Source organism: Adiantum capillus-veneris, chromosome 13 (assembly GCF_014529385.1).
Source record: "Adiantum capillus-veneris isolate H3 chromosome 13, ASM1452938v2, whole genome shotgun sequence".
NCBI classification, from domain to species: Eukaryota; Viridiplantae; Streptophyta; class Polypodiopsida; order Polypodiales; family Pteridaceae; genus Adiantum; species Adiantum capillus-veneris.
In genome coordinates this window covers 119,271,833-119,560,190 of record NC_140943.1, presented here as the reverse complement: position 1 = coordinate 119,560,190, position 288,358 = coordinate 119,271,833, and the positions used below count along the sequence as shown (strand labels likewise).

Below are 288,358 nucleotides of genomic sequence, written 5' to 3'. Positions count from 1 at the left end.
TCGCCTTGACCTCTGCTTCTTGCCTCCTTCCTCCTTCTTTGACTTTTTCTTCCTCTCCTTCCTTGCAGGTTCTGACTCTTCATTCCTTGTGTCTTCATCCTTGTTGTGTGCTCTTGTGTGCTTTTCTACTGGCATAACATCAAAATGTATAGGGCTCACCTCTATCTCCTCTTCCAGCTTTATGACATTTACTCCCCTCTCTTCCTCCACTGGTGGGACAGGAGGGATGTTTGCCACTGGAGGTGGTGGTGGTCGATGAAGAATTTGCAGGGCTTGAGCATGCTCTTGCTGCACCATGAGCGGAGGGGGTCTAGGAGGGTATATGTCCCCTGGAAGCCTTCGAGGGTGAGGGCAATTATACATGCCATGACCAACTTCGTTGCAATTCCAGCATCTCAACTCTTGTGCTTGACGTCGTTGATTGCGATTCCCTTCTCTTGGTTGTCGTTGTTGGGGTAGGCCCTGCACTAGATTCAAGGTGAGACTCTCTAGTTGTTGAGTTAATCTTTGCAAGATCTCTTGTTGTGATCCTTCCCCTATTTGTGAAGTTTGGGCAAGAGAGCCCCTAACTTGTGCTCCCATGCTTGGTGAAGAATCCCTCTCAATGACTTCATTTAGGTCCCTTGTTCTATGTGCTTGAAAATTTAACTTCTTGAATTTGACCATGGCCACCTCACGTGCTTCCTCAAATGTTGATGGGAATTTTAACTCTACCTTGGTCTTCAAAATTGGATACAAGCCAGCCATGAACCTATCTTTCTTTAGAAATTTTGGTGCACCACCTTGGTTTTGTAAGGTAGCCTCCCATCTATCCCATAGGTTAAGGAAAACGGCCCCATAAGATGGGTAGTCTTCAAGGAATACCTGTTTATGTTGAAGTAGACAATTCCAAAGACCCTCTGGAGTATCTCCTTGCCCAAATTTGGCAAGAAAAATTGCACGTAGCCTCTCCCAATTGGTTTTGTTTTGAGGTTGCAAGGCCTAGTACCATGCCTTAGCCTCCCCTTTGAGAACGAGTGGAAAAGCACGTAGCTTTAGCTCTTCTTGATCTCTCCCAGAGATGAGGTGTGCCATCTCCAAATTATCCAGAAATTCTTGTGCATCCTCACCATTTTTAGAATGAAAGGTAGGAAAAGTGCTTGACATTTTTACAATACAAGGAGGTTTGTGTACCACAAAGTTTTGACTACGATGATTGATCACATCAAAATGAAAATATATACATCAAGTGTTAGTTCATAATTTATCATAGGCAAAATAAAAGGGTTGATTGAGGCATTAATTTCATTAAGGCGAGTGGGTCCAAAAATTCTCCTAATGGTTGCTTGAAATCTAAATTTTGTAGCAATTATGATGTGCACAGATTGACGAGCTATGGGTGTAAAAGGAGAAGGAGCTCCAGGTTGGTTCATGTGACAATGTGTTCTCCTTTTTCTTTCTCTTGAAGAAAGTTTCCTTTGAGTGGATCGCTATCTAAGCGCCTCTTGTCCCTGCCTCAAATCAAAATAAAAACATGGACATCGAATGAATCATCATAATTAATGAATGGAAGAATGATGGGATTTGGAGATGCCAAGATTTCACCAAGTCTTTCTGCTCCAAACATAAAAACAATGCGTTGTTGGTAAAAAATTTGCGATCTACACAAATGTTAATTCTGATGCATTGTGAAAAATGAAAAGCATATGGTGCAACTCTACTATTCATGAGGAGAATAGAAGGCAATTAGGAAAGTTCCTCAGTGGGGGCACCACTTTTATGAGAGCGGATTTTTTGAGATGGGGCTCAACTCAAGGCTCCCACCAGACAACCACTCCGTGAGACCCTACACACGCATATTTCTTAGGGGCACCACCCTCTTTTATGGAGAAAGAAGGAAACCAAAAAACAAACCATATACAACACACACACACACACGCACATCTTCCTTATGTGCTTCAACACAAAATGCCCTTCAACCATTCAACACACACTCCTTAAGCAATCCCTTTGAACACTGCACAAACTCACATGCAAAGATTGACCTTCACCATATTAGTGCTCATATACTTCTAAGAAAAGCAAGCACAAAACCTCAAAACTCAAAACACCATAATGCACAAATACTTGACAACTCCTTTCCTTTCCCAAAAGAAGAGACTACTTACACACATAAGGCGGCATGCATAGAGAGCTCTTCTCCATCTATGCAGCCCCAAGACTTACTTACACACAACATAAGGAGAGAAGCCAAGCAAATAGACACCATGGTGCACAAAAACTTTCTCAACAAACAAGCAACCCAATGAGCACAAAATATGAGAAGCTGCCAAGATATGCTTACCAATTTTACATGCGTTTAGAGCAAAAGTGTGACGACGACACCCCAATTGCAACAATTTGTTGATCAAACCATGAGATTGATCATTGAACTTGATATCTTTGCTCTCATATAGAATCTATAATCCTTATTTAGGGATGAGTATGGTAAGAGAAATGTTTGCAAGAGAATGGTAGCAATAGCATATTGATGCTCTCTCTATGGTGCCGCTTATGATAGCGAGCTTAGGAAATGGATAGGGAGACAAGAGGAGAGAGAGATTAGGGCTTCCCTAACCTTAGAGGAGCTTATTTGCAGCAATGGAGTAGGTGTGTGTATTTTTGTGCTTGCCAAAGGGCCTTTTTATAGCTGTACAAGACCTTGGGTTAGGTTAAACTTAACTAGGGTAGGTAATTAACCATAGTTAGGTTAGGTTCCCTTTTGACCATTCCTTCAATTATGCAAATAAGGGACTTATTTTTTCATTAAAAATAGCCTTTTAAGTCGTGGAAGCTCCATAAAGGTTGATAATGTATGTGGGCCCCACCATGATGTCCCTCCAGTGGCTCCTGCAGAGTGTCCCCATCCTGTTTGTTGTGTCTCTGGAAGCATCTTGAGCCGACCCCTCCACATACAAGTGGTTTTTAACTTCCCATTGGTATTTTAGAATGTTGAAGAAGTCAAGAAAACTTTTCACCTTTGTGGTTTGCCTGATTGTAACTTTGACCTGCAGTAACAGTGTCCGCAGCACCTTGTTTTCACCATAACTTTCAGCCTGTAACTCAGAATTGGGTGCTGTAAAAGGCAAAGTTGACCTTCTCAAAGTGTTTAAGCTGATTTTGGAGTGTTCCTCAAGTATACCCACGATCTAAGGCGTTCAAGATGCATCCAAAACACCTTTTGAACCAAGTCTCCTTGTAGGGGCCCTTTAGCATGCATCCAAGGTGTAGCATGCTTTTTCAAAAGAGAATCCACCTTAAACAAATGAGGTAGGCTCCAATAAAGTTGATTTATTGGGGATATACATTATATTTAAGATTTGTTGACCAACACAAGTAAATGATCCAAGAGTTGGGTCACATAGTGGTGGGGAAGGGAAGGCCTACAAGGTCAACCCTACCCTTGAGAGAAGATGGGTAAGATAAGTGCCCATAAATTATTTATTTACAAATTATGGGATGTAGATAGCTATTTAAATTAGTAAAGGTAATTAGTTAAAAGAATATGCAGTAAAAAACTAGGAGAGTAGAATTAAGTTTACTATTTACATTTAGCATGAAGAGAGAAATATGGTGTAAATGCATAAAGATCTAAGAAGGGTAAGGACGTGTTTGTATGGAAAAAAGCTATTACGGAAAGAGAGAATGAACGCTAGGTTAAAACTTTGATAAAAATATATACATTTGAGTAGAAATGTAGTGCAAATTCAAGGTTACCATTTAACGCTAGTCAACAGTATTGCATGTCGCAATGTTTCTGTTTCTCCTTGTTTAAATTCCTGAATCTTAGGAAGGGTGTTATGTTTTATGCCCCTCTTGGTGAATTCTTGAACAAATTCATCCAACATTTTCTCAATGGTTGTGAACTCTCTTCGGTTCAATAGTTCAAACCATGCTTGTGCATTGTCCTCCAATGTAAGTCCAAAACCCTCATACTGCGTGTGGAAGTCCTCTACTCGTTCTGCTCGTAGGACTTGCTTGAAAGCCGAGACATGGACGTATGGGTCTCCTATGCCATTGTACTTTCTATTTACCCATTTTCTTAGCTGAGATGGTCTTATACTTTGGGGTGCAAAGTATGCAACCATACTCCTCTCTGGTATCGTTTCATCTCTCGTTATCGCTCTAGAGGGAAATCCAGGTTCCCTCTTTGGAATTCTCTTAGAGGTTCCTGTGTTTGGTGGATGTATCTGAGGTCCTTCAATGACCAAATATCCACTCATCTCTAATTTGGTTCGCGGATTTGTTCTTTCTACAGCTCTATATTCTCGTCCATACTTGTCAACAAATAAAGATGTCCATTGTCGGTCGACCTCGTATGTACAGACATATAAGAGCTTGTACTCTGTCAGCTCATCTGGATAAGGCTCTAAGCAACTATAAAGATTGAATTGATTTCCATTAATATACCTATATAGTCCTTCACTTTCATGGTTATGCGTCCAAACTCTCTCCACAAAATTGGTCTTTATGTACTGTAGGTTTGGAAGATCTATTCTGGGCGGGTGCTCATCTATCCCTGCAATCCATGTGCTTGTATAAGCTGAGTCTGAGTCTGATGTAGACATGACTTCTAGGCTTAACAGATCTAGCTTGTTATAGTAATACCTCTCTCAGTGTGTTCAAGTGTTTTGGTCAGGGAAAATCCAAAACTATGTCCAAAAGCATGAGCGTTTTCTCACAATTCTCTCAAATTGTCGGTTTTAGACACCCCTGTCTTCCGGATGCATTTTGAGGCCTTAAACAGCGTTTTTTTTCAAAACTAACCAAAATGTATGCCGTTGGCAACCATTTTGGTCATTTTACTTTAAGATCTATAGTGCTGCTCCCAAGCTACGTTTTGATTAAAAAAAGTTTTGGAATCAGAGTCCGTATGTGAAAGTTATGACCAAAACAGTGAGATGTAATTTGGAAAGTTGCTCTATCTGATGTTTTTGCAAGTGGTCAGTTTGAACCCAAAATTGGTGTGTGCACTCCTTAGGCAATGATAAACCCAGTGGTTTACTTGATTTTAAAAAATTTCTCAAAATTTTTTCCTCAGTTGTCTATCGCGATAGACTCACCAAGTACCCCTTGCAGATGTCCAAATGCACTCAAACTTTGTGTACAGGGTATAATGGGCCTTCTGAACCCAAATATGAAGTCAGATTTAAATTTTGATTTTTCTATAGTGAATTTCTGAGTCTATTGCGATAGACTCACCAGAGTGTTACTGGGATAGAGTTTTTCAACTGTTTTTACAGATTTGAGTTCCCCCTTCTCTTGAGATACTACTCACCAAGTTTCAACCAATTTGGAATACTCTTCCTTTGTAACTTGCATCAAACAACAGTCTCTTTTCTGATCTTGTGAAGTAATCCACTTAGATGCACTTCCAATGCTCCAAATTTACTCAAATTTTAACCATAGGCTCACAACAACATGTAGAACAAGGCCCTCAGGTCAATTTTCAAAAATTTCTATTTTTGTGAAAAAACCATAGTCTATCGCGATAGACTCAGCAGATTCTTCAATTTTGAAAATTTTCCAGATTTCTCTTTACCACTGTGTTCCCTATGCTCTGTACACCTTGCTCACCAATTTTCACTTGTTTTGGACTTTTTCTTAGGTCTCTAACTCCAACTCTAGGATTCTGAGTCTATCTGATCACTAGAAAATAGAGTGGGGATGACTTCCCAATGTCCAAAATCCACAAAATTTTGTGTGTAACCTCCTGAGAGGCTAAACAAGCTATGCTCCAAAGGGTTTTGAAAAATTCAGTTTCTTTGGCCCTGCTTTGAGTCTATCGCGATAGACTCAGCAAGTACCCCTTTTATAGGTCAAACTTGAACTTTGACTATACCACTGTGTTCCAACACCTCTCCTTAGTCCTCCTACCAATTTTCAAGTGGTTTGGACTTTTACTTTGTCAGTTAGACCAGATCTGGTGTTTTCTACAAGTTGAATCCTCTCAAATGGTCTTAGACCCACTTTCTGATGTCCAAATGACTTCAAAATTTTTATGTGTCCTTGATAGCACCTTTCCCAGCTATGCCACAGAGGTTTTTGAAAAATTCAATTTCTATCACCGGGTTCTTAGTCTATCGCGATAGACTCACCAAGCATGCTAAAATGACACTTTTTTCAAATTTTCTCTTCACAGATGTGTTCCCTACCCTCTGTAGATCATGTATACCAAGTTTCACAAGGTTTGGAAACTTGGTCAAGTCCCTTTACCCAATTTGTCTCTGAAGTCTGACTCTAAACACCAAACTTGAGGTTTGGTGGTCTTCTTGATGTCCAATTTCAAATTTGAAATGATGGTTAAGGTCTAGGTGAGGAGTGGATTCAAGCTATCTAGTCACAATTTCCAAAAACTGTCCCACTCAAAATGTCATGAGTCTATCGCGATAGACACAGCAGATTGTGCAGGAAAATTCAACTCAAAATTGTGACTTCACTTTTAGATTCCCCTTACTCTCTTGTGTCTATCCCTCAAATTTCATGCAATTTGGACACTTGGTTTGTGTTTTGGGCCATTTTTAGTGTTTTTGTCAGAACGTGAATCTCTATCTGGGCTTTAGATTCACTTCTAGTGATCCAAACACCTTGAAATTTTGTGTGTATGCTATGTAGGCTCTGCTTAAGCTATCCCTAGGAGGGATTTGCAAAATAAGGTCCACAACTAAATATCCCCTACCTATCGTGATAGGCTCATAAAGTTTCCCAGTTTTGGTCTTTTTACAAAGTTCTCTTCACAACTAGTTTCCTTATCCTCTGTATAGTGAATACACAAAGTTGTGCAATGTTTGGGCTATTGGTCAAGGTCTTTTTACCACTGTGTCTCTGAACTTAGACTATAAACACCAGACTTGAGGTTTAGTGGTCAAGCAGGTGTCCAAGTACACTCAATTTTTGGGAGCAGCCTTGTATTGATGTGTTTTACCTGTGGCATGAGGGGTTTTGCCTGATTGTGAGTCTATCTCCAATTCATCAGTCTATCGCGATAGACTGAGCAGAGAGCCACTGGGAAGTGATTTTTTTTCTGTTTTTGGACAGTTTAGTTCCCAATGCCCTTAGAAGCCTATCCCCAAAGTTTCATTCAATTTGGACTTCTCTTCCTTTGGCTTCAAGTATTTCATAGTTCACATCCTTACACTCGGAAAAAGCAAATTCCCACTTAGATGCACAAGCACTGATGCAAATGCTTTGAAATTTCACATACAAGCTCTAGAGCATATGCAAAACAAGGTCTTGAGGTCAAACTTTTTGTTTTTTGAAAATTGCAGATTTGGTTTCAGATTTTTGTTTTTTGGGTTTTTTAGGATTTATTTATTTTAGATTGGACCAAATCTGTGTTTTCCCCCTACCTTAAGGTCTCCAATGCAAAAACAAGCACTCAAATCGGCTTTCAAACAACCATTTTAGAGCATTGTTGCCATAATCAGCACAATTCCGCCTTTTGTGTTTTCAAGCACATTTTCATGTCAAAATTGCTCTAGATCAACATCAGATGTCCTACACTACCTAAAGTCCTACTTTGGATGGTTGAATGATTGTTTTTGCTTTCTGGCAAGCAAACAGCCTCCTACTTACCTTTTGCGTTTTTCTTTGCGTTTTTTTCTCTTTCAAGTTCTTCACAACCATAAGTCACAACCAAACACACAAACCATAAAACCTAATCTAAACACACAACAAAATAATATAACCATACCTCAACCTCATGGTGGACCACCTCGGCGAGACGCAGGCTCCCTGGCTATCCCTCAGTCAAGAGATCCGCTCTCTGACTTCCCACTAAGAAGGCAAATGGTGACAACACTCTAGAAAACTCTAGAGAAACGCTATACTATCAAACACGAGTGATGCGGTCTACGCTAGTTTAGGCGCTTCGTCCCCGACAGCGGCGCCAATGTTAGCGGGTACGCCGCGACGGACGATGTAGCACAGCGAGAACACAGACCAACAAACTGTCAATCCGAGGACGTAGCTGACCCGACTAGGGCATGGAGGAAATCTCTGGGTTTTCAACCCTGAGCTAGACACGTACAACACTCTACAGTCACTAATCCTACCACAACACTACCATAAAGCAAAGAAATAAACAACGCATCCTACGAAACACTACAAGCTCGAAACAGTCTCAAATCATATCAGAATGACTCGAAATCGGAGGGTAAGACTCACAAGGACATGTCGTATATGGCCAAACACCTAAACCCTGAAAACCATAACTGTAAGATCTCTAATCGCTGTCGCGATAGACTCAAAACAGCAATTTCCAAAGTGTCCGGAACTGATCTACAAAGACATCAACACGAAGAGCTTCTCCCCCTGATTCTAACGACTACTTGATCATTCAGATCGGATATCGTTTGAGGTACTTACGACCAAATATAGCTCGTAGCAGGCGGGCTCGCGATGTGGTCCTCGGCTTGCATTGCTTGCGTCGACGCAGAGAGTTTCTGTATGCTAACACGCTCCTACTCTCATATCTGCAATGTGATTAGTATGCACGACGGTGTGTGTGCGTGAAGCTCACTACTGTGTGCTGCAGAACCCACGACTGTATATTATTTGAGATAACGTAATGTATTCTTTACAAAGCCTTAGGTTTCAGCTTATATACAAAGCCTTCAAACCTAATGTCCGGCCAAATGACCTGAATTGTCCCTAGGCTTCTACAGAGCTTAATTACAAGAAACTGAGTTGGCTTTACTCATTATACAAGCATTTGTGGCCAAAATACAAGTGCCGACTTAAAATATGAGGTTCCCGTAAACATTACAAAAGTGGCCGTAATGGCTCAAAATAATAATAACGCGATATTCGATGACGTCCATGAACTCGTATCTTCATGTTGTAGCATCCATCTTCATCTTCATTACTTCATCACCATCTTCATGTGGAATCTTTACAGAATCTTTGAGGAATCTTAATGGAATCTTTGTGGAAACGTTGTTGAAAGGGCGTCCTTTCAACACTCACATAGGTAGTCTTGAAAGTACCATAGAGTTCTTTTCAAAGGTAGTCATGGAAGTACCATGATAGTAAAGAGGTTCTCTAGGTACTTTGGAGGTAGTAAAAAGTCATTGAATACCTCATAGAGCTTTTACTTTGATGGGTTTTACTTTGGAAAAATGTATGAGCCTCTGATGGATTTTATTTTTTCTTGCACAGGGAGAGCTTTACAGGAGGTTCCAAAGGAAATATGCACACATCAAGATCTCACTCAAATGTTTTGAGCGATTGAAACCTTGGTTTGTTTGTAAGTTGAAGGACCGTTACACGTGCCGGTGTATTGCTCATATTCAGATGATATATCTCAAGGAAGCATTCAACCACATGAGACACAATAAGACATGCATGCATGGTGATGGGTGTGGCTACATGTGTGCTATATGCTTGCCAAAAGAGGCTCCAAGTAAGTGTGAAGTTGCCATGTACACATACACTAGTGTAAGCACATTGATTGAAAGTGTGTTATGTGCGAAACCAATGGACTTTGCATTTCATAACTTGCCTTGCTTGAAGGGAAAATGTCCTCAATGTGGATCGAAGAGATTAATGTTTTGTCCAAATGAAACACTTGAAAGTGCAGTCCAAATTTTTGTTAAGGTGTTTGAAGACGTTGCCTCAACCCATTCTCAAGAAAAAAGCGCAAGGATCTTCTGGTGAAGGAAATGGGATGCAAGGATTTCACATCTTTTCTTCAAAAGCATCTGACCACTTACATCCGACACAATTTATTGTCCGGTGGCAATCTCAGCAGTTCAAAGATTGCAGTCATAGGTTTCCTAGAGATGTAGTGGTCTCTGTTATTGACTTTGCAAAAAATTACTCATTTAAGGAGAAAAATGAAATCCAGTCAATGCATTGGTACTCTTCACAAGTCACCATCTTGGTGCACATTACATACATTCAAGACGAGAAAGATCAGGTGTTAAAATATACATAGTTTTACATTTTTGATGACAAATATCATCTCTCGCTCTTTGTGCAACATTGCTTGCAACTGCATAGTGTTTGGATTCAAAATCAGGGATTCAACTTCTTGAAGCGGCATTGGGTGTGATCAGATGGATGTGCTGCTCAATTCAAGTGATCTAGACCATTCTTCTTCATGTCAAGGTACGCGAGGTTTTATTCCACCTCTGATGAAAAGTTTCCAAAAATTTGTTTATGCCCAGCATTGAAGGTGGGTCATTGTTTTAGGTACTACGGTTTGACTGGCATTGAAATATTGTGGAGTTTCTTTGCCTCGGGCCACGGCAAAGGGGAGCATGATGGGGTAGGAGCAGTTGTTAAGAGGGCTTTAACACATGAGCAGTTAAAGCCTGATGCATGGCACATGAAGTATGCCAAGGATGTTGTTAGCTTCTTGAAGCATAAATTTAATGATGAAAGTGGTCACACACGGGTGAATCGGATTTTTTGGGAGGTCCAAGCAACTGAGGTGCCAAGGGAGAAGAAGTGGAATTTCAAGCGAGTTGAAGGCTCACGATCAATACATTGTGGCAATGGATACTCCAAGAGTGACAAGAGTGCACTCTGTTGCAGACTTCTCTCTTGTTTTTGTGAATTTTGTATGTCCCAGCGTTGGAGGTGATGCTTGAACAACACGCATGTTGAGAACTAGAAGTATCTAACGCTTAAGGCATTGAATGGTGACAATGCAGGTCAAGATTTTAGCAAAGATGAAGGATCATATCTGCCGATGTATGGTGGGCACCATGACACAATTAGTGAAGCTCTATGCATCGGTGATACCTTTGCGACCAATGCCAATGACGATGGAGCTAACTTCTACCTTTTGAGGTGCTCAAAGGAGAAATACAAAACAGCAAGAGCCTTGAGTGATTCCTAGCAAGACATAATTTTGGCAGGGAGCTATTTGGTTGAGGGGTACTATTACAAGCTAGTGGAAGGTGCCGAGCATATCTATTACATGCCTGCTAGTCAACCAAAAGTTCTTCTGGCATCACACTTGGTTAGATCAATTCAGATACCCTTGGAACCCTTAGAAGGAGAGCCACATAATTTCAAACTCGTTGCTGCAGAGGTATACGAAAATGTGTACAACAGTATGCCAATAGTGATATAGGTTGTTGCCCAAGTAACTTGTAGAAGTATCAGTAATTAGCTTCAAAGTACCATGCAACTATTCCACATGTGGTTTTTGTAGGAGCCTTTCATAGGCTTCAAAACCTCTTGCAGGCCAATCTAACCAAGCACTTGTAAACATTTTTGTCTACTTGAGTAACAAAAATAGCATTTCAATTCTGGAACACAAAGTACCAGTCTACCAGCCTAAAGTACCTTACAGGTAGTTCACAAGCACTTCTGCTAAAATATGCAGGAAACAAGCACTTCTAAAAATTTGTCTACCAGCCCAAAGTACCTTTAAGGTAGTCCTCAGGTGGTTTCTGTATGTTAAGATATGTAGGTAACAAGCACTTGTAAAACTTTTTGTATGCCATCCCAAAGTACCTTACAGGTACTTTATAGGTCTGTCAGCACAAAGTACTTAAAGAAAGTCTACATGTGGTTTTTGTAGGAAACTCTAGAGGCACATCTAAAAGTTTCTGTATGCTAGCCCAAAGTAACTTATAGGTAGTCCTCAAGTGGTTTCTGTAGGAAACTATCTGTTAAAATATGTAGGAAACAAGCACTGCAAAAGTTTTGGTCTGCCAGCCCAAAGTACCTTATAGGTACTTTACAGGTCTGCTAGCCCAAAATGCCTTACAGGTGGAAACTATCTTAAACTATGTAGGAAACGAGGACTTGTAAAAGTTTTTGTATGCCAGCGCAAAGTACCTTATAGGTAGTCCTCAGGTGGTTTCTGTACATAACCATCTATTGAGTTTTTGTATACCAACCCAAAGTACCTCACAGGTAGTCCACATGTGGTTTCTGTAGGAAACTGTCTTAAACTGGGAAACAATAACAGAATTAGAAAAATAACACTTCAATGCTAGGATACTTCAACAGTCTTAAACTACTTGAATAAGAAAAATAACACTTCAATGCTGGGACACAAAGACAACGCGTCCAACCAAAAGGAATATATTACATCTTCATCAATTTGACATCAAGTCATTACATGAGTTACAATGGCAATCAAATGAATCCAAAAAATTGGTTTCCACATGAAAAGTAGCATATAAATATACAAGGTTCTGCCCCGGTTCTAGTTTAGTTACAAAAAGGTACATAAAGGGTCTTTCATTAAAAAAAAGACATCTCTTGCACTCTGTGGGCATGAGTTGCGGCCCACATAAGTACGCATCAGACGATGTCTTTTTAAACCCTTTTGCAATTGCTATGAATACATACTTGTCGTCATCCAATAGGTTTTGATTTGTTGAATGTATCCGCCAAGGCACGAGGATCTGTAGCATGCTTCCACCCTTCCAGCTAGGCCTTTAGATCGTTTGACTAGTATTGGCTGGAGCGGTGCTCAATATCCGGCACTATGATGTAAGTACCATGGGGATTATAATGAAATTTATAGGAACTATTGTCGATTAAAATAACATTGCAAGTATCATACCGCTACAACTTTGCCCAAAAAATTCTGCAATACCTTGAAAAATGCTCATCTTCCACCACCAAAATAGTAACTGTCCACATCACATAACTGTTGTCCAACCCATTCACTAATATAGCTGTGAACTTGGAGAAAACATCTTTGAATTTTTGAGCCCACTCTGCTGAGCATTGCACTGCTCCATATGTAGACATTTTCCCATGTCATAGTCCATGCAATAAAATCATGTGCATATTTTGGAACAAACAGGTACCTGCCATCCGCCTCCTCATGCTTGAAAAATGATGTAGCCTCAATATCGGGGACAGAAGAAGGGTCATACTGATCAGGTGTACATGTAAGACAAAGTACACCATTAAGATCTAATATGAGGGCTGGTCGGGTTGGATCATCATATGGCAAGGAGGAGATAGCTGGGGGAATGTACTTTGGGGGATCTCTAATGATGATGATTTCCTCTATGGGCATCTTGAGGATCCCCTTTTCCTTTGGACGCTCTGTAAAAGACAGCATTCAACATAGAAAAATAAGCACGAGGCAATATTTGACATAAAAGCGACAAAAACATAGACACTGTGCTTATGAAACATAAAAGCAACAAAAACATAGAGGCTGACAAAAAAGTTTCTTTTGCATTCAAAATCAAGAATCACAGATTCTTGTATTACAATTGAAGAGTCACAATTTCTTGCAAACTTGAGGCTTGGGGGGGTGGGGAACATTAGAAGGATTGCGGAGGGGATTACTCTTTCTAGGAGTCTTCTTACCGCAGGAGGTGATCTGGGTGCTTCCCTCTATCTCATATCTCCATCTGCATGCTAAGCATGCTGCTTTGAACGTGTGGACTCCGAAGGTCTATTCTTTTTGGAAGGTCCACCTATGTCATAAAAAAACACATCAGCCCAATGCAGACATTGCCTAGAAGTTGACAAGTCCCATACCATTACCACTTACCATCACCATTTTTCTTGCGCTTCTTTGACACCTTCACCATGTCACTCAGAAAGATGGGAGAGTCTAGATTCTCATCACCAGCTACCATGCATTGTATTGCATCCACTCCCTCTTGCGCTATTGCCTCCGCATCGTTAATCGTTGCATCTTCCTTTGAACTGCTTTCGCTTGGTTGTGGCTCAACTGCTATTGTCCTTACAGGGGATTCTACCTTCAAGTCTGGAGTGCCCTCACTGGAGTCCACACTATGGGCTTTAGGAGTAGCTTGTAGCACAACCTTTGGCATGTCATCCTGTATCAATGCCACACAAGGAATATGGCCAAAACCTGCAAGCACATAAGTAAAGTTCAGGCTTGTGCAATCAGCAGATACTTAAAAGGCAACCTGAACAGTTCTTGGATTTATATGAGATTTGGAGCAATGGCAACCAAGCTGTATGCAGGAGCATTGATTTAAGTGGATCTAGAATACTCCTCTTGCAAGAGGCATCCGCACATACCGTCTCTGATCCAAGCCAAGTAGCAAAACACAGAGCATGGTATGCATGACCGCATGCTAGCGTGTGTACACAAACCACATGGGAAGCCATAAATGTAAGAGCACATGCGGCACATAGTCTTGGAACAAAGACTGTAGCCTGCAAGTGGCTCAAGTGTTGGCCTGCTGTTGTCAGAAGCAGTAACATTGTGTCACCAGCCTTCACCTGCTCCAACATGCTCTCACAAAATTTGATATGTTGCACACACGTACTCGTTGATGCTTCCAAGTTAGTCACTTCTTTCTGCATGACAAATGAACAACAAAACGCCCACAGGGATTAGATCTAAGAAGCACCATTATAGCCCAAAGTACCATGATAAGTACCTTTAACATAAAAAACTACCATAAAAAAGTACTTTAGACACTGTACGTAACAAAATAACTGGCACTCCAAAAAAACCACCAAGACAATGAAAAATACCATGGCAGGTAGAAAATTACCTTGGACACTACCACCATAGCAGAAAACTACCATTCCATTAAAAACATCAAGGCAAAGGCTATTACCATAACATGAAAGACTGTCATGATAAAAAACCCACCATGATAATTTAAAAAAAGTACAATGACAGGTACCTTGGGCACTACACAATAATCAACAATGACCCTACAACCACCTTGGTAGAAAAAACTACCTTTACAAGTACCTTGGGCAGTGCCACCATAACAGACATGGCTTTCCAAAAAACCTCTAAGGTAATGACATATACCATGGAAAGTAGAAAAATACCTTGGGCACTACAACCATAGCAAAAGAAAAGTACCATAACAAGAAATATTGCCATGATAAAAACACCACCATGATCAAAAGAAGTACCATGATAGGCATTTTGGCCATTACATGATACCTCAAAAAATAGCCATGACCCCTGCACCTGTCATGGTAGAAAAAACTACCATGATAAGTACCACAATAACAAACAAACTTTCATGGAAAAAACAAACAGCCATAGCAAAAAAGACCACCATGGAAAAGTACTTGGTCAATGTCACCATAACAAAAAGAGAGCCATGTTAAAAGAAACTACCATGCCAAGTACCTTGGGCACTATTACCATGATAGAACTAAACAGGAGTGCAAAACCAAAGTATAAAAAAATAAAAAACTACCATATAAAGTACCTTGGATTCTACCACCTAACAGAAAAATAGCCATGTCACAAAAGAACCCCACAATAGAAAAAACTACCTTATCAGGTAGGTTGGGCACTTAGCACCATAACAAAAATAATTGGCATGACAGAAACAACCACCTAAATAGAAGATAGTACCATGTCAAGTATCTAGGGCATTACCACATAAACATAAATAATTGGCTTGACAAAAACAACCACCTAAATAGAAGAGAGTACCATGTCAAGTACCTAGGGAATTACCACATAAACAAAAATCCTGCCTTGACTTGGTTGACACATACCTTGAGACGATCCACCTCATCTCTTATGTTCGAGATGCTTGCATCGACCCCAAGAGTTGTGAGTGCACTAGTTAGAGCAGACATCTTGCCTTCAATCACCAAAAAATCAGGGTCAGTATCGACAGCTCCCTTCATGCTGGACCTCAATATATGGACCTCCTGCAATTGCCCCTGAAGCATTGTCGCGGCTGAAGATGTCCCTTGTATCTTCCAGATATTTTGGTTCCTGTCTTGTAGCTCTACTCTCACATTATCCAATGTTGTGTTCAAAACCATTAATGCATCCCTTTTTGCATCCAAAATCTGCTCCACCTGTGCTTTTACTTGCTGGCTTATAAAGGATGTCATAATAATCAATATCTAACTCTCCTAAATGATTTTCTCATGTTAAACTGATCATTTAATATGGGGAAGTGCCAGGGGAGAAAAAGCTAGAATATTGGTTAAGCTAGCAGACCGGCCACAGTAGGGATCCAAAGGAGGAAAAATAGGGATCCAAAGAGGGGGCCATCTGCAAAAGAGCCATGTGCAACAATGAACTAAAAAGACACTAAGGTTCAGCCCATTAAGACTTCCAAAATGCTAAGGTTCCAAAATTCAAAGGTTGTGTCCAAAGGTCAACCTTAAGGGAATTGGATGCTTTGTGTGTGTACAAAAAAGTCTTTGCAATCCCTACTTGGGGGGGGGCGAGCCTTGCATGTAGGGGATGAGATAGAAAGCCACACACACACACACACACAAGCTCCCTTTACACAAAGGGAATGAGAGAGAAAGCCACACACACACACACAAACTCCCTTTACACAAAGGGAATGAGGGACACATGTCAGCTCCCTAGGCTAGATGCCTACAAGGTGTACCCAATTCCTATTGGATGGCCTTGGAGGTGGACCAATGAGAATTAGGCTAGAGTAAATCTAGTTTAATTAATTTAAAAAACACTTAATAAAAGAAACAATGAGAATTAAGTCCTCTAGAAGACTATTGGACAATCTCCCAAGGGGTCCAATGAGCATTCAGCAGCCCAATGGCTTGCCTGATTCCTATTGGCCAGGAGGCAAAGGGGTCCAATGAGAGTTTAGTTGAATTATTAAATTACCTAAAGCTCTCACAAAAGGGGAAAGGGGGACACATGTCATAAGGCTATCACTTATGTTGCTTAATAGTCATTGGCTAGCCCTGGGGAGGTCCAATGGGAGGATAGCAAGAGCAATTAGCAAGAGAGCTCGCCCAAGAGAGAGAGGGGGCTGATTTTTGCAAGGCATTATCACACACACACTCTCACACAGTCTAAGTGAGAAGCAAGAAAAATACTATCTCTTCCCAAGCTTTAATGGAGAGCTCATCACCTACTCCAAGCTTGTGAGATAGAAGCCTACATCGACACACTCTTGGCATGTGGATGCAAATCCAACCAAGATCCAAGCTTCGATGCATTCTCATCTCCTCTACCATGCTAATTACTAAGCTAAGCTATGCTAATATGAGTGATTATGTGAGGAGATGTACATCTTTCTCGTAAGATACTCCTTCTTCCTCTCAATCTACTCTCATACCCTACTAGCTCTCACCATCTTCGAAGGTGTGTGAGGTCTTGGGTCTGAGACCGGGGATAATTGATGTTGTGTTTGCTAAGTGTTTTGCTTAGTGCATGAAGCTTTCATCTTCATTGCACTAGCTAGTCTTGAAGGAACACAAAGAATTGTATTGTACAATGTCTCTCTTGATGGGAGAAACCATAATACAAAGCCTTTTGGAGGGGGGACCGGCTCCATGCAAATCCGGTCCTCAATTGTTGTCAATAGCTTAATTTCTCTCTCTTTTGAAAGTATTGTTCATGCTATCTAAGTAGGTGTTATGCTTTTTGTTGCTCTCTCCACCCAAGCACTCTTGTAATTCTCATTAGGAATCTATTCTAATGAAATGCCCACTATGTTCATGCTAATTTTCGCTACACACAAGTTTTTAGGCCATTAAATGTTACATTGGTATCAGAGCACAAGGTTTCTCTTTTCTTGCTCAAGAAGGGAGGTCCTCAAGCTAGCTATAAATGGTTGGTATTATTAATTGCCTGTGAGTAAGTAGAATAGGGATTTTTCAGCCTTGCAGTGCACCTGCCTTCGTGCAGTTAACGGGGCATCACCGTCAAGAGATATGGTCTTAATAGTGGAGTCCTACGGGGCTTGCCTTAACCACTATTGAGCTATTAGAAGCTTGACAGGAGCCGGTGCTGTTTTGGTGTTGAAAGACCCTCTCTTCTATTCCTTGCAATTAATGGTATTCGAGCCACGGGTACAGTAGCTTGAGTGCTTTTTCTACAGGGGTAAAGAGGAGTAGCAACTAGGGCTTGAAGTGCCAAAGTACACCTAAAAGTTGTTAGAATGGCTGACAATAGTAAAGAGAGTGAAATTAATGTTGATAACTTTGATTTTGCTAATGAGCAAGCTACTAATGATGCTCCAATGCTTGTTAACTATCTTGTTTCTAGGCTTCAACAAGCCATGGGCAATCCATCTCTCCAAAGTGAAGTGCAACGGCAGCTCCATGCTCACGGGATTCTCCAACCTCATCACCATGACGAGAGAACACCTAGGAAGCCTCCTTCTGAGACTCCCAAAAGAGGTCTCTCTCCGATTCGGGAAGAAGAAGAGAATCCATACGAAGGGCTCAAGAATTTACTTCTTGATGATGTATCTCCTTCCCAAAGGAGAACTCAAGAGCCTCCACCGAAGGAACAAGAAAGAAGTGAGTCTCCCGCCACCTCAGCGGAGATGGCTCCACGAAGACGGCGGGCTAAACGCTCTCCATCACCACCAAAGCGGAGAAGACCATCACACTCTTCTCCACACCATAATTCAAAGAGGGATGATAAAAAACAAGAGAAGAAAAAGGCGAGAAAGAGGACACCCTCTTGTCCATCTTCTTCATCCTCTTTCTCTTATGAAAGTGATGGTAAAGACGACGAAGATCAAGACAAGAAAAAGGCGAGAAAGAGGTCACCCTCTTCTCCACCTTCTTCAAATTCTTCACCTTCTGAAGAAAGTGATGGTGCAACCTTTGAACCATCAAAAAAGAAGAGGCCATAGGAAATCCTATGCCGCATGGAAGAGGTCATCCAAGCTGAAGAAGTTCAAAGAGGGAGGGAAGAGCATCTCTTTCCTTACCTATGATGGCACCTTTGGTGCTAAGGACAAAGTCTAGGCCTTTATCCAAGAGTTCGATGTGGCGTTTGGAGATGAGGGCTTCACGGAGTCCTCTAAGCTATGCCATGTAGCTATGCACTTTTAAAAGTCCGCAAGGCAATGGTGGTCTAGCCTACGAGCCAACGGTGAAGCTCCACGAACACGGAAAGCTTTAAGAGCTTCCATTATGAAGCAGTTTTTGGCCACCGATGCCAAAGACAAAGTACTCACCGAATGGCGAAGCTTAAAGCTCTCTCCCTATGAATCCATCCACAAATATGTAGACAAGTTTTGGGACTTACAACTCAAAGCCACTGTCTTCAAAAAGTTGGATTTTGGAGAGCAAAAGCAACAATTTTGTGCGGGCTTAACCGAAGAAATGGAGGAGTATGTCAACTCCCAAAGGCCACGTACCATATCGACGGTAATACACCATACTATGGTGGCCTCTCGAATCAATTTCCAAACGGGGGCTACAAGAAATAATAAGCCCACGGAAAACAAGGGTTCCAACGAGCCTAAGGGGAAGGACAATGTTCAAAAGTCTCCTAAGGGAAACTCCAACAAAGCTAAAGAGAAGGGAGTTTACAAAGGTAAAAAAAAAACTCTCTCCTGAAGAGCTTGAGTGTTATCGCAAGGATAACCGGTGTTTCAAGTGTGGCGAACAAGGGCATGCATACCGCGCTTGTCCCCAAAAGAACAACCGCCAAGATCCTCCTAGAGCGTCCTTGGTTGAAATCCAAGAGGAGGAGACTCACCAAACTCATCACAGAGGATCTCCTCTATCCATGCTTGGGGAAAGGTAAGAGAACATGATGCTTTTATTCTCTTTGACCCTGGTTCTACTCACAATTTTATATAGAGTTGGCCACCAAGCTAGGCATACAAGCCTACAAGATGGGATATGTCCTACCCGCAGACAGTGCTTTCAAGGAGCAAGAAGCTTCAGTCACTCCCTTAATCGGGAAATTGAGGATTCATGTTCAAAGCTATGTGGACAAAGAGGACTTCTTTATCTCTCCTCTCAAGCATGAGGATGTAATCCTAGGGGCACCATGGTTTGACCGCCTGGCTGCCAATGTTAAATTACCTGAAAGGAGAATCTCCTTTAAGTTCAGGGAAAAAGACATGTATATAGATGCTAAGGAAATGGGTAACACTATTCCCATTGTACATACACCAGCTTTCAACAAGTCAATAAAGAGCTCTATTTCCATGTACATGATTTTTGTTAAAGATTCTCAAAATGAACCTAATGCTTTAGCAAAAGAAAATAAAAGCAACCAAAAGGAATTAGAGTTATCCAATTTTCTCAAGGGGTTTCAAGATGTTTTTATTGACGACATCCCTTGTGAGTTACCTCCTAAACGAGGTAATGATGACCATGCAATTGAACTTCTTCCAGGAAGTTCACCGCCTAACAAACCTCCTTATAGAGTTTCTCAAGCTCAACAAGAGGAGATTATGCGGCAAGTGCATGAGTTAGTTGAGAAGGGCATGGTTAGGCCTAGCTCATCTCCATTTTGCTCACCTGTGCTATTAGTGCAAAAGAAAGACGGCACATATCGTATGTGTGTCGACTATAGAGCACTAAATAGGATCACTATCAAGAATAGGTTTCCCGTTCCACGGGTAGAAGACCTATTTGATAAGCCACAAGGATCGACCTACTTCAGTAGGATTGACCTAAAAAGTGGCTATCATCAAATAAGGATAGTTGATCAAGACATTGTAAAGACCTCATTTCGCACCACATTTGGTCTTTATGAATACATTGTCATGCCTTTTGGCTTGACCAATGCACCAGCTACCTTCAATCGCTTGATGGAGAATCTGTTCAAGCCTCATCGAACCTTCACTGGAGTGTTCTTTGATGATATTATCATCTACTCTAATTCATTAGACGAACACAAGCAACACCTCCAGGTAATATTTCAAGTTTTGAGAGAGAATAAACTTTATGTTAATCGAAAGAAAGTGAATTTTTCTTGCAAGAGATTCAGTATTTAGGTCACATTATCTCTCAAGATGGCATCCAAATGGATCCATCAAAGTTAGAGGTAATAAAAGGATGGACTAAACCAAGGAATCTTCATGAACTAAGAAGCTTTATAGGTATGTGTGCATACTATAGACGCTTCATAGAAAAGTTCTCACAAATTGCGGGACCATTACATGACCTAACAAAGAAAAGCGTTAGGTATACATGGTATGCTAAGGAGAACAATGCTTTCGAAAAGCTTAAAGAAAAGTTTATCTCTCAACCTGTGCTTACACTACCGGATCTTTCAAAACCATTTGAGGTCCAATGTGATGCTTGTGGTGATTGCCTTGGAGCTGTTTTGCTCCAAGAAGGGCGTGCCATAGGCTATGAGAGTCGAAGGCTCGACCCTGTTGAGCAAGCTCTAGGCATATATGAAAAGGAACTCCTTGCAGTTCTACATGCCTTAGACTCATGGAAGCACTATTTATTGGGGACTCCTTTCATTCTGCGAACGGATCACCAAAGTCTTAAGTACTTCATGACGCAGACCAAGCTCTCCGACAAACAAATGAGGTGGGAAAATTTCCTTTCACAATTTCATTTTCATATTGCTCACATTGCTGGCAAGCATAATCAAGTAGCTGATGCACTCTCAAGATGGCCAAGAGTCAATGTGGTTTCCATAGCAACTCACAATGATCTATCTTCAATGATAGATGAGTATGCTATTGATCCCGATTTTAGAGATGTGATTTTAGCCCTTGCATTAGGGAAGAAAGAAGAACCATTCACTTTACAAGACGTTTATCTTCTCTACGGCAATAGACTATGTGTTACTAATTCACTTCGTGAGAAAGTAATGTATGAAACACATGCTCCACCTTATGCGGGGCATAGAGGGATTCAGTCTACCTTAAAGGGAATTGAAACATATTTCTATTGGCCTACCATGAAAGTGAACATACAAGAGTATGTTTCTAAATGTGTGGTATGCCAAAAGACAAAATTTGATAGAGGGAAGCAACTTGGATTGCTTCAACCTTTGCCAATCCCTAATTCACCATGGGAGAGCATATCCATGGATTTTATCTTTGGATTGCCTAAGTCTATCCATGGGAATACGGGAATATGGATGATAGTAGAGAGGTTCAGTAAACAAGCTCATTTTATACCTGTAGAAAAGACTATCAAAGCCCATCAAATGGCAACCCTCTTCATTTCACAAATTTTCAAGTACCATGGCTTGCCAATGTCCATAGTGTCGGATAGAGATCCTTGAATGACCAGTAATTTCTCGAAGGGTCTCTTTGAGAATTTAGGGACAAGGCTAAACTTCTCTTCGGCCTATCATCCACAAATGGATGGCCAAAGCGAAATAGCTAACCTAACAATTCTCGATCTACTAAAAGCCTATGTAACGGAAGTAGATCAAAGAACCCAATGGGAGAAGTACTTACCTTTACTGGAGTATGCTTACAATAACACTGTACATACTTCCACGGTAAAAGCACCTTTCGAGGTAATTGAGGGAAGATCAAAAAGTCCCTTGCTAATTAAGGTACATGGGAAGATCTTCGCTGCAGATGAGTATAGCCGAGACCTACAAGAATCTTTTCAAAAGATTAAGGATGCTATCTCTATCTCACAGCAAAGGCAAAAGGCTGCTGCTGACAAGCACAGAAGAGCACAAGCATTTAAAGAAAATGATTGGGTCTTATTAAAGTTTCCCAAGGCTCGATTAAGGCACACGACGGGCAAGAATCCTACGGGACACCAAAAGTACTATGCTAAACTAGCAAAAAGGTAGTATGGTCCCTTCCAGATTCTTAGGCCAATCAATGAGATGGCCTATCAACTCAAGTTGCCCAATCATTGGCTCATACACAATGCTTTCCATGTGAGCCTATTAAAGACTTACAAAGGAGAGCCGCCTCAAGAACCAACTATTGAAGACCCACCGGAGATTGAGGACCAAGAGGAGGTGCTGCAGCCCGAGTCCATTCTCCGACATGAAGAAAAGGTATTAAGAGGCGGTAAGACTATCCGACGATATCTTATTAAGTTTAAGAATTATCCTTTTGAAGATGCTAGATGGATGCAAGGCATACAATTAAAGGATAACCTAAACCTTGTCAATGCTTACAATGCTTCCCAAGAGTAAGAAAATGTACAAAATGTTAAAAATGAACAAAGTTTTTGTCTTATAAGACTCTCTTTTTCTTTATTGTGCACAAAAATGAAGTAGTATGCATGCTTAGATCAAGTTTACAGAGACGACGTCTCCCAAACACCAAGTAGAGCTTGTCACTCTACTATGTAAGATTGATAGGACTAATGTGCAGACATGCTTGTGGCAGCCTCAGGCTCTCAAGCGCCAAATGGACTAGTCATCCATTGAGGAATGATGTCGCAGGGTAACATAGGGATCCTCTACCCGCTAAGAAAAGGACTCATGAATATGCTTTATCTTCTCTACACCATAGTCAAGGACGACTATAATTTCAAGAGAGAGGTAATGTCATAATAATCAATATCTAATTCTCCTAAATGATTTTCTCATGTTAAATTGATCATTTAATATGGGGAAGTGCCAGGGGAGAAAAAGCTAGAATATTGGTTAAGCTAGCAGACCAGCCACATTAGGGATCCAAAGGAGGGAAAATAGGGATCCAAAGGGGGGGCCATCTGCAAAAGAGCCATGTGCAACAATGGGCTAAAAAGACCCTAAGGTTCAGCCCATTAAGACTTCCAAAATGCTAAGGTTCCAAAATTCAAAGGTTGTGTCCAAAGGTCAACCTTAAGGGAATTGGATGCTTTGTGTGTGTACAAAAAAGTCTTTGCAATCCCTACTTGGGAGGGGGCGAGCCTTGCATGTAGGGGATGAGATAGAAAGCCACACACACACACACACACACACACACACACACACAAGCTCCCTTTACACAAAGGGAATGAGGGACACATGTCAACTCCCTAGGCCAGATGCCCACAAGGTGTACCCAATTCCTATTGGATGGCCTTGGAGGTGGACCAATGAGAATTAGGCTAGAGTAAATCTAGTTTAATTAATTTAAAAAACACTTAATAAAAGAACCAATGAGAATTAAGTCCTCTAGAAGACTATTGGACAGTCTCCCAAGGGGTCCAATGAGCATTCAGCAGCCCAATGGCTTGCCTGATTCCTATTGGCCAGGAGGCAAAGGGGTCCAATGAGAGTTTAGTTGAATTATTAAATTACCTAAAGCTCTCACAAAAGGGGAAAGGGGGACACATGTCAGAAGGCTATCACTTATGTTGCTTAATAGTCATTGGCTAGCCCTGGGGAGGTCCAATGGGAGGATAGCAAGAGCAATTAGCAAGAGGGCTCGCCCAAGAGAGAGAGGGGGCTGATTTTTGCAAGGCATTATCACACACACAGTCTAAGTGAGAAGCAAGAAAAATACTATCTCTTCCCAAGCTTTAATGGAGAGCTCATCACCTACTCCAAGCTTGTGAGATAGAAGCCTACATCGACACACTCTTGGCATGTGGATGCAAATCCAACCAACAGCCAAGCTTCAATGCATGCTCATCTCCTCTACCATGCTAATTACTAAGCTAAGCTATGCTAATATGAGTGATTATGTGAGGAGATGTACATCTTTCTCGTAAGATACTCCTTCTTCCTCTCAATCTACTCTCATACCCTACTAGCTCTCACCATCTTCGAAGGTGTGTGAGGTCTTGGGTCTGAAACCGGGGATAATTGATGTTGTGTTTGCTAAGTGTTTTGCTTAGTGCATGAATCTTTCATCTTCATTGTACTAGCTAGTCTTGAAGGAACACAAAGAATTGTATTGTACAATGTCTCTCTTGATGGGAGAAACCATAATACAAAGCCTTTTGGAGGGGGAACCGGCTCCATGCAAATCCGGTCCTCAAGTGTTGTCAATAGCTTAATTTCTCTCTCTTTTGAAAGTATTGTTCATGCTATCTAAGTAGGTGTTATGCTTTTTGTTGCTCTCTCCACCCAAGCACTCTTGTAATTCTCATTAGGAATCTATTCTAATGAAATGCCCACTATGTTCATGCTAATTTCCGCTACACACAAGTTTTTAGGCCATTAAATGTTACAAAGGAGGCACTAACTAGAGAAGTTTTGCCAGAAAAGAGATCATTTTGCCCACTTTTCTGACTTGCCCCAACCATTGTCAAGATGAAGGGGCTAGAGTGATGTCCCCTCATTGTTCTCTAGCCAATTCTTTACTTTCTTGTCAATGCCACCCAGAAGATTCTTGCAATGGTCCAAAACCTGCTCACCAAAAGTAGCCCATGCAACCTTTCGACCTGCAGGATCTTGCTGAGCAACTGACGCTTGTACACTAACAACATTGCAAACTTGTGTTTGATCTCTTTGTTGGTTGGCATGCTTTGGTAGACTTTGTGAAATAGTAAACTGCATTCTTCTACAAACTCAGGTTGCATCATATGCAGAAATATTTTAGAGCCCTTCTCCCTTTTCTTCATGAAGACTGACAACCAATCCTTATCAGTGACATCAACCTCAGCGAGGTGTGTAGGAGAATCGATTTTTCTTGGGGTATTGAATCTTCCAGGAAGATCTTGCTACAAACCACATTTGATAGAGTAAACAAACATAAATAAACATTGAAAAGAACATTTCTACAATTGAAGAGACAAAGTTGATATGTACCAATGCTTTTGGCACCGATAGTTTCAGATTTTATACCCAATGTTTTGGAGCTCCTAAGCTTGCTACTGGATGAAAGCACGCTAGCTGAAGCACCGTTAGCTACTGCCATGGTGCACTTTCATGGTGGAGTCTTCATATCACTGTACAAACAAAAAACCACAATCCATGATTCACAATGTCCTCAAACAAACACATTGTTAAACTGCAAAAAAAGGGAGAGAGAAAGAGAAGGGGGGGGGTGGGGGGGGGGGGAGATTACAGTACCCAATGAAGATTGAGGCCGCACTGAGAGGCAGGCATCCACAGTTCTTGATGTGTAGACTGGCATGCAGCAGAGGTCACAGTCACTCTCTACCCATAAACGATGTTCAAAAAATGATGGCATTCTTGAAGTGGCGGCACTTTCCATTTCTTGAAATTTTCCACGTCCCCAATAAATTATTTGAAGGGAAGAAATAAAACCTAAGAGCTACTTCAAAAACCACCTAGAAAAACCCTTAAAACTGACCACACTTTCATGCTTTCAGCTGACAACACAAAATACAAGTGGAACAAGAGAGATTGGAAGAGGAACTAGAGAAGGACCAACAACAAAATGCAAAGCTAAGCGGCTCTTACGACATCATGAATTACACTCTCTCCAAGCTCCTAATAGTTCCAAGATACCACGGCTCCAACTTCTACCTCGCAGGGAATGACTGCAATCCTCGAGAAGCTGAATGCAGTGAAAGTTGAGCTAGCCCAAGCCAAGTATGATAGACAGATTATGATGGTTGGGCATATGGATATTCAAGCTGAAAAGGATTAGGAGATCTAGCAGTTGAAAGAACATTTAGCTAAAGCACCAACGGATCTAGCTGCCCAAGCTGAGAAGAATGCTCAAGAGCTCCAAAATAACGATTTGGCAATTAGTGCCCTACAGGCAAAGACAATTGTTCCAATCCAACAGACACCAACAACAAAGATAGTGACCACACGAGTATACCTACCCCCAAACGATCTACCAAGTACACCTATTGAGAGTGGGCTACATGATTTTGAGAGCACAAAGGAGCTTCCCGATGCAAGAGATGAGATCAAAATGGATAGTAGAGATTCCGATTCCCTCTCACAAAGAATATATGCAATATGAGTTGAAGGTATTGGAATTTTTAGCCTTGCTAATGATTAAACCTGATGAAGTGGTGCAGAATTTTGTCCACAAAATGATTCCTCTACCTCTCATTAAGCAAGAAGCACTTGTTTGGAAAAGAAATCTTGTGCTAGCCTTGGTGGAACCAAACAAGAAAGGGGATTATATAGAGGTGCCAATGTCAGTAGATCAACTGTTGACCATCCTGAAACCAATTCATATGGCGTAAGAAGTGGTTTGAGGAGCGGCCATAGAATGAAACAATATACAAAAATGCACCACAACATCTCAGGTTCAACCCACCAACTGTCCAATTCCACGGCAGAGATCATGAGAAAGCTACTACAATTGGTAGAGCAAAAGGCCATCAATGCTCAACTACTAAATCTTATCAAAGCCCATCAACAATTTCCCTCCAACAAAATCATATATTGTACATACTTTACAAGAGGTGACCACACAGATGTGCAATATCATTGGCCTTACATGCCAGATATTGATGAAGATTGCAAAGATGATCATAACTTGCATCACTGTATTTGAGGACATCAAAGCATTAGAGCACCCTTGACAAGTATTCCTAGAAGAAATAGAGGGCATTGCCTAGAATATGGAGATAGAGGTCCCCAAATGCAATATCATCATGGAGATGTACTCAAGAGTCATGTTCTGCCCTCACATTATCTACAAACATTTGAGGAGGCGTTCATGATAGGCTTTTTTAAGATGGACTCGGCCATCTTCAACCCCATGATGAAGGATCTGTCAGTCCGCCACATTGCTTATCAAAGTGAAGTCATGAACAACCCTTTCAAAGATTTAGCAGTCCAAGAAGGCATAGTGGCAAGGGCCAAAAAAATTAGTAACATTGCCAAGACCCTGGAGAAAAGGACATTCAACTACTGAAGATGAAGTGCAGCTCAACCTAAATACCAAGTGATGATCAAGCTGAAGACAAAGCTTGCATGAGGACGTGCAACGGCTAGGAAGGGAGTGATGTTAGCAAATAGACCAGATGAGTACCCTCCTAGTCGGTCACCTCTTCATAAAGTCACCAATTTTTGTAGTCCCATTATTATTATTCTGTGAAAGCTTTGTAAATATGAGGAAATTTGATTTTTAGCCGAGAGATTTTTGAGCCAGCTTCTATAAAATCTAAGTTGTAAAGTCTAATTTTGAGTTTGAGCCTTTTAAGGCGACCAGTGGCCAAAAGGAGCCCTAGGTATAAAGCCTTATTTTGTAAGTTTGAACACACCACTTATCATTATCAAAGGTTTTTGGAGAGTCTGAAGAGCGACTACTCTCATGTGATTTGTAATCTATTTTTCTTGAGCTCTGGTAATCCAAATTTGTTTCCAACAATTGCATTGTGTTTCTTGTCTAGTGCTCTTTAATTTAAGTGTAACCATTCTCAATTTTGTTGTGGTTTGTGAAATACTTTCTGCGAGCTAAATCTTCTATTTTGAGTGCATTAGTGGTTGTTTTTTGAGGTTTCGACCATAGGATAGTGTTCGTAGACCATCATTAGGAGAAATCTGGACTCACTTTTGGGCCTTTCAGTTCTAGAGAGAGAGTGGCGCTCGACCAATGAGGAAGAGGCTAACGTTATGTTGAAAATCGACATTTTAGAGTCAAGCTCTTTTTTTTAAAAGGGAGTAAATATTATTTTGGTTCATCAAATTGCACAATTTCACGCTTTCAAGGCATAAATGCCGTAAGTCGTACTAACTATGTACCGAGGAATTTCAGAACTTTCATTGAAGACTCTATCTAGTATCTTTGTTCCCTCCCAAATATGACTTTGAGTAGCTCTACTTCCCTCTCAAAACTTCTTCCCTTTCTCATATTTGCGCTAACCTTTCTCTTTATTCATTCTACTGCACACCATGTCTACTTCTCAAAGGCCTATCACTACCATTGACTCTGTTAGCATTTTTAAGAGTTATACTACAAACAATCAAGCATGGATTCCATCTCGAATAACTATCGGAAGTTGGGTTCTACTACAAACTAGGAGGAGGAAGAGGAGGCAACGCAATGATTTCGTGGAGGCTTTCAAGGGTCAAGTTAAAGAGTTTAAAGTGTGTGCACAAAGCAAGCGGGTGAAAGAGGTCCTCATACAACATGCTTTCCAGCATGTAGACTTAAGGTTGCAAACATCTCCTCCAAGTTTTCCAAGGCATCGACCCAACTGTAAGTTATTTCGGCATCTCGCTTAGTGCATGATTATATTCGAATATTAAGTGGTGGATATCATCTTTGGTATGTTTCAAATATTTATCCATCGAATAGGACAGATTGGCAACCAATTGAGAGCATAGTTGGGATTTTTTATGCTTTCCATGCGTTTATTGGTGAGCAAATGTACCGAGGAAGACAACACAAGGAACTTGCAGATAATGAAATTTTCTTTTATGATATGTCATATGTGGAACCGAGAACTTCCATTGGTTGGGGTCGTGTACCTCCTTTGTCACTTCCATCCTTTGACAGCAAGGATTGGTCCCTGCCTGCTTCGCAAACTAGTGAAAGCTTCAGGAATAAGTTGTTTCAGGATATACAAAAGTCCCTCAAGTATTCAATTGCCACAAAAATAGTTCGGCTCGCACTATTTATGCCTCTTGAAGTGTTTGTAGATTTTTTCTTCGATGAGCAAATAAGAACTACCGCAACAATGTTCATTTGCAAGTCTGAGAGCTGTTTGGACTTTTTAGATGATAACTGGGATAGTAAACAATCACATAACAAAATCTGTATTTTGCAAAAGAAGTCCATAATTTGCAAGTTCATTATAAGCTCTCAAAATTTCTTAGTATCGTTTTACTATATTAGATATCATATCTGCTTATTGGGCAGCTTATTCCACTAGACCAAGATACAGAGAACAGCCTCAAGAACAAACCTTTATCAATGGAGCTCTACTTTCGAGACAACCTACTTACTGTGATGGAGACAATGTCAAGCACAACTCTGGCACAGCTCAAGATAGATCTTACATGTGAAGAACTTCCACTTTTGCCAAAATTGTATGCATTCAGTCTCAACAATAGAAAGGTGCTTACTAAATCGATAAATTTTGATTGTCTTTAATATACTATGACTGAATCTAACTTTTTCTTCTTTTCAGATTCCAAGGCGCAAGGAGAAAACAAAATTGTGCAAGGAGTCACTAACAAATACACTTCACTTAATTGCTCCCACCGGAAGCTAGGTCACATACCTTGTGCACGTAAAGAGCTTTGATGCCATGCAAACCATGATGTACTCTTCAAAATGACTAATGCAGAGACATTTTTTGGCGTTCAAACAATGTTTCAAAAATGTACAGTTTCAATGTTTCAAAACTTTACATATTGTGTTATTTCTGTCAAGATTTATACAAGTAATTTGCTCCCTTTCCCTGCTATTGTCCTCTCCCCCGGTTTGTCCCACTCGTCCCCTGTCCTCTCCCCCGATTTGTGCCACTCGTCCCCTGTCCTCTCCCGCGGTTTGTGCCACTCGTCCCTTGCCCTCTGCTCCGGTTGCTCCCCTTGCCCTCTGCTCCGGTTGCTCCCCTGCCCTCTGCTCCGGTTGCTGCTACCTCTGCCTCTAGGGACGCTGGTCTCGGGCATCCTTTCGCGTCGCTCAAAATCATGGGCCTCTTCCATGGCTTCCCATGCTTCTTGCACCTGTGAAGCTTCCCACTGTTCTTGCTCTTGCCGTCGACGTGTAGCCCATTCCTCTACTTCTGCGACGTCCACATAATATTGGTTTATTGCTTCTTGCATATTTCAAACTTCTTCTTGAGTCTGATTGTGGCATTGCGTCATTTCGTTAATGAGAGCCTCTTCGAACTCGTCAGCTCTCACCGGTTCCTCTCTTGTGCGTTTGTTTACCGAGATTATAATATGTTGGATGGCCATTACAGAAAAATGTTGCACACCGTTGTTGGTGTAGTTATGTAATCGAAGTTCCTGTAGAAGCGTGATACAGACATCTGTTGCTTCATACATACGTTGCAGCAAACAATAAAACAGCAGATTACTTACGTTCGGTATATCCATAATTTGACTGATGAGCAACACGGCATTCAAACAGGTTCACCAACCACAGCTATAGTCATCAGTCTGTGTGGGCACGGTTACCCGTTTGTGCCGGACTACATTTCCTAGATCATCTTCTAACAAAAGATGCTCTACACAGCATACAAGTTTTTTTGTGGCACTACATACATAACCACTTGAGTCAGCAACACATTACAAAGAGACACTGCTTTCCAAATGTATCCAAATGGACCTTACGTTTTTACACAATCATGGAACGCCCTGCTTTTCCCGGAGTTTGCGTAGTAAAAAATATTAGCTTCCATGTCAAATAACATCAGACTCCAATGATCACTACAGAGACACCATCAAAGATGAGGAGAGATTCTCAATGCAAGATGTTTTTTACAAGGCAAGAAAATACTCACGATTGATTGTACGCACTGACCAGAAAGCGCGCTAGATCAAAGTTGACTCTGCTAAACCAGGTTCATCAGACTCAAAAAGGAAACTGAGTTGTTCTGCAGATAAGGCGATATCAGCGGATCTATTACGCATACTTTCTCTTGAACCTCAGGGGGCAGAAGCGAGACACTGTGGCTAACATGAACAAATGGCAGAGATTAGACTTGAACACCAAGTGAGTCAATATCGAGCGAGTGGGGCAGCTATCGAATTCCATCCGCCACTGACTTGCTTGGTATTGACCCATGTCTTAGCAGAAATGAGCCATTATAAAGAACTTGACGACTGCCGCAAAGACATGGGTCAATATCGAGCGAGTCAGTGTCGGATTCCAATTCTATAAGCCATTGACTCGCTTGGTATTGACCCATGTCTTTAAGGTAGTGAACCATTATAAAGAAAAACTTGGCAACTGTCGCAAAGACATGGGTCAATATCAAGCGAGTAGTACCAATATCCAATTTCATTAGCCACTGTCTCCCTTGGTATTGACCCATGTCTCAGTAGAGACCCATTTAATGAGCATGAGAATTAAAGAGCATGAGAATTACCACAAAGCAACATTGACGACCTCATTCGTTGCGAGCGAGTCGGTGAAACTGCACATGCACATAGAGTCTACATTATTGAGGTTGAAAATGCAGGCCTCCTCTGACCTTGCAGGCAGCTATATGTGCGCATGCAGAGGCGCTGAGCTCAACAAAATTCTCAACTCCTCTTCATTCTCTTCGTTGATTTGCTCAAATAATTGACTCATCCGATACCTTGGATGGCCCTTGTGATGCAGAGCCTTGCCCTTACCTTTCTTGAGCTGGCTCCCTGGCTGCCTCAGGCTCCTCCCTAATAGCCTCCCTAACAGGCTCAGGCTCCTCAGGCTCCGGATCATTTTCCTTCAATATTGGTTGCTCCATAGATGCCTCAGGCTCCACCTTGACCTGCTCTTGTCCCTCATCATCCACGATGGGCTGCAGATCATCCATGACTTGCTCATTTTGGTGTCTAGCTGGCTCCTCGATAACTGTCTCTATTTCTTCCATGACTGCCTCGGGGTCCACTCTGGTTTGCTCTTGGCCCTCTGCGGCTATCTTAGCCTGCCCATCTGTGTCATTTCTCTCGACCCGTGATCGGGTCCTTCTGCTGTTTGTTTCAGCCCTAGACGGCTCTGTCTGTCATGTACAAGGATGGAGAGGGGGGATGTTGAGAATATCCATGGTTCTTGGGTTATAAGTCTCCAATTACTAGCAAAAGTATGGTAATAATCTGGTAAGGCATCAAGAACAGTCTGCACAAGGGAACTGTCTGAAATGACTTCACCTGCAGAAATAAGTTGCTCATTGATATCCTTGACACCAGCAAGGAAAGTGTCCATATCATCTTCCTCATGCATAATCTTTGACTCCAGCTCTTTACGCAGCAAAGCAATTTTAGCCTCATTGCGGCTTGCATAAAGACCAACCAAAATATCCCAAGCCTGTTTTGTAGATTTTGCTGAATGAACGTAAGGAACAATGCGGACATTCACAGACAACGCAATCAATGCATGAGCCTGCACATCCTTTACATCCCAACAAGATTGTTCTACCGTAGGTAAAACAACTCTAATAGCGGCAAGACCTGCAACATCCTCAACATCGCCTGCATCCTCAGAACCAGGACGTACATCAATGCCCTGCACAATATTCTAGATGCCCTTTGACACAAGAACATGTTGCATCATGTAAGCCCACATAGGGTAATTGTCCCCAATCTGTCCTCAGCAGCAAACATCTTGAACACATCTGTGTTGTTGTCAACCATGATAAATGCTGCATCTAATGTGAAAATTGCCCAAAAAGAGGAGAAACAAAGCAGGAATAGCACGTGCTATATAGCACAAATCGTAGAAGATTGTAAGGCACCTGTGTTATGCAAAAAATGACACTGACAAAATTTTTGCACAGAATGATGAATATAGCCTGTGCAGTACTGCTTGTAGTGGAAACGGAGGCCGAAATGAGCCCGAATAATAAATCTGAGCAGACTTAGCTCTATGAGTTCACGTAAAATATTTGTCCACCGGCGAACGCTCACCAAAGCTCACTGAAATTGGAGAAAATAAGCAGGCGTCTGCTGGAGCTGCTAGCGACTAAGCCCGGGAGGATGCAACCTGCTCTGATACCAATTGTTGGAATTAGGGTTGCAAGGAAACACACACAGCTTGGAGAAGACAAAGGAAGCTCAAGGCACACAATAGAGAGTGTGTTACTTAGTGTGCAATGGAAAGATAGATAGCCCTAGAGTGATGGGCGTATATATACTGCATGGGGGAAAAAACCTCCTAAAGAGGGGAAAAATTCCCCGGCGGTCCTAGTGTGTTCTCACACATCACTACCACATGTATATGGTAACAAAACAAAGTCTAAATGCAACAAAACTTTAGGAGATCTAAGACACCTCACTATCCTACCAAGTATAGTCACTATCTGGCAAGGTACCAAAATCACGATCCATCATGATCAAGGTCCTGAAAATTACAACAAATTAGTCGAGAATGGTTGCCTCATTAGGAGAAAGTTGGACTCACTTTTGGACCCTGTAGGAAGTGGCACGTCGGCTTAGAGAGAGAAAATGAAAATGTTAAATTGTGCATTTTATGTGATACTTTTCTGCGCAACAAAAAGCCAAAATGACATTCTTTGGTAGGTAGCCACCGTCTTTATCATTCTTATCCTTCATTATCTTGTCAGAAATCCAACTAACCGTATGACTAATGATTTGAAATGCCAACTTACAAGCGTTCCCTCTAGAAACATAAGCCACACGAACTCTATCAACTCTAAACTTGAGAATATGGCTTTCCCTCCCAAAACCTGAGACATTTCTCCGTCTTCTTCTCTATCAACTCTAGGAATGGAGAACGCATCTTTTCCAGACGAAAACACTAATTTGAACTTACAATCCTCAACCCCTTCATCTTTAACACTTACCCAAAGAAATAACACACATCATCTTCATGTTGATGTATTGCAAGAGTACGCACCGTTGCAGAAACGTAGGAGGGAGTCTTTCTTATCTCAACGGGAGAAAGAACTTAGAAGGACAAACAAAGAACATCATTTGGATTTGTGGACCGATGGGTCTATTTATCCAAAGGATCCTACGACAAATGCGCCACCTCCCTTTGCTAATATCACTAACCTCTTACATTTCACAGGCGATGGCAAGGATGGGCTATTGGGATACACCGAACATTTGGATGAGAGGATTGAATGTGGAAAGGAAAAGAAACTTCCTGGCGATGGAGAACATGCAACTGAAGAAACTTAATGAAGCATGCTCTCAAAAGATTTCATCAAGCATAGAGACAATCCAAGGCCTTGAGAAGAAGATCACAAGTTTGAGAGAGAAAGACACCGTGCTTGGTAGTCGGAAAAGAAAACGAGATCTGTGCAACATTGAAAACATGAAGGTTGGTAGTGGTGGCCTGAAAAAACGAATACGAGCTTTAAGGTAACTCGAAGTTTGTTTCTTCATTGTGCTTCATTAAGAAATGGATACACTTACTTTCCTATACATGATCATAACGCATTGTGCTTTTTTGGCAGGTCTTTACTGCATCCAAACTCGAACGGTGCAGGCTTCAATGCCGGAGTGCATTCCAGCCGTCTAGTTCCAAAATAAGTAGTTGAAGAGATGATAACTCAGAAAAAATTTCTCAAGTCGAAAGGGAGGCTACTTACCTCCTTCATGAACGAGAATCAGCTGGAACCAGGAAGGCTTTCCTTTGCCTCAGTAATTATAGCCTCGGTTTCTGCAAGAGTTTCCTCCATCTTCTCTGATCGTTTCCTTCTACCCATACACTGTGAGGTCGACGATGATGAAACAGGCGAAGGCGAAGAGGACTTACTTGTGTTAAAGCCGTTGCCTGGTGTCGCTGGTAAGGTTGTCTGACAGTCAACTGTCTCGTCGGAGGTCGAAGTTTGCAGTTGTAGTGAAGAGACCTCGGAGCTCGGCGATGGCGAATGGTTGACAGGAGGAAAGCGTCGCGCAGGAAGTGCAAGCAATACTTGATGAGAGTGGCATCTCGCAGATAGGATACAGGGCACTCTTCAAAGCATTAGCTAAAAAGTCTCAAAATAAACTACAGAGAGGATCATTGCTGCCAAAGCCATCACATGTAAAGGCTGCTCACCGGCACGTAAACGATGAGGTGTTTGAGAAACTTGGGTCACCATTCCATATTGAAGCAATGTTCTTAGGCAAGGGCGGCAGAGAGGTACAGTTTAACGAGCACAACAACCTCTTCGTTGATCTTGAAGCATTGCAAAGGTATGCAGTTCACTTCTTTGACATCAGTCGAGACGAGTGCAGTGGGGTTCTCAAGTTTGTTTTGAAGCTCGATGAGTGCGAGGTCCTGAAGAACAAGAAGTTGGAGAGAGTCACCATTACCCTCATGAACAGAGCTCTGGATCCATCAATAACGAAAGAGGATCCACGATACTTCAGCGTGCAATCAGAAAACAACATTCTAACTCTAGGATCATTTCAGGTATATTTCGTTCACTTTATGATAACAAATATATTGATTATTTGGTTGTTGATTTTGTGTTTTCAGTTTTCACTGCAGGTTGATAAGGAAAAATTTGAAATCCTCGATTGGGTTTTTAGTCAAACCCAAATTCCTTCTATCATCAGTGAACAAAGAAACGGAGCCGTTCTTTCAGTGGAAGGATTTGGTGACTACACAGTGGAATGGCACATGGCATGTGACTTAAAGACTCTTAAGTGTATGTACAACATAACACACGGAGCAGCTGTGGCAAATCCATGCTTATATTGCATGGTTGATGCACAATCACTTGAGAGTGTGCAATGGATTAGAGCTCCTAACAGACATCTTCAAGATTAGAGCTCCCAACAGACATCTTCAAGATAAAAAATTTAAACCATTATTCAATGGATTAGAGCTCCCAACAGACATCTTCAAGATAAAACTTTTAAACCAGTGCTTGATATTCCTCTGAGTAGAGTTCACGTCTGTACACTTCATGCACTCTGTCGAATAATTGAAATGGTGGTTCATTTGTACATATGTTTTGCATGGACATTAAAGCCAGAGAGTGAGTCAAAAAGAGTGATCAAAGCATTAGAGGGAGTGCTCTCAGACGTTGAGCATCATTCTTGGGACCAAAGTAAGCTCACATCATTTCAAGCAGCCTCGCTGGATTTGGAAAAGGCTTACCTTACAGGGTGGGGTGGGCAACATATCACACGTTACATGGTGGGTTGGCATTCTATGTATACAAAACAAAATTTTAAATTGTACTCTACTGACCATTTTGTTTTATTTCAATGCAGCACATACTGTTCAACCATGGTCCATATTTTGCCAAGACATACGGCTCACTATCAATATGGTCCACACAAGGCATGGAAAAAACCCACTACATGGCAAGAACAGGTTATTTTAAGCACACTTGACATGGGGGAGGAAAAGAAAAGGCCAATAGCCTATTAGAGTTACACGAATGGACTTATAGACAACTAATTCATAGAGCAAGGCAGAAGGAACTTCTTAAGAGTTGAGAAATTACACGGTCTTTAGAACACATCCGCAAAGAGAAGAAACAGATGGCTTGGGGAGCTTCAAATGCGGCAGAGCGCCATGCGAGGTGGCGACGGTCACGAGTCAGGAGCGGGAGAAGATGGACCTGAGCCCGTCGTTTTAATCCTCTTCGATGCACCTCCTTCTTCCTCACTTTGTACCTCTTCGATGTGAAAGCTCTGTAGACAAGCTTGTTCCTCTGTTGATGGCAGCATCCCCACGGGCATCAGGCGTCTTCTTTCCCTCAGAAACCGCCGCTTGTTGTATGGATCTAAGCTTTTCGGGTCTTCAACCCCTGCAGCCAGAGCCTGAGCTATGTAGGACATGAAATAGGGGGCTCTGAGTGCTTGGCACCCATACCCAATGCCAAATACGCATAGAGCAAGTTGTTTCTCAATCAGAATTAGTCTTTCTGTGTTTAGTGGGAGGGGGTACCCACCACACAATCTTGTAATAACTTTCATTGCAAACAGTGGGAACTTTGCATTGTCATCGGAGTATTCCTTGTGGTATATTATGATCTACAGAAAAATTGCAATGAATTTATGGGCCGTAAGTGAGATGAGTGCAATTGCCAAGTACTTGAATTGTTTCTACAAACCTTTTTGTGGTTGAAACGCCCGATGTAGTGAGACAACGCCGCATCCTTGCCTTGGACTCCAATGACAAGCCCTTGCCATGAGCCTTCCACTCTTCTAAGGAAACTATTGTCATACACTAGCACCTGGTAGCAAAATAAAATGATCATGATATTTTATCACTGGGCCATCTCTAATACCATCTGAATGCACGACAAAAGTTACCATCTGATTCTCGTCCATTTCCAGCATCGACCTCCCCCACAAGTGAATAGACTGACTATTCATTACCTGATCTTTGGGTGCCACGTGCCTACCCATGTTTTCCAAGCCGAGTTGTTTTGTTGTCGATTCAAACTGCTCATCTGTTGGCAAATTGGCCTCTCCGGACTTCGCTTCATTGAACGTATCTTTGATCAGTTGCCACCCTGAAGTGAGCTGTGAGTCGCGGACAGTTGTGTCAGCAATAAGATGTTGGTCCACTCCATCATCGTCCACAAACCCCATGTCTGCCTCAAAAAAATTCGCAATTTCCGCTAGGCAGTAGTCCTCCCGTATATTGAGCTCATGCATGATATCTGTGAGCAGAACATAGTGAGTGTCGCCTGCCATAGCAAAGCTGGGAGCACAATTCAGAGGCAAAGTCACTTCCTTACTTGGACTTTCTTGCTTGCACCCTATTGCTGCATCCGCAAGAGAAACAAGAGTTAAGCCTGCATCAAATGTTTCCTTTAGTGCCTCTACCCGCTCTTCTTCTTGGTCGAACTGCACCTCCACATCCTCTACCTCTTCCTCCGGCGCCAATGGACAACTACCGAAAGTTGTTGACTGCGAAGTCTCTGACTCACCATCCGTCTGCAAGTATAAGTAAAAGACAAACCCATGGTAGAATTCCAATAAGCGACACTTTTTGAAGTGCTTCATACACCTGTCTTGTACAAGCAGTGCATTGGAGGGACACTTTTCTAGACAGCGAGTCAGTCTCCTTGAAGCACTCTTGTCAAGGTCAAGGTCGGCTGGGTGCACATATCTCATGCCATCAACTGTCATGGAATTGTCACAAGTGACCTTTTCATACTGTTGCAAATGGGTTTGTAGGTACTCAAAGGAGCAATCTATAATCCTCTATATAGAAAAGTCTGCATTGAACATTCCTGATAGTTCTGGTGCACGGTGATGAGCACGGGCATTATATAAGAATGTGAATAGTTTTTCTTCACATGTATCCTCGATCACGTTTGTCTCCAAGACTATGATCCCCATGACTGAAAGAAAAAGCAAGCCAAAACTATTTGGTGTCATAACCAAGCGAATTTTGAGCCTCGAGTATCCCTCAATGTCTCTTTTCCCTTGGTTCTGCTCTGTGCGCTAATGTCATAAGAGGTGACGTTAGTTGAGTCAGAACCAAGCGAGTAGGGCCCCCAAGAATTTCCGAAGGGCCCTATTCGCTTGGTTCTGTCCTGTGCGCTAACGTCATAAGAGTTGACGTTAGTTGAGAGTCAGAACCAAGCGAGTAGGGGCCCCAAGAATCACCGAAGGTCCCTATTCGCTTGGTTATGTCCCGTGCGCTAATGTCATAAGAGGTGACGTTAGTTGAGTCAGAACCAAGCGAGTAGGGGCTCCACGATTCACAGAAGTGCCTTATTTGCTTGAATCTGTCCCGTGCGCTAATGTCATAAGAGGTGACGTTAGTTGAGTCAGAACCAAGCGAGTAGGGGCCCCAAGAATCTCCAAAGGGCCCTATTCGCTTGGTTCTGTCCTGTGACCTGAGCATTCGGAACAGGTGGATAAGAACAGATCATTTAATGTTATCAGTGATAGATTTATAGGCCTACTCACTCACTATACCCAAACTCAGGCACGGTCACATAAGGAGTAATTATTCCAACCATGAATGTGGTACGATCACATAAGGAGTAATTATTCCAACCATGCATGCGTTTTTACCCAAACGCAGTGGCTTCGGTGCGCACACAGTTAACATCACACAGGAAGGGGAGAGGCAGGGAGAAAGAACCTGTCTCTGCAATATCCAATGGCGCCGAGTTGGATGGTGATGTCGTAGGCCACTGACAGCAAGAACCAGAGGGGGGCGATGGCGATGGCGACGCGGCAGCAAAGGACTCGACCTAGTGGAGGTCGCTCAACGCAAGATCACGAGAGGTGGCCAAGCGGAAGAGCGCAGAAAATGCAAAGGCAACGGCAATCTATTTGTTCTACTTGGACATGGAGATGGCGACTGCAAGGGCGATTGGCGTTTGACTCTCAACGCAGGATCACGAGAAGTGGCCAAGGGGAAAAGTGCAGAAATGCAAAGGCGATGGAGATCTGTTTGTTCTACTTGGAGATGGAGATGGTGAATGCAAGGGCGATCGGCGTCTGACTCTAAACGCAAGATCACGAGAGTTGGCCAAGGGGAAGGACGCAAAAAAGGCAAAGGCAGCGGCGATCTGTTTGTTCCACTCAGAGATGGAGATGGCGACTGCAAGGGCGATTGGTGTCTGTCTGACCCTAAACGATCACTCAAAAAGGCACGTGGGCTACGCTCTCAAGGACAACCAGTAATAAATGGTCTCAGATTCCCATGCAATACGATTTACCAACCGCAATCTCGCGCATAAGTGAAGTTGTCACCCTCCTCGAGGTAAGCATTCTAAGTTGAGGCATTACCCCCGCCAAACATCTCAAGTTTCAACTATTCTGCCTCTTTTCGCATCCTCTACTGCGCATCATTCTAATTAACTCTACCCCCATCGACGCTACGCGGTAAGAAAACTCCATCACCTCTTACTCTCGTGCATCCTCCTTCTCTTACTCTTGTTCTACAGTGCTTCAGTGACGCAGAACTCTACATACAGTGAAGAGGTATGCTACTTACTACCCTTCTGTGCACTTGTATTTTGTGTAGTCAGTACCAGGCGAATAAGGGAAGGTAAACCATGTTTGTTGCACCTGTTCACTTGGTACAAGTCATCGTCCTTGGTCAGTACCAAGCGAATAAGGTAAGGTCACTTAGTCCAAAGGGCCCTATTCGCTTGGTACTGACCAAAAGAAAAGTTAAGTGATGTCTGCTAGTACAGACGTCAATACTAAGAAAATAAGGGGAAGGTAACCCCTGTTTGTTGCTGATTTAGGGTTTTTTTTTTGCCAAATACACGTTTTGATTTTATAAGAAAGAAACAAAATTACAACTGAACACCGGGTTTTGAGTTAGAAAACACTTCAGACTTTACAAAGAGTGGCCTACTAATTTCTGGGGCTTTAGGGTTTGCAATAACCATGTAGTCCTTTTCCTTCACAGCCAGGCTATCTCTTCGCAAAGCCTATTGGCAAAGTTAATGGCTTCCTCATATTTACTAGCTAGCTCAAGCACTTCATCCTTCATTTCCTAAAGCCAATTAATGATAGCCTCCATAGAGCCATTCTCGACGAGCAATCGCTGCATGTCTTCAGGCCTTCTTACTTCCAGAGTGTCTTTAAGGATTGAAACCCTCTGCCTGATGATCAGCATTTGCTGCAGCTTCAGGCTAGCATCCTGCACAGAGCATTTAGCAAATAAGCTCTTCAAACTAGGAGCTTGGAAATTGGGAGCAGAAAGCAAAGAATTACCAGCGGCTTACCTCGAGAATTGACTCCCGTGTTGACATCAGCCACTCCCGAGCTGTGTCAATCGAGAACATTAAAGGTAACATCGGGGGAGGGCCAAGGGGGGACCTCATGAGGAGGGCCCGGATGCGGTGTTGCTCGCGCTGCGGGAGTATACCTTGGAAAGGCATCACCACTATCCTAAGCTTCTTTTAGTTGTCTGCGAAACCCTGAGGGAGGTTCTGAAACAACTGCTGCTTAAATAGACTTTCAGACATGCCTAAAAAGCAGAGCCTGGGTTCTGGCTTATGAGTGAGTGGTCTGTGAGGGGTGGTACCGCCATGCGGTTTCATGAGAGGTGGACGTGAGAGAGAGAATCAGTAGTACCATCCCCCCAATATTAGGGAAGGTGATGGGAGGGAACGACATGACAGTTAGGACCACATTGATTTAACATCTCCTTCACATTGGTATTTTGTTGCAGTAGATGCAAACCTCTTCGCTTGCTTGTACACTTTCCTGAGGTCACTACCTAGCGAATAAGGTATTTTGTTGCAGGGGATGCAAACCTGTTCGCTTGGTAGTGACCTCAGAAAATGTAAGTGATGTCTGCTATTACTATTTTCTGAAGTCACTACCGAGCGAATAAGGCAAGGCAAACTCTTTCCTATGCACCTATTCGCTCGGTAGTGACCAGAGAAAATATAAGTCATGTCTACCATTACTATTTTCTAAGGTCACTACCGAGCGAATAAGGCAAGGTAAATCTTTCCTATGCACCTATTCGCTCAATAGTGACCTCAGAAAATATGAGTCATGTCTGCTATTACTATTTTCTGAGGTCACTACCGAGCGAATAAGGCAAGGCAACTCTTTCCTATGCACCTATTCGCTCGGTAGTGACCTTTTCTAAAATCTGAAGTCCCTTGTGTTGACAAATGAATTGTCTTTTGGTGTTATTGTATTTGTAGAGATGCCTCGTGTAAAGGCCTGCGAGAGGAGGGCAACAGGTGAATCTTTGAATGCTCAAGCTGTTGGAATTAGGGTTGCAGAGAAACACACACAGCTTGGAGAAGACAAAGGAAGCTCAAGGCACACAATAGCGAGTGTGTTACTTAGTGTGCAATGGAAAGATAGATAGCCCTAGAGTGATGGGCGTATATACAAGGAACGGGGGGAAAAACCTCCTAAAGAGGGAAAAAATGCCCCGGCGGTCCTAGTGTGTTCACACACATCACTACCACATGTATATGGTAACAAATCCCCCCTGGAGTGATGCGGTGAACGAGAGCTGGCACTTGAGTAAAGGGAAGTGCCATGCCCTGAGGACAGGATCAGTCCACAAAGGGGAGTAAGCCCAAAGCTTTGCGGAAAGCTTCAAGCTTCTCACGAGACAATGCCTTTGTGAAAAGATCTGCAAGGTTGTCCTGTGCTGGCACATAAGCCAAGCTGATCTCTCCTGCTGAGAGCCTCTCCCTGACATAGTGGTAATGCACCTCAATGTGCTTTGTGCGAACATGAAAAATTGGGTTCCTCGCAACTGCCAATGCGCTCTGACTGTCAGTGTAGATAGTGTTGGTAGTGTCCTGTCCAACACCCAAATCAGCCATAAGGCGTCTGAGCCATACACACTCAACCGTAGCTGTGAAGACTGCTCTGTACTCAGCCTCACAACTCGAAGTGGCCACAGTAGGTTGCTTCTTGCTCAACCATGATATACATGAACTGCCAAGCATGAAACAAAAACCACTTGTGGACACTCGCGTGTCAAAACAACCAGCCCAATCTGAGTCCTAAAAAGCATGTAAGTCTGGCGGCAATGATCCCCCCTTGGGATAAAACAAGCCAAGATGTAAAGTGCCACTAAGGTAGCGGAAAATCCTCTTGACAGCCTGCCAATGCTTAGACCCTGGGCTATGCATAAATCTGCTGACCTATGAGACTGCAAACTGAATATCCGGCCTCGTGTTGCATACATAAATGAGGCAGCCAACAGCAGTTTGGTAAAGAGTGACATCAGCAGGATCACCAGCATCATGTAGACTCAACTTCAAACCTGTTTCCATGGGAGTGGCAATAGGTTTGCAATCCTCAAGTCCAAACTTACATAGCAATGTCTCTATGTAACTTTTCTGACACAAGGCAATACCACCATCACACTGCTTAAACTGTATACCCAAGTAATGATGCAACAGCCCCAAATCTTTCATCTTAAAAATAGCATTCAAATCAGCCTTAAATTCAGCAATATGTCTCTCATTTGGTCCGCTGATCAACAAATCATTGACATAAACAACCACGATGAGAAGTAAATCACCCTCACGCTTTACATACAATGTGCTTTCTGTTGGACTGTTAAGAAAGCCTTGTTTGACCAAATGAGTGTCAGCTTTCTCATACCAAGCACGAGGAGATTGATTCAACCCATACAAAGCCTTAGTACATTTGCACACTTTGTCCTCTTGTCCTTTTATGACAAAACCGCGAGGCTGCGTTACATAAACTTCCTCAAATATGTCACCATTCAAGAAAGCAGTAACAATGTCTGATTGATGTACATCCCAACCAAAATGAGCTGCCAATGCACATAGAAAACGCTCAGTAGTCATACGACAAGTGGGAGCAAAAGTCTCTTCATAATCTATGCCTTTTGCTGTGCATAACCCTTTGCAACAAGTCGAGCCTTATGGAGATCAATCTCACCATCCGGCTTGCATTTCAACTTGTAAACCCACTTCGTACCAATGGCCTTTTTGCCAGGAGGCAAATTACATAAAGTCCATGTCTCATTTTCTATAAGTGCATCATATTCTGATGGCAGCCATCCAATTTTCTGAATTCTGTGCTTCATCAAAAGACAGAGGCTCCTCAACATCATGTAAACTAGACACAGCCAAAGCATAACAATCTGATGCATAAGATGCATGGCGAGAGCCTGAACGAGTACGACTAGACAAAGGTGCATCCAATTTACTGTCACGCAAAGTGTGCACCAGCCATTTTGGCATACCTCTAGCCTGCTCATTTTCAGTCCTTTCCTCATCAAGTACATCATGTACATCTGCATCAGTAATAGGCTGATCTAAAACATTTTCAGAAACCCCCATAGGCTGTACATTTGCCTCATTGGAACTTACATTCGTATTTCCACCACTGAAAAGAGGCAACAAAGTGTCATAAATGTCGTGTGAGCTTACATTACTGTCTCTAGTACATGACAGCAAGGGCTGAACAGAATCTTCCACAAACACTACATCCCAAGAAACCAGAATACGTTTTTTTTGCGGATGATACAACCTGTAACCTTTGCTTTCAGCACTATAACCAACAAAAATACATTTGACAGCCTTATCATCCAGTTTTCTGCGCTGCACTTGTGGTACCAAAGCATATGCCAAACAGCCAAAAACACGCATGTGCTCAATAGAAGGTTTTCTATCATGCCATGCTTCTTATGGAGTAATAGACTGCAAAGCTTTCGTAGGACACCTGTTAAGTACATAAGTGGCACACATGATGGCCTCAAGCCAAAAAGAATGCGGTAAAGCTTGACTTTTGACCATACATCGTGCCATTTCTGTCAGTGACCTGTTTTTCCTCTCAGCAACACCATTTTGCTGAGGTGTATAAGGCACTGTACATTGGTGTTTTATCCCACGACTACCCAGAAATGCATTAAATTCATGAGACATGTACTCCCCCCCTCGATCGGAACGGAGGGTGCCCATAGTACATTTCGAGACATTTTTAGCCATAGCCGAAAATTGTTTGAAGCACATAAAAACTTCGGACTTCGCTTTAAGCGGAAATACCCATGCATGCCTGGAGTAATCATCAATGAAAGTCACGAAGTACAGGTAATTGCCCAAGGACGGAGTTTGCATGGGCCCACAAACATCACTATGCACAAGCTGCAACCTGCATGTGGCCCGAACTGAACCATCCTTTTGAAACTTAGAACGCTGCATCTTACCCAAAATACAGCCTTCACAAACATGTTTGACAGGTACTTCAAGAGGTGGCAAAGAAGCAACCATGTCAGATTTCTGCAAACGCAGCAAACTGGAAAAATTCAGATGACCAAAACGTGCAAGCCCAAGTTTTGCATCTGAAATAGCCCTTGAATCTGCAACAGCATTTGCAAAATTTTGTCCACACTTGTCATACAAAGTGAGCTTATACAGCCCACGGCACAAAAGCCCAGATGCAACAATTTCATCACCAAACTGAGATCATGAACTGTGCATCTGTCATCCACAAATTTGACTACAAGTCCAAGTCTAGCAAGTGCGGATACAGACAAGAGATTCTTCTTGATCCCAGGTACATAAAGTGCATCAACAAGTGTGAAGGAACTGCCATTAGCTGCAGTGAGCACAATCTTTCCAACTCCTTGAACTGGATAAGAGGCGTTGTTGGCACAAGTGACTGAATTCCCATGAGGGACAGACTCGAGAGAGGTAAACAATTCACGATTTGAGGTAATGTGCTTTGTAGCACCACTGTCGAAATACCACACATGTGAATCTGCGGCAACTGACAAACATGCATCATGGACAGCAAGATTAAAAGTGCACTTTGCACTAAAAGCCCATTCTGCATCAACATCAGCAACACAGTCTCCTTTCACAGAAGACTCAACAATGGCTGCATTTGTAGTGGAACCAGCATTTGCAGTGGAACCACCCTCTTTCTTCTTAGCCTCTTTGGCCTTCAACTTAGGACACGACTTGATCAAGTGATCATTGGCTTTACAATAATGGCAACGCATCTTCTTTTTGCCCTTATCATTAGAATTGCCAGACGAAGTACTGCCAGCAGAAGCATTAGGAACATAATTTTTGCCACTCGCAGCAGAACCATATGAAGTGGCTACATTGCTGTTACCACCCTTTCTTTGAGAAGCAATAAAATCCTGTTCAACTGCACACTGTCTAGTCCTTTTTTTTCTGGACAGTGACTCTTGCAACAGCAATGTGCATAATGCATCAAACTTGACAACTTCTGGATTTCCTTGGGTCATCAGTCTCCAAGTACTAGCAAAAGTCTGGTAGGAATCTGGTAAGGCATCAAGAACAGTCTGCACAAGGGAACTGTCTGAAATGACTTCACCTGCAGAAATAAGCTGCTCATTGATATCCTTGACACTAGCAAGGAAAGTGTCCATATCATCTTCCTCATGCATAATCTTCGACTCCAGCTCTTTACGCAGCAAAGCAATTTTAGCCTCATTGCGGCTTGCATAAAGACTTGCTAAAATATCCCAAGCCTGTTTTGCAGATTTTGTTGAACGGATGTGAGGAACAATGGTGCGCTTCACAGACAACGCAATCAATGCATGAGCCTGCGCATCCTTAGCATCCCAACGAGCTTGTTTTGCCATAGGCAAAACAACTCTAACAGCTGCAATCCTTGCAGCAAGACCTGCAACATCCTCAACATCGCCTACATCCTCAGAACCAGGACGTACATCAATGCCCTGCACAATGTTCCAGACACCCTTTGACACAAGAACATGTTGCATCATATAAGCCCACATAGGGTTGTTGTCCCCATCCAACCTATCCTCAGCAGCAAACATCTTGAACACATTTGTGTTGTTGTTGTCATCCATGGTAAATGCTGCACCTGATGTGAAAACTGCCCGAAAATAGGAGAAACGGAGCGGGAACAACCTGTGCTATATAGCACAAACCGTAGAAGACTATAAGGCACCTGTTATGCAGAAAACGGCACTGACAGAAATTCTGCACAAAATGACGAAATAGCCTGTGCAGTACTGCCTGTAGTGGAAACGGAGGCCGAAATGAGCCCAAATCAAAATTCTGAGCAGACCAAGCTCTTCAAGCTTTCCCAAAATTTTTGTCGACCTGCGAACGCTCGCCAAAGCTCACTGAAATCAGAGAAAGTGAGCAGGCGTGTGTTGGAGCAGCTAGCGACTAAGCCCGGGAGGACGTGACCTGCTCTGATACCAATTGTTGGAATTAGGGTTGCAGAGAAACACACACAGCTTGGAGAAGACAAAGGAAGCTCAAGGCACACAATAGAGAGTGTGTTACTTAGTGTGCAATGGAAAGATAGATAGCCCTAGAGTGATGGGTGTATATACAATGCACGGGGGAAGAAACCTCCTAAAGAGGGAAAAAATGCCCTGGCGGTCCTAGTGTGTTCACACACATCACTACCACATGTATATGGTAACACAAGCAAGAAGATGCCTACATGAGGCGCACAGAGGTGTACTGCAAGAGCTGCGCAGGATAGAACGACACGTTCAACCTGCTATTCCACGTCTCCCTTTCCAGCGAGTAGTGCGAGAGATTTGCGAGCACTGGAGAGTCGGCATGTGATGGGCCAGCAGTGCACTCCTTTGCCTTCAAGAAATTTCTGAAGACTACCTCGTGGAATTCTTCAGCGATGGATATATACTGGCTGCCCATGCACACCGCGTCACTATCATGCCGCGGGATTTTGATACTCTTCGTAGGCTTTGTTTCCGCTACGATGGGCTGCTTCAGCCAGTGCCTATCCGGGATAGTACACTTTTTGCAAATTCCAAGGAGTATGTTCGAAGGTGCGATGCATGTCAACGAGCAAAAATGCCAACCCGTGTAGATAGCATGCCCTTAAGACCAATGATGGGAGACTAGAGCTTTGCAAAATAGGGTATAGACTTTGTTGGGCCAATACAGACACTTGCTTATAGAACCCAAGCTCAATATAGCTACGGACTATTTGACCAAGTGGGCCGAGGCTAAAGCAACTCAAAAGAATGATGCCAGAACCACCACCGCATTCTTATATGAGTACGTATTCACAAAATATGGATTGCCAATAGAAATTGTCAGTGATAGGGGAACTCATTTCCTCAATGAGGTAATTGAGTACCTGCTTAATGAATTTATGGTCATCCATAACAAATTGGCTCCCTATCACCCACAAGCAAATGGACAAGCTGAGCATACAAATAAAATTCTTAGCTTGGTATTGACTAAAGTGGTTAGTTCAGGAAGGACAAATTGGGAAATGAATCTCCATGTTGCTCTATGGGCTTATAGAGTTTCATTCAAAACAGCTTTAAATGCTACACCCTCTAACCTTGTTTATGGTCTTGATGCCATATTGCCAATAGAATTTCTATTGCCGACACTAAGGGTAGCTAAGGATCTTGAGTGGACTGGACAATTGTCAGAGAGACTTGAAGATTTAGAAAAGCTAGATGAGCAAAGGCTAACTGTTGTAGCTCATATCTATGCACAAAAGCGAAAACAAAAATATTTTTTTGATCCCATCTAATAACAAAAATCTTCAAAAAAGGGGACTTAGTTTTAGTCTATTCCCTTAAGCAACACATTCCCAAGTTTAAGAAAAAGGAAAACGGACCGTTTATCATTGAAGATGTATCTCCAAGTGGAGCAATTAAGTTTTCCACCCTAGGTGGTGAACCAATGGCTAATTGGATTAGTGGATGTCATCTAAAGAAGTACAATTTGTCACTAACCAATGAATTTCTAGAAAGAATGTATGCATCTAAGCAAAGAAAGATAAAACGATAGCAGTTTATTGATGAAGCCCAAGAAGAATCTTGGCTTTGAGTACTCAAAAGAAAAGCTGCTCTCAAAAATCAACAAATAACTATTCCCATCAACACTCTGAAACCAGATAACCAACAATGGAAATTGCAGAAAGATGCAGTGCCAACATATGAGGAATGGTTAGATGGAATGGACCTTTGCATCAAAGTACAACTGAACAATCATAGCACAAATGCATTGGTCGACACAGGAGCTCGAGTAAATGCAGTCAATTATTCTAGATACAAGAAAGCAACAAGTCAGTCTTTGACAACAGGAACAACGACTATTAAAGGATGCAACAAGAACCCAACACCAACATTGGGAGTAGTCAACTTAAATGTGATAGTACATGGATGTTCATGCCCTCATTAGTTTGTATGATTACTAGATGAACACATGAATGAAAGAATGATTCTTGGAATCTCATGGATGCAGATGTACAAGGCAGTACCAGATTGGGATACCAATCAGCTCAAGCTATCACTTAAAGGCGGACAACTCATTGTTCCAATTGCACCAAGCAAAGAGGAATGGAAAGAAGCTTACCAACAGAGCAAACCACAAAGCAATCAATCTTCTCCATCCTATAGAAAAGCAAATCCTACAAGTAGCATGTAAGGAGTCAGGAAAATTTGGGTACCAAAAGCACAGCTTAAGGACAAGCCGATTCAAATCAGGGTGCCCAAAACATCATCTACTGTACCAAAGATGGTTCCAAGGTTCAAAACACAAAGAAGAGCATCTCCAAGCAAGGAGCCTAACACGAAATGGATTTGGAAGAAAATAGAGCACTTATCTTCTCCACAAACTATAAAACCGATCAAGCAATGGAGAGTTAAGTCTCAGAAGACTCAACCACACCATTCTGCACAAAGCAAACCAAGATATCAATGGTGGGTAAAAGCTCGACAACATTCACTACTATTGATACCAACAGCTCAGGAAATCAATGTGCCAAAGCATCCTGACGGTACAATCAAGCAAAGAGCACACAAGCTACAAGATTTGCTCTTTGGAAGATAGCCAAGGAAAACCTCGACATCATAAACCCTTGAGTTAATTACTCAAGACCCAACTCTTACACAACGTAATGGTTTGAACTGCATTGATCTTCAAAGCATGGTAGAGCCAACCAAGGCTATGCATAGACACGATTGTTCAACCCATGCACACAGTCATTCCGGAGTACGCCATCTAGGAGGGGTGGAAGGGAACTAAGTAATTAAGGGTAATGTTTGAAGAGGGAGGAAAAAGTTTGATGTTAACGTGTAATTTTTTGTAAAAATTACCTAATAGTGCCCTTACAAATTATCAACAAGGGAAATTTAACTGATAATATCTCTTCGATGAATGTAAATAGTGTATATACTATCATAAAATCATCAAAAAATAGTATTTTTTGTTGATTTTTCATCATTTTTCTTGCTATTGGGACTTAAAAATGGAGAAATCCAACAAAAAATAATAAATCTGTGTTTTCAATGGATTTTCATAATCATTGGATTTTCACTTTGCTTTTTTTAGCGCATTTTGTTATTTTCTTTGATTTTTTCAATAAACAGGTGAACAAATTAATAATAAATAGCAAATGAGCTTAGATGGAAAAACTGAAGATACGCTGATGATTAGAAGGACAAGGCGGACATGCACAAAATTGTTTAATCAAATCGGCAGATGGAAGCGGGAAGCCTAAATTAAGCGACCAAGCCTACTTTTGTAGAATTCTTGCAAAATGAGCTGTAGGAATCCGATTGGGAACATTTTTGAATCTAACATAGATTTCACGGCCTAGTAGGAATAACAAGGGAATTTGGGGAAAAGTGGTTCGGGAAGTCCGAGTATAGATATCCAGGGTAGTCTAAAATCACCTCATTTCCACTTGTCGCCCTTGGAGAGAGAGCTTTCTACCTTCTTCGCGCGCGATTTCTGGAGTCCACAGTCGCCCGTTTACAGCGCCGTCTCACACGAGACATGAGGGGTAAGTTCTATACTTATCAATAATCCATTCTATATGGCCGATAGCTAGTCTAAACCCCAGGAAAAAACCCTAAAATCCAAGCAGTGCACGAAGTCCTACGACCAAAAATTGACCATAGCAGCCTGTTAGCTCAACCAAATCAGACGAAACTTGAACTCTAGCATGCCCCTATATAATAGAACACTTTTGTATCACCAGTTGACCATTCGGCAGGGGTCGAGGGGGGTCCCAAGTAGAAAAGCTAGGTTTTTGGCAAATGTCGAAATTGGATTCTGACTCCACAGACAGCGTATAGACTGCGTCTATATACAATGTATATGGTTGGTTTCATAAAATCAATCAAGGAAAGCCCTCGAAAAAAGGAAAATAGCTCGAAGGCTACAAAGCGTCAAATTTGACATACGAAGTCAAACTGGCTCCAAATGGGCCAAAACTAGAAGGGTTGCTTCATGACTATGTAGCGAACAAGTCCATAGCCTCAAAAGTGACTAACCAACTCCATAGGCCATGTAGTCACAAAAGTCGGTGATTTCAGAGTTGACAAAGCACGAAGTGATGCTGACACGACAAAACTCTACCAAATTCAATTTAGAACTTGTTTTAGGTGTATTGAATATGTTTAGGTCAAAATTTGTCAAGTTTTGCAGAAAAAGTTGACTGTTGTAAATAATTGTGATTATTTACTTTTGTAAATTTTTGGCTTGAAAATGGTACCATCACCTCACCTATCACTTGTGCACACCTATTACACGCCACATTTCAAGTATGAGCCAAATATCAATGATAACTTGGAAAATTGTCAAAAAACGCAAGAAAGTCCTTCCTATGCAAATTTTGAGTTATCAGTCACATTTTTTGATCCAAATCACACCATATCTCATACACAGGGCCTACATCAAGCCTAGAACAAAAAAATGTTCATTTTGATGAAAAAGTTAATAATTGCGATTATTTACTTTTTTGCCAAGATGGGGGGAAATTGCAACTTTGACTTCATGGGACCCAAGCACATGATATGCCAAGCCCACTAATCAAGTTTGAACAAATTTGGAGCTCAAAATCTCAAAATCCCTTTATATCTACTGTTTCAAAGATGGAAAGCCTAAATCCAGCACTATTTTCACCCTATGCACTCAAATGAGCCCACACCACTCAGAGTATCTAATTGATATATATTTCAACCTTATGATGCCAAAATTGTAAAAAGTTGGAAAAGTTCATCAGCTATAAATAATCGCAATTATTTACTATTGTTGCAAATTTTTGCTTGGACTTTATGATTTTGATCTTTACATGTTTTTATACATCTATGCATGTTCAAAAATTGATTTGAAGCAAATTGGACTCAATTTGTCAGCAATTCAGACTGAAGGATATTTCAAAGTGAAAATTACAGAAATTTTCTAACTTTGGCACTCTATTCACTTAACAGGAGCAATGCAAGCTGCGGAGAAGGCCAAGAAGAGGGTATCCCAAAAAGAGAATTTGCAAGAGCTGCCACCATACCAACTGGACCCCAGTTTAGTAAAGACGGCCAAAGCAACATATCTATCCATAGAACAGCTTGAAGAGAACAACACCACAGTTTTCACAGGCAGGTTCAAAAGGGAAGAAGGACAGCAGGTAGAACTACGCCCAAATTACTGACCAACAAGGGCAGAAGGTCGAAGTGGTGATCACGAAAGAAATTGTGGCCGAGGCTTTGAAGTTGCCAAAAGAGGGGATGACAATGAGGGCCCGTGACAAAAAGACAGCAGGCACTTTCACCAAGGAGACTGCTACGACAACCTTTGTTGATCTCATCCAGAAGCAAGTGGAAGAACCAACACGATTATATCATCAACACTTCCATTTTCTAACAAAGAGACCGCCAAGGTACACAACACCTAATCATACAGTTGACTACATTCACACAAGTGTTGAAGTCGACAACATGCAACCCATTGATCACGCGCAATATGTGCTATCAACACTGAAGGGTACCAAGAAAGAGGGTAAGATCAAGTATCTGGGTGCACCTGAGGTACTAACAAGAATAGAATACCATGCTATCAGCATGGCAGACAATTTGCAGCCTACCCCAAATCAGAACACATGGATTGTGTCTGCACAGCCTTCTCCAAGAACGACCCGCTCGTCGACAAAGAGAGTTTACAAATCTGATGAAGAGTCGGCTGAAAGCTCTTGAATCACATAGCAGTGAAAGCTCAAACAACGAGGAAAGGCGAGCCAGAATAGAAGAGATGAAGAGAAAAGCAGTGGTTGCACACCAAGAAGAGCCCCAGCAGAAAAAGGCGAGGTTTGAAAGAGAGAAGCACACTTACAAAAGAAGCCACCAAGATGCAGGAGAGGACACAAAAAAGTGGGTTCCTAAAGAGATAAACGGACCTAGAACAAAGAACCTTGTGAGGAGATAAGCAAAGGACCCCACCAATTTTCTTGAAAGGATGTATGCAAAGGTAGAATCACTAAAGCTAAAAGAAGCTCAAGAGGCCAAAATAAAAGCACGAGAAGAGGCAACATAGCAACAAACTCAAGCGAAGGCTACTGCACAAAGCGAGGCACAACAATATCAGGAGGAGATGTCTTCGGAGCCTACCTCACCCGCTACGGAACAACAAGACCACTCGATGCCAAGCTCTCCACCTTCACCAATAGTTAGACCCATTGAGGGCGAGCAAGCCAAAGAAAAAGAGCCTGAACCAGAGGAGGCAACAAATTTTGAGCAACCAAGAACAACTGAACAAAGAGAGGCCACACTTTATACCACCACCCAACAGGAAACGGAAAAGGCATCCATGAAGCCTCAAGAAAATGAAGCAGCAGAGGCAACCACACAGTCTCAAGGAGAGGTACAAACCTCGCCGCAACCGCAAGTAACTGCCATGGAACCACCTAGAGACCTGCAAGCTGAAACGGTTGAAACTTCCTCACAACCTATAGAGCCTGAAGACTGGCAGACAAATGGTGAAGTTATTCTATAAGTAAACGTATATGCCAAGCAGATGCAGGAGATGACAGAGAAAATGCGAACAATAGCACTTAGCCACAGTGCTAAGGCTAGAGAGCTGGAGATGGTCATTGACGCTCTCCAAGGAGAGATAGAGGACAGAATGACTGTCATCACAAATCTGCAAAGACAAACCCAAGAGCTGAGAGCTGAAGCTGAACAACACCAGCTAGCAAAATAGAAACAACAAAACGAAATGGAGGAACTCGATGAACTTCTCACGAAGTTATCAGATGCCTGCAAGACCAAAGATGAACAACTGATAGAGGTTACCAATGAACTCTTAACTACAACTTTGTCAGTACAAAATATCCAAGTGCAACTCGATGTAGTGAATGCTTCACTCCAATATTCAGAGCAAAGGATCAATGATTAGGCAACCTTTTTGCAACAAATAAGGAAAAATCCCACAATTGCCTCAATCAAAGGTACAGACGAAGTATATAAGGCACTAGAAAAGAAGAACAAGGATCTTGAATTCAAGCTAAAGCTAGAGCAGTCACAACGAAGAGACCTTGCATTGATACGGGTACAAAGGGAAGAAGAGCTGCTCAAGGAGATAGCAGAGCTCAAGCGAGTTAATGAGCTGCTGCGAGACGGTTAGCTAGAGATACAAGAAGAAGCTGGTACATCAGAGAAACCACACATTGAAATTCCCTCAATCTCTTTCATTGAGATGGAAACACAGGCGACAGAAGGTCTAGGACAAGAAGAAGACTTGAAACTACTAATAGACGCTAAGAAAATGCCAATGGTCCAGCTGTCTAAAGCTGAAGAAGACTCACTCAAGGAGAAAATTGACCAGGATACGGATGAACAATGGAAAGCAGTGATGGATTGAGAGTTGAGAGTTCTCCATTCAGTCAATGTTACTCAACTCACTCCCAACCAAGTCAATGCACAATGGCATCAACAATCACTGCCATATCCCTTGATCAAGGTAGAGCTGCTACAAGTTAAGGAAAGATTATACAAAGACATGCAGTTAGAAGGCGCAGAGGAAGTCCACCCCAAGTGGAGAAAGAGCTGGCTGAACAAGAATCCTAGATACTTGATTCTGTTCACAAGATCACCTGCAGCACTTCAGAAAGACCCAACCTTTTTTCCTGTACCAAGGGTAAGGACATGGCAAGCACATGAAGCAATGACAAAGAAGCAGCCTACATGGCTGAATTATCCCAGATTGACAGCTCCTAAAAAGGGAACACTGACAAAGGAATACATGGTGAAAACCCTTACGGGCACCATGGCATTCTTCAAAAGTCTCCCTGATATCTCATGTGCTATGCTCTACAAAATTTGCCGAATGTTGCTCACATGCATTGAATCTTTTTATGAGCCAGAGCAAGCAGGAGCACCGTGGATGTCATTCCTCGAGGGCAATAAAGGTCTTTGCTATGACCTCAACAGCCAACCTTCCGAAGAAGTCTTTTATGGATTCTACGCCCGCTGCATGTTCTTGCCATCTCACAATATGTTGGTGTTTGAGGAAGCGTTCTATATAGGGTTCTTCACTTGGCGAACGAAGATTTTTGGGCCAGTGATCATCAACCTAACCTCCAGATTTGTAGGCTACTCAGCCATCGAGCTCAAAAACAGGGTCACCATGCAATTTTTGCAGGTTCCAGACAAAAAAAGAAAGATCAGATATGAGAAAGCTTTACATGCACTTAAAGATCGTCTTGTCAGCTGGCAACCCAAAGATTACTTCAGCCCATAAAGTTGTGTCAAGGGATGACACAGGCGAGGAGGGGGGCAATGTTAGCAGCAAGCTAACTCGGTTCCATTTTTTGGAGCTCTCATTGTAAAAACATTTATTATTTTGATGAATCGAGAATATTGTAACTTCTATTTTCTGGATAAACTTTGTAATTGATGAGCCGGGGCTACAAGCTTCCAGATTGTATCAACCTGTCTTTAGTTAGAGCTCCCAGATTATTAGTTTTGACCACCAAAAACCTTGTCTAAGGTATAAAAGCCACTTTTGTAAAGTTTATTAAAAAGTGGATAATAGAAACACAGCGGGAGCTAACAACGCTCACTTCTCTCCTACTCCCTCCTCGATTGTCACATTGCAATCACGTCTGTTGTGTTGCAACTGCAGGTAAGAGCTCTACACATTGACGTAAGCATTTCACGGTATTTCGTAGTTTTTGGCGTTGCCGACCCACGGCCTAATTTCATCGTAAGTAGGAATCTAAGCTTTAAAATCAAAAACTAAGTATAGCGGGGTATTGGACCAATTTTGGTTTGGAAGGAGTCATGACTATTGGGAATTACTTTGTGCTCACCTTCATGGATGATGTCATCCTTGGCAAAGATAGAAGTGATAGATTCAAGGACAAGCTGGTGGATTGTGCAAAAGATTCTTATGAGATATTGTGCAAATGTCTTATTGAAGAGACATTTATGTTTGACATTAAGAATGAGAAAAGAAGTATTCATAATGACTGGTGTCATGTCATGCCAATTAAAAAAATGGTTCTAGACCAAGAAGAAGACCCAATATTCTACACGGATATTATGCCATATCTGTCAATTTAGTGGCTTTTCTTGTCAATCGGATATAGCTAGCAAGTCATTCTTATAAGCCAATACCCCTATCATTTACTTCACTATTAACATAAAATTGCCAAAAAAAATTAACCTAGTAATTCCTTTGAGCATGATACTCCACCTCATTAATGAAATGGGTATTAGCGCGTTGCTCGATCGAACGTATGCAACATAGTTGTTTGGCATTAACATACCGTAAATACTCAAGGAAGTGACTTGGATGAGGAACGAAGACTCTTTGAGTGTGTTAACCTCAAGAAGTGAACCTACGGAACGAAGCTCTCTCTAGCATTAGCAAATCTAGCACTCTCTAGTGTCAGACAATCTACCTATGTCCTGTCTCCCACTCTTGATTGTCACGCCATTTTGCCACTCAAACATGTTGGAATTAGGGTTGCCAAGAAACGCACACAGCTTGGAGAAGACAAAGGAAGCTCAAGGCACACAATAGAGAGTTTGTTACTTAGTGTGCAATGGAAAGATAGATAGCCCTAGAGTGATGGGCGTATATATATAATGCATGGAGGAAAAACCTCCTAAAATGGGAAAAAATGCCCTGGCGGTCCTAGTGTGTTCACACACATCACTACCACATGTATATGGTAACAAATCCCCCCTCGAGTGATGCGGTGAACGAGAGCTGGCACATGAGTAAAGGGAAGTGCCATGCCCTGAGGACATGATCCGTCCACAAAGGGGAGTAAGCCCAAAGCTTTGTGAAAATCTTTGAGCTTCTCATGAGACAATATCTTTGTAAAAATATCTGCAAGGTTGTCCTGTGTTGGCACATAAGCCAAGCTGATCTCTCCTGCTGAGAGACTCTCCCTGACATAGTGGTAATGAACCTCAATGTGCTTTGTGTAAGCATGAAAAACTAGGTTCCTCGCAATGCATGTTGACTATCAGTGTAGATAGTGTTGGTAGTGTCCTTTCCAACACCCAAATCAGCCATAAGGCATCTGAGCCATACACACTCAACCGTAGCTGTGAAGACTACCCTGTACTCAGCCTCACAACTTGAAGTGGCCACCGTAGGTTGCTTCTTGCTCAACCATGATATACATGAACTGCCAAGCAAGCATGAAACAAAAACCACTTGTGGACACTCACATGTCAAAACAACCAGCCCAATCTGAGTCCGAAAAAGCATGTAAGTATGGCAGCAATGATCCCCCCTTGGGATAAAACAAGCCAAGATGCAAAGTTCCACTAAGGTAGCGGAAAATCCTCTTGACAGCCTACCAATGCTAAGACCCTGGGCTATGCATAAATCTGCTGACCTATGAGACTGTAAATTGAATATCCGGCCTCGTGTTGCATACATAAATGAGGCATCCAACAGCAGTTTGGTAAAGAGTGACATCTGCAGGATCACCAGCATCATGAAGACTCAATTTCAAACCTGTTTCCATGGGAGTGGCAATACGTTTGCAGTCCTCAAGTCCAAACTTACATAGCAATGCCTCTATGTAACTTTTTTGACACAAGGCAATACCACCATCACACTGCTTAAACTATATACCCAAGTAATGATGCAACAGCCCCAAATCTTTCATCTTAAAAATAGCATTCAAATCAGCCTTAAATTCAGCAATATGTCTCTCATTTGGTCCAGTGATCAACAAATCATTGACATAAAGAACCACGATGAGAAGTACATCACCCTCACGCTTTACATACAATGTGCTTTCTGTTGGACTGTTAAGAAAGCCTTGTTTGACCAAATGAGTGTCAGCTTTCTCATACCAAGCACGAGGAGATTTCTTCAACCCATACAAAGCCTTCTTACATCTGTACACTTTGTCCTCTTGACAAAACCGCGAGACTGCGTTACATAAACTTCCTCAAATATGTCACCATTCAAGAAAGCAGTAACAATGTCTGATTGATGTACATCCCAACCAAAATGAGATGCCAATGCACATAGAAAACACACAGTAGTCATATGACAAGTGGGATCAAAAGTCTCTTCATAATCTATGCCTTTTTGCTGTGCATAACCCTTTGCAACAAGTCGAGCCTTATGGCGATTGATCTTACCATCCGGCTTGTGTTTCAACTTGTAAACACACTTTGTATCAATGGATTTTTTGTTAGGAGTAAAATCACATAAAGTCCATGTGTCATTTTCTATAAGTGCACCATATTCTGATTGCATGGTAGCCATCCAATTTTTTGAATTTTGTGATTCATCAAAAGACAGAGGTTCCTCAACATCATGTAAGCTAGACACAACCAAAGCATAACAATCTAATGCATGGTGAGAGCCTGAACGAGTACGACTAGACAAAGGTGCATCCAATTTACTATCATGCAATGTATGCACCAGCCATTTTGGCATACCTCTAGCCTGCTCATTTTCAGCCCTTTCCTCATCAAGTACATCATGTACATCTGCATCAGTAATAGGCTGATCTATAACATTTTTAGAAACCCCCATAGGCTGTACATTTGCCTCATTGGAATTTACATTCAAACTTCCACCACTGAAAAGAGGCAACAAAGTGTCATAAATATCCTGTGAGCTTACATTACTGTCTCTAGTACATGACAGCAAGGGCTAAATAGAATCTTCCACAAACACTACACCCCGTGAAACCAGAATACGCTTTGTTTGCGGATGATACAACCTGTAACCTTTGCTTTCAGCACTATAACCAAGAAAAAAACATTTGACAGCCTTATCATCCAATTTTATGCGTTGTGTTTGTGGCACTAAAGCATATGTTAAACAACCAAAAACACGCATGTTCTCAATAGAAGGCTTTTTATCATTCCATGCTTCATATGGAGTACTAGAATGCAAAGCTTTGGTAGGACACCTGTTTAGTACATAAGTGGCACACATGATGGCCTCAAGCCAAAAAGAATGCGACAAAGTTGACTTTTCACCATACATTGTGCCATTTCCGTAAGTGACCTTTTCTCCCTCTCAGCAACACCATTTTTCTAAGGCATATAAGCCACTGTACATTGGTGTTTTATCCCACGACTAGCCAAAAGTGCATTAAATTCATGAGACATATACTCCCCCCTCGATCGGAATGGAGGGTGCCCATAGTACATTTCAATACATTTTCAGCCATAGCCAAAAATTGTTTGAAGCACATAAAAACTTCGGACTTTGCTTTAAGCAGAAATACCCATGCATGCCTGGAGTAATCATCAATGAAAGTCACAAAGTAAAGGTAATTGCCCAAGGACGAAGTTTGCATGGGCCCACAAACATCACTATGCACAAGCTGCAACCCGCATGTGGCCCTAACTGAACCATCCTTTGGAAACTTTGAACGTTGCATCTTACCCAAAATACAGCCTTCACAAACATGTTTGACAGGTTCTTCAAGAGGCGGCAAAGAAGCAACCATATGAGATTTCTACAAATGCAGCAAACTGGCAAAATTTAGATGACCAAAACGTGCATGCCAAAGTTTTGCATCTGAAATAGCCCTTAAATCTGCAACCGAATTTGCAAAATTTTGTCCACACTTGTCATACAAAGTGAGCTTATACAACCCACGATACAAAAGCCTAGATGCAACAATTTCATCCACCAAAACTAAGATCATGAATTGTACATCTGTCATCCACAAATTTGACTACAAGCCCCAGTCTAGCAAGTGTAGATACAGACAAAAGATTCTTCTTGATCCCAGGTACATAAAGTGCATCAACAAGTGTAAAAGAATTGCCATTTGCAGCAGTATGCACAATCTTTCCAACTCCCTGAATCGGATAAGAGGCATTGTTGGCACCAGTGACTGAATTCCCATGAGGGATAGACTCAAGAGAGGAAAACAATTCATGATGTAAGGTAATGTGCTTTGTACCACCACTGCCGAAATACCACACATGTGAATCTGCAGCAATTGACATGCATGCATCATGGACATTGGGATTGTAAGTGCACTCTGCACTAAAAGCCCATTCAACATCAACATCAGCATCACAGTCTCCTTTCACAAAAGACTTAACAATGGCTGCATTTGTAGTGGAACCAGTATTGGCAGTGGAACCACCCTCTTTCTTCTTAGCCTCTTTGGCCTTCAACTTAGGACACTGCTTGATCAAGTGATCATTAGTTTTACAATAATGCCAACGCATCTTCTTTTTTTCCTTATCTCTAGAATTGCCAGACAAAGTGCTGCCAGCAGAAGCATTGGGAACAGAATTTTTGCCACTCGTAGCGGAACCATAAGAAGTGGTTGCATTACTGTTACCACCCTTTCTTTGAGAAGCAATAAAAGCCTATTCGACTGCACACTATCTAGTCTTGTTTTTTTTGGAAAGTGACTCTTGCAATAGCAATGTGCATAATGCATCAAACTTGACAACTATAGGATTTTTGGCCACCATATGCCTGCCATTAAGATTGCTCTTGCGGTGATCTCACTAGAGAAGTGACCTCCAGCTAATCCCGCATGTGCTTGTTCTATAATGGGAATATATTTGTCTTTATTTGCACAAAGACATAAATGTTGATCTTTACCTCTCCAATACAATTGGTTTCCCATAAGAGCATAGTCTCTTGCTTCAGTTTAGATTGCTCTTTGATGGTGTTTACTCATATCCTCAGGAAATGTTCGGTTTGATAAGTAAGTAACTAGATAGTTACTCCACTTAGGAAAAAGTGATATTTGGAACAATATCACATGAGATGTGGGTGTTTGTTTTTTACATTGAGGATAATTTTTCACAAAAGAATAAACATCACTCCTCATAGTTGGCCAAAATACTCCAAGTCTCAAGATCTGTCGCATAGTTTGGTCTTCCGCAAAGTGAAGTCCTACTATGGTAATATGTGTTTGACACAGGTGTTGGGCTTTCTCTTCAAGATTAATGCATAAAAGCAATATTCCATCTCGATTTCTTTTGTATAGCCTGCCAGCTAGTAATTGATACATAGCCGATTGCTCAATTAATCCAATTGTAATAGAAGGTGGTATTTGCGAATCCACTTGAGCTATTGTCATTAAGGATACCATATTTTTCGACGATCGAGGTATCTTTTCCACGGAGAATAAATATGGATCTGGTAGATCATTGTCTACTCCCTTAGGCAGTTCTCCTGAAACAATCCTTGACAAATGATCTGCTCTTTGATGAGTGGTGCCCTTTTTCACAACTACAATGAAATCAAATTCCAGAAGAATGATGAACTATCTCACTATTCTTCCTGTGTTGCATGGCTTGTTGACCAAGTACAATAAGGCTTGGTGGTCTACAAAGAACACAAATTTGTTTGCTAATAGGTAATGTCTATACTTTTTAATGGCATAGATCATTCATAATACTTCCCTCTCGGTGGTGGTATAGTTCTTTTCTACCATATTCAACTGTCAGCTAGCATAAGAAATAGGAAAATCAATTTTCCCATCTCTTGGTTGAGCTAGTATACACCCGATGGCAAAATTGGGAGCATCTACATTTATGTGGAATATCTTATTCCAATTTGGTGCTTTCAATATTGGAGTTGAAGTGAGTACTTGCTTAAGCTTCATGAAGGATTCTTCACACTCATCAGTCCATTCAAAGTATGTAATCAAGTTGTACATGGGTTTTGCAATTAAAGCGTACATGTAAATGAATCATTTGTAATATCCACAATGTCCCATGAAGGCTTGCACCCCCTTGACTGTTGTCGGTCTAGGCAAATTAGCATTAACATGAATTTTTTCCATATCGGTAGCTATGCCATTTTTGACACTATATGTCCAAGAATTTTTCCTTGTCTACCCATAAAGGTGCACTTTTCAGGATTTAAGCAAATCCTATCAAGTCTACATTTTTTGAATACCTTTTTGAGGCGTTCAAAATTATCAGTCCGGATTGATGAATGTACACATAGATCATCCATATATACTTCCAAGAAATTCCAAAGATATTCTTTAAAATCATGGCTCATTAGTCTTTGGAAGGTGGCATGAGCATTAGTTAACCCAAAAGGCATAACCCGATAGGCAAAAATATCCCATTCTGTTGCAAAGGCAGTTTTATGTTGGTCTTTGGGATCAACCAAAAGTTGATTGTATCCCAAAAATCCATCTAAAAATTTGGACGCTTCTTTTCTTGCATCTCGTTCTAAAACATGCTCAATGATTGGAAGAGGAAAGTTGTCTCTAATGGTAGCTGCATTCACTTTCTTGAGATTGACACATACTCGTAATTTTCCATTTTTCTTGGGTACTACCACAATTGGAGACACCCAATCTGTGTGTTCAATTTCATAAATAAACTCGGCTTCCTTTAGCTTTTCTATCTCTTCTTTGATCTTTCTAACAAATGTTTCATTATATGTGTATGGCCTCTGTCTACTTGGTTTTGCATCATCTCTCATAGGTATGGTATGTTGACAGATTTCTGGGTCAACACCCTTTAGATCCTTAAAAGACCAAGCAAAGATATCTTGGTATTCTTTCAGTAAGCTTAAAAAAAGCTTTTCTTCTTCTTCTGTAAGGTCATTTGCAATGTAGGCAGATCTAGGCTCTTCTCTTGGTTCAACCAGATCTATCTTTTTTGCGTTTTGGGTCCTTCGTAAGACTCGCCCTGTTTCCGTAGTTCCCTGACAGGTTGTTCGACTATGATTTTTTGGTCTTGGAGAGTATATTTCTTGTAATGGGATGGAACGCTCATTACATCTTTACCATCCTCTTCAATGGTTTCCATTTCAGTTGTATATATCTCCTTCAGAGCTTTTTTTAACTCTTGATATTTCTTTTTTCGCTCAACTGGTGTCATGGTTGAACCCTTGTCCTACTATTTAGGTTTTACTTGAGTTTCCTTTATTGTTTTTCTCAATATTTTTGACATTTTTGGTTTTTTGTTTAAAGGATATCTACCAGTGATTTTGTCTTTGACACAATCATGTGCATCTATCTGCATCAGGAACTGTGTTCAACTGGATACTGATGGCATAGGTTTAGCCTTCTATACCATTTCTGTCTTCTCGGTTTCTGGTTTGAAAAGTCAAAAAACTTTTCCTCCCCTCCTTCCATGAGTAGCTTAGCCCCCACATGTTCTTTTTTGACCCCAAATCTTCTGAGGTAGCTGAGTGTTCTTCTAACTCATATGTTGCATCATAGTAGAGGTCTGAAAAGACTTGTTGAGCTTTCGTCAAGTCCTTGGATTCATAAATTTTGTCTTCAATGTGAAGGGTTGAGATCATTTGGATGGGAATTATGTCATAACCGTCCTCATTGCAAAATTGAGTAGGCATAGACATATTTACACATACATCCATTGTCGCTAAAATTTGAGTCCACTCAAATGGCTCAAACAAATGCTCTGGAAAGGATTCAGGTACATAGGATTCATCTGTGCAATCCCTTTCTAAGATCCATTCTTCTCATTTTAAACTCCCATTTTTTGAGGCTCCGTACATCCAAATAGGAGTGTCTTTGTTCAACCAAGATGGAAGTTTAGTTTCAGCCGAAGAGATTGAATCGAATTCTTGTATTGGCGTTTTCATGACATCTCTATAAGTGTGATCTTTTAGATTGACCCTTGTTATTGATCCCACTTGCTTCAAGTATAGATAATTGTTTTCCCAACCTTGGATAAGTTGTACTTGTCGCGTGAAAGGTCTTCCCAATATGATTTCGTAATTGAGTTTCTTTCCAGAGTCGACTATGGCAAAAGTGTGTTGATATTCAATCCCACAAGAATTAACTATCACTTTTTCAAGCAATTCTAAGGGTCTTTTGATGTGTCCATTAGCCAATTGCAATTTCATTCGAGTTTGTCTAATGGTTGGTTGTCCCCAAGATTCCCATATTGCTTTCATGGCTATAGCTATGCCTGCCCCACTATCCAGCATTGCCATGGTTTCTATGTCATTATATCTCACTGGAAGGGTTGTGTTTCCTTCTTCCCCTTCGTCGTATTCTTCGACTTTGTTCATTGGAACAGATCAAATCTCTTTGGTATTCATTTCGTGTTCCAATTTTCCCAATTTTTTTGCGATTAGCCCTATTATTCCCACCTTCTCTAGAGTTTTTTGTAGATCATTCCATAAATATGGTCTGATTTTTAATAGTTCTCCTAAAAGTAAGAGTGCATTGGATGGGTGTATACATGATTGAATGGATGTTGTCTACTTCTAGGGTCTGTTCAGCTCTTTTTACCTGAGTGGTTTTACACATTATGGATTCATCTTCGTTATCTCCCAAGTAAGAGGGTAGTGTTTTCAAAGTCAATGGTTTAGACATTCTTGAAGCTTCAGATCCGCAATCCCCATACAAGGATTGTACATCCATGTCCATATCAAGAGGTAGCTTGTCTACCCAAACTTCCTCTATAGGAGCTGCCTTCAAAGTTAAGCTCCCATCATTAATCTCTCTAACTTTTTTCCATAAGTGTCCTGGCCAATCTTCTTCTACGAATGGAATTCCGTCTAAGACATCTTCGTTGTCCGACACTATAAGTTCTAGCTCTTTTGTTTCAAGGTGGGGTTCTACCACCACTTTGGATTTCTCTTTACTGGTTCCTACCACGAGCTCCTCAGGTTTTGCCATACTCTCGAGCTTGGGTTTTTGCTTTTCCAGCATCTCTTACGTGATTCCTACCAAATTTTGATAAGCTTCAAGCTTAGCTGCTTCCATGTCTGGAGAAGGATAGTTTTTCCATTTGTTTTCCATGTTTTGGTATGCTTTAAGTCCCGCTTGGTAAGCTTCCAAAGCTGCAATAATTGGCCCAAAAATTTTGTCAACCAAAATTGATCCTCCAGATTTCACGTTGGTTTCCACCTTTTCTTGGAATAGCTTCTTTGCTTTCTCCTCGATTTCAACCCTTTGTTTCTGTTTTCTCATCTCATACCTCTTGTTTCTACTTCTTTTGGTCTTTTGAGAGGAAATTTTAGTATTTTCTAAATCATCAGAGGAGTTATGTTTCTTTTTCTTAGCCTAGGCTCTGGTGATTGCCTTGATTGGAACAATCGGTTCACTCTCAGATGAGCTACTAGGTATCACTTGGACTACGTTCACTACTGTTTTACCCTTGTTTAAAGGATTTTTTGGACAATCTTAACAGAAGTGTCCTCCCTTTTTGCAACATTGTATACAGTAGGCTTAAACTGGCTTGAGGTTCTTGTCAGGCTCTGGACATTCATTTTTCCAATGATCATCTACACCAAAGTTATGACAGTTTTCAGTTCTTGGCTTAATCATGGGTCTTACCATTGGAGGTCTAACACCTTGATTAGCTACATACTACATTGGTGCAAGCTCTGGTGTAGTATAAGTCACAGGTTCTTCCATTGGTGGTAGATGTGAATTATACCAATCTCCTTCTACCATTATTGTAGATGGACTCGGCTCATCATAGGGTGTAACTGGCACTAGTGCTTGTTCATCTATGACTCCCTCTGGATGCATGTACTTTATAGGCACTGCATTATGTCCAAGATATGGAGGTTGTTGGCCCAACACTAGTTTAGGTATTTCCATACCCATCGGTGGTCTTTGAGCTAGGGTTATATTAGGCTGATATTGTATATGGGTTGTCCTTGTGGCCTCATAAGCACATATTGAACATTCCCATCATACTTTGGTCGGTAATAGCACTCATGGGTCTCATGGTTTGTCCATTTACCCTCGATTACACACCATTTTTGTGGCTAATTGGTTGCCCCTGTTGAGGTATCCCTTGCCCTAGTCCCCTCATAGGTGCTTTTTGCATGTTATTCATCATGTCATTTATCCTTTTGAGCATGTCTTCTATGGCTAAAAGCGGTGCTACAGCAGGATGTTGTTTTCTCACTTTGGTTATCCTTAGGGACATCTTCTTCATTGAAAATATCACAATTGTCTCCTAAGTCAATTGCTGACACACACTCTTTCTAGGGTCATATGCTTCTTGCTATACAATAGAGCATGAAGTTCTTTGTTTAGCAGTCCCTCTAGAAACAATGATACTAGTCTTTCTTCTATAGGTATCTCTAGCTATGGACATCTTGCAATGTATTGCTTCATTCGAGTTGACAATCCCTAGCAGACTCACCTTGTTTCTCTTTGAAGCTATAGATTTGCGCTACCGTATTGTGTTTGATCCTTGTTTTGAAACAAGCAGCTACAAATCCTTGAGCTAATGTATTTAAGTCCATGATTGACCTTGGTGGAATGTTTTGGTAATATGTCAGTGCTTTTCCTTCTAATGTCATTCCAAATCCCTCGAATTGAATATGGAAATCAAATATGCGTTCTACTCTTCGCACCTGCTTAAAGCTTGCTAAGTAGTCGTATGGATCCCCAAATCCACTATATTTTTTGACCCATTTCTGAAAATCAGCTGCTCTGACACGTCTATTTGGTGCAGCTTCCGATCTCCTGGCAATTGTTCCTGTTCCAAGTCCTTCAAACCAGTGTGTTGGAATAGTGACTCATGTAGCCCTGGACTGGCTTTAGTGTCACCCGGTTTTCTTCGTGATGAGGTGGTTTTTAGTTTTTTAACATTACTCTCAAAAGATCTCTCGGGGAGTTCTTCTCATGGAATAATTTTTGGTCCTTGGTCCAATATCCAATCCCTTATGGAGTACCCTTGGTATTTGGTTTGTTCCACCTCCTCAGGAAACATCATAACAAAGTTATTGTTATAACAATCCCCAAACAGATAGGTTGGTAGATCTGTTGAACCCTTATATTTGATTTTGAAGATATAAATGATCTTCATGGATGTTAGCTATCCTGATTTGGCATGCGAAGTCCATAGAAGATCTTTGATGTTTCAATCCTCCCAACAATAGACTCCGATCCTAGGATTATCCGTACTAAGCCATTTCAAAGGCTTCAAATCAACTTGGTTGTATCCCTCGAATTCTAAAGTCGATGGTCCTTCTTTTGTTGCCATATCTGGAATTATGGTATTTTACTTCTAACTCCCATTTATCTATCACGTCAGGGTTTTCAACTTGTAAATACTGAGTTCCATTTCTATCCATGTACATTTTTCCTTGTTTGTTTTCCTTGATTTCCTCTTCAAACTCTATACCATGGTCATCAACGCAAATAGCATACTCTTCGTTAGGATCCAAGTAAACCTGAGCTTCATGGCAATTAGTTTTATAAAAAGAGAGTATATGCGTATAGCGCACTGTCGTTCCGGTTTTTGAGTGAGTCAAATAGGAACACATTTCAGATGTTGATTCCGAAAAAGTGTCTTAGACTTCTTCAAAGATAGTGTCCAAGTGCTCGCCTTGATTAACACTCTCCTCGGTAGATACTCTACTAGTGGTCTCTCCAAATAAGCCTTGGTTTCCTAGTATACAACGAGATCTAAGGTTCATATAGACTTTTGAAGCCCTGGATAGAGTACTTATCGTCAGATTGACTTGTTGTCAATTTCTTCCACTTGACTTGATTGCAACTTTTGTCAAGCTTTCAATTCCTTGTCTGCAACCTGATTCCTTTATCGATTTTGATCAAGTTAGCTATTCGTTCACAAAGACTGTATAGTTTTTGCTAAGTATTGTGACTGGTCTATGTGGATCACTTCAATTCGAGCTAAGTGAGTCAACAGTTGAGACTTTCAGATTCTACTTTTGCAAAAATTCAAAGGACTAATCTACAACCTGAATACTGAGTGAACATGTACCAATTTGGATCCGATTGAACCCAAGATTGCCCTATGGACTTGTATTATGTTGGTCTAACATTGTACAAGTTCAAAAGTCAAAAATGGTGTCTCTGTGTAGCAGTAGTAAATAATTGTGATTATTTTCTTCCCTCAGTTTTTTGCACTTTTTGGCTTGATTTGCCAAGTATACAACTTGTTAAGGTCTCTGGACAAGTTTCACTAAGTTTAGACAAAATTTGTTCAAGTTACCAACTGTTTCATGTCTGCAGACTCGGTTTTCAAGAATCTGGCTTAAGTCTCACTTTTGTGATTCAAATTTCACCAAAATTGATTTATGTGGTCTACTTGATATGCTTCACCTTGTGGTATACTCAAATGTGCAAGAATATCAAATTTTGTAGCAGATGTAAATAATCGCGATTATTTACTCCGTCTATTTCTTTGGAATTTTTTGTCCCAATCTTGACACAGATCTGTTAAGTATCTCAACTTGAGCTTCCTAGTCAAGTTTATCAAAATTGGCTCTCGCTGTGTTTCTATTATCCAAAAACTTTTTAATAAACTTTACAAAATTGGCTTTTATACCTTAGCCAAGGTTTTGGTGGTCAAAACTATTAATATGGGAGCTCTAACTAAAGACATGTTGATACAATCTGGAAGCTTGTAGCCCGGACTCATCAATTACAAAGTTTATTCAAAAAATAGGAGTTACAATATTCCCAATTCATCAAAATAATAAATGTTTTTACAATGAGAGCTCCGAAAAATTGTATCCGAGTTAGCTTGCTGCTAAAACACACACACACACACACACACACACACACAGAGAGATCTTGAGGGAGAGAGGAAAGAGTGTGAGGGGGTAAGGGTTTGCATGGTGTCAGAGAGAGAAAGAGAGAGAACTTCATGGCTTGGAGAGAGAGAGAGAGAGAGAAGCAAAAACTTAAGCCAAAAACTAAGATCAACTTGGTTGTCACATACAAGGGTTGTTGCTGAATCGACAAGACGAACACCTAAGTCTATGAAAACTCTCTTGATCCAAACTCCTTCACAAGCTATAAAAGAAGCAGCTTTATACTCTGCTTCTATTGAAGAAAGATCAACGGTTGGTTGCTTCTTGCTAATTCAAGAAAACACTCTAGAACCATTCTAGAATCATAATCTCTTGCCCAATCAGAGTCACAATAGCCACTTAGCGTGTTTGTGCCATGCCATGGAAAACTCCATGGCCCAAAGTACCTTTAGTATACTTTAGAACATGCATGTTTACCTTCGACTGAGATTCCGTGGGCTAGTTGGAAAACCTGCTCAAAACACCAATTGCAAAACAAGTGTCTGATTTAGTATTACACAAGAAAATCAAACTTTCCAGAAGCTTCTTGTACTTCTTGATGTCAACAAAGGGAGAAGAATCCTCCATGGAGAGTTTCACATTGGAATGCTCACATGTTTACAATGGATCATCCCACATGCTTTTAGAATCTCTATTGCATACTTTTGCTGAGAGATGAAGATGCACTTGTGGATTGCCATAACTCAATCCCCAAAGAAATCTCTTTTGAGTTTATTGAATAAGCTCTTTATAACCACCTGTGATAATGAATTTATGTACATACAAGATAACAATGACTTTCTTTCTGCTCTCTCTTAGTACATACAAATTTACATCAAAAGCACTCTTTTTAAAGCCAAGGTTTTTGGAAAACCTATCTATCATGACATATCACGGTCTTGGTGACTTCTTTAGGCCATATAAAGCCTTTTTTAACTTGCAAACCTTTGTTTTTGAATGGGGCGACTCAAACCCACGTGGCTGCTCTACATGAACCTCCTCTTTGAGGAGCTCATTCAAAAAAGAAGATACTATATACATTTGAAAAACAACCCAACAAAAGATAGTAGCAAGAGCAGATACAAGGGAAATAGTGATCATTCAAGTTGTGGGAGCAAAGGTTTCACTCACATCAAATCCTTCATCTTTTAAGTGCTATTAACCTTTCTTTTACTTTTCCAATGACCCATCAATGTTGTGTTTAAGTTTGTAAACCCATTTCGAGGCGATGACCTTCTTCTTTGGTGGCCAATCCACTATTTTCCATGTGTTTTTCTTTTTTATGCTATCATACTCTGGTTGCATTACTTCTTTCCACTTTGGATTAGCCATGGCCTCTTTGATAGAGGCTGGCTCCTTTATAGAGCCCACAATTTTAGTCATTAGATCCATGTTGATGATGTGTTTAGAGGCTTGTTTTTGCTCCTCAATTCTCTTTGACCTTTACAAACCCTCTTCTTCTTCATGAGAACTATGAACATGAGATTTTAATCATCAAAGAGCTTTTGAGTCCACTTTGGTAGTGGCTTCTCTTGTGATGCTAAAATAGGTTGCTTAGTTTTGTTTTGAATTGTCATCATCAGACGAGTCCTCCTGCTCAATTGTCTCCTGACTTTGATCTAGCACAAGTTGGGTTATTTCTTTGTTTGATGAGAAAGTGGACGAACTTGTTTTCTCCATTGAATGTGGCCCTTTTTCAAATGCCACATTGCAACCACTAGATCATAGTGGACAAACTTGTTTTCTCCACCAAATGTGGCCTTTCTTTGAATACCACATTGCAACTAGTGTCTTATTTGCCTCTAGATCATAGAGTTTTTATGCCTTGGACTCTTCACTACATCCTAAAAAGACACACTTCTTGCTTTGTTCTTTTGAATTCCAGACCATGTGCATAACAGAAACACCCAAGAAGTTCTAAAATGCAAGATCAAAATCTTCTTACCAAAATAAGCTTCTTGAGGTGTTTTTCCTTTCAAAGACTTTGTGTAGCTTTGATAGTACTTATTCCTCTTCCTTTTCTTGGTGCTACAAACATTTATGGTGTTTGTTACCTACACACACACACACACTCATTGAGTGTGTGTGTGTGTGTGTGTGTGAGAGAGAGAGAGAGAGAGAGTATAACCAATAAATAAAGTAATCGAAGTATTGCACCATGATTTACGTCATAGCCCTCTCCCAAACCATCTCTAAACTCCAATTTTAGATGTTGTTATCCCTTTATCTAATCCCCTAGTTGGAATGGCCCTTCTACAAGAGAGAAAGAGAGAGAATAAAAGGAAGAAGAAGAAAAGTTTCAACACCGTGTATATATTATATATACTAGTACAGCCGGCAGGCTTCGCCCGCCTCTCTCTCTCTCTCTCTCTGCGTCACTGTGCTTTCGGAGCTGCAGGCCACACCCACCGCTTGAAGGAGGTTCTGACGCGTGGCATAGGGGGAGACCGAAATTCCCTCCCCCTTTATCCTTAGTGTGTGTGTGTGTGTGTGTGTGTGTGTGTGTGTGTGTGTGTGTGTGTGTGTGTATATATATATATATATATATATATATATATATATATATATAGAGAGAGAGAGAGAGAGAGAGAGAGAGAGAGCGCATGCGCTTGTAAATTTAAGTGCACGTGTAAATATAAGCACATGGTTTTATTTTTGATTGAATTATATGCAAGTTCAAACCTGTACTCAAAGATATCCAATCAGTTTATTGGTTAGCCAATCAGTTTTGCCTCGCACGTAGAAGATGGAATCATGGAAAACATTTCATCTCATTTCACTTTGTGATCACAAGCTTTTTCAAGTCAACATTAGGGTACAAGTGCCACTTTCGGTTCTTTAGAGTTTAGAGTAGTACACAACTCAATTTCAATTACTCTGTGACATGGTAGCAACCCACTCTGTGACATGTTTCATTATTGCTGTAAAGGATAACAAGAGCATCTCTTTTGCTTCCATAGACACAACTCAACCTTGTAAAATAGAATATCCTGATATCTCAACCTTGTAAAATAGAATATCTTGATATCACATCTTCCATCCTTGGCTCACAACTACTAATATATTCAATACCTTCATAGTGCAAAAACTGAAAGGAGAAGAGAAACACAAATGTACCAATGTGAACTAAATCGCCTCTCTTTATATGGACACAAAAAATCTTTTTACTTGCCACCTTCATGTGGCTTTTCATTTCTTAAACTCAACCTTCAATTATGCGCTTTAGATGTTTCAAAAAAAAACTACGTGCGTGTCTCCCCTTCTCTGAAGGCTGCACGTTGCCGCTGGCACCCCTCACGCCCCTCACCTCCCTCCCCGCACATCGTGTGCCTGACACATCGGCCATCTTCTCGGCTTACTCCTCGCCTCCTTGCACGTCACCTTCCAACGGTCTTGCCTTTTCCTTTTGAATCCCAGGGCATCCCAAAAGATTTTAAGTGATTCCACTTTTTGCTAAATCGTAAGCATATACTAGAGTGTTCGAGAAAAGTCAATTTTAGAACCTTACACAGAGCCTTTCTTAAAAGGAAGTTTTAAAAATTTGACTCGCTAGTTTTGGATTTTCTTTAACATTACTTTCATCGCGAGGTTTTTCTTTTCATCTTGGTCTCAATCGACACTTTTGAATTTCAAAACGACACAATTGTAAGCTGAGACACGCTTTTCTCAAATAGTGCGAGTCACATGGCTCATCGTGAGCCAAGGGTTCAATTTGATGTCTTAATCTTGTAAAATATGCATAATAAGGTTACAATGACATCCCAAAAGGGCAGTTCAAAAATATGACTAACCTTTGCCCTTTTCCTTAAATTTAGTATAGAAAATTTAAAATTCAAGATTCTCTATCTTTGTAATCATAAATATGACACGTTCCAAGAAGAACAAGTGAAAGAGTCGCGATGGTTTTCTAAAACAATAAAAAAGTGGTAGAATCATTAAGTTGAGTTTAACTAGAATTATATATGAAGCAAATTATATAAGGTGAAGTAATGTTCTAGAATGTCTCTTTTATTAAGCGATCGAGTGTACTCCTCGTCGCAAAGAAGCAAACCAAAAATACTATCAAAATTTTTGAAATTTTGTAAAATTTTTGAACTAAATTTTAACATCATTGCACCGGTTTTTTTTTTATCATGGTTTACTCATTAATATATATATATAAATTAATAAATAAATAAATTTATATATATAATTAAAAAAATTCATTGATATATATTATATATTTATTTATTTATATTATGTGTGTGCATACATATGTGTGTGTGTGTGTGTGTATATATATATATATATATATATATATGTGTGTGTGTGTGTATGTATGTATAGAACTTACTAGAATTATGCAAGGTGAAGCTTCACTTTATCATTCTAAAAGAAAGAATAAAATACAAGAGAAGTCAAGCCATGTGAGGGTCATGGAAGTGAAACGAAAGGTGAAATAAAATATCCATTTAATACTTTAAAACCAAAATAACATTACATTACATTGAAAGTATGCATAGCCCACACTTCCGTGAGGCTTCTTTTACAAAGCCAAAAAGGACTTTACCCGGACCTCAACAAAAACTATGACATTTCTACCTTTCAAATCAAAACTTGAAATTTCTTGAAATATTGCATCGATGCAAATATGACATTTAACCTTCATCCCCTTGTTCCCCAAGGGTTTGGGGTATCACTTCAACTTTTTGTGAGTGATGCCAAGAGCCATCCAATGAAAGGAAGATTTGTGTCAAAAAAAAAAGCATTGGTATCATTCTCTAAATTTTATTTTCTCTCTTACACGTTATCGATCTTATTCGCCACATGCGCTTTATATCGAATGTTATTTTCTTCACGTTTATTTATGACATGCATAAAAACAAAAAAAATCCTTAAAAAGAGAAGCAAAGTTCACAATGCAACCCTTAATGAATTTAACCAAAAAAACGATAAAATTGAATGATTGACGGATAGAGGTTGCCTCTTTGTAATGAAATTCCATGATAACATGTAGTTTACTTAGGCAATGGTCACGCGAGGCTTAGTTGTCAGTTATTTGAACAAATAACTAAGCCTCATTCTTGGTCACACACAAAAAGTAGCATTAAATGAGTTACTATACCTACCCTTTGTAACTATGTCGATTTTGGCATAGCTGTGAAGTTTAAAGCACAGTTGGGAGGATGAATGAATAACTAAGCCTCGCATGAAAATGGAAGAGGCATAGTTCTTCATTTAACACTTTGTCTGGGCATAGCTGGCATAGTTATCAATAACTGATAACTAAGCCTCGCATGACCATGCCCTTATAGAACTTATAAAAGGTGCATCAAATTTATCATGTCAATGTAGAATGACAGATCAACAAGAAGGGTATGATACCCGCCAGATACACCCGAGGAGCCACCATAGGGTCACCAATACCAACAACCAACACCATGCCACGAGGACCAAGAAGCGGGCTTCAACTTGTAAGATAAAAACCTAAGAAAGCGTGCGAAATGATTGCAAGTATAGAGAGACAAAAACGGTGGGACATTGAAGATCCTTAAAGTAGATAGGGATACACAGGGAGGTTAAGGGGTGACTAAGGTAAAAAGGGTGGGACACCAAACGCGTTTCGCTCATACTAAGCTCATCAGTAGTGTGAGTTTTCATATACAAGTGAAGGAGGTGAATGGGGATTTATAGATGGGCTGCTTGAGGTGGATTTTGGGGGGAGGGGGGAAACAAGGGAGTTAATGGAAAATATTCGAACTATTTTTTAGTATATTCTATCGAATTTTTCTACTTTGCCTTCCTTTGCAACCAGTTAATTTCGATTTTCAATCGACTTAAACCTAAGCTCAGATACATCTCTCTCAAACACTGAGGTATTTGATAAACGATTCTTTCATTTGAGGATTTTTTTTAAAAACCACTTCACTAAATTGTTTAATTATTTTCTATGCTTATTGGAAAGCATTAAAATATTCTTTTGTTTTGATTTTTAATGTGTCTTTTTATTTTACTTCTTTTTTGTTTTATTTTGTTTCAAAATACTAATGTGCAATGTGCACCATTTACCTTATTATTGGGGCCCTTTTGAGAATATATAAGCCATTTGTTTTAGAAAGCCATCGTGTCCTTTCACTTGTTTCATATGATATCTCAACCTTGTAAAATAAAATATCTTCATCCACAAGAAGATTTAGAAATTTTCTCATGTAGGAAAATGGAGTCTTTTCCAGTGTTTTTCATACAATGAATAACATCATGAGCTTCTGCTCGAGAGGCATCGCATACCTAACTAGGTACGATTGGGGACAGGGGACCACCGGCCCCTCCATCGGGCCAGTAGTCCCCTGCTTCCAATCGTACCTAGCTAGGTATGCGGTGCCTCCCTCACAGAAGCTCATGATGTTGAGGTAAGTCACAATGTGGGAATTATTGTGAGAATTTGTCCAAAACTTCTTGTGATTGTTGGCTCACAACTACTAATATATTCACTACTTTTATAGTCCAAAGACACTCTAAAGAGAAGAAAATTGGTTGAAGAGAAACACAAATGTACCAATGTGAATTTGACCACCTCTCTTTTATGTAGACACAAAAAGTCCTTTTACTTGCCACCTCAATGTGGCTTTTCATTTCTTAAACTCACCCTTCAATTATGCACTTAAGATGTTTTGAAAAAAAACTATGCGCGTGTCTCCCCTTCTGTGAAGGCTGCACGTTGCCCCTGCCACCCCTCACGCCCCTCACCTCCCTCCCCGCACATCGTGTGCCTGGCACATCGGCCATCTTCTCGGCTTACTCCTCGCCTCCTTGCACGTCACCTTCCAACGATCTTGCCTTTTCCTTTTGAATCACAGGGCATCCCAAAAGATTCCAACTAATTCCACTTTTCGCTAAATCATAAGCATATATCTAGAATGTTCGAGAAAAGTCAATTTTAGAACCTTACACATAGCCTTTTCATGAGTTTCTTAAAAAGAAGTTTTAAAAATTTGAGCTAATTTTGGATTTTTTTAACACTGCTTTCATCACAAGGTTTTTCTTTTCATCTTGGTTTCAACCGACACTTTTGAATTTCAAAGCGGCACAATTGTAAGCTGAGACACACTTTTTTCACACAGTGGAAGTCACATGGCTCATTGTGAGCCAAGGGTTCAATTTGATGTCTTAATCTTGTAAAATGTGCATAGTAAGGTTACAATGACATCCCAAAAGGGCAGTTCAAAAATATGACTAACCTTTGCCCTTTTCCTTAAATTTAGTATAGAAAATTTAAAGTTCAAGATTCTCTATCCTTGTAGTCATAAATATGCCACGCTCCAAGAAGAAAAAGGACTTTACCCAAACCTCAAACAAAATTATGCCTTTCAAATCAAATCTTGAAATTTCTTGAAATTTTGCATCCATGCAAATATGACATTTAACCTTCATCCCCCTGTTCCCCAAGAGTTTGGGGTATCACCTCAACTTTTTGTGAGTGATGCCGAGAGCCATCCAATGAAAGGAAGATTTGTGTCAAAAAAAAGGATTGTTGTCATTCTCTAAATTTTATTTTCTCTCTTACACGTTATCGGTCTTATTCGCCACGCGCTCTTTGCATCTAATGTTATTCTCTTCACATTCATTTATGACATGCATAAAAACAAATTTTCTTTTAAAAGAGAAGCAAAGTTCACAATGCAACCTTCAATGAATTTAACAAAAAAATGATAAATTTGAATAATTGATGGATAAAAGTGGCCTCTTTGTAATGGAATTCCAGTGATAACATGTAGTTTACTCAGGCCATGGTCACACAAGGCTTCGTTGTCATCAGTTATTTGAACAAATAACTAAGCCTCATTCTTGGTCACATGCAAAAAGGAGCATTAAATGAGCTACAATACCTACCCTTTGTAACTATGCCCATTTTGGAATAGTTGTGAAGTAAGGCACAATTGGGAGGATGAATGAATAACTAAGCCTCGCATGACCATGTAAGAGGCTTAGTTCTTCATTTAATGCTTTGTTTAGGCATAGTTGTCATAGTTATCAATAACTGATAACTAAGCCTCACGTGACCATGTCCTTATAGAACTTATAAAAGGTGCATCAAATCTATCATGTCAATGTAGGATGTCAAATCAACAAGAAGGGTATGATACCCACCAGATACACCCAAGGAGCCACCATAGTGTCACCAATACCACCAACCAACACCATGCCACGAGGAGCAAGATAAAAAACGGGCTTCAACACCAAGAAACGAGCAACATAATCCTAGCACCCAGGCTGACCAATGAGCCAAGCACCACCATGTTGGATCCTTGCGAGTAGGAAGATCCCACAAGAGATCAAACAATGCAGCGAGAAAAAGGGACCATCTTGCCACTACCCTTAGCAGAACCAGAAAAAGAACCAGAGAGCACAGCACTTGAAAGAAACCACAAACCATGGTCAAGGTCGATGGGTGCCCCAAGAAGCCCTTCTACATAATATGGCAATCCCTACATTCTGAGACCGCACATCGCCTTGGTGCAAGGACTCGTTCAAATGTGGAAGCCCCCAAACTGAATCTATGATGCCCGTTCCCCACAGCCTAGCCACAACCCTCGAAGAAGGCCTCATCTGAAGCCAGTATGTTGCACCCCATCCGAAATGAAAAAGAGTTCCTCACACGTAGGAGAGAGGTCCCCCATGGCGCTGCATGTCAAAAAATACAAGGATTGTAGAGCGGGTGTTGAGGCATCAGAGCTACCCATCGGGCAAGGTCTCCCCTCTCGGAGACACCCCCATAGTGGAAACCTCTCCACGCTTCACCCCCATCCTCACCAACAGAGTTGCATGAATCTTGACAAAGCTAACAAATGTCTCTGTATCTGGGGTCTGTAACTATGTATTTGGGCTGCCATGGCTTGGACTGGACATAGCAAGTGCTTTGTAATTATTTTTGTGATTCTAATATAATATTAACTCACAATTGTGAATAGTGGCAAAAGAAAAAACAATTAATAATCGAGAAATGAACATCAAGAATGATGTAATTTTTCATGGTGTTGGTCTTTTAGTCATTCTTTGACAAGTAAAGTTGTCAAAATGAATGTAAATATGAATGGTGTGCGTGTTCTAGTCATTCTTTGACGAGTAAAAGGGTGGACAACTTTTAATCAAGCAATACAGAAGAGCCTAAAAAGTTCTAGCATGCAATAAAGACACCCATAAAGCATATCCCTAGTGGTCTAAAAGTTTTTGATAAAACACCCTACGTCTACATGCACATACGTCTATACTTTTGGTCTTGGATCTTTCACAATCAACCATTTTCCAAAAAAAAATAAAATTTATTGGCTTTCTAAAAGAAGCTTAGAAGAGAGTTGGGTTAAGCATATTTTCAATGTTTCAGTGTGATGACAGAGACTTATCTTAATGTTATTTCAATTTAAAAACTTGCACATATACCTGCTTGCCACGGTCTATACCCATGTGCTTATAGCCTCCAAACTGCTTTTTTAATATTTTGTATACCTATTTGGATGGCCCTCCAAAGAAACTATCCAATTAGGTATATCCTTATTTCTAAACATTACAAGCACATAGCAATTGACAACTCACAAAACATAAGACAACCAGTAGAGAGACAATTGAAGTTGAGAACTCTCATTAAAATGAGCTGAGTTTTTCTAAAAGTTGTGGTCTTGCAATAAGTGTAAAGTTGATTTGGCCTCTAAGGACTTCCAAAAAGAATGAAATACTACATCCATAAAGGGCATGCACTAACCTCACATCTCGATTAAAGCCTAACTGACTTGATTGCTTGCCATGAGCATCTTCATCTTTTGGCACAAGTTTAGGAACTCCCTAGTTTTGCAGCAACAACAAAGAAAATGATTAAGTTTTACTGATTAAGTTACAAAGTTCTATAAATAAAGGTAATGAATTTTTTGCCTGTAAAATTTTCTGAGCAGGTTCAGACTGCTCACATGAAATGGCCTCATTTTTGTATACCCATGCCGAAATATTTTACTCCAAGTGACCTGCTTTGTACTACACCACTTCTCTTGAGGGTCTTATGTTTGTGATATTCTCATAAGGTTTAAAAAAATCAAATTTTGTTTTATTCTTTAACATAAATTGAAAATTTTTCAAAAACTTTAAATGCATAATCAAAATTTTCTATATATTTATCCTTCCAAGAAGCCTTCCTTCTTGATCCAAAATGAGTTAGAGTCTAGCTTGCACATGCCTTTTGCTGATGTTTATGGAAAGTTCTTGTTGCTACTTCTTCGGTCTTTGTTTGACATCATTATCCCATTTTACATCGTGCACATTGCCTCATCTCGGAGTATCCTTAGGCTCTTGCAAGCATACTCATGTAGCTCAGCTAACGGTTGGTCGCTTGTTCTTTACTGCTTGATGTAGCCTTCCAACTAATGACGTATAAAGCGCTCATTTTTTGGGTTCAAAAAGAAAGGATGCAAGGATTTCTTGATGTAATGAGAAAACTTAGAATCCTTGTTTTTAAATCTCACAAAACACCTCACTATTGTGCCACACATGATAATAGAGACCATCATTATCAGCCTCATGTGCATCATGGTCCTCTAACTCCACAAAAGGTGTAGGGGCTTGGTGAACCACGTGCCTCGTGCTAGTGTAAGATCTAGGACACTCATGTTGTGGTTGTGATGAAGGCATGGTGGAAGTGTCCAATGGTGTTGGACCATGTGATGGTGGGGCCATCAGAGATACCATCATAGGTGATGGTAATGAGGAAGAGTGTGCCATCGGAGGGACACTCTGTGAGAAAGGCATGTCCCCTCATGATAGATCTTGTGTGAGTCCATATATTGCAAACTGCTTTGGTGTTCTATAAGGGTCAATATATGTGTGCAACGCATGATTTTATCATGCATCACGCATAAGTGCTCTAGCTTTGGAGGAAGCAAAAGTGGTGCAATCCAACAATTCAATACCCTAGGTGGCCCCAACTGACAGATAGCCATGCAAATTTACATGTACAATAGATTATTTGAATAATTGTCCATTATATTGTTCATTTACAAAGATGAACCAATCATAAATGTTGGAAATAGGGTTGCAGCAAAACACACGGAGCTTGGAGAAGAGGAAGAAGTTCAAGGCACACAACAAAGAGTAGTATTGCTTAATGCACAATGGAAAGATGAGTTAGCACTAGAATGATGGGCATGTATACAATGCACGAGGGGAAAACCTCCTAGTGAGGGAAAAAATGCATTGGCGGCTCTAAGTGTGTTCACACACATCACTACCACATATATAGATGGTAACAAATCTCCCCTGCTAGGAGTGATGTGGTGAATGAGAGCTGGCACATAGAGTATAGGGAAGTTCCATGCCCTGAGGAAAAGATCGGTCCACAAAGGGGAGTAAGCCCAAAGCTTTGCAGAAAGCTTCAAACTTCTACGAGACAACGCCTTTGTGAAAAGATATACAAGGTTGTCATGTGTCGGCACATAAGACAAGTTGATCTCTCATGGTGAGAGTCTCTCTCTAACATAGTGGTAATGCACCTCAATGTGCCTTGTGCAAGCATGACAAAATGGGTTCCTCGCAACTACAATGCGCTCTGACTGTCAGTGTAGATGATGTTGGTAGTGTCATGATGCGCTTTGACTGTCAGTGTAGGTGATGTTGGTAGCGTCATGTCCAACACCCAAATCAGCCATAAGGCGTCTGAGCCATACACACTCAACCATAGTCGTGAAGACTGCCCTGTACTAAGCCTTACAACTAGAAGTGGCCTCAATAGGTTGCTTCTTGCTCAACCATGATATGCATGAATTGCCGAGCATGAAACTGTTGGTGTACATGCATCTATACCTTGCCCGAGCACCCAAGCTATGGGCGCCCGCCCACTACTAACCTTATTCTTGTACATATACCAAGAATAAGGAGTAGCTCATTAGAGTCTTGCTCCACCCACACAGTGGTCTACTCTCTCCCTCTCCCCTTCCCGCACGCACACCGCACCGCATCCACACCATGCATGCATGCACATGCACTCTTCATCTGGTATCAAAGCTATGACAATGATCGGCACGCACAATGGCTTCTTGGCAAGAGACGGTAGCAATGGAGCTTGGTTTGAGCTTGGCAGCAACAGATCCGACAAGGCGGAACTGGATTGGAGGAGAGCGATGGATCTCGGACCTCGACGTTCCTATCGCATGTGCAACCCCTCTTGAGGAGAGGTAATCTTGAGAGAGAATAGGGGAATCTCTCCACAAATGGCACTCTCCAGAGATTGCAGAGCATTGTAAGCTCATGAACAAAGGGAATCAATTGACATCCAGCAAAGCAACCAAGAAGAGGGAAATTGTGTGTGCAATTGAGCAACTCAATGACTCAACAGTGAGCTTTTGTAAATCTTGAGGAGAATCGAGCAAGGAGCAGGGATCTATAGAGCTTGACAAAGTCAGGCAACAAGGCATCAAAGCTACAAGCAAGGAATTAACACTACAAAGTAGTGTTTGAGGGAACTCGGCAATCGAGGGCTTTGAGTAGGGAACTCAACAATTGAAGGTTTTGAGCAAGCTTGAAGAAAGAAAAGCAAGTTGAAGCTATCTGTAGCTCATGGGCAGTGTGCAACTTGAAATTGAGAGGCACCGAGCAGATCGAATCTTCCAAGGTAGGCAAAAAATAGCATTGGTCAAAGCTTTGGAGTAGAGAATTTAGAGGGGAAATTTGGGATCTGCAACAGAGGAGCACAAAAGAATTGAGGGTTGTAATTAAGTAGCGCTGAAAACCTTTTGAGGCAATGGACGGGCATCGTTGGTAAGCTTGGGAGTCCAAGACAAATTGAGCAGTAACTTGCAATTTGGCAGTAAAGCAATTCAGCAGCAAATTGAGATGCCATTGAGCTCGTGTACAATAACACACACACATTTAGCTTGCAATTGAGAACGTTGGCAAGCAAACAGAGGTAACATTGGGGGCTGCATCGATGGTTAACTAATCGAGCAACATAGCTTGAGAAGGAGCTTGGGGGAGATTACAGAGAATTGAATAGAGTCGACAAAGAGCAATTTTTTAAAAAAATTGTGTGTAAGGTGGGTTCACACACACCCGGCAAAGAAAGAGAGAGAACAGAGAGACGTGTAACATACACACAGTCCTTGGATTCATTGTTGAGTCCGCAGAGTAGGAGTTCTTTTGGTTGCAAAAAAGAGAGCGAGAGCGTACGCTCTCGGGGCAGGCGCACACACACATACAGACATCGTGTGCGAGCCTTGACGAGTAAGCCCAACTATCCCTCGACATCCGCCCTACATCTTTCGACGGTGGTTTTTTGGCTTTGGCATTCTTCTCGGCATCGACAACTATGACCTTGGCGAGTGCGCTTCTGTCTTGCGACAGAAGGCGACATCGACCTTCTTTTCTTGGCTTCAACATAGCGAGAGCGAGACAGAGCAATTGGGCTCTCCTCTAGTGTAGCGGCAGTGACTTCCCTCCCATGCCCATTCTAGAGTGAATTTGCTCCGATGGACATCTCCTAACATCCGGCCTCGATCCAGCAATTTGACTTCGACGAGGCCCAGATTCTAGCTTCGGAGGCACATACTGACGTAGAGCGATTCCAATGGACCATTCCGGAGCAGTTTTTCTTGCGAGCGCGGCTCTTGGACAAAAATTTGGACCACATATAGCTGGTCCTACTTTGTGTTTGGTTTTTGATAGACCTGTTTTCGGATCGATGAGGTAGTGTGTCAGTTTCCAGGCGGTTTGGTCACAAGTTGCATATCATTTGCACTGCAGATTATGCAGCACGGGTATTGTGCGAATGTATAATTGTGTGGGGCATTCCAGAGAGTGGTTTTAGCACGATTTTGTGCAGCCTATGCTATGTATGCATTTGCGGATATAGCTTGAGCTAGTTATAGCTCACCGGTACCAAGTTCACAGGTTTACATCATTTTTGGAGAGGTACATGTCCATAGAGCCACTCATTCACGAGTGAGCTTGTTTGCCAAGGTTTTTGCATTTTATGTATACCATTTTGTGGATCTGTTTACTGAGGTACTGAGTGTCTCTATGCTTTATGCGGTATTTGTGAGATTTTGTGAGTTTTCACTCAATTTTCAAGGGAAACTCTACGAGATTTTTCCTAGTTTCTTGCCATGTTTTATTAGTATCTATAGTTTTACTCTCTGATGGTTTACTGGTCAAGTTTGACTCCCAATTTTGACAAGTTTTGCATCTTGGACACATTTTAGTGTTCTTGTACCCACTCTTGCAAGAGTGAGGATTGCATATGCTTGTGTGGCTACAGACTTTGGCAGTCACAGGTTTCACAGATTTTTGTAGGTAGATTCTCTTGTGGGATGCGTTTTGAGCTAGTTTTCTCACTACTTGTGTATATGGTTATCTGCTTTATGCTCAGTTGAGCTGTTTGTCCTAGATTCTGTGCTTGCCGTTAGTAGATTGTGGAGCTAGTTATATGCATATGTGAGCATCGATTTTGCTGCAATTGACCATGGGTTTCATGATTGTGTAGTGATGGTTTATGGTAGAGATTATACTTGAGTTTTTTGCTCAGTTTACAAGGTAGACTACTACTTTTCTCCCAGGATTTCTTACCATAGTTTGGTTTCTTAGCATCTAGGTAGCATACGTGTGACAATTTAGAGTCTACAGTAATGACTCATGAGAGACGGCGGTCTCCTAGTTGTCGATATATGCAATGTTGGCATTGTGGTCACATAGGGCACATTAAGTGCCGTTGTTTCAGACATATGAGACATCGGCTAAGATGTACGCGAGATGCATAGGAGGTTTTGACACATGCTAGAGCGGTGGCTTCATATGCCAGTGACGGTGATGTCATGTTCGCCTTTAGCATTCCTCCAAATTATATTTCTTTAAGAGGTGACACTTCTGCAAATTGGTTGCTAGATGAGGATGCAGTTTTCCATGTCACACCACATCATGACTAGTTTAGCACCTTCTCTAGTGGGAACTTTGGTTGTGTGCAGTTAGCCAATGGTTTGGCGTTTGACATTGCAGGTGCAGGAGATGTTTGCTTGTGATTGCCCGGTGGTGCATCATATACGCTACAACATGTGGGCTACGTTCCTCACAAAGCTTGATTTCAGTGAGACAGTTAGTAGATTATGGGTGTTAGACACATTGCTTAGAGAGCAGTCTTTCCATATGCATTGCGGTTCATTAGTGATTGTCAGAGGAGCCCGTAGTGGCTTGGTATATCCTATGCATGTGTCTGAGGTTCAAGACCACATGGTCTCAATTTTGTTGCTGGCATGCTTTGAGCAAGAGACAAGACATGTCTGCTTGGCGAGTGAGCTCCACGATGATCACGAGATAGAGCATTTAATTGTGTAGCACATGCAAGTAGACTCTATAGAGACAGATGTAGAGCGGTACTGCTCTAGTAAGACACAACAGGTGTTGTCAAGGTATGTACAGGCAGAGGTAGAGCGGGTCTACTGCTTAGATACACAGGCAGAGATGACTGACATGGATTTCTTTTGATATGGTCATGCTAGAGCTGATGAGTTGGTGCTAGGACGCACAGTTCCGCCCATGGGTGAGAGGGACGTAGCCATCCTAGTGTCGATGTTGACACATCCATACACGATGGGTAGTCTTGATCATGCAGTACATGCAGATAGCATAGGGGAGGCAAGTACAACTAGGTTTGTGCAGGTTTTGTCAGCCTTTGGATGCCTCATGTATGACCTACTAGTGTCGAGGCCCAACCTAGCAGTTGCAATGGGAGCATTTGAAGCAAGGATTATTAGTTGTATGATGATTGAAACTAGCATGATGCATAGTGGAGTTTTGCAGACCATACACAATTGTCTACGGGATTTATATGCAGGCTCTAGCATGGACACATGCTCGTCTATCACTAGAGCCAATACGGCTGCATGTAGATTGATTGAGCGAGCCAATGGGCGTAGGTTGAGAGAGTCTCTCACCTGTTTTTTTGTACATACTAGTAGTTTAGCTAGTAGGACCCACTTATCGGCACATTCGCCTTTAAGTGGGAGATTGTTGGGATAAAGGCACCTGTGCCTTGCCTGGCCGCCCAAACTATGGGGGCCCGCCCACTACTCGCCTTATTCTTGGACATATAGCAAGAATAAGGAGTAGCTCATTACAATCTTGCTCCACCCAGACAATGGTCTACTCTCTCCTTCTTGCATGCACACCGCACCGCATCCACATTGCGCATGTATGCATCCGTGCATACGAACACTTCAGAAACAAAAACCACTCGTGGACGCTCACGTGTCATAACAACCAGCCCTATTTGAGTCCAAAAAAGCATGTGAGTATGGTGGCAATGATCCCCCCATGGGATAAAACAACCCAAGATGTAAAGCGTCACTCGAGTAGCGAAAGATCCTCTTGACAGCCTACCAATGCTTAGACCCTGGGCTATGCATAAATCTGCTAACCTGTAAGACTGCAAGTTGAATATCTGGCCTTGTATTGCATACATGAATAAGGCATCCAACATAGTTTGATAAAGAGTGACATCGGTAGGATCATCAGCATCAGCAAGACTCAAATTTCAACCTATTTCCATGGGAGTAGCAATAGGTTTGCAGTCCTCAAGTCCAAACTTACATAGCAATGTTTCTATGTAGCTTGTTTCGTACAAGGCTATACCACCATCACACTGCTTAACTTGTATGCCCAAGTAATGATGCAACAGCCCCATGTCTTTCATCTTGAAAGTACCATTTAAATCAGCCTTAGATTTAGCAATTTGTGTCTCATTTGGTCCACCAGTGATCAACAAATCATGCACATAGAGAACAACAATGAGAAATACATCACCCTCACACTTTACATACAAAGTGCTTTCTATTGGACTATTACAAAAGCCTCATTTAACCAAATGAGTGTCAGCTTTCTCATACCAAGCACGAGGAGACTGCTTCAATCCATACAAAACTTTCTTACATTTGCACACTTTATCTTCTTGTCCTTTTATGGCAAAATCGAGAGGCAATGTCCATTGGTTTCTTTCAAGCACAAGAATTTGAGAGCTATGAAAGGTGCCCCACACCTTAAGGGGTTGGGGCCCTCACATCCTCTCTCCTTATCCATCTCTCCATTTCCTTTTCCCTTTCTCCACCTCTGATCTCCTGGTCTTTAGTTTCCTTTCCCTTTTTCCACCTCTCTCTCTTTATCCCTATCTCTATTTCCCTTTCTCCACCTCTCTCCTAGTCTTTAGTTTCCTTTCCTTTTTTCCACCTCTCTCTATTTATCCCTATCTCTATTTCCATCTCTCTATCTCTCAATCTATTTCTCAATTTGCCTGTATATGCTCTTTATCTCTATTGCTATCTCTCAATTTACTATTGCTATTTCTCAATTTGCCTCTCTCTGTCTACCTCTCTCTTTATCTCTATTGCTATCTCTCAATTTACCTCTCTATGTCTACCTGTCTCTTTATCTCTATTTTGCTATCTCTCAATCTACCTCTCTCTTTATCACTATCCCACCAGTTCTCTACCTCTCTAACTTTCAATCTGATTTTCCTTTCCCTCTCTTTTTATCCATCTCTCTACCTCATTCTCTCTATCTAAATTTTCTTTCACTCTCTCCACCTCTCTCTTTATCTATTTTCCTTCACTTATGTGCCTCTACGTCCACCTCCCTACTTCTCTATCTCTCAATATATCCGTATTTCTATTCCTTCTATATCTACCATTTTCTCTATCTTGATTTCCCCCCGCTCTCTCTCTTCACCTCTCTACCTCTACCTCCACCTCTCTATCGTGCAATATACCTCTCTCTTTTTTTAATCCCTCTCTCTACACTCCCCCTCTCTTTCTATCTCCCAATCTACCTCTCTCTATCTTCTTATCTATCTCTACCTCTCTCCCTATCTCTATTTCCATTTCCCCTCTCCCCCTTTTTATCTTTTTCCATTAGTTCTCTGTATTTTTCTTTACCTCTATTTATCTCTCTTTATCTGTCAATCCCTCTCCACCTCCCTACCCCTCCCTCTCTCTCTCTCTCTCTCTCTCTCTCTCTCTCTCTCCACTTTTCTACCTCTCTCCGTGCCTACCTCTCTTCCCATTTCATCACTCTCCCTCCCTACCCTCTTACTTGTTTATGTCTCTTTTTCTTTGCTTTTCAGTCTCTCTTTTCCTATCTTTTAATAAAATTTTTACCTCTATATTGTCTTTGTTTAATACTTGTTCATGTATGTATGGATGTAATATGTAAGACTTACATGAGTGACATCTCTCCCTCAAATCCCTCTTTTACCTTTATGTGTGCATGCCGGTACATTGCATGTGTATGTGTATTTTTTGGACAAGTGTCAAAGTATTTGTATGCATATGTATGTGTATGAATTTCTTTTGGATGAGAGCATGATTAATGCATATGTGTGTTATCGTGTATATGTTCGTGTATATGTATTTTTCATTCATGTATGTAAGTGATGCATTATTTGTGTGTGATGAGTGTATGTATGTGTTTGTGTGAGATTTTGAAACTTTTTATGCATGAATGAATGGGTGAATGTGTATGTGTTTGTTTTATGAGATTGTGTGTGTATGTGTTTTTGTGTGTGCACTTGTGTTCTTGTATACAAAAAAAGCACTCACCATGTGTGTAAATATGATCGCATGGAAGTGCAGATGCTATGTCTTCATCCACCGTCCAATGCATTTGAGTGTAAGTGAAAAAGGCACGATGAGCTTGGGCAAGTGACAAAAATAATGTACGTGGCAAGCTATGAGGTGTGGTGAAGATGATGGTGTGTGAAAGAGATGAAGCTTCACAAAGATGGACATGGAGAGCTTTTGAAGATGAACAATGGTTTAAAAAAAGCAAGTGGTAAGATATACACATCAGGCAAGTCACATAGCAAACTCTATTTTTTTAATTTTAAAAAAATATTACTGCAAATATACCCACCCATGTTATCGCAAATATACCTATGGGTGGTACCACATATATACCCATGGAGTATCATGGATCAAAAAGGTCCACCTCTTTCTCTTTTCTTGGCACCACCTTTCTCTTCACTCTCTCTTCTTTTCACTATAAATGTACATAGTAGTGGACACAACCTCCCATAGTGATTCTTTATGATTCTTGCAAAATGTTACTCTATGTAGAAAAGGCCGTGTTTCTTGGTATAGAGAACCTTCCATTTTCTAAAGTTCTAATGTGAATGATGTATTTACCTCTAACACTATCTAGTTGTTAGATTATGCCTCTTCCCTCATATTTGGAAGTCCAAGAATTGCCATGTGTTAGATAGGGACCTCTCTTTAGCTAAACTCTCAGAGATCATCCAAGAGAGCAGGGATACAATTTGTGTGATTGAAAACGGTAGAGTTTGGACGAGCGGAATAGGGCAGCTATTGCCGTCAGAACCAACTGTGGTGAGTAAGGGCTGATAGATTATGGTTAGCCTCGGTTTGAGGTTTTATATCTTCTTGGTGTAACCTTCAATCCCTCAAGGCTCGCCACAAGCTTGAGGTTGCTCTGTACATTTTTTTTGGATTTCTAATACATACACTCACTATTGTGAGTTTGGAAAAAAAAAGTTTTCTGTGCCACTTGGAATCCTTGTGAAAAAGGGGCATTCTCACTAAGCTTTAGGGTCTAAAAGTACTATTTCGTTAGAGCTATTTGACATTTTCTATCATATATAGTGGGTTTCTTTCCATATAAATATTGCACTGAAGAAAAGGGAAAAATCCATTATTATTATTATTCAGGCTTAGTTATTATTTTTGAAGTAGAAAACTAATGTGTGTACCGAGGTTCTAGTTTTGCGAAATTACTTGAGATTACTTGTTGTCCATACTTTGCATTGTAAGATTAATGACACAATTGAACTAGTACTAATGGGTCAGGACAACGGTCCTGTACCCTAAGGACTAACCAACTAGGTTAGTCACGAACTACGGCCAAGGACCGGGCTAGGTAGTGTGGACAGGGGATCCGTCTAGGGCAAGGGGCTAGGAGCCTGCCTATATAAAGGGAGGTTGGGAGGAGGATCTCAAGGCCTAGTTCCCTAGTTCTTACACTGGTATCAGAGCATAGGTCTCTCTTCCACTCTCTCTCTAGGCGTGGTCACTTTGGGCTCCTAAAAAAGGGCCTTTAGGTGAGAACCATTGCCTTTTTGGACTTCTTGCCGTTTTTAGCCGGTCTACTTGCCAAATCGGGCAGAGCTGCCTGTTTTGGACGCGAAGCTGTGGTGCATGCCTTGACGAGATCTTGGGCTAGGAAGAAGCGCCCTACGGAGATAGTGCTTGGGCCAGAACCCTGCGGCCGTAGCCAGCCTGTGCGAGCCCCGCCATCTTCATCTTCATCCTCGTCAAATGCCGCTTGCTGCCTGCGCTGTGTGGGCTTTAGTATTCACATTAAAATGGCCTTTGGCATTGGATTTGAGTTTTGGCCATAGTCGAAGGCTTTTCCCACCAACCGGGCGGCATAAACAAGGGCCGACAAGCCTTCCTCCGTTCTCATGCTCCTTGGGAAGATAACGACCACCAATTCGTTGTGCGGCAGGAATAATTCAGTATTCCGAGCAGGCTGAAAACTCCGATTGATTTTTTGTTTGCATAGGATGCAAATCCCGTCATCGGCTACTACGAATTGATTTGTGTTTTCAAAGGCGTCCTCGGCTCCAAATCAATTGTTGATTGCGCAATGGCTTGGGATTTACAATCCGACTTCGACATAGGCGTTCAGTTCAGTTGAAGACATAATTACCCAGTTAATTATCGCAACCTGCTATGAGCTAGTGCTGAAGTTCCTGGTGATTTCACCTCTTTGCCAATTCTATCGGGATTGGAAATTCACCTTCTTTACGACTGTCGACGAGGTTAGCACGGCTAACTACCTCTGTGTTCGATACGGTTACGAGTTTTTGTTGCACTCTAAGGTACTGTTTTTTTTCTTTTGTTCGCACAACACAGATTCGCCATGAGTGCGGAAATTGATGATCAACACATGTTTGACTTTGATTACCTCGAATTGGCTCCACCTATGGATATCATGGGGCCGGATACTCTCATGAAGAGTACCATCGTGGCAACAGGGATGGATGGTGCAAACCCAGGTGATCAATCTCTGTCTCCTCATTTATCAACCACTCCTCCTCAGAGCGTGTTGGATATTTTAGAGGATGACAGTCAATTGCCAGATGCCAAGGAGTTTGTCACTCGACAGGACTGGAAAATTTTTGACGCCCGATTTCGCAAGCTTGCTGTCAGGGTTCAAATCTTGGTTACACAAGTAGAAAATCTTACACAACTAATTTACAGAATGTTACCAGAATCAGCTCTCTACTTGCCAGTTGTTGGAATTAGGGTTGCAGAGAAACACACACAGCTTGGAGAAGACGAAGGAAGCTCAAGGCACACAATAGAGAGTGTATAACTTCGTGTGCAATGGAAAGATAGATAGCCCTAGAGTGATGGGCGTATATACAATGCACGGGGGGAAAAACCTCCTAAAGAGGGAAAAAATGCCCCGACGGTCCTAGTGTGTTCACACACATCACTACCACATGTATATGGTAACAAATCCCCCCTGGAGTGATGCGGTGAACAAGAGCTGGCACATGAGTAAAGGGAAGTGCCATGCCCTGAGGACATGATCAGTCCACAAAGGGGAGTAAGCCCAAAGCTTTGCGGAAAGCTTCAAGCTTCTCACGAGACAATGCCTTTGTGAAAAGATCTGCAAGGTTGTCCTGTGTTGGCACATAAGCCAAGCTGATCTCTCCTGCTGAGAGCCTCTCCCTGACATAGTGGTAATGCACCTCAATGTGCTTTGTGCGAGCATGAAAAACTGGGTTCCTCGCAACTGCCAATGTGCTCTGACTGTTAGTGGAGATAGTGTTGGCAGTGTCCTGTCCAACACCCAAATCAGCCATAAGGCGTCTGAGCCATACACACTCAACCGTAGCTGTGAAGACTGTCCTGTACTCAGCCTCACAACTCGAAGTGGCCACAGTAGTTTGCTTCTTGCTCAACCATGATATACATGAACTGCCAAGAATGAAACAAAAACCACTTGTGGACACTCTCGTGTCAAAACAACCAGCCCAATCTGAGTCCGAAAAAGCATGTAAGTCTGGCGGTAATGATCCGCCCTTGGGATAAAACAAGCCAAGATGTAAAGTGCCACTAAGGTAGCAGAAAATCCTCTTGACAGTCTGCCAATGCTTAGACCCTGGGCTATGCATAAATCTGCTGACCTGTGAGACTGCAAACTGAATATCTGGCCTCGTGTTGCATACATAAATGAGGTAGCCAACAGCAGTTTGGTAAATAGTGACATCAGCAAGATCGCCAGCATCATGTAGACTCAACTTCAAACCTGTTTCCATGGGAGTGGCAATAGGTTTGCAATCCTCAAGTCCAAACTTACATAGCAATGTCTGTATGTAACTTTTATGACACAAGGCAATACCACCATCACACTGCTTAAACTGTATACCCAAGTAATGATGCAACAGCCCCAAATCTTTCATCTTGAAAGTAGCATTCAAATCAGCCTTAAATTCAGCAATATGTCTCTCATTTGGTCCAGTGATCAGCAAATCATCAACATAAAGAACCACGATGAGAAATACATCACCCTCACGCTTTACATACAATGCGCTTTCTGTTGGACTGTTACGAAAGCCTTGTTTGACCAAATGAGTGTCAGCTTTCTCATACCAAGCACGAGGAGATTGCTTCAACCCATACAAAGCCTTGTTACATTTGCACACTTTGTCCTCTTGTCCTTTTATGACAAAACCGCGAGGCTGCGTTACATAAACTTCCTCAAATATGTCACCATTCAAGAAAGCAGTAACAATGTCTGATTGATGTACATCCCAACCAAAATGAGCTGCCAATGCACATAGGAAACGCACAGTAGTCATACGACAAGTGGGAGCAAAAGTCTCTTCATAATCTATGCCTTTTTTATGTGCATAACCCTTTGCAACAAGTCGAGCCTTATGGCGATCAATCTCACCATCCGGTTTGCGTTTCAACTTGTAAACCCACTTCGTACCAATGGCCTTTTTGCCAGGAGGCAAATCACATAAAGTCCATGTGTCATTTTCTATAAGTGCATCATATTTTGATTGCATGGCAGCCATCCAATTTTTTGAATTCTGTGCTTCATCAAAAGTCAGAGGCTCCTCAACATCATGTAAACTACACACAGCCAAAGCATAACAATCTGATGCATAAGATGCATGGCAAGAGCCTGAACGAGTACGACTAGACAAATGTGCATCCAATTTACTGTCACGCAAAGTGTGCACCAGCCATTTTGGCATGCCTCTAGCCTGCTCATTTTCAGCCCTTTCCTCATCAAGTACATCATGTACATTTGCATCAGTAATAGGCTGATCTAAAACATTTTTAGAAACCCCCATAGGCTGTACATTTGCCTCATTGGAACTTACATTCGTATTTCCACCACTGAAAAGAGCAACAAAGTGTCATAAATGTCGTGTGAGCTTACATTACTGTCTCTAGTACATGACAGCAAGGGCTGAACAGAATCTTCCACAAACACTACATCCCGAGAAACCAGAATACGTTTTGTTTGCGGATGATACAACCTGTAACCTTTGCTTTCAGCACTATAACCAACAACAATACATTTGACAACCTTATCATCCAGTTTTCGACGCTGCACTTGTGGCACCAAAGCATATGCCAAACAGCCAAAAACACGCATGTGCTCAATAGAAGGTTTTCTATCATGCCATGCTTCATATGGAGTAATAGACTGCAAAGCTTTCGTAGGACACCTGTTAAGTACATAAGTGGCACACATGATGGCCTCAAGCCAAAAAGAATGTGGTAAAGCTTGACTTTTGACCATACATCGTGCCATTTCCGCCAGTGACCTGTTTTTCCTCTCAGCAACACCATTTTGCTGAGGCGTATAAGGCACTGTACATTGGTGTTTTATCCCACGACTAGCCAGAAATGCATTAAATTCATGAGACATATACTCCCCCCCTCGATCGGAACGGAGGGTGCCCATGGTACATTTCAAGACATTTTCAGCCATAGCCAGAAATTGTTAGAAGCACATAAAAACTTCGGACTTCGCTTTAAGCGGAAATACCCATGCATGCCTAGAGTAATCATTAATGAAAGTCACGAAGTACAGGTAATTGCCCAAGGACGGAGTTTGCATGGGCCCACAAACATCACTATGCACAAGCTGCAACCTGCATGTGGCCCGAACTGAACCATCCTTTGGAAATTTAGAACGCTGCATCTTACCCAAAATACAGCCTTCACAAACATGTTTGACAGGTGCTTCAAGAGGCGGCAAAGAAGCAACCATATCAGATTTCTGCAAACGCAGCAAACTGGAAAAATTCAGATGACCAAAACGTGCATGCCAAAGTTTTGCATTTGAAATAGCCCTTGAATCTACAACAGCATTTGCAAAGTTTTGTCCACACTTGTCATACAAAGTGAGCTTATACAGCCCACAGCACAAAAGCCCAGATGCAACAATTTCATCACCAGAACTGAGATCATGAAATGTACATCTGTCATCCACAAATTTGACTACAAGTCCAAGTCTAGCAAGTGCGGATACAGACAAGAGATTCTTCTTGATCCCAGGTACATAAAGTGCATCAACAAGTGTGAAGGAACTACCATTAGCAGCAGTGAGCACAATCTTTCCAACTCCCTGAACTAGATAAGAGGCGTTGTTGGCACAAGTGACTGAATTCCCATGAGGGACAGACTCGAGAGAGGTAAACAATTCATGATGTGAGGTAATGTGCTTTGTAGCACCACTGTCGAAATACCACACATGTGAATCTACAGCAACTGACAAGCATGCATCATGGACAGCAGGATTGTAAGTGCACTCTGCGCTAAAAGCCCATTCTGCATCAACATCAGCAACACAGTCTCCTTTCACAGAAGACTCAACAATGGCTGCATTTGTAGTGGAACCAGCATTTGCAGTGGAACCACCCTCTTTCTTCTTAGCCTCTTTGGCCTTCAACTTAGGACACAACTTGATCAAGTGATCATTGGCTTTACAATAATGGCAGCGCATCTTCTTTTTGCCCTTATCACCAGAATTTCCAGACGAAGTGCTCCCAGCAGAAGCATTAGGAACATAATTTTTGCCACTCGAGCTGAACCATAAGAAGTGGCCGCATTACTGTTACCACCCTTTCTTTGAGAAGCAATAAAAGCCTGTTCAGCTGCACCCTATCTAGTCCTGTTTTTTCTGGACAGTGACTCTTGCAACAGCAATGTGCATAATGCATCAAACTTGACAACTTCTGGATTTCCTTGGGTCATAAGTCTCCAAGTACTAGCAAAAGTCTGGTAGGAATCTGGTAAGGCATCAAGAACAGTCTGCACAAAGGAACTGTCTGAAATGACTTCACCTGCAGAAATAAGCTGCTCATTGATATCCTTGACACTAGCAAGGAAAGTGTCCATATCATCTTCCTCATGCATAATCTTCGACTCCAGCTCTTTACGAAGCAAAGCAATTTTAGCCTCATTGTGGCTTGCATAAAGACCTGCTAGAATATCCCAAGCCTGTTTTGCAGATTTTGCTGAACGGATGTGAGGAACAATGGTACGCTTCATAGACAACGCAATCAATGCATGAGCCTGTGCATCCTTAACATCCCAACGAGCTTGTTCTACCATAGGCAAAACAACTCTAACAGCTGCAATCCTTGCAGCAAGACCTGCAACATCCTCAACATCGCCTACATCCTCAGAACCAGGACGTACATCAATGCCCAGAACAATGTTCCAGACACCCTTTGACACAAGAACATGTTGCATCATATAAGCCCACATAGGGTAGTGAGGCGGTCCGGGGCGGGCAACAAGAAGAGCAACCTGTAGACACCCTTCAAGGATCCCGTGCTGCTCAATGGGGCTGGGGCACAACACAACACAAACCAAAACAACAAACCCACAGCCAAATCCCAACTACACAAGGGGCACAACCTAGTTTAAGAGCGAACTAGGACGCAAAAGAGGAGAATCGTTAGAGCAACCCACAAACAAGCAAGGAATTTACACTAACCCTAACACCAATGGAACACTCTCACACACTAAAACACGAGAGAGAGAGAGAGAGAGAGAGAGAGAGAGAGAGAGAGAGAGAGAGATGGTGTACAACTTAGCTTCAACTTTATATTTTGCACAAAAAAGAACTTAGAGCTTGCGGAATCAAGTGACAAGATTTGGTTATAGCATCACTAGCACATTGTCTTAGGGTTATGGGAGCCCTCTCACCATCCACCCTCTTACAATGGTAGCCAAACAATAGCCAATGAATCACAAGCAACAACAAGTCACCTTATGAAGCTGAATGAGTTTGCCAAGCCAAATTGGAGGAGAAGCGTGAGCCTTTGGACATGAATTGCACCCAAAACTACCAAATCATTGATGTTGGGGTAGATACAACAATGGTAGGAAGAATATCTTCTACTCGCACTCACTCAAACTAGCTCAAGCTTTTCTATGCACCAAGGTGATGGTGTATAGAAAGCTTACTCTCTCTTTACAACCAAGATAGAACTGGCGTGTGGTACGCTCAATCTAGTGTGCAATGGTATAGTGATGTCTTTTACAAGGAGGAATGGGTTCTATTTATAGGTTTTAGAAGCCTTGATTAGGATTAAGCCTAATCAATTTTATTAGGAAAGATCATGGATTATGAATTTTTATGAATTTCAAATGAGAATGGGGTCTCTCTTTTCTCTTGAGTCACATGGATGTGGGCTCAAGTAAGAGAATTATTGATGCGGTGAAAGGAGAGAAACTTCCATGGGAGTGAGTGAATTTGGTTTACTTGTGCGGTTGCCTACTCCATATGTTGATAGTGTGGGTGCATTTTTACAAGAGAAGTTAGTTGTTAGTGGTAATAATCACTAGAATTGTTAGTGATACATTTACAATGGGTAGGATGAGTTGATTTGATAAAGGAAGAGGGGTGAATTAAAAGAGAATCATTGAGATGGTGAAGCTTTGAAGAAGCTTGAACTCACCCTTGTGTAGATTGTGGAAAAAATGACCACTAGTCTTCTTCTTCTTCTTCGCTTCTTTACGCCGCCGCCACGGTTGACCACCACGATGAAAAGAGGATTTGTTGATGAAAAATCCTCAATTTTCAGAAGTTATCATGGTTAAGATGCTGAATTTTAGATATTTTTAGGAGAGGTAAATGAAATTGTAACATAGAAGCAATAGAGAGAGACATGGAGAGGGTGTATGTATGTAGAGGTTCATAAAAGAACTATAGGGATGAGAGAGAAGGGTAATGGTGAAGAAGGTGGGAGAAGCCATGGAAATTGCAGGTTTGAGTGAGGGAAGGAGAGGGAGGGATGTGTAAGAGTGAGTAGGTGTGTGGAAGGGTGAGAGAAGACTAAGGGCTACTTGTGAGAAAAGTGGGCAGACTTGGGTCCACTCAAAAAATCATAGCTCACCGCTGGTAGCTCCAAAAATCATGAAAAAATTTGAGGTGATTATTCAGAGCGTGCGCTACAGTTTCTCTTTTGACCACCGCTCCAAATTTGGAGTGGAGATAGGTGCGAAAATTGTCACCAAAAAGCCTGTTTTTATGCCTGCAAAAGTCTTTTAGTGGCTCCCTCCTTTGTTGAATTTGTACAATGCATCCAAGAGTGAGCCCCTCCTTTGTCATATTATAATACAAAGCATCCAAGTTGCCCTTGACCCATGCATGGAGGAGGATTATTGGTGAATAAAGAAATATATACATGGTGGGACTAGTGTATGGACTATTCATGGACTTTAGCTCAATGAGCACATGGTGTTAGAATAATGAGTAAAAATAATAATAAAAATATGGAGGAGTTATGGATATGGAAAGATATTGGAATAATATGATATGGTCCCTCCTTGAATTATTTTGGGTGAAAGAGGAAAAGGTATGCAAGTAAATAATATAATAAACGTAACCAATGAGTAGAAATCAATTTTTTGTTTTCACGAGGGTGAGGGTGAAAATGTGGGAGTGATTTGTATAAAGGAAAAATATGAGGTTAGAATATGTACATATTGGAAAAAAATATAATTATGGTGTAAGAGGATGAAAGAAGGTGTACATAGGTTTAATAAAACACACACCTAAGTAGAAATATTTAAATAAAATACCAAAATAATTATAAAAAATCCTATATTTAGGCCATATATACAATGAAATATTTACACACAAAGAGGCCATAATATACTTTTATTTTTTTATTTTTTTTTATTTTTTTTATTTTTTGGCTCAACTAGCCCAGTGACTAGCTAGCTGAGGGTTTTTTTTATTTCAGTAAGGAGATATGGGAAAAGTCCCCTAACTCACACACACTTATATACAGTGAAAGGGTGAGGATAACCACAGTGTTTGAGTGATTTGATAGGGTGAGATAACTCACTATGGCAATTACAGAGAGCCGAAAAACGGATATCATTAGCCCTCCCCCAGGATGATGGTATATTCATGTACCATCATAAAGAATCTTTTCCAAAGAGAGTGCTTCAGAGTCCTTGACAAGATCTTCATTGTTTGGCCCCTTGGAATTTTGGTTTGTGTTACACTCATGCTTCATGGAACAATACTTACATGAGATAGTTGCCTTTTGCTCTGGTAAATCCTTTGGTAGAAGGCGACTCAAATAAGGCTTCAAGTGATACCCGTTTACCTTCCTGGAGTGCTCTTTCCCATTCAAGTCCATAAGTTGATAGTAACTTGAATTGAAAGCCTTCTTGACTATGTATGGCCCCTGCCATCTTGTTTCAAATTTGGCATCAAAACGATTATCGAGTCGATTGTCATACCTTAGCACAAGATCTCCTTCATTGATGCCTTTGTCCTTCAGTTTCTTGTCAAGCTTCTCCTTTGTCTGTGTGTCTTTCCTCTTATAGCACTCGTATGCTGCTTCTCTTTTCCACTCAAGCTCAGCTAAGGTAAGAAGTCGATCCATCCATGCTTCTTGATCATCTTGTGCTGATTTGCCATGAAGTCGCATTGTTGGAATGTTTAGCTCAATTGGCTGTAAAGCCTCTTGACCATAGACCAAGTGAAATGGTGTGAACTCCGTGGCTTCCCTATATGTGGTTCGATACGCCCACAAGGCACCATCCAAGAAGTCATCCCACAACTTTGTCTTGTTTTTCACCATCTTTCTAATGATGCCTACAATGACACCATTAGCTTTTTCTACCAAACCATTTGATTGGGGATAGTAGGGTGTACTGTGATGATGTAGAATGTGAAGTTCTTCACAGGCTTCTGTGAGCAATCCCTTTCTAAACCGTGGACCATTATCAGAAACAATCTCCAAAGGTACGCCAAATCTACAACAAATGTGATTGTACACAAACTTGCTAACTGTCCTCTCATTCACTCTTGCCACACTTTGAGCTTCCACCCACCTAGTCATATAGTCTACAGCCACTAGAATGTAGAGTTTACCATTTTTTGTCCTAGGCAGAGGACCCATAGCATCAATGCCCCACTTTTCAAAGGGTCCATTTGCAAGCACTATTTGCCTCGGGCCATGCACCAACCTTCTATTTCCATTTATCTGACAATTGTGACAGCTTTTACACCAATGTTGAACATCCACATGCAAGCTTGGCCAAACATACCCTGCAAGCAAAATCTTCTTCACAATTGATTCTTGGGCAAAATGACCACCACATGGCTCTTTATGCAAACCTTTTAGAATGGCTGGAATTTCCTCGATAGTTGGTACTCTTCTGCACACTTGATCCTTCCCTCTTTGATAGAGGGAGCCTTCTAGGAAGAGATAGAAACTTGCCTTCTTCATGAGTCTCCTCTTCTGAGCCTTCGTGAAGTCTTGTGGAAACTCACCCTCCAAAATGTAGCCAATAATGGGAGCCAATGACTCCAATCCCTGGTATCTCGGTTGCTTGACAGCTGCTGCCACCATGATGACCTGCACTTCTCTCTCAACACATGTAACTGCTTGTTGTGCAAGTAAATCGGCATCTTCATTTTGTTTCCTCGGAATATGATATAGTTGCACTTCTTCAAACTGATTAAACATCCTACGAATGGCATGAACTTTTGTCCTTAAGCTTTCATTCTTGCATGCCCAAATGCCTAAAATCTGTTTAACAATGAGAAGTGCATCTCCCTTTACCATGAGACGTTTTATCCCTTGGCCAATGCACATCTTCAAACCATGAAGTAGTGTGTCGTATTCTACTTCATTGTTGCTAGTTGAACCTGGTAGATTGACCTTCTCTTTCATGACCACCTCTCCACTTGGGTTGAGCAACACTAGCCCTCCCCCTGCTTTCCCTGTGGCTCGTCGAAAAGCTCCATCAAAGAACAAGGTAAAAGCATTGGGAATACTTTTTGGTGGTGGCAATGGTAGGGTCTTTACTTGAGGCACCTTAATTTCCTTCTCATGTACCCTATAAGTGAGAATCCCTGCCAATTGTGCACGCACACTATCTTCTACCTTGAAAGAGTATTGGAACTCTTGCAACTCCATAATCCACTTTGAGATCCTAGTACTAAGATTCATTTGAGATGACACCCAAGGGAACAAATTTTCTGCAGTGAGAATTACAAAAGGTTTTGGTAGCAGGTAGGATCTAAACTTTCTCACCGCAAACATGAGAGAAAGCATCATGAGTTCTGCTTCTGTGTAGTCTCTCTCCAAAGCATTCATGACCCTACTAGCAAAGTAGATGGGTCGCATCCTTGTACTGTGGGGATCTTGTTGTAGCAACACAGCACCAATTGTTTCCCTTCCAACACTAGAGCTAACAAAGAATGTGTACTCCCAACAAGGAGGCATGAGTGTTGGTAGCTCTGACAAAATGACTTTAATGTTACAAAAATACTCTTCAAGCTCATCAGACCATGAAAATTCTACTTGTTGTGTCAACTTTTGCAAAGGATGAAGCAACTCCGAGGCTAAGTGAATGAAGCATGACATATACTTCACCTTCTGAATGAAAGAGATGACCTCCTTAAGACTCTTCGGTGATGGGAGCTCAATAAGAGCCTTTGCCTTTGAAGGATCCACCTCAATGCCTTTATAGGAAACCTTGTGACCAAGCAAGATCACTTCATCCTCACCTATGTGGCACTTGTCGGGGTTGAGTTGACCTCCCATGTCGTAGAGCTTTTTTAAACCTTCTTCTACCCTTTGTAGATGCAATGATTTTGAGCTATAAATGCAGAAATCATCAATGAACACCCTAATTGACTTTCCAAAGAATGCTTGAAACACCATGTTCATGAAACGTTGGAATGTTGCAGGAGAATTTGTCAGATCAAATGGCATGACTCTAAAAGCATAACAACCCCAAGGAGTGATAAAGGTTGTTTTCAATTGATCTTCCAATGCGATACCTTTTTGAAAGTATCCTGAGTAGCCATCACACACAGTGTACTTCTCATAACCAGCTACCTCATTTAGTATCTCATCCTGAAATGGGAGGGGAAAGTGATCTCTTTTTGTTGCCTCATTGAGTGGACGGTAATCCACACACACCCTCCACTTTCCGTTTTTCTTAGGAGTGACAACAACGGGAGAGATCCACTCTGAATTCTCCACTGGATAAATGAAACCTGCTGCTAGAAGCTTTCTTACCTCCTTGAGTAAAGCCTACTCCTTGATGACTCCTAGCCTTCGTAGCTTATGAGCCTTAGGTGTGGCCTTTGGCTTCAACTCAATTTGTGTTGAACAACATCTACTCCACGCACATCGGTGTAGTCTTTAGCAAAAAGCCTAGGAAATTTCCTTAGCACACATTTGAACTCCTCTCTTTCATCCTTTGTAAGTGTTGTAGATAGCATACCTTCTGGCATTCTTTCATCTTCCACTTTTTGGTTCTCTTGGGAACCTACCTCCTCCAAACCTTGACAAGAGGTCTCTTGGTTGGTTGGCTTAAACCTTACCCCCATGACTTCGATGGAAGACTCCTCTTCAGTAATGCTGCCGCTACTTTCTTCTTCTGAAGTGTTATCGGTCCAACCTTCTTCCGTCTCACTTTGAGATGATTCTTCATGGAGCTCCTCTTGGCGTTGCTCCTTCATGTCAAAGACAACCTTCTTATGATTGTCGTTCCTGCAAATTAGCTTTCCACTCTCCCAATCCTGCAAAGCTCGCATTTTCATTAGCCATGGTCTTCCTAGGATAAATGGGTAAACATTTCCTTTGGTAGACATGACATAGAAATCCACTGCCTTCTTAATGCCAAAGGCCTCCACAAAAACATTTTTACAAATGCCTACGCACCTAGCCTTGCTATTGTTTGCCATCTTGACCTTAATTTCAGGTGTCTGATGGATGTGCATGCCTAGTTTTTGCATGAGTCCCTCTGTCATGATGCAAATTTGTGCACCCCCATCCACTAGACCTTTCCTAACCAATCTCCCTTTTATGTAACAATCTAGCACAGGTGTAATGTCCTCATTCATTTCAGCTTGTGCAATTTTTACAACAGGCACACTCTCTTTTACCTTTCTCCTAGTGCTAACTGCCCTTGTTAAATCCCTCCTAACTTGTGGACATAATGCAAGAAATTGAGGCCATGAGATATTAGGACCCTTACCTCTCATGTCTTCCAACAGGTTGTATGGAGCCATTCCATGTCCAAGAGGAAAGTCTTGGAGGTTGATACGACGTCGAGTCCTCTTAGCTTCCTTGGTCTCCTTTGCCTTCTTTTCCCGTCCATGGTCACTTTGTGATGTAACTCCTTCTTTCTCCTTACCTTTCCTTCGGCCACGCTTAATGCCATTTGCTTCCATGTTAACCTCTCTTGAATTTGTCACCTCTACCACATGCACGCTTGGGTCTGGCAAAGGTGGAACTCCTTCCACTCCTTGTGGAGGTGGTCTTGCTCCATTTGGCCTTTGTATAAGCCGTGGTTGCTGACTAGTTCCTTCACCTGCATTCATCACTGGGTAATTCAAGTTAGGTCTCCCTGGCTCCCCACGGGGCCAAGGACAATTATACATCCCATGTCCAGACTCACCGCAATTCCAACATTGCAAGACTCTCCTAGGTCGTTGGTCTCGCTCTTCAGACTTCTTTGCTTGTCCCTTTGGACCTACAGCTTGTGCAAGGTGAATTGACAAGCTGCTTAAAGATTCATTTAACTTCTCAATCACTTCCACCGTTACCTCAGGAAGCTCCTTACATGGTGATGCTTGTGACTTACCTTTGGGTCTAAGACCTTCTATTGGAACCTCCCCCCTTAAGCACTTGAGTTTCCTATATTTCTCAGCAGCCCTAGTTTCAGCTGCATCAAAGGTAGCAGGTGCACCCGCCTCAACTTTTACCTTAAGGTCAGGAAAGAGTCCGGCTATGAACCTCTCCTTCTTTAGAAATTCTGCACCATCACCAGGGTTAGCAACATTTCGTATCCATAGAGCCCAAAGACATAGGAACTCTTTCTTGTACAAGTAGTAGTCATCTAAGTCTTTTTGCTTATGAGAAACAATGTCTTGCCATAATTTTTGAGTGTTTTGGGGATCAAAGAAGTATTTCTTGAAACGATTCAAAACTTCCGTGTAATTCCCTTTAACTTCCTCAGGCAAAGAGTCAAACCAAGTGCTAGCATCTTCCCTAAGGACCACCTCAAACATTTCTACACGTTCTTGATCAGTTACTATCCTCTTGATACGGCAAGACATCTTGAAATTCACTAGAAATAATTCTGCATCCTCTCCAGGCTCTCCAAAGAAAAGAGGATATCCAGACATTTGGCGTTGGCTCTCCATTGAATTGATTTCAAAGTGACGCGTTTTTGTTTTTTCTTTCTTTAAAAGATTTACACAATAATATTTTCTAAATTGCAATCTATTCTACAACAAAATAAAAATATTCACATCAAATGACCTATGATAATCAATAAGAGGTAGAATGACAGGGTTTGGTGACGCGAGAATTTCTCCTACTCTTTGGGCACCAAACATGAATACCATGCGTTGTTGAAAATGGATTTTTCTACTAATTGCAATGTTTACTCTAATGTGTGGAGTGAAATGAAAGGGAAAAACCTGTATTCCTGGGCCATTATGCATGACCTAATTCTTAAAACAAAACAAAAATATAGACGTCCAAACTAAGGTGGTACCTAATGAAAGGCAAAATAAAAGGATTTACTGATGCGTTTATCTCTACCAACCTAAGAGGACTTAAAATTCTACGAATTACTCGCTGAAATTGCAACTTAGTACTAACAATTATGTGTACCTTTTGCCTTGCAATGGGAATGAAGGGATCATACAAATTCTCGTGATTCATGCAAGCTACTTGATTATGCTAAAGGTTGAGCCTTCACAAAACATACACAAACCTGTTCCTCCGTGGGGGCACCAAAATTGAGGCGGTCCGGGGCGGGCAACAAGAAGAGCAACCTCTAGACACCCTTCAAGGCTCCCGTGCTGCTCAATGGGGCTGGGGCACAACACAACACAAACCAAAACAACAAACCCACAGCCAAATCCCAACTACACAAGGGGCACAACCTAGTTTAAGAGCGAACTAGGACGCAAAAGAGGAGAATCGTTAGAGCAACCCACAAACAAGCAAGAAATTTACACTAACCCTAACACCAATGGAACACTCTCACACACTAAAACACGAGAGAGAGAGAGAGAGAGAGAGAGAGAGATGGTGTACAACTTAGCTTCAACTTTATATTTTGCACAAAAAAGAACTTAGAGCTTGCGGAATCAAGTGACAAGATTTGGTTATAGCATCACTAGCACATTGTCTTAGGGTTATGGGAGCCCTCTCACCATCCACCCTCTTACAATGGTAGCCAAACAATAGCCAATGAATCACAAGCAACAACAAGTCACCTTATGAAGCTGAATGAGTTTGCCAAGCCAAATTGGAGGAGAAGCGTGAGCCTTTGGACATGAATTGCACCCAAAACTACCAATTCATTGATGTTGGGGTAGATACAACAATGGTAGGAAGAATATCTTCTACTCGCACTCACTCAAACTAGCTCAAGCTTTTCTATGCACCAAGGTGATGGTGTATAGAAAGCTTACTCTCTCTTTACAACCAAGATAGAACTGGCGTGTGGTACGCTCAATCTAGTGTGCAATGGTATAGTGATGTCTTTTACAAGGAGGAATGGGTTCTATTTATAGGTTTTAGAAGCCTTGATTAGGATTAAGCCTAATCAATTTTATTAGGAAAGATCATGGATTATGAATTTTTATGAATTTCAAATGAGAATGGGGTCTCTCTTTTCTCTTGAGTCAAATGGATGTGGGCTCAAGTAAGAGAATTATTGATGCGGTGAAAGGAGAGAAACTTCCATGGGAGTGAGTGAATTTGGTTTACTTGTGCGGTTGCCTACTCCATATGTTGATAGTGTGGGTGCATTTTTACAAGAGAAGTTAGTTGTTAGTGGTAATAATCACTAGAATTGTTAGTGATACATTTACAATGGGTAGGATGAGTTGATTTGATAAAGGAAGAGGGGTGAATTAAAAGAGAATCATTGAGATGGTGAAGCTTTGAAGAAGCTTGAACTCACCCTTTGTGTAGATTGTGGAAAAAATGACCGCTAGTCTTCTTCTTCTTCTTCGCTTCTTTACGCCGCCGCCACGGTTGACCACCACGATGAAAAGAGGATTTGTTGATGAAAAATCCTCAATTTTCAGAAGTTATCATGGTTAAGATGCTGAATTTTAGATATTTTTAGGAGAGGTAAATGAAATTGTAACATAGAAGCAATAGAGAGAGACATGGAGAGGGTGTATGTATGTAGAGGTTCATAAAAGAACTATAGGGATGAGAGAGAAGGGTAATGGTGAAGAAGGTGGGAGAAGCCATGGAAATTGCAGGTTTGAGTGAGGGAAGGAGAGGGAGGGATGTGTAAGAGTGAGTAGGTGTGTGGAAGGGTGAGAGAAGACTAAGGGCTACTTGTGAGAAAAGTGGGCAGACTGGGGTCCACTCAAAAAATCATAGCTCACCGCTGGTAGCTCCAAAAATCATGAAAAAATTTGAGGTGATTATTCAGAGCGTGGGCTACAGTTTCTCTTTTGACCACCGCTCTAAATTTGGAGTGGAGATAGGTGCCAAAATTGTCACCAAAAAGCCTGTTTTTATGCCTGCAAAAGTCTTTTAGTGGCTCCCTCCTTTGTTGAATTTGTACAATGCATCCAAGAGTGAGCCCCTCCTTTGTCATATTATAATACAAAGCATCCAAGTTGCCCTTGACCCATGCATGGAGGAGGATTATTGGTGAATAAAGAAATATATACATGGTGGGACTAGTGTATGGACTATTCATGGACTTTAGCTCAATGAGCACATGGTGTTAGAATAATGAGTAAAAATAATAATAAAAATATGGAGGAGTTATGGATATGGAAAGATATTGGAATCATATGATATGGTCCCTCCTTGAATTATTTTGGGTAAAAGAGGAAAAGGTATGCAAGTAAATAATATAATAAACGTAACCAATGAGTAGAAATCAATTTTTTGTTTTCACGAGGGTGAGGGTGAAAATGTGGGAGTGATTTGTATAAAGGAAAAATATGAGGTTAGAATATGTACATATTGGCAAAAAATATAATTATGGTGTAAGAGGATGAAAGAAGGTGTACATAGGTTTAATAAAACACACACCTAAGTAGAAATATTTAAATAAAATACCAAAATAATTATAAAAAATCCTTATATTTAGGCCATATATACAATGAAATATTTACACACAAAGAGGTCATAATATACTTTTATTTTTTTATTTTTTTGGCTCAACTAGCCCAGTGACTAGCTAGCTAAGGGTTTTTTTTATTTCAGTAAGGAGATATGGGAAAAGTCCCCTAACTCACACACACCTATATACAGTGAAAGGGTGAGGGTAACCACAGTGTTTGAGTGATTTGATAGGGTGAGATAACTCACTATGGCAATTACAGAGAGCCAAAAAACGGCTATCAGTAGTTGTCCCCATCCAACCTGTCCTCAGCAGCAAACATCTTGAACACATCTGTGTTGTTGTTGTCAGCCATGGTAAATGCTGCAGCTGATGTGAAAACTGCCCGAAAATAGGAGAAACGGAGCGGGAACAACCTGTGCTATATAGCACAAACCGTAGAAGACTGTAAGGCACCTGTTATGCAAAAAATGGCACTGACAGAAATTCTGCACAAAATGACGAAATAGCATGTGCAGTACTGCCTGTAGTGGAAACGGAGGCCGAAATGAGCCCAAATCAAAATTCTGAGCAGACCAAGCTCTTCGAGTTGTCCCAAAATTTTTGTCGACCTGCGAACGCTCGCCAAAGCTCACTGAAATCGGAGAAAGTGAGTAGGCGTGTGCTGGAGCAGCTGGCGACTAAGCCCAGGAGGACGTGAGCTGCTCTGATACCAATTGTTGGAATTAGGGTTGCAGAGAAACACACACAGCTTGGAGAAGACGAAGGAAGCTCAAGGCACACAATAGAGAGTGTATAACTTCGTGTGCAATGGAAAGATAGATAGCCCTAGAGTGATGGGCGTATATACAATGCATGGGGGAAAAAACCTCCTAAAGAGGGAAAAAATGCCCCGGAGGTCCTAGTGTGTTCACACACATCGCTACCACATGTATATGGTAACATCAGCAACCGAAGGGGTTGCCAATTTACTAGTTACGATCAAAGAGGTCCAACATGTCCAAAATAATTCGAGTGTCGGAACAAATCGGGGCACGACCAACGTGGTCAAGAAGCACCTATCACCATCCGACTTTCAACGTACAAAAAGTCAAAAATTATGCTTTATTTGCTTAGGAACACATAAAAAAAAGCAGTGCCCGCATGTCGGACAACTTAATGATGCATGAGTTCGTGATTTGACATAAACCCCAGTTCTGGTGCACGGCACAGTACTTATATGGCTTTTGAACATGTTATCTTAGCCATTTTCTCATACTTCAATATGGATTTTCAGCGTATGGTATGTTTTTTTGAATTGGGTACCGTTACGTCCAATTGTTTTTTCTGCCATAGTCATTTTTGGTACGACCAGTCACATCATCTCGGCTTATACGATCTGCCGAAAGCATTCTGAGATGCATGAAAGATCACTGAATTAGGGTGTATATGATACACGTGTCCTACAACTTACGTTTTGCATTTACTTTGGACAGTATTATGAAAAAGCCAAATGCTTGGCCCATTTCTCATGACACAAGGCTTCTAATTCGTACTCCAATTACCTCGGCGACAAGAGCAGTTGGCAACCAAGTTTGGGGCACCTACATTATTCAGGATATCATCTCATCGAATCCCTACCAGTCTAACCGGTGCAAGGCACTTAGGGTGTTGACTTCAACGGTTGTCACGGTAACCACGAGCTTTCATTTTTGTATGCAAGGCATGCTACCCATATGGTATAAAGTACGCTCTCACAAATCACTCTGTCAAGGAAACTATTAGTTATGCATTGTTTCCCATAATTTTCGGTTGCTATCCAGGCACACAAACCAACCTTAAAACTTCTAATGGATTCACAACCCATACACGGTAGATGGTCACGCCGTGACTTGTGTTCCCTCTCGCGATGCGAACACCATACAGTCAAATGGTTGCATGCTTATACGATAAGCTAGCAGTCAGGCATAAGATGTCTAAAAGCACACATTCTGGGCACACACACACTAGCAATGAAAGGAAAGCTCCTCAGGCCAGCATGCTCTTCTGTTCGTTCTTCATCGCTTTCTCTAAACGAACAAAATAAAAATTTTCTACGAAGTTTGTTTCATGTTTGACTACTGAGTTCTCCGGAGCCAAGATGCTCTACAATTCTCAGCTACAAATTGGGCAAGATGCCATTCACATTTATTTTCATCGGTTTATCGATTGAACACTCATTACCATACGGGCTAGGAGCCACGCACGCTAGCTACGGGCCATTGCTAAATCTAGGATAAGATCCACTTGTTGGTATTCCTTGGATGATTGTCCTCAAGATCAAACAGTTCTACCCAGTGGAGTACACAATGATGTTAATTGACAAGCAAGCGTCTTGTCATTACAGATATCATTACGGATGTATAGGGTGTCATTTTTTCACTACATGTTTTCAATGCAAACTCTCATGTGCGTTTTTTGATAATCTTAACCTCACACAGACTGATCTCTACCACAGAGTATAGATGCAGCAATTAGGGGTGACAACATGGTTGTAAGGGATCAGTAGTTCACTCGTGTGCGTCTTCTGCTCTCTCTATAGCACTACGAAGTGTCTATGGACATACGATTTTGGGGTAAGACCTAGCGAGTGATTGCTACATCACCCCATAGGCATTACGGATCACAGTTTGATCTGCATTGAGGATCACAGTTGATCTCTCCCAGTTCTCCTCTCAAGGAAATAATTCCGCAATCTACCACGTGGTAGCAGACGAACACACTTTTTAAGTTGATTCCACTCAATCTATACATGGGTAACTATGTTGGTTATCGTTATCTCCTAGTTGAGCAGTTTCTACAAGGAAGTCTTATCAAGGGATTTGACTACATAGATTCTAATTCAAGGGCTTGGGTTGCAAAGGCAACAACCAGGGTTCCCAGTGCAATACTGTTTGTTTTTCAGGTAGGGGACATGCTCCTCTCCATTTGAATACGGGTAAGTGAACATTACGTTCAAATCTCCAGGTACGCATCTATTGATTTGGTGTTATCTCATTTTTAGTATGCTTTGCTTGGTTTTTCAAGACATATAAATACGCTTGAATGTTATAGAGCCATGCCAAGGGCATGTCGGCACAAAGTATTTTGGGCCAAGTGTCCCATCTATCTTTTTGCCTTATGCTGTTATGAATCCACTCGTAGGATTCAATTTGGCACATGTTGTCACATGGGATACAACATGGTCAAGGAACTCAACGAGTTCGGTTTAGCCAGTGGAGCAAGACTAATGAGGGTCCCTCTCACTCTTGTCGTAGAGTGTTTGCAGTTACCTCCACCCACAAGTACATCTTGTACTTGAAGAATGTTCTTTTTTACACATCCTTACATGAGACATATTCCACATGTGGAGAATATGAGTCTCTGGACTGACACTGGCGCCATTATTTCAATTACGTGTCACGACAAAGTCCCTAGGTGTTGGTCACATCTGTTTTCTAGACCATTTTTTAGCACGACGTATCAGGAGCAATTTCATAGCCAGAAATTGTCGGATACTCAGAATGACTTGTTAAGGTACAAGTACTACTAAACAACATTACAGATGGTTGTTTATACTTATAGCAAGGCTATAAGTTGTTAATGCAAAAGTTTCATTGTTTGTACCTAGAAATGATCAATGTTTCACCTTCTACTGTGATTCAGACGTTTCAGCAAGGCTTGCAAAAGATTGCAACTAAAAGTATTTAGTTTCTTTTCAGAACTATTTACATTTCTTTCAATGTGGGCTAGGTGCATCACATTTTGCCATACGTATTGGCAAGGGCTAGTATGGATATACAGGTTTGGGTTAGTTTTTGCTAAATGCATGCACACTAGGTGTTATGGGCCCTAGTGTTTAGCAAAGGCTGATTTGGAACGGCATGCATATTCCTCAGGTTGTTGCTTATGAAGCATTTTGCACTCTATGTGCACTATCTCTATGAGATTACTTTTGGATCCACTAATCACCAATAGAGGTCATGGCTCGGTTTGGGCGTTTGTGGATTCCTTCAAGTTACCACGATGGTTATTTCGGACATTGTTGATTCTTCACCAATGTTAAACACTGCTATGATTCCCTGTTTACCAGTCATTTGGGACGACTGTCTGTAAACCGTGAGGAAAACACACCTCAATATTGTCAGTTATCCAAGGGGATAGGCAGATTACAAAGAGTGATCTTGTGCTAAAGGATCTGCTAAGAGCATACGTTAGCACAATGCATTTCTGAATAGATGATTTTCTCCCTATTCTAGAATTTCCTTAAGTACGATTTTCACACCTCTTGTGGTGGGGTTGGAGATTGTGTCAATACTTTCATACGTCAAGGACTTACCAGGTGTGCTGACAAAGTATGTTGGCAAGTAACCTTCATTAGGGATGAACATGTAACGGAATTTTCAAGATACTCCGGCGAGTAGGAAATCTGGCTCACAACTGCATGGAAAGTTACACCAAGGTTTCCTTGCATTATTCCAGTACCTTCAGAAGATCTGAAAACTGGTTATGCCTTTAGACAACTCTTAGTTGTGGTTACTCCTTTACAGTACTCAAGTGAGTTATAAATGGAGTTACCATTTAAACCCAAGTGGCTCTTAGTTGTGGTTAACTCCTTTACAACACTCAAGTGAGTTATAAATGGAGTTACCATTTAGACCCAAGTGGTTGCAAACGGACAACAATGTTGAAAATCAAGATATTCCTCTTGGTTTCATTGAACCTCCTCACTGCACCAACTATCGGTCATACAGACAACTGGCTCACTTATGGGACGTCAATAAAGAGAACATCAGTATTCTTGAGAAGATATTACTACTTGTGTTTTCGAGGACGAAAACTCTTCCTTAAGGGGGAAGTAATGTCAGGACAAGGGTCCTGTACCCTAAGAACTAGGTTAGTCACGGACTACGGCCAAGGGCCAGGCTAGGCAGTGTGGACAGGGGATCCGTCTAGGGCAAGGGGCTAGGAGCCCGCCTATATAGGAGGATCTCAAGGCCTAGTTCCCTAGTTCTTACATAATGAAAGATAAAGCAAATCAGACTAGTTATAAAAACTTTTCTGAATTGTTTTTAATTTTGGGAGGCTTATTTGAACTCTTCACCAAGATGAGTGATTTTGTTTTGCCTTGTTTATTGGATTTCAATGAGAGTTGTTAACCACGTCTCATGTTGAAGGAATGAGCTGGTGTACCTTTGGCACTAAGTCGATTGGTTTTCTCATTTAGTGTCAATAAATCACAAAGTTGTAAAATGTACTCAATTTTGAGCAAGAGCATTTTTGGATGATGCCCACACATGCAGCCAAGCAAGGAGGACATGCCTTAATTTTTTCATTAATATTGTATAGTTTTGAGCAGTTCCAATTTGTATTATTACCATATTATGGTAGTGATATGTGTGAATGCACTTGGGACCATTGTGGCATTTTTTTCCTCACTAGAGGTTGTTCTCCCCACTGCCTTTAAAATGGAAAGTTCTCTTGCAAGACATGTGCATATGCTTTATTTTAGGAAATATTGGTTTGAAATATTCTCAGTGATTTAGAAAAGAAATATTTTAACATACTTAAGGTATTGTCTTAATAAACTCCTCTCCTATGATTATTGGAAAATTCTCTTCCACCGCCACCTCAATGGATTGGAGCAGTAGTATTGCAGCATCTATTATACATACCTTCATATGTATATATTAGGATCTCTATCTATATGATCTTGGGTGTCGCCTGAATTTTTGTCCATCCTATTGAGTTATGGCACTTTGTTTGTAATTGGGTGATGTCTTCTTCCACCCATGTATATGGACTTGAGACAGAAAGTGGATCATGGCTCTAGATGCCATTCTATTGTCTAGTGCAAGTCAGAAACATATTTTATCGTCTAGTTAGAAGTACTTTACCTAACGCTAAGTTTGACATCAATGGCTGTACTCTTGAAACATGGGGCAAGAAGCATTGAAGTCTCCTTCTCTAAGGTAGTACTCTAGGTATGTTGTGAAGTGCGTACACAAGAGCGCGCACGTGCGTGTGTGTGTGTGAAAAGAGAAGAAGAGGAGACATTTTGCAGGGGAAAAAACTCACTATGAATATGTGAGCCCCCTTATTAGTGTTTACAGGGGCTAAAACTCACTATGAATATGGGAGCCCCCATATTGTATGAAGAAGTGGACGTTTGGGCTAACTGGCCGCATGGAGCTTTACCCCAACAAGCTCCCACATAAAGACCAATGTGGCCGTGAGGGAGAAAACAAAAGGAAATCATAGAAAACTTGTGCAAGGTAATCATCAAGTATGACCTCAGCCAACGCCCATTGGCTCGCTGAGTTCGTGTGCATCAAGCTCCAATTGTAGAGGAAGTATAAAGCAATCGACCACATACTCCTCACAAAAGCCGCACACATCCTGTAGGTATCTCGCCATATGCTCCAAAATAATATCAGCCATTGCACGGCTGACTGCTCCCACTACAAATGCACTTACCGCAAATGAAATCTCAATATCTCATACATGAGAATCCTGAATGTTGATGCTATCTTGGAAATCTCTACCAATCTGACCATCTCAATCAAATATGGCTCAGAACACCACTCATGGCAACCATTCTGACACCTAGACTCCAATCCTTGGAATCCATCCTCGTGTCCATTGCATAGCACATACAAACCAAAAGCATATGTCTGTCCTGAACCTTGTGTGTCAAGAGCAATGTCTAGCTCCAACTCACACGCAACATCCTCCGGCCTAAACATATCCATGAATGATTGAATCACGACTTAATCCTCACTGCTCAAGCCATCCATATCCGTCATCGTATCCATGAATAATAAGCCCTGTTGAACAACTGTCTACACAACTAGCTCAACATGCTCACCAACTGGAGCATCACACAGCCTATCCGCGGAAACATACCTTGTCTCTTTGCATTGTTGCGTACTCACAAAGATTGTGCCGTCTTGAACGTGGCGTACTCGCATCGCATGAATCGTGCCAACACTAGCACCTCTTGCTATGACTAGCTATCCACGATGCAATTTGAAACTGTACTTGTGCAACACCACTTGACATCCGCTGTCTTGTAACTAACTCACAGAGATCAAGATCTATGTCAAACCTGGCACGTGGCGTACATCTTGCAACACGTATGATGCACCACTCGGCAATAATAGCCTAACATCTCCTGCACCAACTATGTCATGCATTGAACCATGAGCTAGATGCACATGTCCAAGCATACCACTAGCATGTGTGTTAAACCATTCACAACTCGACGTGACGTGAAATCTAGCAATCGCATCTAGTATCCAATGCGAAGGTAATATGTCATTAAAAACTGGCAAAAGAAAGTCAAGAGTAATCATGGAAGCAAAATCAAAATCTCTATCATGTGTAGCCTCATATGCTACATTTGTTCCCACATCAATCAAAGTGATAGCAACTCTCTTGTGCATCTCATCCGCCAAAAACAATGCCTGCGTACATGCCCTGTATGACCAAAATGCCAACACACAACATCTCTCTATCTGTGAGATTTCCCTCTAAATGTGGACATCTCTCTAGACTCATATGTGCCAAAAGCATTACACAATCTCTGCCATAAATCTCTAGCTATACATGCATCCAAACTGATGCGATAGACATACTCACCAAGGTGTAACATGATCGTTGAGAACGTGCAAGATCGTCCAAGTCCTCCCACTCATCATCAGTCTTAGACTCTGGCCGAGCATCCATGCCCTGTAGTGGCAACACCTGGCCCAATTGAGTTAATGCATCATACATAGCGGATTTCCAATGCTCAAAGTTTGAACCATCAAACCTCATATACGGAAAAGCATAAACTTTGACAATGATGTACTTGCCAAAACCATGGCGAACCTATGAGCAAGATCAAGCAAAAATTGATCAATTGATAATAGACATTGCATGGTTGACTCATATACCAAGCAAGTAAAAAATACATCATCATTAAGCATAAGCTGTCCAAGAGAACTGTCAACAAATATGGCGATCAATGTAATGAGACAAGTGAGAAAACTTGTGCACCATACTCTCCGAAATTGGCTCAATCCCACAAGTCAATGCACATAACCTATGATGAATTTGCTATTGAATCCTCTGAGTCTGTAAGAGTGAATACATCCACCAAATGTTCTCAAATTATGCACATAAACTTTGACCACACTTTCGTTACTGAGAGCAAACCATAAATGCACAAAGCAAGAGAGCAACCAAGCTATACACACATGCCAAAAAACTCCTATAGTGCAAAGGACCTATATGTAGAAGAACTTGCAAAAGTAGACCACCCTCTTGTTTGAAGTAGATAAGTCCCAAACCGTGCGAAAATTGCAAAAATTTCCTTCTACAAAGTTGTAGAGGTGAAAATGGTTAGGAATCATGGGAATTGACCTGAAACGCTGATTCTAACTAGGAGAAATTGATCTGCAAAATTTACAGGCTGTCCTCGTGACCTGCAGGAAGTCTAAGAAATGTAACTCAAAATTAGTGAAGATTCTGAGAAAACTTTCTTCTACAAAGTTGAAGAGCGCAAAAAATCGGTCTGAATTAGAAGGAATCATCCTATTTGGACACCTTTTGATAGACAAAATCGGACCTGCAAGAATGTGCCAAAAATTTTCTACTTCCCACCCGCTTCCTTGCTGAGCTCCAATGGATCCTCAAGCTCTAATACCAATTGAACTGTGCAAGCAGGAGCGGGTGTGTGTGTGTGTGTTTGTGTGTGTGCAACAATGGAGAAGAGAGAAGAAGAGGAGACCCGTGTTTTGCAGGGGCAAAAGCTCACTATGAATATGCGAGTCCCCTTATTAGTGTTTGCAGGGGCTAAAACTCACTATGAATATGTGAGCCCCCTTATTCTATTATGTAGATAATGAATAAGTATAGTGGGTGGGTGCCCGGATTAACTGGCCACATGGGGCTTTACCCCAACATGTTAATGTTAGCAAAGTTAGGGTTATGGATTGGTCATTCTTGCAAACTAGGGATATGTGACCATTTCTTCCTAGTGGCTCTTGCACGTGGATATGGAGTAGCTAAGGTAATGTGCAATGGTTTCATTACCTTTATGTAGGGCTAGAGATATATCAAATGCTATCCTCCTCAATTAAGAGGCGATGGGCCCTCATAATGGTATCAAAGCCCATGTTAGTACTTTGGGAATGTCGATTTTGATCATGTTTGATTATCTACATATAGAGTAGAGTCAAGACTTGAAAAATGCACATTGTGCATGATGGTGACAATGAGGCCTATAGGAAGTTCACTATCTTTCAACTCATGTATGAGTCAACTTGCATCTCACCATTTACAAGTTCAAGAAGAATGTGATGATATTTTAATAGAGAACCAATTCTCCAGCTTCAAGGGTGCAAAGAGAATGGGACCTTTCATGAACACTTTAAATCGTTCACCCCTACTAGCAAGGTTTATAACATTGATGCCAACCAACTAGAATGCTAGATATGAAGTGCCTCAAAGTTATACATCAGTTTTGATATTCTAGAATAAAGATAACTATGGCCTTGTTGGACATCAATGAAGGAAATATATCTTGGAAGCACTCGGTTTACTACCAGAATTTGAGGCCCGCCAAGCTTCAACTTGTAGGAGCTCCTACTTGTTGGATCATTGCTCTCAATTTCCTCATTTTTGGTTCAATACGATCCCTTATATTTAGGAGTTATTTTGCACAAGGAAATCTATCTACCGAGTTTGTAAGGTTTGTCTTAATACTCTAAACTAAGAGCTTGGCACGGATTTGTACATAATTTAATGCAACTAGATAGTGTGCTTTTGTATAAAGGATGTCTACAAGAAGTCTTGTACCTTTCTTCAATGAAGAAAGTTGGGGTGATTAATTGGTATTTGATTATTGTTTTCATGCTAAGTTGTGTTTTAAGTACTTTGAGGTAGAAAATAACTAGCTTAATTAAATTGCAATAAAATTACACCACTCTACTTATAGGTTAAAGTCACCTCTAGGTGTCTTTACATTGCTATTCAAGAGAAGAAACTTGTGCTCAAACAAGTCTAGTTTCCATGTAGGGAGAAGGACCTAACCTAGAATGGGACATGGTTGGATGCCATGGATGACTACTTTAAGACCGCTATAACAACTCAAGTAAACCAAGCAATGCTAGGCATCTTCTGATTCATTAGAGATATCAAGCTTTACTGGAAGCAGATTTGTTAGGACAACCTCTCCTCAATAGCCATTACGTCTTGGGAGAAGATGAAATAGTGATAAAGAAGGCTACCTTCCTCCCTTTTTTGGTCAATCAGAATGAAAGAATCTTTTGCCTTGTGTCCACTAGGTATGACCTTGAATGAATACTACACCAAGTTTGTATCTCTAAGGTGATATGCACCCTAAGTTCTAGCCTTGAGGCTATGAGGCCAACCTCAATTCAAGATACCCTACTCAAGGCTAAGCCTTTGGCGGTAGAAGGAACCCCTCTTTTTCAAAACGTCAATAACTACAACAACAATAGAGGTAGAAATAGGGGAGCTATCAATCAAGGAACCCAAAATCAAAGAGTAATCACTAGAATTGTAAAGCAAATTTTTCCCAATTTTTGGTGTTCTGGATGCACTAAGATGGGACATTATAGAAACCGTTGTCTTGACGGACATGTACCTTGTCCTCTGCCTCTACTTTTGTCGTTGTAGAAAGGTCCATGTGACAAAAGGTGATTGAGAAGTTCACTAATGGACCCACCAAAGGATGGACAACCTCAACCCTCTAGAAATGAGGAACTTCTAGCATGTGCATCACGAAGTGTGGGAAGAGCGTTGAACTCAAGAACCCCCATCATGAAGGCAAAGGATTTAACACTAAAATCGATCCAATGTATCCTGCCTCGAGTTTGTTTTACTACATTTTTCACACGAAATATAAATGCCATAGTGTGGACAACAAGTGAGGCCGCACAGTGCCTTTACATAGTTTGAACTAGCCCAAGCAACGAGCATACTGTTGAGGTGTGTGTGTCTAAGGAGCTGATTGAAAGGTAAGGGCGCATCCGCACGCTGGGGTGCTACCCCTGCTGTGGCTACTCCTGCCCAACGCCCGCCCTAACACTGCCCGTGAGAGTCAATGCATTCGCACGGAGCAGAGTTGCTCCACGTGGCAGTGAGGGGAACCGTTTGCAGCCCATGCTTGTAGCTGGGCGCTTGTGAGGATGTGCTCGACTTCAATGCTAAGCCATGCGATTGATGGGCCCCTCCAAGCGCCGCCGTTTAACGAGGTTTTTGGTGAGTAGCTCTATTGTTTTCGATAGAGTGGATAAAAGCAATCTTCGTTTAACGCTGCCAATCTATCCCCGCACATGCGAATGCAACAATTTAGTGAGGGGCTGGAGTCAGGGCAGGGGTGTGCACAAGAGGGATGTGCGAGTGAAGTTGTTCTTGATTCATGGCCCGCGGGTGATGTTATGTGGCGTGATGGGCACCTCTCCTTGTTAAGAGGTCCTAGGCTCTAGCAAGGGGCCTTCTTTTAAACAGAACGAGGCCTCACACTCTAGCAAAGGGTGGTGTTGAAAACAAGGAAAATGTATGTGCATGTGGAACTGTACATAAATTAGTACAGAAAAGAGCAACTTGCGAGGGTTAGAACATTAACTGTAACGTGCGCATTTTAGAACTCGTTTACGTCTGTGTCGACGCAGGTCAAAAGGAAGAGCAGCAGCAAGATTCTTTGCATTTGGGCCTGCAAGTAAGCTGCAATACTCAACTAGGTCTGCTCACCTCACCTTCATTTCTGCTTTTCTGAATGAAAAATTTCAAAGGTTTGCTCTCTCATTTTGCAGTGAGGAACCCATTTTCCTCGCAATGCTGCTACGACTTGAGTTTGAGTTTTCCAGTTCGAGAGAGAGAGAGAGAGAGAGAGAGACCCACCACACACACGCACACAAATGAATTTTCTTTTTTATATGTATTGTACCCATCTCTTCTCTGGAGCCACGCCAAGCACACACTAACCTGAAATGTTCAAGTAGAAAGCTTTGCAATGCCCCCAGAACATCTACCCCCATTTTGGGTACATGTGGGCTAACTTTCACCAATTGGTTTTGCAGATCAGCATTTGGAATTTTCAGTTCACAAGAGTGCTTCAGACAGCCCCAAATTACTGATAAGCTCAATCTTTTGAGCTAGGAAAGAAAAAAAAAATGTGTTGGGGGTCGGCTGTGCCAAGCTGTTACAATGGTGATGGCGTCAATGCAAGGGAGGGGCTCAAGCAAGCCACTTTTCAGAGCTTGCTCTACAATTTCGACACAGACGCCTCTTCTCATAAAAGTCCGCATCAAGAGATTGCTCATGTGCCCTCTGTTCCTTCAGGTACCATGTATTTCTCATAGAATTCTTACCAAATGGTGTCTTAGTTTTCCTTACAGAAGTCGAGAGCAAGGTGAAATACTTTTGTACTTTTTTTATTGTCTTTCTTGATTGATGCCCAGATCTGAGCGGGAGAATGAGGCGCAACATGAATTTGAAGTTCAAAGTTAAAATTCTCTAGTTTGGCCTTTTGTTGTTGATCTTATTTTGTGTGGCTACAAAGATCAATTATGATCTGAAATCATTTAGCTGTTTCTACAGTTCAAAGGGGTAGGGAAACGTCAATTTGTGCTTGCTGTTTGTTTAGGGGGAAAAGAGGAAACGACCCTCTCTTAGTCAAGGTTGCATCACATGTTCTGCTAATCACTTATATTGCATGGGAAAGAAAATAAAGGCATTTCTACAATACTCATTATGATTATTTTAGTGAGGAGCTATTGGGTGCCTGGCCTCAGCTTTCTTGTTTCCAAAGCTAAATTTATGGAAGCCCTAGACATTTGTTTTACTCGCTATACATAGAAAGGAAACGGAAATAAACAGACATTGATTTTCACATTTTGTTACAGTTTCTCCCAAACATTTGCTTTAGATCGTCTTGTTTAGATTTCCCTCGGTCAAGAAGTTCCACGAGGTTTGATGATGTTCAAGGATGCTTGCCTTCTGTGCAAGATTTCATCGGAATGAATTTGTGATCCGCTTGCAGAGACTTTAAGGCAAGTATTTGTGGCTTAATTGATTGCATACACCCACGATCTTGTGGATTGAGCCCCACAGTTGAAAGAGAGTCAGATTGAATGCACAAAACGTGTTTGCAAGGGCCTTGTAAAGGAGGATTGTTGTATTGTTTCTTGTTTCTGTAGGTCCCCCTTGCAAACTTATGAATCATGGAATGTGCCATTAATGGACTAGTCACTAGTAGAATTTATGGAAATGTGAAAACTTTTAGGAATCAAAGCTCAAAAAGAAAAGCACCATCAACAGGCAGGCAATATTTGTTCTGTGGTGGGGGCATATATGTGGAAGAGTCGTTTGAACAGCTATGTAGTAATGTGTACCATACTTTGCTTCTGTGCTTGGCGCTTCTTTAGGAATTTGATGCGGGTGAATTTGGGTGCTCCCTTATTGAAATACCTCTTTGTAAATCAAATGTATTATGCTGTTCGCAAAGAAGCACATGATTGGTTAAAGTGGGGAACTTTCTAATTGATCTTGATTTGCTTACTGAACGGATTTAGGCACATATCTGTCGCTTGCTCTGTTTTGTTGTTCTTTCTAAAGTAATGGGCGTTACCTCTGCAGTTGTATAATTTAAGTGTTATGAAGATGTTGTGTCCCACATACTCCTTTGACATTTATATCCTGCGAATCATTGTGGCTTTGCTCTTAGTCATTAGAACTTTATGATCACATTCTTTACTAATCATTCTTACTGTCTTTTTAAGGGCCAGAGTCCCCTGGAACGCCCCCACGAAAGGTAATTGCACGAAAGAGAAAGCATGTGTATAGAGGCATACGGCAACGGCCATGGGGAAAGTGGGCAGCAGAGATAAGGGACCCAGGCAAGGGAGTTCGTGTATGGTTGGGCACCTTTGATACAGCAGAAGAAGCTGCTTGTGCCTACGATGTTGCTGCACTCAAAATTCGTGGAAAGAAAGCGAAAGTGAACTTCAGGCAAAACTCAACACCTTTTTCAAAAACAGGTAAGGAATTCTCTGAACCAGAGCGTTAATTGGTTTGAAACATACATAATTCTTTTTATGTCATTTTCCAAAAGAAACTTTGAAAATTGACCTAGTTTTTACAATTTTTAGACAAGTTTTGGAAATTCAAGCTGATATTTTTCCTTTTCTCTTTTCTCAACCGGCATTATGGGATTTATAATTGGCACAATTATACGCTGTGAGACACACTTTTCTCAAACACTGCTCGACTCTGAGCTTACAGTTGTGCCGCTCGGGAATTCAATAATGCTGGCTAGGAGGAAGAGGAAAAGGAAATATTCCCCTCTGAAATTGAGAAAAATGTAAACAATAGTTCAATTTTCTGAAATTCTCTCTTTGAAAAAGCCAAGAGAGGAATTATGTATGGTTTGAAAATGATTTTTCCCAAGCACTGCAGCGAACAGAAATTCTGAAAACTAAATTTGTTGACAAGTAGCTGAGTTTCTTGATTGCAGGCACTGCAGGCAATTCACTAATCAAGTCCACGCTTACAGAAATGGATGTGCACTCACCATCAAAGACGGTCTCCAACTTACCAGGAGCATCTACACACATTATGAAGGGTACAAAGAATGCGTTATCATCTGCAGCGGTGGTTTCTACTGGCCTATCTGAGAATTGTGGCTTGCCATCAGCCACCATTGGCAGCCAGATCAACACTATGCACACAGATTTGTCATCAACAAGGATTTCACAACCTGCACTGAAGGAGGCAGGGTCAGCTGATGGGTGCTTGTGGTCACTAAAAGCCTCCAAATATAAAGATTGGGAGTTTGGGAGTTTGTTGAACAGGTTTGGCAGCGAGCCAACTTCCGTAAAGAGTGAATGGTTGATGGAGCAGAATGATGTTAAGGGTGCGAAGACTTGTTTGCAAGAACAGTGTCTGCAAAAGTTTCCACGCTTTTCTGATTGTGCCGAGGCAGCTCTACGCAGCTGTTCAACGTTAGACACTATGTGTGCAGCATTGAATAGCAGCTCTGGTGCAAGCTCTATGTTTTCGACCATGTGCGCAACTCACCATGGTAATACGCCGGCGGGTTCTTCTTCTTCGTGTCCTAGCCCGTATACGACTGAAAAGCCTTCCAAAGGGGCAGAAAAGCTTTTGAATTCACATCCAATGAATTTCAGCATCATCAAGGAGGCGGTGGCTAACAAGTCCGCTAAATATGTAGTGGAGGATGGTGTTCATGCTGCTGGCAAAGCAGGTGATGCGATCAAGAATGGTGTCATTGTAGAGACCCGTGAGAATGTTGTGAAGGATGAGGTATCTGCTGATAATGGCAATGAGAGTCAGATGATTGCAGGTGGTTATTCTGGCATGGCGCCGATGGTTGAGTCATTTATGGAAAACAATGGCGATTATAACAACAGCTTGATCTACAATATGGAGCAAGATTCCATGTCAAATGTGCATGCTTCAAAGGAACAAGTCTGCATGCTGGAGAGACCCTTTTTATGTGAGTTGGACAGTGGGGATGAAGAAGCGATGCTTGATGTGTTTTGGAAGGTTGTCCCAGATCCACCTTTAGAATCGCAATCTGCATTTCTGGATGGAGGGTTCCTAGAGAATGGGAATTCACTCTCGTTATGGAGTTTCGATGATGTCTCTGCCCTCTAAGCCTCTCCCAGTGCCTGCTTTTTGGGTGCGAACGGCATTACAAAGATAAAACATACGGAGTAGTAGGATTAGCAAGTTCATTATACCTAAAAGTCCTAAGAATCACACATGGGATATGTTTGCTTTTGTTTGGTTTCTCTCAGGCAGGACAGCATTCTTGACTTGTGAGTCGACAAATAGTTGAGAGTGTGTGTGTGTGTGTGAGAGAGAGAGAGAGAGAGAGAGAGAGAGAGATGTTTGTGTATAGGCAACTTTGTTTATTGGATATACGTGTGGGTTACATTATTGCATTGCACACGCTTTTTGTATTTGTGCAAAACGCATGGCCGTCGAGAGTGAAAGCATAGAATGGGCCATGTTGGGAATGGGATTTGACTGAACCTCTTACATGTAGACAGAGGTGTAAAGCATAGCCCATGGAGGTGCCCATGTTTGGCCACATACAAACCTATGTGTAAACCTATGTGTTGAGGATAAATCTCATCTCTATGCCTATACTTTCTCATTGTAAATTTTCATGCATTCAATTTAATTAAGCTATGTTTTTGTTACAAATGGCTCGATTGTGGATCCACCTTAGATAACAAGCCATTTTAAAGTGATTGCTCAACCAGATAAGCAATAACACTAGGGAGTGCTGTGTAAAAAAATGAGGTGGAAAGTGGTCTTTCTTCAAGGTCTTAGTAAATTAAATTATGGTTAGAGTTAGCAAGCATTGTGGTCATGGAGGTTTGCAAGTACACAATGAATGGCATTGTTTGATGGATGCCGGGAACACGCAAACATTATCTAGCATGAAGGATGTTGCCTTAAATTATTGCATGGCAATATCACTCTCATGATCAATTGGGCTATTGCAGGCATAGGCGGCATAATCATACTCGTGATGTGTCGGTCTAGTGCATATCTGAAATACAAGATGTCATCACCCAAGTGTGGTAGATTGGTTATGCCATTTCCCTCTTGAATAACAGGTCTTGAGTTCAACTCCTCGTCGGCTAGAACTTAAAGGTCTCTTGGGATAGTTTCCTACGACGTTGAAACTCTCTTCTTCTATAGTGGTTTTGGTGCTTTTCAACATGCTAGGCTGTACAGAGCCCACCCCCAAGATGGTAAAGGAATAAATGAAGCTAGTCATCATGTAAGAGGGATCGCATTGATTAAGGAGGTAATGCTATTGAGGCAAGAGATGGCTACTCAAATGAAAGGATGTGAACCCAAGTTGGGCCAGGTGGAATTCAGGATCAAATTCTAAAGAGCAAGGGATGCCCTTTTTTAAAAAGTAACACAGCCAAAACTAGACCAACTAATTTATCTCTGTTCTTATTTCATCTAAAGCTTGTAGTTGAGGTAATATGGTAGCCGTGGTCTTGGATAGTGTTGATGAACTTCAACCTTGTTCAACTCATGCTTTCATTTTATACTTATCACGAGTTTCATCATTGACCGATCGACCATCTCCTCTTTTCATAGATAACCTTACAATTTCCTCTATGAGATGGTACGCCTTGCAAGAGTAATCACTTGGTCACTCGTTGACACTAATGACGTAATGTGTGGTTTGATTTAGCTCTGATCATATGCAAGATCAAGCTATTGCCTAATTTTTGAGGCAATAAGAGAAAAAAAACCTTCAAGACTAATTGCAGGTTTGGGTCTTGTGCATAGGCGTGTTATGAAGGAAAGTGGGTGTAAATTTGGTGTTTTGCATGGTGGGGCTATGGGATAGAACATTCTCTTAAACATGTTGACAATTGTTTTCCTAGCTCCACAATGTTGAAGGACTAGAGGACTAGAAAATAATCATGGTGTGGCATCATGCAATTTCCATAAGAGTGTAGTTAAGAAGTTTTTGGGATCTCTCTCACACAAGACTACATGCCATAAGTCTCTCCACACATGATACAAAACAAAAACATATTTCATGGGACTTACCATGCAGTGACGAGTGAGCGTATTTGTGGACTTTGACACAAAACACTGTTCTTTTATGTGTCATAAGCAAGTTTAAGGGTTGACCATTCAACAAAATGGTTGCACTAGTAACGATGAGAAGCAATTGCCAATAAGAACATAATTTTCTCAGACAAAATGGAGGCTAAGAATTCCATGTTTCTAGAACAAACTGCTTAGGCTTTGGGGCATCAAGTTTTGCTCATATTGGAGCACCTTGAAAGGGAATAGGTTCTTTTATTCATTTGAGATTACTTATTTTGCGCACAGGTATTTCTAGTTGACTAACCATTCAAACCTTGAGGACCCTCTGTTAGGGCATGCCATATGAGAATTCTATGACTTGTACCATCTTGTCAAGCTTTCATTTATGTAGGCTTTTATGAAAAATTGGAGTCCCACGTATATAATCATCACTCTACATGGTGTAATCATAGTCAATAGAGGTTGATTAGCCACTTGTGGAGATGGAGATTTACTCTTGTCTATAAAGCTCTTCAATAGGATTGAGCACTTCTAATGTTTGAGTACTATCTCCCATCTCTCTGCATTCTTCAATGCTTGAACAATTGTTCAATTGAAACTTGTGTTTGATGTCTTAGTGTTGAAATGCAATTTTAGTAGAATGGCATGTACTAATTAAATATAATTTTTCACAATTTTAACACTAACCCTTCAAGTCTGATGCACGGGATAACTTGTATAGCCACATTTAGACACATACATACAAAATTATCTACACTAAAAGTTACATTCTTGTTCTTAAATTATTCTAAATACATTCTAAAATACAAAGAAGGATAAAATTTTGCTTTGAATCTCCCCTCAAAACAATGTGATCCACATACATCACCACACACAATGCAATTGACCAATAAACGACAGCAAAAGGGATTATCCTCCCCAAAAACTCTTGAGATGAAAAGATATACATGTTTAAAGTTAAAAAAAGAAAGCATGAAAGTTGAAAAGAGAAGTATTTCTACAAGAACATGCAAAAAATTCAATGGAACTATTGTCAGATTCATTAGAAGCTTTGTTATTTCAAAGTAATGTGAGGTGGAAGCTTTGTTAGTGCATAATGATGTGAGGTGGCTCAACATTGCTATAACTCTGATAGTGGAGAAGCTACATGAATAGAGGACATATTCTACTTTTGTTAAATTCTAGATTGAATCGAGAACCATATATTTGAAATTGTATATTCTCCAAAGCTTGTGGCTACATCCTCTCACATGCATATCATGTGCCATAATTAGCTTTTACTATATTTTTCAAGCATAAAAGACCACATTGTGGACAATGCATAATGCATCCACATTGAGGATGTTTCTTATAAAGAGAGCACACATTGTGTGCTTCAACATTGTATTGGCCTTATGCTTATAAGCTTGACCTTCTTGCTTTCCATGTGATCAACATCATCTATTAGCATCACAAAGCATTTTTTCCAATGCCTCCATCCTATCAAAGCTAACACCGTCAAATATCTCATTTTATCCATGTGTGAAGAAATAAGTGAGAATCACGTCGCTTTTGACCTCTTGGTCTAGAGTGTGCCATGTCAATAGCCATTATGCTACCACGTAAGTAGCTACAACACAGCACTGCCATGTCTATATTTTCCATATGAGCAATTAAGGACCCCCCCCCCCCCCCCCCCCCCCCCAACCCAAAAAAAAAAACCCGAAGACGAGTTAGAAATCTCCATCACATTGTCACAAGTCTTAAAATAAACCACCAATAACAAGAAATTAAATCACTCTCCAAGGTGTTCAATTTAAGCAAATGGCTAGGAAGAGAATCCTACCTTATAAAAGATGTTGGGTCATTGAAAAACCCATCCACTAAACCATTATGGTTGTTTTTTAAATAAAGTTGTCAAATCTAATCTTGTCTTCTTTTTCAACTTGTCAAAAACTTTCTTATATTAAGTGCCAACTTGTGAGACAATAGACGCTGCCGCATCATCAAAGTGGTAAGACCTCTTCTTAATGGTGCCTCATGAAGCAAGAGATAAATTTGACGATGCTGACTACCATACATGATTTCAACAAGATTATGGAATGAGGTAAACATGAACACCTAACACTATAGAGAATAAAAATTGTAGTGGAAAACTAAAAATGACCAAACACTTGGCATTATCAAAGAACACATGATGATATCTTAGTGCATGACTGGTACATGACTCATATGTAAAGAAGCATGGAAGATTTTGGATGTATCTTTTGGGGCATCTTGCAAACACTCCAAGATAAACTTTCTTTGCATTGAACAAAGAATCACATATCTCTATGGATGCCCACCTCAACAACTTTAAAAGTCTTCTTCCATAACTCTCAAGAATGAACGAGCACATTGGTTGTGAATATTTTTTTCCCTCTCAAATACAAGTAGCCATATACTTCAAAGAAGTGTTTTTTTTTACATCTAGAATTGGGGAGAGAGAATGAGATTTTGGAGGCAAGTTATATACATATTTACAATGATATTGCTATGCTTGTGGAAAGTCAGAATTAGATTTGGAGACGAGCCATAACCATATTCAAAATGATATAGATAGGCTTCTTTGCTAATGAATGGCTCCATTCTTATTGCAACAAGTGTTGTAGATACAAAGGAGCCGTAGCATTAGGCCGCAAGAGCTCCGAAAAACAGCCAAAATTGGCTGTAAAGTATGCCCTAAAGAATGGCATCTCCCTCTGCAAAATTGTGGATGTGTAACAAAAAATCTTTAAGAGAAATTTTGTGGATTTGGTGAGCAAGTTTACTAGGTTGCATTTTTTCAAGGAATCCTATATAGCATTCCTTCCATGCAAAATTAACACGGATATTCTAAAACGATTCTTTGACCATTTTTAAGAGTACTTCCTCATGATTGTGCCCTCTTTGGGTAAAGTATTTATTTGTATAAATACAAATAAATCGACATAGGGTGCCACTAAACAAGGGAGACCTTGAGAAACATCTTCTAAAATTGCAAATATTTACACAAAGTAATTGAATGTCGGCATGTGTAATCTTGAATGGGCACCTTTGCTTAAGTTTGTTCCGACTTGTTTTGACATACAATTTGGATCAGCTACTTAAATGCCCTACAAATCATGATTTGTTTTATGCCACGAGCCCAAAATCTCGTCAAAAATCAGTCCTATCATTTCTATCGACAAAAGACCAATCTTCCTAGTTACAAAATATAATGTGTTTAAAGATGCTGGGATTATGATATAAATTTAACTATGAGGGGGATTGTGGGAATCACTGAAATTTGAGGGGTATTTTGAGAAATTTCAAGGTCACTTTGGTAAGTTTTTAAAACAAAAGCCATACTTTGTGTGACATCCCTCTCTATGCTTCTTCAAGGTTCTATGCTATGCCATGTACACATCCAAGATAGAAATGACCATAACAATGTCCTAGATTTTCTTTCAGTAAACAACATTCGAACATTTGACACCTAGCAGGACAGTCTTAGGATTTTGGACCCTTGCCTGAAACAGAAGAAGAAAAAAGGCTATAACCAATTAGAGAGGATGTGAGAAAGCTAGTACCCTTCCACAACTTAACAATACTCTTCTTTCTTTTTATCTGAGAGGAAAGAATTAATCTATCTTGATGTCTCAATTACAACATGCTAGTGCCATGGTATGGGAAGCACATCAACCCATGCACCATTCTCAGAGCTGGACTTCAAAATTGCTTCAATCACTGCAACATCACGAGCCCCCTCTAGCGGCGAGCTACGCATGTCTGCTTTACTCGCTGCCATGCCCTGCAAAAGCATGGTTTGTGAGAATTTTAAGAAGGATCAGAATCATTCTGTGTGCAATGGCCAGCATGCCCTGCAAAAGCATGGTTTGCGAGAATTTTAAGAAGGATCAGAATCATTCTGTGTGCAATAGCCAGCATGCCATGCAATACTCTGCCAAAGATAAATGTATCAAAGTGAAGGGCACTCCAGGCGCTTACAAAGGGAGTGCATTGGGTGTAAAGAGGTTTTAAGTCGGATTCAGGGTTTATTAGTGTAGCTAGTGTCTCTTAACAGGAAGTTGCTCTGGACAAGCCTCTTGTTACGTCATGAGTTGCAAGGGTTGGGAGACCATATATTTCATGATGACCATGAGGTCAATTTTTGACATGATTTCCAGATGGCTGGTGGTTTTAAAAAAGAAAGAATCTTTACCCCCCCTGGGCCCTCCGAACGTGCTTTCACTCTACATAGGCCAAGAGCTTGAGTATTATATAAGGTGTGTAGGTGTTCCCAGACAGACTCTAGCTTATGATACTTTAGAAAAATACCTTAAATGACACATTGGCCATGTCTTTGGCAAAAACAGCTAACTCTTCTCGAACCCCAGAAAAGGGATAAAAGGAGGAACGTGGGCTTGATACGGATGTATAAACAGTTACCTGCAAAAGTCGAACCCAGAACATTCAGCTGAAGCACAGAGATTGTTAGTAGTGAGCACTTCTGATGTGCAATGTTTTTTAGTGTATCCTACCAGGTAACCATGTTGACCATCTTGGATGCCACGCTCTACTTGCACAGTTCCCTTAGAACCTACCACTCTCCAAATCATCTGGAAATGAGTACCCGTATGAGAAACTCGAAAAGTCAAATGCAACCACAAGAAGTTGACATTTCATACAGCCAAAAATTCAACCTTTCTTGAGGTTGCTGACATGGACATCACCAAAACTCCGATGCAGTCATTTTCTAGTTTCCTGCAAATTAAGGTCTCGTACATCATTGACATGCTATAGAACTTGAGAAAGTTTGCTCACAAGGGAGCAGAAAAGTTTGCTCACAAGAGAGCAGAAATGTTGTCAGGGGGTGGCAAAGTTTTGTCAATGTGCCGAGATAGCGCAGCAAGTGAGCGAACATCAGATCCTACCACCTGCTCCAGAGCAAGAAACACATGCATCAAACGAGTCTCACGACAATGTTATTCTTCGGTACCCTGTCTGGCAACCAGTGGTCTATAGCACCATACCATGCGCAACGCAGCAACAAAGTGGACTCCCATATCTAAAGTGAAGCCCCCCTGTGGCATTCAAGTCAAAGAAGATGAGTTCTGATGAAACAAATTAAAAGATCAAGCGAGGAAATTGGAGTCAGGTTCACCCAAACCTACACCATCCCAAGTTGGATCTCCCAACATGCATAATTTTGGCATATTGGGCTGTAAATGTACATTTCATTGAGGATGGCTCTCTCAAAAAGACTCATTTTCATGTATGGATTGATAGTCGATGAAAAAATCAGCAAATTTATTGAGGATTTGCACCTACATAAAAGGCTTGCCTCCATGCAGTTGAAAAGTATGGATTTGCACTGTTCATTGGTGCTTCAGCAATAACTTCCACAGTCATCATTTCACCAATCTCTTCTTTGACAACTCTGGCTGCCTGCAAGTTAAGTACAATCACACTCACTCTCCTAAACGAAAGGATTGAAGAGATTCAAAGTATGTTCTAGACACCTCTGCAAGGCCAGGTTCAAAGCGGTAGTTCTCAGCAACTGCCCATATGGGACCAGCATCATTCTCTTCACGAATAGAGGCATACACGGATAGGGCTTCAATAGCTTCTGAGGCACCTATTGCAACGAATAGCCAAAAATGAGTTTGGATGGACCCTTCAGACATAGACAACATACACATTTTTCTTGCGATTCTTCTAATGAACCTCCTATAGTTAACATGGCCCTATTGACCTCTCTTGCTGAAATAGAATACTTAAATTAAAAGTTATTTTGTATATAAATACATAGATATGAAGTCAGTAGTTTATATATCCAGCGTGGGATGAGTTGGCACATGAGCAAGCTTATGCGTAATAATCTTTATTATATTCTAGCTCAATAGACACCGACTCTAACTACTGACGTCTAGACTGCACACATATAGCACTTGCACAAAGACGCCAATCATTGAACATTCACATTATTATCCCCGTTGAGATCGTCATTGAGCATTCACATTATTATCCCCGTCGAGATCTCAATATAGAATCATGATTATTGTACCTTATTTAGCAATCACCTCCAGACCGCACTTATCTTTTCATGGATGTTTTGATCTATAAATCTCGTTACTATGAGATTAATATCCTTTCACACATCTCAAGCAAACCATGCCCATAACCATCCCCACAAGACAAGACAATCACACAACATGCAGTTCACAAATCAAACACTTAGTTGACACTAAACACCGTGTTTCAATCATTCAATCTAGCTATCTCATCTAGTCCAGAACTCTTGATGCACCTAGATCTTTGTGTAGCCATCTCATCCTTCCGGAACTCTTGATGCACTCACAACAATCTCCTCCAGATAGAAAATTTGATGTACTAGAATCACATTCACTTAGCCATCATCTAGATTTCACTAATCTCTAACAAATGTCTAGATGCACTAGGTTCAAATCATTCATCACACAAATGTTGCACACATTTTATATTTCTTTACATTACTCTAACAATACACATAGGAAAGAGCACATGTAATCAATTCAAGCTATGAAATTTCCAATTCAATGTACCTATTTCATAAAATCATTTTGCAAAGTATTGTCAGACCATCAATATCTTTGAGATCTTAAGTAAAAATCAGTGACTTTATTCTCATTGAGGTAACCTATGGCAAAGGAGTGGAGTGCAGCCCGCATAAGCACCATATTCAACCTGCTGATTCATCGGTAACTTTCGGAGTAGTCGGAGCTAAACCAAAAGCCTCAAGGTAAAGCTCTGATATCTTAGGAGAATGTCAGGTGCACATTACGCTTGAGCCAGGTGGACAAGCTATTGCTATAGTTAGCATCAAGCTTAGTTAGCTTAGGATCTAGGATAGCACTTTGTGAGACTCTAGAAGGACGTGCATGATCAGGCAGGTCATAGTTGCATACCCTCACCTACATAGTAGAGTCACTTAAGCATAGGCATACAAACAACCTGTGTGATTGGTTTTAGGGTTAGGGTTTTTGAGTCGAGGTCATAGACGCATTAGATCAATGCATTCGTTTGGTCCGCCCAGACTCACTTTCCCTAGAACGGTGGTCCATACCAATCTCTTCGTCAAAGCCAGAATCCTTTATGCCATGATCAACTCTTTCTATGTGGAATTTGCATTTGAAGACATCTATATGGTGCTAGGAATATTTGTGTGACCTTCGGGTCTTGAACTAACTTGACTGAGTTTTGCAAGAACTGGCCAAGAGGCCTAAAGACTACTAGAGAAGAACTGATGATGTGGCACTGTTGTATAGCTTTTCACGTTTTTCGCGGGCTGTTTTGGACAACTTTTGGCGCCAGTTTTTAGGAGCAGATGCTTTTAGATTCAAGTGCTTTAGAGCTAATCTTTTGGGGCTCTGCTTTTGGCATCCCTTGTATGTTTATAAGTGCCCAAAGGGCCACTCTTCGGGAGAGCATATGGACGTAGAATCTCGGAGAGAGTTGGACCCTCGGAAGTTGTACTTTGCGAAGTGTAATAATAAAGGAATACCGAAAGGGGCGCAAGTCTTTGGAACCCGTGTGTCTTGGCTCAGAACTCTACTATGCCGTGTCGATTACTCTTGTGATTTAGCTATCCCAACTAGCTATTTAGTTCACACCTAGCAGTTTAGGATTCCATAGTATTTATTTTGTCATTTGTCATTTTTGTTACTTTGACTTTGTATTAGATCCACCACATTGTAACTTTTTGGTCTCTCTCTCTCTCTCTCTCTCTCTCTCTCTCTCTCTCTCTCTCTCTCTCAACTATTCAAGTGTTGCCAAGTGTGTAGATTGCAATTATCTCTGTGTTTCCGTCCGAACTCTAGCGAGAAGTGATTACAGTGGTATCAAAGATCAGCTTGCTTCCTTGCCCTTTGCAAATCGAAACACGATCTTGTCAACATGGATAGAGCACTTGGAGATCACACCGTTGAAGGAGGAAATTTACCTAGCCCTTCCACTCAGAGGCAACCTAAGGAGACACATGCCCGATACGTCGTACAACAATTGGTATATTTAGTTGAGATTTTGGAAAAACCAAGAGCTCGCTGGTGCTGCTGCCCTCACCCCCTCTCCTACGCATGCAACTGCACACCCTCTCTCTCGCCATCGCTCTCTCCTCCTCATCCTCCCTCGTGTAGCCTTGCCCTGCACAACCCGCAGCTAGCCCAGCGCTTAGCTAGTTCACTGTGCGCTCGCCCCAGCCCCTTCGCGCCTCAACTTGCCCGCCCGCCCCTGCCTCGCGTTCCCCCCCCAACTTCTTAGCTCGCAGGAGTTTGTCTTTTCAACCTTCTAGGAGTTTCGCGTCACCTTCGTCTTTCTCGACTTAGTAGCAGTCACAGAATGGCCGCTTCTGCTCCACCTCAGAGGGACTCCACTGAAGCCCCCTCGCCCAACACCGTGGAGCCGACCCTTTTGATTTGCTCTTTCACCAGAAGAGCAAGCGAGCTTGATGGCCGAAGTGGAGCGCTTGCAAGCCACTTCGGTTATCAGTAAGATCATTGGAACTTAGTGTTCGGGAAAAATCGTTTTTCCAAACATACAAAATTCCTTCATTTTTTCAAGAGGAAATTTTAAAAAATTAGGTCATTTTTCCGGGTTTTTACACTATTTTTCTCTATTTTGGAGCGGAATTTCTCCCTTTTCCCTTGCTCTCAACCGGCATTTTTGAAATTGAAAATGGCACGATATTAAGCTGAGACATTTTTCCCGAACACTGTCAATGGAACTCGGCCAGTCGGGGCGAGGTTCGGAATTCCGTCTTCTCTCCGATGTGGGCAAGATCACCGATATCCAGATCCTCGGGAGAGGGTACTACCATGTAGAGTTTGAGTCTGCAAATATGACGGCCAAGGTGATTTTAATGAGCCCACTCGGCATCCGAGCAGCTCGAGCTTACTTCCGACATTGGCGTCATGGTTTTGACCCTACTACAGATGTGCTCGAGGAGGAGGCAGACTTGCCGATTTCAATCTGTTTCCCAAGCCAGAACTGTCCTCCCTCTCCTCCCCAGGATTGGTTCCATGTTCGGGACAGTTCTGGAGTCTCCGCGTAATGCAGCTTCAATTGTGGCCAAGGCCGCATGTTTACCTACTGTGCAGGTTCTTGTTCGTGACTCACACTCCTCCCCAAGGTGGTACTACTGCCTCGGGTGAGTGGGGGATGGATTAGACAGAGTGTGGAGTATTCGAGTCTCCCGAACCAGTGTTTCATTTGCAGGCAAATGGGCCATTTGGCAAAGGCTTGTCCTTGCAGGAGACCTCGACCCACAGCGCATGCCCAGCCTCCCAAGGCTGAGCATGCCAAGCAACCAGATACACAGGATGCACAAGCTGGTACCTCGACAGAGACCAGTGATCAGACAACTGACGGTTGGCAACAGGACCACAGGTGCCTGGCCGCCGTCGACAGGGGCGGGCTCGCCCCACTTGTCACAAACTGGTGACGTGGATGCACAATACACACACACACACACCCTCTGGCAAGGATAGTGATGACGTGGCTGCATTGTACGGACACTGAAATATTGACGTGGCAAGGCGTTACGACAGCCCCCGAAAAATGCAGAATGGTTGACATGTGACACGCTGTACAGATGCCCGCTTTTGCGGCGGATTTTACGGCAGGTAGTTTTTGCTTTTTGCTACGTAGAAGATGAGAGAGAGAGAGAGAGAGAGAGAGAGAGAGAGAGAGAGAGAGAGAGAGAGAGAGAGAGTTCTTTTGCTTTAATTTTGAAGCTTTGGGCTCTGCTTATAGCATCCCTTGTAAATCTATATATTGGTAGTTTGGGCTCTCACTTCTCAGAGCATCTCGATTCTGGACGCAGAGTCTAAGAGTGAGTCCCGACTACTCGCTTGTACTTTGAGTTGCAGATTAATACAAAAAGAAATACAGAAAGGGGCGCCAGTCTTTGGGGCCAATATCTCTAGGCACGGAACTCCGTCGGGAGCCAGTGTCGAATCAATTGTAAATTGTGAACTGTGAACTATTTTGAAGTATTTCTTGTGGTGTCGCAGTAGAATCTTGACTTGGAGTGTCCAAGTCTGTCACGACCGATTTCTCTTCTACGGGAAATCCGATCCTTTTTACGCGGCACTTATGGCTTATGGCTTCAGACAGAGATCAGTCGACTTCCTCTGCATCCGGAGATGCGGGAAGAGGTCACAACGAAGATTCACACGAGGAGTATGGCCCGCCTCGGCCTACTCAGGCGGAGATCAAAGAGATGGAGCGTCGACGATTGATCGGTGATGCAACAAAGATGATGCTAAATTTTGCGAAGGATCCGAAATTTGCAAAATTTATGAGCCAGACCTCCTTTGACAAGGTGCATGCACAATGGCGGCAGACCACAGAACCACCCCTCAAACCGGCCTTGAAGAAACCTCCTACTCCAAGGATGTATACAGACCAAGAATTAGAGGAGGTGGTTGATGCACGAATTGCTTAGCTTTTTGACGCACCAAACAAAGTAGAAAAGCACGGCATAAAGTAGAAGAAAGGAACTGACTTCCCGAGTTATTTGGTCGTCAGTCTACATTTGAATCGGCAAGAAAGCAGAAGAAGCGTGTTCGATTTGAAGGAGTACCCAATTCTTCTTCTTCTTCTTCTTCTGACAGTTCTTCTAGCTCCTTTGACTCGAGTGAAGAAGACAGAAAAGGCAAAAAGCGAAGCAAAAAGCAAAGCTTCGGAAAGGGCAAGAAAAAGGCAAAGAGGCCTAAATCTCGCCCTGTGGTTGACAGTTCTACAGAGGACTCGTCTTCAGATAGTTCGGACTCTGATGACAGCAGCTTTTACGCAAAGAAGAAGAATTTTTATAAAGCCAACCAGTGTGACTTTCTGGAAGATAAAAGCAAGAAAGTCCGAGAGTTTAAGGAAGGTGGGCAGTTAATAAAATTTGACACGTTTCCTAGTTATAGAGATGTTTCAAAGGCTTTGTCTTTCATACAGCAGTTTGACATAGCTTTCTCAGGAGGGCATTACTCTAAGCACTCCAAGATTCGGAGGGTTGCCTCTAACCTCAAGGGGAATGCTCAAACTTGGTGGTCCACGATTCTATTAAACAAGACAACGCCAGTTAAATGGCTGAAATTCAAAAGGCTTTTTATTTCTTCTTGGCTGACTCGAGAGTATGAACACGACATACGAACAGCTTGAAACCATCTTCGGATGACCAAGAAGGATACAGTGGACGCTTATTGCAAGAGATTTTGGAAAGATCTCGTTCAAGAACAGATTGAGCGGTTTACCTTGGGTCTTCCTACAGAGATCCGAGATTATTGCTTAGAACAAAAGTAAGCTTCCATTCACGAGCTGATGAGTCATGCGAAACGGGGTTTTGCCATTCACTCAGGCAGTTTGACCTATCCCACAGATGAAATCATGACGCAAAGGGCAGAACAGACTGGTGAGTAGAAAGAGGAAGAGTAACCCACAAAAGAAAGAAAAGGATGCACGACCCAAGTTCACTCCTCAAGAGAGAGCTCTCTACATCCAAGGAGGGGAAGTGCTTTGGATGCAGGGAAACTGGGCATATCTCCGGGAAGTTCCCTAAAAAGGCATCGAAAGAACAGAACGACAAGGACGACGAAAGGCCTGAGAGTTCGAGAGCAGCTGAGGAACGTGGAAGAGAAGGCAAGATGAAAACAGGACTGGTTCCAAATTGCGTGGGTACTGACCAAAGCACGATGGACGAGAGTACAGAACTTTGCCGAGCTTGGGGCAAAGTAAAAGACCAAGAAGCCCTGATCTTCTTTGATGGAGGAGCCAAGGCCAACTTCATTTCACCTGAATTGGCGGCGCGGTTCGAGATCACACCCAATCGGATGGGACCACTAGTAGAGGCAGTTCTAGCGGCACCCGGTAGGGACGTAGCCATTACACCTGCCATTGGCAAACTTCGGTTGCATTGTCAGGGGTATTTGGGACATGAGGACTTCTACATAATGCCTTTGTAAGGTTGTGATGTTCTCTTGGGAATTCCTTGGTACCACAAGAACAACGTCGTGGTCGACTATCGGGCGAGGAAAGCGACTTTGACCACAGAGAAGGGCAGAACCGTTGTACTTGATGTAAAACTTAAGGGCGAGTCTGTCCCTATTGTATCGGCTTCGGCCATTTCAAAATTAATGAAATCCATTCTGTTTGTTTACTCGATCTTTTTGAAAGAGTTGAATGATGAGGATAGGACAAATACGTTTGAACTTGATAAGAACGCCAAGATTTTCTCCACGCTCATGCTGATTGCTTCTCAGAGGGCCTGCCGGGCGAGTTACCACCCGCTCGTCCTGAAGATCATACCATTGATTTGATACCTGGAAGCACACCACCGAACCGGCCACCTTACCGTGTGAGCCGAGCCCAGAACAAAGAAATTATGAACCAAGTGAAAGACCTCTTGGAAAAGGGTCTTGTCCAACCTAGTACTTCACAGTACAGCTCTCCTGTGTTGTTGGTTTTGAAGAAAGGCGGATCTTGGAGAATGTGCATCGATTATAGAGCTCTCAACAAAATCACCATCAAGAACAGATTTCCGATTCCTAAAATCGATGATATACTTGACCGACTTCAGGGATCCTCATGTTTTAGCAAGATTGACTTCAAAAGTGGATATCATCAGATCCGAATCGCGCCGGGAGATGTCTACAAGACAGCCTTTCGGACGACTTTTGGGTTATTTGAGTTTTTTGTGATGCCTTTTGGCTTAACCAATGCTCCTGCGACATTTAAAAGGATGATGGACAGGATTTTTCGAGAGTACAGACTATTTGTTGGCACTTTCTTTGACGACATCATTGTTTTCTCCAAGGATGAGGCAAAACATCTGCTTCAGGTCTTTTAGGCATTACGAGATCACAAATTGGTGATTAATGCGAAGAAAAGTGAATTTTTCCTACCAAAGATACACTTTTTGGGACACGTGTCAGCAGTAGGAGTGCAGATGGATCCAGCCAAGATAGAGACTATCTGCGATTGGCCTGATTTGAAGAATGTCCATGAAGTTAGAAGCTTCTTGGGATTGTGTTCGTACTATAGGCGCTTCATTAGAAAGTTTGTAGAGGTTGCTTCCCCTTTGCATATCTTGACACAGAAAGGAGTCCCTTTCTCGTGGGGACCCACAAAGGTCGCCTTTAAGACATTCAAAGAGAAATCGACTACGGTAATGCTGCCACTGTTGCTTTTGGCGGTTATCCATGCTCTTACTTAGTGGCAACATTACCTACTCGGAGCGGATTTTACTGTCTTTACATACCATCGGAGTTTACGCTACTCCTTGTCACAGAAGCAGCTATCGGAAAAGCAAATGCGGTGGGCGAACATCTTGTCACAGTTTCACTTCCAGATTGTCCATGTGCAGGGACATAAGAATTTGGTGGCAGATGCTTTGTCTCGGAAGCCGTTGTTTCTGGCTATTTCCGCGATTCATCATAGAAGCTTCGAGGATATGGTCGATCACTATGCCACAGATACAGATTTTGCAGACATTTTCACACAGATACGGGCTGAGGAGACAGTAGTGGGATATTCCATTCGGGATGGCTACTTGACGAGAAAAACCATGTTGTGCGTTACATAGCTGCTGAGGGAAAAGGTTATGACCGAATGCCACTGTCCACCATTTACGGGTCACCGCGGCATTGCTACCACCTTGAAAGGGGTAGAGAGATACTTCTTTTGGCCGAGACTCAAGAAGGATGTGGACGAGTTTGTGCGCAGTTGCTTGGTATGTCAGAAGGTCAAGTTTGACAGGCATAAATCATAGGGATTGTTACAGCCTTTGCCCATACCCACCTGTCCCTGGGAAAGTATTGCAATGGATTTCATTTTTGATCTCTCGAGAACACAGAGTGGTCACGATGGTATCTCGACTGTTATTGACACATTTAGTAAGCAGGCTCATTTCATTCCAGTTTAGTAAACAATCAAGCCGGATCATTTAGAGAGACTGTTTGTGGCCCAGATCTTCAGATTACATGGCATGCTCGAGACGATTGTCTTCGACAAGGGACCCAGATTCAAGAGTTTGTTTTGGAAGGCAATTTGGGAGAACATTGGCACGCGGTTGCAATTCTCGTCATCTCTCCACCCGCAGACTGATGGGCAATCTGAGATTGCCAATTCAGTGGTTTTAGATTTATTGAAGTCTTACATCTCGGATCAGAAGACTCAATGGGAAAAGTATCTACCTTTGGTGAAATTTGCCTACAATAACACGATACACTCTTCGACGGGAAAGGCGCCATTTGAGATTATTGAAGGTGCTACGAAGATTCCACCCTTCCTAAGCAGGAAAGGTAATATTTTTGAAGCTGATGAGTACATGCGTGACTTAGACACGGCTTTTGCCAAGGTCCGCGAGGCTTTGTAGAAATCTCAGGAAAGACAAAAAAAGGCAGTAGATCGCCATCATCGCGATTTGAAATTGAAGGAGAATGATTGGGTGCTCTTACGTTCTGAGAAGGCACGCCTGAGAAAGAAAAAGGGAAAGGAGAGGCTTTTTCCAAAGCTTAGTATGAGATACTACAGACCGTTCCAGATCTCCGAAAAGATCAATGATGTCTCCATCCGACTGAAACTGCCCGACTTTTGGAGGATTCACAATGCTTTTCATGTGAGTCTCTTGAAGCCTTTTAAAGGCGATGTGCCCGAAGATGGGGAGCTTGATGAGCAACCCGAAGTGGAAGAAAACGAGGAGATCCTTGTTCCAGAACAGATATTGGCACATAAGGACATAAAGTGAGAAGGTGGTTCTTGGTTAAATTCAAGAACTATCCTGCATTGGATGCGAAGTGGATGGAGGAGGAGGACCTAGCAGATACTTCTCAGATTGTGAAACTTTACCTTGAAGCTTTTGGTTTAGCATAGTCTATTCCAAATGGAACCTCGAATTCAGCTTGGCCGGAGATCTGGTGTAATAGGTACTCCGCTCCTTTGTCAACAGATGCCTCGATTTTTGATACTAGAGTCACTGATGTCTCTTTGAGCTTCAGGGATACTGAGAGCTGACAGTATTTTGCTGTATGACTTTATGAAATGGAATTCCGGATAATATGAAACTGATTTGTTCTTGACTTGTTTAAGTGCAGGAACTGATAGACGAAATGACTGCAGCATTTTGGTCTGAATGATCTCTAATTGCATTGCCGATAAATCATGGTCTGAGGTCCGAATGAATGTTGAATGTGATTTGTCATGTGATGTCAAGTGATGTCCTGTGATGTCGTGTGATGTGACTGTCGATTGGTACATGTGCTAGATGTGTGTTCCTAGTGCGTCGGTACTAACAGTCAATGTCTGCTAAGACAGTTTATGGCTTTTGTCTGTGTTGCAGAAGTAATCGAGGGCGATTACAATGCTTTCAAGAGGGGGGTATGTCACAAACTGGTGATGTGGCTGCCTAGTACGCACACACACCCTCTGGCAAGGACAGTCATGACATGGCTGCACTATACGGACGCTGAAATGCTGACATGACAAGACAGTACGATAGTCCCCGGAAAATGCGGAATGGTTGACACGTGACACGCTGTACGGACGCCCGCGTTTTGCGGCGGATTTTACAACAGGCAATTTTTGCTTTTTGCTACGCAAAAGATCAGAGAGAGAGAGAGAGAGAGAGAGAGAGAGAGAGAGAGAGAGAGAGAGAGAGAGAGAGAGAGAGAGAGAGAGGGAGTTCTTTTGCTTTAATTTTTAAGCTTTTGGGCTCTGCTTTTAGCATCCCTTGTAAATCTATATATTGGTAGTCTGGGCTCTCACTTCTCAGAGCATCTGGACGCAGAGTCTGAGAGTGAGTCCCGACTACTCGCTTGTACTTTGAGTTGCAGATTAATACAAAAAGAAATACCGAAAGGGGCGCCGGTCTTTGGGGCCAATATCTCTAGGCACGAAACTCTGCCGGGCCAATGTCGAATGAATTGTAAACTATGAATTGTTTTGAAGTATATTCTTGTGGTGTCGCGGTAGAATCTTGACTTGAAGTGTCCAAGTTTGTTACACCACTGCTCCCCCTGGTGGCCAACCTTCTACAGCTCAGTAGCACACTGGGTTCTGATTGGGAACCATTTTGACTCCCTTCAGCAAGGCCCGCTTAAGGAGGCCCCGTCCACTTCAGTTCCTCCACCACTGCCTCCTCCTCCCTCAGACGCTGCCGCTCCGTCTCCCACGCCTCCTCTCCCCCCCCCACCCACCCCCACCTCCACCTTCGCCTCCCGCCCCTCCTCTCTCCCCGATGGGGCCCACAGTCTCATCTCCTAACCCCTCCTCCACTCCTCCTAGACGCACGGTACTAGACACGTTTCTGCCGCAAGGCGTTCTCTTGGTAGAGCTTTCGCTACGAGCTGTGTGGTTGGAGAGGGATAGCCCCACCTAAGGCCTCCTTTTTTGGTGCAGACTTCTCCCTTTGCAACAGTCCCTAGAGGTTTGACTAGCTTCGACATTCGTAGACGCTGGAGCTTCTTCGACTACAGCTTCACTCGGTTTCTGGGTGACTCTTCTCCTGACCTGGAGGATGCTAGCTTTCGAGTCCACGTCCTCTTTCTTGCAGCTAGAGGCATTGAGGTTGTGGACACAGCAGTGGGTTTCTCCTTTTCGCTGGGTGGTAGGGATCTCACAGAGTGGACCCAGCACACAGCCCTTGACCGGCTCCAGATTCAGGTTACTGAGTTCTCACATCACACGAGGGACTTAACGGTGACAGATCTGGTGCAAACACTTTGGCCTCTTGCCAAGTTCAGCGTGACGCCTCCGGATGCAGCGGGTTGCAGGCACATTGTGGTGCATTTGTTTGCTGACACTCAGTGCCCTCCTTGTTATGTATTTGTGCATGAGGATTCTTGGACAGAGGATGTAGCTCTTTGGGCTGCACGTTCAGCTTGGGCCTAGGCGGGACAGTCACTTCTTTCGCGCTTGTCTAGAGGTCGTTCGGATGTAGATTACTCCCCATCCAAACCGGCCTCAAAGATAGCGAGGTTGGCTGCTACGGCAGCATCTGTTTTCTCACTGACTCCATGAGGATCATCTCATGGAGGGCCCCAGTTTCAACGTCAGAGGGGTCGGCTACATCAGGAGCTGCATAGATGCCTTGTGGGTGGTGAGATTGAAATTTTTATGCTACAGAAGCATCATCTTTGTGAGAGCAGCATTCGGCGATGTGGTCGATTTTGCGTGTCTCGCTATGAGACGTTATGGTCAGCTGCATTTGGACCTGGAGGCATCCAGGGTGGGTTATGTATGACTATTGCGGACTCTTTGCAGCAGGCCATTGTGGGCAAAGGGATTATTGTGCCAGGCAAGGCTCAGTAGATTACTAAGCAGGTTAAGGGTTGCCTCATGGGCTTCCTGAACATCTACGCACCCAATGTGGCGAGCGCACGTGCAGAGTTTTGGGCTCACATTGTTGAGTCTCTGCTGCAGGCAGAGCAATGGTGCATTGGGGGAGACTTCAACATGTTGGACGACCCCGCTGACAGGATTGGAGGTAGCCATACTACTATGCATGGAGTTGAGTTGGCAGCTTGGGAGAGCTTATGTATGACTCTGCGGGTTTCAGATGTGTGGTAGCATTCTAGCTTTGTGAGGCCACCTGACAACCTTGGCCTTCTCTCGTTCGGACCGTAGAGTGGGAGGAGTGAATCTATCTCGGATAGATCGCTTCTACACTAGTGACCACTTCTGTGACTTGGGTGGGTCAGTTTGCATTTTGCCTTGGACTTCTTTTTCGGACCATGCACTAGTGATCCTCACAGTGACAGGTACACAGAGGAGGGGGAGTATGATGCTTCGCATCTTTCTTGCTGGACTCTGCGCTCAGAGAGCGAGTGGTGTCTCTTTGGACAGAGGGCTTAGACTTACAGGACTCTCCTGCTGACAGAGTGGCCTCTGGACTTGATTAGCTTAGTCGGCTTTTTCTGCAGTAGCGTCTCCGACGAGGTGTTGCTTCCCTACAGAGGATGCAGAAGCAGCATTGAGATAGTCCTTGGTTGGAGGAGCAATTACAGCAGGCTCACCAGGAGCTTGCCAGCACAGAGGAGAGGCGCTAGGAGTTTTCTTTTCATCGACAAGCATCTCAGTGGACCCAGGTGGGTGACAGAGTGACAGGGACAGTGGGGCCCCGACAGGCGCATGCCAAGGTCAGCCAGTTGAGGAGGCCTGATAGCATCCTACACACAGGAGAGATGCCTGAGAGCACGAGTGAGGACATGATCTACCTTATTCCCAAGGAGGGTGGCTCCTTGGATGAGATTCGACAGTGGCAGCCCATCACCATCCTCAACTCAACCTACAAAATTTTTGCCAAGGCTTTGAGTTTGAGGATTCAGCCACTTCTAGAGAGCATCATACATGGGACACAGACAGGTTTTGTCAAGGAGCGCAGTATCCTTGACAACATCTTTACTTTCTGGGAGGCGTCTGTCCTCGCGCGTCTCTATGGTGAGGATCTGGTGATACTTCTTCTCGACTTTGAGAAGGCCTACGATAGAGTTGACTGGGACTTTTTGGAGGGCACTCTACGCAAGATGGGCTTCTTAAATGCCTGGATTAGAGGTGTGTCAGCTCTCTACAAACGGGCACACACTCAGGTACTTTTGTCAGGTGGTAGAGGCGATCGTTTCATTCTCACACGTTCCGTCAGACAGGGCTGCCCTCTTGCCCCCTTCCTCTTTCTGTTCTATGTTGAGGCGATGAGCAGGTTTTTGGTTTCACAGCAGGTTGGTCTACGTGGCTTAGCGCTCCCTATTCGGGGAGATGAGCTACTGGATGCTGAGTTTACTGACGACTAAGCCTTGTACTTGGAGGGCCAAGAGGCCAACCTTCACAAGTGTGAGGAGGCTCTTGAGACCTTTTGTTGTGCATCAGGCCCATTGATCAACTGGAGAAAGGCAGTGGCTTTCTCGGTTGGTAGTGCTCCTACGCCTGATTGGCAGCCAGGTGAGGGTTTCAGATGGATTTCCACAGGGACTGCAATTCGGTACTTGGGCTGTCAGGTTGTCTTGGACTTGTCTCCGGAGCAACAAATTGCCTCCCCTCCTCCTATTCATCAGGAGGAAGTTGTTACATTGGAGCTCCGCACAACTTTCTTTGGCAGGCAAAGTTGTAGTGGCCAGCCAGGTGTTGTTGGCTACTATGTAGTACATCACTTCTTGTTGGATCTTTTCGAGTTCCTACATCAGCCAGGTAGAGAGGCTGATCAGGAACTTCCTTTGGTCAAGACATGACACCCAGATAGCCCGGGCCAAAGTGAACCAGAATGTAGAAATCGAAGGTTTTGACCTATAAAAAGTCATGCTGCTTGAAAAATCGCGAGTTTCATTCCGACATGGAAGCCCTTCAGTGTTTGATATCTTACAGAAGCTTTTGGCTTTCCAGTTTCTTTGCTTTAATTGTAGTAGAGGGCTTGAGAGTTCTTTTTTTTGTTGGTTTTAGGAATGATTTTTTTATAGAATTGTGTGATAGCTTGATATATTTGAGTTTTTGTTGTAAATGACCAGACTGGTTTCTGTTTTCTATAATGTACCTTTTGTAGAAATGTTACTCATGCATTAAGTTTTGATTGCTTCAGATTATAGCAAGAGCTTCAAAGCAAGGTGAAGATCCCTTAGTGCGGAGTGATCGCTTTTGCAAAGAGTTTCATTCCGACATGGAAGCCCTTCAGTGTCTTACAATGCTGAAGTTTGTTGTCAGAGGACTACTTCCAGGGGAGGAACCTTGGAAGGAGTTTTTGCTTCAGCGGCTTAGTGCTAGAGTGCCTCAGGCTAGAGGCCCCTGGCGACCTTCGACCAGATGGATTTTCACAGAGATGCGCAGAGTTGGCTTGAGCAGGATACTAGAGGACCGTTTTGCTGTGAGTCTGCTCCGTTATTGGGAGCAGCTACGGAGAGGCCTGGAGCAGCATCAGCCTACTTGCACGGATGAGCGCCTGAGATAGCCCCTGGTTTGGAACCCCATGGTTAGCACTCTGAGAGGCTACTTGGTTGGTAGTAGGCCTCATGTTTCTTGGGGTCCCATGGCAGAGGGTCCAACACGCACTTTAGGTGACTGGCTATAGTTTTCAGGCTTGTCAGAGGAGCTTCAAAGCATCCAACTTTAGGGCATGAGAGGGAGAGCATGTGTCAAGACATCACAGAGGCAGTATCAGCTGAGTGGCTCACGCCTCTTGAGTTAGCAGCACCTAGATGGATGGGAGCCTTCACACGATTGGAGGTTCTCATCGCAGTTCGGGCTTGCTCGGAGACTATCCCCTCCCTGTTCTTTGAGCTACAGGGTGTGGGTCCTTTACAGTGTTTCAGTAGAGGCCCCACAGGTGGCAGAGTGTTGTTTTCAGAGGATCTCTGTTGTGGGCATCTGTGGGAGGACTTGTGTCATAGATCCTGACCCTTGTCAAGGTTTGTATGGTCCTCTCAGTCAAAACTTCATCAGTGGGGTAGGTCAAGTTACCCGAATGTATCGAGAATCCCCACTTAGCATGTCCCACCAGTTGTTGTATGGACTCAGACTTTTGTTCGAGGCAGTAATCTCGGATCTCTCTAGGGAGTCCGCAGCAAAACCGCTCAATTTGTTCTTTGAAAGTGACCTTAAATGAAGAGGTCGGTAGAAAAGAATCCCAAAACCTTTCACAATATGCGTCCAATTGAGTCAAAACTTCATCAGTGGGGTAGGTCAAGTTACCTGAATGTATCGAGAATCCCCACTTAGCATGTCCCATCAGTTGTTGTATGGACTCAGACTTTTGTTCGAGGCAGTAATCTCGGATCTCTCTAGGGAGTCCGCAGCAAAACCGCTCAATTTGTTCTTTGAAAGTGACCTTCTTAAACAAAGAGGTCGGTAGAAAAGAATCCCAAAACCTTTCACAATATGCGTCCAAAGTGTCACGCTTGGTCATCCGAATATGGTTCCAAGTGGTTCTCACATCTCATTCGTACTCCTGGGTCAACCAAGAAGAAATGAAGAGCCGTTTAACCTTCAACCACTTGGTCGGGGCTTTTTTCCTTAGAAGAAAAGTGGACCACTATGTTCGTGTATTTCCCTTCAAAAACGATGTGGCCTTCCTCATCTTGGAGTGCTCTGAGTAATTCCCTCCGGAGAAGGCTATATCAAACTGCTGAATGAAAGCGAAAGCCTTCCGAGCTTCTCGGAATCGAGAAAAGGATTCCATGCTACCAAAAAAGCATTAGCGCAATTTGCAAAATGCCGTACAGTTCTACCACGTCAACAGTCAGTGCAAAAAGCGAGATTCCTTACAGACTGCCATATCAGCAGTCAGGGCGTTTCACGGGAGTCCGTACAACTGCCACGTCAGCGTCATTTGCGGATGTCCGTACTATCTGCCACATCATCAGACGGCCGCGTGTGTGTATGTGTGGCACTGCCACGTCATCAATTTGTGACATTCCATGCCCAGAAGCATTGGCCCCAAAGACTGGCACCCCTTTTGGTATTTCTTTATCATTGATCATTGCAAAGTACAACTCCCAAGGGACCTCTGCTCTCAGACTCTGCGTCCAGATGCTATGCAGAGTGAGACCCCAGGGACTCTTTTATTCTTACAAGGGATGCCCAAATGCAGATCCCCAAAAACAAGCAGGTTCAAAAGCACTTTCCCATGAAAGCATCTGCTCTTAAAAGCTAGCGCTGGAGATTCCCAAAAGCAGCCAGCGTAATTTGCCAAAAATCCGTACAGCTTGCCACGTTAGCACAGCAGTGCAAAATCCAAAAAATCCATACAGTCCTGCCACATCACCATCCTTACCGACTGCCACGTCAGCATGTCAACGCAATTTTGGTGTTTAGGGTTCTTGGCCGGTGCTCCATAAGTTCTTTAAGTTGGTCCATTTAGTGTTTCTCGTCCACTCAGCCATTTCTCTTCAAGTTGGCCATGCCACGTCATCACTTTGTGACACCTGTATAGTGTACTCTATAACACACTTATTCTTTGTGTCCAGCTAGTGTCGAGGGACTTAATTTTAAAGGCCGATGTATAAGTAATAAAACATGTGTGTGAACCCTTACATTTTTTGTGGGTTACACACTTGAGATATGTGGAGTTCTTTGTTGCCTCCTCTTCTTGCTCTGTTGTGCTGAACATACACCTGCACACACTCTGCTCTACCTCTCGCCACCACACCTGAGCACTCCTGGGCACTATCAAAGTCCTCAAACTAGTATCAGAGCCACAATTCCAGCCCACAGCTGCAGGCGCAGGTCAACAGCAGGTCAATTCCAGCTCACCGCAGCAGGTGCAGGTCATTTCCAGCTCGCAGCTGCAGGCGCAGGTCAACTGCAAGTCAGTTACAGCTCACAGCTGCAGGCGCAAGTCAGTTGCAGGTCATTTGCAGGCCTCGGACAGCAGCTGCAGATCATTTGCAGTGCCTACAGGACAGTGGGTGCTTGGAGACTCGCCGCATATTGCTGAAATTTCAGATCTGCAGAAATTAATTTGGGGCTTTTGCGTCAAACTGAACAATCTCAGTATATGTAGCTTATGTACATTGAAATTTGGGGCATTTGCTGATTTTACATGTATGCAATGTACAACTGTGGGTGCAAGAATTGACGCAAAATTTGCAGATTTGTCAGTGAAATTTGTGCATTTTCACTTGACTCAATGTAATTCACTCTCTTGTGAGAAGTTCTAAATTCCTCTTTACTTTGCTAAATGCTTCTTATGCAGTGACACGGTCATTGTTATATGCCTTCAGTGAGGTTTAGTTGAAGTGGGAGCTTTTCACTAAACTTGTTCTCTGCTGTTAGTTGCTCTGTAAGCAACTTCCCTTGTTGGCTGGAATTTTCAGCATACAATTCAGTTTTGTTTCTCTTGCATTATGGCTGCAAGCTCAAGATCGTATGACCTGAAAAATCTCTTTGAGATTAAGAAGTTTGATGGTACAGGTTTTGAGCTTTGGAAAGGGCGTATTCTTTTCCTTAAGGATTGTGAGCATGCCTTGAAGAAAGACAAACCAGATGCACTATCAAATGATTCATGGGTCAATATGAATAAGATAGCTATCACATATATCAAATGGCTGTTAACAGATGGCATACTGATTGATATCAGGGGACTATCCACTTAGGTTTGGCAGAAGTTAAATGCTTCTTATGAGAACACCACTCCAGTGAATCAAGTGCATCTTATGCGTAAGCTTGTGAAGTTGGAGAGCCTGTTACAGAGCATTTAAGTGCTTTTACATCTGTGCTGAGTCAGTTGCAAGATGCAGGCCTGCAGCCATTTGATGATAAGCTCAAGGAAATATTCTTGCTTATGACATTACCTGACTCTTGGGAAGCACTGGTGGTATCTCTGAGCAATAATCCCAATCTTACCTACGATGGTGCGCGCGGGTCTATTCTTAATAAAGAGATTCGTCGTAAGTCTAGTGTGGAAAACAATGGGTCTGCATACAGTGCTAGAGGTAGACTGATAAGAAATCTAATGCTTCTAATATGCAAAGAAATCGCAGCAAAAGCAGGGAAAAACAGCAGGAAGTCACTTGCTTTCATTGTGGAAGAAAAGGGCATAAAAAGCCCGATTGCAGGTACTTCAAGAAAGAACAAGATAGGGAGAAACAGATAGCAGCTAAAGGCGAAAAGGAAGAGGGTTCTTCCTCTACTTCTGTTGAGAAGGCAAATGTTGCTTCCGGTGTAGATTGAGGATACCTCAAACCTCTTAGTTTCTTCAAAACCTCACTTACACTGTTGAGGACATGCATATCACAAGGAAAGATGTTGATGCTTTGCTTTCTACTCATAATGGTCTATCAAAGTTTTGGATTGTTCATAATGGTGCTTTGTTTCATGTGACTCCATCTTTGGGTCTTTTGCATCATACACAGCAGGTCACCACGGTAAAGTTTACCTTGGTAACAATTATGCTTGTGATATAGTATTACAAACTTGGGCGCCCCAAGTGAAAAATTTGACACAACACACGAGATAATCACTTAAAATACTTCACAAGCTTTATCACAATTAAATAGAGTTGACACGGCCCGGCGTAGTTCCGTACCTAGAGGTATTGGCCCCAAAATCTGGCGCCCCTTTCGGTATTTATTTTTATATTAATGCCTGAGCAAAGTTACAATTCCCGCGGGCCCTCTCTGCTTAGATGCTCGTCAGCAAACTGAGGGGAAGAGTGGCCTTGGGTTCATATTTAAATGCCCATGGCCTTCACACTCAAAAGCAAGTACATGAAAAGCTGCAAACTCAAAAGCTTCAGGTCCAAAAGCTCCGAGAGTGGATCCCGAAAATCCGTACAGCCTGCCACATCATCACTTGTCAACGCAAAACGTGGAAATCCGTACTACTGCCACGTCAGCAATTTCTGTCCCGAGTGTCATGCCACATCATCACTTTGTGACATACCCTCCTCTTGAAAGAATTGTAATCGCTGTAACAGACTTGGACACTCCAAGTCGAGAATCTACCACGACACCACAAATAATCACTTCAAACAGTTCACAGTTCACAATTGATTCGACACTGGCCCGGCCGAGTTCCGTGCCTAGAGATATTGGCCCCAAAGACTGGCGCCCCTTTCGGTATTTCTTTTTGTATTAATCTGTGTTCAACGTACAAGAGTGCAGGCAGGTGCTCACAGTCAGACTCTGCGTCTAGATGCTCTGAGTTATGAGGCCCTGCCCTCGTATTTAAAGAGTACAAGGGATGCCAAAAGCAGAGCCCCAAAAGCTGGTAAACTCAAAAGCTTTTAAAAATAAAGCAAAAAGAGTTTCTCTCTCTCAAGCTCTTGAGCCCCTAAATAAAGCAAAAGCTAGTTCTCTCTCTCTCTTGCAATTACGTAGAAAAGCAATGCCCAAAAGCTGAGCGCTGGTTTCGTAAATTCCGCTGCGATTTGTGGGCTGCCACGTCATCAGTCGTACGGAATTTGCCACGTCAACATTTCGTGTAGGTTGTAGTTAGCCAGCCACATGAGCATTTCAGCCCACCAAGGTGTCCTTGCGAGAGGTGTGTGTGTGTACTGGGCAGCCACGTCACCAGTTTGTGACATACCCCCCTCTTGAAAGCATTGTAATCGCCCTCGATTAAGCCTGCAAAACAGATAGAAGCCATAAACTGTCTTAGCAGATACTGACCGTTAGTACCGACGCACTAGAAACACACATCTAGCACATGTACTAATCGACAGTCACATCACAAGACATCACAGAACATCACTTGACATCAAATGAAAAATCACATTCAACATTCATTCGGATCTTAGACCATGATTTATCGGCAATGTAGTTAGCAATCGCATCTAGATCCACTCAGGACCTCATAGATGCCCGATTGACTAACCCCTATTGCAACCATGTCATGCGTGTACTCATCAGCTTCAAAAATCTTACCTTTCGTGATTAGGAAGGGTAGAACCTTCACAGCACCTTCAATAATCTCAAATGGCGCCTTCCCCGTCGAAGAGTGTATCGTGTTGTTGTAGGCAAATTCCACCAAAGGTAGATACTTTTCCCATTGAGTCTTCTGATCCGAGATATAAGACTTCAATATATCTAAAACCAATGAATTGGCAATCTTAGATTGCCCGTCAGTTTGCGGATGAAAAGAAGACAAGAACTGCAACAGCGTGCCAATGTTCTCCCAAATTGCCTTCCAAAACAAACTCGTAAATCTGGGGTCCCTCTCGGAGACAATCGTCTCGGGCATCCATGTAATCTGAAAATCTGGGCCACAAACAGTCTCGCTAAGTGATCCGGCTTGACTGTTTTCTTCACTGGAATGAAATGAGCCTGCGTGCTAAATCTGTCAATAACAGTCCAGATATCATCGTGACCACTCTATGTTCTCGGGAGATCAAAAATGAAATCCATTGCAATACTTTCCCCAAGGGTGGGTGGGTATGGGCAAAGGCTGTAACAATCCTTGTGCTTTATGCCTGCCAAACTTGACCTTCTGGCATACCAAGCAACTGCGCACAAACTCGGAAACATCCTTCCTGAGTCTCGGCCAAAAGAAGTATCTCTCTACCCCTTTCAAGGTGGCAACAATGCCGCGGTGACCCGTAAAAGGTGGACAGTGGCATTCGATCATAACCTTTTCCATGAACGGTTGTGTAACGCACAACATGGTTTTCCTCATCAAGTAGCTATCCCGAATGGAATATCATGCTCTGTCTCCCCATCCTGTATCCGTCTGAAAACGTCTGCAAAATCTGTATCTGTGGCATACTGATCGACCATATCCTCGAAGCTCCTATGATGTATCCAGAACCAACGGCTTCCGAGACAAAGCATCTGCCACCAAATTCTTATGTCCCTGAACATGGGCTGGAAGTGAAACTATGACAAGATGTTCGCCCACCGCATTTGCTTTTCCGATAGCTGCTTCTGTGACAAGAAGCAGCATAAACTCTGATGGTCTGTAAAGACAGTAAAGTCCACTCCGAGTAGGTAGTGCCACCACTGAGTAAGAGCATGGATAACCGCCAAACGCTCTTTATCGTAAATCTATGTTGTCAATTCCGGCCTTGAGAACAATCGGCTCTCGTAAGCAATGACATGGCCTTCTTGCATTAAGACCGCACCCAGACTACGACCACAAGCATCACAATATACTTCAAATGATTTCTGCAAGTCCGACAAAGTCAAAACTGGTCCCGTAGTCAATTTCTCGTTCAATGTCTGAAAGGCAATCACCTCTGTGGGTCCCCACGAGAAAGGGACTCCTTTCTGTGTAAAGATATGCAAAGGGGAAGCAACCACTACAAACTTTCTAATGAACCGCTTGTAGTACGAACACAATCCCAAGAAGCTTCTAACTTCATGGACATTCTTCAAATCAGGCCAATCACAGATAGTCTCTATCTTGGCCGGATCCATCTGTACTCCTGCTGTTGAGACAATGTGTCCCAAAAAGTGTATCTCTGGTAGGAAAAATTCACTTTTCTTTGCATTAATCACTAACTTGTGATCTCGTAATGCGTGAAAGACTTGAAGCAAATGATCTCTATGTTCTGCTTCATCCTTGGAGAGAACAATGATGTCGTAAAAGAAAGTGCCAACAAAGAGTCGAAAAATCTTGTCCATCATCCGGTTAAATGTCGTAGGACCATTGGTTAAGCCAAAAGGCATCACCAAAAACTCAAATAACCCAAAAGTCGTTCGAAAGGCTGTCTTGTAAACGTCTCCCGGCGGGATTCGGATCTGACTCTTTAAATTAATCCTGCTAAAACACGAGGATCCCGTAATCTATCGAGTATATCATCGATCCTAGGAATCGGAATCTATCCTTGATGGTGATTTTGTTGAGAGCTCTATAATCAATGCACATTCTCCAAGATCCGTCTTTCTTCAAAACCAACAACACTGGAGAGCAGTACGGTGAAGTACTAGGCTGGACAAGACCCTTTTCCAAGAGGTCTTTCACTTGGTTCATAATCTCTTCGTTCTGGGCTCGACTCACACGGTAAGGTGGCCGGTTTGGTGGTGTGCTTCCAGGTATCAGATCAATGGTATGATCTTCAGACGAGCGGGTGGTAACTCGCCTGGTAGGCCCTCTGAGAAGCAATCGGCATGAGAATGGAGAAAATCTTGGCGTTCTTGATCAAGTTGAGACATATTGGTCCTATCCTCATCACTCAACTCTTTCAAAAAGATCGAGTAAACAAACAGATTGGATTTCATTGATTTAAAAATAACCGAAGCCGATACAATAGGGACAGACTCGCCCTTAAGTTTTATATCGAGTACAATGGTTAGGCCCTTCTCTCCGGTCAATGTTGCTTTCCTCGCCCGATAGTCGACCACGACGTTGTTCTTGTGGTACCAGGGAATTCCCAAGAGGACATCACAACCTTCCAAAGGCATTATGTAAAAGTCCTCATGCCCCAAATACCCCTGACAATGCAACCAAAGTTTGCCAATGACAGGTGTAGTAGCTACGTCCCTACCGGGGTGACGCTAGAACTGCCTCCGCAAGTGGTCCCATCCGATCGGGAGCGATCTCGAGCCGCGCCGCCAATTCCGGTGAAATGAAGTTGGCCTTGGCTCCTCCATCAAAGAGGATCAGGGCTTCTTGGTCTTTCACTTTGCCCTAAGCTCGGCAAAGTTCTGTACTCTCGTCCATCGTGTTGGGATCGGTATCCATGCAATTTGGAACCAGTCCTATTTTCATCTTGCCTTTTCTTCCACGTTCCTCAACTGCTCTCGAACTCTCAGGCCTCTCCTCGTCCTCGTCGTTCTATTCTTTCTGTGCCTTTTTAGGGCACTTCGTGGAGATATGTCCAGTTTCCCCGCATCCAAAGCACTTCCCTTCCTTGATGTAGCGAGCTCTCTCCTGAGGAGTGAGTTTGGGTCGTGTATCTTTCTTTTCTGGGTTGCTCTTCCTCTTTCTACTTTCATTTGTCGAAGTCTGTTCGGCTCTTTGTGTCATGATCTCATCGGTGGGTAGGTCAAATTGCCTGAGTGAATGGCAAAACCCCGTTTCGCATGACTCATCAAATCCTGAATGGAGGCATCTTCTTAAATGTAGAAAAGAGCTCCAGAATCTATCGCAATAAGCGTCCATTGTATCCTTCTTGGTCATCCAAAGATGGTTCCAAGCAGTTCGTATATCGCGTTCATACTCTCGAGTCAGCCAAGAAGAAATAAAAAGCCTCTTGAATTTCAGCCATTTAACTGGCACAGTCTTGTTTAATAGAAGCGTGGACCACCCAGGTCAAAGCTCCATCTCTTGACGTTCCGCCTGAGTAGACAGAGGCGGGCCATACTCCTCGCGTGAATCTTCGTTGTGATCCCTTCCCGCATCTCTGGATGCAAAGGGAGTTGACTGATCTTTGTCTGAAGCCATAAGTGTCGCGGAAAAAAAAGGGATCGGATTTCCCATAGAAGAGAAATCGGCCGTGCTCTCATACCACTGTAACAGACTTGGACACTCCAAGTCGAGAATCTACCTTGACACCACAAATAATCACTTCAAACAGTTCACAATTCACAATTGATTCGACACTGGCCTGGCGGAGTTCCATGCCTAGAGATATTGGCCCCAAAGACTGGCACCCCTTTCGGTATTTCTTTTTGTATTAATCTGTGTTCAAAGTACAAGAGTGCAGGCAGACACTCACACTCAGACTCTACGTCCAGATGCTCTGAGTTATGAGGCCCTGCCCTCGTATTTAAAGAGTACAAGGGATGCCAAAAGCAGAGCCCCAAAAGCTGGTAAACTCAAAAGCTTTTAAAAATAAAGAAAAAAGAGTTTCTCTCTCTCGAACTCTCTTGAGCCCCTAAATAAAGCAAAAGCTGGTTCTCTCTCTCTCTCTCTCTCTCTCTCTCTCTCTCTCTCTCTCTCTCTCTCTCTCTCTCTCTCTCTCTCGCAATTGCGTAGAAAAGCAATGCGCAAAAGCTGAGCGCTGGCTCCGTAAATTCCGTCGCGATTTGCGAGCAGCCACGTCATCAGCCGTACAGAATTTTCCACGTCAGCATTTCGTGTAGGTTGCAGTTAGCCAGCCACATGAGCATTTCAGCCCACCAAGGTGTCCTTGCCAGAGGTGTGTGTATGTGTGCTGGACAGCCACGTCACGAGTTTGTGACAATCGCCCTCGATTACACCTACAAAATCAGACATAAGCCATAAACCAGTTCAGTAGACGCCGACTCTAAGTACCGACGCACTAGATGATACCAATCCAGCAATTGCACAAAGACGACTGTCACTAAACATTCACATCACATTCAAGTCATCAAACATAAAATCCATCTAGATCTAGGACCATGATTCCTGGCAATGTATTTTAGTAATCGCACATAGATCCACACAAGACCTCACTAATGTCAGTTTAACTAATTCTTATTGCGATCATGTCCATAGAGTCTCAAGACCGAAATGTTGCAGTCATTTATCCTGAACTCAAACACAAAGCACATGAGTGAGCAGTCAAAATTCAGATTCATTTCTAGGAATTTCGGTTCACAAATAACACACTTAGTTCATACTGAACATAGTGTTTCAATCATTTAGTCTAGTCATCTTATCGGTTCATAAATCTTGATGCACTTAGATCCCTGTGTGGCCATCTCATCCCTTTGGAAATCTTGATGCGCTCACCACAATATCCAATCATCTCATTCAATCATTCATCATCATTCAAAATTCATGATTCTTGTCTTGAATCGTGATCAGGGTCATTCCTTAGTGGTCATTGCTCCCAATTGCATTCATATGCAAATTCATCATGATCTCATTCTCGATTTCACCTGTTATCTGTACACGAATAACAAGATCTTCCAAACACATTAATTTCATACATAAATCAGAGTCATCTTCGGAAATTCCCATTTCAAAGTTATTCATTCATAAAGTCATAAAGCAGAATATTGTGTGTCCCTTTCAGTTTCCTTTCCAGTATCTGTTCTGGAGCGAGTATCTTCTCTCGCAGTTCTATTTCAGTATGTCGTTCGTTCTCATACTTGTGCCTTTTTGGGGCACCGCACCGATATATGTCCTTGTTTCCCATAGTGAAAGAACTTTCCCGTTTTAAGGTATTCGTCTTTTTCTTCCTCTATCAGTCGGGGACGTGCATCTTTCTTTCTTCTGCTTTTGTCATCATTTGTTGAGAGTTGATCTGTTGGATACGTCAAGTTACCTGAATGCATAGCAAACCCTTGCTTGGCATGTCCCATCAGTTGTTGTATGGACTCAAATTTCTGTAATAAGCAGTAATCTCGAATCTCTATGGGAATTCCACAACAAAATCGCTCGATTTGCTATTAAAATTGATCTTTTCAAAAGGTGAGGCAGATAGAAAAACATCCCAAAATCTCTCACAATAAAGGTCTAGAGTATCTCCCTTTGGTCATCCGAAGATTATTCCAAGCGGTAATCACATCACTTTCGTACTCTTGAGTGAGCCACGAGGAAATAAAAAGTCCTTGAAATTTAGCCACTTTGTCGGTGCTTCTTTTCATAACAGAAGAGTGGACCACCATGTTCGTGCATTTGCTTTCAAATAAGATGTTGCCCTCCTGATCTTTGAGTGCTCTGAGTAGCAGCCTCCAGAAAAAGCAATGTCAAACTGTTGAATAAAAGCGAGGGGCTTGTGAGCATACCTACGCCAGCAGGCTCCTACGCTGACTCTAAGCAGATTTGCTTCTAGAGAAAAAAACGCGTAAAAGGTGTAAAGCCGGTTGGCAGATTTCCAAAAAAATTGGCATACCTATGCCAGCAGGCTCCTACCTCAGCTCTTTCTCCAGTATCACCCCCTTTGCAAAGCTTAAAGCGGGCAAGCATTGGAATGGAGGTATTTCTGAATACGAGGAAGTCTTCCCTTCCCTGTTAAAATCTGTTAGTATAGCAAGTTTATAAAGGAGAGAGTTAACAAGAGTTCTGAAGATCTGCTCGGAATGAAAAAAAGACTAAAAGGAAGCCATAAGGCAAGCTATTATCATCTGTCAGTAACCTACATATGACCCTTCTGCTGATCCGGCACATTGGCTTGTGATGCTTATAGAAATCACCAGTAACGCGAATAATCATTTGTTTGTATGGTAAAACCATTTTTCTGTCAGAGGTCTAAGTTAAGAACGGTCAGAGAGTGTAAGCTGGATAAGGACAGCGGTCTAAGCAATGTTGTAAGTTGTTACTACTGAGAGCTGTGGCCCTCTGACTTACCTCCTTTTGCCAATACCAATTTGGGTCTTACCTCTCCCTTTGGTTCAGCCCTTGTTTGTGTTTCATGTCCTAAGCTTTAGTCTCTAATAGATTCGTACCTCACCGGCTGGTGGTTTGACACGTGAAAGAGCATCTAGAGATATCCATCGTAGAATGAACACTAGTGGTCCTTAAATTTGCAATGCTTCTCGAAGTACCATGCGATCATTACTTAGAAGGCTCCCCAGCGTGCTTAGAATAAATGTTACAGAAGACAAATTGACAGCAAATGAATGTCAAAAGAAAAGCAAGCAGATAAAGAACCAAAAAACAGCTCAAAATAAATGAGCAAAACTACTGAGCACTTACTCGAGCTTGCAGGCTTTTCTTTAAGAGCAGCAGCAACCGCAGATCATCAGGTGGTTTAATAGTTGGCCCAGAGGTCAATACACCATGTCAAGAAATCACAAATTAAGCATCCGTTTGCAAATGTCCATAAACGACAATAAGAACGCAATGCAGTTATTGCTTTCGACTACCTTGAAGAACGTGTTTGCCTGCCCTCAGAGCCTGCAACGTAATCTCGACCTAAAGACAAGCCAAAATATTCATAAGATTTTACAAGCATGTGGAGTTTATGTTATGACTTCGGAATTGCAGCAGTTCAGGATTAGAATGATAAATCAAATACATCATTGTCACACTCCCAATTCCAGCATAGGTAAAAGTCCACCTGAGCTTGGGCAGCAACCACCACAGCAACACCTTGTATCGATTTATCTTGAAAGATGCTCTGAAGACCTTCAACTCCCCATCTGGCTTCAATACTAGGGGCAAAATCCTTTACTAAAGGTAAAATTGATTGAGCAGCCTCCTGAAATAAACACACAATGGTTGTAGCATCCTCCCTGCAACATATGCAAGAAAAACAGGGCTATTCTTGCCTCTTTTCACGATATTCTTTCTAGTTTACTTGCCCTTGTGTAATTTTCTTAATCAATAAGCCTCACCCATGAGCCCAAATAGGGCATCATCGTGTTGAAATCACTGTCTGTGAAGTAATTCACAGAGAATGTACTCTGCCCATACTATATGAACCGATGACCTAGCAGCACCTGATTTTCCATGCAGTAGCATCGCAAATGATGTGCCACTTTCTTCTCCCTCATTTTTGTTCTTTGCGTGACCATCTTTTCCTACAGTGCACTAGAATAGGGCAGCAGAGAAATGGTAAGCGATAAACGAGAGCAGTAGGAATGGCACTCATAGCATTGGTTTATCTGTTTGATTGCACACCCTGTCCTTTGCTTGCCTTGTCACAAAGTGATGACGTGGCTGCCCGCTATACACACACACCCTCTGCAGGAAACCCTAACCCTAACCCTAACTGCAGAAAATCAGAAGCCCTAATTTGCTGACGTGGCAGCTGTACGAACCCCCGCGAATTGTGGCGCGATTTCCGGCAGCAGGGCGGCAGCTTTTTGACAGCTTTTGGGATGTTGCTTTTCCCAAGAGAGAGAGAGAACCCTTGCTTTATTTTTACAAAGCTTTTGAGCTTTTGATTTCCAGCTTTTGGGGCTCTGCTTTTGGCATCCCTTGTATCTTTAAATATGTGAGCAGGCCTCTCACAACTCAGAGCATCTGGACGCAGAGTCTGAGTGTGAGCGCCTGCCCACACTCTTGTACTTTGAACTCAGAATAATACAAAAAGAAATACCCAAAGGGGCGCCAGTCTTTGGGGCCAATATATCTAGGCACAGAACTCCACCGGGCCAGTGTTGAATCAATTGTGAACTATGAACTGTTTTGAAGTGGTTATTTGGTGCTGTTGCGGTAGATTCTTGACTTGGAGTGTCCAAGTCTGTTACAGTGGTATTAGAGCACGGCCGATTTCTCTTCTACGGGAAATCCGATCCCCATTTTTTTTTCCGCAGCACCTATGGCTTCAGGCAAAGATCAGCCGACTCCCTCTGCATCCGGAGATGCGGGAAGGGATCTGTCACAAAGTGATGACATGGCTGCCCGCTCTGCAAGAAAATCAGAAACCCTAATTTGCTGATGTGGCCTGACACGTGGCAGTTGTACGGACCCCCGCAAATTGCGGCGTGATTTTTGCGAAGCAGGGTGGCAGTTTTTGATTTCAGCTTTTGGACTTGCTTCTCCTACGCAAGTTGAGAAAGAGAGAGAGAGGCCTCTTTGCTTTATTTCTATTTAAGCAAGAGAGAGAGAGTTTTTTTGTTTGCTTTATTCCCTCTCAAGAGAGAGAGATTGTGAAAAGCAGAAAAAGCTTTTGCTTTATTTGGAAAGCTTCTACTTTTCAGCTTTTGGGACAGCTTTTGAAGCTTTTGGGGGCTCTGCTTTTAGCATCCCTTTGTACTCTTTAAATACGTGGGCAGGGCCTCATAACTCAGAGCATCTGGACGCAGAGTCTGAGTGTGAGCGCCTGCCCGCAATCTTGAGAAATACCGAAAGGGGCGCCAATCTTTGGGGCCAATATCTCTAGGCACGGAACTCCACCGGGCCAGTGTCGAATCAATTGTAAACTGTGAATTGTTTTGAAGTATTTATTTGTGCTATCGCGGTAGATTCTTGACTTGGAGTGTCCAAGTCTGTTACAGTGATATCAGAGCACGGCCGATTTCTCTTCTACGGGAAATCCGATCTCAATTTTCTTTTCCGCGGCACCTATGGCTTCAGGCAAAGATCAGTCGACTCCCTCTGCATTCGGAGATGCGGGAAGGGATCACAACGAAGATTCCGGCAAGGAGTATGGCCCGCCTCGGCCTACTTAGGCGGAGTGTCGAGAGATGGAGTGTTGTCAATTGATCGGCGATGCAACAAAGATGATGCTCAATTTTGCGAAGGACCCAAAATTTGCAAAATACATGAGCGAGACTTCTTTCCAGGAAGTGCACGAATAGTGGCAGAAAACCACAACACCACCTCCAAAACACGCTCTCAAGAAACCTTCTGCTCACAAGAAGTATTCAAAGAAGGAATTAGCAGAGGTAGTTGATGCACGGAATGCTCAGCTTTTTGACGTGCAAAACAAAGCTAAAAAGCACGGCCAAAAGCAGAAGAAAGGCACGGACTTCCCGGGTTATTTGGGTCGTCAATCGACATTTGAAAAGGTAAAGAAACAGAAGAAGCGTGTTTGATTTGAAGGAGTACCTAGTTCTTCTTCTTCTTCTTCTTCTGACAGTTCTTCTAGCTTATTTGACTCGAGCGAAGAAGACCGAAAAGGCAAAAAGCGAAGCAAAAAGCAACGCTTCAGAAAGGGCAAGAAAAAGACAAAGAAGTCTAAATCTCGCCCCGTGAGTGACAGTTCTACAGAGGACTTGTCTATAGACAGTTCAGACTCTGATGACAACAACTTTTATGCAAAGAAGAAGAATTTTTACAAAGCCAACCAGTATGACTTTCTGGAAGACAAAAGCAAGAAAGTCCAAGAGTTTAAAGAAGGTGGATAGTCAATTATTTTTGACACGTTTCGGGATATAGAGATGCTTCGAAGCCTTTGTCTTTTGTACAGCAGTTTGACATCGCTTTTGCGGGAGGACGCTACTCAGAGCACTCTAAGATTCAGAGAGCCGCCTCTTACTTTAAGGGGAATGCTCGAACTTGGTGGTCCACGCTTCTATTAAGCAAGACTGTGCCAGTTAAATGGCTGAAATTCAAGAGGCTTTTTATTTCTTCTTGGTTGACTCAGGAGTATGAACGCGATATACAACTGCTTGGAACTATCTTCGGATGACCAAGAAGGATATAGTGGACGCTTATTGCGAGAGATTCTGGAGCTCTTTTCTACCCGCCTCTTTATTTAAGAAGATCTCGTTCAAGGAGCAGATTGAGCGGTTTACCTTGGGTCTACCTACAGAGATCTGAGATCACTGCTTAGAACAAAAGTCAGGTTCCATTCAGGAGTTGATGAGTCATGCGAAACGGGGTTTTGCCATTCACTCTGTAACAGACTTGAACACTCCAAGTCAAGAATCTACCACGACAGCACCAAATAACCACTTCAAAATAGTTTTCAGTTCACAATTGATTCAACACTTGCCTGGCGGAGTTCCATGCTTGGAGATATTGGCCCCAAAGACTGGCGCCCCTTTCGGTATTTCTTTTTATGTTAATCTCCAACTGAAAGTACAAGCGAGCCTTGGGGTCTCACTCTCAAACTCTGCGTCCAGATGCTCTGCAGAGTGGGAGCCCATAAGGCCAATTTAAAGAATTTACAAGGGATGCTCAAAAGCAGAGCCCCAAAAGCTGAAAATCAAAAGCTTAAAAGCTTTGTAAAAATAAAGCAGGAGAGGCTTCCCTCTCTCTAGCTCTCTTTTCTTATGAGAGAATAAAGCAAAGCCATAAAAAGCTCTCTCTCTCTCTCTCTCTCTCTCTCTCTCTCTCTCTCTCTCTCTCTCTCTCTCTCTCTCTCTCTCTCGCCCATTGTGTAGCCAAAAGCAATGCCCAAAAGCTGTCGTTAATTGTCCATGCAAAAACTGCCGGAAAATCCGCCGCGATTTGTGGGCGTCCGTACAACTGCCACGTGTCTCCGCCATTTCCAGGCTAGCGTACAGCCAGCCACGTCAACATTCGGATTGGGCAGCCAGTTAGGGTTAGGGTTTTGCCACGTCATCACTTTGTGACATACCCCCCTATTGAAAGCATTGTAATCGCCCTCGATTATGCCTGCAAAACAGATAGAGGCCATAAACTGTCTGAGCAGACACTGACTGTTAGCACCTACGTACTAGGAACACACATCTAGCACATGTACCAATCGACGTCACATCACAGGACATCACAGTATACAAAAATCAAGGCATCTGTTGACAAAGGAGCGGAGTAACTCCCCTCTTGTGCATCCGATTGCACCAGATATCTGGCCAAGCTGAATTTTGGGTTCCATTTGGAATAGACTATGCCAAACCAAAAGCTTCGAGGTAAAGTTTCACAATCTAAGGAGTATCTGCTAGGTCCTTCCTCCATCCACTTCGCATCCAATGAAGGATAATTCTTGAACTTAACCAAGAACCGCCTTCGGACTTTACCTTTATTCTTTGTATCCTTATGTGCCAAAATCTGTTCAGGAACAAGGATCTCCTCGTTTTCTTCCACTTCGGGTTGCTCATCAGGCTCTCCATCATCAGGTACATCATCTTTAAAAGGTTTCAAGAGACTCACATGAAATGCATTGTGAATCCTCCAAGTGTCGGGCAGTTTCAGTCGGAAGGAGACATCATTGATCTTTTCAGAGATCTAGAAAGGTCCGTAGCATCGCATACTAAGCTTTGGAAAAAACCTCTCCTTTCCCTTCTTCTTTCTCAGGCGTGCCTTCTCAAAACGTAAGAGCACCCAATCATCCTCCTTCAATTTCAAATCGCGACGATGGCGATCCGCTGCCTTTTTCCGTCGTTCTTGAGATTTCTGCAAAGCCTCGCGGACCTTGGCAAAAGCCGTGTCTAAGTCGCGCGTATACTCATTAGCTTCAAAAATCTTATATTTCGTGCTTAGGAAGGGTGGAACCTTCGTAGCACCTTCAACAATCTCAAATGGCGCCTTCCCCGTCGAAGAGTGTATCGTATTATTGTAGGCAAATTCCACCAAAGGTAGATACTGATCCGAGATATAAGACTTCAATAAATCTAAAACCACTGAATTGGCAATCTCAGATTGCCCGTCATTGAGTTTTCTGATCCGAGATATAAGACTTCAATAAATCTAAAACCACTGAATTGGCAATCTCATATTGCCCGTCAGTCTGCGGATGGAACGATGACGAGAACTACAACCGCGTGCCAATGTTCTCCCAAATTGCCTTCCAAAACAAACTTGTAAATCTGGGGTCCCTGTCGGAGACAATCGTCTCAGGCATGCCATGTAATCTGAAGATCTGGGCCACAAACAATCTTGCTAAATGATACGGCTTGACTGTTTTCTTCACTGGAATAAAATGAGCCTGCGTGCTAAATCTGTCAATAACAGTCCAGATAACATCGTGACCACTCTGTGTTCTCGGGAAATAAAAAATGAAATCCATTGCAATACTTTCCAAGGGGCGGGTGGGTATGGGCAAAGGCTGTAACAATCCCTGTGCTTTATGCATGTCAAACTTGACCTTCTGGCATACCAAGCAACTGCGCACAAACTCTTCCACATCCTTCTTGAGTCTTGGCCAAAAGAAGTATCTCTCTACCCCTTTCATGGTGGTAGCAATGCCGCAGTGACGAGTAAAATGTGGACAGTGGCATTTGGTCATATCCTTTTCCCTCAACGGCTGTGTAACGCACAACATGGTTTTTCTCATCAAGTAGCTATCCCGAATGTAATATCCCGCTACTGTCTCCCCATCCCGTATCCGTGTGAAAACGTCTGCAAAATCTGTATCTGTGGCATATTGGTCGACCATCTCCTCGAAGCTCCTATAATGTATCGCGGAAATAGCGAGAACCAATGGCTTTCGAGACAAAGCATCTGCCACCACATTCTTCTATCCCTGAACATGGACAATCTGGAAGTGAAACTGTGACAAGATGTTCCCTCACCGTATCTGCTTTTCCGATAGCTACTTCTGTGACAAGAAGTAGCGCAAACTCTGATGGTCCGTAAAGACAGTAAAATTCGCTCCGAGTAGGTAGTGCCGCTGCTGAGTAAGAGCATGGATAATCGCCAAAAGCTCTTTCTCATAAATCTGTGCTGTCATTTCCGGCCTTGAGAATAGTCGGCTCTCGTAAGCAATGACATGGCCTTCTTGCATTAAGACCGCACCCAAACTACGACCAGAAGCATCACAATATACTTCAAATGACTTCTGCAAGTCCAGCAAAGTCAAAACTGGTCCCGTAGTCAATTTCTCTTTCAATGTCTGAAAGGCAGTAACCTCTGTGGGTCCCCACGAGAAAGGGACTCCTTTCTGTGTCAAGATATGCAAAGGGGAAGCAACCTCTGCAAACTTTCGAATGAACCGCCTGTAGTACGAACACAGTCCCAAGAAGCTTCTAACTTCATGGACATTCTTCAAATCGGGCCAATCACGGATAGTCTCTATCTTGGCTGGATCCATTTGCTCACACAATGTGTCCCAAAAAAGTGTATCTCTGGTAGGAAAAATTCATATCTCTTTGCATTAATTACTAACTTGTGATCTTGTAATGCCTGAAGGACCTAAAGCAGATGATCTCTATGTTCTGCCTCATTCTTGGAGAAAACAATGATGTCGTCAAAGAAAGTGCCAACAAATAGCATGTACTCTCGAAAAATCCTGTCCATCATCCGGTTAAATGTCGCAGGAGCATTGGTTAAGCCAAAAGACATCACCAAAAACTCAAATAACCCAAAAGTCGTCCGTAATGCTGTGTTGTAGACGTCTCCTGGCGCGATTCTGATCTGATGATATCCACTCTTCAAATCATTCCTGCTAAAGCACGAGGATCCCTGTAGTCTGTCGAGTATATCATCGATCCTAGGAATCAGAAATCTGTTCTTGATGGTGATTTTGTTGAGAGCTCTATAATCGATGCACATTCTCCAAGATCCGTCTTTCTTCAAAACCAACAACACTGGAGAGCAATACGGTGAAGTACAGGCTGGACAAGACCCTTTTCCAAGAGGTCTTTCACTTGGTTCATAATCTCTTCATTCTGTGCTCGGCTCACACGGTAAGGTGGCCGGTTTGGTTGTGTGCTTCCAGGTATCAGATCAATGTGATGATCTTCAGGATGAGCAGGTGCTAACTCGCCTGGTGGGCCCTCTGAGAAGCAATCGGCATGAGAATGGAGAAAATCTTGGCGTTCTTTATCAAGTTTAGACATATTTGTCCTATCCTCATCACTCAACTCTTTCATAAAGATCGAGTAAACAAACAGATTGGATTTCATTCATTTAGAAATGGCCATAGCCGATACAATAGGGACAGACTCGCCCTTCAGTTTAATGTCAAGTACAATGGTTCTGCCCTTCTCTATAGTCAATGTCGCTTTCCTCGCCGAATAGTCGACCACGGCGTTGTTCTTGGGGTACCAGGGAATTCCCAAGAGAACATCACAACCTTCCAAAGGCATTATGTCTGTTTCTTTGCCTTTTCAAATGTCGACTGACGACCCAAATAACCCGGGAAGTCAGTGCCCTTCTTCTGCTTTTTGCCGTGCTTTTTAGCTTTGTGTTGCGAGTCAAAAAGCTGAGCAATCCGTGCATCAACCACCTCTTCTAGTTCCTTCTCTAAATATTTCTTTCGAGCAGAAGGTTTCTTGAGAACGGGTTTTGGGGGTGGTGGTGTGGTTTTCTGTCAGTGCGCATGCACTTCCTGAAAAGAAGTCTCGCTCATATATTTTGCAAATTTTGGGTCCTTCGCAAAATTGAGCATCATCTTTGCTGCATCGCCGATCAATTGACGACGCTCCACCTCTCGACGCTTCGCCTGAGTAGGCGGAGGCGGGCGATACTCCTTGCCGAAATCTTTGTTGTGATCCCTTGCCGCATCTCCGGATGCAAAGGGAGTCGATTGATCCTTCCGTGAAGCCATAGGTGCCGCACATAAAAAATTTGGGATCGAATTTCCCGTAGAAGAGAAATCGGCCGTACTCTGATACCACTGTAACAGACTTGGACACTCCAAGTCAAGAATCTACCACGACAGCACCAAATAACCACTTCAAAACAATTTACAGTTCACAATTGATTCAACACTAGCCCAACGGAGTTCCGTGCCTAGAGATATTGGCCCCAAAGACTGGCGTCCCTTTCGGTATTTCTTTTTATATTAATCTGCAACTCATAGCACAAGCGAGCCTTCGGGTCTCACTCTCAGACTCTGCGTCTAGATGCTCTGCAGAGTGGGAGCCCAAAAGGCCAATTTAAAGAATTTACAAGGGATGCTAAAAAGCACAGCCCCAAAAGCTGAAAGTCAAAAGCTTAAAAGCTTTGTAAAAATAAAGCAGGAGAGGCTTCCCTCTCTCTGGCTCTCTTTTCTTATGAGAGAATAAAGCAAAGCCATAAAAAGCTCTCTCTCTCTCTCTCTCTCTCTCTCTCTCTCTCTCTCTCTCTCTCTCTCTCTCTCTCTCTCTCATTGTGTAGCCAAAAGCAATGCCCAAAAGCTGCCGTTAATTGTCCACGCAAAAACTGCTGAAAAATCCGCCGCAATTTGCGGGCGTTCGTACAGCTGCCACATGTCTCCACCATTTCCGGGCTACCATATAGCCAGCTGCGTTAGCATTCGGATTGGGTAGCTAGTTAGGGTTAGGGTTTTGCCACTCATCACTTTGTGACACACTCTGGTAGTCTTACCTACCCCACAGATGAGATCATGACACAGAGTCGAACAGACTTCAAAAAATGAAAGTAGAAAGAGAAAGAGCAACCCAGAACAGAAAGATAAGGATGCACGACCCAAGCTTACTCCTCAAGAGAGGGCTCTCTACATAAAGGAGGGGAAGTGCTTTGAATGCGGGGAAACTGGGCATATCTCTGTGAAGTGCCCTAAAAAGGCACCGAACGAACATGATGAAGAAAGGCCAGAAAGTTCTAAAGCAGCTGAGGGATGTGGCAGAAAAGGCAGATAAAAAACAGAACTGGTATCACATTGTATGGGGCATGAACCGAATTAAGTAAATGAAAGTACAACTTTGCCGTTTTTAGGGCAAAAGGAAAGATCAGGAAGCTCTTTTGAAGGAGCCAAGGCCAACTTCTTGTGAATTGGCGGCTCGATTTGGAATTACGCCCGACAGGCTGAGGCCACAGGCGGAGGTAGTTCGAGTGGCACCCGGACGGGATGTTGCCATTACACCAAGCATTGGCAAAATTTGTTCGCAATGACAGGGGTGTTTGGGGCACGCGGAGTTTTACGTAATTGCCTTGGAAGGTTGAGACGTTCTACTCGAAATCCCTTGGTACCACAAGAACAACGCCGTGGTTGACTATCGGGCCGAGAATGCGACTTTGACAATTGAAGGGCTCAGAGATTGTATTTGATGAACTTCAGTTTCTTCACTCATTTTTTTTGGGAGAGAACTAAACGATGGATGAAGGTCAAATATGTTTTGACCTGAACAAAAGAACGCCATGATTTTCTCCACACTCATGCCGATTGCTTTTCAGAGGGCCTGTCAGGCGAGTTACCACCTGCTCGTCGTGAAGATCATACCATTGATCTGATACCTGGAAGCACACCACCAAACCGGCCACCTTACCATGTGAGCCGAGCCCAGAGCGAAGAGATTATGAACCAAGTCAAAGACCTCTTGGAAAAGGGTCTTGTCCAGCCTAGTACTTTACCGTATTGCTCTCCAGTGTTGTTGGTTTCGAAGAAAGACGAATATTCGAAAATGTGCATCGATTATAGAGCTCTCAACAAAATCACCATCAAGAACAGATTTCCGATTCCTAGGATCGATGATATACTCGACAGATTACAGGGATCCTCGTGCTTTAGTAGGATTGATCTGAAGAGTGGATATCATCAGATCCGAATCGCGTCGGGAGACGTCTACAAGACAACCTTTCGGACGACTTTTGGGTTATTTGAGTTTTTGGAGATGTCTTTTGGCTTAACCAATGTTTCTGCGACATTTAACAGGATGATGGACAGGATTTTTTGAGAGTACAGGCTATTTGTTGGCACTTTCTTTGACGATATTATTGTTTTCTCCAAGAATGAGGCAAAACTTAGAGATCATCTGCTTCAGGTCTTTCAGGCATTACTAGATCACAAGTTAGTGATTGATGCGAAGAAAAGTGAATTTTCCTACCAGAGATACACTTTTTGGGACACACTGTCAGCAGCAGGAGTGCAAATGAATCCGGCCAAGATAGAGACTATCCGTGGTTGTCCCGGTTTGAAGAATGTCCATGAAGTTAGAAGGTTCTTGGGATTGTGTTCATACTATAGGCGGTTCATTCAAAAGTTTGCAGAGGTTGCTTCCCCTTTGCATGCTTTGACACAAAAAGGAGTCCCTTTCTCGTGGGGACCCATAGAGGTGATTGCCTTTCAGACTTTGAAAGAGAAATTGACTACGGGACCAGTTTTGACTTTGCCCGACTTGTAGAAGTCATTTGAAGTACATTGTGATGCTTGTGGTCGTAGTCTGGATGCGGTCTTAATGCAAGAAGGCCAATGTCATTGCCTACGAGAGCCGATTGGTCTCAAGGCCAGAATTGACAACACACATTTGTGAGAAAGAGCTTTTGGCGGCTATCCATGCTCTTATTCAGTGGCGACATTACCTACTCGGAGCTGATTTACGGTTTTCACAGATGATGGGAGTTTACGCTACTTCTTGTCACGGAAGCAGCTATCGGAAAAAGCAGAAGCGGTGGGCAAACATCTTGTCACGGTTTACTTTTGGATTGTCCATGTGCAGGGACAGAAGAAATTGGTGGCAAATACTTTGTGCCGAAAGCCGTTGGTTCTGACAATTTCCGCGATACATCATAGGAACTTCGAGGATATGGTCGGTTAGTATGCCACAGAACAGATTTTGCAGATGTATTCAGTTGAATACAACAAGGGGAGATAGTAGCGGATTATTCCATTCGGGATGGCTACTTGATGAAGAAAACCATGTTGTGCGTTACACATCTGTTGAGGGAAAAGGTTCTAACCGATGCCACTATCCGCCTTTCACGGGTCATCGCGGCAAAGGTAAGATTTTTCTTTGAAGCTGACCAGTTCACGAGGGACTTGGTCTGGAAGGCTTTGCAGAAATTTCAAGAAAGACAGAAAAAGGCAGCAGGTCGCCATTGTCGCGATTTGAAATTGAAGGACAATGATGGGGTGCTCTTACATTATGGGAACGCACTCACGAGAAAGAAAAAAAAGGGAAAGGAGCAGCTTCTTTGAAAGCTTAGCATGAGATAGTGTGGACCTTTCTAGATTTTCCGAAAAGATAAATGATATCTCCTTTGGACTGAAGCTGCCAGAATACTTGCAGGATTCACAATGTTTTTCATGTGAGTCTCTTAAAGCCTTTTGAAGGCGATGTGCCCGATGATGGGAAGCTAGATGCGCAACCCGAATTGGACGAAAACCAGTAGATACTCGTTCCAGAACAGAAATCGGCACAGAAAGAAAGAAAGAAGGTAAAGCGAACTGACGGTTCTTGGTTTCAAGACCTACTTCGCAATGGATGCGAAGCGAATGGAGGAGGAAGACCAAATATTCCTCAGAATGTGAATCTTTACCTTGAAAGTTTTGGTTTAGCACAGTCTATCCAAATGGAACCTAGAATTAAACTTGGCCGGAGATCTGGTGCAGTGGGTTTGCACACGAGGGGAGTTACTCCGCTCCTTTGTCAACAGATGCCTCGATTTTTGAATACTAGTCACTGATGTCTCTTTGAGCTTCAGGGGTACTGAGAGCTGACAATATTCTGCTGGATGACTTTATGAAATGGAATTCAGGAATATGAAACTGATTTGTTCTTGACTTGTTTTTAAGTGCAGGAACTGATAGACAAAATGATTGCAGCATTTTGGTCTAATTGATCTCCAATAAACATGGTTGCAATAGGGGTTAGTCAATCGGCCATCTATGAGGTCCCGACTGGATCTAGATGCGATTGCTAGCTACATTGCTGATAAATCATGGTCTAAGATCCGAATGAATGTTGAATGTCATGTGATGTCTTGTGATGTCCTCTGATGTCATGTGATGTGACTGTCGATTGGTACATGTGCTAGATGTGTGTTCCTAGTACATAGGTACTAACAATCAGTGTCTGCTAAGATAGTTTATGGCCTCAGTCTCTTTTGCAGGCGTAATTGAGGGCGATTACAATGCTTTCAAGAGGGGGGTATGTCACAAAGTAATGACGTGGCTGCCCGCTCTGCAGGAAAATTAGAAACCCTAACCCTAACTGCAAAAAAAAATCAAAAACCCTAATTTGTTGAAACCCTAACCCTAAAAATCAGAAACTCTAATTTGCTGATGTAGCCTAACACGTCGCAACTGTACGGACCCCCGTGAATTGCGGCGTGATTATCGAGCAGCAAGGCGACAGTTCTTGATTTCAACTTTTGGACTTGCTTTTCCTACGCAAGTTGAGAAAGAGAGAGAGAAGCCTCTTTGCTTTATTTCTATTTAAGCAAGAGAGAGAGTTCTTTTGTTTGCTTTATTCCCTCTCAAGAGATAGAGAGTGTGAAATGCAAAGAAAGCTTTTGCTTTATTTTGAAAGCTTTTAATTTTCAGCTTTTGGGACAGCATTTGAAGCTTTTGGGGGCTCTGCTTTTAGCATCCCTTTGTAGTCTTTATATACGTGGGCAGGGCCTCATAACTCAGAGCATTTGGACGCAGAGTCTCAGTGTGAGCGCCTGCCCGCACTCTTGTACTTTGAACTCAGTTTAATACAAAAAGAAATACCAAAAGGGCCGCCAGTCTTTGGGGCCAATATCTCTAGGCACGGAACTCCGCCGGGCCAGTGTCAAATCAATTGTGAACTGTAAACTGTTTTGCAGTATTTATTTGTGCTGTCGCGGTAGATTCTTGACTTGGAGTGTCCAAGTCTGTTTACAGGATCACAACGAAGATTCTGGCAAGGAGTATAGCCCGCCTCGGCCTACTCAGGTGGAGCGTCGTCAATTGATCGGTGATGCAACAAAGATGATGCTCAATTTTGCGAAGGACCCGAAATTTGCAAAATATATGAGCGAGACTTCTTTCCAGGAGGTGCACGAGCGGTGGCAGAAAACCATAATACCACCTCCAAAACCCGCTCTCGAGAAACCTTCTGCTCACAAGAAATATACAGAGAAGGAATTATAGGAGGTGGTTTATGCACGAATTGCTCAGCTTTTTGACACGCAAAACAAAGCTAAAAAGCACGGCAAAAAGCAGAAGAAAGGCACTGACTTCCCGGGTTATTTGGGTCGTCACTCGACTTTTGAAAAGGCAAAGAAACAGAAGAAGCGTGTTTGATTTGAAGAAGTACCCAGTTCTTCTTCTTCTTCTTCTTCTGACAGTTCTTCTAGCTCATCTAACTCAAGCGAAGAAGACCGAAAAGGCAAAAAGCAAAGCAAAAAGCAACGTTTCGGAAAGGGCAAGAAAAAAGCAAAGAAGTCTAAATCTCGCCCCGTGAGTAACAGTTCTACAGAGGACTCGTCTACAGACAGTTCAGACTCTGATGATAGCAACTTTTATGCAAAGAAGAAGAATTTTTACAAAGCCAACCAGTATGATTTTCTGCAAGACAAAAGCAAGAAAGTCCAAGAGTTTAAAGAAGGTGGACAGTAAATTAAAATTGACACGTTTTCGGGATCTAGAGATGCTTTGAAGGCTTTGTCTTTTGTACAACAATTTGACATCGCTTTCACGGGAGGACTTTACTCAGAGCGCTCTAAGATTCGGAGAGCTGCCTCTTACTTTAAGGGGAATGCTCGAACTTGGTGGTCCACGCTTCTATTAAGCAAGACTACGCCAGTTAAATGGCTGAAATTCAAGAGGAACGTGGAAGAAAAGGAAGGATGAAAACAGGACTCGTTCCAGATTGCATGGGTACCGATCCTAGCACGATGGACGAGAGTACTACAGGCGGTTCATTCGAAAGTTTGCAGAGGTTGCTTCCCCTTTGCATATCTTGACACAGAAAGGAGTCCCTTTCTCGTGGGGACCCACAGAGGTGACTACCTTTCAGACTTTGAAAGAGAAATTGACTACGGGACCAGTTTTGACTTTGTCGGACTTGCAGAAGTCATTTGAAGTATATTGTGATGCTTGTGGTCGTAGTCTGGGTGCGGTCTTAGTGCAAGAAGGCCATGTCATTGCTTACGAGAGCAGATTGTTGTCAAGGCCGGAATTGACAGCACAGATTTATGAGAAAGAGCTTTTGGCGGTTATCCATGCTCTTACTCAATGGCGGCACTACCTACTCAAAGAGGATTTTACTGTCTTTACAGACCAGAGTTTGCGCTACTTCTTGTCACAGAAGCAACTATCAGAAAAGCAGATGCGATGGGCGAACATCTTGTCACAGTTTCACTTCCACATTGTCCATGTTCAGGGACAGAAGAATTTGGTGGCAGATGCTTTGTCTCGGAAGCCGTTAGTTCTGGCTGAGCTTCGAGGATATGGTCGACCAATATGCCACAGATCCGGATTTTACAGACATGTTCGCACGCATACGGGATGGGGAGACAATAGCGGAATATTCCATTCGGGATGGCTACGTGATGAGGAAAACCATGTTGTGCGTTACACAGCCGTTGAGGGAAAAGGTTATGACTGAATGCCACTGTACACCTTTTACAGGTCACCGCGGCATTGCTACCACCATGAAAGGGGTAGAGAGATATTTCTTTTGGCCGAGACTCAAGAAGGATGTGGAAGAGTTTGTGCGCAGTTTCTTGGTATGCCAGAAGGTCAAGTTTGACATGCATAAAGCACAGGGATTGTTACATCCTTTGCCCATACCCACCCGCCCCTTGGAAAGTATTGCAATGGATTTCATTTTTTATCTCTCGAGAACACTGAGTGGTCACGATGGTATCTGGACTGTTATTGACAGATTTAGCAAGCAGGCTCATTTCATTCTAGTGAAGAAAACAGTCAAGCCGAATCACTTAGCGAGACTGTTTGTGGCCCAGATTTTCAGATTACATGGCATGCCTGAGACGATTGTCTCCGACGTGGACCCCAGATTTACGAGTATGCTTTGGAAGGCAATTTGGGAGAACATTGACACGCGATTGCAGTTCTTGTCATCTTTCCACCCGCAGACTGACGGGCAATCTGAGATTGCCAATTCAGTGGTTTTAGATTTATTGAAGTTTTATATCTCGGATCAGAAGACTCAATGGAAAAAGTATCTACCTTTGGTGGAATTTGCCTACAACAACACGATACACTCTTCGACGGGGAAGGCGCCATTTGAGATTGTTGAAGGTCTGTGAAGGTTCCACCCTTCCTAAGCAAGAAAGATAAGATTTTTGAAGCTAATGAGTATACGCGCGACTTAGACACGGCTTTTGCCAAGGTCCGCGAGGCTTTGTAGAAATCTCAAGAACGATAGAAAAAGGCAGCGGATCGCCACCGTCGCGATTTGAAATTGAAGGAGGATGATTGGGTGCTCTTACGTTTTGAGAAGGCACGCCTGAGAAAGAAAAAGGAAAAGAAGAGGCTTTTTCCAAAGCTCAATATGAGATACTACGGACCTTTCCAGATCTCCGAAAAGATCAATAATGTCTCCTTCCGACTGAAACTGCCTGACACTTGGAGGATTCACAATGCATTTCATGTGAGTCTCTTGAAACCTTTCAAAGGTGATGTACTTGATGATGGGGAGCCTGATGAGCAACCCGAAGTGAAGGAAAACAAGGAGATCCTTGTTCCTGAACTGATTTCGGCACATAAGGACACAAAGAATAAGGGTAAAGTAAGAAGGCAGTTCTTGGTTAAATTCAAGAACTATCCTGCATTGGAAGCGAAGTGGATAGAGGAGGACCTAGCAAATACTCCTCAGATTGTGAGCCTTTACCTTGAAGCTTTTATTTTAGCATAGTCTATTCCAAGTGGAACCTAGAATTCAGCTTGGCCGCAGATCTGGTGTAGTGGGATGCACAAGAGGGGAGTTACTCCGCTCCTTTGTCAATGGATGCCTTGATTTTAGAATACTAGAATCATGGATGTTTCTTTGAGCTTCAGGGATACTGAGAGCTGACAGTATTCTACTATATGACTTTATGAAATGGAATTCCGGAATATGAACTGATTTGTTCTTGACTTGTTTTTAAGTGCAGGAACTGATAGATGAAATGATTGCAGCATTTTGGTCTAAATGATCTTAAATAGACATGGTTGCAATAGGGGTTAGTCAATCAAACATCTATGAGGTCCTGACACGATCTAGATGCGATTGCTAGCTACATTGCCGATAAATCATGGTCTAAGATCCGAAAGAATGTTGAATGTCACGTGGTGTCCTGTGATGTCGACTGATGTCCTGTGTGATGTGATTGTCAATTGGTACATGTGCTAGATGTGTGTTCCTAGTACGTAGGTACTAACAATCAGTGTCTGCTAAGGCAGTTTATGGCGTCTGTCTGTTTTGCAGGCATAATCGAGGGCGATTACAATGCTTTCAAGAGGGGGGTATGTCACAAAGTGATGACGTGGCTACCCGCTATACACACACATGCTCTGCAGGAAACCCTAGCCCTAACCCTAACTACAAAAAATAAAAAACAAACCCTAATTTGCTGACGTGGCAACTGTACGGACCCCGGCGAATTGCGGCGCGATTTCCGGCAGTAGGGCGGCAGTTTTTTGACAGCTTTTGGGATGTTGCTTTTTCGTACGCATGTAGGGGGAGAGAGAGAGAGAGAGAGAGAGAGAGAGAGAGAGAGAGAGAGAGAGAGAGAGAGAGAGAGAGAGAGAGAGAGAGAGAGAGAGAGAGAGAGAGCCTTTTGGTTTTTTTTATTAAGCGAGAGAGAGAGAGAGAGAGAGAGAGAGAGAGAGAGAGAGAGAGAGAGAGAGAGAGAGAACCCTTGCTTTATTTTTACAAAGCTTTTGAGCTTTTGATTTCCAACCTTTGGGGCTTTGCTTTTGGCATCCCTTGTATCTTTAAATATGTGAGCAGGCCTCTCACAACCCAGAGCATCTGGACGCAGAGTCTGAGTGTGAGCGCTTGCCCGCAATCTTGTACTTTGAACTCAGAATAATACAAAAAGAAATACCGAAAGGGGCGCCAGTCTATGGGGCCAATATCTCTAGGGACGGAACTCCGTCGAGCTAGTGTTGAATCAATTATGAACTGTGAACTGTTTTGAAGTGGTTATTTGGTGCTGTCGCGGTAGATTCTTGACTTGGGAGTGTCCAAATCTGTTACATGTCCATTTGGTGAGCTATTAAAAAAACTTGGCAGCCCTAGAGTCTCTACTTGATCATTACAATCCTGAACCTCTTAATCCAGTCTTTTAGAAGAAGAAAAAAAATATCTGCAAATACTGATAATCTCCATTGTAGCACACTAATAGGTTTTAACTTTTACTTACAAAGGCCGGAAAAATGAGGAGCTCTAACACAATCGTAATCACACAACTGCCAGAGATGGAGATAATAATATAAATTACAGCAATTCAAAATGAAAACACAACACTTTCAAACAAATGCACTTACCATTGTTACAGGGAATGAAACCTTTCTGTACGTTAAGAAAGGTTGGTGAATCACAATAGTAGACACTTCAACTTGAAAAGAGAGAGAGAAACCAAACATGAGACACAGGAACGCGGAATTCCTTTCCTAGAAGCGTAGGCCCTCAAGGCCAGCGTCCCCAAAGGGTATTTTTTTAATATTGCAAAAGATGGCCAATACAAGTTATTGTCACAAGTCCTCGAGGCCTTCTTGATTTTCAGAAGTGCTGAAGCCTTCGTCGTCTTCACAAATGCTCAAAGAGAGAGATAGCCCAAAACTTGATAATCAATTTTCCTAGTCTTACATGCCCTCCAAAAGGCTTTATAGAGGTACTAGCATAGCCTTTTGAGTGTCCCTAACCCTTGGCTTTTCATTTGTCCGACCTTTGGCTTTTCATTTTCTCATTAAACATTTATCCCTTGGCTTATAAAAAGAAGAGTTTAGGGATAATTTGTGACATACCTCCCCGTTGAGAAAATAGTAATCGTCCTTCATTACAATTGCAAAACAGAACAAGGGTAACACAACAATATGTATCAATTAATCAATCAATCATGTACATGCATCAATGGTACAAACCACATGGCATGCATCACATGTATCTCTCTTGAACAAGTCTAGGCATAATTATCCACTTCAATCTCAAACTCTCACATGCTCCATATGCACTAAAATCAATCAGACTAGTAATCACATCCAATTCAATCTTGAACTCCACGGATGTCTCTAATTCACTAGAATCGATCAAATTTCTATCTAGCCATCTCATCCTCATCAGAACTTTTGATATCTTGGAGTAGCAATATTAGCCATCACATCCAGATTTGATCAATCTCTAATGGTTATCTTGATGCACTAAAACCACATACCCAGTTCATCTCATCCAAATTGGAACTTTTGATGCACTAGATTTATCCATACTAATCATCACATCCAGTTTTAACTCGAACTCCATGGATGTCTTTGATGAATTAGTACATCATCAAGATAGAAGGTTGCAGTCTTTCCATCCAATCATATTCAATCAAATAGTACAACGTTAGTCAAAATGAGAGAGTAAATCATTCTTGTTGCAACTTTCATCAAAATATATAGTGATCGAAGAGTGTCATCAACTTAGCACGCAAAAAAAAAGAAACAATCAATAAAAACCACCATCAACCATTTGTGCTAATCTGTGACAAGAAAGTGGAATAGCTCTCCTCTTTGCAACAGATCCTATGGCAAACTACAAGCGATTTTAAACCACATAAACAAGGCCCCAAAATCCCTTCATGGAATCGGTTAGCAACGGATGATCACCCGACGACTCCACATCACCCATGCAAGGGATCTAGCGGTCGCTACACCACCTTGACATCCCCACTTATCCCATCTTGGTTCATACCTGCAAACCCTAAAAATGCAGCAAAAAATTCAGACCTAATTTTCCCACGTTCCAAATGGTCAATCACGATGAAAATTATATGGGTACGTATGCAATCTCTTGTACTATCATCCTAGAGAGTTTGATAACTTATGGTGCGGCAAAATCGCATCCATGTTATCCACATCATTAAAGTTGTTCTCCTCTTCATCTTTGCATGAGTTTGACTCTGAAGCCATCGCACGCTACTATTGCCGGAATGATCGGATTATTCGTAGAAGAGCAATTGATTGAGCTTTGATACCACTACTAACTTTCTCTTTGTTAAGAACAGATGGTGAATCACAATAGCAGGCACTTTAGCTTGAAAAGAGAGAGAGAAACCAAACACAAGACACAGGAAGGCAAGGCGAGCGCCCCCGAAGGGTATTTCTTTTATATGGCAAAAGATGGCAAATACAAGTTGTTGTCACAAGTTCTCGAGGCCTTCTTGATCTTCCTAAGTGCTCAAGCCTTCGTCGTCTTCAAGAAATCTCAAAGCCTTGATCGTCTTCACAAATGCTGAAAGAGAGAAATCGCCCAAAACTTGATGATCAATTTTCCCCTTCTTACATGCCTTGAGTCTTTATATAGCTACTAGCCTATCCTTTTGAGTGTCCCTAACCCTTGGCTTTTCATTTGTCCGACCTTTGGCTTTTCATTTGTTCGACCTTTGGCTTTTCATTTATCCCTTGTGTTACCATATACATGTGGTAGTGATGTATGTGAACCATAGATACCCGGAATGCGGAACGGGAACGGCGACGGGGACCCCTGCAGAACGGGGGAACGGCGCGGAACGGGAGGCATAAAAAACACCCAAATAATGCAATTTTTAGCTCTACATGTTTGAAATTTGAATACAAGTAGTATTAGAGCCCTTTGACTCTAATACTCACAAAAAACTCGATTTGAAGACCCCTAGGCCATGGATGATGCGAGAGGGAGAAGGAGAGAGAGAGAGAGAGAGAGAGAGAGAGAGAGAGAGAGAGAGAGAGAGAGAGAGCTTGAGACTTGAGAGAGCTTAAGGCTTAAGCCTTAGACCTTGAGGGCATGTGGATTTGCTTGAGAAGGGAATGGGTGTGAGGGGTGCATTTTGAGTTCTTGCACACTTTAAAAAACACCTAATGTTCACTACAAATTTGCAAAAAACTGCCCATTTCTCCTCATTTTAAGAGTTGGCCGTTCAGGGCAGTTCCGATATAAAGTGTCACCCGGAACGGCAAAACGTTCCGGGACGTTCCGGCCTTGCAGGGGGGGAGGGAACGGCGTTCCGGCGTTCCAGGGCCTAGGAAACGCGTTCCCCGGTAACTATGGTGTGAACACACTTAGGACCGCCGGGGCATTTTTTCCCTCACTAGGAGGTTTTTTCCCGCGTGCATTGTATATACACCCATCACTCTAGGGCTATTTTATCTTGCCATTGCACACTAAGTAATTTACTCTTTGTTGTGTGCCTTGAGCTTCCTTCATCTTCTCCAAGCTGTGTATGTTTTCCTGCAACCCTAATTCCAACAATTGGTATCAGAGCAGATTGCATCCTCCCAAGCTTAGTCGCAAATAGCTCAAGCACACGCCTGCTCACTTTCTCCGATTTCTCTGAGCTTTGGCGAGCGTCAATAAGAAACAAATACTTTGGGCAAGCTCTAGAGCTTGGTCTGCTCAGAATTTTCATTTGGGCTTATTTCGGCCTTCGTTTCCACTACAAGTAATACTGCACAAGCTATTTCGTCATTTTGTGAAAAATTTCTGTCGGTGCCATTTTCTGCATAACAAGACCCTTACAATCTTCTACGGTTTGTGCTATATATAGCACGTGTTGTTCCCGCTTCGTCTCTCCTCTTTTAGGGCACTTTTCACATCAGCTGCAGCATTTGCCATGGCTGACAACAACACAGATGTGTTCAAGATGTTTGCTGCTGAGGATAGATTGGATGGGGATAATCACCCTATGTGGGCTTATATGATGCAACATGTCCTTGTGTCAAAGGGCATTTGGAATATTGTGCAGGGCATTGATGTACGTCTTGGTTCTGAGGATGTAGGCGATGTTGAGGATGTTGCAGGTTTTGGTGGCAGGATTGTTGTTGCCAGAGCTGTTTTGCCTACGACTGAGCAAGCTCGTTAGGATGTAAAAGATGCGCAGGCTCATGCATTGATTGTGTTGTTTATGAAGCGCACTATTACTCCTCACATTCTGTCACAAGACGGGCACCACGTGCCAGCAGAAAAGAACAGACTGAACAAACTTTTAGCACTTCAATAACAACTCAAACTGAAAGAGAGAGAGACGACACGGGATACGGAGTGGCGGAATTCCACCCCAGAGAGTATTGGCGCCCCTTTCGGTATTTCTTTATAATTCAACAACCGAGAAAAAGCCAGTACTCCATCCTCTGCACCTTCGTCCAGAAGCATGCCCGAGAATGAGCCCATGGCCTCATATTTGAAGGCCCTTGGCCTGAAAAGCAGTTACAATGAAAAGCTTTCAAACCCAAAAGCATCTGGTCCAAAAGCGATGCCCAAAAGCTGCCAGCGGGATTTACAAAAATCCATACAACTGCCACGTCAGCAACGCAAATCGCGGAAATCCATACAGGCTGCCACGTCAGTATGTCAGCACAATTTATGGGATGTTCGTACAACTGCCGCGTCATCAATTTCTACGCTGTGTGAGGATCTAGCAATATTAATTCCTTTATGTCACTTGGGGCCCATCGGACAGGGTCCCATAAGTTGGTAGGACTTCTTCTTCTGCTATTGCTTGTTCTTCTTAGGGTTTAGGCCCCTTGGCCGGGATCTGCAAGTTGGCTCCATTCTTCAGGGCTTGACACATCAGCAGATTGTGACATCCTCCCTTCTTGAAAGAAAGTAATTGTCTGCGATTACAACATATCTGCAAAACAACTCAAGTTAGCTCAAAAATTTCCAGAGGTTATTCCGAGGGACAATAAGTTTGCTCTTTTTGTTAAGGAGTTGGCTTCTCCCTTCGGCTCTTTTGATCAAGGAGTTGGCTTCTCCTTTCGTCCAGGTCGAAACTCTTGATATTCCAGCGTAGTAAGATTAGCCATCACACCCAGACCGCACTGATCTTCCACAAGTGTCTTGATGCACTAAAATTACATACCCAGGCAATCTCATCTAATTAGGAATATTCAGTGGGCACATCACAATGCAACACAAATGCTCACATATGCATGTTACAAGACATAGAAACATAAAGTCGCCAATGAACACTCCTCCCGCATAACCTAACAAGGTCCGGGACGGGAGATTTTCAACGACTCCCTCATCACTCCTCCCACATAACCTAAAAAGGTCCGGGCCGGGAGATATAGAGGCCTTTTACAACCAAACGCCCCCCAGACCGCAGCCTGCGTCGTTTGGAGGTGCTGAGAGTAACCATTGCTTAGACTTCTTAATACTCCTCCTGCATAACCATTTAGGTCCGGGTCAGGAATCACAACAACAATTATTTTCAAGCATACAACCAAACGCTCCCCAAACATCCCGTCTACGTCGTTCGGAGGTTTTCTAGCATACAACGAAACGCTCCCCAGACATCCCGTTTGCGTCGTTCCGAGGTTCAAACAATACCAAAACAACATTTCTTACTACTACTCCACCCGGGAGTAAAAATCACCAATTAATTAAACCAATATTAAAACCAGAGTCAAACATTTCAAATCGGCACCAAAACAGGTTCAAAACGGATACCATCCATTTCAAACAAATTCCAAACAAGATCACCAAACAAGTTCAAACACAACTCAAACTTAAAAAGAAATCTGGACATTAGCCGAGCTCGAAAAGTCGACTAACTTTCCATCCTGAAACCTGCATCAAAAATTAGGGTTAGGTTTCTTCCATAAGGTCGTAGACAACCACAGCATGGTCCATCAGCTCTTGGACAGACAGTGTTCCTCTGGCGGCGATGGTAGTCCCAAGACAGCAATCGCACCGGACCTCCACGGTTATCATCATGAGAAGAGACACCTGGTGAGAGATGTCCAAAAATTTCAAGTCGTAATCTGCTAGGGTTTCCATGGAAAGCATTTCAGGATACCCCACTCTGCCAGAAGTTGCACTCCGAAGGAAGATGTCAGAAACCATACAACTTCGAGCAAAAATTTTCTTGAAAGTTTGCCGAGTCCTTGGAGTGTGTGGTTTGGTAGTTGTAGACATCAACATCTGCATGGCACTGCTTTTGAGAAAAACGGTGACTTGAAATAAATCTTGGATCCTTCTCTTGCAAGTGACCTTTTTGGCTTATGCCCTGTAAGACATGAGCGGTGAAGACGGGAGCGCGCCTGATGCACGATGAAGTAAGGGTGGGAGTGGCTGATAAGTCCGGGGTCGGAGCACAAAGGTAAAATTCCCAATGAGCTCTGGAAGTGCGATCTTGCTCTGTCTGCTCTTTTGAAGGACCGGTATGCTTTCAGAAAAGCACACGCCTAGTGCTCTGATACCACTGTCACAAGACGAGCACCACATGCCAATAGAAAAGAACAGACTGAACAAACTTTTGGCACTTCCATAACAATTGAAATTGAAAGAGAGAGAAACAACACGCGACACCACCCCTAAGAGTATCGGCCCCAAACCTTGGCGTCCCTTTCGATATTTCTTTATATTTCAACAACCAAGTACAAGCCGGTACTCCATCCTCTACACCTTCGTCCAGAAGCATGCTCGAGAATGAGCCCATGGCCTCATATTTAAAGGCCCTTGGCCTGAAAAGCAATTACAGTAAAAAGCTTTCAAACTCAAAGGATCTGGTCCAAAAGCGATGCCCAAAAGCTGCCAGCTGGAGAAATCTGTACAACTGCCACGTCAGGAGCACAAATCGCAAAAATCCGTACAAGTTGCCACGTTAGCATGTCAGCGCAATTTACCGGCTATACATAAAGCTGCCACGTCATCAGTTTCTACGCTGTGTGTGTGAGGGTCCAGCTTTATTTTAATTCCTTTATGTCACTTGGGGTCCATTGGACGGGGTCCCATAAGTTGGTAGGACTTCTTCTTTTGCTGTTGCTTGTTCTTCTTAGGGTTTAGGCCCCTTGGCCGGGATCTGCAAGTTGGTTCCATGCTTCAAGGCTTGACACGTCAGCAATTTGTGACACATTGGTTCAGCAAAATCTGCAAAACAAGCTTGGGATATTCAGGCTAGTCTATATGCAAGTCGTAATGAGGCAAAAATTGCATTGCTGCGTAACGAGCTGGAGTCGAAGATTATGCATGAGGAAGATGAAATAGACACTTTCCTCGCTGGTGTCAAGGATATAAATGAGCAACTTATTTTTGCAGGCGAAGTCAATTTTGATAGCTCCCTTGTGCAAATTGTTCTTGATGCTTTGTCAGATTCTTACCAGACTTTTGCTAGTACTTGGAGACTTATGACCCAAGGAAATCCAGAAGTTCTCAAGGTTGATGCGTTATGCACATTGCTGTTGCAAGAGTCACTTTCCAGAAAAAATAGGGCTAAACAGTGCAGTTGAACCTGCCTTTATTGTTGCTCAAAGAAAAGGTGGTAACAGCAATGTTGCCACTTCTCACAGTTCTTCTACGTGCAGTAAATCACTTGTTCCTAATGCTTTTGTTGGAAGCAATTCGTCTCGGAATTATGGTGAAAAGGGCAAAAAGAAGATGCGTTGGCATTATTGTAAAGCTAACGATCACTTGATCAAGCACTGTCTGAAATTAAAGGCAAAAGAGGCTAAGAACAAAGAGGCTGGTTCCACTACAGGTGCAGCTATTGTTGAGTCTTTTGTAAAAGGAGATTGTGATGCTAATGTTGATGCAGAATGGGCATTTAGTATAGAGTGCACTTATGATCCTTCTGTCAATGATGCATGTATGCCAGTTGTTGCAGATGCTCATGTGTGGTACTCTGACAGTGGTGCTACAAAGCACATTACCTCTCATCGTGACTTGTTTACCTCTCTCGAGGATGTCCCTCGTGGGAACTCAGTCACTTATGTTAACAATGCCTCTTATCCGGTCAAGGGAGTTGGAACGATTGTGCTGACTGATGCGAATGGTAGTTCTTTCACACTTGTTGATGCATTGTATGTACCTGGGATCAAGAAGAATCTTTTGTCTGTATCTGCAATTGCTAGACTTGGTCTTGCAGTCAAATTTATGGATGCAAAATGTATAGTACATAATCTCAGTTTTGATGATGAAATTGTTGTATCTAGCATCTTATGCCGTAGGCTGTATAAGCTCACTTTGTATGACAAGTCTGGGTAAAATTTTGCAAATGCTGTTGTGGATTAAAAGGCTGTTTCAGATGCAAAACTTTGGCATGCACGTTTTGGGCATCTCAATTTCGCCAGTTTGCTGCGTTTATAGAAATCTGATATGGTTGCTTCTTTGCCGCCACTTGAAGCACCTGTCAAACATGTTTGTGAAGACTATATTTTGAGTAAGATGCAGCGTTCAAAGTTTCCAAAGAATGGTTCAGTTAGGGCCACATGCAGGTTGCAGCTTGTGCATAGCGATGTTTGTGGGCCCATGTAAACTCCGTCCTTAGGCAATCACCTTTACTGCATTCATTGATGATTACTCCAGGCAGGCATGGATGTATCCGCTTAAAGCTAAGTCCGAAGTGTTTATGTGCTTCAAGCAATTTCTTGCTATGGCTGAAAATGTCTCTAAATGTACTATTGGCACCCTCCGTTCTGATCGAGGGGGGGAGTATGTCTCATGAATTTAATGCATTTTTGGCTAGTCGTCGGATAAGCACTAATGTACAGTGCCATATACACCTCAGCAAAATGGTGTTGCTGAGAGGAAAAACAAGTAACTTACCGAAATGGCACGATGTATGGTCAAAAGTCGAGCTTTGTCGCATTCGTTTTGGCTTAAGGCCATCATGTCTGCCACTTGTGTACTAAACAGGTGTCCTACGAAAGCTTTGCAGTCTATGACTCCATATGAAGCATGGCATGAGAGAAAGCCTTCACATGCGTGTTTTTGGTTGTTTGGCATATGCTTTGGTGCCACAAACGCAGCGCAAAAAATTGGATGATAAGGCTATCAAATGTATTTTTCTTGGCTACAGTGCTGAGCAAAGGTTATAGGTTGCGTACCTTGGCTTCACGGGATGTTGTGTTTGTGGAAGATTCTGTTTAGCCCTTGCTGTCATGTACTAGAGACAGTATAAGCTCACACGACATTTATGACAGTTTGTTGCCTCTTTTCAATGGTGGAAGTTCGAATGTAAATTCAAATGAGGCAACTTTACAGTCTATGGGGGTTTCAAAAAATGTTACAGATCAGCCTATTACTGATGTAGATGTACATGATGTACTTGATGAGTAAAGGGCTGAGAAGCTAGAGGTATGCCAAAATGGCTGGTGCATACTTTGCGAGACAGTAAATTGGATGCACCTTTGTCTAGTCGTACTCGTTCTCACCATGTATCTTATGCATCAGATTCTTATGCTTTGACTGCCTCTAGCTTATGTGTTGTTAAAGAACCTCTATCTTTTGATGAAGCACAAAATTCTGAAAATTGGATGGCTACCATGCAATCAGAATATGATGCACGTATAGAAAATGACACATGGACTTTATGTGATTTGCCTCTTGGCAAAAAGGCCATTGGTACGAAGTGGGTTTACAAGTTGAAGCGCAAGCCGGATGGTGAGATTGATCGCTATAAGGCTCGACTTGTTGCAAAGGGTTATACACAGCAAAAAGGCATAGATTATGAAGAGACTTTTGCTCCCACTTGTCGTATGACTAATATGCGTTTTCTATGTGCATTGGCAGTTCATTTTGGTTGGGATGTACTGATATCAGTCAGACATTGTTACTGCTTTCTTGAATGGTGGCATATTTGAGGAAGTTTATGTAATGCAGCCTCACGGTTTTGTCATTAAAGGGAAGGAAGATAAAGTGTGCAAATGTAAGAAAGCTTTGTATGGGTTGAAGCAATCTCCTCGTGCTTGGTATGAGAAGGCTAACACTCATTTGGTCAAACGAGGCTTTCATAACAGTCCAATAGAAAGCACATTGTATGTAAAGTGAGGGTCATGTACTTCTCATTGTCGTTCTCTATGTGGATGATTTGCTCATCACTAGACCAAATGAGAGACATATTGCTGAATTTAAGGCTAATTTGAATGCTACTTTTAAGATAAAAGATTTGGGCTGTTGCATCATTACTTGGGCATACAGTTTAAGAGTGTGATGCTGGTATTGCCTTTTGTCAGACAAGTTACATAGAGACATTGCTATGTAAGTTTGGACTTGAGGATTGCAAACCTATTGCCACTTCCGTGGAAACAAGTTTGAAATTGAGTCTTCATGATGTTGGTGATCTTGCTGATGTCACTCTTTACCAAATGTTGTTTGATGCCTTATTTATGTATGCAACATGAGGCCGGATATTCAGTTTGCAGTCTCACGCGTCAGCAGATTTATGCATAGCCCAGGGTCTAAGCATTGGCAGACTGTCAAGCGGATCTTTCGCTACTTGAATGGCACTTTATATCTTGGGTTGTGTCACAAGTTAATGACGTGGCATTTCTGCCCTGACACACACACACGCAGGCAAACTATACAAACGCTGACGTGGCAGGCAGTACAGACTCCCCTGATTTTGCGTTGACTACTAACGTGGCATGACAGTACGAATTTTCAAGATTTGCACTGACAGTGTTGATGTGGCAGCCTGTACAAATTTCTGCAAATTGCATTGGTGCTTTTTGCTGGCAAATTTTGTGAACAGTTGCTTTTTAAGACAGATTTCTTTTGGGATCATTGCTTTAAGAACCAATTGCTTTTGAGTTTAACTGCTTTTGGGCTCTGCTTTTGGCATCCCTTGTAAGAACAAAAGAGTCCTAAGGGCCTCACTCTTCAGGGCATTTGGACGCAGAGTCTGAGAGGACCCGCGGGAGTTGTAACTTTGATCAAGCATTAATATAAAAGAAATACCGAAAAAAGCGCCAGTCTTTGGGGCCAATACCTCTGGGCACGGAACTATGCTGGGCTGTGTTGGCTCTCTCGCTCTCTTTCTATTAAGTTCAACGATTTTCAAGTTTCTGTCCGTGTGTTGCTATTGATTTCTCGCTTGGAGTGTCCAAGTCCATTACAGTGGTATCAAAGCACAGAAAGATTTTTCTTCTACGGAGGATCCGATCCTTTTTGTAGCACACGCAGGTTTTTGTAAAAGAATCTTCGTGCCCCGACCCCGGACTTATTAGCCACTCCCACCTTTCATACATTGCGCATCGGGCGCGCTCCCGTCTTCATAACTCTGTCTTACACGACATAAAGAATCCTAGATTACACATGGGTTCTCGTGAAGAATCTGATGGAGATAACACCTCTCAATGGGAAGGCAAAGAAAAGTTGAAATCCAGTGCAGGAACTGAAGAAAAGAATGAAGATTTGGGAAAAAATTTGGTGGGGAAGTTTGCCAAAGCAAACTACAAGCATCAACTGCACGTTGACATGGGTGTGAAAAGATTGATGAAGTACTATAGAGACCCAAGATTTGCAAAACATCGGAAGAATTACCTGATAGATGAGATTCACTCAAGATGGCGTGAGGCCATTGAATCTCCTCTCAAGACGGGGTGGAAAGCTGAAAGGACAAACGAGTGCAAAAAAGCGAAAGCTTTACTCGTAGAAAGAGCTGGAACATAACTGTTGACCAAAGATGAACCAGATACTGGAAAGGACACTGAAAGGGGTACTGATGAACTGACAATCTGGTTCTTTGTGATGGATATAACCACAAATAGGAGCGAGGAACTCGCTTCTGTATGGATTTGGAAGCATGGAGTTGGACATCCATTCTTTTGCAACAAGGTGAGCCATCTTCTTGCCTGAGTTGCAGGTGAAATCGAGGATGAGATGGTGACATCGAGAGCGACAGAAGCTCACGAACGAATCAGATATCCTTTCGATTAGAGATAAGAATGATGATTTTGAATAAACGAATGATTGCTCCAAAATGAATTCGATAAGTATCATGAATTTTGAATGAAACTAATGTTTTATGAAAGAACCTACTATTTGTGAACAGATAACAAGATTAAGAATGATGGTGATGATTTTGGAGCAGTGACAACTCCTAAATGAACCTGATAATTGAACCACGATCGATTCAATGGAACTGTAGTGCACGCATCAAGAGTTCCTGTGAGATGAGATGGCCACACAGCTAGAATTGAATGATTGGACCACTCTGTTCAACATGAACCTAGCAAGAGCCTCGCGCACCTTGGCAAAGGTAGTATCCAGATCTAGATTATACTGATCTGCTTCAAAAACTCTTATCCCGGGTGCATAGCCAAGTGTTTGCCCACCGGGTTTGCTTTTCTGACAGCTCTTTCAAAAACAAGAAATAGCGCAAACTCCGATGATCGGTGAACACTGCCAAATCAGCTCCCAGTAGAAGATGTCGCCACCGAGTAAGAGCATGGATGATTGCCAAAAGCTCCTCATTAATCTATGCAACCCGTTCTGATATGGAAAACGTTCGGCTCTCATAAGCTCACAATGTACCTCAAATGACTTTTGCAAGACTGGCAAAGCCAATACTTGGCTAGTCGTCAACTTCTCCTTGAGAGTCTTGAAGGTTGCAATCTTAAACGGTCCCCTATGCGAAAGGAACCCCTTTCTCTATCAACGCATGTAGAGGAGAAGCAATCTCCACAAATCTTTGAATGAACCATCGGTAGTAAGAGCAAAAACCCAAAAAGCTTCGGAGATTCTTCAAATCGGGCCAATCTATGATGGTCTCCACCTTGGCTGGGTCCATTCTAACACCCTCCGCAGAGACGATGTGTCCCAAAAAGCGGATCTCGGGTAAGAAAAATTTGCTCTTCTTCCCATACACCATCAACCAATGTTGCCTTAGTTGCCTAGAGTATTCGTGAGATTCAAAGGCACCACCAAATACTCGTACAAGTCAAGAGACGTCCTGGATGTTGTCTTATAGACTTCCCCAAGAGCAAATTCGGATCTGATGATAAACACTCTTCATATCAATTCTGCTAAAGCAAGTAGAATCATGAAGTCTGTCTAGTATATCATTGATCCTCAAAATAGGGAATCTGTTCTTGATGGTAATCTTCTTGAGAGCTCTAGAGTCAATGCACATTCTCCAAGATCCATTTTTCTTTAGAACCGACAGTACTGGCGAACAATAAGGTGATGTATTGGGTGGAATGACACCCTTCTCTAGAAGCTCTTCCTGTTCTCCTCGAATGCGCTATCATCTGATTCTCGTACTGCTCAGGAACCGTGTAATAATTTGTCATCCAGCTCCTTCGATTCATTCTCTTTATTTAAAACTCTCGCCCTGATGAGGTGGATATTGTCCTGTCCATAAGATTAGTCAATGAGCCGGCATGCATCCCGAATCGTTGCTTAGCATGTCCCATAAGTCTCTGAATAGAGTCAGACCTCTGGTACAGACAATGCTCTCGAATCTCTTTTGCAAACCACAGCAAAACCGGTCAATCAGTCTCACAAAGTAATCTTCCGAGACGAAGACACTGGCAAATAAGTAACATCCTGTCACAGTTTCACTTCCAAATTGTCCATGTTCAAGGACAGACGAACTTAGTGGCAGATGCATTGTCTCGGAAGCCCTTGGTTCTGGCTATTTCCACGATACATCACCGAAGCTTCAAGGATATGGTCGACTAGTACGCCATAGATCCTGATTTTGCTGACATTTTTACACGGATACAGAGTGGGGAGACAGTTACAAGCTTTTCCATACGAGACGACTGTTTGATGCAAAAAACGATGGTGTGTTACTGAAACCGGCCCATAGGGCGGTAGACTTGGCTTTCACCTGAAACTTTACTTTAGACTTTAGGACACAGAGAAACTTTGCAAATAAAAACATGTAACGGGAATTGACACTTCAAACACACATGGCTTGGAAGCTAGAGTGCTACCAAGCAGATGCTGACACTTGTTGGCCCCACCGACTAGCGCCCCTTTTGGTATTTCTTTATTCTTATTGCCAAGAGACCACCCGAACACTTTCACCTATCTTTCACCAAGCTGTCCAAACCTGTCCATGGCTGTGAGTGCAGGTTCTTGACCCCATTTCGCCAGCATAACGAGTAAAACCCTCTGTAGATCAAAAGTATACGTCAAGGACACTTTCCCTTGCAGTTAGGAAGCTTTCCAATGAGCTGCAGGTCAATTTCAGCGTGCTGTAATTCCCTGTTTTGTCACTTTCAGGTGCCCAAAGCCCTATTTTCGCATCCCAAGCCTTTCCCGAGACTCCCCTAGCATTGCCTTGCAGTTTAGGTGCGAAACCCTAAACCTGTAGAAAAACACAGCAAGCTGTAATTCTCTGTTTTGGATTGTTTTGGGCGGAGCGAGCACGCCTACGCGTGTCTCAGGTGCTCCCGCACGCCATGGGACAGTTCCCCTTTGAGACGGAAGAGTATTCACGCGAGAAAACTCTCCGTTTTCGCAATGCTTTGTGATGGAACTGTGCGTACCTGTGGCGGATTAGCAATTAGCTAATTTGGTTCCTATTCAGAAAGCTTTTGCCTTGACAAAACGCGCATAAACCCTCAGAATTATACATGGTCAACTGAGTAGCCCATCTAGTGGGGCATTACCATACGTGCCAAAGAGGAGAGAGAGATGCGCGAGAGAAAGTCGTCACGCTACATAGAGCAAGGGAGAAGGCAAGCTTTCCATTAAAGTTGTGATCACCTGCACCCACTACTCACACACACTCTGTAGTCACTTTTTTTTAGCCAAAATCAGTCTCCCCTCTTGAAATGGGCACCCCCTCTTTATGCAGGCTAGGAAAGTTGCTCTGGAGCCGCCATGTGTCTAGTTTGCCTCTTTTAGAGTTAATTCCTAGTACCCACTGACTTATAAGTGTAGCGAGGGGGCCTAAATGACTTTGAGCTCAGCCTAGACACCCTTTTACTGCTCGGATTCCAATGTCGACTGGCCCGACCATCTCGTGGCGACCTGCCCTTCCCGATTGCGGGTGAAACTCTCGGTCATTGGCCGCTTCACACTGGCCATACAATGTCCGGCCATTTGCAACTTCAAAAAGAGGATCCCAAAAATTAAATAAAAATCATCGGAAAGAAACCAACAACTAAGGTTAGCAGTTGCCACGTCCTCGTGACTTACCCCCCTCTTGAAATCGCAAACGTCCTCAATTGCATGTCATATATACATGCCATTGATGATCTTGTGTTGTTAGCACGCTTTTATCATCTCATGTACCCGCAAAAAAGGTCATAGCACATAGATACAAATGACTTAATGAAACCTTCATACTTTTGTCATTTTTATCTATGATAGAAGTGGGCATAATACATTTAACACTTGATGAGCGATGCACACTTTTATTACACTGAATCCATATGTACAATTGATGTGCTAGCTCTATCATTACCCCTCCTTTGAACACGTTGAGTTGGGGCATACGTAGGCTGTAACCCAAAGGCCTCATGGTAAAGCTGCAATACAGTTGGTGACTGACAGTTCATGCTCTTCCATCCACTTTGCATCCATAGGTGGATAGTTCTTGAACTAACCCAAATAGCGTCTTCCAACTTGTCCCTTAACTTTTCTTTCCTTATGTGCCAAAATCTGCTCAGGTACCAAGATCTCATCAAGTTTCTCAACTTCTGGTTGATCCTCCTGTGGCATATCTTCTGGCACATCACCCACAAAGGGTCTTAGAAGACTCACGTGAAATGCATTATGAATCTTCCAGGTGTCAGGAAATTTCAGTCTATTAGCAACATCGCTGATCTTATCAAGCACTTGAAAAGACCCATAGTAAGGCATGCTCAGTTTAGGAAACAAGCGTTTAACCTTGCCTTTTCAAACCGTAATAGTACCCAATCAACAGGTGAAAACAACAATTCCCGACGGTGATGATCAACAACCCTTTTCTGTTTTGCCTGAGTCTTCTCCAAGGCAACTTTGATTTTCTTATACATTTCATCCATGTTCTCAACATATCGATCTGCCTCAAAGATCTTGTCCTTTGTATGCAAAATGGGAGGAACCTTTTTGCCACCTTCAACAATCTCAAAAGGTGCCTTGCCAGTTGATGAATGCACCGTATTGTTGTATGCATACTCAAGCATAGGCAAATACTGTTCCCACTTGCCCTTATTATCTAACACATAACATTTCAGCAGATCTAAGACAGTAGAATTAGCCTCTTCTGATTGTCCATCAGTTTGTGGATGAAATGAAGACGAGAACTTCAGCATAGTGTCCATGTTCTCAAACAATCCTCTCCAGAACAAACTCGTCATACGAGGATCACGATCACTGATAATCGATCGTGGCATACCATGGTACTTAACACATTGTACATGAACAACCGTGCCATCTGGTTAGATTTTATCTTCTTCCTTACAGGAATAAAATGGGTCTGCTTGCTGAACATACAAATAATGGTCCATATACCATCATTCCCTGTCGGCGTTCTTGGAAGATCAAAGATAAAATCCATAGCAATGCTTTCCCATGGTTATCCGGAATTGGCAGTGGCTATAATAACCTTGGTGCCTTTTGCATGTCAAACTTGACCTTTTGGCAGATCACACATGCTCGCACAAAGGCATCCACATCTCTCCTCAAAGTAAGCCAATAAAAGAATGTCTCTACCACTTTAATTGTCGCATCAATTCCACGATGCCCTGCATACGCTGGGACATGACTTTCTACCATGACCTTATGTTGCAATGGCCTAGTGACACAAATTCTGCCATGCATCATCATAAAACCGTCTCTGAGGAGGTGGTGCTCATGGCATTGCCCATCTTACAACTGTTCAAAAATCCTTGCAAAATCTTCATCAGTAGCATCCTGTTCCTTCATGTCATCAAGCTCATGATGATAAGGAATTGACACAGCTGAAATTTGTGGCTTCCTTGATAACGCATCAGCCACCACATTCTTCTTATCTTCCACATGCATAATCTGAAAGTGAAACATACAAAGAATGTTTGCCCATTGCATATGCTTTTCGGATAACTTTGACTGTGTCAAGAAGTATCGCAAGGTCTGATGATCTATCTGGACAACAAAATCAGCACCTAACAGGTAGTGCTTCCAGCTAGAGAGCGCATGAACCACGGCCAATAACTCTTTCTCGTAGATTTGCAATCTTTTTTGGCCCTTGCAGGATTCTACTCTCATAAGCTACTACCCGACCATCTTGCATTGGCAGTGCTCCGATGTTATTGCCACACGCGTCACACTGGACCACAAATGACTTCCTGAGATATGGTAAAACAATCACGGGATCTGAAGTCAACTTTTCCTTTAAGAGACTGAAAGCTGAAATCTCTCTTTGGGTCCACATGAAAGTGACTTCTTTCTTTTGCAAAGTGTCAAGAGGCGAAGCTATCTCTGCAAAATTCCTAATAAACCTTCTATAGTATGAGCACAATCCCAAAAAGCTTCGGACATCATGCACAATCTTTAAGTGTGGCCATGTCTTAATAGCTTCAACCTTTGCGGGATCCATTCGGACACCATCGTTTGACACTATGTGGCCAAGAGAGTGGATCTCTTTCAAGAAGAATTCACTAGTAACCTGTGATTGCGTAACTCTTCGAACACAATCGTCAAGTGGCGCCTATGCTCCTCTTCATTCTTTGAATAGACTACTATGTCGTCAAAGAATGTGTCAACAAACTTCTTATGCAAGCGAAAAATCCGGTTCATCATTCTATTGAACGTGGCAGGAGCATTTGTAAGACCACATGGCATCACTAAGAACTCATAAAGACCAAATGTCGTTCTAAACGCAATCTTGTGCACATCCTCTGGCCTTATACGAATCTAATGGTACCCACTCTTAAGGTATATCCTGCTGAAAATTGCAACACCCTCTAAACGGTCAAGAATATCATCAATCCTTGGGATAGGAAAGCTGTTCTTGATGGTATTCTTGTTTTCGAGTAGACTATCATGTCATCAAAGAATGTGCCAACAAACTTCTTATGCAAACGGAAAATGTGGTCCATCATTCTATTGAACGTGGCAGGAGCATTCGTAAGACCAAATGGCATCACTAAGAACTCATAAAAACGCAGTCTTGTGTACATCCTCTGGCCTTATACGAAACTGATGGTACCCACTCTTAAGGTATATCCTTCTGAAAATTGCAGCACCCTCTAAACGGTCAAGAATATCATCAATTCTTGGGATAGAAAACCTGTTCTTGATGGTATTTTTGTTCAGCGCAAGGGTAATCGATACACATGCGCCACGAGCCATCCTTCTTTTGCAATTAAAGCACTAGGGAGCACAAAGGTGAAGAACTATGCTAAATCAATCCCTTCTCTAAAAGCTTCTCTACTCGGCCCATAATCTCTTTCTGCTGCGCCGCACTAACCCTTTAGGGAGGTCTGTTCGGTAGGCTACACCCTGGCACCAAATCTATTGCATGGTCCTCAGGCCTCTCCGGCGGCGGCCGTGATGGTAATGAATCAAAAAAACAGTCATTAAACTCTTGCAAAAATGCTGACCTTTCTTTATCTAACATAGATAAATTTGACTGACAATTATCTGAAACATCATCACGTGCAAAAATCAAGTACACAGAAAGATAATTTTTAATTGTAGAAGTGATAGCCGAAGCAGATACAATAGGGACAGACTCCCCTTTGAGCTCTACATCCAAAACATGAGTTTTCCCCTGCTGAAGGGTGATCATTTTGCCGAAGACATCCAGCACATTATGTACTCTGAACATCCACGGGATTCCTAGTAGTGCATCACACCCTTCCAATGGCATGATATAGAACTCTTTAGTGTCCACATATGACTAAATATGCAGACGCAGTTTTCCAATAATGGGAGTAACACACTCTAAGTGGCTAGGACATGCCAGCCGTGCCTCTGTCGTGTACCCCATCTCTTCACCTCTAATGCCCAACTTCAAAGCTAACTCTGGTGAGATAAAGTTTGCTTTGGCACTTGGATCAAAAAAAAAAGTGTCGTCTGATCTCTGACTTTACCCCATGCTCTACATAACTCGCTGGCATGTGTACTTGGCCTGTCACCCACCATATCTGGCACCAAACCTGACGTGGGCTTAGGCTTCTTTCCTTTCCTGTCCTCTCATCATCTGAGTCCGCTGGTCTTTTCCTTTGTAAACTATCTGCAAGGCTGCTCGCATATAAAGCATTTATTCTCAGCCATCAAGACCTTTTCTTCGAGCGACTTATGCACAAAAGGCTTTCTTTTCTGTTTCTTTGCCTGCGCTCCAGAAGTCCCGGCTGAGTCCTTATCCTTGTTGGCCTTTTCTGACCCCTGTGACGCTTCAGGAGCTGTTTTTACAAAGGGCTTCTTCGCTGAGTTTTTCTTTTGCTGCCCCCCTTTCACGTTGCCCGAAAACCCACTGTCCTCTCCCTTCAACAAGGCAAGACCAATGTTGGCAACTTTCATAAGCTGGGTGAGGGTAGCCACTCTGTTCTTTGTACAGTAATCTCGAAGCCCTTTAGGCAGCCCACAATAATACTTCTCAATCTACTCTGTCAGTGGCACAAACCTGTAGGAGGTTACTGAGAGCAACGCTTTGCAAAACCTCCGATTGTACTCCTCTAGGGTCTTGCAAGTAGCCGCAGTGAGTTGGTGCCAATCCGTCATAACATCAGCTTTAAATTCATTTGACAACCACACAGATGCAAACATTTGTTTGAAGTACACCCATGTGCTCGTCCTTGCATTAACAATGTTGTCCACCATGTAAGCACATTGTCTTTCAAGAAAGTGGCAGTTTCTTGACCTTAGAGGTCTCTGTAAAATTCCCTCCTACATAAGCTATATCAAATTTCTCGAGGAAAGTAAGAGCCTTTGCCTTATCCTCAAAGCCGCTGAAAGTGCTAAACTTTACAACTGCACCACCTTCTTTATATGCTTTTGGCTTTTCCAGTGCCCCCCAATTGTCATAAGGAATTGTCTGCACCATGGGCACTGTAATAGGGGTTATCGGCATTCCTTGGACATTGACATTTTGCGTCATAAGTGCCATATCTGGCTGCTGTCCAGAAAAACCAGCCATGTCAAAATTTCCCTATGGCACCCCAAACAGGCCCTGATTGCTCTGAAAGCCTTGCTACATGGCGATATTACCATACATGGGGTTTGGCATCATGCCTTGCATACCCCCAAAACACTGTTCCTGGCATATACTGCAGGTTTCCAAGCGCATAACCAGCCATACTTTGGAACACAGATCCACCCCCGGTGAAACCGGTCCGTAGGGTGGTAGGCGTTTGCTTTCACCCGAAATTCTTTCCTTTAGACACACACACAGAGCACTTTGCAAAAAGAACCTGCGACGGGAATTAACACTTGAATACACACACGGCTCGGAAGCTAGAATGCTCCGAGCAGACGCCGACAACCTGTAGGCCCCAAAATTGGCGCCCCTTTCGGTATTTCTTTATTCTTTAGGAGGGTAAATTACAAAGAAGAGTCCTGGGAATCCTTTATCTGTATCAAGCTAGATACCACCTGTTTTGGCCAAATTTCTGCAGCATAACAGCCCCAAAACTTGCGCGAAACCAATTCCCTTGCTGGAACTCACTTCCACTGGCATAAACCCCCTGATTCCTACCGAAAACAGTAAATTCAGCATGCTGTACTTACTGGTTTTTGCGCTATTTTCAGCCCCAAACAGTCCCCTAACTGTCCTCTGCCAGTGGGGCACTATTCCCAATGGTTCTGGCGTCCGTATGGCTGAAAAACAGTCAATTTACAGCACATACACAGCGCTGAAAACGCACCTGTACGGTGAGGTTATGACCCTCACCGGTGCCTGCTTTGGAGTAGCAGTTAGCTACCCCTGTTCCTGCTCAAGGAGGCTCTTGCCTCAACACAAAAGCATGAAACCACACAACTATACATCAGTCAAATGAAGAGCCCTCTTGTGGGGCATCACATAAGTGCATGTAGGGGAGAGAGAGAGCAGTGTGTAGTGCGCAAGTCATCACTCCTAGCACCACATTGTACATAGAGAGGAAAGCATGCACTCCATAGCTCTTAACCTATGACAGGTTCTCAATGAAGCATCCTCCCAACATAAAGCGAGCGCCCCCTCTTCTGCCCTTGACCTGTAATGCATCTGTGAACAAATAGATGCAAAAAGGGAAAGATTTCCATGGCTGCCAAAACTGCGTATCGTTGAAAACGCAGCAAAACAGCCCTGTAAACACGCATCCGATGCCTTCCAATGCTGAAAATGAGCTCCTTGGTCCTAGGTAAAGTCATGAGAAGCTCGAAAATGGAGAGAAATGGCTGAAAATCCTAGTTATCAGCCTCCAAAACTACTCCAGAAAGTCAGTTACGAGTTCTCTTCTCCTAAACTTGGTAAATTGACCAAAAAGTGCCACTTGGCACTCGTACATGCAATTTTCCCACATTGGGCTTCCTGCTTAAAAATCTCTCAACCGGTGCATCAGTTGACTTTGCAGCAGAGCAATAAAATGTTTCCCTGGTCATACCGAAGGTAATGACGCGAACACATTTCACGGCCCAAAATAGCAGTTCCCTAATTTTTAGGAGATGCTTCCGTTGGGCTCCCATTGGTCATCTGACCATCAATGCCCACTGGGACCGTATCCAAAAATGCAATGTAGCCGAGCTGTCGGGTACTTTCCTTTGGTGACCCCATCTTGACATTGTACCTTTATTGAGTTCACTTCCTAGTATCCACCAACTTGCTAAGTGCGACGGGGGGACCTACATGATCTTGAACTGAGCCCAGACATCCTTTTACTTTACGAGTTCCAGTGCCGACCAACTTCCCGTCTGTGGGTGAAACTACCGTTCACATTGGCCATACAATGTCCGACCATTTGCAACTTCAAAAAGAGGGTCTCCAAAATTAAACAAAAATCATTGGAAAGAAACCAACTAAGGTTAGCAGTTGCCACGTCCTCGTGACACCCGGAATACCCAGGATGTACCGTGGGTGGTGGAAAAACCTGATGCATTGCCTGGAAACTGGTTCCCTGTCCATTTAGTGCAACATGTGGTGGACTCTAAAAGGTGACGGGCTGAACTGGCAAAACCTGTGGAATTGGCATCCTAACCACCTGTTCATGGACGGAAGGAACTTGTCTTGGAGCCCCCGATTCCGCAACGTACAAGTGCTCCCTCTCTTGCTGAGAAGCATGAAGTACATGAGCTTGAGCCTCATTAGGCTCTACTGGTTGTGTGAGTTGCTTTGTCTGCTGTGGCACTAGTGGCGCTTGCAGAAACTCCATAAATCTTGGGTTCTGCACCAGTCGAGAAAACACATTCACAGTGGCAACCAACTGAGTCTTGAACGCATCCTCTTCAAGTTGCCTAGTCATAAAGCCCTGCATTGGTGGAGCATTCATATCAACAAGAGGTACAGACAGACGTGGGCTTGAACTCTCGCCAATCTCAAACACTGTAGGAATTGCCTGCCTTTCTTGTGAAGAGGAACCCTCTTCCATAATTCCTTTCTCTTTGTCGACCACAGTGTAATCCCGTGTTCCTGTACTCTCTCTTCACCAAAAACCAACCGAGGCTCACTTCTTGAGGAAAAAGTGATTTTGTCCCGGCGACGGAACCATGAAACCAGCCCGTAGGGCGATAGACTTTGGCTTTCACCCGAAACTTTACTTTAGACTTTAGGACATAGAGAAACTTTGCAAATAAAAACCTGTAACGGGAATTGACACTTCACACACACATGGCTTGGAAGCTAGAGCACTACCAACCAGACGCCGACACCTATTGGCCCCAAAGACTGGCGCCCCTTTCGGTTTTGTTTATTCTTATTGCGAATAGATGACCCGAACACTTTCAGTCACAAACTGCTGACGTGTTGAAGCCCTGAAGAATAACGCCAACTTGCAGATGTCAGCCGAGGGGCCTAAACCCTAAGAAGAACAAGTAACACAAGAAGAAGTCCTACCAACTTATGGGGACCCCATCCGATGGGGCCCCAAGTGACATAAAGGATTCAAATAAAGCTGGACTCTCACACACACACAAAAGGCTTGCGCAAACTGATGACGTGGCAGATTTTTGAAAATTACACTGACATGATGACGTGGCGGGTTGTACGGATTTCCGCGTTTTACGTTGACTGCTGTACGGATTTTCGTGATTTATGCTCGCAGCTTTTTGGCATTGCTTTTGGACTAGAAGCTTTTGAGTTTGAAGGCTTTTCATGTAAACTGCTTTTGGGGCCTAGGGCCTTTAAATATGTGCTAAGGGCTCATTCTCTGGCATGCTTCCCGGAGAAGGTGCAGAGTCTTGAGTACCGGCTTGTACTATGTTGATGCAATATAAAGAAATACCGAAAGGGGCACCAAGGTTTGAAGCCAATACTCTTTGGGGTGGAATTCCGCCACTCCATGTCACGTGTCGTCTCTCTCTCTCAGTTTAGTTGTTATTAAAGTGCTAAAAGTCTGTTCAGTCTGTTCTTTTCTATTGGCACGTGGTGCCCGTCTTATGACAGTGGTATCAGAGCATCAGGCGTGTGCTTTTCTAAAAGCATACCGGTCCTACAAAAGAGCAGACAAAGCTATTGGAATTTTATTTTAGGTATCTTCAGCATCTAACACCAGACCTATTAGCCACTCCCACCCTTACTTCATCGCGCATCAGGCGCGCTCCCGTCTTCATCGCTCTGTCTTACAAGGCATAAGCCATAAAGAACCCAAGACATGGTGTCACGAGGACGTGGCAGTTATTAACCATGTCACAAGGATGTGGCAACTGCTAACCTTGGTTGTTGGTTTCTTTCCAATGGGGTTTATTTTATTTGTTTTGAGACCCTCTTTTTGAAGTAGCAAACGGTCGGACATTGTATGGCCAATGTGAACGGTAGATTCACCCGCAGACGGGAAGTGGTCGGCACTGGAATTCGTATGGTAAGAGGATGTCTAGGCTCAGAGCAAGATCATATAGGTCCCCCCGTCGCACTTAGCAAGTTGGTGGATACTAGGAAGTGAACTCAATTAAGGCGTAAAGTCAAGGTGGGACTACCAACAAAAAGTATCCGACAGTTGGGCCACATTGCACTTTTGGATGCGGTCCCAATGAGGATAGATGGTCAGAAGACCACTGGGAGTCCAACGGAAGCATCTCCTAAAATTTAGGGAACTGCTATTTTGGGCCGTGAAATGTGTTCGCGTCATTACCTCCGATATGACTAGGGGAACATTTTACAACTCTGCCGCGAAGTCAACTGGGCAACCGGTCAGGATATTTTTAAGCGGCGAGCCCGAAACGGGCAAATGCTTGTAAATGCGCCAAGTGTCAACTTTTCATGCACTTTCCTCTTGCAGAAGAATTGGCGCTGAATTTAGAGAAGGGAGAGGCTTCATTTGCAACCTGTCACAGGTTAAGAGCTATGGAGTGCTTCCTTTCCCTCTCATGTACAGTGTGGTGCTAGGAGTGATGCCCTGCACACTACACACTGCTCTCTCTCTCCCCTACGTGCAGTTATGTGATGCCCCACAAGAGGGCTACTCATTTGACTGATGTACAGTTGTGTGGGTTCATGCTTTTGTGCCGAGGCAAGAGCCTCCTTGAGCAGGAACAGGGGTAGCTAACTGCTGCTCCAAAGCAGGCACTGGTGAGGGTCATAACCTCACCGTACAGGTGCAAAATCAGCGCTGTGTATGCGCTGTAATTTCACTGTTTTTCAGCCATACGGCCGCCAGGACCATTGGGAATCGTGCCCCACTGGCAGAGGACAGTTAGGGGACTGTTTGGGGCTGAAAACAGGGCAAAAACCAGTAAATACAGCGTGCTGAATTTACTGTTTTTGGACAGGAATCAGAGGGTATACGCTAGTGCAAGTGAGTTCTAGCAGGGGAATTGGTTTCGCGCAAGTTTTGGGGCTGTTATGCTGCCGAAATTTGGCCAAAGCAAATGGTATCTAGGTGGATACACGTGAAGGATTCCCAGGACCTTACCTTGTAATTTACCCTCCTAAAGAATAAAGAAATACCGAAAGGGACGCCAATTTTGGGGCCTACAGGTTGTCGGTGTCTGCTCGGGGCATTCTAGCTCCGAGCCGTGTGTGTATTCAAGTGTTAATTCCCGTCGCAGGTTCTCTTTGCAAAGTGCTCTGTGTGTGTGTCTAAAGTAAAGAATTTCGGGTGAAAGCCAACGCCTACCGCCCTACGGGCCGGTTTCACATGGATTCAACAGAATATTTGCAGTTTCTGCTCAACGAGCTTCAAGACATTCTTTTGCGGCATCCTCAACAGAATCTTCCAATGTTGCAAAGTTTTCAACAATTTTTGAATTACATGTTACCCCCTTTGATGCCTCAGGTGGTACCTCCTCCTCCGCTACCAGAAAGTACGAGAGCTTCCAACTGGCAACCTTCCCAGCCGTCTGTTCCGATCGGAGGAGTCTTCAGGAATATGGTGCAGCCATTTGACCCAGATACAATGCAACTGCCTTTGCCACCGCCGTTGCCCCCACCTCCACCACCACCGCCGCCACCAGGCTAGACTGGTTAGAGCCCATATGGATACCCTTATTATCCATACTCGGGATATGCGCCTAACCAACCGAAAGATTTCAAAGATGGCGGCAAGACAGTCAATTTTTTCACTTTTTCCAGGGTGAAAGATCGCAAGAAAGCATTGCAGTTCCTACAGCAATTCGACAACATCTATGCTTTGGGGAACTATACAAAAGAATCCAAGATTTCTCGAGAAGCGAGATTCCTTAAAGATAATGCTATGCAATGGTGGAGTTCAATCGCGACACAACCGCATACTCCAAGGACCTGGCAAGCTTTCAAGACAGTTTTTGCACGTACTTACATGACTTCTATGTTTGAAGTCCGGATTTTGGCAGTGGGGCAACTTGAAAATGCTTGCCACCGAAACCATGGACGAATATAACCAAAGGTTTCTCGACGTGTACCTTCCAGTGTCCCTCTTTAGATCTGTTCCCTTGGAGGCCCAATGCAAGCGATACACCATTGGACTACCATCACCATTGCAGGAATATTGTCTATCCAAGCAAGTCTCCACCATGCAAGAACTTATGGACTATGCCGCGGTCGGCTACAAACTGATGAAGGGAAAGCTAGAGTTTACCACGGAAGAATCTCCGACCACTAACCACAACTCTCGGCAACAACGAACAAATTCTCAAGAGTCTCGTGAAAATCAACCACAAAGGCCTCGTTTGATGCCTCAACAACGAGACACCTTACTACAAGAAGGCCGATGCTTTGGATGCTTTCAAACAGAGCATTATCATTCTAGTTGTCCCAAACACATTGATAGACCAGAGGAGTGGACGCCCGCACCAACGGTCGACAGAACCCCAGTGCCACCTCCTGCTAAGAGAGCTAGACCCACTATTGGACTAGTTCCTGATATTTATGGCATACGCCTTGAGAGTACAAATGAATTGTGTTGACCATATGGCAAAGTTAGCCCTTATTTTCTTCGACCCCGGAGCTACAGTAAACTTCATCCATCCAGAATTCTTAAAGCAGATGCACTTTGATTATGATGCAGAGGGTGGAGAAATTGAAGTTGAGCTAGCCACGGGGCAAACTCAAAAAGTGGTACCGCTCATTGGTGCTCTTCCAATGACTATTCAAAATTATCATGGAAAAGCTAATTTCCACATCATGAAGTTGGGCAATTGAGACGTTCTCTTGGGCATGCCTTGGCACGACAAGAATGATGCGACTCTCCAGGTTCGGAACCGAACCATCACCGTGATACAAAAGGACAAGCCAGTCGTCCTCAAAGTTCGGTTGTCCGAACAAAACCTCAAATGAAATCTCTCTACTTGTTTTTTCTTTATAGCTAGACAATATTGTTTGAAAATTTGTTTAAAATTTGTTTGAAATGGATGGTGTCTGTTTTAAACTTGTTTTGGTATCGATTTGAAATGTTTGACTCTCGTTTTAATATTGGTTTCAATGATTGGTGACTTTCCTCTTGGGTGGAGTAGTGAGAAATGATGATTGAAAAGTGTTGTTGTGACTCCCGGCCCGGACTTGGATGGTTATGCAGGAGGAGTATTAAGAAGTATGAGCAGTGGTTACTCTCAGCACCTCCAAACGACGCAAGCTGCGGTCTTGGGGGCGTTTGGTTGTGAAAGGCCTCTATATCTCCCGGCCCGGACCTTTTTAGGTTATGTGGGAGGACTGGTGAGGGAGACGTTGAATATCTCCCGGCCCGGACCTTGGTAGGTTATGTGGGAGGTGTGTTCATCGGCGGCTTTATGTTTCTATGTCTTGTAACATGCATATGTGAGCATTTGTGTTGCATTGTGATGTGCCAACCACTAAATATTCCTAATTGGATGAGATTGCCTAGGTACGTAATTTTAGTGCATCAAAACACCCGTGGAAGATCAGTACGGTCTGGGTGTGATGGCTAATTTTACTACGTCGGAATATCAAGAGTTCCGATCTGGACGAAAGGAGAAGCTAACTCCTTAACAAAAAGAGCAAATTGATTGTCCCTCGGAATGACCCTCGAAAATTTTTTAGCTAACTTGAGTTGTTTTGCAGATATGCTGTAATCGCGGACGATTACTCTCTTTCAAGAAGGGGAGATGTCACAAACTGTTGACGTGAAGCCCTGAAGAATAAAGCCAACTTGCAGATGTCGGCCAACGCTAAGAAGAACAAGTAACAGAAGAAGAAGTCCTACCAACTTATGGGGACCCCATCCGATGGGGCCCCAAGTGACATAAAGGATTCAAATAAAGCTGGACTCTCACACACACACAAAAGACTTGCACAAACTGTAGACGTGGCAGATTTTCGAAAATTGCGCTGACATGATGATGTGGCAGGCTGTACGGATTTTCGCGTTTTGCGCTGACTACTGTACGGATTTCCATGATTTACGCTAGCAACTTTTTGGCATTGCTTTTGGACCAGAAGCTTTTGAGTTTGAAGGCTCTTCATGTAAACTGCTTTTGGGGCCTAGGGCCTTTAAATATGTGCTAATGGCTCATTCTCTGGCATGCTTCCCGAAGAAGGTGCAGAGTCTCCAATACTGGCTTGTACTGTGTTGATGCAATATAAAGAAATACCGAAAGGGGCGCCAAGGTTTGGGGCCAATACTCTCTGGGGTGGAATTCCGCCACTCTGTGTTGCGTGTCGTCTCTCTCTCTCAATTCAGTTGTTATTAAAGTGCTAAAAGTTTGTTCAATCTGTTCTTTTCTATTGGCACGTGGTGCCTAGCTTGTGACACTTTCACCTATCTCTCACCAAGCTGTCCAAACCTGTACATGGCTGTAATTGCAGGTTTTTGACCCCATTTCACCAGCACAACGGCGCAAAACACTCTGTAGGTCAAAAGTACACATCAAGGACACTTTCCCTTGCAATTAGGAAGCTTTCCAATGAGCTGCAGGTCAATTTCAGCGTGCTGTAATTCCCTGTTTTGTCACTGTCAGGTGCCCAACGCCATGTTTACGCATCCCAAGTCTTTCTCGAGGCTCCCCTGGCATTGCCTTGCAGTTTAGGTGCGAAACCCTAAACCTGCAGAAAAACACAGCAGGCTGTAATTCTTTGTTTTGGATTGTTTTGGGCGGAGCAAGCACGCCTACGTGTGTCTAAGCTGCTCCCGCACGCAATGGGACTTTTCCCCTTTGAGACGGAAGAGTTTTCATGCGAAAAAACTCTCCGTTTTCGCAATCCTTCGCGATGGAACTGTGCGTACCTGTGGGGGATTAGCAACTAGCTAATCCGGTTCCTATTCATAAGGCTCTGTCCTTGACAAACGCGCATAAACTGAAACCGGCCTGTTCAATCCAAAAAGGGCGGTAGACTTTACTTTAAACCTGGATTTAGCTTTCACCCATTATTAGTCGTCTATTTTACCTGTACTTTCAAGACACAACAAAGGGGAGAGGGATACAGGTTGCTAGATTGCACCTGTATGAGTGGACAGACACCAGATTGGCCCCTAACTTAGGCGCCCCTTTCGGTATTTCTTTATTGTTCAAAAGAGGGAATAAACGCTGTGGTTCCTACAAGCTGCCCCGCACAAACTCGGCTGAATTTCCTCTGTTCCAGCCCGATTTCGGCAGCATAACTGTACTAGAACCCTTCACGGTCAGTATTCCCACGCATTGACCGACTTTCCCGACGCATACGGGCACTTTGCAAAACCTGGCGAGAATCTGCAGCACGCTGAATTCTCTGTTTTCAGCCCTGAAAATGCGCCAGATCGCCTGTACAGCGGTTCCCTTGCGTCCCCGAACCTCCTGGGGGTATTAGGGTCCGTTTAGGGCCAAAACCCTAAACCTGCAAAAATACACAGCAGGCTGTAATTCACTGTTTCGGGCTCCGTTCCGCGTGCCGGTCGCATCCCTAGCAAGTCCTCGAGCTCCCGCACCTGTAGGGCTACTTGCCCTTTGAATCGGACGAGATTTCTGGCGTGAAACCTCTCCGAATTCACCTGTACCTGCGGGGGGATTAGCCGCTAGCTAATCCAGTACCTGTGCAAGAGGCTCTTGCCTCGGCAATCGAGCATGAACCCACACAACTGTACATTGGTCAAATGAAAAGCCCACTAGAGGGGCATAACATACTGCCAAAGGGGAGAGAGAGGGCAGTGCGTAGCGTGCAGGGCATCACTCCTGGCACCGCACTGTGCATAAGAGGGAAAGCAAGCACTCCATAGCTCTTAACCTGTGACAAAATCTGAAAATGAGGCTCTCTCCTCTTCAAATTCAGCGCCACTTCTTGTTGCATAAGGCAAGTGCACCAGAAGGTGCCACTTGGCACTTTTACAAGCATTTTCCCGTTTCGGGGTTGCCGCCTAAAAATATCCCAACCGGTTGCCCAGTTGACTTCACGGCAGAGTAAGAAAATGTTCCCTTTGTCATTCCGGAGGTAATGACGCCAACACATTTTCAGGTCCCAAAATAGCAGTTCCCTAAATTTTAGGAGATGCTGCCATTGTATCTTTCTAGGTCATCCGACCCTCTTTGTACACTGCGGCCACATCCAAAACTGAAATGTAGCCTCTGTAGCAAAGGATTCCACTTTGGCTAGTCAATGACCCCACTTGGCTAACCATAGTCCTTGTCCAACCTTAGTGCTCTCTTGCCCTCAGGCCTGGACTCCCTCTGGACAGTTCCACACTAGCTATGCAATGCAGGGCAGTTAGATTTCCCGAGGGGTGTTTCCAAAAAGTGAAAGTAAATAGATAATAAGAAAGAAATCAACAAAAAGGATAGATAGTAGTCACACGCTGGTGACATACCCCCCTCCTGAAATCTCAAACGTCCTCGTTTGCATCTATGTCGTACATGCTTACTGTCAACACCTGTCGACACATATACGACACATACATGCTCATTGTCAACCCTGGTGTATTCAACACCTCGTCGACTCATGTATTGCCTGCGTGTGAACCCTGTCCCAATGACATAGTGGTAGCTTCGCACTCTGCCATTGCTTTGAGTCACTAACTTTCCAATGACAAAATGGTAGCTGCACATTTTGCCACTGTCTTATAGTACACGTTGGATCCCGTAACACTTTCGAGCATATCCAAACCGACAGTTTAAGAATGCAGTTACACATGTACTCTTCAATAGAAGCAATCACTGTATCCTTGACAAACTGACAAGAAATACTCACTTCTATAGCACTAATCAAACTTTTGGACATTCCATAAGAGCAATTGCAAAACTGACAATCTGTACAGCTCTAACATTCATGTAACAGGTATTTGATTTGAGCTCACTTTAAATACCATGTACATCATTTGTTTCAGAAGCCATTGTCACACTGACAATCCATGTAGCTTTGAAACTCAAGGGGTCAAGGTAGGTTGCAAATCGAAGGCTTCCAGGTAAAGTGATAACACAGTTGGTGACTCTGCAAGTTCACCTTCTTCCATCCACTTAGCATCCATTGGTGGATAGTTTCTGAACTTTACCAAGTAACGCCTGGCAACCTTGCCTTTCACTTTCCTTTCTTTGTGTGCCAAAATCTGTTCAGGGACCAAGATCTCGTCAAGTTCCTCGACTTCCGGCTGATCTTCAGCTGGCATATCTTCTGGCACATCACCCACATAGGGTCTGAGAAGACTCACATGAAACGCATTGTGAATCTTCCAACTGTCAGGCAATTTCAACCTATATGCAACATCACTGATTATGTCGCACACTTGAAAAGGCCCATAGTAACGCATGCTGAGCTTTGGAAACAGTCTTTCCTTGCCCTTCATCTTCTTTAACCTTGCCTTTTCAAACCGTAGAAGCACCCAATCACCAAGTGAATATACCACTTCACGACGGTGACGATCAGCTGCTTTCTTTTGCTTTGCCTGAGTTCTTTCTAAGGCCACTTTGACCTTCTTGTACATTTCATCCATGTCTTGAACATACTTATCTGCTTCAAATATCTTATCCTTTGTATGCAGTATGGGAGGAATTTTCTTGCCACCTTCAACTATCTCAAAAGGTGCCTTGCCAGTTGATGAATGCACTGTATTATTGTATGCATACTCCACCAATGGCAAATACTGCTCCCACTTTCCTTTATGCTCTGACACATAGCACTTCAGCAGATCTAGGACAGTAGAATTTGCCTCTTCTGACTGCCCATCTGTTTGAGGATGAAATGACGAAGAGAATTTGAGCGTGGTACCCATATTCTCAAACAAGCCTCTCCAGAACAAACTTGTCATGCGTGGATCACGGTCGCTAATAATCGACTGTGGCATGCCATGATACTTGAAAATATTGCTCATAAACAAGCGTGCCATCTGATCTGGCTTTATCTTCTTCCTGACAGGAATAAAATGAGCCTGTTTGCTGAATCTGCAAATAATGGTCCAAATACCATCGTTTCCTGTCTGCGTTCTCGGAAGATCAAAGATAAAATCCATAGCAATACTTTCCCATGGTTTATCTGGAATAGGTAGTGGTTGCAATAACCCTGGTGCCTTTTGCCTGTCAAACTTGACCTTTTGGCATATTAGGCATTCTCGCACAAAGGCATCCACATCCCTTCTCAATGTAGGCCAATAGAAGAATGTCTCTACCGCTTTAACTGTAGCATCGATACCACGATGCCCTGCATACGGTGGGACATGACTCTCTTCCATAACTTTGTGTCGCAATGGCTTTGTGACACACAATCTGCCATGCATCATCATGAACCCGTCTTTAAGAAGATAGTGTTCATGATGTTGTCCATCCATTAGTTGCTCGAAGACCCTTGCAAAATCTTCATCATTTGCATACTGTTCTCTCATATCATCAAGTTCATGATGATAAGGAATCGACACAGCTGAAATTTGTGGCTTCCTTGACAAGGCATCAGCCACAACGTTCTTCTTGCCTTCCACATGCACAATCTGAAAATGGAACATGGACAAGATATTTGCCCATCGCATATGCTTCTCAGATAACTTTGTCTGTGTCAAGAAGTATCGCAAGGTCTGATGGTCCGTTTGGACAACAAAGTCTGCACCTAGCAGGTAGTGTTTCCAACTTAAGAGCGCATGAATCACAGCCAGTAACTCTTTCTCATAGACCTGCATGGTCATCTCTGGCCCTTGCAAAATTCTGCTCTCATAGGCTACTACCCTGCCGTCTTGCATTAGCACAGCACCAATGCTACTACCGCAGGCGTCACACTGGACCACAAATGACTTCCTAAGATCTGGCAACACAATGACTGGATCTGAAGTCATCTTTTCCTTTAAGAGATTAAAAGCTGAAATCTCTTTCTGTGTCCATCTAAAGGTGACTGCCTTCTTTTGAAGAGCATGTAAAGGTGAAGCAATCTCAGCGAAATTTCGGATAAACCTTCTGTAATAGGAGCATAGTCCCAAAAAGCTTCGGACATCATGCACCGTCTTCAAATTTGGCCATGACTTGATCGCTTCAACTTTTGCAGGATCCATTCTGACACCATCCTTTGAGACAATGTGTCCCAGAAAGTGAATCTCTTCCAGAAAAAACTCACTTTTCTTTGCATTGATGAGCAACCTATGACTGCGTAGCTCTTTGAACACAGTGGCCAAGTGATGCCTATGCTCCTCTTCATTCTTTGAGTAGACTATCATGTCATCAAAGAACGTACCAACAAACTGCTGGTGTGGACGGAAAATTCTGTCCATCATCCTATTGAACGTAGCAGGAGCATTTGTGAGACCAAAGGGCATCACTAAAAATTCGTAAAGGCCAAACGTCGTTCTAAAAGCAGTCTTGTGCACATCCTCTGATCTAATGCGGATCTGATGATACCCACTCTTTAGATCTATCCTGCTAAACATAGCTGCTCCTTCTAATTTGTCCATAATATCATCAATTCTAGGTATAGGGAACCTATTCTTGATGGTATTCTTGTTCAGTGCACGGTAGTCGATGCACATACGCCATGAGCCATCCTTTTTTTGCACCAACAACACTGGAGAACAGAATGGAGATGAACTGGGCTGAATCAGCCCCTTTTCTAACAACTCCTGTACTTGGCCCATTATCTCTTTCTGCTGAGCCGCACTAACCCTGTACGGAGGCTTATTTGGTGGGCTACAGCCTGGCACCAAATCTATCGCATGGTCCTCGGGTCTCTCTGGCGGTAATTGAGACGGTAATGAATCGGAAAAACAGTCACTATACTGTTGTAAAAACATTGACCTTTCTTTATCTAGCACAGATAAATTTGATTCATCACAATCTGACACTTCACGTGCAAAAACCAAGTACGCAGAAAGATGCTTTTTCATTACAGAAGTAATAGCAGAAGCTGATACAGTAGGAATAGACTCCCCTTTAAGCTTTACATCCAGAATGTGAGTCTTTCCCCTGCTCTGTACAGTGATCTTTTTGTTGTAGGCATCCATGATTCCCTGTACACGAAATAACCAAGGAATACCTAACAACACATCACATCCGTCCAGTGGCATGATGTAAAATTCTTCAGCATCTACATAGGACTGGATATGTAGACGCAACTTTCCAATGATGGGTGTCACAGCCTCTGTATGGCCAGGACATGCCAAACCTGCCTCTGCTGTATACCCCATCTCTTCAGGTCTGATTCCCAACTTTGAAGCCAATTCTAGGGAAATAAAGTTGGCTTTGGCACCTGGATCAAAGAAGATAAGCACTGTTTGATCCCTAACCTTTCCCCATGCTCTGCAAAGCTCACTTGCATCTGAATTTGGCTTGTCGCCCACCATATCTGGCACTAGACCAGCCATGGGCTTCTTTCCTTTCCTGTCCTCCTTGTCTTCAGAATCAGCTGGCCTTTTCTTTGTAGGACAGTTGTAAGCAATGTGGCCAGGCTGCTCACATATAAAGCATTTGTTCTCTGTCCTCAGGACCTTCTTTTGCTCTTCTGACTTGCGAGGAAAACGTCTTTTCCATTTCTTTGCTGGTCCTTTTTCTGATTCAGCCGTAGCTTTGTCTGTCCCTGCATTGGCTGACTCCTGAGTCCCTTTAGGAGCCTCATTGGGAACGTGCTTCTTGGCTGAATTTTTCTTGCCTGATCCTACCTTGACGCCAGTGTTAAATTCACAATCTTCTCCCTTGAGCAAACCATTGCCAGTGTTTGCTACCTCGATGAGCTGCGTCAAAGTAGTGACTTTTGTCTTCGTGCAGTATTTTCTCAATCCTTTGGGTAGGCCACAACAGTATTTTTCAATCTGTTCTGTCAATGGCACAAACCTATAGGAAGTTACTGGAAGTAGAGCTTTCCAAAACTTCCGATTGTAATCATCCAGATTTCTGCAAGTGGCAGCATTAAGCTGGTGCCATTCTGTCATGACATCTGCTTCGAAATCATCAGATAACCATGCTGCTGCAAAAATCTGCTTGAAGTAAATCCATGTGGACGGAGCTTGCCCTTGAAGCAATAAAGTTGTCCACCATTGTCCCGCATTCCCTGTCAAGAAAGTGGCTGCCTTGCGGACCTTGGAAGCCTCTGTAAAGTTTCCCCCTGCATAGGCCTTGTCAAACTGCTGGAGGAATGAAAGAGCCTTCTTCCTGTCATCAAACCCTGTAAAGGTTGTGAATGGCACACCTTTGCCACCTTCTTTGTATGGAGTTGGCCTCTCCAGCGGCGTTAAATTGTCATATGGAAGTGACTGAAACATGGGAACACTATTAGGGTTCATCTGTGTTCCTTGGCCGCTATTAACTTGACCTGGAAATGCCATATTTGGCTGCTGATTTGTAATTCCAGCCATACCAAAATTTGCTTGTGGCATCCCAAATTGTCCCTGAGTGCTTTGAAACCCTGGTTGCATACCCATGACACTGTACATGGGGTTAGGCATCATCGTTTGAGCACCCGCAAACACTGTTCCTGGCGTATAAAACTGATTTCCAGGTGCATGACCAGCCATGCTCTGAAATACCGATCCACCTCCAAAATAGCCAGGGTGTACTGAAGGTGGTGGGAAGACCTGTTGCATAGCCTGTAGGTTGCTTCCCTGCCCATTAGAACCAGCTATAGGCTGCTGAAAGGTGGCGGGCTGAACTGGTACAGCTTGAAAAACTGGCATCTCAGCCACCTGTTCTTGCACCTTAGGCATACGTTGTGGAGACTGCATGTTCTCCGTCAAGTGTACAGGTGTTTCCATTGACTGTGCGGTATGAATCACCTGTGTTCGAGCCTTAACAGGCTTTTGAATATGATCCAGTGACCCAACTTGCTGAGACGGAACCGGAGGTTGCAGAAAGGCTAAAAACCTCGGATTCTGCATTACTTGTGTAAACATAGCCACAGCAGTAGCCAACTGGGTCCTGAATATATCATCATCAGTCTGTGGTGGTCTTGAGGACTCACCCACTTCATGTGTCTGTTGACCCTGTGAAGAGGAAACCTCTTCAGTCACATCATCTGGTCTGTCAGCCATAATTGCAATTCCCTGTGTCTGGTCTATGATCCCTTGTGTCTTCAAGCCCAAAACTGACCAAGGCTCACTTCTATGGGAAAAAGTGATTTAATCCCGGCAATGGAACCATGAAACCGGCCTGTTCAATCCAAAAAGGGCGGTAGACTTTACTTTAAACCTGGATTTAGCTTTCACCCATTATTAGTCGTCTATTTTACCTGTACTTTCAAGACACAACAAAGGGGAGAGGGATACAGGTTGCTAGATTGCACCTGTATGAGTGGACAGACACCAGATTGGCCCCTAACTTAGGCGCCCCTTTCGGTATTTCTTTATTGTTCAAAAGAGGGAATAAACGCTGTGGTTCCTACAAGCTGCCCCGCACAAACTCGGCTGAATTTCCTCTGTTCCAGCCCGATTTCGGCAGCATAACTGTACTAGAACCCTTCACGGTCAGTATTCCCACGCATTGACCGACTTTCCCGACGCATACGGGCACTTTGCAAAACCTGGCGAGAATCTGCAGCACGCTGAATTCTCTGTTTTCAGCCCTGAAAATGCGCCAGATCGCCTGTACAGCGGTTCCCTTGCGTCCCCGAACCTCCTGGGGGTATTAGGGTCCGTTTAGGGCCAAAACCCTAAACCTGCAAAAATACACAGCAGGCTGTAATTCACTGTTTCGGGCTCCGTTCCGCGTGCCGGTCGCATCCCTAGCAAGTCCTCGAGCTCCCGCACCTGTAGGGCTACTTGCCCTTTGAATCGGACGAGATTTCTGGCGTGAAACCTCTCCGAATTCACCTGTACCTGCGGGGGGATTAGCCGCTAGCTAATCCAGTACCTGTGCAAGAGGCTCTTGCCTCGGCAATCGCGCATGAACCCACACAACTGTACATTGGTCAAATGAAAAGCCCACTAGAGGGGCATAACATACTGCCAAAGGGGAGAGAGAGGGCAGTGCGTAGCGTGCAGGGCATCACTCCTGGCACCGCACTGTGCATAAGAGGGAAAGCAAGCACTCCATAGCTCTTAACCTGTGACAAAATCTGAAAATGAGGCTCTCTCCTCTTCAAATTCAGCGCCACTTCTTGTTGCATAAGGCAAGTGCACCAGAAGGTGCCACTTGGCACTTTTACAAGCATTTTCCCGTTTCGGGGTTGCCGCCTAAAAATATCCCAACCGGTTGCCCAGTTGACTTCACGGCAGAGTAAGAAAATGTTCCCTTTGTCATTCCGGAGGTAATGACGCCAACACATTTTCAGGTCCCAAAATAGCAGTTCCCTAAATTTTAGGAGATGCTGCCATTGTATCTTTCTAGGTCATCCGACCCTCTTTGTACACTGCGGCCACATCCAAAACTGAAATGTAGCCTCTGTAGCAAAGGATTCCACTTTGGCTAGTCAATGACCCCACTTGGCTAACCATAGTCCTTGTCCAACCTTAGTGCTCTCTTGCCCTCAGGCCTGGACTCCCTCTGGACAGTTCCACACTAGCTATGCAATGCAGGGCAGTTAGATTTCCCGAGGGGTGTTTCCAAAAAGTGAAAGTAAATAGATAATAAGAAAGAAATCAACAAAAAGGATAGATAGTAGTCACACGCTGGTGACATAAACCCTCAAAACTGTACATGGTCAACTGAGTAGCCCATCTAGTGGGGCATTACCATATGTGCCAAAGGGGAAAGAGAGATGCATGAGAGCAAATCGTCGCGCTACATAGAGCAAGAGAGAAGGCAAGCTTTCCATTAAAGTTGTGATCACCTTCACCCACTACTCACACACTCTGTAGTCACTTTTTTTGAGCCAAAATCAGCCTCTCCTCTTGAAATGGGCGCCCCCTCTTTATGCAGGCTAGGAAAGTTGCTTTGGAGCCGCCATGTGTCCAATTTGCCTCTTTAGAGTTAATTCCTAGTACCCACCGACTTATAAGTGTAGCGAGGGGGCCTTAATGACTTTGAACTCAGCCTAGACACCCTTTTACTGCTCGGATTTCAGTGCCGACTGGCCCGACCATCTCGTGGCGACCTGTCCTTCCTGACTGCGGATGAAACTCTCGGCCGTCGGCCGTTTCACACTGGCCATACAATGTCCGACCATTTGCAACTTCAAAAAGAGGGTCCCAAAAATTTTGAAAAAATCATCGGAAAGAAACCAACAACTAAGGTTAGCAGTTGCCACGTCCTCGTGACAGTTACACAGCCTTTGAGGGAAAAGGTTTTGACACAGTGTCACTGTCCACCTTTTACGGGCCACCGTGGCATAGATACCACCTTGAAGGGTGTTGAGAGTTATTTATATTGGCCAAGGCTCAAAAAGAATCTGGATGACTTTGTTCGCAGTTGCTTAGTATGCCAAAAGGTCAAGTTTGACAAGCATAAGGCACCAGGACTCCTACAACCTTTACCTATTCCCTCCCGCCCCTCGGAAAGCATTGCTATGGACTTCATTTTTTATCTTCCCAAGACTTAGAGTGGGCACGCTGGCATTTGGATAGTTCTTGACAGATGTAGCAAGCAAGCTCACTTTATTCCAGTAAAGAAGACGGTCAAGCCTGATCATTTGGCGAGACTGTTCATTGCACTGATTTTTTGTTACATGGCACGCCTAAGACAATAGTTTCGGATAGAGATCCCCTATTCACGAATTTGTTTTGGAGGGCAATTTGGGAGAACATTGGCACGCGGTTGCAATTCTCATCCTCATTCCACCCACAGACATATGGTCAATCTGAGATAGCCAATTCAATGGTTTTGGATTTATTGAAGTCTTACATTTCGGATTAGAAGACTCAATGGGAAAAGTACTTGCCTTTGGTGGAATTTGCCTACAATAACACGGTTCCCTCTTTGATGAGGAAGGCGCCATTTGAGGTAATCGAAGGTGCTAAGAAAGGTCCCTCCATTTCTAAGCACCAAGGACAAGATTTTCTAAGCAGATCAGTACACGAGGGATTTGGACACTGCTCTTGCCAAGGTTCGCGAGGCTCTCTAAAAGTCTCGAGCACGGCATGAGAAGGCAGCATATAAACATCGATGTGACTTGAAGTTGAAGGAGGATGACTGGGTGCTATTGCGTTTTGAGAAGGCACGCCTAAGGAAACGGAAGGGAAAGGAGAGGCTTTTTCCAAAGCTCAATATGAGGTATTATGGCCCTTTCCAGATTTAAAAAAGATAAATGATGTATCCTTCAGACTGAAGTTGCTAGACACTTGGAAGATTCACAATGCTTATCATGTGAGTCTCTTGAAACCTTTTAAGGGTGAGGTGTTAGTTGACAGGGAGCCTGATGAGCAACCTGAAGTGGAAGAGAGTGAGGAGATACTCGTTCCAGAACAGATACTGGTTCATAAAGAAAGGAAAGTGAAAGGTAAAGTGATTCGGCGGTTCTTAGTGAAATTCAAGAACTATCCGGCATTAGATGCAAAGTGGATGGAGGAGGACCTAGCAAATACTCCTCAGATATTGGAACTTTACCTTGAGGCTTTCGGCTTAGCTACGTCTATTCCGAAAGATCCCACAAATCAGCAAAGTTGAATCTCGTGCAGACGGGACTGCATGAGAGGGGAGTCACTCCAATCCTTTGTCACAGATTACCTAGAAAGAATAAAATCATTGGTTTCCCTTTGGACTTCAGGGATACTGCTGTGCTGACAGTATCTGTTGTATGACTTTATGAATAAGGAAATTGGAAATGGGAATTCTCAAACTTAAAATTGATTGATGTGTACTCTTTCATGTGATTTTGTTTGACTGCAGGATTGAAAGATGAAATGATTGCTGCATTTTGGTCTTGAGAATCTATAGACATGATCGCAATAAGAATTAGGTAATCCAACATCAGTGAGGTCCGGTGTGGATCTAAATGCGATTGCTAAATACATTGCCTGGAATCATGGTCTTAGATCTCGTATGAGTTTTTATGTGATTGATTTGGATATGATCTAAATGTGCAACACTAATTGAGTCGTCTTTGTGCAAGTGCTAGATTTGTGTTGTCTAGTACGTTGGTACTTAGAGTCAGTGTCTACTGACCGTTTATGGCCTCTGTCTGTTTTTGCAAGCGTAATCGGGGGCGATTACAATTCTTTCAAGAGGGGGGCATGTCAAAAACTGATAACGGGCATGCCTAACGGATGAAGAGCAAACTTATAAGTTGGAACATGGGTACCTGCCGACAAGGCCCTAGGGACACTAGAAATTAACTAGGGAGCTGGCGGGCTTGTAGCGCGGATAATGTGTCGTGCTCTCTACAGTGGGTGGTCCTCTGTGCAATGTGCATGACAATCTCACTCAAACAAACCGAAAAGAAAGGAAACAATAGACATCAACTGAGCTCACAAAGACACAACAATAGACCAGAACATATGACTCGACTATCTCAAAGAACTGATACAGACTCTGGCGTGGCAGCACACTCAGCTCCAGTCCAGGACTCACAAGTACAATGGGGGTGTCGAGGCTCAGATGTGCCGAGATGGTGAAGACGTGCTGTGTGTATCGACTCACTCTAGACGACTACGTACAAAATTATCCTGACCCATCCGCTACTACTCATATATGCAACCATAAAGAGCCACCAACGGCTCATAAATGACAGCATCTAAGTCTATCTCCACTGGGTGGCGGTGGTGACCCGGCCACGATGTCCACTAAACCACCGTATCCCTACCACGTGTCACTGCCCAGCGAGTCCGTCCAGTGTGAACCGACCAGACCAAAGACCAACTGTAAAGTCCAAATTGTACTAACTGTCCGACAATGTAGCCTGCTACAGGTTGCCCGCCACAAGACCGCTTCCCGTCTCGGAGAGCGGAACTGAAGAACTGAAAGATCGGCAACCAGGTCTACTAATAGTAAAACTCCAAAAGGTGATATCTACTGGTGGTGGTCGAATGATGGAGGAGGAGAAGGAGGCTTGTAGAAAGGTGGGTAAGGAGATAGAGGCCATGTGTATGGTGGGGGGTAGTGGCCATGAGGAGGGTACATTGGATATGGAGTGGCCACCCTATGAGCAGCAGCAGACTGAGTAGGGTGAGTAGGTGGAGCAGGTGGAAACCCAGGAAAAGACTGAGTAGGCTGAGAAGGTGGGACAGGTGGAAACCCAGGAAAAGACTGAGTAGGCTGAGAGGGTGGAACAGGTGGTTGGAATCCAGGGAAGGTGTAGAAGTGCTGAGGGAAAGAGGTGGACTGGGAGGGGGAGGCCGTAGAGGGTCCATGAAACTGTGATGAAGCCAATTCTGCTGGCTTAGACTCCATAGTGGTAGGATTTGTTTTCTCAGTTGCTTGAGAATCCCCTGAATGGGCTTTGGAAACATCCGTCTATATCTGTCCTGCCATAGCAGGAACTAGCATAAAAACCGGAGTTGTAGCTGTAGCTGTAGCTGTTTGTGAAATGGCTATAGATTGGTATTTGGCACATGAGGGACAGACACACTGCATGTACCATAGGAGAAAGGTCCTGAACTGCGGCCATATCATTTGCCTCTTTTAACTGTATTTGGTGAGTGCAGACAATATGTTTGAGGTCCACTACCTGTTGAGTGAGAATCTTTATGCGATCTTGAGCCTGAACAAGTAACATGTCCCTATCCATCGATCGTTGAAGGTGGTTGCGCACTTCCCTTTGCATATTGTCATAGACAGTGCAATGCAAACCGTTGGTACCTTGCAATGAGATGGCTGCATCCATAATCGTTGAAATGGCTCTTCTGTCTGCATCTAAAAGTCTGTCCGCTTGAGGCGCAAAATTGGCAAACATGTCAGGTTGCCCAGAGGTAGGTGTCTCAGAGCTAGATGCCCCTGCAGTATCCCTATGTGCCCCTGCACTAAGAGTAGTAGTAGGTGGTACTGCCGACACGAATGGAGCGTGTGTTTTGGTGCCTGCAACACTACTCACAAGAGGTGGTGTAAAAGTAGAGGTGGCCACAGAAGTAGTCATGCTCACTCTTGATGTTGCAGTATTGACGTCAGAGATTTTAACCTGTGATTCAGAGAAGGGTAGTGTTGCTAACTGCTCTGTCGAATCTTTTTATACTTTTGCCCTCTTGCATAAGGTGCCTTTCCCTTTGGCCATGTTGGAACGGCCTTGTTCTTTGGCTTCATCTTGCAAAGTGAGAACAACGGTTGCATCTGCCTTTTGCTGCATAATTTGCACTACCCAATACATAATAGGGGCTGCATAGCAATTGAACCTCTCCGCTTTTCCTTTACGTTGAGTCTGAATCGCTTTGCCCTGTCTTGTAGCACCCTAAACAGCAGATGGTGAAACGGATACGGCAGGCAGTGGCAAAGACAAAAAAATGCATCGCATATTCCTGAAGAACCTGGAGAAGATGGAACTACTGCTCTTTCCGGTGCGTGCAATAAAAAATAATACTGTAAAATTGAATACCGCTGTTGATTCCTGTGATAGTCTTCATGTGAGTGCAGCAACAGTTCTTGGCACGCATTTGCAGTGTCCTCAGGGAAGAGATTCGAGAAGGTTTTTGTGGCGGGCAAAGGTGCCAGCACATTCAATATCCCCATAGCATGTCCAATATCCTCCACTGTGAGTGTAATTCCATTTAGTTTTGGAAAGCAAGAGGGCACTCAGCTTGGCACTGGAGATTGTGCAGGACAAATCGGCCTGAGCCAAATTTTGGAGACCCAGGTGTATCATTTGCTGCTGAGAGAACACATCTTTGAGTGCCGGGTTTGGCGCCTGTAAATGATAGATCATTAGTAAGGGTACCTTCGAGATGGCACCAGAAGGGCGAGACACCTGGAGAGTGGTGACCTTGCCAGCAGTGACTGACTGGGGTGAATCTTCCTCTGAAGATTCTCCTGAAAGTTGCTCTGAACTAGGGGTATAGTCTGATTTATTGTCAGAGCTATCCCCAGAGGAGGCAGAGGACTCTTCCTCCAACCGGAGGTGCTGCTCTCGATTCCGAGTACGAACCATATTGATATGCCAGAGAATCTTTTATACTGAATCTGCAATTGATGAAATTTAAAAACCTGTAACCTGTGTTCTTAAGTCTTCACATGATATATATACCACTATTTTCTACAACTAAGGAGAGCTGGCACAGTAAACCACACTGAGATATAATTTCTCTAACCCACACTGAGATACATGTTGCGACCACAATCAAATACATGTAGCAAGGTCAAGATCAAGCTGCCACCTTCGAGTTCTATCCAGCGTTTGGGTGGTGAAGGAGCACGGAGCACGGAGAGAGAACGCTTGGAGGAACACCTGGCGATGGAGAGAGAGCCTTGCCTGGAGAGGGAAGTCAGCCTGGCTGAAAACGCTTGCACAGAATACGCTCTATGCTGCTTTGTTTTTTTTTCTCTTAAAGTGAGGCTTGTTTTTACGCTGAGTTGGACTTTAAAGCCAGGTAAGTATGGGGGCTTTTAATTTTTTTTTAATGGGCTTACGTGGAGAGCAACGTGGACAAGGGCGAGGGCGAGGGCGAGTGTCACAAAGTGATGACGTGGCGGACAGCAGAAACCCTAATTTCTGCCAGAAACCCTAAAATTCCTGCAAACCCTAATTTTTGCCAAAAACCCTAAATTTCAGGAAATCGCGGAGGCGGATTATTAAATTTTTTATTTTTTTTTGGAAAATGATGAGCGACGCGAATTTTGCTTTTGCTTTTTTTTTATAAAAAAAGAGAAAAGACTCTCTAAGAGAGAGGGAGAACTGATGCTTTTGATTTTAAAAGCTTTTGGGGCTCTGCTTTTGGGCATCCCTTGTAACCTTTAAATTAGTGGTGAGGGCCTCACTTCTCAGAGGATCTGGACGCAGAGTCTGAGAGTGAAACCCTAACCGCTCTCTTGTACCTTGATGATTGATTAATACAAAAAGAAATACCGAAAGGGGCGCCAGTCTTTGGGGCCAATATCTCTAGGCACGGAACTCCGCCGGGCCAGTGCAAATCTATTGTGATCTGTGAATTGTTTTGAAGTGGTTATTTGGTGTTGTCGCGGTTGATTCTTGACTTGGAGTGTCCAAGTTTGTTACAGTGGTATCAGAGCACGGCCGATTTCTCATCTACGGGAAATCCAATCCCCGAATTTTTTTTCCGCGGCACCTATGGCTTCAGGCAATGACCAGTCGACTCCCTCTGCATCTGGAGATGCGGGCTGGGATCACAACGAAGATTCAGGCAGAGAGTATGGCCCGCCTTGGCCTACTTAGGCGGAGCGGCGAGAGATAGAGCGTCGCCAGTTGATCAGCGATGCAACAAAGATGATGCTCAATTTTGCCAAGGACCCGAAGATGGCAAAATATATGAACCAGACCTCTTTGAAAGAGGTACAGATGGAGTGGCAGAGAACCACAACACCACTCCCGAAACCTGCTCTCAAGAAACCTTCTGCCTCCAAGAAATATACGGAGAAAGAACTGGAGAACGTGGTTGATGCACGGATTGCTCAGCTTTTTGACACGCAAAAGAAAGCCAAAAAGCACGGCAAAAAGCAGAAGAAAGGCACCGACTTCCCGGGATATTTAGGTCGTCGGTCGACATTTGACAAGGCAAAGAAATTGAAGAAGCGCGTCAAGTTTGAAGACCTACCCAGTTCTTCTTCTTCTTCTTCTGACAGTTCTTCTAGCTCCTCGGATTCGAGCGAAGAAGACAGAAAAGGTAAAAAGCGAAGCAAGAAGCAACGCTTTGGAAAGGGCAAGAGAAAGGCAAAGAAGGCTAAATCTCGCCCAGAGACTCACAGTTCTACTGAGGACTCGTCTACAGACAGCTCAGATTCCGATGACGGAAAGTTTTATGCGAACAAGAAGGATTTTTACAAAGCCAACCAGTATGACTTTCTCGAAGATAAAAGCAAGAAAGTCCGAGAGTTTAAGGAAGGTGGCCACTCGATCAAGTTTGATACTTTTCAGGATACTCAGATGCTTCGAAGGCTTTGTCTTTTATACAGCAGTTTGACATCGCTTTCGCGGGAGGACGCTATTCAGAGCACTCCAAGATTCGGAGAGCTGCCTCTTACTTTAAGGGGAATGCTCGTACTTGGTGGTCCACGCTTCTATTAAGCAAGACTGTGCCAGTTACATGGCTGAAATTCAAGAGGCTTTTTATTTCTTCTTGGTTGACTCAAGAGTTTGAGCGAGATACACGAGCTGCTTGGAACCATCTCCGGATGACCAAGAGCGATACAGTGAATTCTTATTGTGAAAGATTCTGGAGCTCTTTTCTACCCGCCTCTTCATTCAAGAAGATCTCGTTCAGAGAACAGATTGAGCGGTTTACCTTGGGTCTACCTACAGAGATCCGAAATCACTGCTTGGAACAGAAGTCGGCTTCTATTCAGGAGTTGATGAGTCATGCGAAGCGGGGCTTTGCCATTCACTTTGGCAGTCTGACCTACCGCACAGATGAGGCCATGACACAACGAGCCGAACAGACTTCTGGGAATGAAAGTAGAATGAAAAAGAGCAACCCAGAGAAAAAAAAAGGATGCACGACCCAAGCTTACTCCTGAGGAGAGAGCTCGCTTCATCAGAGAGGGGAAGTGCTTTGGATGCGGGGAACATGGACATATTTCCGCGAAGTGCCCTGATAAGGCACAGAAAGAACGGAATGATAAAGACGACGACAGGTCTGAGAGTTCGAGAGCAACTGAGGAATGTGGCAGAAAAGGAAGATAGAAAAGCAGAACTGGTACCACATGGCGTGGGACCTGCACCGAATCTAATGAATGAAAGTACAAACTTTGCCGCTTTCGGGGCAAAGCGAAGGATCAGGAAGCTCTTTTGAAGGAGCCAAGGCCAACTTCTTTCACTTGGAATATGCGGCTCGATTTGGAACTACGCCCGACAAACTGACGCCACAGGCGGAGGTAGTTCGACTGGCACCCGGATGGGATGTTGCCATTACACCGAGCATTGGCAAACTTCGTTTGCAAAGACAGGGGTGTTCAGGGCACGCGAGTGACGTTCTACTCGGGATCCCTTGGTACCACAAGAACTACGCCGTGGTTGACTACCGGGCCGAGAAAGCGACTTTGATAAATGAAGGGCTTAGAGATTGTACTTGATGAGCTTCAGTTTTCTTACTCATCCTTTTGGGAGAACTGAACGATGGATAAAAATTGAATATGTTTTGACCTGAAGAAAAGAACGCCAAGATTTTTTTTTTTCTCCACGCTCATGCCGATTGCTTTTGAGAGGGCCTGACGATCATACCATTGATCTAATATCTGGAAGCACGCCACCGAATCGGCCACCTTATCGTGTGAGCCGAGTACAGAATGAAAAGATTATGAACTCAGTGAAAGACCTCTTGGAAAGGGTCTTGTCCAGCCTAGTACTTCACCGTATTGCTCTCCAATGTTGTTGGTTTTGAAGAAAGACGGATCTTGGAGAATGTGCATCGATTATAGCACTCTCAACGAAATCACCATCAAGAACAGATTTCCGATTCCTAGGATCGATGATATACTCGACAGGTTACAGGGATCCTCGTGCTTTAGCAGGATTGACTTGAAGAGTGGATATCATCAGATCAAGATAGCACCAGGAGATGTCTACAGGACAGCTTTTCGGACGACTTTTGGGTTATTTGAGTTTTTGGTGATGCCTTTTGGCTTAACCAATGCTCCTGCGACATTTAACCGGATGATGGACAGGATTTTTCGAGAGTACAGGCTATTTGTTGGCACTTTCTTTGACGACATCATTGTTTTCTGAAAGAATGAGGCAGAACACAGAGATCATCTGCTTCAAGTCTTTTAGGCATTACGAGATCACACGCTAGTGATTAATGCAAAGAAAAGTGAATTTTTTCCTACCATGGATACACTTTTTGGGACACATTGTGTTAGCAGTAGGAGTGCAAATGGACCCGGCCAAGATAGAGACTATCCGTGATTGGCCCGATTTGAGGAATGTCCATGAAGTTAGAAACTTCTTGGGACTGTGTTCGTACTACAGGCGGTTCATACGAAAGTTTGCAGAGGTTGCTTCCCCTTTGCATACCTTGACACAGAAAGGAGTACCTTTTTTCGTGGGGACCCACAGAGGTGACTGCCTTTCGGACATTGAAAGAGAAATTCACTACAGGACCAGATTTGACTTTGCCGGACTTGCAAAAGTCATTTGAAGTATTTTGTGATGCTTGTGGTCGTAGTCTGGGTGCAGTCTTGATGCAAGAAGGCCATGTCATAGCTTACGAGAGCCGTTTGTTCTCTAGGCCGGAGATGACAGCACAGATCTATGGGAAAGAGCTTTTGGCGATTATCCACGCTCTTACTCAGTGGCGGCATTACCTACTCGGAGCGGATTTTACTGTCTTTATAGACCATCAGAGTTTGCGCTACTTCTTGTCACAGAAGCAGCTTTCGGAAAAGCGGATGCGGTGGGTGAACATCTTGTCACAATTCCACTTCCAGATTGTCCATGTGCAGGGACAGAAGAATGTGGTGGCAGATGCTTTGTCTCGGAAACCGTTGGTTCTCGCTATTTCCGCGATACATCATAGGAGCTTCGAGGATATGGTCGATCAGTGTGCCACAGATACAGATTTTGCAGATATTTTCACACGGATACGGGATGGGGAGACAATAGCTGGATACTCCCTTCGGGAAGGCTACTTGATGAAAAAGACTATGTTGTGCGTTACACAGCCGTTGAGGGAAAAGGTTATGACTGATTGCCACTGTCCACCTTTTACGGGTCACCGCGGCATTGCTACCACCATGAAAGGGGTAGAGAGAGATTTCTTTTGGCGGAGACTGAAGAAGGATGTGGAAGAGTTTGTGCGCAGTTGCTTGGTATGCCAGAAGGTCAAGTTTGACAGGCATAAGGCACAGGGATTGTTACAGCCTTTACCCATACCCACCCGCCCTTGGGAAAATATTGAAATGGATTTCATATTTTTTTTTTGATCTCCCGAGAATACAGAATGATCACGATGATTTTCCGATTACATGGCACGCCTGGGACGATTGTCTCCGACAGAGACCCCAGATTTATGAGTTTGTTTTGGAAGGCAATTTGGGAGAACATTGGCACGCGGTTGCAGTTCTCATCATCGTTCCACTTGCAGACTGACAGGCAATCTGAGATTGCCAATTCAGTGATTTTAGATTTATTGAAGTCTTGTATCTCGCATCAGAAGACTCAATGGGAAAAGAACTTACCTTTGGTGGAATTTGCCTACAATAACACGATACACTCTTCGACGGGGAAGATGCCATGTGAGATTGTTGAAACTGCTGCGAAGGTTCCATCCTTCCTGAGCACGAACGATTAGAAATTTGAAGCGGATGTATATTCGCGAGATTTGGATACAGCTTTTGCCAAGGTTCGCGAGACTTTGCAGGAGTCTCAAGAACGACAGAAAAAGGCAACGGATCGCCATCGTCGCGACTGGAAACTGAAGGAGGATGATTAGGTGCTCTTACTTTTGAGAAGGCACGCCTAAGAAAGAAACAGGGAAAGGAGAGGCTTTTTCCAAAGCTTAGTATGTGATACTACGCACCTTTCCAGATTACTGACAAGATAAATGATGTCTCCTTCCGATTGAAATTGCCAGATACTTGGAGGATTCACAATGCATTGCATGTGAGTCTCTTGAACCCTGTTAAGGGTGATGTGCCTGATGATGGGGAGCCTGATGAGCAACCCAAAGTGGAAGAAAACGAGAAGATCCTTGTTCCTGAACAGATTTTGGCACATAACGATACGAAGAAAGGTAAAGTCCGAAGGCGGTTCTTGGTTTAGTTCAAGAACTTTCCTGCATTTGATGCGAAGTGGATGGAGGAGGAGGACCTAGCAGATACTCCTCGGATTGTGAAACTTTACCTCGATGTTTTGGTTTAGCATAGTCTACTCCAAACGGAACCCAGAAACTCAGCTTGGCCGAAGATCTGGTGCAGTGGGATGCACAAGAGGGGAGTCACTCCACTCCTTTGTCAACAGATGCCTCGATTTTGATACTAAAGTCACTGATGTCTCTTTGAGCTTCAGGGATACTGAGAGCTGACAGTATTCTCCTGGATGACTTTATGAAATGGAATTCCTGATTATGATACTGATTTGTTCTTGACTTCTTGTGAGTGCAGGAACTGATAGACGAAATGACTGCAGCATTTTGGTCTACTTGATCTCGAATAGACATGGTTGCAATAGGGGTTAGTCAATCGGACATCGATGAGGTCCCGATTGGACCTAGATGTGATTGCTAGCTACATTGCCGATAAATCATGGTCCAAGATCCGAATGAATGTTGAATGTCATGTGATGTCCTGTGATGTCGTGTGATGTGACTGTCGATTTTGTACATGTGCTAGATGTGTGTTCCTAGTACGTAGGTACTAACACTCAGTGTCTGCTAAGACGGTTTATGGCTTTTGTCGGTTTTGCAGGCGTAATCGCGGTCGATTACAATGCTTTCAAGAGGGGGGTATGTCACAAAGTGATGACGTGGCGGACAGCAGAAACCCTAAAATTCCTGCAAACCCTAATTTTTGCCAAAAACCCTAAATTTCAGGAAATCGCGGAGGCGGATTTTTTTTTTTTTTTTTTTTTTTTTGGAAAATGATGAGCGACGCGAATTTTGCTTTTGCTTTTTTTTATAAAAAAAGAGAAAAGACTCTCTAAGAGAGAGGGAGAACTGATGCTTTTGATTTTAAAAGCTTTTGGGGCTCTGCTTTTGGGCATCCCTTGTAACCTTTAAATTAGTGGTGAGGGCCTCACTTCTCAGAGGATCTGGACGCAGAGTCTGAGAGTGAAACCCTAACCGCTCTCTTGTACTTTGATGATTGATTAATACAAAAAGAAATACCGAAAGGGGCGCCAGTCTTTGGGGCCAATATCTCTAGGCACGGAACTCCGCCGGGCCAGTGCAAATCTATTGTGATCTGTGAATTGTTTTGAAGTGGTTATTTGGTGCTGTCGCGGTTGATTCTTGACTTGGAGTGTCCAAGTTTGTTACAGCGAGGGCGAGTGGCGAGGCCAGAGAGCGAGGGTGAGGCTAGAGGGCAACAGCGAGTGGGGAGGGCGAGTGGCGACTTCGAGTGGCGAGGGCGAGTGCCGAGGGCGAGGGCGAGGGCGAGGGCGAGAGGAGGGCGAGGTCTTCCAACGAAGGCGAGGGCGAGGCAGGGGAGGTTTGTTGCGAGGCCAGCTGTGCCCAAGGGCGAGGTCCACCTTGCACTGTTGGAGCGAGCTAATAGCCATAAGCAGACAAAGTTGAGGCCCACAGAGACTAGGAGGCTAGGTCGAGGGTGAGTTCGAAACAGGGCTAAGAGCAGATCAGAATTCTCGGTGAGTCCTACTGCTTGAAAGATGAGTAATTGAATATGAGGTAGAGAAAATTCGAAGTTTTAATTGCTACTGAACAATTAAATGGCACACCCACCTAGAGAAATTAGACTTCTATAATACCAAAATTAATTTAGTGCCATGTCAGGAGCACTAGAGATGATCAAAAGCTTAAATAAAGCATTAGTCAGTTGAGATAGTGGGTCGGCCAAATCAAAGTTAAAGAAGCAAGCAGAGTGAAGCGAGCAGTGTTAATCAAGAAATATCAGCCAAGATTAATGACTCAAAGTGAACCTCAACAAGAGTGAGAACTGTATTATCCTCAAACCAGAGCGGCGAAGGACCAGAGAGAAAGGAGAGGGTACAAGAGATGCTAACAAAGAGTGGTTTTTCCAAATTTTAGAAGCATACCCATACAAGCAGTAGAAGCAGGAGAAGTGGAGGGTGTATGAGATAGTAATGGGAAACATTAAGATCCAGTCTAGGATTGAGGATTCTGCGAAGATCGATAGTTGACTTTTGCCCCTTGACCGTCAACATACAGTATGATAGCTTTTGATTCTAGATCCATTGACTAAAGGCAGCTAAACTCCTTCAAGGGTGGCTAATTGTGAGGCCCCTTGGGGTAGAATCTCCATTACCTTGTATGGCCCTTGCCAGGCTGGGACCAACTTCTTTGCTTTTTTCAGATACTTAGCTTGATAAAGTAGCACCAGTGCTCCTTGCGTCATTTTCGGCTTTCGGAGATGGCGATCATGCCATGCTTTGCGACGAACCTGCTCTGCTTCCAAAGCCAGGGAAGCCAAACTTCGGCTTTCATCCAGAAGGTAAAGACGAGAGATAGATGCCGACCCCAAATCTCCATTGACACGCAGACTACCGACTCGCGGAGGCCTTGAGTTGAATTCGAAGGGTGCTATAGCTTCCAAATCGAAAGCTAATTGAAATGGGGTGTGATTGGTTGTGGCTTTGAAAGAAGTCCGGTATGCCCAAAGGGTGCCGTGGATAGCTTGAGCCCAAGTCGCAAGATGAAGATGACATGCTTTCCGTAGAAGTGCTATCAGAACCTTATTAGTGCTCTCGGCCTACCCGTTTGCTCTAGGGTAATAGGAACAAGATTTTCGGTGAAAAATCTTGTAGTTGGCAAGCAAGGTTGAAATCGTTTCATTCACAAAGTGACTACCCCTATCACTGGTGATGTCCAGGGGACATCCAAACCTGCACAAAATATTTTCGTAGAGAAACTTGGCTACAGTAGTGCCATTGCAATCCGTTGTTGCCAGTACCTCTGCCCACTTTGTTGCATAATCTGTAGCCACTAGTAGATACTTCTGATTTCCTGGTTGGGCGGAGGGAGTAATTGGACCCACAAAATCAATGCCCCAACTCTCAAAGGGCTACCATACCATAGAGACCTGCAAAGGACGGTTTGACTGCTTGCTTGGTTTAGGGCCACAGCGCTGACACACATCACATACTTTTACATAGGCAATTGCATCCCAAAAAACATAGGGCCACCGTAAGCCACACTGGAGAATCTTTTGGGCAATAATATGACCAGGGTAATGGCCACTAGTGGGACCACTGTGAGCATCCTCCAAAATATACTCCACTTCATGAGGGGAGACACACCGCCTCAGAACACCATCCTGTCCTGACTTGTATAGCTGGCTCCCAATCAGAGTGAATGGCCTAGACTTCAACAACAGTCGTCTCTTCTGCAATGGAGAAGCGTTCTCGGGGTACACGCCAGTAGAAAGCAAATGCAAAACATCGCCGTACCATTCCGGAGTGGTATCCACCTTAAAGAGACTGCTATCTGGAAAGTCGTCAGCAACCCCTGTTGCTTCTTCACCCTTGTGAATGCGAGAGAGGTGGTCGGCAAGGACATGATGTTTGCCGACCGGGCCTGAGTAACACTTCGAAATCAAATTCTTGAAATAAGAGTAGCCATGGCCATACTCGACCTGCAACTTGCGGCTTGTTGAGCAAATAGCGCAGGGCATGGTGATCAGTAATAACTGTGAAATGGACCCTTAATAAATAATGCCGAAATTTTTGCAGAGGATACACAATAGCTAAATCTTCCCTTTCTGTGGTGCTATAGTGGCGCTCTGCCTTGGTGAGTAGGCGACTCGCATAGTGAACACTGCGATCCAGGTTGTACTCCTTACTAGGCTGAGTCAGCACAGCCCCCACAGCCAGTTGACTCGCATCAGTATGCACATGAAAAGGGAGAGACCAATTGGGAGCTACTAGGATAGGCGCTTCAGTGAGGCGTTTTTTGAGGTATGCAAAAGCTTCAGCCTCTGTATTTGACCATTGAAAGGGAACGATAGCACTGGTTAGGCGGGTTAGGGGTTGAGCCTCCTGTGTATACATGTGTATAAACCTGCGATGATAGCCTGTGTGGCCTACAAAGCTTTGCACCCCTTTTGGGTTTATGGGAGGTGGTAACTTTAAGATTGCCACGATCTTCTCTGGGTCAGGCGCTAAACCTTTAGCAGACACCACATGGCCTAGAAGTGTGCCCTCAGTGACCAAAAAATGACATTTGTTAGGATTTAGCTTTAGGCGTGCCTCTCGGCACCTGAGGAAGACAGCAGAAAGCTGAGCGAGGTGTTCCTCTAGATTTTCCATTGGGGTTGAACATTGAGCACCTGAGAAGGTCAAAAAATCGTCCATGAGATGATCCGTAAGCAGAGGACAAAAGATGAGATATACCGCCCGATTGAAAGAAGGTGGAGCTTTTTCAACCCAAAAGACATTCTAGTGTAGATAACAATACCCCAGGGAGTCACAAAGGCCGTTTTCAGCTGATCACCTGGATGGATGCCCAACTGATTGTATCCACTAAACCCATCCATGAAACTGTACAATACATGCCCTGCTACACTTCCAGCACACGCTCAGTGAAAGGTGTGGGAAAGCCATCTGGGATTGTTACCTTGTTCAGAGCGCGGCAATCCACCCACACCCGGATTTTATTGGACTGCTTCTTAGGCGCTATCACCATGGGTGATAACCACTCAGAGTGCTCCACAGGTACAATGATCCCTGCCTCTTGCATTTTTTCGAGCTCTGACTTGACAGCCTCTACATACTTTGGGTTGAGCTTGTAAGCTTGGGCTCTGACCCGCTTAGCTCCTTCAACCAGGGGGATAGTGTGGAGACCCAATTCTGGTGGGATCCCTTTTAAATCCTTGTAGGACCAAGCAAAAACATCCTTAAAAGAGTGTTTATAAGAAACTACCTGATCAAGTAATGCGGGTTGCTCCCATAACCAAGCTGCTAAGAGGACGTGCTGAGGGTTGTCAGGGTTGCCCAGGTTGACTTTTTTGACCGGGTCAGGAGGTGTAACTGTGGAGGGTACTTCAGAAGTTGAGAAGTGAGCTGCCTCTTGGAGCTTCGAGACATCATGTGCTGGTGTTTGATCGATTAAAAACTCCGCATACTCTTCTTGTAACCATCCTAGTGGAAGCTCCTTGAAGAGTAAATCTTCAGACACAGACATAACAGAGTGCTTTTGAAGGGGCGGGGCGTCTGACCTGGGAGATGTTAGAGGAAGGGGGGAATCATTGGCGAGTTCATGCAGAGGAGATTTCTTCCCTCTTCGGTGATGTGTTATAGGTTCCCGGAGGCCGACGGCTTCCAACAGAGGATCATTTGAATCATGAGCATCAAGGGCTAACACACTTACTTCTTCAACTGGTACACTGTTTGTTGTAGGACTTGGGACATTGGTGTCCGCCTAAGGAGAGGAGAGAGAGAGTGTTACCGACATAGGTGAGTTTTGAATAGAGACCACATAGCATGGCATCGAGGTGGTAGCTTCCAACCACTGCAGCAGGTCTTCGTCAGACCCGTCAGGTGGGATGGGTTGCTCAAGGTCGGGGTTGGACTGTACTGACAATGAGTTGTGATGAACCACTGGATCCATCCCTCCTTCGAGCCGAATTGGTTGCATGGGGGAGCCAGGAGTATGTATCCACATGGCATCGTTTCCCCAATCATGAAGTGCCTTAGTATGCCGCAATCATGGTCTACCAATCAGCAAAGGAAATCCTCCCTCCACCTGAGGAAGACTGACCACCACAAAATCCAAGCTAAATGTGAAGTCTTGTATCCTCAAAGGCACCTTCTCTACTATGCCCACCGGGTAGACTGTCCTCTGGTCTGCCAATGTAACAGTGAATGGAGCAGGGCGGGTAGGTTGCAGACCTAAGGCCGACATAGTAAATCCTGGCATCAGATTGATCCCAGATCCACCATCCACAATGACGCCTGAGAATTGATGCCCAAGAATAGACACAGTGAGACGAGGACTTTTGTAGTCGGTGAGGGGAGCAGCTGGATATGAAATCATGTAGGACTCCAAGGGCTGCACAGGTAGGTGCCTGCCACTAGGCCCTGCACCAGGGTACAGAGACTGAATTACTGAGAGGGTGTCACTTATGAGGGTTGCATCTAGCCGGAGCATATCATAAAGAGACACTTGTTGAAAGGTGTTCTTCAAGATTGCTTCCGCTGTGGGCTTAGCTCCTACAATCTGGGCCTCCTCGGAAACTTTGACATGTTGCAAGTCAGTCCCACTGCTGCCAGGAAGGCTCCATCAATGTCCGAAAGCATAGAGATTGGCCTATTCTTTTCACCACTTAAGGGTTCGACAGTTTGATCAGGTTGCGGAAGTGATGGACGAGATGGTCCTGTTGGCAAGCTTAAACCCAAGGTTGCTCTTTGTGCCCGAGTGAGCACGCCAGCGGGCTCTGCCACTTGTTGTGCCGAACTGTATAAGTAGCACGTGCTGGCTGAGGGGAGGTGCTCACTGTGATTAGATTGATCTTTGGGAATGTGAACTCTTGTTGGTTTTGAGTCGGGCCTGAAGATGAGGATGCCCTTTGCTTAGGACAATCCTTACTATAGTGGTCCTTAGACTCCGAACAATAACTGCAAGGAGGAGATTCAGGTAAAGGACACTTACTTTGGTAATGCCCATATTCACCACATCTGTAGCATAAGATGGGTCGATTAGACGGACGAAACGGGGGACGAGGTGGTCGCTGCTCTTGTTGCTGCATGGAGTTAGAGGCTAAGGTGTAGAAGCTTGGGGGAATTGAAGGAGTACTAGCATGATAAAAGCCGGGGTATGCAAAGTTGTTGTGCATACCTTGCTGCATAGGAGGTGTTGTCAGCAGAGGTGGCAACGGGTTTTGATGGCCATAGGGTGAGACCATGTTGGATGCAGGTGCTAGCCCTTGTTGGAGAGGACCTAGACTTTGTTGTATTTGCCGCAATCCCTTGATATAGTAGCAATCCTTGTCTTCGTGCCCAGATTTTTCGCAGAAGTGGAATAAGTCCCGCAGAAGTGGCAATAAGTCCGAATGGGACAGTCCTGTGGAGGATGTCCTGGAGAGCGACAAGAGCTGCACCATACCATAGCTTTAGTCTCCTGCTGAGACCGAAGCTCTTCTAGCTCTCTCTTGATTTGATCCAAAGCCTCAAGATGTGGTGGTTTCTCTTGTCTAAGAGAGATTGATTTCTCTTCTTGGAGAGCGCGTTGTAGTTTTAGGGCTTCAAGTTCTCTGCGCAAAGAAGTCAATGGATCAGCAGGACTAGTTTCCGAAGACACAGAGGGAGTCTCTATGTGAGGGGAGTTGTTGAACAGCTTCCTAGCCCCCTCTATCCTAGTAGCAGTTGCGATGAACTCCTCCAGAGTGGCGTCGGGTCGGAGACTCTCGGAGTTTTTGCTGAGAAGTTTTGGGGAGCGCCTTCTCCATCCACTTCTTAACCATGAATTCACGGGTTGCTGGGGAAGCTTGGCAACCAGAGACTTGGTTTTAGTCATAAGCTCTACAAAAGTCTCCTCTAGTTGGAGCACCATGTTGGCCAACTCATCCAACACCTTCTCCTGGTAGTCACCTGGCCTGAAAGCTTCACAGAACTGTTGTCTTAAGGCTACCCAAGTTGCAAAATGGTTCTCTGCAAACTGGCTGTACCATTTGTCTGCTAAGCCATCCAAGGTGGATGGAAAGAGTACCAAATAAGCATCTTCTCTATTAAGACCATGACCCCTACAGAGAGATACAAGCCTCCTTGCATGGTCGTCAGCATCTTCTGAAGAGAGTCCTTTGAAGGTAGGGAACTTGATGTTTACCTTGGCCAAAACACTACCAACACCTCCATGGCCCATTGCTGAGCCTGTTGCTCAATAGCCTGCTGTAGCAGAATAGGAGAGAGCTTTACTGGAGAAGGTGATCTGGAAGATGTGGAACTGGATGAAGGAATGGGTGATGTCATATGTGGAGGTATGGGTGATGAGGTTGATGGACTTCTACTAGGTACCAAAGGTTGTCTTCTGTTATAGTACTTCAGAGGGCTCAGTAGTGCGCTTTGACGCTCAACTGACCGCCTTGTATGTGTCATGCAATGACCACCATTCCAACCAAGCTTTGGGCAAGAAGACCCTTAACTGTGGAGCTGAACGAACACAGGTCTAGACCAGGACAAGTGAGGACAGTGACTACACCACCTGGGCCAGGACAAGGGCAAGTGACTAGACCACCTAGCTGGACCAGGACGAGGAGACTGGACCAGGACAAGGAGGATTGGACCAGGACTAGGAGGGACCGGACCAGGACCAGGGACGAGGACGAGGACGAGGACGAGGACTGGTTGGACCAGGGCGAGAGAGGACCAGACCAACAGACTAGCTACACAATGCAAGCAAAGTGGGCAAAGCTAGGTAACAACCAACTAGCTTCACGATTTGTATCTCAACAGAGAGTGAGACTTCATTTCAGGTCCCCAGCAGGATCGCCAAAATGAGAGCACTTGTAGCGCGGATAATGTGTCGTGCTCTCTACAATGGGTGGTCCTCAGTGCAATGTGCGTGACAATCTCACTCAAACAGACTGAAAAGAAAGGAAACAATAGACATCAACTGAGCTCACAAAGACACAACAGCGGACCAGAACATATGACTCGACTATCTCAAAGAATTGATACAGACTCTGGCGTGACAGCACACTCAGCTCCAGTCCAGGACTCACAGGTACAATGGGGGTGTCGAGGCTCAGATGTGCCGGGATAGTGAAGACGTGCTGTGTGTATCGACTCACTCTAGACGACTACGTACAAAATAATACTGACCAAACCGCTACTACTCATATATGCAACCATAAAGAGCAACCAACGGCTCATAAATGACAGCATCTAAGTCTATCTCCACTAGGTGGTGGTGGTGACCTGGCCACGATGTCCACTAAACCACCGTATCCCTGCCGCGTGTCACTGCCCAGCGAGTCCGTCCAGTGTGAACCGACCAGACCAAAGACCAACTGTAAAGTCCAAACTGTACTAACTGTCCTGTGAAAGTGACACTGTAGCCTGCTACAGGGCTGGCTGTACGAACCTACCGAAAATCCCGCTGATAGGCTATATGGACGACCGGATTTTGCGCTGGCTGTGCTGACATAGCAGCGTACAGATTTCCGTATGTTGCGCTGCTTGCAAGTAGCGCTAGCTTTTGGGAGCCTTGTGCTTTTGAGTTTGAAGGCTTTTCATGTAACTGCTTTTCCATGGCCAAGGGCCTTTAAATAAGACCCCGGGCCACTCTCTCGCTCAGAAGTAGTGACAAGCCTCAAAGCAAAGAGGATCCGCGGGCAACTCTACTTTGCTCAAGCATTAATATAAAAAGAAATACCGAAAGGGGTGCCAGTTTTTGGGGCCAATCTCTCTGGGCCCGGAACTACGTTGGGTCGTGTCAACTAAATTGAACTGTGATTTAAGTGTGAAGTATTTTAAAGTGATTCTCTCTCATGTGTCGTGCCAGATTCTCGACTTGGGTGCCCAAGTCTATTACACAAACTCTATGTCCAGATGCTCTGCAGAGTGAGGCCCCAAGGCTCTTATAAACAGTACAAGGGATGCCAAAAGCAGAGCAGCATGTCGTGCAAATTGCTTGCGTCTGCACAGCTTGCCACGTCAGCAATTGCACGCAATTTCTTTAATCGCTTTGTGTCTCCATGGGCCCCATCGGACGAAACCCCCATAAGTTGGAATAACTTATAGAATAGTCATTTTATCCATTATATCCATTAGTTGGACATGCCACGTCATTATTTTGTGACATACCCCCCTCTTGAAAGAATTGTAAACGCCCTTGATTATGCCTGCAAAATCAAACATAAGACACAGACTCTTGAGTACCGACGCAATAGACGACACAAATCCAGCACTTGCACCAAGACGACAGTCACTAAACATTCAAATGAAACTAAAATGAGAGATTGCTTTTCCAACAATCTCTCTTTTGGAAAACAATCTCTCTTTCTGGCTATGTGAATGCCGTTTGGTAAGCTTTTCCTGCTTTTTGGCATCAGCCAGCTGCTTTGCTCTTCCTGCTGCTTCCAGTCGTTGTTTCCCCCCTCATGGCAATGCCATGAGGGGGGAAACAATGCCACATCGACCATCATGTCATCAGCTGCTGACAGCAGTCCAACAATCTGTCAAACTTCAAATGACCTCTCATTCTCACGTACCTTCATGCACGTGTCACTGTGTTTCTGAACGGTTGTCTAAAACAAGTAGTTGACGCAGTTACAAAAAATAATGAATGCTGGGACTTTAGTTATATGGTTGGACATCAAAGTAAGCTGAAGTGCATACATGCTGATCCGGTTCTTAAATGTCTAAACACACTCTTTCTTTGTGTTATTTCAATGTTTTGTTGTATAAAATTATAACCAGCTATGTCATATAATAGAGTACAACTTACAAACTCAGACATCTACTCATTTGGGCAAAGAACACCAAAAATTTGAAACCTATAATAAAGGTTCCATGACAATCTACCAAATCTCTCAAGCATTAAGTATGTCCCAGGTATAAATAAATGTGGTAGAAAGTAATTTGAGACTAGAAAAGTAATAAGGCCTTGTTTAATTCAGCGTGCATAATCCTTATCTAGGTTCCTAAGCATCAAAACAATCTATAACAATAAGCTTTAAGGTGTTGGTTGCTCAGAGTTGACAGTTAAACTAGAGAGACTAACATGGCGTATAATGTACAACCTTTCAATATGACTCTTTTGATAAAGCATTTTTTCTTTAGCTACTAGCACAACACTCTGAATCCTGGACACGATAAAATTCACAATCTTAAGCTATCATTACATCTTCTGTGAGAATAAATAAAAGCCATTCCTACCTCTGTCCGACTCCAAACAACAGTAAGCGATACTAAATTTTGAATTTCTCGAAGCCTTGGAACATATTGGCCTCGGACAAACAAGCCTGCTCCAATCAAGGCCAATTTAGGTAGCTCTACTCCTTGATCATTTGGCATTATCACCTGCTCATGATAAATACACATCAAATTTTAGTTCAGCAATCTCCAAGTCGGCAAAGAGATTGACCTCCTAACATCAGCACTAGGGGCTTATGGTCTTCCTTTGAGTGGATATTAAGTTAGTTTTGATTCAACACACTTGGGTACAGTAGATAGATATTAAATGCAGATATATGCAAAAAGAACAATCCAGATATCACATTCTCTTTAAAAATTTGAAAAGAAAGGAAAGTGTGCGTTAACTCCACTTGCTTATCAATAGATCAACAGGATTGGGTGCCTAGTAGTCATATGGTTGTGTTCTCTAGCACACCAAAGGTACTACGCCTATAGTATTCTTCTTATGGAACTTCTATGCATGACATTTTCTGTACAGAAATGAATAGTTGCAACACTATAAACTCTTCAAATTTTTAATGAAGCCCAACTTTTTGACCAACTGAGTTTCAGGGTGTCAAAGTGACAGCAGAATAGGTGATTCTGATGTTAAGCGGGCAGCAACTGGTGCCATGACAACTCTCCTTGTGTGGAGCTAGCCACCTGTTCAAGATCCAGTTTCACAAACCTATCAATGACTCACAAGGAGTGTGTGCACACTCGGACAGTTGTAACTTGGACTTTTGGTCAATAAAAGAAAGAATACTGCCAGGGGTGCTTAGTTGAGGGGCCAATGCTTCTAAGAGTGGGACTCCGCCACTCTGTATCTCTCATCTGTAACGTTTTTCAAATTCCAATTTTTTGTTTTCCATTCAAGTTCAGTATTGTTCCAATGTTTTATTGCCTTGTCAGGTGACTACTGGTTCGATGCTCTAGCTCGTAAGCCACAAGTTTCCAAATTAATAACAGTGTTACATCATGATTTTGATGAGATATTATGTGGTTTCAACCTATTAAAAGTGGGGAGACAGTTTCAAGCTGGTCTCACAAGGACAGTTACTTCAAGTGTAAGGCCAAATATTGTGTGACGAGGGCTTTGTAACAAAAAGGATTGACGAAGTGCCATTCCACCTTTTGTTGGGTATATAAGCATTGAGACAATGCTTAAGGCAATGCAGAGTCATTTCTATTGCCTCAGCTCATGGATGCCTATGTGCGGACTTGCATGATATGTCAAAAGGTGAAGCATGGCGATACAAGGCACAGAACTTCTATAAACTCTACCATTCCAATTCATGGATGCTGCACGAACTTGCATGATATGTCAAAAGGGTGAAGTATGACAAAAACAAAGCAAAAGGCCTTCCACAAACTTTACCGATTCTAGATTGATTGTCATAAGAGTCAATTGCTATGGTGTCACATGAACATTGCTCTATGTGCCACGTGTACATGCTTCATGGACTTCTAGAGCCAATTTTCCATGTTTGGAACCCTCTTGCATAATGGTCTGTACACACTTTTTGACACGTATTGTTACACTATGGTGGGTATCTGGCATGAGGTGCATGTAGTTTTAGGTTAGAGGAATCCAGCGGAGCCATTCCCCGCGTCAATCCAATTCCCAGGTGGTAGATGTGTGACAGTTTCACACAAAAACCTAGCGAAAGTCAAGTTTATTCATAAATCATTTTATGATTTATATTTATAATTGTCTTCCAGTTTTGCCCTACCCAGACCTTAAGAGATTTATACGCCCCAAACCTCACCTATAAAGTGAGCCAGAGCCCTAGCGTTTTGGCATCAGAGGAGACAGCGCCAGACCAGCCTTTGCGTTTTTGCAGAGCAGCAGCCAGTTAGCGTTTAGCCTCAGATCAGCCAATGTCACAAATTGCTTACGTGTCCAGCCACTAAAGAACAGAGCCAACCTGCAAATCTTGGCTGAGGAGCCTAAACCCTAAGTGAAGAAGCAGAAGCAGCAGAAGAAGTTTTACCAACTTACAGAGTCTTGCCGAGTGGCCTATTTTTAAAGAAGAGTTCTCAGCAACTTATGGGACCCTGTCCGATGGGGCCCAAGGGACCTAAAGCCCTTAAAATAAAACGGGATCACACACACTCAATCTCTTGCAAAAAAGGTGATAACATGGTAGCTATACGGACGCCCATGATTTACACTGATGATGTGGCAGGCTGTACGGACTTCCGCGAGTTGCACTGGCAAGTGCTGACGTGGTAGTTGTACGGAATTCCCTATTTTGCGCTAGCAGCTTTTGGGCGCTAGTGCTTTTGAGGCCGTATGTTTTTGAGTTTGAATGCTTTTCATGTAATTTCTTTTCAAGGCCAATGGCCTTTAAATATGTGCAGAGGGCTCATTCTCTGACACACTTCTAGGTGAAGGTGCACAATCTTGAGTACTAGTGTTGTACTGAGTTCAAGCAATATAAAGAAATACCGAAAGGGGCGCCAAGGTTTGGGGCCAATGCTCTCTTGGGGTGAAGCTCCGCCACTCCTCGTCTGGTGTTGTGCATCTCTTTCAGTTCAGTTGTTATTTGAAATGCTTAAAGTTGTTCAGTATGCTCTTTTCCGTTGGCATGTGGTGCCCCTCGTGGTCGCAGTTTGAGAGCAGTCTTGATACAGGAGGGCCATGTTATAGCTTATGAGAGTAGGATGTTTTCACTTCCTGAACGGGTTGCACAAATTTATGAGAAAGAGCGTTTGGCCGTTATCCATGCTCTTACGCAGTGTCAACATTTTCTACTCAAAGCATTCACAAATCATCAGAGTTTACGCTACTTCCTGTCACATAAGCAACTTTCGGGAAAGCAGATGAGGTAGGCTAACATTCTATCAAAGTTTCATTTCCAGATATTCCATGTTTAGGGACAAGAGAATTTAGTGGTAGATGCGTTGTCTCGCAAGGCCTTGGTTCTGGCTATTTCCGCAATCCATCATAGAAGCTTCGGGAATATGGTAGATCAATACGCCACTGATCCTTATTCTGCAGACATCTTTAACCGATTGCAGAGTGGGGAGACAGTCGCGGGCTATTCCATACGGAACGGCTATTTGGTGCGGAAAACGATGTTGTGTGTTACACAACCTTTGAGGGAAAAGTTTTTAACAGAGTGCCATTGTCCACCTATTTCGGGCCACCGCGGCATAGATACCGCCTTGAAGGGTGTTGAGCGTTACTTCTACTGGCCGAGGCTCAAAAAGGATGTGGACCTATTTGTTCGCAGTTGCTTAGTATGCCTAAAGGTCAAGTTTGACAGGCATAAGGCACCAAGACTCCTACAACCTTTACCCATACCCTCTCGTCCCTGGGAAAGCATTGCCATGGATGTTATTTTTTATCTTCCCAAGACTCAGAGTGGGCATGATGGCACTTGGATAGTCATCGACAGATTCAGTAAGCAGACCCACTTTATTCCGGTAAAGGAGACGGTTAAGCCCAATCATTTGGAGAAACTGTTTGTCTCACAGATTTTCCGATTACATGGTATGCCTGAGTCCATTGTTTCGGACAGAGATCCCCAATTTACTAGTTTGTTTTGGAGGGCAATTTGGGAGAACATTGGCACGCGGTTGCAGTTCTCGTCCTCGTTCCACCCCGAACAACGGGCAATCTGAGATAGCCAATTCGGTGATTTTGGATTTATTGAAGTCTTATATTTCAGATCAGAAGACTCAATGGGAAAAGTATTTGCCCTTGGTGGAGTTTGCCTACAACACCACAGTTCATTCATCGACCGGGAAGGTTCCATTTGAGGTAATCGAGGGTGCTAAGAAGGTACCACCATTTCTAAGCACCAAAGGTAAGATTTTTGAAGCAGATCAGTACACGCGAAATCTGGACACTGCTTTTGCCAAGGTTTGTGAGGCTCTTGAGAAGTCTCAAGCACGGCATAAGAAGGCAGCGGACAAGCATTGACGCGACTTGCAGCTGAAGGAGGATGACTGGGTGCGGTGCTCTTATGGGAAATCCAATTCCAAATTTTCTTTTTTCCCGCGGCACCTATGGCTTCAGGCAAGGATGAGTCGACTCCCTCTGCATCCAGAGATGCAGCAAGAAATTACAACGAAGATTCCGGCAAGGAGTATGGCCCGCCTCGGACTACTCAGGCGGAGCGTCGAGAGATGGAGCGTCGCCAATTGATCGGCGATGCAACAAAGCTGATGCTCAATTTTGCGAAGGACCCAAAATTTGCAAAATATATAAGAGAGACTTCTTTTCAGGAAGTGCATGCGCAGTGGCAGAAAACCACACCACCACCCCCAAAACCCGCTCTCAAGAAACCTTCTGCTCACAAGAAATATTCAGAGAAGGAATTAGAAGAGGTGGTTGATGCACAAACTGCTCAGCTTTTTGATGCGCAAAACAAAGCTAAAAAGCACGGCAAAAAACAGAAGAAAGGCACTGACTTCCCGGGCTATTTGGGTCGTCAATTGACATTTGAAAAGGCAAAGAAACAAAAGAAGCGTGTTCGATTTGAAGAAGTACCCAGTTCTTCTTCTTCTTCTTCTTCTGATAGTTCTTTTAGCTCATCTGACTCGAGCGAAGAAGACCCAAAAGGCAAAAAGAGAAGCAAGAAACAACGCTTCGAAAAGGGCAAGAAAAAGGCAAAGAAGTCTAATCTCGCACAGTTCTACAGAAGACTCGTCTATAGACACTTAAGACTCTGATGAGAGCAACTTTTATGCAAAGAAGAAGAATTTTTACAAAGGCAACCAGTATGACTTTCTCGAAGACAAAAGCAAGAAAGTCCGAGAGTTTAAGGAAGGTAGACAGTCAATTAAATTTGACATGTTTTCGGGATATAGAGATGCTTTGAAGGCTTTGTCTTTTGTACAGCAGTTTGACATCGCTTTCGCGGGAGGACGTTACTCCGAGCACTCTAACATTCGGAGAGCTGCCTCTTACTTAAAGCGGAATGCTCGAACTTGGAGGTCCACGCTTCTATTAAGCAAGACTGCGCCAGTTAAATGGCTGAAATTCAAGAGGCTTTTTATTTCTTCTTGGTTGATTCGAGAGTATGAACGTGATATATGAACTGCTTGGAACCATCTTCGGATGACTAAGAAAGATACAGTGGACGCTTATTGCGAGAGATTCTGGAGCTCTTTTCTACCCGCCTCTTCATTTAAGAAGATCTCGTTCAAGGAACAGATTGAGTGGTTTACCTTGGGTCTACCTACAGAGATCCAAGATCACTGCTTGGAACAGAAGTCAGCTTCTATTCAAGAGTTGATGAGTCATGCGAAACGGGGTTTTGCCATTCACTCTGGCAGTCTCCTACCCCACCGATGAGATCATGACACAAAGAGCTGAACAGACTTCGACAAAGGAAAGTAGAAAGAGAAAGAGCAACTCAAAAAAGAAAGATGCACGACCCAAGCTTACTCCTCAGGAGCGAGCTCGCTTCATCAGGGAAGGGAAGTGCTTTGGATGCGGGGAAACTGGACATATCTCCGCGAAGTGCCCTAAGAAGGCACAAAAAGGATAGAATGACAAGGACGACGAAAGGCCTCAGAATTCGAGAGCAGCTAAGGAACGTGAAGAAAAGGCAAGATGAAAACAGGACTGGTTCCAAACTGTGTGGGTACCGATCCCAGCACGTTGGACGAGAGTACAGAACTTTGTCGAGCTTGGGGCAAAGTGAAAGACCAAGAGGCCCTGATCTTCTTTGATAGAGGAGCCAAGGCCAACTTCGTTTCACCGGAATTGGCGGCGCGGCTCGATATCACTCCCGATCGGATGGGACCACTTGCGGAGGCAGTTCTAGCGGCACCCGGCAGGGACGTAGCCATTAGACCTGTCATTGACAAACTTCTGTTGCATTGTCAGGGGTATTTGGGGCATGAGGACTTTTACATAATGACTTTGGAAGGTTGTGATGTTCTCTTGGGAATTCCCTGGTACCACAAGAACAACGTCGTGGTCGACTATCGGGTAAGGAAAGCAACATTGACTACAGAGAAGGGCAGAACCATTGTACTCGGTATAAAACTGAAGGGCGAGTCTGTCCCTATTGTATCGGCTTCGGCCATTTCTAAATTAATGAAATCCGGTCTATTTGTTTACTCGATCTTTATGAAAGAGTTGAGTAATGAGGATAGGATAAATATGTCTAAAGTTGATAAAGAACGCCAAGATTTTCTCCACTCTCATGCCGATGGCTTCTTAGAGGGCCTGCCAGGCGAGTTACCACCTGCTCGTCCTGAATATCATACCATTGATTTGATTCCTGGAAGCACACCACCGAACCGGCCACCTTACCGTGCGAGCCGAGCACAGAATGAAGAGATTATGAACCAAGTGAAAGACCTCTTGAAAAAGGGTCTTGTCCAGCCAAGTACTTCACCGTATTGCTCTCCAGTGTTGTTGGTTTTGAAGAAAGACGGATCTTGGAGAACGTGCATCGATTATAGAGCTCTCAACAAAATCACCATCAAGAACAAATTTCCGATTCCTAGAATCGATGATATACTCGACAGATTACAGGGATCCTCGTGCTTTAGCAGGATTGATTTGAAGACTGGATATCATCAGATCAGAATTGCACCGGGAGACGTCTACAAGACAGCATTTCGGACGACTTTCGGGTTATTTGAGTTTTTGGTGATGCCTTTTGGCTTAACCAATGCTCCTACGACATTTAACCGGATGATGGACAGGATTTTTCGAGAGTACATGCTATTTGTTGGCACTTTCTTTGACGATATCATTGTTTTCTCCACGAATGAGGCAGAACATGGAGATCATCTGCTTCAGGTCTTTCAGGCATTACGAGATCACAAGTTAATGATTAATGCAAAGAAATATGAATTTTTCCTACAGAGATACACTTTTTGGGACACATTGTGTCAGCAGGAGCAAGAGTGCAAATGGATCCGGCCAAGATAGAGACTATCTGTGATTGGCCCGATTTGAAGAATGTCCATGAAGTTAGAAGCTTCTTGGGACTCTCCTCTAACTTCTAAGCTATTAGCTCCTCTAACTTCTAAGCTCTACTCTCTCTCCACCATCATGTCATCTCAAGCCAACTCCACTTCTCAAGCCGGCTCTTCTCAAAGGAGGCATGCCGTGCAAACATGGTCGTGGTGGGATGAAGTCGACTCTAGCACGAGTGGCAAAGGTGGCGGTGCAAGACCATGGACATGCAAGCTATGCCCGTACAAGAGAACGGGTGGTGCAAACAAAGTGCGAGCCCATCTTCTTGATGAATCCGGTCACGAGGTGAAGTTTTGCCCTCGAGTAACTCCTGAGAAGAGATTGGATCTTCTTGAGAAGCTCACGGTGTATGAGGTTGCGGAAGCGGCCAAGAGGGGCCGTTTTGTTGCCATTGATTTCTCCGCCACGGCGACACCGCGAGAGCAAAGGGAAGCAAACCTTGACGACATCTCTCAAGCGTTCAAGACAAATGCATCTACACAGTCCTCTTCCGTTGTGCATCGCCAAAGCACCCTCAACAAAAATTGGAATCCTAAATTGAAGGAAGAGGTGGAAAGGTCGGTTGCCCAATTCTTCTTCCACGACCACATTGCCTTCCATGCTTCGCGGTGAGTTTCCCTTGGCATATGCACATTGCAATCTCCCATTTTGTATTCATTATGGGTTCTCGACTCTCGACTCTCCACACTAACACAACATGCTCTATTTTGTGTGGATAGGTCTCCATACTTTCAAACCATGGTTACGAAAATAGGGGAATATGGCTCCTCTTATGTGTCACCTTCATCAGAGAGGCTTCGCACCACCCTCCTTGACAAAGAGAAGCTTGCCGTGGAGCAAGCGGCCCAAGCAACAAAGGATTTGTGGGAGACCAATGGCGTCTCTCTCCTTGTAGATGGATGGAGCGACACCCGCAAGCGGTCCATCTATGGAGTGGTGGCCTACTCTCGGGGGGAGATGTACTTTGTGGAGTCACATGATGCATCCGATAGTGGCAAGGCCACGGAGATGCTTGCTACGGAGTGGACAAGCACCATAGAAATCACCGGCCCGGAGAATGTCCTTTGTATGGTTGCAGATGGAGAGGCGTCATGTAAGGTGCAACGGAATGAATGTTGTATTTTCTCAAGATTAGTGATCTTTATTGCTCAAGGTTCCTTTTAGTTCTTAGGGAAAGAGAGAGCTTTCCGTCTTGTAGAGTGCTGTGGTCACGAACAAAGTGAGTGGATATTGTGCATGCAAGTGAATGAGACTGAGAGAAGGAGAGAGAAGAGATACGACACCGAGAGGTTGTAAAACCCTCCTCCGAAGGCCCCACTCTCGTCGGCGAGAGTGGTCTATTCTTTGATTGCACAAAGGTGTACAATGCGAATGCAATGGACTGATGCAATGGGACTATGCCGATGACGACGACGGTGATGACGGCGACGACTCGATGGCTGAAATCTGTGGGCTTCTAATCGCTGAATTCGGGGACTGTTTCGGTGGCTGAAAATGACTGTTTTGGCTGCGTTTTCTTGGGCTAAACTTGGGGGATCATCTGCAACTGAATGGGGGCTGATCTGCTACTATTCCTCTGATGAGAAGCTACGTTCATCTATGGCTGAAATCTGCGTTTTCTTCTATGCTGAACTGTGGATCTGCTGGCGTTTTTGATGGGCTGAAAAACGCTAGGAAGAACTGAGGTCTGCTGGCGTTTTTGCATTAAAAAACGCTGGCTGAAAGTGGAGTGTCTTGGTAATGAAACGCTGGCCTGAATGCCCTGTGGGAAGTCGCTAGGCAATGGCTGCTCTGGCGATGGCTGATCCTGGACAAAACGCCAAGAGGAAGTGGGAGGTATGGCGATGGGGGGTCATGAGGGGGGGTACTGCTGAGAAGTTGCCTATTGAGCGGGAAGCTCCTGCTGCCTTTTCTGCCAGAAAGTGCTAACTTGGGTTTGCTTATATATTAACTTAGCAAAATTGCCCTACCTACTTTTGTAGGAAAGTCACTTAAAAATAATAAGTGAAAATTCCAATAAATAGGAAAATAGGCTAAATGCACTAGAAAATTCCCCTGACTGATGCTAATGGATTCTGATGGGAATTCCGATGATCATGCTGTGTGCAACCGGAGGATATGCATCTATGCTAAGTGACTGGGCATGCACGGTCTACGAATAGACTCACAAAAGTGCCAGATCACTTCTAATCTAAACTTGATTGGAGTGACTGAACCCTGTTATGCTGTAGCTTGTCCACGGACACATAGGGTTGGATGTGTCACATGACATCCCCTCCTTTTCAAAGTGAGGTACTGATACCGAACTGTATGGCGTCGAGAGAAACCGCCAACAGCATCCGGAATCCTGGAAGGGACTCTTCGCCGGCCCACTCTGCTGTGTGGGTCGAGCGGTACTTGAACTTCATAAAGGTCTACAACGGTTGCTTCTTTGGGCCGCGCCGAAAGCGACACAAAGTCTTCCATGGCTCCTTCCTTGCTTCAACTTCGTCTAGAGATCTACTTCCTTCGTCTTCAAGAATCTCCATGGCTGAAAATTCCTGAAACCATCTCCAACACAAAACCATGAACATATCCATTCCATGTAAAGTGAAGAAAAAAAATCTCATCTTCTCTAAAGACTGTGTATGCAATGTAGATGAACATAGAGACACAGTGACAACCCGTTCATCAAACACATGCAAACAATGAGGTCGAATCTTTCTGTTTGATCGAAATCAATCAACTGTGGCAAATCACAATGGAAATGTCCATGCTTGGTACTCATACAATCGTGTGCTCATTCAGAAACTATGTCATGCCAAGGAAGAGACATGGAATGTGACTTCCTGACATACAAACTTTCAACTTTTCATGCACAATCCCCATACATTCGTGCTCATCCATGAGAGAAACGTGCTCAACATACACTATGTCATGCCTAGGAAAAGGGATCACATAACGATGCTGACTAAATACAGGACACCTTCACGAATGAAACACTCGAACAATGCGTGCGTATCAATCATGCGAACACATAATACTTCCTGTGATGGTTCTTTGGACCAAGGCTCGAGAGCCAAGATCGCTTCTTCCAGGTCTATCGAATCTTCTTGTGGGGGATCTATGGACCTTGACTCGAAAGCCAAGATCAATTCTTGGTGATTGATCGAATCTACAACGAGGTTAGCTTCACTAGAAAAAGCATCAACTAACACATCATCCTTGTGAACAATCATATCTTGTTCATGCAATTCATCATGCTTGTCTTTATCATCCGAATCATCATGCAAATCATGGTCAATCAAATCATTATCATGCTTCACACAATCATGCAAATCCTCTGTGTCATGTTGTGGAGAGAGAGAGACTGAGAGAATCTCCTTATCCCGAATCCTTTCAACCTTGTCCTGCATATTAGCAATGAGAGATGGAGAATGAGCAATGTCCTCTCCACGAATGACAATAGGAGAATCACTTTTGGCATTGAGAGTTATAGTGTTAGTCAGAAAATTCATGAGAGCGTCATTATCACGAAACCATCGAATGCCCAAAATCATATCACATCCTGAGAGAGGAGAAACAACAAATCTTCTAGTGAAGGCGGTCTGTTTAATTGCAAATAACACATCAAGGCATTCCTCGGTGATGAGAGAGTCCATACCAGGATGAAAGCCAGAGACCTCGATAGGAGATCTCGGACTAACTTCGAAGCGGGCTCTCTCAACAAGAGAGAAACTGATCACATCATGCATACTACCTAGGTCAAACAATATGACAAAACGGTGCCCCGACATACGACCATAACATTTAATGAGAGAATCATCAATGGGAGGGTCCTGAGAAACTTTGGGCACAATCGTGTTATCATTCATTGCATTGACAGATGTAGTGGGTGCTGTGGGTTCTTTAGATTCATTCGATTCAAGCTTAGGACATGTTCTTTTTATGTGACCCTTAATGTGACAATGAAAACAACGACCTTCTTTAGAATAAGTGTTGTTCTTCCGAAGTGATGTATCCTCCTACAATTCCTTGTGCTACCTTTTCATCTGGAGTAAGCTTAGGTTTAGCAGTTGTGTTAGCCTTACCCTTAGATTCATTGGAAAAATTCTTTGATGAGATACTGTTGGAAGATTGGTTAGAAGAGTTATCATTCTTACCGTTCTTACCGTTCTGAGGAGTCTGCGAGGTACTTGTGGAAGTCTTGTTCTCCTTCGGCTTTCCTTTGTTGTGCTTCATCTCCTGTGCGAGAGCAATCGCTACCGCCTTGTTGAGATCGATTGGATCGAATACCTCGACATCGTACTTGATATACTCGTCCAATCCAAAGAGAAAAGCCCCTTTTCGCTCTTCATCCGACATGCGTAATTGGATACCTAGCCGCAAAACACGATTAGAAAAAGACATAACCGGCATACCATTTTGCTTGAGAGCGCGCCAATCGTCCTTCAATCGTGCGAGGTACTGAGGTGGCATAAACCGCGCCTTGAGCTTGTCTTGGAAATCAGCCCAACTAAAAGAGAGGGGCGTGAAATCGTCGGCTGCCTCTAGGTGCGCGGCTAGCTGTGCCTCTTGCCATGCGTGGTACCAATTGATGGCATCACCCACAAGGTACATAGCTGCCGTCAAAACTTTGCTATTGCTTGTCTTCTTAGTTGTCGCAAAATAAGCATTAAATTGATGCAACCAAGAATGAATAACTGTAACATCCATCTTACCGTCATACTTACTGAAAATCAGTAACTGGATGGTTGGAATCCGCGTCGTGGCTTGCGCCACTTAACGAACTCCCACGATCTTTGGGTGGTTCGGTCTTCGAGGCTAGGATTTGGGCAATAAATTCTTGATTGCAAAGCTCCCTTTGAGCTTCACGCTCGGCTCCTTTTCTGCTTTTCGTGCATTTCGTTCTTCGCGCTCGCGTTCAAGAGCAAGTCGATTTTTTTCTTGTTGTGCGGCAAATCTTGCGTTTCTTTCGTCGCGCTCGCGGTCCTTGGCTGCATGATCTGCGACCATTCTTGCAATTCTGTCGTCGCGCTCACGGTCCTGAGCAAGGCGATTTTCTTCTTGTTTTGCCGCAAGAGCAAGACGCTCGCGTTCTAAAGCAAGGCACTTGTCTTCCTGTCTATCCATCATGGCCATCATCTGCTTCATCATTGCCTCCATAGGGTCTGGCGTAGATGGCGAAGGAGGAGGGTTGGAAAAATCTCCTGGTGGAGAGAATCCTTCGTCGCCTCTCTCATGCTCATCACCTGAATGCGAAGTATCCATACCGCTTCGGGTGACGACCATGCACTATGATCTTGGGGTCTTAAGCTCACGAAGAATTTGGTTCTTGAGGGTCTTGGTTCTTGGGTTCTTGGGTTCTTGAGGATCTTGAGGTTCTTGAGGTTTTCTTTCGCTTGCAAATCGCGTTGGAGAAGGATCTTCTCTTCACCCGAGTTCTACCCTTTTCTGTGGGCGCACCCCTTGGCGGCCTTGCGCTCACACCAAGGTTGCTTTTTCCCACCTCACGTCGATTGGCCGGCCACTAAGTGCACAGTCCACTCTCAATGAGTGAAAAGAGACACAAGGGGAGGCTGGACAAGCCCTTCTTTCTTGGGATTCCTGTCACTCTTCAACAAAACACGATTAGGAATCGCCACGCTCAAGTAAACTTCGGTTCGTGCGATCGCAACAAGCAAAAAAATTCTTGTGGTTCTTGTGGTTCTTTCCTTGAGTAATGCAGAACACTTCCAAAGCTCTGATACCAATGTAAGGTGCAACGGAATGAATGTTGTATTTTCTCAAGATTAGTGGAAGGTCATGTGATCTCATGTGATGTCGAGTGATGTCGTGTGATGTGACTGTTGATTAGTACATGTGCTAGATGTGTGTTCCTAGTACGTAGGTACTAACAGTCAGTGTCTGCTAAGACGGTTTATGGCCTCTGTCTGTTTTGCAGGCGTAATCGAGGGCGATTACAATGCTTTCAAGAGGGGGGTATGTTACAAAGTGATGACGTGGCTGCCCGCTCTGCTGAAACCCTAACCCTAAAAATCTGAAACCCTAATTCTATTGAAACCCTAACCCTGAAAATCTGAAACCCTAATTCTGTTGAAACCCTAATGCTGCCCTAACCCTAACCCTAATCCTGAACTTTGCTGACGTGGCAGTTGACACGTGGCAGCTATACGGATCTCCATAATTTGCGGCGTGAATTGCGCTGGCAGCTTTTGACAGCTTTTGAGCAATGCTTTTTCTACACAATTGGAAGAGAGAGAACCTCTTTGCTTTAATTTACTAAGCGAGAGCGAGAGAGAGAGAGAGAGAGAGAGAGAGAGAGAGAGAGAGAGAGAGAGAGAGAGAGAGAGAAAAGCCTCTTTGCTTTATTTTAGCAAGAGAGAGAGAGAAAGAGAAACTGCTTTATTTTTGCAAAGCTTTTGAGCTTTTGATTTTCAGCTTTTGGGGCTCTGCTTTTGGCATCCCTTGTACCTTTAAATTTGTGAGCAGGCCTCTCACAACTCAGAGCATTTGGACGCAGAGTCTCAGTGTGAGCGCCTGCCCGCACTCTTGTACTTAATACTCAGATTCATACAAAAAGAAATACCGAAAGGTGCGCCAGTCTTTGGGGCCAATATCTCTAGGCACGGAACTCCGCCGGGCCAGTGTGAATCAATTGTGAACTATGAACTGTTTTGAAGTGGTTATTTGGTGTTGTCGCGGTAGATTCTTGACTTGGAGTGTCCAAGTTTGTTACAGGGGCTCTCTCTCTATGATTGGCTTGGGAGCACTGAGCAAAGAGAGGACCCTCAGACATTGTACTTTGCTCAAAAATTAATAAAAAAATAAATACCGAAAGGGGCTCAATTCCAGGAACCCCGAACAAAGCTCTTGCTCTTTGATACCTTGGTAGCTTCGACTATGCTCTATGGGGTTCAAGTTTGGGGACCCTCTGTGGGTCAGGATGGGTGGAGAGTATCGAGAGACCCTTGGTATCTATGATCTCACGGTTGATTAGAGCCAAGGCCTCCGTGCCACATGAGATCATTAGAGCAAAGTTAGCGGCCCCTCCATGGAGATAGAGGCGCTTACAAGGTCACTCCCCTTTATGCACAGCTTATGGAATACTACCAGAGACAAATATGCCGAATTGGCCCTTGAGTCCTCCAGACAGTTAGCTTTACAGGGGGACACATCATGCTGGTATGCACAGATGTCATCATGGTTCCAGATACATGGCTTCAACATGAACAGCTTGCCTCCCTTCTAGTACTCCCTTGATGCCACCATCGTTGTCTCTTACACGGGTGGAGATTACTAGACTCATTCACTAGGACCTGACCCAGTTGGACACCAAGAGGACATGGATAAAGGCGACACAGGAGTTGGGCACGAAGATGGCTTTCTAAAGAGGGCATCTTCTTCAACTCACAGGAGATGGGTTTGTGATTTGTCCCAACTATATGGATACACATCTATCTCATGGGTTACGGTGTGCCATTGGTCGGATACGGACATCTTCACACCAGCTTGAGATTGAGATTGGTAGATTTAGAGAGATACCAGCAACTAGCAGGATATGCCGCCTATGCCATACAGAGCCAGAGACAAAAACGCATTATATATGTCAGTGCACAGTGTATTACAAGATACAGGGTCACTTCCACTGTCTATTTAGAGAAGGCTTCGGACCCTTCTCAAGAGTCATGAGCTATCAGGACCGGAGATGTGTTGGCATGTATCTACTTGAGTTACACAGACACGGAGTTAGTTTACCGAGGCGATCTGGAGAGAGACAATCCCAGAGGCAGATTACTGATTTCTTCACACCAAACACTGGACAGATAGAGGAGAAGCCACCACTGCAAAGCTCAGCTCATACTCACACCCGTGGCTCTCATTGACCAAGCATTGGAACTAGAGAGATCGAAACGCCCACGACTGAGGAGAGGAGCTTCACAGCATCGACGGAGACTACAACAGAGGATTCAAGCCATACTATCTCGACATCCAGAGTACATATGAGGATGGATCTTTCACCCATTGTATCTTTCTCTTGTATTGGGTACGTATCAATGATCACACATACCGCACACAATTCGAGCTAGTAGCACTTCTAGATTCATTTTAGTATTTCTTTTTTTGTACTCGGACACGGTACCAAATTCACAAGTTTGTAACGGATTGGTCTCATAGGTCATTTTGGCCTTTTGAAGATGTTAATATATCATTTCATTTCTCATTCCCTTTCTTCGGGGAAAATAAAAGGCACCATCATTCAAGCTAAAGGGAATCACTAACGCAAGGAAAGAAAGTGAAGGATTTGTGAAAGTGTAAAACCTAGATCTTCACCATTTCAATTTGTTGCACCTCATATATGGATTTCATATTTGACCTACCAAAGACTCAGGGTGGGCATGATGGCATCTGGCCTATAGTGGATAGATTCAGCAAGCAAGCTCACTTACAGCCAGTGAAGAAAACAATAAAAGCCAATCACTTCACTATATTGTTCCTTACAAAGGTCTTCAGATTTCATGAGATGCCAAAGTCTATTGTGTTGGACAAAGACCTTAATTCACGAGAGCAGTGTGTGAGAAATTGAGTGTGTGAGAAATTGGGTGCAGACATGAACTAAGTGCTTCTATCTTCTTAGGGTCAAGATGATGGGTTATTTAGAAACAATATATCCTAAGCACTCAATTTCAAATTAAAAGAAAGTTCACTTCTCTTGGTTTAAGTACAATTGATTATGTTTAAGTAAGTCAAACACATGCTTTAAATGTTCTTTATGCTCTTGTTTAGATTTATTTGCCAATTGCACATGCTTACAGTAATTGAGGACTTATGCACAAAAGCATGCACACACTTTTGATTTTGGCAAAACACAAACTTCAATTCCAATTGAAATTGAACAATTTGATGCACATAAACATGAATCGTGCAATTAGTGCACCAAGGACAAGATCTTTCAGGAAGATCACTTTGTTGAGGATCAAACGACATCTTTTGCCAAGGTTAAAGAGGCTTTACAAAAATCTCACGACGGGCATAGGAGAGCAGCAGATAAGCATTGACACATCTTGCATTGTGCAGTAAAAGGAAGAAGACCGGGTGCTTCTCAAGTTTGAGAAGGCTCTATTGAAAACGATGAAGGGTAAAGAGAGGCTTATCCAAAGCTAAGTACGAGATATTATAGACCCTCCCATATCTCTGAGAAGATCAACGATGTATCCTTCATGCTGAAGTCGCTAGATCATTAGAGGATTCACAATGCTTTTCATGTAAAACCTCTACGACTTTCAAGAAACACATGCTGTGAAGCCAAAGATAGAAGAGACAAGAGACAGAGGAAATCCTTCAATGACGCAAGGCTTCAACGTCACTCAACCGACATTTAATCTCAAGAGTTCCATAAGCGACACTACACAAACAAATTGTGAAGCCAGAGATAGAAGAGACAAGAGACAGAGGAAATCCTTCAATGACGCAAGGTCTTCAACGTCACTCAACCGACATTTAATCTCAAGACTTCCATAAGCGACACTACACAAACAAATCGAGAATGTACCGAACAATCATGAGGCTTGCCTTCACATGGTGTGTTTGCATCATCAAGGTTCTTGCCCTTGGACACTCAAATGCTCCCTTCTACTTCTACTGGTACATAGAAGGGGATCCCTAGGAGGGACTGTACCATGATGCATGTATTGCACGACCATGTTTCACAAGTATTACTTGGGAGAGGAGACTATTTCCTTTGTCCCACCATGTTTCAGTGTTCACAACTAAGCGATTCCCTTGTAGGCACTATGAGGAAGGTGTAGAGTGTGTATTTTTACAGACAAAACAGGGAGGCGGCCTTAAAGCTTGTGATTAAATTCTGTGATTTGGGTCCATGATTGTGGTTCATTTGCTTGCTACTTAGCTGGAAATTTTACACTCTGCAAATCAAACCTGAGAAAGAATCATGACATTCCTGAGGTACAGAGAGAGAGAGCCTGTGCGTGTACCTTGACCAAACGCTAGCTCAACAAACTGCTGTGCAAGGAGAGGCTCTCGTCTACAGATCTAAAGTCTAAACGAGCTTGCATGCCATCCCTTTTAGCCACCCAAGTGAGCACCTTGTTCATGTCTATACCTTTTTCATGCCACCTTTTGAGATAAAATTTAATCTCTTTACCACAAGAGCAAGGGTATAAATCAATTCAGACCTAAAATGTATTCTCTTTATCACATAGAGAGAAAATTACTCTTAGCACCCTTCACATAAATCGATTCTTTTTAAATTAAGCGATGAAATCACGAGGCCCGTCAAGTTAAGAGAAAAGTTTGCACAATCTTCTCCATTGAGAAACTGAAGCAAAATCCTTCTCTAGGAATTCATCAATGAGTACATCAAAGGTTATTGTGTTCTCTCTCTCTCTCTCTCTCTCTCTCTCTCTCTCTCATATCAGATCTTGAGTTCAAGCCTCTTTGCGTAGATCTTTGAGGTCTCTAGGGATATTTCCTCTAATGTTAAATTTATCTTCTTCTCTTTCTCTCTCTCTCTCTCTCTCTCTCTCTCTCTCTCTCTCTCTCTATGTTTGTCTACTCCATTGTATCCGATAATACTTGGCAACCAAGTTTTCCCATGCAAGTACAATAATGGGGGTTAGAAGATGAGAGAGAGAAACACACAATTTAGTGGGGATTACTCAAGCTTGCTGACATGAGCATACCCATTTTCACACATGACCTTGTAATTATGATCAACAGGAACATACTCCCTAATCAAAAGATTTCCTTCAAATCCTATATGAAACCTTCAACACACATGCATTGATTGCATCATATGTGAAGCGCATTATTACTCCTCAGATTTGCTCAATCATGGCACCAATGATTGTGATGTGGAAATAGTATTAGCGATGTGCATAAGGCTTCTTACAACAACAAAAGAGACTAAAGTGGTTACGTCAAGGGTGATTGCTTTGGGAGGGTGGTTTGAATGTGCACAAAGGTGGGCAAAAATGGTTATGAGAGAGAGAGAGAGAGAGTTTTCTTCTTTGTGCTTTGTATTTACATGTGCTATAAGGATGAGCCCCATCATATGCATTGTGCATTAACTTATTGAATGTGCACTTTGGGGAGGTTCAAGCCTCAATGCTTAAGGGCACAATATGGAAATTTCAAGAGTCAAGCTCAAATTTTGCAACATATTTGCATGTGTTCAACTTCCTTTATCTCTCCATCTATCGTTTTCTCCTCCACTCCATACGTGCAAAGCAGCATTGTCCACACTACATTTGTTATTGTCTTCGCAGCCCATGATTGCATTAAATGCAAACTCATAGAATATGACCTCATGATTTGGCAGAGAATAGCAAGTGTTGATGCTCAGCATGAGACCTCTCGACACATGTTGACTTCCCTCAAGGAGGCTATGGTAAACCAAATACTCAAAAGCCCTTCCTCTTTATATATGTTTGACAAGTTTTCACACAAGCTTGCTGACATGAACTTACCCATTTTTGCACATGACCTTGTAATTATGATCAACATGAACATACTCCCTAATCAAAAGATTTCCTTCAAATCCTATATGAACCCTTCAAGACACATGCATTGATTGCATTATCTGTGAAGCGCACTATTACTCCTCACATTTGCTCTGCTAAATCAGATAAACAGGCTTGAGATATTCTGGTTGGTCTTTATGCAAGTCGCAACAATGAGGCTAAATTGCATTGTTGTGTAAAGAGTTGGAATCAAAGATTATGCATGAGAAAGATAACATGGATGCTTTCCTTGCTAGTATCAAGGATATAAATGAGCAACTCATTTTTGTAGGCTAAGTCATTTCAAATAGTTCCCTTGTGCAGATTCTTCTTGATGCATCGCTAGATTCTTACCAGACTTTTGCTAGTATTTGAATACTTTGACCCAAAGAAATCCTAATTTTGTCATTTGTTGTTGCAAGAGTCACTTTCAAGAACAACATGGCTAAACAGTGTGTAGTTGAATAGGCTTTTATTGTTGCTCAAAGAAAAGGCGGTAACAACAATATAGCCACCTCATGGTTCTTCAGCGAGTGGCAAATCACATGTTCCTACTTATTCTACTGGATGCAACCTCGTCTAGGAATTTTGGTGAAAAGGGCAAAAAGAAGATGTGTTGTCATTATTGCAAGGCCAATGATCACTTGATCAAGCAATGTCCTAAATTGAAGGCAAAAGAGACCAAGAAGACAGAGGCTGGTTCAACTACAAGTGCAACTATTGTAGAATCTTCTGTGAAAGGAGATTATGATGTTGATGTAGATGCCGAGTGGGCACTCGGTGCAGTTGCACTTATGATCCTTCTGTTCATGCTACATGTATGTCACTTGCTGCATATTCACATGTGTGGTAACTTTGACAGTGGTGCTACAAAGCACATTACCTCACATCATGACTTGTTTACCTCTCTCGAGTATGTCCCTCGCTTGTGCCAACAATGCCTCTTATCCGATTCAGGGAGTTGAAAAATTTGTGTTGATTGCTGTGAATGGAAGTTCTTTCACACTTGTTGATCCACTTTATGTATCTCGGATCAAAAAGAACCTTTTTTATATATTTGCACTTGCTAGGCTTAAGTCTTGTTGTGAAAGTTGGGGATGAAAGATGTACAGTTCATTATCTCAGTTTTGGTGATGAAATTGTTGCATGTGGCATTTTGTGTCGTGAGCTATATAAGCTCACTTTGTATGACAAGTGTGGGCAAATTTTTGCAAACGTAGTTGTGGATTCAAAGGCTGTTTCAGATGCAAAACTTTGGCATGCACGTTTTGGGCATGTGAATTTTGGCAATTTGTTGCATTTGTAGAAATCTGATATGGTTGCTTCTTTGCTGCCTCTTGAAGCACATGTGAAGCATGTTTGTGAAGGTTGTATTTTGGGTAAGATGCAGTGTTCAAAGTTTCCAAAGGATGGTTCAGTTGGGCTACATGCAGATTGCAACTTGTGCATAGCAATGTTTGTGTGCCCATGCAAACTCCATCCTTGGGCAATTACCTTTAATTCATGACTTTCATTGATGATTACTCCAGGCATGCATGGGTGCATCTGCTTAAAGCTAAGTCCAGAAATTTTTAGCTATAGTTAAAAATGTCTCTAAATGTGCTATCGGCATCGTCCGTTCAGATCTTGGGGGGGGGGGGGGGGGGGGGGGGGGGTCTATGTCTCATGAGTTTAATGCATTTTTGGATAGTCATGGTATAAAACACCAATGTATAGTGCCATATACACCTCAACAAAATGGTATTGCTGAAAGAAAAAATAGGTCGCTTACAGAAATGACACAATGTATGGTCAAGAGTCAAGCTTTTCCATATTTGTTTTTGCTTGAGGCCATCATGTGTGTTACTTATGTACTCAACAGGTGTCTTATGAAAATGTTGCAATCTATGAATCCATATAAAGCATGGCATGATAGGAAGCTATCTATTGATCACATGCACGTTTTTGGTTGTTTAGCTTATGCTTTAGTGCCACAAACGCAACACAAAAAAATTGAATGATAAGGCTGTTAAAAGAATTTTTGTTTGTTACAGTATTGAAAGCAAAGGATACAGGTTGTACCATCTACAAAAAAAATGTATCTCGGTTTCACGAGATGTTTTGTTTGTGGAAGATTTTGTTCAACCCTTATTGTCATGTACTAGAGACATTAATGTAAGCTCACAAGATATTTATGACATTTTGTTTCCTCTTTTCAGTGGTGCAAACTTGAATGTAAATTCAAATGAGAAAAATGTACAGCCTATGGGGGTTTCAGAAAATGCTACGGATCAGCCTATTACTGATGTAGATGTACATGATGTACTTGATGTGGAAAGGACTGTGATAATTAGCAGGCTAGAGGTATGCCAAAATGGCTGGTGCATACTTTGCGTGAGAGTGGCTTTGGATGTCTCTAGTTTATATGATGTAGAGGAACCTTTGTCTTTTGATGAAGCACAAAATTTTGAAAATTGGATAGCTGCCATGCAATCAGAATATAATGCACTTATAGAAAATGACACATGGACTTTATGTGATTTGCCTCCTGCAAAAAGTCCATTGGTACGAAGTGGGTTTACAAGTTGAAACGTAAGCCGGACAGTGAGATTGAGTGCTATAAGGCTCAACTTGTTGCAAAAGGTTATGCACAACAGAAAGGCATAGATTATGAAGAGACAATTTCTCCCACTTGTCATATGACTATTGTGCGTTTTTTATGTGCATTGGAAGCTCATTTTGGATAGGATGTATATCGAGTAGATATTGTTACTACTTTCTTAAATTGTGATATATTTGAGGAAGTTTATGTATCGCGCCTTGCGGTTTTGTCATAAAAGGACAAGAAGATAAAGTGTGCAAATGTAAGAAAGCGTTGTATGGGTTGAAGCAATCTCCTCATGCTTGGTATGAGAAAGCTGACACTCATTTGGTCAAACGAGGGTTTTGTAACATTCCAACAAAAAGCACTTTGTATGTAAAGCATGAGGGTGATGTATTTCTCATCGTTGTTCTCTATGGGGATGATTTATTGATCACTAGACAAAATGAGACACATATTGCTAAATTTAAGGCTGATTTAAATGCTACTTTCAAGATGAAAGACTTGAACTGTTGCATAATTACTTGGGCATACAAGTAAAGCAGTGTGATGGTGGTATTGCCTTGTGTCAAACAAGTTACATAAAGACATTGCTATGTAAGTTTGGACTTGAGGGCTGCAAACCTATTGCTAGTGCCATGGAAACAGGTTTTAAAATGAGTCTTCATGATGCTGGTGATCTTGTCGATGTCACTCTTTACCAAACTATTGTCAGATGCCTTATTTATGTATGCAATACAATGCCATATATTCACTTTGCAGTCTCACAGGCTAGCAGATTTATGCATAGCCCAGGGTCTAAGCATTGGCAGGTTGTCAAGAGGATTTTTGCTACTTGAGTGGCACTTTTCATCTTGGCTTGATTTATCCAAAATGATATCATTGTCGCCAAATTTATATGCTTTTTTAGACTCATATTGGGCTGGTTGTTTTGACACGTGAGTGCCCATAAGTGGTTTTTGTTTCATGCTCGACAGTTCATGCATATCATGGTTGAGCAAGAAGCGACCTACTGTGGCCACTTCTAGTTGTGAGGTTGAGTACATGGTTGTCTTCACAGAAGCTACGATTAAGTATGTATGGCTCAAATGCCTTATGGCTAATTTGGGTGTTGGACAAGACACTACCAACATCATCTACACTGATAGTCTGTGCGCATTGAAAGTTGTGAGGAACCTAGTTTCTCATGCTCGCACAAAAAACATTGAGGTGCATTATCACTAGTCAGGGAGAGACTCTCAATAGGAGAGATCAGCTTGGCTTATAAGACAACCTTGCAGATCTGTTCACAAAGGCATTTCCTTGTGAAAAGTTCAAAGTTTTCCTCAAAGATTTGGAATTACTCCCCTTTGTGGATTGATCATGCACTCAGGGCATGGCACTTCCCTATACATTATGTGCTAGCTCTTGCTCACCGCACCACTCCTAGGGAGGATTTGTTACCATATACATGTGGTAGTAATGTGTGTGAACACACTTTAAACCGCCGAGGCATTTTTTCCCTCACTACTAGGAGGTTTTTTCCTCTATGCATTGTAGATACGCCCATCACTCTAGGGATAAATTATCTTTCCATTGTGCACTAAGCTATACTACTCTCTGTTGTGTTCCTTGAGCTTCTTCATCTTCTCCAAGTTGTGTGTGTTTCCCTGCAACCCTGTTTCATCAAGAAGCCAAGCTCATACTCAATCTTCACATTTCCAACTACATGGGGAGTCAAAGCTCCGACAATTTCCATGGGCAACCCTCCAATTTGTTTTCCAAAGAGGAAGAATTGCATCTTTTGTTACCATATACATGTGGTAGTGATGTGTGTGAACACACTAGGACTGCCGTCGCATTTTTTCCCTCTTTGAGGTTTTTTCCCCCGAGCATTGTATATATGCCCATCACTCTAGGGCTATCTATCTTTCCATTGCACACTAAGTTATACACTCTCTATTGTGTGCCTTGAGCTTCCTTTGTCTTCTCCAAGCTGTGTGTGTTTCTCTGCAACCCTAATTCCAACAATTGGTATCAGAGCAGGTTGCGTCCTCCCGAGCTTAGTCGCCAGCTACTCCAGTACACGCCTGCTCACTTTCTCCAATTTCAGTGAGCTTTGACGAGCGTTCGCAGGTCTGCTCAAATTTTTGATTTGGACTCATTTCGGCCTCCGTTTTCACTACAGGCAGGTCTGCACAAGCAATTTAGTCATTTTGTGCAGAATTTCTATCAGTGCCATTTTCTGCATAACAGGTGCCTTATAGTCTTCTACGGTTTGTGCTATATAGCACGTGTTGTTCCTGCTCCATTTCTCCTATTTTCGGATAGTTTTCACATCAGGTGCAGCATTTACCATGGCTGACAACAACAACACAGATGTGTTCAAGATGTTTGCTGCTGAGAACAGGTTGGATGGGGACAACTACCATATGTGGGCTTATATTGAACATGTTCTTGTGTCAAAGGGCGTCTGGAACATTGTGCAGGGCATTGATGTTCGTCTTGGTTCTGAGGATGTAGGCGATGTTGAGGATGTTGCAGGTCTTGCTACAAGGATTGCTGACGTTAGAGTTGTTTTGCCTACGACAGAACAAGCTTGTTGGGATGTTAAGGATGCACAGGCTCATGCATTGATTGCGTTGTCAGTGAAGCGCACCATTGTTCCTCACATCCGTTCCGCAAAATCTGCAAAACAGGCTTGGGATATTCTAGCAGGTCTTTATGCAAGCCGCAATGAGGCTAAAATTTCTTTGCTGCGTAAAGAGCTGGAGTCGAAGATTATGCATGAGGAAGATGATATGGACACTTTCCTTGCTAGTGTCAAGGATATCAATGAGCAACTTATTTCTGCAGGTGAAGTCATTTCAGACAGTTCCCTTGTGCATACTGTTATTGATGCCTTACCAGATTCCTACTAGACTTTTGCTAGTACTTGGAGACTGATGACCCAAGGAAATCCTGAAGTTGTCAAGTTTGATGCATTATGCACATTGCTGTTGCAAGAGTCACTTTCTAGAAAAAACAGGACTAGTCAGCGTGCAGTTGAACAGGCTTTTATTGCTTCTCGAAGAAAGGGTGGTAACAGTAATGCAGCCACTTCTTATGGTTCTGCTGTGAGTGGCAAAAATTATGTTCCTAATGCTTCTGTTGGCAGCAATTCGTCTGGAAATTCTGGTGATAAGGGAAAAAAGAAGATGCGTTGCCATTATTGTAAACCAAATGATCACTTGATCAAGTCGTGTCCTAAGTTGAAGGCCAAAGAGGCTAAGAAGAAAGAGGGTGGTTCCATTGCAAATGCTGGTTCCACTACAAATGTAGCCATTGTTGAGTCTTCTGTGAAAGGAGACTCTAATGCTGATGTTGATGCAGAATGGGCTTTTAGCGCACAATGCACTTACAATCCTGGTGTCCATGATGCATACTTGTCAGTTGCTGCAGATTCACATGTGTGGTATTTCGACAGTGGTGCTACAAAGCACATTACCTCACATCGTGAATTGTTTACCTCTCTCGAGTCTATCCCTCATGGGAATTGAGTCACTTGTGCCAACAATGCCTCTTATCCAGTTTAGGGAGTTGGAAAGATTGTGCTTACTGCTTCTAATGCCAGTTCTTTCACACTTGTTGATGCACTTTATGTACCTGGGATCAAGAAGAATCTCTTGTCTGTATCCGCACTTGCTAGACTTGGACTTGTAGTCAAATTTGTGGATGACAGATGTACGGTTCATGATCTCAGTTTTGGTGATGAAATTGTTGCATCTGCCCTTTTGTGATGTGGGTTGTATAAGCTCACTTTGTATGACAAGTGTGGAAATTTTTTTGCAAATGCTGTTGCAGATTCAATGGCTATTTCAGATGCAAAACTTTGCCATGCACGTTTTGGTCATCTGAATTTTGCCAGTTTGCTGCGTTTGTAGAAATCTGATATGGTTGCTTCTTTGCCGCCTCTTGAAGAACCTGTCAAACATGTTTGTGAAGGCTGTATTTTGGGTAAGATGCAGCGTTCTAAGTTTCCAAAGGATGGTTCAGTTCGGGTCACATGCAGGTTGCAGCTTGTGCATATTGATGTTTGTGGACCCATGCAAACACCGTCCTTGGGAAATTACCTGTACTTTGTGACTTTCATTGATGATTACTCCATGCATGCATGGGTATTTCTGCTTAAAGCGAAGTCCGAAGTTTTTATGTGCTTTAAACAATTTCTGGCTATGGCTGAAAATGTCTCGAAATGTACTATGGGCACCCTCCGTTCTGAGCGAGGGGGGGAGTATATGTCTCATGAATTTAATGCATTTCTCGCTAGTCGTGGGATAAAACACCAATGTACAGTGCCTTATACACCTCAGCAAAATGGTGTTGCTGAGAGGAAAAACAGGTCACTGACGAAAATTGCACAATGCATGGTCAAAAGTCAAGCTTTGCCGCATTCTTTTTGGCTTGAGGCCATCATGTGTGCCACTTATGTACTTAACTGGTGTCCTACGAAAGCTTTGTAGTCTATTAGTCCATCTGAAGCATGGCATGATAGAAAGCCTTCTATTGAGCACATGCGTTTTTTGGCTGTTTGGCATATGCTTTGGTGCCACAAACACAGCGCAGAAAATTGGATGATAAGGCTGTCAAATGTATTTTTGTTGGTTATAGTGTTGAAAGCAAAGGTTACAGGTTGTATCATCCGCAAACAAAATGTATTCTGGTTTCATGGGATGTAGTGTTTGTGGAAGATTCTGTTCAGCCCTTGCTATCATGTACTAGAGACAGTAATGTAAGCTCACAGAACATTTATGACACTTTGTTTCCTCTTTTTGGTGGTGGAAATACGAATGTAAGTTCCAATGAGGCAAATGTACAGCCTATGGGGGTTTCTGAAAAATGTTGTAGATCAGCCTATTACTGATGCAGATGTACATGATGTACTTGATGAGGAAAGGGTTGAAAATGAGCAGGCTAGAGGTATGCCAAAATGGCTGGTGCACACTTTGCGTGACAGTAAATTGGATGCACCTTTGTCTAGTCGTACTCGTTCAGGCTCTTGCCATGCATCTTATGCATCAGATTGTTATGCTTTGGCTGTGTCTAGCTTACATGATGTTGAGGAGCCTCTGTCGTTTGAGGAAGCACAAAATTCAAAAAATTGGATGGTTTCCATGCAATCAGAATATGATGCACTTATAGAAAATGACACATGGACTTTATGTGATTTGCCTCCTGGCAAAAAGGCCATTGGTACGAAGTGGGTTTACAAGTTGAAACGCAAGCCGGATGGTGAGATCGATCGCCATAAGGCTCGACTTGTTGCAAAGGGTTATGCACAGCAAAAAGGCATAGATTATGAAGAGACTTTTGCTCTCACTTGTCGTATGACTACTGTGCGTTTTCTATGTGCATTGGCAGCTCATTTTGGTTGGGATGTACATCAATCGAACATTGTTACTGCTTTCTTGAATGGTGACATATTTGAGGAAGTTTATGTAACGCAGCCTCGCGGTTTTGTCATAAAAGGACAAGAGGACAAAGTGTGCAAATGTAACAAGGCTTTGTATGGGTTGAAGCAATCTCCTCGTGCTTGGTATGAGAAAGCTGACACTCATTTGGTCAAACAAGGTTTTCGTAACAGTCCAACAGAAAGCACATTGTATGTAAAGCGTGAGGGTGATGTACTTCTCATTGTGGTTCTTTATGTTGATGATTTGTTGATCACTGGACCAAATGAGAGACATATTGCTGAACTTAAGGCTGATTTGAATGCTACTTTCAAGATGAAAGATTTGAGGCTGTTGCATCATGTTAAGTATGGAGCCTGATTTACCCTTGTAATTTTCTGTGGTAAAAGCGCACATTTGTAAGGCCCCCATTATGAGGAGAAGCCATCGTGCGTGAAGGAAAATCACTCACCGAAAACCAAAATTTTCACGGACAAGAATCAGGGGCAACTTTAGAGGCCTCGGGGGCGGAGGCCCCCGAGACTTTTTTTTTTCGCCGGAATATTATGGCCGGACGGTGGCCGGAAAGTAGTCGAAAAACAACCGGTCAGTTGGCCGGTGGCCGGTAGTCAATGGCCGATGGCCGGTGGTCGGAAGTCAATGGCCGGTGGCCGGTGGCCGAATTCAAAAGCGGACTTGTCTTCTCAAGGGCGGCCACACATGGGCAGATTGGAGGGTCCGATTTGGACTTATTCGCACAAAGGCGGCTACACATGGCTGTCTCTCATAAGAGAGGGCAGCCCTTTTGGCCTATAAAAGGAGGCCATTTCTACACACATTTCATAGTGTGAAGTTGATGCAACAAGGTGAGTGTGAGGTAGTGAGAGTAGAGCAAGGCGGGAGCTCTATCAAGGGTTTAATCCCTTTGTAAACTACTTCTTCTTTTGAAGTGCTAAAGCCATTGAGTGGCTGCTTTCCCAAGGACGTAACCCACATTGGGTGAACCACGTATATCGTGTGTACTCTCTCTCTCTCTCTCTCTCTCTCTCTCTCTCTCTCTCTCTCTCTCTCTCTCTCTCTCTCTACTCCATAATCTCTTGTGTGTGAAATCTATCTCTCTCCATTAAGTAATCAACTCAAAAATCTATTTAGCTACGTCTTATTTCCTAACAACTGGTATCAGAGCAAGGTTTGCTCATAGCTAAATTATCTCAAGGAAAGGATTCCTTGAATTGAGTGGGAGTTATGGCGGAGGAAGGAAAGCTCAAGATTGAGAAGTTCAACTGCAAAAACTACTAACATTGGAAGATGCAGATTGAAGACTATCTCTACTAGAAGGACCTCTATTTGCCACTAGGCGGTCTTGCAAAGAAGCCCGCAACAATGGCAGATGAAGCATGGATTGTCCTTGATCGAAAGGCACTTGGAACAATCCGGTTAAGCTTGGCGTCAACGGTGGCCTTCAATGTTTCGGAGATGAAGACCACGGAGGACTTGATGAAGTCACTTGACGACTTCTACGAGAAACCATCGGCATCCAATAAGGTATTTCTTATGAAGCGCTTGTTCAATCTAAAGATGGCAGAGAATGGTTCAGTTGCAGAACACCTAAATGACTTTAACACAAACATAAGTCAACTTCGATCAGTGAAAATCAATTTCGATGACGAAGTGCGAGCTCTCCTTATACTATCATCTCTACCGGATAGTTGGGACAGCCTTGTGATGGCTATAAGTAATTCTATCTCTAGCACAAATACTCTTAAGTTTGATGATGTTGTGGGTGTTCTCCTAAGCGAGGAAATGTGAAGGAGAAGCACAGGAGAATCATCAAGTGCTGCACTATCAGTGGAAACAAGAGGAAGGCCTAAGGAGAGGTTCAAAAACCAAAAGGGTCGTGATCGCTTAAGGCGGAGCAAGTCACGCACAAAGTCAATTCTTGAATGTTGGAACTGCGGCAAGAAGGGCCACCTCAAGAAGGATTGCTGGTCCAAGAAGAAGAAGGAGACAGAGTCTCAAGACAACAAGCCAACATCGGAGGCCAATGTGGCAGGTAAAGTAGAGCAAGATGCTCTAATTCTCTCATTAGACAATGTGTCTAATTCCTGGATAGTAGATTTCGGGGCTTCATTCCATGCGACACCACACAAGCAACATTTCCAAGACTACACCAAAGGTAATTTTGGGTATGTATACTTGGGAGATGATGAAGCTTGTGAGATTGTCGGCAAAGGTACAGTTTCTGTCAAAACTGCTAACGGAAATGAATGGAAGCTTAAAGATGTTAGGCATGTTCCTTCTCTTCGCAAAAATTTGATCTCTACAGGACAATTGGACGATGAAGGTCACAACATTGCATTCGGAAACAAACGGTGGAAGATCTCAAAGGGATCTTTGGTGGTTGCCAAGGGAGAAAAAGTCGGTACACTTTACTTGTGTACTGTTAGCACGCAACCTTCAGCTTGTGTAGCAACTACAGAAGTTGACAGTGCGGTGTGGCACTACTTACTTGGGCATATGAGTGCCAAAGGAATGCAAATCCTTCAAACAAAGAAGCTTCTACCAGGTTTGAAAGAAGTGGACTTAGAGTTCTGTGAAGATTGTGTTTATGGTAAACAAAAGAGGGTAAAATTTCAAAAATCAGGAAATGAAAGAAAAAATAAAAAACTTGAGTTGGTTCATTCTGATGTTTGGGGTCCTGCAAGTACACCATCACTTGGTGGCTCATTGTACTATGTAACATTCATAGACGATGCCACTAGAAAAACATGGGTTTATGTCATGAAGAATAAATCCGATGTATTTTTCATATTTCAAAGGGGGAAAGCCTTTGTGGAGAATGAAACAGGTACCAAGGTTAAATGCCTCAGATCTAACAATGGAGGCGAATATTGCAGCCAAGCTTTTGAAAGCTTTTGTGCTAGCAATGGCATTCGGAGGCAAAGGACAACCCCAAGGACACCTCAACAAAATGGGATTTCGAAAAGGATGAACAGGACAATCATGGAACGAGCACGAAGCATGCGGCTACATGTAGGCCTACCTCTTGAGCTTTGGGCGGAAGCTATAAGTACGTCTGTGTACTTAATCAATCGGTCACCCTCAACGACATTGGATGGGGGAGTTCCAGAAGAGGCATGGACAGGTAAACCGGTGAATTATGCATTTCTCAAAGTGTTTGGGTGTGAGGCTTTCATGCACATAGATAGAAGCCTAAGATCAAAGCTAGATGCAAAATCCAAAAAGTGTTTCTTCATTGGCTATGGAGAAGGAGACTTTGGGTATCGCCTATGGAATCCTGAAGATGGTAAAATCTTAAGGAGTAGGGATGTAATTTTTAACGAACAAAATATGTACAAAGATTACTTGGAAAGAAAACAAACAAAAGAAACACGTGATGAGTACATGGAGCTTGAGGACGGTGAAGACTCAAGGACTGGAAACGGTGACAATGTGCAACCAAATGAGGAGCCTCAACCTATTCCCCGAAGATCTACAAGAGCAAGTAGACCTCCAGAAAGGTTTGTACCTTCCTTCAACCATCTCTTGATCTCAGATTCTGGAGAGCCGGAATCATACGAAGAAGCTATGCAACATGAATCCAAAGAAGAATGGACGAAGAGCATGCAAGTGGAGATGGACTCACTACATCGCAACAAAACATGGGAGTTGGTTGAGTTGCCTAAAGGTAAGCGGGCACTTCAAAACAAATGGGGGTACAAGCTGAAGGAAGAAGAAGGTGGGAAGAAAAGGTACAAGTCTAACCTTGTGGTAAAAGGTTTTTCTCAAAACAAAGGTATTGACTTCAATGAAATATTTTCTCCTGTTGTAAAAATGAACTCAATTAGGCTTGTCTTAAGCCTTGTGGCTGTTCATGATTTAAATCTCGAGCAAATGGATGTAAATACGGCATTCCCTCACGATGACTTAGAGGAGGAAATCTACATGCTTCAACCAAAGGGGTATGAAGTAAAAGATAAGGAGAAAATGGTTTGCAGATTAAAGAAGAGCTTGTATGGTTTAAAGCAAGCATCAAGACAATGGTACTTGAAGTTTGATCGATGGATGTTGGATCATGGATTCACAAGATGCAACTCGGATCACTGCGTCTACACGAAGAATTTGGGAGATGGGAAGTTCATCATCCTAATGTTGTATGTTGATGACATGCTGATTGCAAGTGCTAACATGCAGGACATCAAAGACCTAAAAGAGGAGCTGTCTAAATCTTTTTCAATGAAAGATTTAGGTGCTGCAAAGAGGATACTTGGTATGAAAATATCAAGGGACAGGACGAAGAAGACAATAAAGCTATCTCAAGAAGATTACATCAAGAAGGTACTAGAAAGGTTTGCAATGCAAAATGCAAAACCAGTTTCTACACCTTTGGCTGGTCCTTTTAAATTAACGAAGGATATGTGTCCAAAGACACAAGAGGAGATAGCCTATATGTCTAAAGTTCCATATGCTGCATCGGTAGGTTCTTTAATGTATGCTATGGTCTGGACAAGACCAGACATTGCACATGCAGTGGGAGTTGTGAGTAGGTTCATGGACAACTCAGGTAAAGAGCATTGGCAAGCTGTGAAGTGGATACTTAGGTATCTAAAAGGGACAACAACAAATGCTTTGTATTTTGGAGGAATTGATATTTTTCTAGAAGGGTATGCTGATGCAGATATGGCAGGTGACAAAGATACTCGAAGGAGCACTACTGGCTATGTGTTCACGGTTGGAGGCACAGCAGTAAGCTGGGCTTCAAAGCTGCAGAAAGTGGTTTCACTTTCTACCACGGAAGAAGAGTATGTAGCAATGACGGAGGCAAGCAAAGAAATTCTGCGGCTTCACAGATTCTTAGAAGAGCTTGGATTCAAACAAGACAATTGTGTCTTGTACAGTGATAGCCAAAGCGCTATCCATCTTGCGAAGAACTCAGTCTTTCATTCAAGGACAAAGCACATTGAGGTGAGATATCACTTCATACGCACTCTTTTGGAAGAGGGACAGCTAAAGCTAGGAAAGGTGCATATAAGTGAAAATCCTGTAGACATGTTTACAAAGGTGGTCAACAAGGAGAAGTTGAGCTTTTGCTCATCTTCAATCGGTATTCAAGGATAAGAAGCCAGAATGGAAAGCAGTCACAGGGTTGGTTTGGAGATCAGTCTCCAAGTGGGAGATTGTTAAGTATGGAGCCTGATTTACCCTTGTAATTTTCTGTGGTAAAAGCGCACATTTGTAAGGCCCCCATTATGAGGAGAAGCCATCGTGCGTGAAGGAAAATCACTCACCGAAAACCAAAATTTTCACGGACAAGAATCAGGGGCAACTTTAGAGGCCTCGGGGGCGGAGGCCCCCGAGACTTTTTTTTTTCGCCGGAATATTATGGCCGGACGGTGGCCGGAAAGTAGTCGAAAAACAACCGGTCAGTTGGCCGGTGGCCGGTAGTCAATGGCCGATGGCCGGTGGTCGGAAGTCAATGGCCGGTGGCCGGTGGCCGAATTCAAAAGCGGACTTGTCTTCTCAAGGGCGGCCACACATGGGCAGATTGGAGGGTCCGATTTGGACTTATTCGCACAAAGGCGGCTACACATGGCTGTCTCTCATAAGAGAGGGCAGCCCTTTTGGCCTATAAAAGGAGGCCATTTCTACACACATTCCATAGTGTGAAGTTGATGCAACAAGGTGAGTGTGAGGTGGTGAGAGTGAAGCAAGGCGGGAGCTCTATCAAGGGTTTAATCCCTTTGTAAACTACTTCTTCTTTTGAAGTGCTAAAGCCATTGAGTGGCTGCTTTCCCGTGGACGTAGCCCACATTGGGTGAACTACGTATATCGTGTGTACTCTCTCTCTCTCTCTCTCTACTATATAATCTCTTGTGTGTGAAATCTATCTCTCTCCATTAAGTAATCTACTCAAAAATCTATTTAGCTACGTCTTATTTCCTACCACATCATTACTTGGGTATACAGTTTAAGCAGTGTGATGGTGGTATTGCCTTGTGTCAGAAAAGTTACATAGAGACATTGCTATATAAGTTTGGACTTGAGGATTGCAAACCTATTTCCACTCCATGGAAACAGGTTTGAAGTTGAGTCTACATGATGCTCGCGATCCTGCTAATGTCACTCTTTATCAAACTGCTATTGGCTGCCTCATTTATGTATGCAGCACGAGGCCGGATATTCGGTTTGCAGTCTCATAGGTCAGCAGATTTATGCATAGCCCAGGGTCTAAGCATTGGTAGGCTATCAAGAGGATTTTCCGCTACCTTAGTGGCTTTACATCTTGGATTGTTTTATCCCAAGGGGGGATCATTGCCGCCAGACTTACATGCTTTTTCGGACTCAGATTGGGTTGGTTGTTTTGACACGAGAGTGTCCACTAGTGGTTTTTGTTTAATGCTTGGCAGTTCATGTATATCATGGTTGAGCAAGAAGCAACCTATTGTGGCCACTTCGAGTTGTGAGGCTGAGTACAGGGCTATCTTCACAGCTACGGTTGAGTGTGTATGGCTCAGACGCCTTATGACTGATTTGGGTGTTGGACAGGACACTGCCAACACTATCTACACTGACAGTCAGAGCGCATTGGCAGTTGCGAGGAACCCAATTTTTCATGCTCGCACAAAGCACATTGAGGTGCATTACCACTGTTTTAGGGAGAGGCTCTCAACAGGAGAGATCAGCTTGGTTTATGTGCCAACACAGGACAACCTTGCAGATCTTTTCACAAAGGCATTGTCTCGTGAGAAGCTTGAAGCTTTCCGCAAAGCTTTGGTCTTACTCCCCGTTGTGGACTGATCATGTCCTTAGGGCATGGCACTTCCCTTTACTCATGTGCCAGCTCTCGTTCACCGCATCACTCCAGGGGGGGATTTGTTACCATATACATGTGGTAGTGATGTGTGTGAGCACACTAGGACCGCCGGGGCATTTTCCCCCCTCTTTAGGAGGTTTTTTCCCCCGAGCATTGTATATGCGCCCATCACTCTAGGGCTATCTATCTTTCCATTGCACACTAAGTTACACACTCTCTATTGTGTGCCTTGAGATTCCTTTATCTTCTCCAAGCTGTGTGTGTTTCTCTGCAACCCTAATTCCAACATCTTTAACACAATAGGGACTTCTTGTATGTGCAGTTCAACCAAAACTACAAAATCCAAGGGTTCTTATCTAATCTTTCCAATTCTTATCAAAGGCCCTTCAATAGAGGACTTGCCAAAAAATCAAGCTTTTGCTTGATCTTTTCACCTTCAAGTGAATGGGAAGTAGAGTACCATCATTTATCTGATAGGTAAGACTACTTCAAATGACTTTAACAGGAGTAGGAACACAAAAGGGAGGACTAGAATTAGAAGGCACTATATGAGTTATTCTCCATCTCTCTTTACTCTCAAGCTTAACCAAATCAGAGTGCCCACTAGCTTATCTACCAATCAGTTTTTTTTCCCCTTTTTTACAGCCCCCAAGTTAAAACAAACAAGTGATAAAATCACGAGGCTTGCTCGTAATATAAAACTTGGTAGAAAATTTTTGCAACTTGAAAACTCATGCGAGCTCTCGATATGTATGATATTAAGCACTACCCTAGATATCAAATGAAAAAGTTCAAGCAATTATATTTACCTACCAATGCACATTCATGTGATTGATATGGCCATTATGAATATAATGTAACCTTTGGGAATCAACAAATTTTTAAATCAATACCTCAATCAAAAAGAGAGAATAAGTGGTGTTTTCCTCACATAATTGACTCTCTCTAGCCACACACATAACAAGAAGTCGGCAAAAAATTATTTGTATTTTAATATGTCCAATATGAATGCACTATACAGAGAAGATGTGCATTGTACACAACAATCAAATTTCAAAGCATGCTTATTGAAGCGTCAACTTCAGGTAGGACCTTTTTCTCATAAATGGCCACTACTTAGTGCACAGTTCAATAAGTACATCACATCACAAGCCCAAGAAGGAACCTTCTATGTAGTGAATGAGTAATACTAACCACCACAAATTTTGCCAAAATCGACTTTTGTTATGCTTCCTTGCTTTCTCTTGTTAAGGTGTGCTTAAGCCTTAAGGGGACTCTCATCTCTCTCTCTCTCTCTCTCTCTCTCTCTCTCTCTCTCTCTCTCTCTCTCTCTCTCTCTCTCTCTCTCTCTCTCTCTCTCTCACACACACACACACACACACACACACACACACACACACACACACACACATCGTTGTTGAAGCTGAGTTGGATTCGATACGTACACATGGAACAATGTTTGAGCAAGATTTTGTTAGTGACCTTATGTACTTATATGTCGTGCTTCCTCTCATGATCATCATCACTTTCGTTGGCAAATTCATTGCACTCTTTCTATCACCGAAGTATTATAGGTTGGTAATCTCAGTTCATTCTTCAATAGAAGGTCTTGAGTTGAACACTCTTCGAATAGATCTTTGAGGTCTCTTGACTGTTCCTAATGTTAAATATTTTTCTTCTTCTTCTCTCTCTCTCTCTCTCACATAATAATGGCTTGCATTATTAAAAAAAAAACCATTGATTAACCCGATTCCCCCCCTCCCACCCTTAGGCTCAACGAAGCCCCCCCCCCCCCCGCGCGCTTGTTCACTTGTCCCTCTTCTGCCTTGCCCCCTCACAACAGTCCGAGGGGGGGAGGAGCCTTGGACCTTTCAATCGCAAGATCTAGCGTTCCAAAAAGATTTAATGATTTGAGGGCATCCACTTATTGCTTGTCTTTGTAATGAGTATATTTTGTCTCACTAATCATCAAAAAATTATGCATTTTTTAAAATAACCTTCCCTTTTTCATTAGCAAAAAAGGGAAGGCATCACTAAAACCTCACCCCTTTGGGGGATGCCATATTTTTCATTAGCAAAAAGGTTAGTGGCCTCTAAAGCCTTAGCCTTTTGGATAGGCCAAAAAAAACAAGCTTGCATCAATTAGGACAGACCAATTGGTGCATGAATCCTCAACCTTGAGCTATTGTGCAATAATAATGAGTGCTTTTGACATGAATGAGCATAAAATTGTCTATAATTGGACGAGAAGGTGGGTACTAAGTTGCCCTTTACAAATCACTCTGCATTATGCCGTGTATTTGAAAATTAAGAAACTCTTTGATGCTCCTCAAAGACAAAGGACTCTCAAGTGGCACATGCACTTTATGTTATCATAATAGGCACCCCATATGATCAACTACCTATTTGAAATGTGAGCTTCTAAAGCCTAAAGCATGATTATTCTTTATAAGAAATTAATTGGATATTGTCCAGAGTAATAGTTGTAAAACCATCTTCTCTCTAAGATTTCTTCCTCACCTTGCACCTCTCTTATTTTTCTGCGAGATGCACATAGAGATCGTTGAAGGCTTGAATCCCACATGTCTCTTCTACACAAGGTAGGCATGTGCACAAGAGAGATTGTTTCTCTCATGATATGGATCCTCCTCCATCACTCATCTTGCACACCTTCACCTTCTCATCTTCCTCATGAATCCCTTACTTCCTCTTCCCGGCCAAATTCTCTACAAAGTCCTCCCTTGTTGCCTCCTTTTCAATGCCTTTGTACTTTCTAGCCTTGTTCTATTTACACCGCATGGTGGTGCATGTCTTTATACACTATCAGGGACCAAAGGTTTGTTTTGAATATATGGCTTTTACTATTTTCAATGCATAGAGGCTGCAAGCACCAAAAGGGGGTGTAATTGCCTAAAGAATTTATGAGCTTGAACGTGTGGAGTTTGGGGGTATACGAGGAGATGGATAGGTTGAGGAGGAGAGAGAAAAGGGGTGAGAGTTTCAGTATAGTGGTTTTTTTAAACTAAAAATCTTACAACCCAAGTGAATGTGTGGTAGTGATGTGTATTATTAGTACACATCGACACTTTTTTCCATTGCTAGGAGGTTATTTTCCCCAGCTTGTATATACACCCATCACTCTAGGAAAAACCTTTTCTTTGTGTTAGCACAATGAGTAATACTACTTTTTGTGTTGTGTACTCTTGAGCTTCTCCTTGATCTTCTCTTCATGTGCATTCTTGCAGCCATACTTCTAACAAATAGTATAAAAGAGGGCTTTGACATCTTTTCAGCATTGCAAACACCCTCCTAGATCACCTTCTCACATTGAGCTGATTTCTTGCAAGTGTTTTCAAGGTGACATAACCTTCGGGCTCATCTAGCTCTCCATGCACATGCAATTGTGTCCTTTTGTGCAATTTTTTGACACTATAGATTTTGCAAAACACACTTTCTAGTCTTTTTTTTCTTTTGTACTATATAGCGTTGGTTAGTGTTTCAATTTTTCCTCAATGAAGGAAAAAATTGCATTAGATGTAGTCATCAACCTTGGCTGACAACAATGCTGCTTTCTGTATACATTCGCCTAAGAATAATTGGATGGGGACAACTCCCAACCTTGAGCATACATGATGCAACATGTCCTTGTTGAAAGGGAATTTGGAACATTGTGTGTGGTTGTGATTTCTAGAAAAATTGTAGCGTTCTAAGTTTCGTAAGGATGGCTCAATGTGGGCTACTTGCAAGGTGAGAAAATTTATGCCTAGCCCAAGTTCTTTGCATTGGAATGTAATTAAGTGGATCTTTTGCTAGTTGAGTGGTGCTATACATCTTGTACCCACCTTGGTGTAAACTCTACATGTATTTCATAGGGTCCATGGCACCCTAAATCTATGACGTATGCGGGGCCAAGTACTTCAGGTTCATTATCTAAATGAAGCTAGAGATTTGGTTCTAATAATGAGCTAATATGATGGGGGTTTATGATCCCACCTATTTTCCTGGGGATTTCAAGGAAGCTAGCAGTTATTACAAATACTCTCATGATGGCACTCTACATGCCATGATCATGAACCCTATGAGGGTAACCCCAATGCTCCTAGAAAGAATGATACATGTTTCAAGTGTGGGGGGAACCATTGGATAAGGGCATGTCCCTAGGATAATTTAAATCAGGTGGTCAAACAATACCATGGGGAGTACCATCTATACTATACTATATATTAAAATGAAAGGAGTGGCCATCCACATGGCTACAAATTCTTTCAATCATCAGAGGATGGTCTTGCCTTCCTCTCCAAACGGGGTAGCCAACATGGAGAGCCAACTTGAGCATCTCAAGTGGGAGTTGCCCTTGCATTGCAAACAAAGGGCCGATAGAAGCTAAAGGAGCACATCCCCTTGAATGGTAGCCTTGAACAACAAGTAGGTGCATGTCAAGCTGAGAGGCCTCTGTGTCCATGTGGCTACAAGACCCCCACAGTCCAAGGAGGGGGATAGCCATACCTCACACCTTGAGGCAGAGGAGTCCCAACACCTCTCGATAGTCCTGAGATAGCTTGGCTATATATTTAAGCCCAAGAGGCATTCGCAGGTTTTCCAATAGCTGCATGAGTAGCAATCTTTTCTAGCTCCAATGATTACGTCGCTGCATGTGACATAAGTTCAAGTTATTCTGAGAGAGAGAGAGAGAGAGAGAGAGAGAGAGAGAGAGAGAGAGAGAGAGAGAGAGAGAGAGAGAGAGAGAGAGAGAGAGAGAGAGAGAGAGAGAGAGAGATTTTATTATGGTCCTCAGAGGTCAAATATGACCTATGGGACCAAAGTTACATGTGATGTAGTATGTGTATGGCTGATGAGTGACTCTCGATGCTCCAAAATTGTGGTGATGAGAGTTGCAACGGAGAGCCCACACTTTGGCTGGGAGAGGAAAGTGTGTAGGTCTAAGTTATGGCTGAAAATGTGAGAGAAGCAAGTTTGGATGTGACCAAAAGCTGAGCACTCTAGTAGTGTGTGGTACTCAGACTCTCGAACATGCAGTGAGCATAATGTGCGCATATATTCGATTTGACTCTTCTCCATTGCGCCAACACCCTATCTTGCATCGAAGGAAATGGGAGCTAAGCCAAATGGCTGCGACAGTGCGTATTTCTGACAAGGGGATAGGCTCAAGCATGTAACTGTGAGTACGGTTTCCTCTTTCAGCGAAGAACATGGTTTTGTAGTTGGGGGCAATATGGGTTGTGTAATGTATGAAGCTTGACCCACCGGAATTTTCCCAACCCGTAATACATTGGCGTTGTAAAAAAGCTTCATTCACTTTGGATTCAATTGAAGCATCATGTACCAAGTGTAATGCATCCCATCTCCCAAACCACTTCTTTATGTCTTGCATCCATCCTGTGCTCAAGATCTTGCTTTTATGCGTCTTTTGAACTTTTTTGTTTGCTTCCCATGCAATTGTAGGAAGTCAATGTGAGGGGTTTTGATGCATCTTTATCATGTACTCCACAACCCTTTCCATGCCCATAACTTCAATTGGAAGACATCCCGACTCAAGAAGTAGGAGCATATATGGTGTTTGTGTCTTCACTTGGAGAAATTTTGTGAGAAAACGCTTTTGGACATTCTCAAACTCTTTCCAAGTAGACTTTGAGATGCTCCCACCCCACACTTTAACTCCATAAAGAAGAACCGGTGTCACCAATGCATCAAAAAGATACTTCTTGAGAATCCAACACTTGATGTTTCCTGCATTACACATGTTCTCAAATGCATAATATGCTCTCTTTCCCACTTCTAAACGACGCATAGCACGTTCATACCACTTGTGATTGGGCGGAACCTCAAGACCAAGGTACTTAACTCAACAACTCCAAGTGTCTCATTGTTGTACACAATACATGGCTTCTCCTTATGGTTGGTTTTCACAAGCATAACCTTTGTCTTGGATTCGTTCACAATCAGCCCACTATGCAAGCAAAAGTTCTCAAGGACAACCATAAGCTTTTGTGCATCTTCTAAAGTGTGTGCTAGAAGCACTACATCATCCGCATACAACAAAAGCATGATTACCGCATTGCAAATAGTGACCTCTTCAATGCCTTCTTCTTGCATAAAGTCAGGTACCATTTGTTCCAATTGATCGATGCATAGACCAAAGAGAGTTGGTGACAACGGACATCCTTGTTTAACCCCAATAATGTTTACAAAAATTTCTGAAATTTCTCTTCCCATGTGCAATTGACAAATCACCTTCTCATAGATTCGAGAAACCGCAAGCATAAACTCACTTGGCACTTGGAGTTCTTCTATCCTTCTCCAGAAATGTTTAGTGGAATCATATCAAAGGCTTTCTTAAAGTCCACAAAACAGAAATACAATCGCTTGCCTTTCAACTGAATTTCCTCAATAGTGACAAGATGATCAATGGTGTTATGGCATTGACGAAAACCCGCTTATCCCTTTGCACGCTTGTCATTATCTTTAGCCCAATCACTCAATTTCATCTCCATTATGCACCCAAACAACTTTCCCATAAGAGACTCAATCATTATAGTCCGGTAGTTGTTTACATTCTTTACGTCCCTTCCTTTATGCAAAGGCTACCTCTTGTCGCTCGAGTAGGTTGTCATTGTGCTACCCTAGTGACATCGACTTCTAGTAGAACAAGCCAACAATCTGCACCTCCCAATTGGTCTCTCTCTCTCTCTCTCTCTCTCTCTCTCTCTCTCTCTCTCTCTCTCTCTCTCTCTCTCTCTCTCTCTACACACACACACATATATATATAGTGTAGCCGTTCTTTACATAGTAGATTGTGGTTCACTCTTTTGATCATACCTTCTTCATCCAAACTCCAATTTGGGTCATATATAGCCTCAATTGAAGAGCACAAAGGCCTTTAAGCACTAAGTTCTAAATGTTCAGAGAACAAGTTCAGAGAAGTTGACTCTCATCTCTTCTTTTGAATACAATGTCTTCTGGTACTCTCAAGGGTTTTTCTTCTTCAACAAGGTCCACAACCATTGTAGAAAATAATCCAAAATCTCCTAACGATGGAGATAACAACACAACCACTCCACCAACAACATTGAAAGCAATGCATATGGCATACTTGGTATCATTGCAAGAGACCATAAATAGGTAAGGTGAAGACTTATGGGCACTTGCAATGGAGAATGGCACACTAAAGGTTCGTGTTGTTGAGAATGAGCATATCAACACTTGATATGCAAACAACATGTTTGATACAACTTGAAGAGGAACTCAAAGAATTTAAATGATCTATTGTGGACTTGGATGCTTTGATGGAGCGCATGAGAAAAGTGGAGTATGACCATGTATAGAAAGCAAAAATTTGACACCAAAAGTTGTGATGTATGCACGAAGAAAAATGTATGCACAAACAAGTCCTGGCCTGATGTATGTGGTAGCAATGTGGTTCCTAATTTCTCTATCATGCAAGTTATGACCCAAACAAAGAATTTTGAGAATGTGGATGTAGAGGAGTTGAAGGAATGAGAGTGACGTTCCAAGAACATTTTTATTAGTGGAATTTCATAAGAGAAGTTGGAGACGCCTCCTTCTCTTGCCATAATAATTGAAAATTTCTTCAAAACCCACTCCTGGCATGTCAGGTGTTATGGTTTATGGGGCACATATATTGGATAAGCAAGAAGCTCCTCACTCGAAAGAACAGCCGATTGTATGCATGATATCGTATGAGATTAAGAAAAACATTATCCTTGATAATAGTTGAGTTTATTTGAGCCATCCAAAATGTTTTATATATGAAGATCTTATTGTTATGCAACAAAATGCGTGTCGCAAGGCATATGAGGATAGGAATATAAGAAAAACAAGGACATGTCTTATGAAGAAAACATGCTTAAGGAGGAGGAATGTCCCTCAAACGAAACATGTGACCTATGAAGCTGAGTTACAATTGAAAGTATACTTTTGAAATTGCAATGGATACCCATGGAATGCGGGGGTTGGCAAAAATGAACTAAGTAGCAAAGTCGATGTCATACTTCTTGTTGAAACTTGGCACCATGATGCACAAAGGATTAATGGGTCGGACGATTAAAATAGGAGGGGTAGTATGTATGATTAAGAAAGGGTTGGAAGAGTTTGTATTAATTGTCAAAGATGAAAAGCACAAACATGAACACCAAAAAGAGTACCCATTTTTGTATCTGATCATCATGATTTCCCCTTTTATGCTTGCATGGATAGAGATCGACCATTTTTTGACTTAGAGAAGGACATTGCCCGCACAAAAAACATTGCAACATGATACACAACAATTTGATATACCATAGATTTCAAGGGAATTGAAGGAAGCTCACTTGTATAATCGTACTTCAATGGATAAGAAAGAGCCGAATCGCTATGTAAAAAGTTGTTTTTACATGTGCAATAGCATGGGTATGTTCATTGCCAATGATGTATCTTTATGGAGTGGAACTGATGGATTACATATGAAAAACACAATGGGGATAGCTTGATTGACCATATGGTATTGTCCGAAGCCATCATGTATAGCATAAAGAGTTTTGTGTTTGACCAATGGACTCCAAAATCAGGCTATCAGACGTTATATATTGATCTTACATGATGTGGAGAAACAACTAAGCATGAAAATCTAAAGAAAATTTATCTCTATGTATGGATTTCAAATGGGCACCAATGTATATTGAAATAGTTAAACAAAAGTTGTGGATGAAAAAGCTTTAATGTAATGCACTATTAAAAGCTAAATGGGAAGCTTAAAGCTATTTGTAAAGCATGCCCATGGTATCAACAAAGGTAGATCACGCAAAAGGTGGTTCGATAAAGAGTGTCAAGATGCACAAACGCCCTTGATAAAGCTAGATGCAACTATGGACAAAGATAACTATCAAAGCCTTTTGCATACATGTAAATCATTGATTTAAAATGAGAGAAGAGCACGGGAAGTCAAGCACCATTTTTTTCGAATCCAAGAAAGGGCACGTGCATGTGGAAGATTCTCGAGAAACTTGCAGGCCAAGTGGGTTGAGAGTTTTTGTAACTTGAGACTTATAGCTGATATGTGCATGCATTGTAGGCAACTATATGAGCAACCAAATTTGATAAGATGCCATTTTATGGTTCACTCCCATGCATGACCTCGTTTTTAACTATTGAGGATGTGTGTGAAAGGCTTGAAAAGTTGGCTACTCGCAAAGGAGGAGAACTTCAAGGTATTAAGTTGAAAATGATCAAATGGACTAAAGATGATTGGATGTGTGATATGTTCAACCTTGCACTTCAGAATGTTATGCCTTGTGATTGCAGCACTAATTGCATGAAGCCTTTGCATAAAGGAGGGGATGTAAAGAAAGTAAATAACTACCGGACTATAATGATTGGGTCTCTTATGGCAAAGTTGTTTGGGTGCATAATGGAGATAAAATTGAGTGATTGGGCTGAAAAAAATGGCAAGTGTGCAAAAGGATCCTCGATGTCACTATTCGTGTTCTCATAGAGGAAAGTAGGTTGAAAGGCAAGTGATTGTATTGTTGCTTTCTTGACTTCAAGAAAGCCTTTGATATGATTTCACATAATAATTTGTAGAAAAGGATGGAAGAACTCCAACTGCCAAGCGAGTTTATGCTTGCGGTTTTTCAAATCTATGAGAAGGTGACATGTCAATTGCTCATGGGAAGAGGCATCTCAAAAAAATTTGCAAGTACTATTTTGCTTCAACGAGGAATCCCAAACTCCAAGAAAACATTTTCGAGCAATTGTAAACACGAGCAAAACTTAACAACGCACATCATCATAGTTTCTGTACTGGATGATATTCCACCGAGAGATCTTGTAGTGAGCAAGGGTTGAAATTGGCTTACTACGAAAGGAGTATAATATACTAATGAGGTAGCAAACACCCTTCCATGGACCAAAAGTGGTAGAAAAAGAGACTTTGGCTAGTTGGTCCATAAAGTATACGAGGGCTATTAACTCAAATTGCAAGTTTAGCTTAATCTCCTTGGGACGTTGAGCAAGGTTTACAGTAACATTTCTTTCAATAGATGAAAAACATGCAATTTTTTTAAAAAAACTATATTGGATCTTTTTGCAATTTATAATTAAAACTTATCACATAAAGTTACAAGTTCTAATGTTAATTTTGCAAGGACAAACCAAATAGAGAATATATTAAAAGTGTAAAGAAATATTAAATTTTGTGAACATTGCTTGGGTCAAAGAATGGGAAGTGTGTGAGTGGAGAGAGTGAGAGTAAACCTTTCAAATGTCTTACTTGAAAAGAAACAAAACAAAATATATTTGCTCTAGAGATAAAAACAGTTCTTGTACGGCTTAAGCAAAGAAGAGTATATTTCATAAGTAAATGAAGACTTTCAAGTTTCTCCCCTCCTTGAGTGGGTCCTTGTTCAACACTCTCTCTCTCTCTCTCTCTCTCTCTCTCTCTCTCTCTCTCTTTTTCGTTCTCCCCTTTCTAATATCATCTTGGAGAGGTTGATCTTCAAAAGTCCATGCCCTATGTTTCACATAATGCAAAATAAGCTCTTAAATATCTCCAACAACTTGCCATGCCTATCTAGGTTGGGGCAGATGTGTACAATTAGTGTGGTCAAGTGGATGTAATGGCAACAGTGCTCGAAAAAATTAAACCTAGGTTTAGTGTAATCCCACCTACAAACTTTGAAATTTACCTTTAAATTTTATATTTGAAGGTGAGAAAACCTACAAACTTTTGAAAAAATTAGTGTAATTTGGTGTAAAAACCTTCAAATTTTGTCTATTTACCTCTGTTGTTTCACATATGTAGGTTTGCCAAGTTTTTGGAAAAAAGTTTTTTTTCGAGCACTGAATGGCAATCGTGTTTGCTTTGCCCGATCTGCAACTTAATTTTTTTTCGAGCACTGAATGGCAATCGTGTTTGTTTTGCCCGATCTGCAATTTAATTTTTCAATTAGCTAAATTGCCTCCTCGCTGATAAATGGCCTTTAAAGTCATCCAGTAATTATTTGACACGTCGTTAACAATATAGAAGGCATGACGCGATCGTTAAAAACATGTGAAATAAAGATTGTGAGGTGGTGCTATTGTCGGCTCTCAAACGGCGATGGGTCGTGGGCTCCGCTCCGACAACAATTCAAGGCTTGGAAGGGATAAATCGAGCAAGTTGTGGCAGTCTGGTAGGCTGGTAGCCAAAGGTAGCTGGTTGAGGATGCGTGTTGGTGGGAAGGGTTCCGTGGTGCAGAGAAGAAGGCCCCAGACCAAGGTTCAGCGGATCATGCAGAGGGGACATAGTTGATTAGGTTATGGTGCTAAGTCACTACAAACACACAAAAGCGACGATATGGATTGGCGCAGACAAAATACGGAGTCACGATCAACAGCAACGAAGGAGTTCGGACAAAAAAGAAGCCTATACCTCACGCCATCCGGAGCAGATCAAGGTAGAAGAGCTATCTATGGAGAACCAATGCTTTTATACCTCTCTGTCAAAGTAGTCTGCTGTATGCTGCAGCCTTTCTGCACAAATCTTATCGAGCTTGCCCAATGAGGCCGTCTCTCATGGCATCTTCATTGCAACTTGAAACAGTCAGAGTCAGGGCCCGACAAAAATAAAAGGCACACAGAAAAACTCTATGTGTGTGTGTGTGTGTGTGTGTGTGTGTGTGTGTGTGTGAGAGAGAGAGAGAGAGACTAATACTAGGTGGCTAGCTAGTAGGGACTGAGAAAGTCGCCCTGGAAACAACATTCACAAAGTATGGCGCACGTTGCCAACCATGGTGGTGGCAGCAGGGGTTAGAAGAGAGGAATTTAGATTCCATAGATTTTTTTATGTTATGCGATAGTCAGGGAGGTGCATGGGATCGAGAGGAAGTGGGCCAGGGCTTCTAACGGTAGATTCCTCTCTCTCTCTCTCTCTCTCTCTCTCTCTCTCTCTACTGTCTAGCTCGCGCAAACGCACTTTGGCAGTATTTCCACTCTCAAGTTATCCCATGTTTTACAGTGTAAGATGTGACCATGGCTAATGAAATCTGTCGAAACAAATCCGCGCCGGCGCGGACTGGTTTCAACAGGTTCACCGTTCACTAGCATGCAATATATACTTTAGTTTTTTTAATAAAATCGGCTAATGTGTTGGCTAATGATGATCCCCCCCTCTCTTTGTCTCCGCCTTGTGAAACCTATCGAAATCAGTTCGCGCCGGCGCGGACTGGTTTCAGTAGGTTCATCAGAATCAGCACGCTACATACACTTTTGGGTTTTTCAATAAAATTGGCTCCAACTATGAAATTGGAAACAAAACAAGTAGGCTCCTCATAGCAGTGCACTCGACGATTGAGGGGAGGCAAGTTGTTTCCATCTTCTCCCTCACAATATTCTCTAGAGTGGCGATGTCGACGACGGGTGGAAGGAGGGGTGGCAGGGCAAGTTAGTTGAGAAGGATGGGAGAAGGCGGACACCGAGAGAGTGCATGCTACGAAGCACGCGACGATTGAGGGGAGGCAAGCAGAATCAACACGCTATATATACATTTCATTTTTTTAATAAAATTGGCTCCAATTGGGTCCCTCTAATAGGAGTATGTCCACCATGACATTGGAATCAAAAGGAGTAGGCACCTCATAGCAGTGCATTCGACGATTGAGGGGAGGTGTAAGGGGAGGCAAGACGGAGCTAGTGGTGATGTTGACGACGAGTGGAAGGAGGGGCGGTAGGGCAAGTTAGTTGAGAAGGATGAGAGGAGGCGGACACAGAGAGGGTGCATGCTACGAAGCATGTCTTATTATTGTTATCATGATGCTACAGAAGGGAGCTATTGCGAGGGATTACCCAAGTGGTTTAACTCTTCTCTTCTTTGGCCACGGCAAGGGTTCAGTTTCCATAATGCATGGTCCTTTTATTAACAAACCAAGAAACCTTGAAGGAATCTCTCGAAAATGAAAGTAGCCAGTATGTGGTATGTGGAATCGGCTCCAATAGGCTATAGAAGCTAGATAATCACAACATATGGCCTTGGTGAACCTAATTCAAATGAATCTGTGCAGGCGCAGACCAGTTCTAGCACGGTTAGTGCCACCGCCAGTGACGACATATCAAGGCAATGTTGTGCCAGGGTCAAACGGTGTTGCTGTAGACTTTTTTATATAATAAAATCATCTTTTGGTTTAACTAGCAAGATCACATTTGTATGGGAAAAAAAGCTCACAAGCATGTTGAAGAAGCTGGCGGTGGATAGTTTCCCAAACAAGTCCGTGGCACTGCAGACCTATTCCGATAGCTGTCCAACTTCTCCAACTGCTAGGAACCCATTTCAATAGCTATCTAGTTTCTCCAACATGCCTCGGGGTTTTTTTAACCATAAAAATGTGATCCAATTCAATACATTCATCAATTATTAATACATTCCTAAAAATGTGTTCACGTTATTGGCAAATTGAAAGTGTATGTCTCATACACATAAAAATTAAATAATGAAAAAATGAGGGAATTTAATTATGTAATTCAACAACTGGTCGTGGTTCTCAAAGATGGGAGAGGGCTTTCTTGCGTCATGATCCTCTCTACAATGATCAAGTCATTTTAGTGTCTTTCATCGAAGATTTTAATGATTATAATAATCATGTTGATGATTATTAGAAATTAATAATCATGTTGATTAGAGAGAGTACAAACATTGGGTTGGGTTCAGTGATTGAAGATACAAAGAAGCTAGGCAAGAAGCTACTTTGGAGCTTGTGCCTTTTCACATATTGCCCGCAGTGACTCCATGTGTGGATGAGGGGGATGATAGCCTAAAGACCACAAGGGTCTTCAGCTGCTTTGAGTGGCTGGATTTTCCTTTATGCATACTTATTCCATATGCACGTGTTTGCGGTCTTAGATGAGATGTTTGGGTCTAAAGGTAGCTTTTGCTAGAGAGAGTTAAACTAAAGACAAAGAAGCTTTTATAGTTTCATTGCACGCATGTAGAAAGGAGGAAACCCCATTGATAGGTAATCAATAATAAGCAAATATAAGTGTTCTGTGAATATTTCACCATAGTGTCCTTGTCAACATCTTTTTTTTTTGTTATGCATCTTTTAACGTAGATGAAATTATTGAGACATGGGATCCCTTGTGGAAACGATATTAACAAAGAAAATGAAGGTAAGTTCGCCTTGCAACCACAGTTAGAGTCATTGTCAGGAAAATTGTTTTATGTGTGGGAAGGGAACCACTGGACAATGGCATGGCAAGCAATAGTAAATGATATTGTATCATCAGGGATGAGTTGATGAATTGTACAAACGTATGTGGTGCCGATCATGAGGACTATCTCCGGGCATTGCCAAAGAGGGATCAAAAGCTCATTGATACTCTTTGCAAAAAAACCAGAAAAGGAGAGGAGCATGGCTACCTTAGAAAAAAAATCATATCGATGCCTTTATTGGAGGCTAGCAAGATCACCCGTGCTTCCTATGGATACTATGGTGACATATTCATAGAACACTTGTCACAGTGATATGACGCTTATTATGTCTCCTTTCCCTTATCACTTTTGAATATCTCTCTAATTCACAAATAACTTTATTGAGGAACTCATTCGCTCTTTGATTTTGCTCGGAAAAACTCGCTCGCCATCTTGTAAGACTCGCTTCAACAAGGATGTCCGTTGTCACCAGCTCTCTTTGGTATATGCATCAATCAATTGGGAACAATTGGTACTTTACTTTATGCAACAAGAAGGCATTGAAGAGGTTACTATTTGCAATGTGTCAATTATGCTTTTGTTATATGCGGATGATGTAGTGCTTTTATCACAAACTTTAGATGATGCAAAAAATCGGATGGTTGTCCTTGAGGACTTTTGCTTGCATAGTGGGCTAATTGTGAATGAATCCAAAACAAAGGTTATGCTTGTGAAACCCAACCATAAGGAGAAGCAATGCATTGTGTACAACAGTGAAACACTTGAAGTTGTCAAGAGCTTTAAGTACCTTGATCTTGAGGTTCCGGCCGATCACAAGTGGCAATGTTTTATGCATCCTTTGGAAGCTGGGAAGAGAGCGTACCATCCATTTGAGAACATGGGTAATGTAGGGGATGTCAAATGGTGGGATCTCAAGAAGCACCTTTTTGACACATTGGTGACACCAGTTCTTCTTTATGGAGTTGAAGTGTGGTGTAGGAGCATCTCAAGTCTACTTGGAAAGAGTTTGAGAATTTCCAAAAGCGTTTTCTTACAAACTTTCTCCAAGTTAAGACACAAACGCCATATACGCTCCTACTTCTTGAGTCAAGATATCTCCCAATTGAGGTTATGGGCATGGAAAAGGTTGTGGAGTACATGATAAAGATCAAAACCCCTCACATTGACTTCCTACAATTGCATGGGAAGCAAGCAAAAAAGTTCAAAAGATGCATAAAAGCAAGATCTTGAGCACGTGAGCGATGCAAGACATAAAAAAGTGGTTTGGGGGATGGGATGCATTACATTTGCTCCATGATGCCTCAATAGACCTCCAAGTGAATGAAGCTTTTTTGCGATGCCAATGTATTAGCGCCTTCGATGGGTCACGCTTCATACATTACACCATTCATACTACTCCCAACTAACAAAAGCTTCCCTGAAAGAGGAAACCGTATGCTTGAGCCTATCCCCTTTTCACAACAATATGCACTATTGTAGCCATTCAGTTTAGCTCCCACCGTTCCTTCCATGTGAGACAAGGCGATGGGGCAATGGAGAAGAGTCAAATCGACTATGCACATTATTTTCATTGCAAGTTTGAGAGTTTGAGTACCACACACTACTAGAGTGCTCAAATTTTGCTCACAACCAAACTTGCTTCCTCACATTTTCAGCCATGACTTAGGCCTACATACTTTCCTCTCCTAGCCATAGTGTTGGCTCTCCACCTCATCATCACCACAATTTTAAAGCATTGAGAATCACTTATCAGCCCCATACATACTATATCGCTTGTAGCTTTGATCTCATAGGTCACATTTGCCTCTGAGGACGATAATAAAATCTCTCTCTCTCTCTCTGTCTCTCTCTCTCTCTCTCTCTCTCTCTCACACACACACACACACACACACACACACATTAAAAATTCTCTCAGGTCTATTGGCCTTTTTCTTACAACGTTAAAAATTCTCTCTCTCTCTCTCTCTCTCTCTCTCTCTCTCTCTCTCTCTCTCTCTCATAGAGAAGGTGATTGAAAGGACCTGAGTCAAAATAGATTCTAGGTTTCAGAAGAGCAACTATTAACCTGATCATACCTTAAGTTCTTCTATGGTTTTCAAAGAGGGAAAGCTTTTTTTTCACACATCTACACTCACAATTAGATTTTGGGCTCTTGCTCCTAATTAGCATCTAGGGAGGATAATGTACCTTAAAAGTCCATGAGGGAGGCAAATGTTGATGAAGACAGCCCTTCTAAGAGATTTCTATGTTACCCTTGTTCTTCTCCTTCCTCCTCTCCTTCTCCCTTAGATTTAAAATTTTCCAGTTTAGGCCTCTCTAAATTTAATATACACATCAAACATCCTGGATTTATTCTTCTACATCCCCCAACTCCGAAAGAGTGTGGAGCACTGCATGAAATCCTTCTCCTTGTCTCTTACCTACGCGCAATGGCATCCCCCTCTTTTAGCTCTTTCTCTCATGCTGCACGATGGTAGCCTCAAAGGCCATGCCTATGGTGATGCGCACAAGAAGTTTCGAAAAATTATCACAATATTTCCTACATTGTGACTTACCTCAACATCATGAGGGTATGTGAGGGAGGCGTTGCATACCTAGCTAGGTACGATTGGGGGCACGGTACCTAGCTCATGATGTTATGCATTGTATGAAAAGCACTGAAAAGGACTCTATTTTCCTACATGAGAAATTTTCTAAATCTCTCGTGATGCCTTAGATAATGACCATGGAAATGCCAATGTTGGTCTCAAGGTCCAAGATATACCATGAGGAACGTTGCCTTAAGGAACTATCTTTTGAATGTCCCTTTGGCAAACATGGCTCAAGGAGATAATGGGGAAGAGGTTGCAAGCCCGGTCACTCTTCCATTGAGCCTGCAACTATGAAGGACATCACATCAGCTTGAGGATGGAGCTTAGCATAGTGAAGATGATTCCTTTTTCTTCAGATGTGTGGTGACTACCCTCTTAATTGCATACCCTATCACACGCTATATTGAATCCACAGTGGCTTTAGGAGCTTGTACTCTTATTTTCTAGCATTCTTCATCCCATATGGTGCATCACCCCCCTCACATTTCATGGATTTTGGAATGCAATGACTATTCTCTATGTGTTTAGTGCATTTAGCTACTTAACTGAGGATGACGACCAATCATAATTTGTAATCACTTCAAGAGGATATCAAAAGCTGGCTAACGGACTTAGCAAGAGGGCATCTTCCCAATTGTAGTCGCTTTTGCTGTATCTTACTTGATCTGCATGTAGTCAATTAGCCATGGTGTATGAAAGCCAAATGTATTTTGATAATGTGATGAAAAAGTATGACAGTGCATCGAATACGGACCTATATTTGCATGTTTGATCTTCTTGGATAACAAGGATTTTTAAAAAATCTATGAGAGTAATCAATAGGACGATGCCAAGTAGGGGGGAAACGAGAAGCTCTAGCTTCAAGATGTTTTGAGTTGCACCAGCTAGGAAGCTTTATTTTCAACACATTCAAAGCAAGGGATTCTTTCCAGATGCACTCTCTTGCAATGTGCTAAAAGAGAAAATGCTTAGCAATGGCTGCCAAGGAATCTAAATCTGTTTACAATGGATGAAATAGGAGGACATATCCATAGACACAAGTGCTTTTCTTAATATGCTCAATAAAATGTAGCTGCACAAAGATAGCTGTATTTTGATAGCACGAGGAATAAATATGTCAATTTAGTTGGCAAAGAAGACTACACAAGAATAGTTGGGCCCTTTGGATATGCAAGGCTTTTGGACAAAGGTACAGCCTCCTCCTTTGTAGACCTTTGGTCAGTGTGTGTGCCGTTTTTGGCTCGCTTTTTAGTATTCATGCCCAATGCATTCAATCTTTTGGAATTTGATGACATGCCATGTCTCTTTTGAGATTGTGTCTACTATTTATGGATTATTTGGCTCCTTCTCCTTCTTCTTCTTCTTCTTCTTCTTCTTCTTCTTCTTCTTCTTTTTCTCTATATAGCCACCATAGATGGCAAGGGTCCCACTCATGTCACTCATTTAAGCTAAAATTGCCCAGACAAACCACCCAAAGAGGTTAATTCTCCCAAGGCTACATTGAACCTAGTACAAGTCTTGCACTCACTGTCTTCTTCAAAAGTGGAAGGGATAGTTTCCCTAAGGATAGTCACAAGGACACAAGCAAGGGTTCATCAACGAGAGCTCAACCCCTAGGCAAAAACTCCTCTCAACATAGATCTTTCCATTCCTCTAAGAAGAGATAGACCGAGAGGGCCCATAGAGCAAGATCACCCATCACTTAACCTTTAAATCCTCAAAGGGAGGACCTAACCAAAACCCGACCAAGGGAAGATGATAAGCCAAGGATGGTTGAGGCAGTGTCTAAAGTTTCAAATGTTCCCTTTGCCAGTTCTGTGGTAATTGAAAATTGGATGATGGCATCAGTGGTATCAAAATTTCAATGGACTCTCAAGTGGCTTCGGCCAAGAACTTGCCTACCAAATTGATGGAGTGCCCATGTGCTCTGGAAGAGGTAGTGTGCTCCCTTTACCATCAAAAACTCATGGAGCTAGCTCAAGCTACTCTAGAGATATTTCCACAAGCATATTACAACTGATCGCCTCATGTGAAGACCCTAGAGACTATTTTTGAATGGAGTGAGCCAAATTGAAGGAGTTCCAGCTCACAAGAAGATTTAGAAATTTTCTCATGTAGGCAAACGGAGTCTTTTCCAGTGTTTTCATACAATGTATAACATCATGAGCTTCTGCTCGAGAGGCACCACATACCTAGCTCAGTACGATTGGGGGCAGGGGACCACCAGCCCCCCCCACCGGCGGGCGGTCCCCTGCCCCCAATCGTACCTAGCTAGGTATGCAGCGCCTCCCTCACAGAAGCTCATGATGTTGAGGTAAGTCACAATGTGGGAAATATTGTGAGAATTTGTCCAAAACTTATTGTGTGCAGCATGCTTCCCTTACAATGAAAAACTCATGCAGCTAACTCAAGCGACTCTATAGATATTTTCTTAACCATATTTCAATTTTTCACCTCATGCCAAGACCCTAGAGACCATCTCCGAATGGAGTGAGCCACAAACCTTGCATGACCTAGTGGTTCCAGATTCTAAAGAGGGACACCACACAAAAAAGGCACCCTATGAGGTCTTTCCCATAACAAAAGAACGTGACGAATATACGATTTCTCAACTCCAAGAAGAGGTTTGTGATAAGAGTCATGGAAAGAGAACGGTAAATCATCCTCCTCTTTTGACCATTGCACCACTTGAGGAATGGTTTGACGAGTTTGAAATTGGGGCGTTTAGAGGAAATTATGGGAGAAAGGCAATAGCGAGACCATTAGCCAAATAATGCTATGAACCTTGCCGAGCTACACTAGAAAATTTGAGGCCAAATTTGAAATTATGCCTATCCCAACTTTAATCCCATCTCCTCATCCCTACCCAACCATTGAAAGAAAAATTGATAACTTCCTAGCTTCTTTGTTAGCTCGTCACATATGTGCTTCCCTTGAGAGATTTTCTTAAAATTTGACTTGCATTGTGGAAGGACATGACACAAGCAAGTCCAATGAATAAATATTGCATGAAACATGGTTTGGATCACTGATTCGTTAAACCTACCCTAAGAAATAAAAACTTGTACCAATTCATAAGATTTCCTATGAGGATGACGATGCCACAAAGGGAAATGCCACCCTGTCCAGTGGAGTAGAAAATCCAAACGTTTTCGGCTATCTTAGGCACATGGGCAGAGGTGAGCATAGCAACAAAGAGTGATTGGGAAAAGTGGACAAGATTGGCTCTCAGAAAAACTCAAATGGTCCTCTAACTAGCTGATGCATGGGACTACAAGAAAATGTCTGAGTTACCAGTCATGGAGTGCAATACATGCATACCTTTGCAATTGTGTATTTTGGAAGCGACCACAATTTTCATGTCATATCAGGGTGTTTTTTCATATGGCAGCTCATGGTGGTGCAAGACTAGGGCTCCGATTACCTACAGCTACGACAAACGAAGTGACAATGAGAGTAAACCTTGCAGCCCATGACCATATGGACATAGCGCACATACCAATACCAAATTTTGAGTTGACTACTATGTTGCCCATAAAGGAGTGACAACGAGAGTAAACCTCCGATCCATGACCATATGGACATAACGCACATACCAATAGCATATTTTGAGTTGGCTATTACATTGCCCATAAGTGGAGAAAGAGATGTCTAGAAGGAGAGGACAATCTTTTGCATTTCCAAGGGGAGGGTAGTGACCTTCTAGTTGTTCAAGTGGTGGAAGCAAATGCTATTTCCATGGAAGACTATGTCTATCAAAATTCACAGCTTGTCAATCAAGAGTGGATGCACATTTTAGCCACAATACTTAGAGCCACAAACAAAGTTTTGCGATGAAAATGGCCATAAGGTACTTCCAGTAAGAATGGTATACTTTATTGATGAAGGCCTCATGTAGAAGAAAATTTAAGAGAACCTACGCCACCAAGCATGACTACCCAAGGTCAATAAAAGAGAAGTATCCTACAACAGATTTGAGAGCTAGCCTTAATAACTTGAATAAAGAGGTAAACACTGACGAGGAAGTCGCCCAAATGAAACAACTCTTTACAATTATATTCTTATTTAATGAGGATCAAGGGGCACCAAAAATGAAGACAAAAATGATGCTTTTGAGGGAAGTTAAAAGATAAGCCTACAAAACCAAAGCCAAAGCCAAAAATAGACATAAAGTGAAGAGGAACAATGATGCTTCAAAGAAATTGGAAGCAAAACACAAACCAAGGGGAGTAGCCGTGGACAACTTATTGTACCATATACGTGAAAGGAAGGGGGGTTCTGAAAATCCTAAATTAGCGTATAAGTTAAGGGTAGGCTCTTAATAATTCTCATTCTAAAATTATAAAGTAGGGGTGTTAAAATATAAGTCTCATTGAGGGAAAGTGGAATGAGAAGAGAAGAGAAAGAGATGTATTGGAAGGAGAGAAAACATATATTCTCCCTATGCAATCTATCATATCTTATATCTCTATTGACATTATTTATCTATTTATTTATAAATTGAGAATTGCATACAACTTTGAAGTCACAACAAACACACCCAACCCCCGTAGGCGGAGGCAACTCGACTCTTAAGGTGAGACTTCCCGACCAGATAAGGTTGGCCAAACCACATGGGAAACGCCCCTAAGGGCTAGAACATGTCTTCAAGCAGTCAAGAGGTGTTGAACCGACCACCTTTGAACTATGACTCCTCCTAGCACTCATTCACATTCTATTAACATATATTGATAAGAGAGTTTGATGAATACTTCAAATACCAACATTGCTAGCATAATATTTTGTACTTCCTATTTGATGTCATTTGAAAAATAGCCTTTGGTAGTACAAGACATAGACCCTTTTCACATAAATCGCCAAACTTTAAGTGTACTTACATTTTGCCATCAAGGATTAACGAACGAGTACTTTTTTTTGTTCTCTCTTGTGGTTTTAGGCTCATTTGAAGCTTAGAAATAAGGAGAATCCCAACAAAGTTTATCGATTTTAACTAATGCATAAAAGAGACCACACAATAAATTTAACCATGTATATTCCAAAGAATGATATAAAACCTGGTATGTATGATAGGGGTATAATAAGGGTTTTTAAACTGCAAGTTTTATAATCATAAGACGAAGGTGTAAGTTGCCGTAAACTAAGCATAAATAGAGAGCTTTCTAAGACTCTTTGTTTGCAGGTGGCATGTCCTTTCTAAAAAGAGTGAATCCCTCAAGAACACAAATATGTCGAGGTAGAGCAAAAGTACCTCTAGGATAGAAAACGGATCTTCATAAGACTTGGGAGGAATTAGTGGAAAGGAGTACCAGTGAGGAGGAACAAAATTCCGATCTACCTGCTTATCTCAAATGCTACACTGTTAAACCCAAGCGCAGGCTAGCTGGATGGTAGGTCAATTGTACAGTGGTCTCAAAAATGCTAAACAAGCAAATTTAGTAGGACCAGATGAACCAATAATGGTCTGGGATCTCAACAAAGCAGAGAAGCATGGTCTTGTAAGGATCTTAAAGGGGTGAAACCCTAAATCTGCTAGCATACCATCTCTGTCAAGGATGATGCCAATCCACACAAGCAAAGTCCTTAGGTCTATAATGAAACTTTCATATATTTTTTTAAAAAAATACAGAGAAAATAGACGAGCTTTTGGAGACATTATTTTCCTATCAAATTGAACATTGTCATAGTTCCAAAGAAAAATGGCATCTTAGGATTTGTGCTCCAGATTAATATGCATCTTGACAGTCACGTCATATCTTGACAGTCACGTCATAAGCGGTTTACTGACATGGACGATCCTTACGTGAAGGAAATTAGAGGCGGTCTTGATCTACAGATATTTCCTATTCTCGATGTGAAAAATGCTATTGAATTAAAGCAAATAACATTGCTCTGCCTAAAGAACAGTACCATGGTTGACCTGCAAAGATTTATATGTTGCAGGAGGGGGAAGAAAAAAGAAGAGAGCCTCCTCCTTGTTTATATACATATATATAGGCATCTTCCAGGAGCACTCCCATGGACAAATTGAGAGAACTTTCGAACGCATAACATTAAATTTTTTTAAAAATGTACACTTCGAAACACCTCTAAATTTGCTGTATAAGTGACAATAGATTCTTGTCCCCTCCAAAATTCAATCAGAAAAAGCTAAAATTACAGTAAGCAATATAGCTTGCCCATCTCTTGTAAAGTAAAAGAACGCAGGGCTTTTCTCTGAAACAAGATCACAACCTTTTAGCCCTAGAGATTGATACTTCAAACCTTTGCTTGCCAATGAGCAGGAGGTGATGGGGAATGATACAAATAAGTCACTCTTAGATTAAGGCCCCACATATGTCGATGGATGCTGCCCATACTCTTGAATAGTAGAGTTTGGAAGAGCAGGACCGTATTCGGGGGCGGCGGATGCGAAGCCAGGTGGTGGAGGCCCATACATGGTGGGACCACTCTGATAAGGTAAGATGCCCCTGGGAGAAAGCGGGCCGCCAGGTGAGGGAGGGACTCCATAGAAGGGGCTGGAGGCATGTCCAGTAAGAAGACCAGGGCTCATGGTTCTCGGAGTGGAATCGTACGGAGAAGGAGCACCACCTCCGAATGGACTCCCGGTATAGCTTGCAGGGCTTCCATAGCCAGGAGCAACAGGTTGTTGACCAAGCAGTGAAGATTGAGATGGCAATGTGTAATCCCTGCTTCGATCTGTGTTACCCTGTCCAGTCAACATCAGACTCTTCAGAAAAGTAGACATGATGAGCACATCGGTAAGATTATTCTCAATAAGAATCCTAAGCTTATGACAGACTTTTTACAAAAAGTACACCTTAGTCATCTAATTCGTTGTTTTTTCCAGATGTTTCAATACGAAAAACGCAAGGATATGAAAGTATGTTTCAAGCCTTGAACTTGAAACATCCGTGACCCTTTGGAAAAACACACAGGATTGTACATGGAACTCATAGCACCATAAAATTATGGAACTTTTCACATCCTTACTTTAGTCTTAAAACTACTATAAATTTCAATCAACAATTAATGCTTGCATCAATCTGTTCCATCAATAGCTTGAAATTGCCATTTTCGGCCAAGTATGAAATATTCTACCTAACAAGCATAAAAAATTTCATTCAGTTATGGTTCAAGTAACTGTACATGTATGGTTCCAAACTATCATCTGATTTGTTATTTCTTCTTGCAGTGCATTAAGCCTGTATGCAACCTCATTTTTCAAGGCGGGGGTAGAACAGGAGCTTGGCCAACTCTGCCAAAATCAGCAGAGTTGGAACTCACACGCAGCATTTGCTTACCTAAGCAGGAGGGGGTTGAGCTCTGCGCATAGAGTTTAAAGACAATACCTTCACATTCAAATCCGTGTGTCGAGAGT

At 42.8% G+C, this 288,358-nt stretch overlaps 3 protein-coding genes across 4 annotated transcripts in view; 1 reads left to right on the top strand and 2 right to left on the bottom strand.

Annotated features, from left to right (window-relative positions):
• The first annotated feature begins 116,393 nt into the window (after positions 1-116,393).
• LOC147444754 (uncharacterized) lies at positions 116,394-120,709 on the top strand. 2 transcript variants are annotated; one of them, XM_086527290.1, is made up of 4 exons: positions 116,394-116,589; positions 116,951-117,212; positions 118,652-118,909; positions 119,386-120,709. In XM_086527290.1, exons 2-4 carry the CDS (start codon positions 117,044-117,046, stop codon positions 120,546-120,548), a joined length of 1,590 nt encoding a protein of 529 aa, XP_086383416.1. In that variant the 5' UTR covers positions 116,394-116,589; positions 116,951-117,043; the 3' UTR covers positions 120,549-120,709. The 2 variants fall into 2 exon arrangements, with proteins under 2 accessions (XP_086383416.1, XP_086383414.1); XM_086527288.1 differs by having other exon boundaries at positions 116,394-116,611.
• A 5,189-nt stretch (positions 120,710-125,898) lies between these two features.
• Positions 125,899-248,015, bottom strand: LOC147444753 (NAD(P)-binding Rossmann-fold superfamily protein). Its single transcript, XM_086527287.1, has 13 exons — positions 247,863-248,015; positions 230,919-231,062; positions 154,822-154,962; positions 154,628-154,676; positions 154,458-154,475; positions 127,988-128,103; positions 127,797-127,913; positions 127,499-127,549; positions 127,314-127,402; positions 127,169-127,229; positions 127,007-127,084; positions 126,804-126,914; positions 125,899-126,276 (listed from the first exon to the last, which is right to left on the bottom strand). Exons 2-13 carry the CDS (start codon positions 231,054-231,056, stop codon positions 126,139-126,141), a joined length of 1,107 nt encoding a protein of 368 aa, XP_086383413.1. The 5' UTR covers positions 231,057-231,062; positions 247,863-248,015; the 3' UTR covers positions 125,899-126,138.
• Positions 248,016-287,071: 39,056 nt separating this feature from the next.
• LOC147444752 (polypyrimidine tract-binding protein homolog 1-like) overlaps positions 287,072-288,358 on the bottom strand; it is a 5,337-nt gene continuing 4,050 nt past the window's right edge. Inside the window, exons 9-10 of the mRNA XM_086527286.1 lie at positions 288,330-288,358; positions 287,072-287,686 (exon numbers count right to left, since the gene is read on the bottom strand). The exon at positions 288,330-288,358 is cut by the window's right edge and continues 84 nt beyond it. Coding sequence (XP_086383412.1) covers positions 287,300-287,686; positions 288,330-288,358 — 416 coding nt within the window. The 3' untranslated portion in view covers positions 287,072-287,299. The remainder of the gene's footprint in view (positions 287,687-288,329) is intronic.

Bases quoted from the DNA above. Each gene is read 5' to 3' on its own strand.
- LOC147444754 (XM_086527290.1), top strand. From the start codon at position 117,044: ATGTGTTGGGGGTCGGCTGTGCCAAGCTGTTACAATGGTGATGGCGTC. The intron at 117,213-118,651 runs GTACCATGTATT...TGTCTTTTTAAG, and splicing joins TGTGCCCTCTGTTCCTTCAG to GGCCAGAGTCCCCTGGAACG. The intron at 118,910-119,385 runs GTAAGGAATTCT...TCTTGATTGCAG, and splicing joins AACACCTTTTTCAAAAACAG to GCACTGCAGGCAATTCACTA.
- LOC147444753 (XM_086527287.1), bottom strand. From the start codon at position 231,056: ATGCCAAATGATCAAGGAGTAGAGCTACCTAAATTGGCCTTGATTGGA. The intron at 127,550-127,796 runs GTAGGTGCAAAT...TGAATGCCACAG, and splicing joins CATGGAGGCAAGCCTTTTAT to GGGGGCTTCACTTTAGATAT. The intron at 127,403-127,498 runs GTATGGTGCTAT...GCTCTGGAGCAG, and splicing joins TTGTTGCTGCGTTGCGCATG to GTGGTAGGATCTGATGTTCG.